This window comes from Somniosus microcephalus, chromosome 22, assembly GCF_052327205.1.
Source record: "Somniosus microcephalus isolate GS21.2 chromosome 22, FLI_Smic_1.0, whole genome shotgun sequence".
In the NCBI taxonomy this organism is placed as follows: domain Eukaryota; kingdom Metazoa; phylum Chordata; class Chondrichthyes; order Squaliformes; family Somniosidae; genus Somniosus; species Somniosus microcephalus.
Genome location: NC_141008.1, coordinates 29,886,127 through 30,174,484, shown reverse-complemented (window position 1 = coordinate 30,174,484; position 288,358 = coordinate 29,886,127). Strand labels below are relative to the sequence as shown.

Sequence of the window (288,358 nt, the reverse complement as noted above, 5' to 3'; positions counted from 1 at the left end):
TAGAGAATTTGAGAGCAATTTGTATGTTCCAAAGGTTTGGCGTCTTTGAGTTGTTTCCGTGCTCTTCTGGAAATTCAGTACTCACTCGGAGGGCTCATTAAAATCAAATCATATTACAGTTTGCAAAACCTGAACCTTATTATGTGGCTTAAGATGATGCAGAAACTTTAAATATTTTAATAAAGTTGTTATTTCATGTGATATGATTTCTGATAGTTCTTCAGTTTAGGATAGAGTTTCAAAATTCATTTGAAGAAAAGATTTTTTCAGTGTGTAATGTATCTGTTTATGTGCTTGGATCTGAGTAATTTCATGTCCCAAGTGGCTGCTTCACTATGTGCCAATTTAGAAGATGTTTTACAATGCAGACAACTCTCTTGCTTCAATTTCACAAGCCAGACCTGAAACCCTGCACCAGGCACAGGGGTCAGCATTCAGTATCAGGATCTCAACTCTGTCTTGGCTCAAGCATGCAGACTAGGGGCTCAGCATTTCAGCACTAAGGCCTGAAAATCTCCGCTTCAATTCTACACATCCTAATATTCCCAAGTTCTAAACTAAATATTTAACTGAAAAAGTATACATCAAATAGCTGATGAGAAAACTTGGAGTGTGTTGGAAGGCATTATCTGGATACTGGATATGGGAAAATCCAGGGTTCAGTGCCTACAATGGGTGGGTGCTGACAGGCAAGCAGTTGCTTCTGAAATTTTGCACCTCCACTACTCAAGTTATAGGGGAATTTTAACTTTTGGACCCGCCGGGTGCGGGGTGGGGGGGGTGCCGGTAGCGCGTGGTAAACCCGGAAGTCCTGGTCTCCCCGCTTGATGTGGAGTTATAACTCCAGAGTGCTCGTGTGACGTCACTGACAGGTTCCCTGTCCGGAAATCAGTCTGAGGGACAGGCTTGGCTTCCAGTCAGGCAGGGAATGCTGGAGAAGAGGCCACAGTCCCAGGTAGGTCTGAGCCCCAACCCGGGGAGCAGTCCATCCGGGGGGGTCCGATCCCCAACCCCAGGGGTAGGATCCAATCCCCGGTCCGGGGGAGGTGGGGTCCGCTCCCTGGGGGGTCTGATCCCTGACCTCGGGGAGTTCGATCCCCGAGGGGTCCGATCCCTGACCCCGGGTGAGTCCAATCCCTGTCCCCTGGGGGGGGGGGGCGGGGAAAAGTCCAACCCCCGACCCAGGGGAGTCTGATCTGGGTGGGGGGTCATTTGAATGGGGGGTGGGTGCTGATGGTGGGAGAGCTTGGGGAGTCCGGGAGGAAGCACTCTTGCTCTTCCCGGCCAACAAGATGTACTCCCCGAGGCTGTCCTCACCTCGCTGCAACTGTCGGGATTCCTGAGGCCCGGGAACCCCAGCGGCCACAGTTAAACCTGTACAACAGTTTAAATTTGAGGCTTCTAGCCTCATCATCATATTTAAAGTGCCAACCCGCCTCCTCGCAGCGGGTTGGTTACTCGCGCCTCCGTTAAAACCGGAGGGGTCGGGATTCAGATTTTAACACTTTAACCTCCCACCCAAACTAAACCCACCCATTTTGGGGGGTTAAAATTCCCCCCATGAGGGTGTGTGTCCATGCTGAGGGCAGGAGGATGGGGCAGACACACATTTATGGCAACCTATACTGCTCACCATGCTGCTCAGGAGGAGTTCCTGGCACCTGCTGTCCAACTAGCAAAGACTCAAACTCACACTTGTCGAGGGGTACTACTAGATTATAAAGCTATGCAACGTGCCAGCACAGAGCACTGGTAAGCTCCATGTGGATCTCTTTATAGTTTGCTTTGCAGACTCTTAAGTGTGGCGTTATTTTCTACATGTGTAAGGCACCTACTTGACCAAAATAATGCAGAATAAGGTTGGAGGCCCAATTTACCACATCCTTGATCAAAAACTTGAACATGCTCATAACAAGATGGAGCAGCACTGAAGTGGAGATGACAGTCTCCCTATACTGACCTCACTGAGAGAAGGATAAGTTGGTGAACTGATAACATGTCCACAGAAAGCCTATACAGATATACCCCTTGCCATGTTTTGAGATTTTTGCTTATTTGGCTTAGGAGGAATTTCTGATTAATTTATATTAATATGCCGCAATTAAGTTAAATTCAGCACACAAACAGATTAATTTATATACCCTCAAACTATCTATCAAAGCATATTCACCTCTATAGCTGGAACTAGATGAAGTGGCTGGCAGAATTGTGTTTCTCGCATGCCATGTCAGTTTGAGATGATGGTGTTCGTTAATAATTTCTAGTGACATTCACACATATAGACCTTGGTATTAATCCACTCAAGATGGGAGAGGGTCGGGGGGAGGGTGAATTAAAAATGTTAAAACGGGAAACGCGTCCCCAACCCGCCGCATATGTGCCCATGACCGTTTTTACATTGGCGGGTAGCTTGCCGCCCGAGTGTCCCCTCTTGAAGAGGTGGGACACGTCATTAACATATTAAAATCAGTCTCCCACAGTGCAATGGGGAGCCTGATATAAATTTAACAGTTGCTAGCTGGATTTTCCAGGGCTCGGGAAATGGAGCGGGGACTGCTCCTTCTTGCTGGGGACCATACCCAAGGGTCCCCAGGTGTGGCCTCCTGCTGCTGGATTTACTGCCCGTCAGCCTGTTAATCTGGCCATCTGCTAGCGGAAAACAAGAAAAAAATTATAATGAGGTCCTGCTGTTAAATTCGTCAGGACCTCCATGTTCCCGGCCTTACTGGGTATTCCACACTCTACCACGCACACTCACACCCTCCCCACCTCCCTATAAATATTAGCCCATAATGTTGGAATGGCCTAGTCGTTTGAATCCAGTGAGACTTAAGTGTCTGGAGCAGGTTTGTTTGGCAGCTTAACTAGCTAATGCCTGAGGAGAGCTCAGAGGCAGATTATTTGGCTTCTGGTCTAGCCAAAGATGAAACATAGTTAGCAGAAGTTTGGAATGGAAAACAATCACAGAGGATGACTATTCTGCTCCAAAGGTTAGCGCCAACTAGTTTCAGGGATTTGCTAGTCTGTAAAATTAATGTAGCCCATAAAGAGTGGTAGAGTGACATTTTCATTATTTTCCACAAGGAATGTTATGAAATTAACTGAAGTTAATTAAAAACTTTATTATGTTCAGTCCTGTGTTTTTGTGTAACATAAAAAAGAGGCCAGGATTGAATAGAGTACATTACTGTGCAGACTCGGTAAGTGTACCAAGATAGAATATAGTGCTGTACACCACTCAGAGGTACAGGTGGTAATGTGAGTGTAATACAGTGATAGCAAATTGAATACTGAGTAGAATTATGCATGTAGTACAGTACAGTATATGACAGGAAAGGCTTGATACAGGATGGAAGCATTTACTGTATAGTATTGGCCAGGCTGTCTAGGGGTAACTCGGTGATTTCTAGTGCAATATTCACCAATTGGATAGGATGACAGTGTAGTGCAGTACTAAGCAAACTGGATATCCGGTGGCGAAGTTTAGTACCGTACTGTATCAGCCTGTTGCATCAGTTCTTGCAAGGTGTTGATCAGTGAGCCCTGCAGAAAGTATATAAGCCTCAAAGGTACTGTGTCAGCCAAGACAAGAAAAAGCTGGTGAAAAGATTGGAAATAGAATAATATTTAGAGGCACTCAGTGCTAGAATCATATACAGTAATCACATTTTGTGGAAAATGGAGAACATGCATCTCCTTAGAAACATATTCTGAGAAGTGAACATGGGGTACAATTATGATGGGTACCATTCTCATACAAATGCTTACCTGACATTTCAACAGAGGGTTACCACCTGCAGTTCGGAACTCTATATAAGCGCCTTAAATATTTGTACAAAGACAATGCTGATCATAATCTCTACCCTAGTTTCCAAACACACAGGTGCTGGGAGTGTGGAGCTCACCATGCTATAATCTCCAAATAGACAGATTCTGGGACGTGGGAAAGATGCACTGTTCTGGCACTGTATGAAGGTTCTTTCGTCCCTTTTTCCTAGTCCTTAGCGCAGAGCAGATAAATGAAGTGCTGGGCACTACTGAATCTCTGTCTGGCATTTTGGTCTATTTCAGCCCTGGAGTATGTATTACAAAGAAATTCTCCTAGGCTCAGCATCACTAGTCACTCATTAAGCAGAATTAATGTTCTCAATGACCAGTAACGTACCTTTACTGCCTGATGTCCATTGAACTCCATGTGACCCAGGGATTGTAATGTAGCCCCCTTGTAATGTATACTCGATACTGTGATCTCATAATTGCCACCATCTGCATTCTCCTGTCCTTATGGAAGGCATAAAAGCCTAGAAATTGGTCCAATGAGTGCCAGTTTCAGAGACCAACATCCTGCACCCCAAAGGCACCTGAAAGAGGTCAACAACAATAACATTACATCGGGCCATTTTTAAGCTGTCCAGGGCGGCCGTCTAAAACAGGCGGTAGGCCCTTTGCATATACTAATCAAAGAAAGAAAGAAAGCCTTGCATTTATAAATCACCTTTCATGATCTCAGGTAGTCCCAAAATACTTTATAGCCAATGAAATACTTTTGAAGTTTTGTCGCTGTTGTAATGTAGGAAACACGGTATGGGCCTAACACTCTGAGAAATTGGGCTGCCCTGAACGGAGGAGGAGTACTCCTCCCGGCTCCACAGTATTTGTGAGGGCCGCTGGCTGCCACGATAGGGATGGGCAGTAAATGCAGCCTTGCCAGCGCCGTCCACATCCCGAGCACAATATTTTTTTAAATGCCCAAGTAGTTGTGCCTGGGTCATATGATGTAATACCTGGGCTGCCTGCGGATAAGCACCAGGCACTTGCTGTTCCACTGCGCCTTCTTCTCCTTACTCCTCTAAATCCAACATAGAGATTGGCATGCCCAATGGAATACCCATGGGCAATAATGTTTGCAGCTGCAATGCTGAACTGGTGGCAGCAGGAATGATGGTATGAGAGGTGCGCACCAATGGAGTGCTGATTTGAAAGAAAGCAACAGCAAGTAGGAGGCCAAGGATGAATTCACTAACTCTAATGTACAAAGTTCAGTTACTCGTCAAAAAGAAGTCAGAATCTCACTAATATTACAACCTAGCTTTAAGTGGTAGAGTTCTTCAATGAATATCTTGCAAGGCTCTCAGCAGCTGTTTTATACAGGCACTGCAAATCAAGAGCTGCACTCCAAAATAGTCATAGAGTCATAGGGGAGGATTTTCATTGGGCCTTGGAGGCGTGTGGGGGGTTAAAATCTCAAAATCGGGGGGCACGAACCCATCCCGCCCCCAATCCGCCTCCATGCCAGTTTCAAAGGAGGCGGATACCTGACCTGTGCTGGGAGCCGCCTCCCTAAGGCGGGAAGGGGATTAGTGCCAATTAACTGCCTGTTAACAGGTAGTTAACAGGCAGTTTTTAGCCTAATCCCTATTTTTATTCCTGAAGTGTGTGATTCCCGACGGCTCCAAACCACGCCAAGTTAGTGAGGCGGACCGTCGGGCTGAAGGGCTTGGAGGGTTCGAGATGTCCGGTGTTCAGGTGAGTGATGGGTGCATGAGTGCAGAGGTAAGTGTGTTTGGTCTGTGTAAAGTGTTTAAAGAAGTTTTACTTACCTTTACTTACCTTTACAGCCTTCCTTCCTTCAGGTCTCGGGAGTCTCTCATCTCACCGGCACAGAAAGCATAATGGCCGCAAGCTGTTAAAGGTTGCAGCATTCAGCTTTCTGTTTTGGAGAGATCTCTAAATCAGCCTGAGAGGAAGGAATTAACTTGGAGTACAGATTGTCAGTGTTTGACAGCTTCAAAGAGCTGTCAAACGCTGATATTTCATCTGTCAAAAGCTCTTGACAGATGAAATGTCAATCTGTGATGTCACCTGTTGCCGGGTGGCCCTTAAATGGCCTGCTGAGCCCACTGAGCGGGCTCAAAAAGGTCAATCAAGTGAAAATCAAGTGGGTTGGCCACAACTCGATGGAGGCGGGACTACAACCGCGAAAGTTGTAGTCCCGCCTCCTACACGCCTCCAGTATCAAAATCCAGCCCATAGAGTTATACAGCACAGAAAGAGGCCCTTCGGCCCATCATGTCCACGCCAGCCATCAAGCCCTATCCTAATCCCATTTTCCAGCACTTGGATGCTATGGCGTTTCAAGTGCTCATCTAAATACTTCTTGAATGTTGTGAGGGTTCCTGCCTCTACCACCCTTTCAGGCAGTGAGTTCCAGATTCCAACCACCCTCTGGGTGAAAAAGTTTTTTCTCAAATCCCCTCTAAACCTCCTGCCCCATACATTGAAACTATTCCCCCTGGTTATTGACCCCTCTACTAAGGGGAAAAGTTCCTTTCTAGCTACCCTATCTATGCCCCTCATAATTTTATACACCTCAATCAGGTCCCCCCTCAGCCTTCTCTGCTCTAAGGAAAACAACCCCAGCCTGTCCAATCTCTCTTCATAGCTGAAGCGCTCCAGCCCAGGTAACATCCTGGTGAATCTCCTCTGCACCCTCTCCAATGCAATCACATCCCTCCTATAGTGTGGCAGCCAGAACTGCACACAGTATTCCAGCTGTGGCCTAACTAGCGTTTTGTACAGCTCCATCATAACCTCCCTGCTCTTATATTTATGCCTCGGCTAATGAAGGCAAATATCCCACATGCCTTTTTAACCAACTTATCTACCTGTCCTGCTGCCTTCAGGGATCTATGTACTTGCACACCAAGGTCCCTCTGATCCTCTGTCCATCCTAGGGTCTTACCATTCATTGTGTATTCCCTTGCCTTGTTAGCCCTCCCAAAATGCATCACCTCACACTTTTCAGGGTTAAATTCCATTTGCCACTGTTCTGCCCATCTGACCAACCCGTCTATATCGTCCTGTAGCCTGAGGCTTCCCTCCTCGATATCTACCACTCCACCAATTTTGTGTCATTTGCGAACTTACTGATCATACCTCCTACATTCATATCTAAATCATTAATGTGCACTACAAACAGCAAAGGACCCAGAACCGATCCCTGCGGTACACCACTGGACACAGGCTTCCAGTCACAAAAACAATCTTCGACCATCACCCTCTGCCTCCTGCCACTAAGCCAATTTTGGATCCAATGTGCCAAATTGCCCTGGATCCTATGGGCTCTTACCTTTTTGATCAGTCTCCCATGTGGGACTTTGTCAAAAGCCTTACTGATGTCCATGTAGACTACATCAACTGCACTACCCTCATCCACACACCTAGTCACCCCCTCGAAAAATTCAATCAAATTGGTTAGACATGATCTCCCCCTGACAAAGCTATGCTGACTATCCTTGATTAATCCTTGCCTCTCCAAGTGGAGACTAATTCTGTCCCTCAGAATTTTTTCCAATAATTTCCCTACCACTGATGTTAGGCTCACTGGCCTGTAATTCCCCAGTTTATCCCTACTACCCTTCTTGAATAATGGTTCTATGTTAGCAGTCCTCCAGTCCTCTGGCACCTCCCCTGTGGCCAGAGAGGATCTGAAAATTTGTGTCAGAGCCCCTGCAATCTCCTCCCTTGCCTCACACAGCAACCTGGGATTCATCTCGTCTGAGCCTGGGGATTTATCCACCTTTAAGCTAATATGGGGAATCCTGGGTGGCTCTAACTTATATGCATTTATATCAGTTTGTAGTGTGTAATGAAGCAGCACACGCCTAATACACTGTCACTAAATCTAAAAACTTTTTGCTCCCATAGAATTGGGAGTTCATTGCTGAGTGCATCGAGGCCTACGCTCCTGATTTTGAACAATGCTTGCGCTGCCGGCGAGGAACCACTCCCCAAACACCACTGTGGAATTGACCCTATTGTCAACTATATCAGTTATTCTGTTGTCTTCTTAGAAATTATAATATTTAGGGAAAATGACAAATTTTAAGATTTGAAGCAACAGGCGATTTCCCCAAATGCAAAATAGTTTAACTGATTTGAAAATATAATTGCAGCTTAAGTTGTTGTTACATGTTGTTAGATATTGGGGCAGAGGAAACTTCAGGATAGAGGACACATTGGGACAAAGGAACATTAGGATGTAAGATATCTCCTTGCAGTCCTCCAATCTGCTGTAAAGCATCTTGAGGTGTTTGTTACATGATATTGTAATTGGAAATCAGGAAATTACACTTACTAAATAGCTGCTTTGTGTTGGTCTTCACAGTAGAGGATGTGGATAAAGTACCAGAGATAAAAGGAAAAATTAAAATAAATCAAGGGAAGGAACTAACTAGATTCAATATAAGTAAAAGAAAATGGTGATGGAGAAAATAATGAGATTAAAGATGGACAAATCTCCAAGACACGATGGTTTCCGCCCCAGAGTATTAAAAGAAGTAGGTGAGGAAATTGATGATGTATTAGTCATGATCTTCCAATGCGTTGGCTTGGATAGGAAATTGGTTCAAAGGTAGGAGACAGAGGTTAATGAGTATGTACTCAGATGGGCAGGATGTGACTTGTGGTGTCCCCCAGAGATCTGTACTGGGACCTCAGCTTTTCACTACATTTATAAATGACTTGGATAAAGGAATAGACAGCCGTATATCTAAGTTTGTTGATGACACTAAGTTAGGTGGCACAGTAAAGAGTGTAGATGGGAGCAGAAAGTTGCAAAGGAATATTGATAGATTAGATGAGTGGGCAAAACTGTGGCAGATGGAGTTTAATGTGGGAAAGTGTAAGGTCATCCACTTTGGACCTTAGATCAGAGTTTTTTTTAATGGTGAGAAGCTTGGAACTATGGATGAGCAGAGTAATTTAGGGATCTAAGTACAGAAATCACTAAAAGCTAGTGGACAACAATGTTCCCTCTAAACTGTGCACGTGCACAGCCGTGCAGTAATTTGCAAGGCTGCTCATAAGCTTTTACATTGGAAATACTGCGCATGCGCAGAAATTTAAAGGGTCCGCGCATTGAAAGAAACAGGCCGCACAGAACAAAGCACAGGGAACGTTGGTGGCCAGGTACAAAAAATAATTTAAAAGGCTAATGGAATGTTGGCATTTATCTTGCGGGCTGCAATACAAAGAGGTCGAAGTGATGTTACAGCAGCACAGAGCGCTGGTTAATTCAGTTCTGGACACTGCACCTCAGGAACGATATATTTGCCTTGGCGGGGGTGCAGCGTAGTAGATTCACCAGAATGATACCAGGGCTAAAAGGGTTAAATTATGAGGACAGATTGCACAGACGAGGCATCTATTCCCTTGCGTATAGAAGATTAGGGGACGATCTAATTGAGGTGTTTAAGATCATTAAGAATTAGATAGGGTAGATGGAGAGAAAGTATTTAGTCTGGTGGGACAGTCCAGAACAAGGGGGCATAACCTTAAAATTAGAGCTAGGCTGTTCAGGGGTGATATCAGAAATCACTTCTTCACACAAAGGGTAGTTGTTGAGGCTAGGTCAGTTGAAAATTTCAAAACTGAGATTGATAGATTTTTGTTAGGTGAGGGTACTAAGGGTTATGGAACTAAGGCGGGTAGATGTGTTAAGATACAGATCAGCTATGCTCTTACTGAATGGCGGAACAGGCTCGAGGGGCTGAATGGCCTACTCCTGTTCCTATGTCCCCATGTGTTCGTATGTTCCTATGAAAGTTGCTATATATAAGATATCATATGTAGGCACTTGTTAGGTGGCACTGGGATAGCAAATATGCAGAGACAGAAAAAATCTGGGCTTCAAATGCTTATGGAATTAGTTTTGTTGCCTAGTTACTTCCGTTCTTCACTAACAGTAGAAATTCCCTGGCAACCCCAAGTTTTTAATTGGTTGCGCTGTCAGTGCTTTTGCAGTGAAGCCACATTCCTGTCTCAAAGGAGTAAGAATTGAATTCTATGGAATGTCGGTTTAGGTGTGCAAATACCATAGGTCAAAATTTGCTGAATTTTTTAACTTGCATTTGACGCAGGCCATTATTAATGTGCCAATTGCGCAACCACTTGTGGAGAGGAAGAGACACCCGTGAATTGCGAATCGCCACATGTTGCTGGACGATTTGTGCCTCTCCATTATTAGCTTTGCAAAAATATCTTGCACTTAACCTCCCCGTGAGTTTCATGAAGTTGCTGCATTTGCACATTAATTGCCCATTAAGCTGGCCAGAGAATGTTAAGCCTAGTAATTAATAGTGTATGTACCATTTTAACAACATGATAATTGTTAATGACTGCCAATTAACCTCTCTGGCCCTGAAAGTGAACAATTAAAAGTGTAGAATCTCATTCCTTCAGGTAGTGAATTGTTGTTGGAGATTTTAAAATAATCTTACTTTTTCTTTGTGTCTCTTTTTTCTCTCTCTTAATCAAATCTTTCTTTCCCTCTCATTATTTCTCTTTCTTTACCTGATTTGACATTGCATTCACCCACTCTAATTCACCCTCCTTCTCAGTCCGTTCATTTCTCAATTCTTAAATCTCATTGCTTAAGGAGATACACTGTTGGTCCCGTCGTTCACCAAGGTCCCAGATGCCTTGTTGCCCTCACTGCACTATTATAGGTCGCACTTCCAGGGGAGAAATTTTTGAGCTGGAGGGTGCAGGAAAAAGCCTAACTAACCAGACGCTGTGAGATGTCCTGCCTAAGCAAATTCCGGCGCAAAATTTTTGAAGCAGGAGTAGCATATTTTTGTGAATTGTTTGTAAAGTTTATTAACTTGAGGATAGGTATGTACTCCATCTGTGACACAATGGGGCAGTATCGGTGATCCTGACAGTGGGAATAATTCTCAGTTACTGTTAATTAGAGAGTGAAACATAAAACATGTACTTAATCTGCAAGAGGAGGATTATTAGCAGGCAGTTGATTTACTGCCAACCTACAAACATGGTCAAGGAGTAAATCACTGAGCAATTGTACATCAAGTCAGCATTTCACTGCGGAACAAGAATTTTTCCTGTAGATTAAATAGGTTAATTTACGGAAAGTTTAGGGTTGGTTAAAATTCAACATTGAACAGACTTGAAATACTTTCAACCAGCTACAAATCAGAGAGTGGACTATAAAAGGTGAGTCAGGTAATATCTTCTATTTAAATGGTGATATTCATTTAAAGTAATGAACCGGTAATATCGGCTATTCAAAGTGAAGACATAGGAAAAGTAGTAATTAAGTTTTGTATAGTCCAGTGTGGGGTTAATAGTTCGTGCTGAGTTATGCACCATCTATCACTGCAATTAATGGTTGATATATTTTTCACACTGTGTATCACAATAGTTAATGATTGGTGCTGGATTAAACACTATCACAGTGGTTAATGCTTGATGATGTCTTCTCTTCTTCTTAGGCAGTCCCTCGGAACCGAGGATGACTTGCTTCCACATTAAAAATGAGTTCTCAGGTGACTGATGAGTCCAATGCAAGACCTACAGTCTCTGTCACAGGTAGGGCAGACGGTGGTTGAAGGGGCGGGTGGGTGGGGTGCTTGGGTTGACATGCGCTCCTTGCGCTGCTTGCGCTTGGCTTCCGCTTGCTCGCGGCAAAGAGACTCAAGGTGTTCGGTGCCTTCCCAGATGCTTCTCCTCCACTTTGTGCGGTCTTGGGCCAGGGATTCCCAGGTGTCGGTGGGGATGTTGCACTTTTTCAAGGAGGCTTTGAGGGTGTCCTTGAAGCGTTTCCTCTGCCCACCTGGGACTCTCTTGCCGTGTCAGAGCTCCAAGTAGAGCGCTTGTTTTGGGAGTCTCGTATCGGGCATGCGGACGATGTGACCCATCCATCAGAGCTGATCGAGTGTGGTCAAAACTTCGATGATGGGGATGTTGGCCTGAGCGAGAACACTGACGTTGGTGCGCCTATCCTGCCAATGAATTTGCAGGATCTTGCAGAGGCAGCGTTGGTGGTACCTCTCCAGTGCTTTGAGGTGCCTGCTGTACATGGTTCATGTCTCTGAGGCATACAGCAGGGTGGGTATCACTGCTGCTCTATAGACCATGAGCTTAGTGCCGGGTTTGAGGTCCTGGTCTTCAAACACTCTCTTCCTCGGGCGATCGAAGGCTGCACTGGCACATTGAAGGCGGTGTTGGACTTCGTCATCGACGTCTGCCCTTGTTGACAGTAGGCTCCCGAGGTATGGAAAGTGGTCCACGTTGTCCAAGGCCTTGTCATGGATTTTGATAATCGGGGGGGCAGTACTGTGTGTCGGGGGCAGGTTGGTAGAGGACCTTTGTCTTACGGATGTTTAGTGTAAGGCCTATGCTCTCGTACGCTTTGGTGAAGGTGTATTTTACACATGTCTATCACAGTGGTTAATAGTTTTGTTGTATTTTCACTGTCGATTGCAAGTCTTGTTCACTAATGTGGCTGAATTGGTATCACTCTCTCATCTGGATAGATGGTTGTGGGTTTGGCTATACCAGGACTTGAACATATGGGCCTGCATTTTCCGAGGTAAAACAACCCATTTTCAGCTGGTGTAGTGGCAATAAATGAAGAAAAATGAGGCAGGGAGCCATACTTTCAAAATGTGCCGTTCAAAATTTTCCTCCAGTGAATTTGAATGTTAATAAGGCTGACACCCTGCTATATGTGAATTGCAGCAGATGAGTGTGGTTTGCTTGACCCTCTCATTTTGCTGGGTTTATGCTCTTATACCATTTTGAGGAAATAACACCACTACAAAGGTAGCATTGTGAAGACAAGTAGTGTTCCAGAAGCATGAGAGCACAGTGGAGGTAACAGCTTCAGTAAATGCTTTAAACCTACAGGACTTTTACAGACTGAGATAGACAATAATGTTTTTGTGCCTGCTGATACCTTAGGTACTAAAGTGTACTTATAGCATTATAGTAAGCACTTAATCAATTCTAACATTTTGTGGAAATTAATGGAGTTTCCTCTAGGAATTGCCTTGTTCCTGTGTTTTGAGGAGGAGAAGGAGAAGGAGGTTGATGAGGATATAAAGAAGAGGGTGGAAGCAAGGAGAGTGAGGAATCAGAGAAGGCATTAACATCTTACCTGTCAATACCTATGCCAGGCCTAGAAGGTCATACCTGAATTTCTCACACAGGCATTAGGGGAGATATGCCGGCTGCAGACTTGGAAATACCTACAGCCTTGTCAGTGGCTGTTAAAGTGACCAATTTTCATACCACTGATTCCTTTGTGTCTGCCTCAGGTGACCTCAGTAACATTAGTCAATCCACTGTGCATCACTGCATCAAGGAGGTTACTATTCAGGTAAGCATCTCAATTCATATCCTTTTCAATGGACTCTGCCAAGCAGAGAGAGTGAGCACTCAATTTTTAATGAATGGCAGGATTTATCCAGGTCCAGGGTAGCATTGAAGACACTATGTGAAAAAAACCTTAATTTCATCAATAGGAAGAGATATCATTCTATCAATGTGCAACTTGTGTGTGATGCAAATCACCTAATTTTGCATTTAATTGCTTGCTACTCTAGAATCTGCTATGACTCTTTTGTGCTACAGCAATCCACAATGCCTACATAGTTCAGCCAGGAGACCAGGAATGTCCCCTGCAGCCCTGGCTAATGATTCCACCCAGAACATTCAAGCTTAGCAGCAAATAAATCTAACAAGGTCCTTGGGAACCATTTGAACTATCATTAAGCAGACCATCAGGATTCTGAAGTGCTGCAGTAGGTCTAGGGGAGCCCTGCAGTACAACCCAGCAAGGGTTTCAAGAATTATAGTGGCCTCTTGCATGTTGCACAATGATGCAATTCAGAAAGGAATGCTCCCCCCATCTGTAGATGATGTAGAGGAAAAAGAAACAGGCCATTTGTCCCTGGGGGATTCAGAGGTTGCCTATGAGTGAGATGAGGTGGCGCATGGAAATCCATTGCCAGCAGCTGGAGAGAGATGACAGCAAATAATCAACAACTACTTTCTTGGAATGGTACACAAAATTCTGCATAAACCATTATCCCAGATGATCCCTTGTATTTGATTGGTGCTTTATTGCATTCAAAGTCAATAAACCCCAGAACATTTCAGGGAAAAATCAATTTTAAACATTATCATCATAAGGGAAAATAATCCAGTGACTCCAACAGAAAAAGCACACACACATCCATTAATGCAAAATTGTCAGATTTACTGATTCACGCATTAGAACTTCCTACTTTAGAACTGAGGTGAGGAGGAATTCTCTGCTCCAGAGAGCTGTGGAGGCTGGGTCATTAAATACATTTAAGGTGGAGATAGGCAAATGTTTGCAAGATAAGGGAGTGAAGGATTATGGGGAGCGGGCGGGGAAGTGGCTTTGAGCCCAAGATCAGCCATGATCTTATTGAATGGTGGAGCAGGCTCGAGGGGCCAAGTGGCCTATTCCTGCTCCTATTTCTTATGTTCTTACTTCTATTTCTTACCACTGTGCCAACCCTTGTGCCTAAAATCTTGCCTACTCATGAACCTAATCTTACTCCTACATGGTGCTCCCTAGGTGTCAGCAGGTTGTGATTTGTATCCTTGGGTCTTTTCTGCTGCAGCCTTCGACAACTGAGGTGGCACTTGTCTCACTGAAGTTGATGGCCAGCTGCATCTTACTTGCGCTTGCAGGGGTGGCCTAGCCCTGGCACAGAGTTCCCTCATGTACTGAAAGGACTGCAAGAACGGAACCATCAAGTAACTGTCTTGAACGAAAGTATCATCTTCATTTACCATACTTGGTGACCTGCTAGTGCTGAGCATTGGCGTGATGGCCAATAGAAGCAACTGCCATTGCAGAATCCATGACTGATCTTGAATCCTCCTTCTGGAGCTTTGTAGCCATAGTGGTCTGCATGGCCTTGTAAACTTCCTTTTAATGTGTTAAATTTGTGGGTTGTGGACTTCTCCAACTAATCCACCAACTGCACATTCTTGGATACAGCCTTTACTGCCAGCACATGAGCTCTTGTAACATTTTCCATTTGAATATTGGGCCACTAAAATCTGGGTCCCTAGGCTCCTTAGCCAAGGGCAATCATTTCCCCACCCTCTGGTCAGGTATGGCTGCCCCATGATCTTCCATTCCCAGGTCCTCTGGCTCACTGGTGCTCTGTGGTTCACCCTGTGATATTCCTTCTAACTCTACTGTGGCTACAAGAGCAGGTCAGAAGTTGGGTATTCTGCGGCGAGTGTCTCACCCCCTAACTCTCCAAAGCCTTTCCACCATCTACAAGGCACAAGTCAGGAGTGTGATGGAATACTCTCCACTTACCTGGATGAATGCAGCTCCAACAACACTGAAGCAGCTCGACACCATCCAGGACAAAGCAGCCTGCTTGACTGGCACCCCATCCACCACCTTAACCATTCACTCCCTCCACCACTGGCACACCGTGGCTGCAGTGTGTACCATCTACAAGATGCACTGCAACAACTCGCCAAGGCTTCTTCGACAGCACCTCTCAAACTTGTGACCTCTACCACCTAGAAGGACAAGGGCAGAGGGCTCATGGGAATACCATCACCTTCAAGTTCCCCACCAATGAACGAATAATAAAAAAACTCATTAAGAACATCCCCCAAGTGGGTATATTTTGACTAGTGCTTGAGGAAGTAAGGTACCATGGTATTGTGGGTAAGGTGAGGGTCACCGTTGTACAAACGGAAGTGCCAGGATGCTCTTCAGAGCATTGTTCAGATTCTTGCTGAGCACTACCTAGGATAAATCAAAAGAGCAAATATTTATGAAGGGGAACTCTCAGAATGGCAATTGACAATGTTCATTAGCACCGAACGGAGACCTTACAATTTAGTTGTACACCATAACTACTCACTGTCCTATAGGCCATCCCTGCTATTACCAACCTGTGCCTTATGACGTGCCTCCTAATTCCCTATCTCCTACTGCTTTGCCTGTCACCCAAATAACTAGAGAGCTTCCTCCTTGTGAATAGTCATATGATAGCCATTCCTTTCCCCTTGGCTGTTCAATGCCACTGACCATGTAACCTTTTCCTTTGCAAGGAGAATACAGAGTGAGAAAGAAACTTGCTTTGCAGAAAACTGAGTTGCACCCAGTTGTCTCCATCCATTCCTTGATAATGCTTTCAGATGCAGAGTAGCAGCAACCGCATCTCATTTGGGCATTACACTACCACTGCCATCCTTGTTCTCAGATACTAAATGGCATATCGATATGGTGGGAAGGAAGGGTGTGTGCAGGGCACAATTGGCATTGTGATATTTCAATGTAAAATTGATTATGGTTTACACAGTGAGGGCACAGAGGTAAATGATGTACCTAACGTTGTTTTAAGATGCGGAAGGGTACTCGTACCTTCATTAACCTTGTTCAATGTGTGAACTTGTTAAACCTTTTCCTGCACTGTTATGACTGAGTGCTAGTGGTGGAGGTGGTGCTCACTGCCTAAGCCACCTTCCTCCATAATGTCTGCACTACCCTCTTAAGTGACTTCCTGTCCTGCATCCTTAAAGAATGGTGTCTCCTTGCCCTCATCTCTACCAGTAGGAAATCCACTGAGGCATCTGAAAATATGCAGGCCCTTTCCCAATGGAAACCCTTGAGACTGCTACTCCTTCCGCCATTGTTTGGATTTGCTGGTTCTTAAAATATGCACTGGGTTTCCACTGCATAGGAGGGAAGAAGTGAGCCTTCGGCCCACAGAAAATGTGATATCTTCGCAGTGGGTGGAGGAAAACCCTATAATCTAATAATATAGACTGACACTTTATAGAATCATTGAATCTTTTAACACAAAAAGAGGCCATTCGACCTATCGTGTCTATGCTGGCTCTTTGAAGGAGCTATTCAATTAGTTCCATTCCCCTGTTCTTACCCTGTAGCCCTGCAAAGTTGTCCTTTTCAAGTACTGTATATATCCAATTCCCTTTTGAAAGTTACTATTGAATCTGCAGTACAGTATTTAGTACAGTATTGTCAAAGTCCTGCATGGGAGACTGGTCAAGAAGGTAAGAGCCCATGGGATCCAGGGCAATTTGGCACATTGGATCCAAAATTGGCTTAGTGGCAGGAGGCAGGGGGTGATGGTCGAAGGTTGTTTTTGTGACTGGAAGCCTGTGTCCAGTGGTGTATTACAGGGATCGGTGCTGGGTCCTTTTGCTGTTTGTAGTGTACATTAATGATTTAGATATGAATGTAGGAGGTATGATCAGTAAGTTCGCAAATGACACGAAAATTGGCGGAGTGGTAAATAGCGAGGAGGGAAGCCTCAGGACGATATAGACGGGTTGGTCAGATGGGCAGAACAGTGGCAAATGGAATTTAACCCTGAAAAGTGAGGTGATGCATTTTGGGAGGACTAACAAGGCAAGAGAATACACAATGAATGGTAGGACCCGAGGAAGGACAGAGGATCAGGGGGACCTTGGTGTACATGTATATAGATCCCTGAAGGCAGCAGGACAGGTAGATAAGGTGGTTAAGAAGGCATATGGGATACTTGCCTTCATTAGCCGAGGCATAGAATATAAGAGCAGGGAGGTTATGATGGAGCTGTACAAAACGCTAGTTAGGCCACAGCTGGAATACTGTGTGCAGTTCTGGTCGCCACACTATAGGAAGGATGTGATTGCATTGGAGAGGGTGCAGAGGAGATTCACCAGGATGTTACCTGGGCTGGAGCGTTTCAGCTATGAAGAGAGGCTGGACAGGCTGGGGTTGTTTTCCTTAGAGCAGAGAAGGCTGAGGAGGGACCTGATTGAGGTGTACAAAATTATGAGTGCATTAGATAGGGTAGATAGAAAGGAACTTTTCCCCTTAGTAGAGGGGTCAATAACCAGGGGGCATAGTTTCAAGGTAAGGGGCAGGAGGTTTAGAGGGGATTTGCGGAAAAACTTTTTCACCCAGAGGGTGGTTGGAATCTGGAACTCACTGCCTGAAAGGGTGGTAGAGGCAGGAACCCTCACAACATCCAAGAAGCATTTAGGTGAGCACTTGAAACGCCATAGCATACAAGGCTACGGACCAAGTGCTGGAAAATGGGATTGGAATAGATAGGGCTTGATGGCAGGCGCGGACACGATGAGCCGAAGAGCCTCTTTCTGTGCTGTATAACTCTATGACTCAATGACTTTAGGTATCGTCCTTTGAACATATCATTAAACTGAGCTCCCTTCTCCTTGTTCGGGTGGATGTTAAAGATTCTAAGGTACTATTCAAAGATGAGCAAAGAATCCTTGCCTTCTGGGCAACATTCCTTCCTCATTATGTACCACAAAAAAAATCAACTGGTTCTTCATGTCATTGCTATTTGTGTGTTGTTGCCGATGAAGAATGGCTTCTTTGTTTACCAACAAAACAAAAGCCACTGCACTCTAAGAAGTTATTCGTTGTGTGATGTATTTTGAGGCATTTCAACTTGATAAGGGCCTGTATTAATGCAAATAATTACTTACTGCATATTATTTAACTCTTTCCAATCTGCAACATAACTGAAGGTACATAACAGTGCTGTGCTGCATCTGTGCTCCATCTTTGTATTACTTCCCACTAATGTTCCCTTTAATTTTTTTGGGTGCACAGTCCCTTTAAGTGGCTGGGCAGCCCATTCAAAATACTGTGCATGCGTGGTTTTTCCTATTTAAAAGCCGGTGAGCTGGCTGTGCAGGCGCTGCCGAGTGTTGCGTGGCCATGCAGCTTAAAGGGAGCATTGTTTCCAACCCCAGGAATAGAGTCCAGAATGAGACTGCCAGGAATACAGCATATACATCACCACTAAACCACCAGGGGTCTGACACAGAGCATAGTTCAAACCAAGATTCTGGTGCACACTCCATTATGAAGCTACTGTGGATTAGACATACAAATCAGCATTAGAACTATCTGAAGCACATGCCACTGCTCGACTAAACATATATTGTACAATTTGCCACTAAACATTACCATCTAATGAATACCTAACCTTATTCCTTAAACCTTATTCGAGAATCTGGACAAATTGCCCCAAATATTAATGCAGAGAAGAGGACGGAACGGGGGAGGGTCCCTATAGCGGGCGATAAATGCGCAGTATCGTGGAACACGTGGGAATATCGGATTTCAACAGGGATGCCTTATTATCATTTTACTTCTGGGTATTGCGTCTCCATTGCGCGTGAGCGGGCATGGTGCGGACCCGTAAGACGCGATTTCACTGCAGTTATTTAAAGGCCCAGTTCACGGATGCAATGGTAGAGAAGGTTTGGAGTTTACTACATTTGGTTGGATGGAGTACGTGCAAAGTGATGGAAGGAAGGAGGGCAAAGGCTGAGCTCAGGTTCAATGTGGCGTCCCTGGATGTATTGCTGGGTGCAGTAAGGGCGAGAAAGTAAAATAAACCTGCAGCCACTACAAAGATGGCATGGCTGGAGGTAGTGCAAGAAGTAAGCAGCAGCTGTGTCGTAATGAGGACATGGATCCAGTGCAGGAAGCTTTTAAGGACCTAACCAGGTCAGGAAAGGTGAGCAAAGTTACAGTTTCACCTACATCCTATCCCCTTTCACTCTTCCTTGTCAAGCATACTCCATTCACATCACTCCTCACACCCGCTTAACTTTCACCAGCACCCATCATTCTTTTTCAATGCACGTCCTCAACTTCCATTCCTCCATTCACCACTGCCACTCACTCAAATCCTCATGTAATCCGACACCACCTCAATCAGCTCCCCTGATACTCAGCACACAATCTCAAATGGCACTGTCAACACGTTCCTCAAATGCATGCCAATGCCTCTCGTGATGCACCTACCTGATTGCTACCCTCACCGAATGTTGGAGAGGGGAAAAAAACTTGATAGTTCACCAACGGTACACGAGTGTTTTTGAATATTTGTTGATATATTTATGTTTTTAAGTCCCATTAAATTTATTACTTTGCACCACTTCCCCGTTTTCCTCATTCTTGAATGGCGATTGGTAACTCAGATTTTCATTTGTTTGTTGCTGAATATAAAGACCTGAATTGACTGACGCCAATTGGTGCATGTGCAACAAGTGGATGGGTGGTTACAGGACTGCTTGTGCAAGTGGAGGTGCAGGTACAGGGGTGGGGGATGTAATAGTTACTTCGGTTCAGTGTGAGTGACTAACTGAACCTTCAAGCTATTAGGGAATCCCTGGCATCTCGAACAGCAATGCAATTGACTGGTCTGGTGTTGGGCTCCCCATCTTCCTCCTCCTCCTCGCCATTGGAATCCTCATCGGGTGAACGGGTACAGAAAATAATCAAAAAGGCTAATGGAATTGTAAGGCTCGCAAAATTCTACAGATTCCCCCAAACCAAAAAGAGAAGAGATTTTGGACTGTTTTAAAGAATATTGGGCCAAAAAGGGGCTTAAAAATTAAAACCCCAGGATTTTTGGCTATTTTAAAAGGCATGTCCAGGCCTGTGGAAGGCTGCAACAAAGGAGTTGGGATGGGGCACTGTAAAACAAGCAGTTTGAGTATTGGCATAAGCCAGATTGTCTGGGAATGTTCTGGATGGTCTCAGTCATTCATACATAATGACAATAGGCCTACAGAAGGACAACTACAGGGCCATCGAGAACATGAATAATACAGTACATGTCACTGATCAACAAAAGGGACCCTGACCCCAGCAGTCGCGGACAATCGAACAACAGTTTAAACTACTCACAGAGACATCCAAAACCACTTCACAACCTTAAACCAATTTCGAAGCAATCCCGAAACCAGTTAAATAAATGGGACCAATCAAAATTAATGAGCCTGCCCAAAATCTAACAAGATTAGCAGGCTTCGTTTAGTATAAACTAAAGACCTGTCTCCACAAGAAATCAGTTCGATGAGTTTGATGGGTTCGATCAGTTCGATCAGTACAGTTCAGTCAGAGAGTCATACGGTCAGTCAGTGAAGGTTATTCGGACGGTGTATGAACTTGAAGGTACAGTTCATACAGACAGAGGCACAGCTCATTTGAAAGACACATCAGCCTCGGGACAATCAATCGACGAAAGGGCAACAGGAGGAGAATGGAAGGAATCGTGGCAACCAAGGGCCCCAAGAAACAAACAACTAACAATATTACCAACAACTAGGTAATATTGGGCCAACAAAAAACCAACTCGGAAGAAACCGAAGATCTGCAAGTTTTTCCCACTCTACAAACTATTCCTGCGTTTGGTGAGCATTTCCCTGGTCCTCTGGAATTTAACCTAGTTAGTGTAGTGGGATTGGGAGGGGTGAAGTATTTTGTCTATTGTCATTCTCCCTCGTATATTCCGAAGTGTTCCCCCTTTTAGAGTGATAAGATTATTGTGTTGTGTATATTTTCCTGTCTCAAATAAAAATCCAAGTTCTTTTCACCAACTCAGTTGTCTGTTGCAATTTCATCACAGCCCCCAAATAAGTCCAGGTCTAGAACCAAGGGAGTGGGAGCGATTCGAACCGCTCAGGGAGTCAGAGACAAAGCTGACCACACACACCACCCCTTACAGAATGCTGGCCTTTATACCTAGAGGACTAGAATACAAGGGGGTAAAAGTTATGCTACAGCTATACAAAGCCCTGGTTAGACCACACCTGGAGTACTGTGAGCAGTTCTGGGCATCTTAGAAAGGATATATTGGTGTTGGAGGGAGTGCAGCATATGTTTACCAGAATAGTACCCAGACTCCATGGGTTAAATTACAAGGAGAGATTACACTAATTAGGGTTGTATTCCCTAGAATTTAAAAGGTTCGGGGGTGATTTGATCGAAGTTTTCAAGATATTAAGGGGAATAGATAGGGTAGATAGAGAGAAACTATTTCTGCTGGTTGGGGATTCTAGGACTAGGGGGCATAGTCTAAAAATTAGAGCCAGACCTTTCAGGAGTGAAATTAGGAAATACTTCTACATACAAAGGGTGGTAGAAGTTTGGAATTCTCTTTTGCAAAAGGCAATTGATGCTAGATCAATTGTTAATTTTAAATCTGAGATTGATAGATTTTTGGTAATCAAAGGTATTAAGGGATCTGGGGCAAAGGCGGGTATATGGAGTTAGGTCGCAGATCAGCCATAAGCTCATTGAATGGCCAAACAGGCTTGAGAGGCTAAATGACCTACTCCTGTTCCTAAGTTCCTATGAGTGCTGAGCTGCTTGTTCCTCCTGTACCTCTAGTCCTCTTTGCTGCACTATGTTGTGCAGAACACAGCACACCACGTTTATTCTGGAGACCCTAGCTGGTGAGTACTGAAGGGCGCCGTTGGTGAGGTTCCTCAGAGGTGTCATCAGCCAGTGTTTGAAGGGGTTATCCTTTGTCACCTAGTAGTCATCCTTTAAGGCTGGTTCCAGGTCTGAAGCTATTGCCGATGTTACACTGCCGCAGCATGAAAGCACCATGACAGCTCCCAGGGAATCTGGTGCAGACCTTTTTTTGTGGTTGCACACCAGCTGAGCATTGATGGAATGAAATCATTTGCCATTGATGAATGTTCCTGGTTGATCCGGGGGCACTCAGATTGCCATGTGTGGGCAGTTGATGGCACCCTGCACCTGTGGAAAGCCAGCCAGAGACGTGAATCTGAGTGCCCGCATATTCTGGCTACTGACATCACAGGGAAAGCTTATATACCTCATACCCTGACAAACAATCTATCTGACTCCTGCCTTATGCATTTAGGTGCTGCCGACTGTGAGGCCTTCGTTATGTCTCTGGTAGCACCCTGGAAGAAACCGGAGACAAAGAAATTGAGGGCGATGGTAATTTTCACAGCCGCTGGTAATGCATGGCTGCCAGGTCCAGCAGGTAGCAGGTCTAGGAGGCTGCAGGTGTCTGCAACCATCTGACATGACAATCTCAGCCTTCAGAAGCACTGCTCTTCCGAGAGGTCAAGGAAGCTGAGCCTCTGTCTGTAGACCTTGTTGGGTGGGTAGTGTCTCCTGCCACCTCAACCCCTTTGTTGCTCCCCTCTCTGCTGGCCATCTGCAGCTCCTTCCACAACACACCCTTGCTGGTGATGATACTCAATTCTCTTCCTCATCTGAAGTCGAACCAAAAGCAGCCATGGTGCCACCCATCCCGATGTTCTCTGTGTGAACATCTCAAAACTCTACAAATAAGTCTCTTACACCAAATACTCTCCCCAAACCGTGTTCCCGATGGAACTGAGAAACCAGCTGTGAGCACTAAACCTTTATTCATATCTGGATTCCTGACCTTTAATCACTCCGATAAAGTGTCGCTCAATCTCGCCTTGGTTTCACCGCCGGAAACCTGTGCAGCAGTTGTTAATTCCAAACTGGGCTCTCAATTTAATTTAAATATGTCAATGACCGCCCCGCCTCTCCATGGCGGGATTTTCGGATGTCCCGATATCTGCCTCTGTAAGAGGAGACGGGCACGTGCACGGCGGGTTAGGGTCATGTTTTGCCTATTTGACGGTTTAACCATCGCCTTCCTCCCCCCTCAACCCTCTCCCACTCGTCGTTGGGGGGGTGGGGGAGGTTAATATCAGGCTCATTTTTTACCAAAAGTTCTTGGATGACCTTAGCCCCGGCATAAGCATCTGTGGGTTAGCAGGAATCACAAATACCACCTCCATCATAGCATCACCGGGGATCAAATGCACACACTCCACCATTTAAATGCACAATCTTATACTAGGACCCAACACGCTACACTACTAGATCTGAGATTTCACTTACTCTGCCTCACATCAGGAACTCTACATGTTCTACTACTGAAGAACTGGGAATTTGTGTGATTATGTAACATCTTCCAGAGTGTTCTATACATGAAAAAGGCCCCTTATTCATTGTTTGGATTTATTAGTTTCAGCCACTGACTATGGAGGTCTTGTTTTGCTCATGTCAGATGCCTCTGTTTGTACAGCTGGATGAGTTCTACAAATAAACTTTGAACACAGAAACCTTCAAAAATCATTGCCAAGTTTCTGGGTTGTTCCCATTACAGTATAATGAAATTAATTTCATCCAAATAGGAGAAACCCCCTCCCCTTCCCCCACATCCCTCCCTTGTGTTGGCTCCATCTGTACACTGCAGAGAGTGCAAAACATTACTATTTAACAACAAAGACTTGGTGCCTGTTTGTTTCCAATATTTGTTTACCATCAACTTTTACAAACAACTTTGTTTCTACAACCTCCCTATAGGAACATCTCTTTTACCATGTGAGGATACAGTTCAGTAATTTTGGCAGAGTCTTCATAAAGGAGATGAACCAGGGGCTATCTGTCCCTGCCTGATACACCACTCTGCCTGGCATTCTCACAGCCTTTAATAAAGCATTTCCTGATATACCTAGGCTGGAATTTTCACAGGCAAGAACAGGTGGGTTGGAGGCGTGGGGGGAAGTGAAAGTTGTAAAAATGTAAAACCCGACCTCAACCTGCCCACTTTCACCTTTCACTCAGGTGGGACAGGGGGGCGGGCTGCCAACCCGCTGCCAGGAGGCAGGATGACAATTTAAATATAAAAATGAGGCCTGAAGCCTCTACTTTACTGCAGGCGCTAAGGGATCCTGGGGCTCAGGGTTCCCGATGTCTGCCATGAGGTGGCCTCAGCCTCAGGAAGCAATCCTTGTGAGCCAGGAGCAGCAGGAGTGCTTCCTCCTGGCCCCCCAAGCACCCCCACTGTCGGACCCCCCCCACCACTACCCCGGGATAGGACAACCACCCTCCTGGGCCTGGAATACACCCCCCCGGGATCGCGACTCCGCTCTGGGGTCAGGGATCGGAGTCCTTACTCCCGGATGATTAGGCACCCCACCCCAACCGTCCTGGTCCCAGTACTTACCTGGTCCTGTGGCCTCCTGGTCCGCGTTCCCCGTACTACTGGAAACCAGCCTGTCAATCAGGCTGACTTCCGGGCGGGGAACCCGCCCTTCACGTTGCACACACGCTGTGGAGTTAAAACTCGGGAATCCCGATGGGTAACACTCCACAGCATGTAGGGACCCTGGAAAATCCAGCCCCAGATATCCATCACTGTTACACTTTCAAACATATAACTCAATCCTCACTCTTACCTTCTTTGACAGATCCCACACCCCTTTATAAAGATACTCTGACAGATCCACTGATATGTTCTAAGCAATTTTGGATATATCTCATTATAGCATTCTGATATAACACAGCCCACTCCCTGTAACGATTTAATATATCACTCACCTCTCTCTATACCTCTCACTGATAAAAGGAACTAAGGGAGAAGTTCATAGAATCATAGAAACTTACAGGACAGAAGGAGGTAAATCGGTCCAACATGCCTGTGCTAGCTCTTTGAAAGAACAGTCGTGCTTAATCCACATCCCTGATTTTTGTCCGTAACCCTGTAAATTCCTCACCCTCAAAGACCTGTCCAACTCCCTTTTAAAATTATTTATGGAATCAGCTTCCACCACTTTTTCAGGTAGAGCGTTCCAGATCCTGAGTGTAAAAAGTTCTCCTCATCATGTTAAGAGAATTTTTTTTTACACAGTGAGCTGTTAGGAGATGGTTGGAATTTTCTGGGGTCTGTGCGGGCGCAATTGAAGGCGAGTCGGGAGGGAAATTTGAAAAACCTTGGAGCAGGTCGGGAACCCACCGTCATCACACCCCCCATGCGCCTTTCCCTTGGGTGTGTTTGTCAGCGCAGCAGCGACCTGAACGGCGAAGGCAGCCGAGGTAATTGAAATCATTATGATGTATTTGTCAGACCCTTAAGCATCTTTTGAAAGCTATCTTTCAAATTTCCTTAGATGAACATGGGAATCACGCAGCTTGCGAAGCACATCTGTGAACCTGAGGCAGAAGTTGAGTGGCCATTGATCCACCTCATTAGTGTAGAGCATGAAAAGTACAATAAAAACTCCCACCTGATAGCTGGTCACTTTCCTAATGCAAATGCTGTTGCTGAGTTCATTGTCAGCACAGATTTAGCTTTCTAAAGGTTGCCAGAGTTTCCAGCAAAGTCGGGATCCACTGTCACCTCATTGGTAGAACCTATCACACCATTGACAGATTGCTTGTGTCATCTCTACTTGACCTGCCAACTATAACATCAGAATGGGTGCCGTTTATACTGTCTCACCTTGGTCCTCAGAATCGGACCACGATGAGCCCCAACACCAGCAGCACCAGGCACACCAGCAACACCACCAACCTTCTCCTCAACCATCTGATACTGCACAGGACAGAGGGCATCAGCGCAGGGTTGTACCGCAGCGGAGGCAATACCCCCAACACAGGGTATACAGGCAGAGGACGAGCTTCCTCATCATGACTGAGTAGCAGTGCCAAAGGAGGCGCAGGCTGTCACGCCAGGTTGTCACAGACATTTGCTGATTGCTGGGGCAAAATCTGCAGCCCAGAGGAGCAGGTGGACACGCCTTACCAGTGGCTGTCAAAGTCACCAGCTTCCTCAACTTCTTTGCCTCAGGCTCCTTCCAGGGAACTGCAGCAGACATTTGCGGCATCTCGCAGTCGTCCGCCCACAGATGCATCACACAGGTCACCGATGCTCTTTGACAAGTCAGCGAATTACATCAACTTTGCCACTGATGAAGACAGCGTTACTGAGCGGGCGCTGGCCTTTGTCGCTCTGACTGGCTTCACGTGGGTGAAGGGTGTCATTGACTGCACCCATGTGGCCATCAGGGCACCCATCATCACCCAGAAGTCTTTGGCAACTGCAAGGGCTCCCACTCCCTCAATGTGCAGCTCGTCTGCAACCATAGTAAGATCATCGTGCATGTGTGCGCCAAATTCCCTGGCAGCTGCCATGGCTCGTCCTGCGCCAGTCCACCCTCCCTCAGCTCTTCACTCCTCCAAACAGGCTTTCCAGCTGGCTGCTTGGAGACAAGAGCTATCCACTGAAGATGTGGCTCATAACACCCTTGAGGAGGCCAAGTACTGAGGCCGAGGAGAGATATAATGAAGGCCACATTTCCACCAGATGTGTCATAGAGCAGACAATAGGTTTGCAGAAAATGTGCTTCAGATGCCTTGACAGATCTGGAGGAGCCCTTCAGTACGCACCAGCCAGGGTCTCCAGAATCGTCGTGGTCTGCTGCACGCTGCATAACATAATGCAGCAGTGAGGATTAGCACTGCATGAGGAGCAAGGCTCTGAGCGCACAATCTCTTCAGAGGAGGAGGAGGAACAGGAGGAGCATCAGCTGGGAAGATGAGGAGGAGGATGAGCAGGAGGAACCTGCGGTCCAAATCCCACCAGCATCCAAGCACATTGCTGCCCGGGAGGCCAGGGATGGTCTCATCATGGCCAGATTTACTTAACTTCACGTATTACACCCATGTGGCTGCCACATGTTGCACCAGGTTCGCACCACCACACAGCAACACCATAACGCATCCCTACAATGACCAAGCCATTCCTTTCACACTGACCACCACTGCTGGAGGTAATGTTATGTCTCACCATTCACTCCAACTCACTAAGCCACTTCCAAAGTTGCACACAAATTTGTCCAAATTCTGGAAAGTGATGAAAATAAATATTTTTATGCGTGACATCACAGTAACAGAAACTTTACAGAAACATTTATTAAAACACCCAAGTGACTACCTTTGTGTTTCATCTTTCTCTTAAGCATGCTTCTATGAGGTGCTACCCCTGTAGCTTCAGCAGAGGTAGAGGCAGCCTGCTCACTTCCCTGCTGCGACTGCATAGATAATCTTGGCGGACATCCTCTAAGTTTTGGAGCCTGTGATGGCCCCGCCCAAGTCTGTTCCTCCTGCGACTGTGCAGGGACAGACTCGGCCATCGAGATCCAAGGAGACATCTGGGGCTCTGACTGAGGGGGGAGGCAACGAGGGAGAAGTGTGAGCGCTTTGAGAGGAACCCCCACATCCATGTCCTCTCTCACCATCATACCGCTCATGGGCCACCCGCACTTCCCTGCTAGCAAGGAGCTGGAGAGCACCTTGCTGCACAGCAGTGGGGCCATGAGGACCCACACCTAAGTTGACATCCCTCCTAGAGAGGAGGTCTATGAGCGTCTGCTATCTATTCTTCATAGATAGCCATCTAGTCTCCATAGACAGCCATCATGAGGGGTGATTTTAACCCTACATGCTCAGCAGAAACCTGGCAGGTGGGCAGTTAAAATCTCCCTGGCCCATCTGAAAGCCACCATGATTGCAATATCTGCAATTTTAACCTGCTCTCTTGAGCATGCAGCAAGGGCATATGCCCAGAGCCAACAGGATCCTTCTTTATACATGCAATGTTGCGGCCCGAAGACATCTTTGTGACCTGACTGTAATTTTAACTCAGGCCTGAGTGGGGAATCCGCCTGGAGTTAAAATTGGGCCTCTATTCTCCATAGATAGCATGTGCTCCTGTGAATGGCGCATTAGCTGCTCCATGCACGTGGCCATCCTTTCCATGGAAGAGCCTACAGTCGCCATCGCCTGTGACACGGTAGTGTTCATGTTGGAGATGGACTCCTCCATTCTCTGCACATTTGCAGACATCGCGGTCACAAAACCTGTGAAATCTTCCTGCACTTCTTGCTGCACCTCCAGGATCGTCCTCTTTCTGGATGGCCCCCGAGGCTCAGCATCTGCATACGGCTGAGCAGAGCTTGGAATGTTCTGCGCCCTCCGGCGAGGAGTCTCCACTGCTGACCCTGTCTTCATATCTGCTCTTGCTCACTTGTGAGTTCTGAGACACCAGGTGACAGCACTAGTCTATCTCGCATTGCACCCACCAAGGTATACGTGTCTGCGCTGGTGCTGGGTGTGCTTATGTCTGGTGATGGTGCACCCTCAGAGGCTGGAGGCTCCTCTGAGGAGTCATCTTGTTCTTCATTCTGGACAGTGAGGGATAGGGGGGTGCGGGCTCTTGATGAACCTGTGGGAGAGTAAAGAGATGAGTTAGATATGTCATATCAAGAATGGGTACAGATACCACAATGCACTGGCTGCTGACATCAGTCCCCATATGAGTGACTGCTATGTGGCTGTATGAGATGTAATTCTGTCACCAGGTTGCTGAGATGTCCCCCTCTCTCCGTCTCCTACCTCCAGCAGCTCTGCGACTCCAGACACTTCCAAGGCAACCTCCTCTGCTGCTGTAAAAATGTCCAATGTTGAAGGGTCACCTCTGGTTCTCTCCCTCTCCTCCCTCTTATTGTGGGCTCTCTTTTCCTGCAAGAAGGGAAAGAGAAGGTTGAGTGAGAGTGATGGAATGAGTGTAAGGAATGGATGGGTTACATCTGTAGAGGGTGACTATTATGGAGTGGGGTGCCAAAGCCAAATGGCCTCCTTGTGTGTTGTTAGTTGGTATGATTGCATTTGGATGAGGGTGAGTGTGAGGGGTGGTTAGTCAGATGGGGATGTGATAATGTAGACAGATGGGTGGACATGCAAGGTAAGTTGGTCTAAGGATGTGCAGGAGTAGGGTTGGGAAGGCAGAGTGATGGGGATGTGATGAGAGGCACAGCAGGATGAAGTTGAGTGTGGCTTTGCACTCAACTTTCCTGATCTAATGAGATCATTGAAACGTTTGCAACACTGCACCCAGGTCCTCCTCACAACATCCCTGCTGTTGACCTCCTCTGCTATTTGGAGCCAGGTTCTTTTGGTCTGTTGGGGAGGTTTCTTCCGCCCATCAAAAGGGACGAGGACCTCCCTGCATGCTCTCACTCCCTCCACAAGCATATGGAGGGAGTCATCTGAGCACATGGGTGCAGCCCTCTATCTATGTTCAGTCATGTTTGAAACTCTTTGTAACACTCCAATGGTGCGGTGCAGTGCAGTGCCTGCACTATCCTAGATGAACCTTCAAATGAAATGTGGCCATGGCTCCTTTAAATATCCCACCTGAAGACGTGTCATTGATGATGTCATCAGACCCGTACCATTTAATAAGGCCGGGTAACGCGCAGGGCTGCCATAATAGATGCCATTAACGGAAAGTCGATCTCAGGAGCGGGATGGAATGAAGAACGGGGGCGTGACCCACTACAGCGACTGTCCGCACCCAACCCGCCCAGGTGCAGAAAATTCCAGCCAGTGTGTTCTAGAAACAGGGATGGGTGCAAAATGCATAATGGCCCATAATTTCCGATAGGAGGCTTCCTGCGTGCGGATGCCTCCTATCGGGAAAAAATCTACGCCCTTGCCTGAGGGCTCCCGAGGTGCGGCCATTGCCGATCCTGGGCCTCTCCACAGTCGAAATGCGCACGGCCCACGTATCCCAGGGGTGCATGAGGTTCGCAAGCATCCTTGGGATCACGTGGGCCAGGCGAGCCAATAGGAGAAGGGAATACCCCTTCGTACTTTTGACAGATAGACCTGTCAAAAGTAGGAATGGGGATCACTGAAAAAACACAAAAACATTAAATACATTTTTAAAAAACCATCACATTTTTAAAATGAGTTAAAATTAGATTAAATTAAATATTTTAAACAAAAATTTAATTTTTTGAAAAAAATAATTAACGTTTTCTACGGGGCTAAAAATAAACAACTTTTTAAAAAGTATTTTTAAATTATAAATGAGTGAAAAACTTTTTTTTTTACTTTTTTAAACTCTTAAAAGCTTTTACCAGGCGTAAGATTTCTAAGTGATTTCAGCAGGCAGAGGTTTTGCAGAAATCGGAACTTTCTGCCCGCAGAGGCCCTTCTCGAGGGCAGGCATCCGATCTGTCAAGAGGATTCTTGACAGATCGGAAAGGCCGGTTTTCAGCGCATGCGCTTCGGGCCAATAGCTTTTAATAGATAAATAGATTAAAAATGTAAATGAAAAATTTTAAAGGGTATGGAGAAAATGGAGTAGAATGGGAAATAGTTCTTGCAGAAAGCTGGCACAGGCTTGACGGGCCAAATGACCTACATTGTAAAGTTTTATGATTCTCCTTGATATCGTAAATTGCCTTCACCAGACAGTGTAACTATAGACAGATATAATTGTGGCAACTGCTAACAAAATTGCATCCAGTGGTTCCATGCAGCACAGAAAGTTGGTGAAAAGTTGTACTGAAATACCATTGGGTAAAGACATACATTTAGTCTGATGCAACCCTAGTTCAAATGACTGTCTTAAAGAGGGTTCTTTAGGAAGGTTAATGAATTGTGTAATATTTTGCCACTGTACTTTGTTTTCTCTTTGATTAATCCATAATCCTTATGTGTAGCTACAGCTGGCCTTATTTTCTTAACATAAATATAGAGGTTTGGCTTGTGTGCTAGTCATGAATAGACAGAGACCAGTTGGACCGTATGGTCTGATTCTGTGCAAGTTTATGTAATCTTGAAAGGACTGACAGCTCAATCATAGCCCTTCATTGTTGTTAAAGGTGGAGTCTTTCATGGAGCTTGGCCAACTTCATTAAATCCTCTGGTTTCATGACTTTGATCTGTGCTGGGTCCAAATGTAAGTATCCATGTGTGCAGGAAGTGTATCCAGCTGCAGCTACTGGCAGACCGCATTGCTGCGCTGGAGCTGCGATTGGATACATACTGGACCATTCGCGATGCTGAGGACGTCGTGGATATCACGTTTAAGCAGTTAGTCACGCCGCAGGCAAAGGTTGCACAGGCAGAAAGGGAATGGGTGATGAACAGGCAGAGTAGTAGGCGCAGGCAGGTAGTGCAGGAGTCCCCTGTGGACATCCCCCTCTCAAACAGATATACCACTTTGAATACTGTTGAGGGGGATGGCTTACCAGGGGAAGGCAGCAGCAGCCAACTTCCTGGCACCAGGGGTGGTTCTGCTGCACAGGACAGGAGGAAAAAGAGGGGTAGAGCTATAGTAATAGGGGATTCTATTGTAAGGGGAATAGATAGGCGTTTCTGCGGCCGCAAACGAGACTCCAGGATGGTGTGTTGCCTCCCTGGTGCAAGGGTCAAGGATGTCTCAGAGTGGCTGCAGAACATCTTGGAAGGGGAGGGTGAACAGCCAGTAGGCGTGGTGCATATAGGTACCAACGATATAGGTAAAAAACGGGATGGAGGTCCTAAAAGCTGAATATAGGGAGTTAGGAGGTAAATTAAAAAAATAGGACCTCAAAGGTAGTCATCTCAGGATTGCTACCAGTGCCACGTGCTAGTCAGAGTAGAAATAGAAGAATATTTCAGCTGAATACGTGGCTAGAGGAATGGTGCCAGGGGGAAGGATTCAAATTCCTGGGACATTGGAACCGGTTCTGGGGGAGGTGGGACCAGTACAAACTGGACGGTTTGCACCTGGGCAGGGCCGGGACCGATGTCCTAGGGGGCGTGTTTGCTAGTGCTCTGGGGGAGGGTTTAAACTAAAATGGCAGGGGGTTTGCAACCTGAACATGGAGACAGAGGAAAGGGAAACAAGGATAAAAGCAAAAGATAGGAAGGAGAAAAATAAAAGTGGCAGTCAGAGAAATCAATGCTTTAAATCAAACATGGCCACAGTAAATAATAATTCTAATAGGTCTAAGAGCATTAAAAAAACAAGCCTGAAGGCTTTGTGTCTTAATGCGAGGAGCATTTGTAATAAGGTGGATGAATTAGCTGTGCAAATAGAGGTAAACGAATATGATTTGATTGGGATTATGTTAATATGGCTCCAGGGTGGCCAAGGCTGGGAACTCAACATCCAGGGGTATTCAATATTCAGGAAAGATAGGCAAGAAGGAAAGGGAGGTGGGGTAGCATTGCTGGTTAAAGAGGGGATTAACACAATTGTAAGGAAGGATATTAGCTCTGATGATGTGGAATCTGTATGGGTAGAACTGAGAATTGTGTGCAGTTTTGGTCGCCTTATCTGAGGAAGGATGTTCTTGCCATGGAGGGAGTTCAGCGAAGATTCACCAGGCTGATACCTGGGATGGCAGGAATGACATATGAGGAGAGATTGGGTCGATTGGGCTTATACTCGCTGGAGTTTAGAAGAATGAGAGGGGATCTCATTGAAACTTATAAAATTCTGGCAGGACTGGACAGACTAGATGCAGGAAGGATGTTCCCGATGGTCGGGGAGTCCAGAACCAGGGGTCACAGTCTATGGATAAGGGGTAAGCCATTTAGGACAGAAATTAGGAGGAATTTCTTCACCCAGAGAGTGGTGAACCTGTGGAATTCTCTACCACAGAAGGCAGTAGAGGCCAATTCATTAAATATATTCAAGAAGGAGTTGGATATATTTCTTAAGGCTAAAGGGATCAAGGGATATGGGGAGAAAGCAGGGACAGGGTACTGAATTTGGATGATCAGCCATGATCGCATTGAATGGCGGAGCAGGCTCGAGGGGCCGAATGGCCTACTCCTGCTCCTATCTTCTATGTTTCTATCACTTGGCAGATAAAAACTTTGCAGAACACTGAAGTTACAAATAATGGCAACTACAGCCAAGCTTTGTTGAAGACTCCTATACCTTTGCTAGCTTATCCAGTCACCTTTGCTACTTATTTGCCATAGGGAAATGCTAGAATCTATTATTAGGGACATGGTAACAGGGCACTTAGAAAACGTCATCATATGATTAGCATCATAGAGTCATAGAAGGAGGCCATTCGGCCCATCGGGTCCGTTCCGACTCTCTGTAGAGCAATCCAGTCAGTCCCATTGCCCTGCTCTATCCCCATAGCCCTGCAAGTTTATTTCCCTCAAGTGCCTATCCAGTCTCCCCTTGAAAACATTGAGCGTCTCCATTTCCACCACTGCCGTCGGCAGCAAGTTCCAGGTCCTCACTGCTCGCTGAGTAAAAACGTTTTTCCTCACATCCCCCCTGTATCTCTTGTGGGAACAGCCTTTCCCCGTCCAGCCTATCCAAACCCGTCATAATCTTGTTGCTCTAATGAAAATAAATCCAATTTCTCCAACCTGTCTTTGTAGCTAAGATCCCCCATCCCCAGAATCATTCTGGTAAATCTCCTCTGCACCCTCTCAAGGGCAGATGAGGCAGAGTTGATGTTGGACACAGATTTAATAACCTTCCATTCATCCTTGGAAACTTTCTCAGAATGATGTAGTTTGGTGGTTATCTTAGCATTGCTTAAGGGGGCAAAATTGGGCTCGGTTGCAGCTTTTTTGTGCTACAAGGCCCCTTAAGGTTCAAAAATGGTGTCCGCGATGCACGTGCACACCTCTGATGTGAAATGCACCAGATATCATATTGGTAAGGGGTCCGCCGGAAGTACGCAGAACAGGCAGATCATGACGTCAATCGGTGTGCAAAGCTAATTTGACACCAGTGCTGCCATTTTGGAGGTCTATGCTCCAGCCGACGCCCTCTCTAACTCCCACAGCTGAACACGCGTTCAAAAGCATGAAGGACACCCCACCAGCCCTATCTAAAGGGATCATCAACTATTTACAGGTTAGTTACAGGATTTATTTCTTCTAGCTGAAATTCTATGTGTTTTGGGTGCTTTTCCATACTACTAAAAAGGTCAATAATCTACAGGGAGTGGTCTAGCTGGTGCTGAAGTACTTTTTTAGTGACTTAAAGGCTTGTGTACAAACCAGTTGCTTGCAGACATGGGTGGCCTAGTAGGTCTTTCTCTTAGCATTGAGCATGACTGGGAGAATGAGTAGAGTCCATGGACAGCAGGACAAGCTGTTAGAAGAGGGAGGAGGAGGGGGAAAATGGCTTTCAGCAGGAGGACATATCCGCAGTGGGTTTTTAGGGAACCGATCTATTGGAGAACAAATTGCAGGAGTGCTGTGATGCCCTGGAAGCCCTTTGGCACACTGGTATCCAGAGCCATGATGGCATAGTCTAAGCTTCCATGGCAGCAAGCTGAGATTGCATGACAGCAGTCTGAGCTTCCACTGCAGTACTCAGACGTTGTGTGGATGCTTTTTGTGCTGCAATGGAAGCGGAGACATCGGCCCTCAGACGCTCCATAGGTGTGTTGATGATGGTGATCACCCATTCCATGTTGGAAAGGACGGGCTCTGCGCAATGCCCTGCCCCAAGTTGGTGCCAGACTCCTCCATGCTCCTTCACATTGAATGCAGGCTTACTGGCAGGCTTTCCAGTGCATCAAGCACTCACCCATCAGCCTTCTTCTGTAGCCTGGCCCATCAAAGTCAGCAACTGAGTTCTTTACAGCAAAACTAGTGTGCGACCTCACCCTCTGGAGAGCTGGCACCTGTGTTATCCTTTCCTCCTGCCTTGGCTGCAGCGCACTTGTGAACGGTGTCTCACATTTCCCGGCTCTATGCTAACCTCTAAATTACGCACAGTGTCAGTATCTGAGCTGGTGGCTGCGACTGTGAAATCGAGTGATGGTGTCTGTTCATCTTCACTGTCTTCTTGCTCTTTCTCCACAGCCTGGGCAGGTTGCAATTCTTGGGTATATGAAAGGAAAAAGGGACAAGGGTAGCGTGTGATGAGGGGAAAGGAGAAATTAAGAAGTGCATGCTTACACCATTAGCAGCTTCTCAGTCGGAAGAGATTGTAGGATGAGGGAGAAGTATGTGGCAAATGGTATGTTGGCCTTCGTAGCGAGAGGGTTTGAGTACAGGAACAAGGATGTCTTGCTGCAGTTGTACAGGGTCTTGTGTGCAGTTTTGGTCGCCTTATCTGAGGAAGGATGTTCTTGCCATGGAAGGAGTTCAGCGAAGATTCACCAGGCTGATACCTGGGATGGCAGGAATGACGTATGAGGAGAGATTGGGTCGATTGGGCTTGTACTCACTGGAGTTTAGAAGAATGAGAGGGGATCTCATTGAAACTTATAAAATTCTGACAGGACTGGACAAACTAGATGCAGGAAGGATGTTCCCGATGGTCGGGGAGTCCAGAACCAGGGGTCACAGTCTAAGGATAAGGGGTAGGCCATTTAGGACAGAAATGAGGAGGAATTTCTTCACCCAGAGAGTGGTGAACCTGTGGAATTCTCTACCACAGAAGGCAGTAGAGGCCAATACATTAAATATATTCAAGAAGGAGTTAGATATATTTCTTAAGGCTAAAGGGATCAAGGGGTATGGGGAGAAAGCAGGGACCAGGTACTGAATTTGGATGATCAGCCATGATCGCATTGAATGGCGGAGCAGGCTCGAGAGGCCGAATGGCCTACTCCTGCTCCTATCTTCTATGTTTCTAAGTGGGATGAGAGAAGGAGGATTAGGTATGCGGATACCCTCATCTTCAATCGCTTCAGCCCCGCTTGTGGCCACGGCCTCCGCAATGGCCCTTCCCATAATGGCCAGCACTGGGGGTTAGAACATGCAGGTGAGTCTCTCTCCTGCTGCCTCCAGTTGTGCGCCACCTTCTCCTGCAATAGAGAGGGAAGAGTGTCAGTGAGTGTCGTGCAATCTGTTTGGGTGATGTGGCTGACATGGTTGAATAGCTGCCAATGTATGCAAGCTGTGAGATGTAGGTTTGGGGCTAAGTGTGTGAGGGTGAGGTGAAGCATATGAATGTTAGGTATGAGTCCTGATTGATAGAGATTGTTGGTAGGCGAGTGATAGAGATTGTTGGTAGGTGAGTGATGGGGGTATGGTGAATTGACCAGTGGCTGAGGCTAGTGGTGCTGTTAGTAGGATATGGCAATTGAAGATGCATTCACTGACCTTGATCATTCGTGTGAGATCATTAAACTTCTTCTGGCACTGCATCCAGGTCCTTGGGGCTATACTCCTGGCATTGACCTTTGCGGCCATCTGTTCCCACTGCCTTCTCATTGTGTATCTGGAGGGCCTCCTGCTCCCCCTGAGAATACAGGACATCGCTCCTCCTTTCCACCTCCATCACTAAGACCACCAGTTCAGCATCCAAAAACCTGTGGGACCGGTCTCTCTCATGGTCAGCCATTGAGCTCTCTTTCCCAGGTCAGATTCAGCAGTAGAACGACTCCCAGCACCTGCTGCAGTCACAATGCACTTCCCTTTTAAGTAGTGCAGGCTAGCTTTAGTTACTAACAATATTGGGCCCCCTGCTGATATGCGCAGCCAATGAACAGCACAGGAAGTGCTGGCTGCATGCAGAAATCATTATAATTAGCAGGCAGCATGAAGTTGGCATGCTGCTTGCATTCCACTTAACGGGCGTGGATTAATTGCGTATCGCGATCCCCGAGCCCGTTTTCAGGGGGCTAACCAATTTATAGCCCAGGGTCTTTTAATACTACAGCTTGACTTGGAGATAAGTTTCCTATTCTATCTGTTACACAATTTTCTGAATTACCTAAAGTGTTTTTTTGGCGAATGTCTCATCAAGCTGGGGAGTTGTGAGCCAGTGCCAATGTTTAGCTGCTTGGATGGGATCTCATACTCTGCAACACTTTTTTGGTCTGAGTCAAAACAAAGCCTATATTATATAACTTATCGCTAGTCAGAGGTAACAGCTTTCTGCTTGAGACCATTCCCATTAGGCTGATCATTTAGCCAAGTTTTGTGCTTTATGTTTCTTTCAAGAAACTAAAATCCACTTAGACGCAACCCAAGTTGTGGTCAAATGTACCAATTAATATTTTGTTCAGTATTATAAAGGTGATCAGTGGAGCTAGTCAAAGCAGGTTTAGCATTGATTGAATTACAGAGCGAACCAACTGGGTGAGGCCATTAGTAACTGATGGAATGTGCAAATGGCCATTTGTTTCTTAGCCCATTCTGATGGAAGCAATTCAAGTCACTGATCAGACTCCTGCTCCTCCTAGCTCCACATTCTGGTAAGCATTTCTTTATAACTTACCTTGTTGGTTACAGCCTGCAGTGGCCCCTTTAACGAATGCCTGTTAGGCCGCATGCAGACCTGGTTTTCCTCAGGGCAAACAAATCTTGCAGATGGGGCCTCAAACATTAGGTCCCTTATTTTCATATGCAAAGATCCTAATGCTTGTTTTAGGCATGGGCACTACACGCCAACTTTTTGGCCTTTACCAATATGGCGGACGCCGTAATGATCATGCGTTTCTTTCCCTCCATATTGGAGGCTTGGGAGACAGTTTACCACCCAAAAAAACGGGCGGTGTACAGCTGAAACTCTAGACCTGTGAATTTTGGTCTTTTAGCTATTTGCACTGACTTTAAGCTGCAGAAATAAACCTGTGTTGACTGGATTAGTATCATAACCTTACTGATGCGCCATTTAGTGTATTGCTGCTGGAAACAGATGCAAGTGAATGTAACAGATCATTGTTGGAGGTCACTGCACGAAAAGCATTCTCAGTTCATGTGGTAGTGACATCATGCTGTCTCTGAGGTCATTAGTGTTGATGAATGACCTGTCCTTGTCTGGGAAATGTTGCTCAGGCCTTAGCTGCTCTAGTAGTTAATCAATGATGCATATTATGAAGAGAAGTTTCCCTGTGTTTATCTAGTTATGGCTGATGGTACTGGCATATATAAATCCTCACTGACACACAGCACAATTTTCTCTTACAGATGTCTGCATCCCAGCGTTCTCCCCTAGGAACACGTTTAGATCATTTTGGGTAAATCACTTTTCTTAAGAAACCTAATTCAAACCCATATTATTTTTTTACTTGGATTAAAATGTGGAAATATTTCCAGTTCAGTTGCCCTGGCATCATGAGCAGCCTGTCCCCTTTGAACCTGCCAAGTACAGTGAAAAGAACTGCAATATATCATGACAAACGTTACACTGTCATTGGCCTAGCTCCAGACCAAAAACCAATGTTCCATGCCAAAGGCTCAAGCTCAGAGTTACTCTGTCACTGTCCCAGTCACGCATCTAATAGCCATCACTGCAGCACTAGCCCAGACATGCATTGTCATTGCACCTAGTTCAGACAAACACACCCTTACAGCCACTGCTCCAAACACAGTATGCAACAGCGATCACTTGAGGACCAGGCCCAGAGACACACTGCCATTGTCTGGACTTAAACCAGGCTAAGCCGTCATTCCAGCGCTCAAAACTGAAATTAACATGGACAATGCCCACTTGCCCATGCCGGTATTTCAGAATCAGACTGTTACAAATTGCAGGCCTGCTCTAGATATTTTCTCATGTTCAGCATCACTAGTCACTCCCATAAAAGGAGCCCACATTACCTACAATCTGGAGAGTACCTTACCACCCAATATCTAGTTACAATATAGAGTCTCTCATATCCTTCCTCTAGTTGGAGACCCTCCTGCCTCTCTCACTGTTTCAGACTCAAAACTTGATAAACTGCCTTTTATTCAGAGAGACAGAGGGGGCAATCTTGACATACCCATATGCTGGGAGCGGCGGGGTGGTGTCCGGTAGCATGCAGGAAACCCGAAAGTCTGGGTTTATCCGCATGCTGTGGAGATTTAACTTCATAGCAGGCGTCTTACATCATTGACAGGTTACACGCCCAAACGTCAACCTGATTGATAGGTTTGGCTTTCAGTGGCTCTGGGGGAGGCCACAGGGTAGATCCGATCCCTAATCACGGTGGGTAGGGGGGGTGTCCAATCCCAAGGAGGGTCTGATCCCTGGCCCCGAGGGAGGGGGGGGGTCCGATCCTGGGGGGCTGGTTTGTATAGAGTTCGGTCTGATGGGGGAGATTGGGGGAGGGGAGGAAGTACTCCTGCTCCTCCTGGATCACAAGGAGTGCTCCCTGAGGCTCTCCTCACCTCGCTACAGCTAACGAGTTTCCCGAAGCCCGGGAAACCCGGCCGGCCACAGTAAAACCTGAACAGCAGGTTAATTCCTCGGTTTCCAGCCTACTTAACATATTTAAAATACCAACTCGCCTCCTGGAAGCAGGTTGGCTGCCAGCCCCTTATCCCACCTCTGGTAAAACATGGATCGGTGGGTTGGAGCCGGCTTCCCGACATGCCTCAAATTTTTGGCCGTTTAACCACCCCACCCGCACCTGCTCACCCAGTGAGAGGAGGCCAAAAGCTTAACATCTGCCCTTCCCCCAGCTGTCTGTGCAAGGAATGGCTCATCGAGCTGCCATCATAATCAGACTGTTACAATAGCTACTTCCTGCCATAGAGGGAGTGCAACAAAGGTTCACCAGACTGATTCCTGGGATGGAGGGATTGTCCTATGAGGAGAGATTGACTAGACTAGGCCTATATTCTCTAGAGTTTAGAAGAATGAGAGGTGATCTCATTGAAACATACAGAATTCTTACAGGGTTTGACAGGGTAGATGCAGGGAGGATGTTTCCCCTGGTTGGGGAGTCTAGAACCAGGGGTCACAGTCTCAGAATAAGGGGTCGGCCATTTAGGACTGAGATGAGGAGAAATTTCTTCGCTCTGACGGTGGTGAATCTTTGGAATTCGCTACCCCAGAGGGCTATGGAGGCTCAGTTGTTGAATATATTCAAGACAGACCAATAGATTTTTGGACATTAAGGGAATCAAGGGATATGGGGATAGTGCAGGAAAGTGGTGTTGAGGTAGAAGATCAGCCATGATCTTTTGAATAGCGGAGCAGGCTCGATGGGCTGAATGGCCTACTCCTGCTCCTATTTCTTATGTTCTAATTGATGAACTGGCCCATGCCCTCTTGGTATGGACACCATTGCAACCACATAGTCTGCCGAGCAGGGCTTTCTGATACGTTCATGAATTAAGCCAATTCAGTATTATAGGTGTGATCATCCCTGGAATGTGCTAACGACACCCCCATTGTCTCAAACTGATGATATTATGAGTATACACATTTCTGTTGAATACCTTCAACAAAAGCAAAATACTACGAATGCTGGAAATCTGTAATTACCTGCTGAATATTTCCAGCATTTTATGTTTTTATTTCTGTTGAATACCTGGTACCTCAGTTAGGGGTCTGAATCAACATCCTGAATAACTTGTGTGTTAAGAATGGTGAGAGAGGGAAACCAGGGAATTATAGACCAGTTAGCCTAGCATCTGTTGTCGGGAAATTACTAGAGTCTATAATTAAGGATAGGGTAACTGAACACCTTGAAATTTTTCAGCTGATCAGAGAGAGCCAGCATGGATTTGTAAAAGGTAGTTATTGCCTGACGAACCTGATTGAATTTTTGACGAGGTTACTAAAGTAGTGGACAGGGGAATGTCTATGGATGTTATTTATATGGACTTCCATAAGGCATTTGATAAAGTCCCTCATAAGAGACTGTTAACTAAAGTTGAAGCCCATGGAATTGAAGGCAAATTATTGACCTGGTTAGGAAATTGGCTAAGCGACAGGAACAGAGAGTAGGGATAATGGGCAGGTACTCTAATTGGGAGGATGTAACTAGTGGTATCCCATAAGGATCTGTGTTGGAGCCTCAACTATTCACCGTATTTATTAACGACTTAGATGATGGAGCAGAAAGTCACAGATCCAAATTTGCCAATGACACAAAGATAGGCCGCATTGTAGGCAGTGTAGATGAAAGCATAAAATTACAAAGGGATATTGATAGATTAAGTGAATGAGCAATACTGTGGCAAATTGACTTCAATGTAAGCAAATGTGAGGACATCCAATTTGGACCTAAAAAGGATAGAACAGGATACTTTCTAAATGGTGAATAGCTAAAAACAGTGGAGGTCCAAAGAGACTTGGAGGTCCAGGTACATAGATGGTTAAAATGTCATGAACAGGTACAGAAAATAATCACAAAGGCTAATAGAATACAAGGGGATAGAAGTTATGCTACATCTATACAAGGCCCTGGTTAGACTACACCTGGAGTACTGAGCAGTTCTGGGCACCATACCTTAGGAAGGATATATTGGCCTTGGAGGGAGTGCAGCGTAGGTTTACCAAAATGATACCTGGACTCTAAGGGTTAAATTACAAGGAGAGATTACACAAATTAGGGTTGTATTCCCTAGAATCTAGAAGGCTAAGGGGTGATTTAATTGAAGTTTTCAAGATATTAAGGGGAACAGATAGAGTAGATAGAGAGAAAACTATTTCCGCTGGTTGGGGAGTCTAGGATTAGGGGGCATTGTCTAAAAATTAGAGCCAGACCTATCAGGATTGAAATTAGGAAACACTTCTACACACAATGGGTGCTAGATGTTTGGAACTCTCTTCCACAAACAGCAACTGATGCTAGGTCAATTGTTCATTTTAAATCTGAGATTGATAGATTTTTTTTTAACCAAAGGTATTAAAGGATATGGGGCAAAAACGGTTATATGGAGTTAGGTTGCAGATCAGCCTTGATCTCACTGAATGGCGGAATAGGCTTGAGGGGCTAAGTGGCCTACTCCTGTTCCTATGGCCTATGTTTCTCCTATAGGAATTAAATCATCAAATTTAATTTCACAGAAACATCATATAAGTTAACCAAAAAATCCCTAATCGATAAAAATCTTGAAACATGACACTAATCCATGTCAAACTACCTCAGAACAAGAGAAATACTCACAGACAAAGGCCAAAACTACACTAACATGGCACATGCCCATTCTCCTACTGTCCAGACACATTTTGTCAGTGGCCCAGGCTGAGTGTTAGGGGGTGATTTTGCCATTGGGGACGTGATAGAGGCGGGATTGCTGCTTGTCGGGCTTTAGTCCTGCCTCCATTGACGTCCGGCCAACCCATGCTATTTTCCCTTGATTGACCTTGTTAAGCCCGCCCAACGGGCTTAGCAGGCCAATTAAGGGAAAGCCGGTTACTGGTGATGTCTGCGAGTGACGTTTCATCTGTCAAGAGCTTTTGACAGATGAATTGTCATCGTTTGAGAGCTCTGTGAAGCTGTCAAACACTGACAACCTGTCTTCTAAGCTGAGACCTGGGACACAGACTCAGTTAGAGATCTCTCCTGAGCAGAAAGCAGAAGGCTGATGCATTTGAGAATGCAGCGGCCATTCTGCTTTCTCTGTCAGTGAGATGAGGGACTCCCGAGACCTGAAGAGTTGAAGCCTGGAGGAAGAAGCAAAAGTAAGTATGTGAAGGAATAGCCATGATTCAGAGAAATACACAATACCATGAACAGATTTCTAATAAAATTAATAAAAGACATACTGGGTTTAAAAGACATAAGTCTCAGCACACAGGCTGTAAACAGAATACAAGCTTCTGAGAAAAGATCAGTTGATAACAAAGCTGTAAACAAGCTCTGAAATGGGAATTAGTTAAATATTCTAAAACAATGAAAGATTGAAGCAAACCATTGGTGGTTCCGAAAGGTCTACGGTTTGCAACGAACACAATGAGAAGGCCCAGTTTAAGGTGTTACAAACTAACATGTTGAAACAGAAATACAAACATTAAAAGAGGCATGTGCCTTTGAAACATGACATCAAGAAAAGAAACATCTGCTGGTCAAATAGTTTTATGTTAAACTTGGAAAACAGGAACCATAAGATTAAATATGCAACCAATTGAGATAGCTAGAAATGCATGAAACATTCAGTTGAAGTGTCTTTAAATTAGATATAGTAAAAACCATACCAACAAGAAGGCTTTGAAGATATAACTTCAATAGAGACACCAAGCAATTGCATTGTGTTTGTATTGAACATGGAGAATAAGGAAAGACACAATTGTCTGCTAAAAAGCAGTTAAGCCAATATTTAGAATTGATTGGAAAGCATAGCTGTCATTATTTTTATGATGGTTTTTGGAACACCTAAAGGTAGAGAAATAATTATGCATGCAATAGTTGAATTGATAGTAACATAGAAAGCATTCGAAAGAGGTATCAATAAAGACAATTAGCTGACATCAGCAGAGAACATCAAAGAAGAAACCAAAGCCAAAAGGGTATAAAAATAAGACCTTTTTTAACAGAACGTCAGAACACGCTGAACGGGCAGGGCGTTTCTCAACTTTCCAGAGGCATCTCTAAGTTTTTAACTATGAGTCTCGGGTAAATCAAAGTGATTGATTTTTGGAGGATGTTCTGGATTTAGAAATAAGAAATAAGAAATGTTCTGGATTTAAAAATAAGAAATATAATGAAGTAAAGATTTGAGAATCTCTGAGAAATAAGAAATGTAAGCTAATTGTACTTTGAATTGTTAATGTTGCGACTGATTCAACAGATGTTAACTGAATGCCGGCTCTTAAATAAAACTATATACAGTATTTCTAGAATTGTCTCAGAGTGAATCTGTATAGACTCGCGAACCCACAAATTCTATACACTCTTTTGTAAGGAGCTGCAGAATTCTGAGGGGTATTCCGGACCCTTATAATATCCGGAATGTTATAGTCTAGTTCAACTTATTAAAAGTAATATCCGGAGGACGGTAACATCTTTAGTCGTTCCTTTCCTTTAGGGAGAGATAGCCTGAACCTTTAGACCCATTTAAGCATCTTATAGAATTTGGCTATCTCTAACTTAAGTTGAAGGTGAACGTCTGGAGAATACGCCTGACCTGGGATGGCCCAAAAGGGCTAGGACTGTAATTAACCCTTCAAGTAAAGCTTTTAAAACACTTAAGACTCACCTCACACACTTACTTCTGCACACATGCACCCATCACTCACCTGCACAACGGACATCTCGGCCCCTCCAACCCCCGCAGATCCATGGCTCACCTTGCTGACCCTGGCGAGATTTGGAGCCGTCGGGAAGCCCACACTTTAGGGCTCAAAATGGGGATTATCAAAAAAACTGCCTGTTAACAGGCAGTTAATTGGTACTAATCCCCTTCCCGCCTCAAGGAGGCGGCTCCCAGCACCAGTCAGGTACCTGCATCCTGGGAAGATGGCACGGGGGCAGGTTGGGGGTGAGATGGGTACCCGCCCCAGAATCTGCCATTTTCCCAGCAGTCCCACCTCCATATCTGCCTCCCTAGGGCTGGCAAAATCGCCCCCTTAGATTCTGAATCACAATATAGCTGCCCAATCCTGACCCATGACTCAACCCCAGACCCACACTTTCACTGCTTCAAAATCATACCCAGAACCAGACCCGATTTTCCACTACTCCAGCCCGAGCCACGACCAATGCTATCAATAATGCAATCCAACTTGCCAGTGTTCTAGACCCAGAGCAATACTGACAATGCTCCTGATCCAGTTGTGAGTCTTGTGAAATGAAGGACCAGTAAAGTGCAAAATATCAGGAGAATTTAGCTTCAGCAGGAGTGACTGAGGCATAGGTATTGAAATACTCACTTATTTATTTTATTGCATTTTGATTTTATTTTTCTTCATTTTAGTTGTTCTATACTTTAAATGTGTTTATTATATGCCTTATCTGCAGGTTGCATTGAGCTTGTAATAGGTTAATTAATTGGTTAAATAAGTGGTGTGATTGGTTAGGGTATAAATTTGAGCTTACGAGAAAGAGATTCCTTCTGAGCAGTGAGAGACCAGTAGACTGCAAAGGTCAGGAGGGTGTGGTGTTTACCCTTAGAGGAAGCTTAGCTTTGAGGTGCAGTTGGCCTAAAATTATATTTGTGGGGATAAATCACTTGTTATGTTTTATTTTATTCAACTTTTAAGAGAAATCAGTAGTGTTTAGCAAAGGGATACAGCTGAAGCGTGTGATGTGAGGTACCTGCATAATGTGAGAGGTCCTGGATGCAGCATGTGTCAGGGGTGACCACACGTGTAGGAAGTATCTCCGACTGCTTGCATTCAAGCTTGAGGAGCAGCTGCCAATTATCCATCATATTCAGGAGGCTGATGTGTTCTTAGAATGCACATTCCATGGGGTGGTCGACCTGTAGGCAGGTTAAGTTAGTAAAGAAGGGAAGCGGGTGTCCACCTGGCAGGGTAGGAAGAAGAACGAGAAGGTAGTGTAGAGACAGTGGATGAGTGAGTTGAACTTACAGACAGGTATTCGGTACTGGCACCAATAGCACTCTGCACTTGTGGGAATTCAGCTACCTGGAAGAGTGCTGTTGTCACCTTCACAGCCACAGACATGACAATGCCATTGGTGGGAAGAGGCTGCATCAAGTTCCAACAGCCTTCTCAGGCACTGCTGATAGGAAAAATCCAGATGGGTTCTCCGTGCTCTGTAGACATGGTGATGCCAATACCTGTCGGTCAGGTGTTACCTGTGTGCAGAATATTGCACTCTCCTGGCTTCTTTCCTTTCCTCCTCCATGTCCTCATTATCCTCTTCCTCAAAAGACAGAAAAAAATAAGAACCAGAGCGATATCTATACAGAACTACCTTTACATTCTCAGCAGGTTAAAGTACCTTTCAATGCTCAGAAACTGCAGCTTCAAAGTACTGGAGGTGACTTCCAGCCAAAACATCATTAAAAAACATCACTCCTGTGTGATCTCTAACCTTCCCAACCTTTTCCCCCTGTGGGCTGCCATACATGTTCAGCACGGTCACCTTTACAGTGGTGGTGATTACTGGGGCAGTAAGTGAGTGAAAACACGGGGTGGAGGTTACCTGGCCACACCCTGTGCTTCATTTAAATGTGATGGGATGTGCGAATCGGGGTTACATTGGGGTCATAGGTGGGAAATTGTGGCAGCCGTTTTTATGAGCAGAGTTTTGTCGGAGAGGCTCATCATTCTAATTTACTTGCCAGGCCGCCTCTACACCACCTAAAAACGGGTGGTTTTCTAAAGGAAAATGCAGGCCAAGAAGTGAATGTTTACTGAGAATATATTATAGACCACCCAACAATGGAAAGAAGATAGAGGAAGAGCTATGTAGACAAATTAGAGAAAAATGCAGGATCAACTTTCCAAGATAATGGGTGGCTTTAATTATCCAAAGGTAGATGGGGTCAATGTAGTGTATATAGAAGAGAAGGGGTGGGGCTTCTATAATGTGTCCAGGACTGCTTTCTAAATCAGTGAGGGGAATTTTAACTCCCCTTGCCCAGCGGAAACTGGGTGGGCAGGCAGTTAAAATGGAGTGAGTCCGTCCTGCTCCCTTCTGATTTTTCAGGTGTATTTGTGTAAGTCGGAGTCTTATTGCACCAATAGGACTCTGACAGCACCTTAACCCTGAAGAGAGCGGGGTACCCATAGTGGCCGCTCCGGTAGCAACAAACAGCTCTGAAGACCAAAGAGGAGTGCTCCTCTGGGCCCCACAAGGGAAGTGTAGGCCTTCCGTGCACAGACTCTTCCCCACCTTCATGAACCACTGACTGCCCTGGAGCTCCAGTCTCCCTCCTCCCCTTCCCAGGTTTGGAGGCCTCCGTGCGCCTGACCTTCTACCACTTCCCAACGATTTTCCGTCAACTTCCCGTCTGTTTTGGGTGGCATGTTAATGAGGCCTGGCTGTTAAATTTGGCCATGCCTCCTGCTGCCCCTCCTGATGGGCCGGTTGCTTTCCTCCCCAGAAGTTAACATTCCACCAGGATGCTTTTAATCAAACAAGAAAAGAGGCAGTGCTGGTTCTAGTTCTAGGAAATGATGTAGGGTAAGTAGGTGATGCAAGGGTATGGGGGCACAAAGGAAACAGCAACCATAACATAATTAAAATTGATATAAAAATTGAAAAGTAGAAGACACAATCAATGGTAGATGTACTGACTGGAAAATCCCAATTTTTATTTCATTAAAAGGAAACTAGGCCAAATATATTGCAAAGAAAAATGGCAAAAGATAGTATAGAAAGAATGAAAATGTTCCATCAGGAGATGACATCATTCCACATGAAGAAATGGTGGTGCAGCAAAGCATAGTCCTAAAAATTGGATCATGCTGCGCCCGTTAACAGGTGTAAAACAGGTGCCCAAGGCTACAATATGGCAGGTGGAGCATGCACGCTCAGTCTGCGCTGGAAGAGCACCACACACCATATTTTAGGGCTCCTCCATCGGTGTCCAGCGCACATGCCTGAAACTGGCGTTGGGCCCATTGCACATGCAAATCAGTGGCCTAATGCCTGTTTAAGGCCCCTTTGTGAATTTGGATTACAAATAACTGCAGCGTGCACCTTCAGGTGCTCAATAGTCAAACCTGAAGACTGCCACACAAAGCTAAGTCTTAAGATCTTACCTTTATTGGTGTCAGTAGGTACAAGATTGTTCCTCCTGGCTCCATAGTAAAGCACGGGCCACGGCCGGCTTCTGCTCACCCTGCTTCCTACTGCCCCTCCCCACCCCTCCCCTTGATTCTCCCCACCCCTCCCCTTGATTCTCCCCACCCCTCCCCTTGAGTCTCCCCACCCCTCCCCTTGAGTCTCCCCACCCCTCCCCTTGATTCTCCCCACCCCTCCCCTTGATTCTCCCATCCTGAGATCCTTGCCCCCGCTGCCGACAAACTGCCTCCTCTGGGTTCGTGAATGGCGTCTGCAGCTTGCCGGTACTGTACTAATGAAGTCGGCGAACCAATTTGCCGTGGTTCTGCCGCCAGCCTCATTAAGTGCGAGCTGCAGGCGTTGCACCGGGATCGCGACCCGATTCAGGCATGATCCAATTTCTGGGTTCCTTGGATAAGTGGTGAAATTAAAATTAGACTTATAATTAAGTCATGTGAGATCTAGGGCTAATAATATAAAAGAAAGTTAACTGCAATATAGAAAGTACAGAGGGGAAGCAAGAATAGATTAGAAAAGCTAACAGAGGTATGAAGAAAGGATTTTCTGAATAGTAAAGGATTTTCTGAATACATAAATAGTAAAAGAATAGTTAAAGATAAGGTAGTGCTGATTATAGATGAAAAAGGAAATCTTATGGAGGATAAAAGAATGGCAGTGATACTAAATGAGCACTTTGTCTCAGTTTTCACAAAAGAGTGTGTTCGTGGAAATAAAATGAATGAGCCAGCACAGGTGCGATAGGCCAAGTGGCCTCCTGCTCTGTAATGTTTTATGTGTAGGATTCGAGAATGCAAGGGATGGTGTTTTCTGAGGGAACTAATGGTACTTACATTCCAATACAGGAAACTTTGAGTTATCCGGAGGCGAACCGTCCGGCAAGCTGGAGCCACCGGCAAAAATCAGGAGCCGTTTTTTATTCTTTTCATTTCTTTTCTTTGCTTTTTTTGAACAGTCAAGCTGTGCAAGGTCTGTAGCTAAGCAACAGCTTCAGCTACAGACGCTACAGAGACGCTTGCCGACTGTTTAGAGGCTGCAACAGGGTTTGTTGATTCATACGGAGATGTAAATCTCCGTATGTTTCAACATTAGCTCTGGAGTGTACAGCAGTTTGGAGTGTACGGCAGCAGCTCGGTCCCATCGGTGCCGGATAGCACAAAGTTTCCTGTATATTGTTATATCATTGGAAATGACATCTACTTGTAAAATGTGATGGGAATATTCTAAAAAAACTGCACAGTAAATTTAGAAAACATATGTTATTTTTGAGATCTAATTTTATCTTAGTTTGCTTGAGAAAGCAAAGGAATGTTTGAGATTTAGCACATCAGGCATAGGGGATAATGTTAACATCTGAAAGTGTCACATGAATCTATTGTAGACACCTTGGGGGGGAAAAAAAGTGTAGGTTTGGTGAATTTTGTGTTAGTCAAATTAAGGGAAGTCAATGCTAGAGCATAGAATGTTTCTACTTTTTGTCACCTACTGCCCGCATCAAGAACTCCAAAGTAAGCAAAGTGCAGATTAGATGCAGAATAAAGCTCCTTCTACACTGATTTACACTGTGTCAGCATGGCTTGGATTAAGCCCTTGGCAATCTGTAAACCTGGTACACAGCATTGGACTCGAACATCTGGCACACCAAGGCACATTGCAAGCTGCTCTGCATAGAACATTCTATCATGCTGAAGGGTAATATGCTTTGAACAGTTGATGAGAAAACTCTGAGGCTTGACACAGCAGTTATTGGTAGGTGTTAACTGGCGACCAGTATGAGACCATGCATTCATATTCCAGTATTTGATGCCTACCATGATTGGGTTGCAGAGAGGCAGGATGTTGCTGCTGAAGTTCTGCACCTCTAACTAGTGGAACCACTGATCCATAGGATATGATGTGTGCCCATGCTGTGTCAGAAGGGTAGTGGCAATTCATTCAACATTTCAAGGTCAATTGTGCTACTCACAGTGCTGTTCACGAGGAGTTCCTGGTATCTGCTGTCCACCTAGCAAAGACTCAAACCTGTGCTTGTCAGTTGCTGAATGACAAACTAGTGATTTTCCTCAAGGGGGTACAGCGGGGGCAACTTTTACTTGCAGGAGCGCATGGGTTTGGGAGCAGGTGGGGGGTTAAAAGCGCTGAAATTGACAGCATGTCAGGAAGCCGACTCCAACCCGCCGACTTCCGCATTTAACTGCAGCACGTTAGGCTGTGTGTGATCAACCCCCTCGGGAGAGGCGAGTTGTCAATTTCAATATGTTAATATATCATTAAGAGTGATAGTAGCATGGGTTTTGGAATGTAACTGTGGGTACATGGGTTTCTGGTGCTTCCTGGAACTCGCCAGTGAAAGCAAATGGAATTCAATCCGGAGAAGTGTGAGGTAAAGAAAGAAAGTCTTGCATTTATATTGCGCCTTTCACGACCACCGGGCGTCCCAAAGCATTTTACAGCCAATGAAGTGCTTTTTGAAGTGCAGTAACTTTTAATGTCGGAAACATGACAGCCAATTTGCGCACAGCAAGCTCCCACAAACAGTAATGTGATAATGACCAGATAATCTGCTTTAGTGATGTTGGTTGAGGGATAAATATTGGCCAGGGCATCGGGGAGATCTCCCCTGCTCTTCCTCAAAATAGTGCCATGGGATCTTTTACGTCCACCTGAGAGAGCAGACAGGGCCTCGGTTTAATGTCTCATCCGAAAGACGGCACAGACACAATGGGCAGGATTTCCATTGGGCCGTGGAGGCGGGATTGGAGGGGTGTGGGGGGTTAAAATCCCGAAATCGGGGGTCCCGAACCCAACCTGCCTCCATGCCAGTTTCAAAGGAGGCGGGTACCCGCCCCGCACTGGGACCCACCTCCCCAAGGCGGGAAGGGGATTAGTGCCAATTAACTGCCTGTTAACAGGTAGTTAACAGGCAGTTTTTAGCCTAATCCCTATTTTTAATGTTGAAGTGTGGGATTCCTGACGGCTCCAAACCACGCCAAGTTAGAGGAGGCGGGCTGTCGGGATGAAGGGCTTGGAGGGGTCGAGATGTCTGGTGTTCAGGTGAGTGATGGGTGCATGCGTGCAAAGGTAAGTGTGTTTGGTGTGTGTAAGGTGTTTAAATAAGTTTTACATACCTTTACTTACCTTTACAGCCTTCCTTCCTTCAGGTCTCAGGAGTCCCTCATCTCACCGGCACAAAAAGCAAAATGGCTGCGAGCTGTCGAAAATTGCAGCATTCAGCTTTCTGTTCCGGTGAGATCTCTAAATCATCCTGAGAGGAAGGAATGAACTTAGAATACAGATTGTCAGTGTTTGACAGCTTCAAACAGCTTTGAAACGCTGATATTTCATCTGTCAAAAGGTCTTGACAGATGGAATATCAATCTGTGACATCACCTGTTGCCGGGTGGCCCCTAATTGGCCTGCTGAGCCCGCTGGGTGGGCTCAACAAGGTCAATCAAGTCAAAATCACATGGGTTGGCTAGAACTCGATGGAGGCGGGACTACAACCCTGAAAGTTGTAGCCCCGCCTCCTACCCGACGACTCAATGAAAATCCAGTCCAATGTGTCGAATGGCCTCCTTCTGTGCCATAAATTTCTATGATTCTATAACACAGCGGCAATTGAGGGAGCTGAAGAAATGACAGGCAAATATTCTAATAAGTACTGAAACCTCACCGCTGCTTTCTTGCCTAACTGTGTGAAAGGCTTTTGTTCACAGTAGTTCTGAGAGATTACTTTCAATACTTTGGAGGTTACTTTCACTACTTTGTAAGTTTGTACGTCTGATCTCCATTTTGCAGCATGGATGCTGCTTATGCTGCTTCACTTTGGACCTCAGCTGAGGACAAAGGTGACTAGCAGCATCAACAGCACCAGTAGGTGCAGCAACAGCCTGCTCCTCACAGACCTGCCGCTCCACAGGAGAGAGGGGATGAGCAGAGAGGTGCAACTCGCAGGAGGCGATACCTGCAACACAGGGTGTCGGAGCACCAGTGTCTCAGGAGGTTCAGGGTCTCGCATTAGGTGGTGACAGACATTTGCAGCCTGCTACAAGAAGACCTGCTTCAAGTGGACCTGGTGGCCACACTTTACTAGTGGCTATCAAAGTTACCACCACCCTCAACCTCTTCTCTTGGGGGGCATTGGGGGGGAGGAGGAAGAGGAACAGGAGGAGGCACGTGATGTGGTCAAAGTACCAACAGCGGTGCACACTGCTGCCCGGGATGCCATCATTGTTGCAAAGTTCAGTTAGGTTCCTCAAGCAGGAACATCAAGCAGCCACATGCAAAAGCCACTCCCCCCACCCCCCGCTCATCTTCCCCCAACACAAAGCAGCCCTGCAAACAATAAAGCCTCCCTTTAACAGCCCCCCCTTGCTCAGCATTAATTCTTGTCTTACCATTCATCACAAGTGGAAAGGCCACTTTTCCAGGCAGCAACCAAAAATAGGCAACACGAGAAAGTGGTGTAAAAAATTACATTTATGTGGTTCAAAAATGAAACAGAAGTTTAACAATCTAACATTATGTAACACACCCTGGTGCAACTACAAATCTTTACTCTTGCTCTTCCTAGCACTTCTATGTGGTGCAACCCCTGTGGCTTCAGCAGAGGTAGAGGCAGGCTCCTCACATCCCTGCTCTGACTGCTGAGATGCTTTTGGCCGACATCCTCTGGGTTTTGGAGCCAGTGAGGGTCCTGCCAAAGACTGCTCCACCTACACCTGTGCAAGGCAGACTCGAACTTGGGACACGAGGCAGCATGTCGGGTACTGACAGGGTGAGGGGGGGGCACAACAGGTGAGAAGTGGAAGCGCTTTGAGCCGAGTCCCCACTTCCATGTCCCCTTTCACCATCATTCCTCTCATGGCCCACCTGCACTTCCCTGGTAGCAATGAGCTGGAGAGTATTTTGCTGCAGATCAGTGGGGTAATGAATGGCCAAGGCTAGGGTTTCATCAATCTTATTTAAGGTGACATTCATAGTGTGCAAGCTATTGGTGAGGGCCAGCATGCACTCGTTTGATTGCCATGTTTGATGCTCCATGCAGATGGCCACTCATTCCATGGACAAAGACATCATCGCAAATGCCTGCGACATCATGCCTGCGACATCATGCCATTCATGCTTGAGATGGACTCCTCCAATCTCTCTGCAAGTATGCACAGTGCGGCTGGAAAACCTACCAGTATATCGCACATTCTTTGCTGCTGCTCCAGAAGTATCCTCTTCATCGATGGTCCCAAAAGGCTCAGCACCTGCGTCCAGCTGAGCAGAGCGGGCTCTCCTCTGCTGTCCCTGTCTCCACCATCTGCTCTTGCTCACTTGTGATGTGTGAGTCACCAGGTGACAACCCACCTAACTTCCTTACCGGTCCTACCGAATGTGAGTATCAGAGCTGATGCATGGTCTCCATGAGTGCTGTGATGGTGCACCCTCAGAGTGAGTGACCTCCTCTGAGGAGTCGTTGTTGTCCACCTGCACCACCTCCTACAGACGCTTGAAGGCCCTGTGTGCGATTAAAGAGATGAATTAGAACTGTCAAGATAAGAAGGTGTTAAGTGATCATTATGCACATGATCATATTTCATTTGCTGCTGACATCAAGTCAACATGAATGAGTGTTGTATGCCATGTGGCTGTGTGATATTTAATTTTGTCACCAGGTAGCTGGGAGGCCCCCATCTCCGACGGCCAAGCACGCTGAAACTCCGCTGATGTGCAGCGCCTCCTCCTCTGCAGCTGTCAGTTGTGAGAGTGTTGGAGGACCACCTCAGGTTCCCCCCCGGTGTTCTGTGCTCTCTTCTCCTGCAAGGAGGGAAAGGAAAGACCTCTGAGTGAGAGTAATGGCAGGTGTTGAACAGATGGATGGACAGCATTTGTTGAGGGTGACTATGAGGGAGAGGCGTGACATTGCATAAAGATTAGGGTGAGTGTCAGTGGTGGATGGACAGATGGGGATGTGAGGAAGTGCATAGACAGAGAGGGATGAGTGCACCTGCAAGGTAAGTTAGAGTGAGGAGTGAGGAGTGATGTGCTGGAGTAGGCTTGGGAAGGCAGAGTGAGGGGGTTGGCCTGATCCACACATCAGGATGTAGTTGAATGTGCCACTGTACTCATCTTTCCTGCCCTGCTTAGGTCATTAAACTGCTTTCGGCAGGAACGCGGCACCACACTGCTGTTACTCACCTCATGAGCAACCTCCAGCCACACCTTCTTGGTTTCACTTGCAGGCTTCTTCCTCCCATCAGTAAGGAGCAGTATCTCCCTACAGGCCCTTACAGCCCCCAGCATCACCTCCAGGGAGGCATCAATAAAGCGAGACACAGATGTGGAATGTTAGGACTCCATTCTGACAGTTCCTTCTTTTGTTCTCCCACCTCCAGAATGCATCAAATGTCATCTTTGCAGTGTCCCTTTAAATGCTAGTGTTGAAATCAACATGTGGGTAGTCATCATGCCTGCTCAATCTAATTGGTCAGGAAACTCGGAATTCAGATGCAAATGCAGTGGCTGGGTTAAAAAGCCAGTGACATACGCACTGCACTTCTGGGTTTCTTGCACGCTACCGGCCCCACCACTCCCAGCACGTCAGTAAGTAAAATGTCCCCCCAGTGAGTGGCAACTAGAGTTGAGTTGACTTGAAGATGGTATGACTGGCGAAGGAAGATTAGACCTGAGTCAAGCCTCTGTGGCAAGGTCACTAATCTACTTGAGCCAAGCAGGTCCTCAGTATACTAGGGCAATATTGATGATTGTGCAGCCAGCCACACTCATCAATGAGACCCAGAGGGTTTGTGCTGTCATTTGGAGCTGAAATTCTTCCAAGTTGGCTCCAGATAAACTGAAAGTGCCCTAATGGGTAGGATGAGAAGCTTAGCAATTTTCTGTGCTGGTTGAGCTGTGCAGTTTCAGCTCATTAAATTTCAGCAATAGGCTGCCAACCAGCACTTAAGTTCTGCATCCCTATGGGGAAAGTGTGTGAATTCCTTATCAGGCAAACAGAAACTCTACCTGTATGGATTTCTCAGTAGTTTTGTTTAGAAACGCTTAAGTATGGTGATTGGTTTCCTTGCTCATCAAAAAATACATTGGAGTAGATTTTAACTATTGGGCGGCTGACCGGCTAAGTGCACCTGCCAGCAGGGGGCCCAGTCGATTTTGAGGGCTTGGCCTCATTAACATATATACAGTGAGCTGGTTGCCCTGAACGGGCGTGCCAATGCAGCTCACCAGCTCCAGGCTTCTTCTGCTGTTTTACTGAGCAGATACCAAGTCCATGGCAGACACTCGCCCACTAAGCAATTAAAATGACATCGGGCCTGATGTACATCACAGGACACCGATTTACATAGATTAATGAGGATCCTGCCTGATTCAGGTGAGCACTTGGTGGAAGGCCCTGGAAAAAACGGCAATGGAGTGAGAATAAGGTAGTAAATCTATCGTCTCCATTTTAACTCTGTTACCGTTCTGTTTATGCCGGGTGGTGGGAGTTAAAGTATCATCAAGTCTCTGAGGCTAGGTATAGCATAAGTTAGATAAAGAGTAAAGATCCTTCAGCACTGCCCACAAGCAAGCCCAGCTGATGTTTAATATGAGTCAATGCAGAATAAATTTGCATCTACTTTGCCACAACAACATGCTTTATCCCATTCTCAGACCAGCATCTCCACTGCACCAGTTTGGCCTTTCCATTTCCCACACCAAGCATTATCGTGCCCTGTCTGTGCCAAGTCTTGCTATATTATGGATAGCTTTATGGTGTGGTATTTTAAAAAGAAAAAAAAATTGCATTTATATAGTGCCTTTTATGACCTCAGGGTGCCCCAAAGTGCTTTACAGCCAATTAAGTACTTATGAAGTGTAGTCACTTTTGTAATGTAGAGAACATGGCAGCCAATCTGCACACAGCATGGTCACACAAACAGCAATGAGATAAAATTCAGATAATCTGTTTTAGTAATGATCGTTGAGGGATAAATATTGACCAGGGCACCAGGCAGAACTCCTCTGCTCTTCTTCGAAATAGTGCCATGGGATCTTTTACGTCCACCTGAGCAGCAGATGGGGCCTCTGTTTAATGTCCCATCTGAAAGATGGCACCTCCAGCAGTGCAGCACTTCCTCAGTAAAGCACTGAAGTGTCAGCCTAGATTATGTGCTCAAGTCTCTGGAGTGGGACTTGAGCCCACAACCTTCTGACTCAGAGGTGAGAGTGCTGCTAACTGAGCCACAGCTGACACCATTTGACACTTTACTGTGAGGCTACCAAACTTAATTCACATAAGCCTCTTACAACGAGCAGAAAGAAGACTTTCATCCCACCTGCCTAGATTCAAACCCAGAACCAAGAGTTGAAAGGATGGTGTCAACGCACGGCATCACCCAACCTCCAAATATGGGCACATTGCAAACCTAAGGAGGTTCCACCCTATTGCCTGTTTTCACCATTAATATTGCTTTCAACACAAGGGATGTTTCACCTGGTCAAGCATTCTTGATTTGTGTGTAATGCGGCAGTGATAGATTAAACAGGTTTCAACTGAAAACAAATGTTGAAACGTGGCAGGATTCCACTGCAATCATTGAGTCTGCAGTGTATGAAGTCTGGCAGAGTGAAATACAGTTACAGCTAATCAGTTAATCTAACAAATCAGTCAGCGCTTTTTTATTCTTGGCATGTGGGCGTCGCTAGCAAGGCCAGCATTTATTGCCTATCCCTAGTTGCCCTCAAATGGCAGATGAAATTCAACGCAGGAAAGTGTGAGGTGATACATTTTGGTAGGAAGAATGAGGAGAGACAATACAAGCTAAATGGTACAAATTTAAAGGTGGGCACAAGAACAGAGAGACCTGGGGGTGTTTGCGCACAAATCTTTGAAGGTGGCAGGACAGGTTAACAAAGCAGTTAATAAAGCATGTGGAATCCTGGGCTTTATAAATACGGGCATAGAGTGCAATAGCTAGGAAGTTATGCTAAACCTACATAAAACACCAGTCCAGCCCTAGCTGGAGTATTGTGTCCAATTCTGGGCACCACACTTTAGGAAGGACGTGAAGGCTTTGGAAGGAAGTGAAGGCTTTGGAGAGGGTACAGAAGAGATTTACTTAGGATGAGGGATTACAATTACATGGATAGACTGGAGAAGCTAGGGTTGCTCTCTTTAAAGCAGAGAAGGCTAAGAGGAGATTTGATAGAGGTGTTTCAAATCATGAAAGGTTTATATGGAGTAAATAAAGAGAAACTATTTCCAATGACTGAAGGGTCGATAACCAGAGGACACAGATATAAGGTGATTGGCAAAAGAACCAGAGGTGACATGAGGAAAAACATTTTTATGCAACGAGTGGTTAGGATCTGGAATGCACTGCCTGATAGGGTGGAGAAACAGTTTCAATAGTAGCTTTCAAAAGTGAATTGGATAAATACTTGAAGGAGAAAAACATTGCAGGGGTATGGGGAAAGAACAGGTGAGTGGGACTAACTGGATTGCTCTTCGAAAGAGCTGGCGCAGATTTGATGGGCCGAATGGCCTCCTTCTGTGCTGTACTATTGTAATTATATGGTGGTGGTGGCCCTTCTACACAACTGTAGCTTGCTAGGCCACTTTAGAGGGCAGTTGAGTGTGGGACAGGAGTCACATATAGGCCATACTTAGTAAGGACAGCAGGTTTCCTTTCCTAAAGGACAGTAGTGAACCATTTGTGTTTTTGCAACATTCTGACAGCTTCATTGCCACTTTTACTACCCATTACCTTCATCTTTTATGTACCTAGCCTCTCCAAAATGCCCTCATCCTCTGTCTAATATGTCCCCAGCCCCTCTTCAGTATGACCCTAGCATATCTCCAATATGCAAACATGAGGGAGATTTTTCACAAGATAAATTCAGATGAAGAAGGCCCTTTTGGTCTCTTCCCTCCAGAGTACCAACCCTATCGTATTCCCATTACAGCATTTAACTGTTTCTTAAATAAATCCACTGACTTGCCCTCAATCGTCCTTCCTGACAACTTTTTCCAGATGTTAGTGAAGCTCTAAAGAAAGTAATACTTCCTGTTCTAAATTTGTCCTTCATAACCCTGAACCTGTGTCCTCTTTTGCTGCTGCCCTGGCATCTCTGAAAGTAATGTTACAAGTTTACTTTCCCTGTCCCATTATGTATTTTTATATCTCTATGAGGTGCCTTCTGAAATGGCTCTTTTCGAGGCTCCTAGTTGTCCATATGTTTCTTATAGCTCATCATCAGTCTTTTCTCTGCTGCACTGCTCCAAGGGGCTGGATGGCCCCATTATGTACTGTACAAAGTATTTCAGGGGACCCTGCAGCTTCAGAATGAAATCTATGCATCTGAACTCAATTGATTTGTTCATATAACCCAGCATCCTATTTGCTGTGCTTATTGGAACTTCACACTGTTTGGACACGGTGAGCGATGAGTCAAGTAACACCCCAGTTTTCCGTCAACAATCAATGCAGCACATCACTATCATAAAGCACAACCATTTTTAAAACCTGATTTCAATGAAAAAGAAAATCGGGTGGGGTGTAAAGCGGGTTTCCAATTTGCTATTGCCCGTTTTGCATTATTGCCCATGGCCAATTTTACATTCCTAGGGGGGAAAATTCAGTTGCTTTGCGCCTCCCATTAGCGCCTTAAGAGGGCGCTAATGGGGGGCGCAAAGCAACTAGTGCCAGTGCGTGGCGATATTTGCGCCGCTCGCGAAATTAACTGGACATTTTGTGGTAGCGCTAAACACTACCACCACGATCTCCTGCGCCGGCAGATCGTGATGTCAGTCGAGTGTGCAATGCCCGGGTAGCGCCCCAGACCGGATATTGAGTGGCGCCCCCTGCCCACCTGCCGCTAGCAACGACAGGTTGAGGGGAGCGTTTTGCAGTCAGGAAGGGACTGGGGGAGCGCTATTTAAAGGCGACCGCTTCCTGCCTTTTTTTGTTGGTGACATTTTTGCACCACGCATTCTAAGAGAGAGAGAGACTTCTGGAGAGATTCAACGCTGTGTGAAGGAGTTTTGGGTACTGAGCAGCACTTTGTAGGTTCATTTTGATTTGCCCTTCCTTGTATCGATTTAGAAGAGACTGTGGGGGCTGCACTCTGAGCCCTTTCCCTGGGTCTCTCCATTGTTCTTTCCAGTAGATTTGATGTACAGGTCTCTCCAGGCCGAGATTCAAGGCTGTAATGAGCAGGATGTGGATGAAGAGCAAGATCGACCCTCCCCTTTAAGAACTGGCCGGCGCCAGTGTGTCTGTGTTCCATTGCTGACTGACATCACATGAGCTTCGCCAGTGCTCTGAGGTAGCGCCTCGCTCCTTGGCCTTTGCGCCTTAATACAGTTGTGAAGTGCCTGATTTAGCGCTCCAATCACCTCCAGGGGCGATAAAAACCAAGTTTGCAGTCGGAGGCGATAATTAGCGCCAGGCGCTAATCTTTGCGCCCGGCCGATAATTGAGCCCCAAATGGGGCGATACTGAATTTCTCCCCCTAGTCTCTCTAATATGTATATTGCCCAATTATATTCAACATATTAGACAGTTCCTCTTTACAGTCTCCCTATTATGACCCCAGTCTCTCTTCAGCAAAGGTGTGGAGATGCCGGAGTTGGACTGGGGTGGACAAATGTAAGAAGTCACACAACACCAGGTTATAGTCCAACAGCTTTATTTGAAATCACAAGCTTTCGGAGCGCTGCTCCTTCTTCAGGTGACAACGGATGAACGGACACCGCGCAACAATCACCAGGCAGGAGTGTTCCCTCCCAGTCGGGGAACACTTCAGCAGTCAAGGGCATTCAGCCTCCGATCTTCGGGTAAGCATTCTCCAAGGTGGCCTTCGAGACACACGACAACGCAAAATCGTCGAGCAGAAACTGATAGCCAAGTTCCGCACTCATGAGGACGGCCTCAACCGAGATCTTGGGTTCATGTCACGCTACATGTAACCCCACCTGATGCAGGGTCATCCAGACTCGAGTCGACATTGGCTTGTTCTCTCTACACAGATGCGGCCGGACCTGCTGTGATTTCCAGCCAAAAAAAATGTTTTTTGTCTTTTTTTGTTTTTCATACAGACCCCAGCATCTGCAATATTTGACCCCTTGTGACCCCACCTCATTGTTCTTTGATGTAATGTTTCCCTGACTGACCTGTTTGGACACCATTCACACCTTTGACTGCTGTGATTATCTCTCTGCCGAGGTGCGATAAATGGCAGTTGGAAAGGTTACCTGTAAATATCTGACATGATTCTCTGACTATATAAGCTGTGTCTTTATGCATTTCTCCACTTCACCTGAAGAAGGAGCAGTGCTCCGAAAGCTTGTGATTTCAAATAAAGCTGTTGGACTATAACCTGGTGTTGTGTGACTTCTTACATCTCTTCAGCAAAAGCGATGTTTTTCCAAAATGCTCTAGCCTCGCTCAGATATCCCACCAGAATCTCTCTAAACTATAATTTCTCTCCTATATGCCACTGGCCTCTCGGCAATGTGTCACTGTTGATTTTTTCATATGCTACCAGCTCTCAGATGAAACACCAGCCTTTTCAGTTCACCACAAGCCTTATGTGCAACTATTTAATCTCAGTACTTCTCCCCATCACCATTTTATAGAATATTTGGCAAATTAATCAAGAAATTTGGAGCAATATTTAAGTTAATTTAGACAAAATAATAACCCACCAACTGTTACAATAATATGACTAAGAAGAAAAGCATTAGAATTGAGATATTCTGCCAAAGAATACTTAACATTTTTAATTTTTAACTCCGCTTTACCCAAGAAGTATCTATGGAAAGGGGTACTGTTCACACAGAACCTGTGGAAGGGCCAACCTTGCAGGTATTATGGAATGGGGATCAATGTGTTGCTAACACAGTATCTAAGCAAAGTGCATTTTTATGGTTTTTGTAATGCTGTCAGTGCAAGGGGCAGCCTTCTGGTAATTGCACCATATCTGTAGAAGTGGTAGACAGTGAATATTCACACAGTAACAAGGAAAAAGCCATCTGTTAGTTAATGCAAGGTACCTGATATGCACTTTAGAATCCAAGAAAAATGGTCCTTAATAGAACTCCAGCCTCTGGATCCCTCCCATTCATTTATTTTATGATCTATACTGGTAATAAACAGTTTTAATTATGGCGACTTACCATCGCAGACAATATTCTGGCTGAGTGCTAATGGTCAGCATTTGTATAGTACTGCATGGCAAGAAGAATATTCGCAATGTTGTCTTTACCAGTAGAATGTATATTATGGCTTTTAGTGTGAAATTACAGTTTGGGCACAAGTGATTTATACAGCAGCACACTTTCACAGTCATGGCTCCAGCAGGTCAGAGGGATGGGCTACCAGCAGGTTTTTTCCCTGAAGTGGTAAGGAGTACCAGGTCCATGTCTGAAGTTCCCCATGTGCAGGAATTGGAGGGGGCCTTAAGGAAGCAGGCTCACTGCCACTCTCTGGAGAAACAGAAATATGTGACCATTTCTTCCAGCCCAGTGAATGGGTTCAGAGGTGCTACTGGTCAATGTCATTACAGACTGAATAGACTCAACCAGGTTTGGAAGCCCTGTGCCAGTGTGGCATTCAGGCTGAACTTCAAGACATTTACATATGCAATGGTAGCTGCCACCCCGGAAGCCATCAATGTCATTGGTACCTCCTCCTGGTGTCCTATTGTTGCAGAAATCTGCTAAACTGTCACTCCCTCTAGGGTGATCTGCAGGACATGAGAAATTTCCTGCAATGTGTTGCAGATGTGGGTGGTGGACTTCCCCCACTTGTCCATCATCTCAGCTATATGCATGAAAACTGTCTCCACAGCCTGAACATGAGATTGATGTTCCTAATCATTGTTCTTTTGAAGTCTGAGCCCCTGACATCTGGGCCTTTAAGCTTCTCCGCCATGGGTGGTCATTTCCCCCCCAGCTGTGAAGAAATGGGATTCTCCCTCTTCTACCACCAGGTCTTCATTCTCACCGGTGCTCAGTAATTCACTCAGTAACAATCCTTCTGACTCACTGACTATTTCCTCCCAAGTGGGTGTCTCTGGGCTGGTGCTGGACTAAGTAAGATGCCATGACTGAGTTGGTGAAGTGTCCGAGTTAGGGATGGATTCTTTTGGACGGCCGGTATTCCTGCTCTGCTGCTAACCTGCCAACAGGAGGAGAGTTCAGCTCCCTGACTATGCTTAATATCTTCAACTGTGTCAACACAAAAATACATGGCTAGTTAATATACTTGAAAACACCATGGGCAGAAAAGCAGCAAACACCATTAGAAATGAACATAAGAAAGCAGGAAGCAGAAACTTCTATTTAATCCTTTCTATGTGTCTACCTGATGCCCTGATTCAGGATCTGCACAGCTTCCCTCCTGTGTATTCCTCTGTCCGCTGTGATTTTTACTAGAATCTTCATATCTTTTTTTCTCTTTACAGCTGAGTTCTCAGATTCCTAACTTCTTGGAGTGCCCTACTCCTATTGTCCAATCCACTTCAGTCTCCAGGCTTCCTCTCTTCATGAGTATTATACTCTCATTGCTCCATCCTTAGCAGCTTGCTATTAGAGTATTCAACTCTTATTCACTGGCCTCTAATGTTTGCTGGCTCCCTCTCTTAGTATTCTTCATTCTCTCTTGTTTCTGCTCACTTTGTCATTAATGAAATTAGATAGCTAAGACTAAGTTTGGAGACCGCATATCATCTTGGGATGTGCAGTAACTCTTAAAACATCAATGTCATGATCTTGGCAGAAGAAATCAAAGCAAACTGCCTTTACGACCTGTTCAATTAAGAGTGATTCACAGATTGCTAGTATATGAGGACCATCAGAAGCTGCAATACCTCTGAAGGCCAAGGGTGTTCTTTAAATGCACATGTAAATTAATGACCCATGTGTATAAACACTACCAGCTTGCCAATAAATGCAGCCATATATGCCTGCGCCTAGATCCCAAATCAAACTGTACAAAGGGTTTGTGACAGTGCAACTTGTTAGTGAAGTCTGGAAACACATGATAGTTTTAGAGGCATTGGAATGTGCTTGCCCCAATATCTCCAACACTGCAATTCCCAAAATAAATTTCTCCTTTGTTGACCAAGCTAGCAGAAAAGCAGTTGACTAGTTTGGCATCTCCTTTGCGAGATGGCAATAGTGGCTTCAGTGAGATGAATAATGGGTTTCACACAGGCTTCATTCTCCAGTTGCTGTCACACTCTAAACCTGATACTCATTGTACCATTCAACTTCACACCCGATCAAATTAATATGGTTTCAGCATGAACCACAGTAAGGGACTAGTGGTACTACGTAGAAATAGGCGACTGAGGTATCGTATGGTAAATTGTTAAAGTAATGTGGCTCAGTTACCATATGGTGAAGTGTTGAAAAACATGGCTCAAGTATGGCATTGTGAAGTGTTGGAGTTATAGTACAGGCACAGTATTGTATTGATGGCGATATATTGCTCAGATATCACACTGTGAAACGTTGGAATTCCATGGCTCAGGTACTGCACTGTGAAGTGTTGGATATGCGATGCTGTGGTGTTACAATGTTAACTGCTGAAAATACATGGTTCATGAATTGCATTGTGCAGTGTTGAACATACATGGCTGAAGTACTGCATTATGTACTGTTAACCTAGGTACTGCATTGCGAAGTCTTGGAATTGTATGCCTCACATATTGCTTGAGATATGGCTCAGGTACTGCATTATGTAGTGTTGGAGACACTGGACTGAGATATTTGATTGTGAAATGTTGAAGATACATGGCTTAGGTAGGATATTCTTGTCTCAGACAAGGAGAGGTGTGGGAACAGTTTATTTTGTTCTATTTGCCATTCAGAAACCCATTTCACCTTTTATGCTACTGTCACTAGACTCAGTTGTTTCGATAGCAGTCTCATTACTGCCTCAGTCTGCAAATTTCTATATGGACCATGGCAATTGCAGTTCAATGGGCATAATCTGCCATATTAAAATAGGCAACCATTTAAAGTTTACGATCAAATGATATTGAACATATACGTTGTAATATGTCTCAGTGATAAAACAATGTTAAATTTGGCTGTAATAATGGAAATGTTTGCAATGCTTTCCAGATCTTTCATTTGATTTGTACATTAAATAAAGAAAGAGAACAGCCAGTGCAGCTTGGAAGTGTTATTTAACACATGATATCAAATTCATGTTTCAGATGAGACATTAAATAACTTGGTCAAGCTGAGTCTGTCATTCACTTTCTTGATTTAATGTACAAATCACGTGGAAGAATTGGAAAGCAATTTGAACATTCCCAGCCAATTACCTCATCACTTTCACCATGACCAACATCAGGTGCAACACAATTCTGCAGAACGACTGGCTTTCCGATAGTCCAACGTTGCCGTTCGAGTTCCTGAGTACAATCAGCACAGAATTATGCAGGCCAATATCTGGTACCACAAAGGTTCTGATGATGCCTTCATTTTCATCTGTGCCACCCTTATTTGAAAAGTATTGGTGGCTGGCTGCCAGGCTTCACTGACAGTAGAATTCCAATAGCGTTGCAAGAGCCCTGAAAAATTAATCAGCTACATTTGGAACTTACCAGTTTTAAGCTACCTATCTTTTAAGTCTAAGGACTAACTTTCAGTCCCTTGAGTGTGTGCCTCCTCTCTCTTAGTCATTGCAGAAATGATTGTAGATCCTGGCAACTCCCTTTTCTCAGTCAGTCATAACCAAATCTATTGCCTGTTGGTAAGTGATCAGGTAGCTTTGCTTTTCCATGGTTATTTGAAGTGCTCCAAATTATAGGCACAAAGGGATTTCAGGGTACAGTTTCACAAATTATTTAAAGGAGCAACACAGGTTAACAAAGCCATAAAAAGTACAAACAAAGCACTGGGGTTCATTTCTAGAGGAATAGAAATCAAAGGCAAACAAATTATGTTAAACGTATATAGAACATTGGTTCGATAACACTTAGGGGTAAAAATTGGGTAGCGAAAAAGTTAGCACCCCCACGGCCAATTTTCCCAGGTAGCGCCCCGTGAGTGAGGGGGCGCTACGGCACGTTGCGCCATGGTACTGCAGGCCTTCCTCCCTTTATTAAAGAGAAGGGGCCTGACGTGGCGCAAAATTAAGGCACATGGGATTGGGGGCAAGGTATTGACTTGGATAGAGAACTGGTTGGCGGACAGAAAGCAAAGAGTTGGAAGAAACGGGTCGTTTTCCGAGTGGCAGGCAGTGACTAGTGGGGTACCGCAAGGATTGGTCCTAGGACCCCAGCTGTTGACAATATATATTAATGATCTGGACGAGGGAATTGGATGTAATATCTCCAAATTTGCAGACGACACAAAGCTGGGTGGGAGGGTAAGCTGTGAGGAGGATGTCGTGAAACTCCAGTACGATTTGGACAGGTTGGGTGATTGGGCAGAAACATGGCAAATGCACTATAATGTGGATAAATGTGAGGTTATCCACTTTGGTGGCAAAAACAGGAAGGCAGATTATTATTTGAATGGCAATAGATTGGGAGAAGGGGAAGTGCAAAGAGACCTGGGTGTTCTTGTGCACCAGTCGCTGAAGGTAAGCATGCAGGTGCAGCAGGCGGTTAAGAAGGCAAATGGTATGTTGGCCTTCGTAGCAAGAGGGTTCGAGTACAGGAACAAGGATGTCTTGCTACAGTTGTACAGGGCCTTGGTGAGACCGCACCTTGAGTATTGTGTGCAGTTTTGGTCGCCTTACCTGAGGAAGGACGTTCTTGCCATGGAAGGAGTGCAGCGAAGATTCACCAGGCTGATACCTGGGATGGCAGGAATGATGTATGAGGAGAGATTGTGTCGATTAGGCTTATACTCACTGGAGTTTAGAAGATTGAGAGGGGATCTCATCGAAACCTATAAAATTCTGTCAGGCCTGGACAGATTAGATGCAGGAAGGATGTTTATGATGGCCGGGGAGTCCAGAACCAGGGGTCATAGTCTAAGGATAAGGGGTAAGCCATTTAGGACTGAAATGAGGAGGAATTTCTTCACCCAGAGAGTGGTGAACCTGTGGAATTCTCTGCCACAGAGGGCAGTGGAGGCCAGTTCATTAAATATATTCAAAAAAGAGTTGGATATATTTCTTGAGGCTAAAGGGATCAAGGGATATGGGGAGAAGGCAGGGACAGGGTACTGAATTTGGATGATCAGCCATGATCTCATTGAATGGCGGAGCAGGCTTGAAGGGCCGAATGGCCTACTCCTGCTCCTATCTTCTATGTTTCTATCCCGGCGCCCAGCTGGGCCACCAAGGATTGTGAGCGCCGGCAAACGAGCCCGGCACTCGAGGAGTGCCGGGCTCATGGAGAGCAGCCGGCACCCTGTGGGGGGGCTTCACGGAGGCCGTGAACAGCAATGGGGGCAGGTGCTGGCAGAGGGGCAGCAACAAAAATGGCCACCTCCCCCTGACCCCAGCGGACATAGCGTCCGGCGGTAAGTCGGGGGGGGGCGCCACCCAATATTACAGCCGGAGCACAAGTGGGGCGCTGCGCACGGCAATGATGTCATCGCCGGTGGCGCTAACGTTTAGCGCTGCCGCTAACCTCCCGCTGAATTTCGCGGGAGGCGTTAGCGGCGCTGCACCCAGGTGTTAGTTAATCAACTGAATTTAGCCCCCAGAGTGTACTATGCACAGTCTCCATATCACAAAATGGATATAGAACCACTGGAGAAAGTGCAAAAATGTTTTACAAGGATGATACCAGACTGAGAGGGTACAACTATCAGGAAAGACTGAACAAGCTGGGGCTCTTTTCTCTAGAAAGAGAAGATTGAGAGGTAACCTTTAAAATTATGAAGGGGTTCAACAGGGTAGATGTAGAGAAGATGTTTCCACTTGTGGGAGAGTCCAAAACTAGTGGCCATGAATAGTCAATAATAAATCCAATAGGGAATTCAGCAGAAATTCCTTTACTCAGAGGGGGCTAAATTGGATAGCCCCCGAAAAAGGGAGCGCGGGGCTCGTGACACGCGATTACCTCATGCCCATTCAAAGTGATGCAGACAGCACACCAACTCCGTGCTGCTTGCTCATTACCATGATTGTAGTGTACAGACAGCCCTAACCATGCTGTTGAGTGGCTGCACGCCTCAGCAAGGGGCCCAAAATCTTGAGAGGTTAGCACGAGTTAAAGCTAGCCTGCACTACTTAAAGCTAGCCTGCACCTCTTAAAGGAGAGGTGCATTGTAGCTGGAGCAGGTGATGGAAGTCCTTGTACAAGTCACTCTGACGTGGAAAAAGACTGAATAATGGCACAACATGAGAGCGAGCGTGCTCCAAGGTTCTTGGATGCTGCACTGGAGGCCTAGGTGGAGGAGGTGGAAAGGAGGAGAGAAGAGCTGTATCCACAGGGGGCCAGAAAACCCTCCAGACAAACACTCAGAAGGCAGTGGTACCAGATAGTCGTGGTGGTCAATGCCAGGAGTCAAGCCCCGAGGAATCTGGTTGCAGTGCTGCAAAAAGTTCAATGACCTCACATGTTACGGTCAAGGTCAGTGAATTCATCGTCAGATGCCATATCCCACCAAATGCACCACCAGCCTCAGACACTGCTCAATGCACCACACGCTCATCACTCACCTTCCAAAATTCTCTATCAATCAGGCCTCATACCTGTTATGTCTGACATTGGGGATAGGTTCTCGACTGCCTTGGCCTGAGCACATGGAGTTTGATAGTGCTGTTATCATTGTATTGTGTATAGGTATTCGATTGCTTGTGCCTGGAAGTGGGTGTGTCTGGCAGCCATTATAAAAACAGCATGAACTGAACTCTGTTTGCGGTCTCTGGATTATCTTTGCAAACGCAACAATACCTAATGTTCATAGCTGCACCTCACCCTCACACTCCCTCTCCTGTGGGAGTACCTTCACCACACGGACTGCAGCGGTTCAAGAAGGCGGCTCACCACTACCTTCTCCGGGGCAATTAAGGATGGGGAATAAATGCTGGCCTTGCCAGCGACGCCCACATCCCATAAAAACGAATAAAAATAAACACACTTAGCACTGATGAAAGCCTCACACCCACATCTCACAGCTTGCACACACTGTCAGGTACACAACCATGTCAGCCACATCACCCAAACAGATTACACAACACACACTGACACACTTCCCTCTCTCTTGCAGGAAAAGGTAGGAAGAATGAGGAGAGGCAATATAAACTAAAGGGTACAATTCTAAAGGGGGTGCCTGAACAGAGCGACCTGGGGGTATATGTGCCCAAATCGTTGAAGGTGGCAGGACAGGTTGAGAAAGCAATTAGAAAAGCATAAGGGATCCTGGGCTTCATAAATAGAGGCATAAGAGTACAAAAGCAAGGAAGTTATGATGAATCTTTATAAAACACCGGTTCGGCCTCAACTGGAGTATTGTGTCCAATTCTGGGCACTGCACTATAGGAAAGACGTGAGCAGAGAAGGTTGAGTGGAGATTTGATAGAGGTGTTCAAAATCATGATGGGTCTAGACAGAGTAGATAGAGAAAAACTGTTCTCATTGGCAGAAGGATCGAGAACCAGAGGACACAGATTTAAGGTGATTGGCAAAAGAACCAAAGGCGACATGAAAATTAAAACTTTTTTATGCAGTGAGTGGTTAGGATCTGGAATGCACTCAATCGTGACTTTCAAAAGGGATTTGGTTAAGTACCTGAAGGGAAAGAATTTGCAGGGCTACGAGTTAAATGGCGGGGGAGTGGGACAAGCTGAAGTGCTCTCGCAGAGAGCCGGCATGGACTTGACCAGCCGAATGGTCTCCTTCTGTGCTGTAACCATTCTATGGTTCTATGATTGTAGGTGGTGCACAACCGGAGGCAGCAGAAGCTAACCAGTGGGGGACAGGCTTGCCTACATGTCCTTACCCCGTGGGAGATACAGTGCTCGCCATCATTGGAGTGGCTATTGCTGAGGCCGTGGCCAGTGTTGGGGCTGAATTCATAGAAGATGACGGTACCCACATACCTAATCCCGTTCTCACATCCCACTTCCCCCTCATCCCACAATCTCTTCTGATTTACAAGCTGCAGATGGTGCAAGCATGCATCTCTTTCTTTCCCACCGTCCCCCTCCCCTCGCCGCAACCTTATCCTTATGCCTTTCTCCTTTCAGATACCCAAGAACTGCAACCTGGACAGGCAATGGTGAAAGAGCAACAAAAAACTGATGAAGAAACAACGTCACTCGATTTCATGCTTGCAGCCACCAGCTCAGATAATGACTGCGCATAATTTAGAGGATAGCATAGAGGCAGAGGTACTGCACGTAGTGAAATACTGGGCACGAGTGGCCTGTGTTAAGTCTGTGTGTTCTAGTTGTAATTACTAACACAGACTACAAGATTAAAGTTCAACAGGTCTTTACTGGTTGGAGGTCAGGACTATACTAAATACAATATTACTACACAGTGCTTATATACCGGTGGTCACCACCGGTATTACGTATACAGCAGCCAGAGAAAGTAGTACATCTCTTAAGGTGGAACAGGCTTAAGTTCTCTTAAGGTGGAACAGGTTACATACACCACAGCCTGCAGCTGGGCAGTGGGCAAGGTTTGCACATCTTGCTGTAGGGCAAAGTCGCACACAAGTTCTGCTGCAGTGGACTCGGATGAGCACTTTGATGGGGTGGGCTACAGAAGAAGGCTGATGGGTATGCACAATGAAATACTTGGTGCATTGGCAAGCCTGCATGCAATGTTAAGGAGCATGGAAAAGTCTGGCACCAACTTGACACAGGGCTTTGCGCAGAGTTTTGAGCCCATACTTTCCAGCATGGAAGTGGTGGCTGTTGAAGTGCATTTTGTATTAGCTCTGGGTAATGACTCAGTACACTCTTGGATTCGTCAGACGGACAAGCCTTTTATTTCTCTTGCAGCAAGGGGAATCAGTACCTCCACTCAAGGGGTGAGGCTACTATTCCAAAGACTCACTTTTCAGGCCGTATATTTATACAGTGTAACAAACAACAATGATTGACACATCATTATCATACATTAACCGTTTCATGCACAAGAACAATGAATAGAACATCTTATCACATTTCTGTACGTACACATAGTTAATCATTGCTACATACACAAAGACATCTTGTCACTACAGACTTACTCCTGTTCTTCTCACAATTGTTCAGTTCCTCTTATCTTACAGGTTGTACATTGGGAGCGGTTTCGGTACCTAGCACATTCTGTTCTGACCGTGTTCCAACAGTCTTGCATCAGCTATTTCAATACTTAAACTTTTAACCCATGTCAACCAGTCCATCATGCTTTACGAAATTGACACAAAACTATACAGGATATTTTATATTTCCACATTCCCCCCTTTTGTCCTTACCAACGACAATCTTACGGAATTTCTATCTGTCCTAACTTAGCAAATTCTGTTTCAAAAGTGTCTCCATCAATATTCTCATATTCGTGAACTGTCATCATGGGGGCTGGGGTATTTGAGGTCATCACTGTGAGGGCCTTAGTACACAACAATTTTAAACATCCAATTAGTAACTATTGCAATCAGGACTTCTAGTATTTGTTTTCCTAGTGCTCCTCCCCATCCTGAAATCCAATCCCAAATGGACCATTGTTCAGGTTGGTTAGTTTCTTTACAGCCTCCTTTATGTGGTTTACCAAATTGGTGATATTTTCGGAGCTATCTGGAATATAGGTGCAACATTCAGTTCCTATGATTGCACATGTGCCTCCTTTCCTTGACCAGGCAGACCCCTCCTTTTGTATTGTTTAACGTCCCCATTGAGGTGACTAATAAACTTTCTGGATTCCTTTGATTATCATATTGGGGATGAAACCATCCTTCGAATTTCGTTAGGTTATATCCTGCTCCCTTCCACTCATCTTCCAGTTGTTCTGGATTCAAACTATTTTGGGACACTGTACCAGGGGCATCCTCATTGTTCCAGGTAGTATTAGATTGTAATAACCACCCTACCATCTCCTCCATTCCAAAGGGAATGGGCCGTAGGGGTATTCCACCCTCTGCATGTATAGGGATGTGACTGCATATCCAGCATTTAGTAAGGTTCTGTCTTTTGGCATACAAATAACTCATGTATAGCCATGCTTGTTTAACAGCCTTCTTCCTCTTCTTCCCTGTTTCTTATCTGTCCTATTAAGTTTTCTTTTCTGAGTGGCTAATGTTGAAATAAAGGGCTGTGTAACTGGATTGTTACAAAACATTGGCCTGGCCGTCAGGGCCAGTCCTCCCTTTGGATTACCACTACAGATAACTCCTTCATTCGTAATTCTTTCACTTGGTGACACGATATCGGGGCATGTAACCCATAGCTTATCAAGCTTCTGTCCACTATCTTCTTCTACTATCTTATTCTGCCTAATCCTAAGACTCAGGGGTTGATACGGGGGTACCTGCATAGTGTGATCCTGAAGCTGAACCTTCATAGTCTCGTTATAGCATATAATATAAAAGAAATCACTGTTTAAAAGTACACATTCTTCTATGCATGGTTTGCCCTTCAGGGGATCTGGGTAAATCAATATGGCAGTTTCAATTATCGTTAACAAAAGGAACAGTCTTATTAGAGTCCAAATCCAGTTCATCTTGGCAGTGTATCGTCTTCAACTGATGCCTTCTTACAATGGGACGCGTGTATCCATGTTGGTCGCTCCTTTACTTTTACAGCGGTGTTTGTGGTCAGGAGTACCTGGAAGGGTCTCTCAAATCTGGGTTGAAGGCTATTCTTTCGCTTAAAGATTTTTATGTAGACGTTACCTCCTGGCTCAAAAGTATGGCACTTTCCTTCAGCGGGGTCGACCTGGGCTTCCTTTACCTGTTGATGGAAACTAGAAATGCATTTGGTTAGTGCAATGCAATAACTCAACATATCTTCCTCCATTTTATGAATGTCCATTTGTTTAGCTGTTAAAGGTGCCGAAATCTGTGGTCTTCCCATGACGATCTCGTAAGGCGACAATCCTGTAGTTCTGTTGGTAGCAGACCGCATTGTCATTAAAGCTATGGGCAACAATTCAACCCATTTAAGTCCAGTTTCTTTACACAGTTTTGCAAGCTTATTTTTCAACATCCCGTTGTATCTTTCCACTAGTCCAGCCGACTGTGGATGATAACTGCAATGGAGGTGTTGATTAATTTGTAAGGCTTTGCATAGTTCCTTAATCACTGTTCCTGTAAAATGGGACCCTCTGTCACTTGACAGCTTTGCTGGTATCCCAAAACGAGGCACAATGTCCTTCAATAAACATTTAGCAACAGTGGTAACATCATTCTTTCTACAAGGAAAAGCTTCAATCCATCTTGAAAACATATCAACAATAACTAATACATATTTAAAGCTCATACATACATGATCTGACAGATAATACAATTCTCACAAATTTGTTTTGCCAACTTTGAGATTCCTGGTGCATACCAGGTCTTAAGGATATAGTCCACCATCCCCCCTTTGCCCGCATGGGTGAATTTATGAACACATCGGGCAATTGGTGATAGTAATGATTTGGGTGCCACCATGCGGCCGTCATGATGGACCCATAAGCCGTCAGTGTTTTTAAAACAATGATTAACAACCCATTCCTTTACTTCATCAGAACTGGCCCTATCTTGATGGGTCAGCACATCATCTAAGGAAGAGGGCTGCGATATCTCTGGCTTTTCCCTAACAGGGAAGGCTGAAACTTGTCGTTCAGTACTTGATATAGCTACTGACTTAGCAGCGCTATCTGCAGCAGCGTTTCCAAGCACAACCTCGTCCAAATGCCCCGTGTGCGCTTGGCACTTAATAATTGCAATCTGTTTAGGTCTCTGAATAGCTAGTAAAAGATTTTGCACTTCTTGTGCATTTTTAATCTGGGTTCCCGAGGAAGTCAGGTAACCGCGAATTTTCCAAATTTGTCATGCTCATGTCCAATAGTGGTCTGGTTATTTCTGAATAGTTCAATATCCATTGTCTACAACAGCCAGTCATTCCTAGAAAATGCTTCATTTCTCTTTTAGTTTTTGGCAACGATGTGTTGCAAATGACCTTTATTCTATCCGGCATTAACTCCCTGTTTTAACAATGATTCCATCACTGGCTCAATTCCTTTTTCTGCTTTTCCTGCTCTCTCCCCCTTTTGCTGGCAATAACACTCATCTCCCTTCTTTTTTCAGCTTCTCTTTCCCAATCACAAAATGCAGACCAATCCACACCCTTTTTCCTTTTTCTTCCGGGGTCTCTTTCTAGCAGGCATTCCTCGAGGCAAGTAATTCTGTCTATATTAAATGTTCCATCTGGTGGAAAGGGGTGATTACTACCTGAGGTCCATTTGGACCAATTTGGTAAGTGGTCAATAGCTGACTGACCACAATGTTTTAACATAAAAGCGGCTGGCGTGCCTTTTTCAGGCAGTTTACTGTCACTAGAACCCATTGTAGCAGCTTAAATATTTTAGTGTTAAAACATACAACAATTCCGTAACACTCTATGATCTGCGTGGGACGCCTCTACAGATCAGACATGATTAAACATTAATACATATGACAATAAACAATACACTTGTTAAACAACAACCAAAGTGTTACTAAATCCCCAACCTATGCAGCCTTACTGGACGAAGTTGATTGATAATAACAAGTAGTTAAATACTCACTCTCATAAACATTAAACATTGACACTGTGTTTCAGACAATCACCCACTCTCTCTCCCTCTACCCTATTCCCTTTAGCCAAATCTTTAGCAAAAAAGGCCTTCAATTTGTCCCAACTAACTTCAAGCTGGAACCTTGCTAGTTCAATTTCCAGTAAATCGCTAGCTCCTTAGTTAATCAAATTCGTGACTTAACCTTCTCTCTCTGGTACCTTTTATTTCAGCGCTTCCTACCGTCCTTTTCTGCACGATCCAGTTCGCAGGGCGTCAGCGCCTCGTGGCTGATCCTCTGTTCCGTTTCTGAAAGGGAAGCAGTCACAACGGCAGTTTAACCTCCGAACCTTGTGAGTCAATTACCCGATGGCAGTACTGTCCAATGGAATAAACAGACTATGCGCAGCTATGCTTCTGGCAGGGAAAGTCCCAAAAATGTGGCAGAACACCACCTTCGGCCGATGGGATTTTTCCTAACCGAGCAACGTACTCGGCGTCTGTTAACTCACCAATTGGTACAGCAAGCCATCTCGGTGGAAGCTCCAAATTGTTGAAGTGCATTTTGTATTAGCTCTGGGTAATGACTCAATACACTCTTGGATTCGTCAGATGGACAAGCCTTTTATTTCTCTTGCAGCGAGGGGAATCAGTACCTCCACTCAAGGGGTGAGGCTACTATTCCAAAGACTCACTTTTCAGGCCGTATATTTATACAGTGTAACAAACAACAATGATTGACACATCATTATCATACATCAAACCATTTCATGCACAAGAACAATGAATAGAACATCTTATCACATTTCTGTACGTACACATAGTTAATCATTGCTACATACACAAAGACATCTGTCACTACAGACTTACTCCTGTTCTTCTCACAATTGTTCAGTTCCTCTTATCTTACAGGTTGTACATTGGGAGCGGTTTCGGTACCTAGCACATTCTGTTCTGACCGTGTTCCAACAGTCTTGCATCAGCTATTTCAATACTTAAACTTTTAACCCATGTCAACCAGTCCATCATGCTTTACGAAATTGACACAAAACTATACAGGATATTTTATATTTCCACATTGCCAACACCATTAGCACACTTTGGGGACCGAACCATGATGCGACATCTGATGGCCGATGTCTCAGCTTCCACTGCAGCACAAGCAGCGGCCACCAAACGTCTAGGTGCTGCAGTGGAAGCAAAGACTGCTGTCATGCAAGGTCAGCTTACTGCCATGCAAGCTCAGACTGCTCTCATGCAAGCTCAGACTGCTGCCATCACGGCTGTGGATACCATTGTTCAAAGGGGCTGCAGGGTGTCACAGCACTCTAGCAATCCATCCTCCAACAGATTACTATGATTGCTGAGCCGCAGTCCTGGGGGAGTGGCAGTGGCTCTGTGGAGCATGAACCTGATGTCCTTTCTCAGCATGACAGCATTTGTCCTCCCACCACTGCCACTCCACCAATGCCCTTACTGTTGCCTGTCAGTCAGGCAGTCTAGACTGCTGCCGCCAGGCTGAGATGGTGCATTCTGCAGCCAGGCCTTCTAGGCCCAGAGCTGCTCAAGGTTGTCCTCCAAGACCATCTGCAGTCTCCCCCATTGAAAGTCAGCAGCCTTCCACCAGCCATGCTGCACCACTGGGGTAGCACTGCATAGGAGCACTAGGACAGGTAAAGGCACATGGAAGACAGGCACTAAGGAAATGCACAAGGCTGATTAGTTTACGTTTGTAAGCAATATGGCATGCTTTGATTTATAAATTTGGTATGGAATGTTTATTTTGTGTTGGCTTTTATTTTTGCATTGTGGCCAAGCAGACGCTGTGATGGTCAGTGACAGAGGGAAGGTAAGGTGTGGAACTGTTGGTGAATGGGGAATTGGGGTTGCGTTTACTTGTATTGCAGCCGGATGAGATTTAATGGACAGCCCGGCCTGAAAGGAGCTGTCTACATTGCCTCCTACCTTCCTCTTCCTCCTTCCCCTCCTCCTTTTCCTGCTTCTGCTCCTCAGCTGCTTGCCGTGTTGCTGGTTGCAAGGCCTGTGCCCTCATGATGGTGAGGTTGTGCAGAATGCAGCAGACCACCACGAATCTTGACTGCCGAGTACTGCAGGGCTTATCCAGAGCACTCCAGGAAGCGGAAGCATTGTTTCAGCACGCCAATGGTCAGCTCCATCACATTTTGGCCGGAATTTTTACCTTTGGGTTGGGTGTGTGCGAGCCACGTAGCGAGTCAGGAACACGATGCTCTGAGCAGCGCGTTGCTCAGAGCGACTTTAACTTAATGGCCCCAATTGAAAGACTGATGCACGTTTCCCAGCCGTATTAAATGGTGCAGGTCTGATGACATCATCGATGACTCATTTCCATCGTTAATATTTAAACCAGCCTTGCACTCAACTCATTTGAAGGTTGCTAGAGGAGGGTGGAACCTGACAAACAAAGGCCACAGTACTCTTATAAAGTTGCAAGATAAGATAGCCAAAGAGGCAGAGAGTTGCACCACGCTTTTCAGACTCATCACTACATACTCTGGTAGAGGGTTAGAGAGCACACAGAGAGGTTCTCTTCCCTGCTGATAGGCAAAGGAGATCTCCAGAAGAAACAATAAGAGCCTGGCTGGATATAGCTGAGGAGGTCAGCAGCAGGGATGTGGTGAGGAGGACCTGGATACAGTGCAGGAAACACTTCAATGATCTCATAAGGTCAGGAAAGGTGAGTGCAATGCCACACTCACCTTCATCTTGATGTGCCTGTCAACACATCCCCATCACTCTGCCTCCCAAGCTGACTCTTGCACATCATTCCTCACATCAACATACCTCCCAGGTCCACCCATCCCTCTCTCTCTATGTAGATACTCAAAGCCCCATCTGACTAACCCCTCACACTCTCCCTCATCCAAATGCAATCATAGCAAGTAACACCGCAGAAGGAGGCCATTTGGCATTGGCACCCCACTTCCTCATAGTCACTCCCTACAGATGTAACACATCCATTCCTTACATCCATTCCATCACTCTCACTCAAACTTCTCTCCTTGCAGGAGAAAAGAGCCCAGAACAACAGGGAGAGGCAGAGAACCGGAGGTGGCCCTCCAGTCTTTGCACAACTAACAGCAGCAGAGGAGGGTGCTCTGGAGATCTCGGGAGTTTGAGACATGCTGGCGGTGGGAGATGGAGAGAGGGGGACATCCCAGCAACCTGGGGACAGAATCACATCTCATAAAGCAATATGGCATACAACAGTCACTCATACGGTGACTGATGTCAGCAGCCAGTGAAATGTCATCATGTGCATAATGGTAACATTACCCATTCTTCTAATTCATCTCTTAACTCACACACAGGTCCATCAACTGCAACCACCCACCCCACTGTCCAGCTGGAGGAGCAAGATGATTCTTCAGAGAAACCTCCAGGTCTGAGGGTGCAGCGTCAGCAGACCCAAGCGCAGCCAGCACTAGTGCAGATACACACACCTCAGTGGGACCTTTGCGTTATAGAGTAGAGTTCTCACCTGGTATCTCTCAATTCACAAGTGAGCAAGAGCAGGTGGTGTTGACAGGGACAGCAGTGGAGACTTCTCGCCGCAGACACTGAGCCTCGGGGGCCATCGAGTAAGAGGGTGATCCTGGAGGGGCAGCAACAATTGCAGGAGGCTCTGACGTCTTTTTCAGCGTGATGTCTGCAAATGTTCAGAGAATGGAGGAGTCCATCTCCAACACAATCACCACCATTTCGCAGGCGATGGCGATAATGTGCTCTTCCATGGAAAGGATGGCCACCTGCATGGAGCAGCAAATGCGCCACTCACATGAGCATATGCACTAGCTGTGGACAACAGATGGCAGGCGCTCGTAGACCTCCTCTCAAGGAGAGATGAAAACGTAGACTTCGGCGTTCTTCTCCCCACTGCTGTGCAGCAAGGTGCTCGCCAGCTCCTAGCTAGGAGGGAAGTGCCCATGAGAGGGATGATGGTGAGAGGGACCATAAGAACATAAGAAATAGGAGCAGGAGTAGGCCATTCAGCCCCTCAAGCCTGCTCTGCCATTCAATGAGATCATGGCTGCCTCAACTCCATTCACCGGCCCTATCGCCATATCCCTGATGCTCTTACTAGTCAGAAATCTATCGACTTCTGTTTTGAATATACCCAATGACTGAGCCTCCACAGCCCTCTGGGGTAGAGAATTCCAAAGATTCACCACCCTCTGTGTGAAGAAATTTCTTCTCATCTCAGTCCTGAATGGCCTACCCTTTATTCCGAGGCTGTAGCCCCTGGTTCTAGACTCCCCAGCCAAGGAAAACATTCTCCCAGCATCCACCCTATCAAGCCCTGTAATAATTTTGTATGCTTCCATGAGATCCCCTCTCTTCTGAATTCAAGAGAATACAGGCCTAGTTTACTCAATCTCTTCTCATACGACAGTCCCGCCATCCCGGGAATCAATCTCGTGAACCTTCGTTGCACTCCCTCTATGGCAAGTATATCCTTCCTTAGGTAAGGAGACCAAAATTGTACACAGTACTCCAGGTGTGGTCTCACCAAGGCCCTATATAATTGGAGTAAGACTTCTTTACTCCTGTACTCAAATCCTCTTGTAATGAAGGCCAGCGTACCAGTTGCCTTCCTAATGGCTGCTGCACCTGCACATTTACTTTCAGTGACTCATGTACAAGGACACCCAGGTCCCTTTGAGCATCTGCATTCCCCAATCTTTCACCATTTAGGAAATACTCTGCCTTTCTGTTTTTTCCACCAAAGTGGATAACTTCACATTTATCCACATTATATTCCATCTGCCATGTTCTTGCCCACTCACTGAGCCTGTCAAGATCCCCTTGAAGCCTCTTCACATTCTCTTCGCAACTGACACTGCCACCTAGCTTTGTGTCATCAGCAAATTTGGAAATTTTACATTTAGTCCCCTCATCCAAATCATTGATATAGATTGTGAATAGCTGGGGCTCTAGCACCGTTCCTTGCGGTATCCCATTAGTCATAGCCTGCCATTCTGAAAATGATCCGTTTATCCCTACTCTTTGTTTTCTGTCTGTTAACCAATTCTCAATCCATCCACCATGGAAGTGGAAGCTCTTCTCAAAGCACTTCCACTTCTCCCCCGTTGCCTCCCCCTCAGTCAGAGTCCCACATGCTTGCTCAGATCCTGATGGCCAAGCCTGCCTCTGCACAGTCACAGGAGGAGCAGACTTTGGCGGGCTCTTACAGGCTCCAAAAACCCAGAGAACGTCCGCCAAAAATATCTAATGAGTCGCAGCAGGGAATTGAGCAGGCTGCCTCAACCTCTGCTGAAGCCACAGGGATTGAAGCTCTCGGAAAAGAAAAATGACAAAAAAGTAGGTGCACATGGGTGTATCAAAAAATGTTAGTGGTAAGTTTCATTTATGTTGATGATGCACACAAATGTTTTTTTTTGCACCATTTTCAGGTCTTATCCATTTTTGCTTCAAACTGTAGGGGGTGGTGTGGGGCGGCGCGTACGCCCAGTCAGTTATGCTTTTGACTGTTTATGAGCGGTTCGAATCGCTCCCACGCCCCTGGGTTCTAGACACCGGACTTAGGTACAAGACGGCAATACAGAAAAGACTCGAGTAGACAGGTGGTTGGATGTAAGCCAAAAAAACCAAGATTTTTATTGAAGAGGAAATTAATACAATCTTATGAAAAAGTTACTACTATACACTTCTACAGGCAAAATACAAAAGAATAACTATATACTTATACAGGGAATGGGGAACACACGGCACATCGAGGGAAAACAACTATCTTAACAATCCCCTTATCCTTATCCCACCCCCTATACCTAACTAGATTAAGCTATGAGGAGTCAGAGCTTCATGCTCACCAATCAAAAGGGGTCTGCTGAACTCAAAACAGCGGTGGGGTTCGGGGTTCGCTCTTGGTGCTCTCTGGAGCCTGCCGTCGTCACATGGTCTCCGGATGCTGCAAGGGTGTTGTCCAGGTACAAGTACCCCAAAGTTAAAGTCTCTGCTTGGGTACTTTACCTTGCAGGGATGGCGGTTTCTCTTCCTCAGCCGACAGTTTGAGTTTGCATGAAGATAGTCGCAGGTCAGCTCAGACTGAAGGCCCGATGATTCGAAGCCTGTCTCCAATCGTCTTCCTCAGTTCGTCTTCTCCGTCATCTTCTTCACTTCATCTCCCCCTCGCCTTGTCGCGTCCCGTCTCGCCTGGCCTGAATTGTCCGTGTCCGCCCGATGCAGTGCCTGGGCGATTCCGGATGGAGTGGGGAAAGGCACGGGCAAAGGCCAGGGGGTAAGCGCGGGATGGAGAAAGAGCAGCAGCCATGAGGGCGAGGGGCCGGAGCCGGAGCAAGGCTGAGAGCAGAGCACGAGAAGGTTGCCGGTGGGCCTACAATTATACTTCTTTGGATGGCCCTTATCTGCGCGCCAAATCAGGTTAGTTCTTTGTCTTAATTTTGGCGGGCTATTTTAAATAACGGTGGCAATCTACTCTAACTGTTTTTAGATGGCCGGTAATCGCATCTACCGGCCCGATAATTGACTTGTTTTGTCATGAATGCACCTTGATGGGCCTGTCCAGCCTCGATGGCTTCCTTAATCTGTTGCCGATTATATATGCAAACTGCTTGATGACCTTAACTATAGGCCTAACTGGGTTTAGATTTGTCTCCAATTTGATCTAATACATAATTCAAAGTCCTGTTTGGTTTTACAAATGCAAAGTCTCTCTTCACAGAAACTGCAGCTTTGGTTTCGATTTCTCCACGCGCTGCCTGTGTCGCAGAGTCCAAGTTTTAAAAATCTCACAGGCTTTCTGCCAAGAGGCGCGGACGCCATTTTGGGTACCCTTTTTCATTAAACTGTCCATGCAGGGTCCCTTTTCTTATTAATAACCTTTGGGGAAATGTAGAAATTTTGCGAATCCTACAAAACCTTGGAAGTGGCTTTGTCACTTGGAGTGAAAGGTGAGAAATTATTTAACCTCGAGCAATGGGGTTTCGGATGAGAGGAATGGATTGGTCATTGTAGGGATGCTTTATGGTGTGGTTAGTGGTGCAGGGGGGAACTTAGTATAGCATGTGGCTGCATTGCAATAACTTAAGTAAATCTGGCCATGATGAGGCCATCCCGGGCAGCAATGTTTGCCGCTGCTGGTGCCATCTGCACCTCGTGTTCCTCCTCTTCCTCTGAAGAGGCTGTGTGCTGTGTTCCATGCTCCTCCTGCAGCTCCAATCCTCGCTGCTGTGCTATGTTGTGCAGCGTGCAGCATACGACAATGATTCTGGAGAACCTGGCTGGTTCGTACTGAAGGGCTCCTCCAGATCTGTCAAGGCATCTGAAGCTCATCTTCAGCATGCCTATTGCTTGCTCTATGACACATCTGGTGGAGATGTGGCTCTCATTATAACGCTCCTTGGCCTCAGTACTTGGCCTCCTCATGAGCCACGTCTTCAGTGGATAGCCCTTGTCTCCAAGCAGCCAGCCAGTAAGTCTGTTTTGAGGTGCGAAGAGCTGAGGGAGGGTGGACTGGCACAGCACAAAAGAACCATGACAGCTGCCAGAGAATCTGGCGCACACACACATAATCATTTTTTATGGTTGCAGATGAGCTGCACATTGAGGGAGTGGAAGCCCTCGCGATTCACAAACACTCCTGGGTGATGATGGGGTGCCTTCATGGCCACATATATGCAGTTGATGACGCCCTGCACCTGTGGGAATTCAGCCAGAGCCGCAAAGCCAAGTGCCCGTTCAATAACACTGGCTTCATCAATGGCAAAGTTGATATCATTGGCTGACTTGTGAAACATGGCATTGGTCACCTGGGTGATGCATCTGTGGACGGCTGACTGCGAGATCCCACAAATGTCTGCTGCACATCCCTGGAAGGAGCCTGAGGTGAAGAAGCTGAGGGCGCTGGTGACTTTGACAGCCACCGTAAGGAGTGTCCATCAGGACCTCTGGGCAGCAGGTCTTGTTCCAGCAAGCTACAAATGTCTGTGATGACCTGGTGTGATAGCTTGAACCTCCTGAAGCACTGCTGCACAGTCATGTTAAGGAAGCTCATCCTCTGCCTGTATACCCTGTGTTGGGAGTATCGCCTCTGACGCGCTGTAGCCCTGTGGTGCCCCCATCTCTCTTGTGGAGCATCAGGTCGTTGGGGAGAAGGTTGCTGTTGTGGTTGCTGCTGCTGGTGTGGCTGGTATTGTTGATGGTGGGTCTCATCTTGGTCCAATTCTGAGGACCAAGGTGAGAAAGTATAAGTGGCACCCATGCTGATGTAGTAAATGGCAGGTAAAGTGGGCCAATTCCTCAATATTGTCATAATGAGTAGCAATGTGGTGAGAGTGGCTTACAAGGTTTCAAAAATGACCTGCAAGCTGCAGACACCCAAATCTGTGGACAAAATGGAGTGAGCAAGAGCCTTTCCATGAGGCAAGTAATGAGGTGTAATGTTGCAGCATTTATGTGCTTTTCCCAGCTGTCAATGAATGAACTCGCCAATGGCCACTGAGCTTCTGCCTCCCCTTCACAGGCAAGGTACCCGACCTTCGTGAATCCCGTGCTTCTGAAGTTAAACTCAAAAGCTGGCGTTAAAATCACTCTTAAGATTCCCTCAACAAGCACTTAATGATTTCCATGAGGTCGCCTGGAATAATTACAATTCAAGCTGATTTAGCACTGCTACCTTCTCATTGGCTGGTCCACAATGTGGAACAGAATTCTGAGTTTGTACACAGATTAAGTAATATATTGGGTAAACCAATGGGAACTTCTAATAATGTTCAGTTTACTAATGAATGGTGCACCAGTAATTTCTGTACTTGTATTCAAGAGTGTCTGAAACAATAGGCACAATTTTCACCTAGAGGCTACTTTTCTCACTTCCAATCCATCAAAATCATTGTCTAACCTCAACTTTAAGGTAACCAATGTTTCCTACCGCCAAAAATGGGATAAAATAAATGAGGAATCAGACAACTTTTGAGAACCACAATGTAATAGGTGCAGGAAATGAGTGTCACTTTTGGAGTTTGATGACTTGATGCCATGGATTATTAACCCATGGAGCTTCCTCATATTTTGTAACTAATGACAGAATGTTTCTCCCAGGGAGAAATTATTCTTTAAATATATAGTTTAATTAATTTCCCAACCAGTGACTTTCTCTGATTAGTATCAGAAAATGCACACAAAGAATTTCAGCCTTCACCTTATTGGCTTTTTGGTTGAGGTATGTGGATATTCCTAAACTGTGTCGCTGCTACGGATACTGATTTTGCAGTTGTCAATGAATAGATCATAGTGACTCCTTTTGTAAGTACATAAACTGTGAGAGTTGCCCAATCTTAATTATCCCCACTATGTGATCCATTGATTCCCATGTGCTTCTATGCTGAATTGTCCCCTTCCATTATCATCTAATGCTGAATAACCCTCTTGCAATGTGTTTCACATCTAGATATGGTCATCATCTGTTCTCACCTCATGTTCCTTCACCCTTGATAAAGGGCAGACCATTCCCCTCTGACTCACTGTTGTTTCTTCCCAGCTTTTAGAAGATCACTTCCCATTGTATCTGACCCCAGCTGAATGAGATCACTCAAGTATTTTGGGTGGAAGACAAATGAGTGCTAACATAGCTGGATGTGCACTGTTTGTACATAAAAGGAAAAAGATGCTGTTCCTAGGTTTATGCTATTGCTTTCTAGCCCTGTTGTTTCTCTTCAGTTTGATACTTTTCTGCTGTGTGCTGTCTCTACCCACATATATTTTTAGAACAAATTTCTACATTATTGCTGCTAATTCATCCAACTAAAACAGTCATGACTACATCTCAGAAAAATTGCTTTACTTCTGCCAGGAACAAGTTGTTTTCTATTTTTAATGTAAATATATAAAAGCCTGGGTTTTTACTGCATATTTACAAAATCAAGAAACATTATTAGACTGCTTAACTCTTGGGAGACCTCCATGTTCCACACACCCCTCTTATAACCAGATATCTTAGTAATTACACTCAGGAAACAAAGTACGGTCATCTTCTTGGTATAGCCAAACCGCTATTGGGGGTCTATCCAGTTTCAGTTCAGTCCATAACTCCCTTTTTGTAGCACACATCTCCTTCATTGTTGGATGTCACTCATGCTCAAACACACTCCCGAGTCCTATTGACCTCAGAACTTCTTTAATCGCTGCAGACATCGCCTCATTCCACACCATTAGGACTAGACTCACATTGGCAGTGCCAAACTAAGTAGATGTTTTTCAAAATTTCCTTCATGAATAGGTCAGCCATTAGCATTTGGAACATGTGCTTGGCATGACTCTCGGCTTCTGGACAATTGCTAGTAGAAATAAAATATGGAAAAAGAAGTTAAATAAAGAAGGGCAGTGAAATCTATTAATCTCTAAATCTGCAACCAGGAAAAAATTGCTTAATACAAAATATTATAATTACATTTGTTGTGTTTGTACCGCTATACACAACTACATAAAATAATAAAGCAGCAGAGACTGAGAGTAACTTCAAGTGATCTTTACTGGGTAACTGGAACTTCGGCACTGACTATACAAATCGATACGCGTCTGTTATATATGCTCGCAACTAGGGATGTACATCCGCAAAACAAAGTAGTCCCTTCAATGTTGTATACATTACACTTCCTCCCCCTTTAGTTTAATAGTATATTAAAATTTCTATAATTAACATACAGAGCCTGTCTTTACAGTAACCTTTTTGTTTTCTTAAAAGTAACAAAATTCAAATTCCAACATAACATTTTATTTTGTCAACAGCCCTTTTACAAGTCAAGTCTCTGGGGAGGCCTCCTCTGCCTCTCTGGGTAACGTCTCTCCAGACTCTTTTGCTTTGGGGAATGAGACTGTACAGGTACAGGTGCATCAGGTGAGCTATCAGCACAGGTAGAGCTCTCAGCTGTGGATGAGGCTGGTGCTGATGCTGAAGAATCAGGAGTGTTTGTTTCCATGTCAGGTGAGTCTGGGCGAGGTATAGGGGTGTTTTTCACCTGAACATCCAGAATTTGGTCCACATGACGTCTCAAAACGTTCTCTCCCACATTCACAGTATAAATCAGTGGTCCCTCTCTTGTGGATATTGTCCCTGGTTGCCACTTTTCCGTCCGTAAATCACGAGCAAGAACTGACTGTCCCACACTGAAGCTTCTTGTTGGCTTAGCATTCAAATGTTTGAACTGTTTGTTCTCTACATCATGACATACATTCGGTTTAAGAAGGTCCATGCGAGACCTCAGGTTCCTGTTCAGAAACATCATCGCTGGAGTCTGATTAGTGGCTGCGTGTATTGCGTTCCGATAAGCAAAGAGGAAATTGTCTATCTTGTGTTGCAGTGGTAGATTCTCGCTGTACATTGCTTTGATGGCCTTCTTGAAAGTCTGTACGAATCTTTCTGCCAAGCCATTTGTAGCTGGATGGTACGGGGCAGATGTGTAGTGCTTGATTCCATTTTTCCTCATGAATCCTTGGAATTCGTCAGAGGCAAATTGTCGTCCATTGTCTGTGCAGATTTGTCCTGGTAGGCCATTTCTAGCGAACATGGTCCTCAGAACTGAAATGGTCTTTTCAGATGTGGTTAATTTCATTTTAATGACCTCAGGCCATTTGGAATGTGCATTGACTGCAATCAAGAACATGGAGTCCATGAACGGTCCAGCAAAGTCGATGTGCACACGTTGCCATGGTGATGAGGGCCATTCCCATGGATGGAGAGGGGCTTGTGGTGGTGCGTTCTGGACCTTTTGACATCCTGAGCAGCTCTTTGTCAGGTCCTCGATCTGTTTGTCAATTCCCGGCCACCACACGTATCCATGGGCAAGGCTTTTCATCTTTACTGTACCTAAGTGGCCTTCATGCAGTTCATCTAGCACTCGGTTACGAAGCTTGGGAGGAATCACAACTCGTGAGCCGCACATCAGTGTTCCCCGACACACTGATAACTGCTCCCTCTTAGCTGAGAATGCTGGAAACAATGAGTCACCATGCGCTGGCCATCCCTTCACAGTGATGTCATAAACTTTTGACAATGTAGGGTCATTGCGTGTTTCTCTTTTTCAATGAGGGAGTTTGTCACTGGTAGCTGCTCAACTATTGTTGTGTGAAATACCTCTGCTGCAATAGTGCCAATCATCGCCATTTTTTTTTCCAAACCCGTTTTTCTTTCTTTACTAGTTAGCTAGCGTCATGCAAGTCACTGTGCACTTTTCACTTGACTTACGTATCCCCTGCCTAGCTTAGCAAGCGTACTCCATTTTCTCTGCCTTCTCGCTCCTTTCTTCCAAGTTTCGGTGTCCTCTGGATGCGATGCCAGAATAGGAAGACGTAGGTTCATAATTCTCGTCGCCAATTTGTTGTGTTTGTACCGCTATACACAACTACATAAAATAATAAAGCAGCAGAGACTGAGAGTAACTTCAAGTGATCTTTACTGGGTAACTGGAACTTCGGCACTGACTATACAAATCAATACGCGTCTGTTATATACGCTCGCAACTAAGAATGTACATCTGAAAACAAAGTAGTCCCTTCAATGTTGTATACATTACAACATTTAATGACAAAAAAATCAAGGACAAGAAAAGACCTATCAATACTCATCCCTCTAAACCCAACTCTCTCATATTACCTGCATTTTGAACAAATGTTTTCATCACTACTACCCACTCTGGCAGATTTGTCAAACATTTCTTACTCAAAGGTACAGTAGTGTATTGGTCTAGTAATCCAGAGTTCAGGAATTCAAATCCCACCATGGGATGTTGTGAAGTTAAATTTAATACATCCAGTCATTTGTGAGCTAGTATCAGGGAAATAATCATGAATGCTGCTGGATTGTTGTACCTGATTCATTAATGTTCCACAAAGAAGGGAGCATGCTACCACTACCTGGGCTGGCATACAAGTGATTAATCCCACACATGTTAGACTCTTAGGGGATGAGATTGGTCTTCGGTGGTAACACAAAACGGACGATATGAATTAGCAGCCCATTTACACCCAGTTCAATTTTAAATCTTAAAGTTTCTAATTGATGCGCTATCAATTACTCATAAAAGACTGAGAGTTAAGAGAGTAACTAAAGGCTTTTATTAACAAAAGAATGAAGGTCTGCCTCGAGTGGTCGACCGGTCCAGAATACAAAGGGGGCTGGGGAGCAGTCACCTTTATACTAGGACTTGTGGGAGGAGTCAGCCGAGGCATGTCCAGGCATGTACACAGTGGAATACAAACAGTGGTTTACCACATTCACCCCTTGTTTAAAATTGAGTCCGGCGGGGTGAAGTGTATTAAAAGTTAGTGTATTGGAGTCTCTCCGGAGGTCTTGTCTGCCGCTGTGATCGGCGTGGCGACGGCAGGGGTAGTGGAGCTTCCGGCGTCGAGTCCCGCGTAGGCTGTGGCACAGGCGTGTCGTCCTCGTAGGTGTCGAGCGGGTCGCTGGGCCCAGGCCTGCCGTCTGCTGGGGCTGGATATCGGATCGTGGGGGGGGTGGTAGTGAGTAGTGGGTTACTGCGGCCCCCGAGGGTGCAAGGTCTCTTATGGAGACTGTGTTCTCCCGCCCGTCCGGGTATGCAATGTAAGCATACTGGGGGTTGGCGTGGAGGAGGTCGACCCTCTCGACCAGGGGGTCCGTTTTATGGGTCCTCACGTGCCTTCTCAGTAGGACCGGCCCTGGGGACGTCAGCCATGGCGGTAGCGATGTCCCCGATGTGGACTTCCTTGGGAAGACAAACATTTTCTCATGAGGGGTGGCGTTAGTGGCAGTGCAGAGCAGTGACCGAATAGAGTGGAGCGCATCGGGGAGCACATCCTGCCAGCGGGAGGTTGGAAGGCCCCTGGACTTTAAGGCTAGCAGGGCGGCCTTCCAAACTGTCGCATTTTCTCTTTCCACCTGTCCGTTCCCCCGGGGGTTGTAACTGGTGGTCCTGCTTGTGGCAATACCCCTAGTTAGCAGGTACTGACGGAGTTCGTCGCTCATAAACGATGAGCCCCGGTCGCTATGGATATAGCTGGGGAAACCGAACAGGGTGAAGAGGTCGTTCAGACATTTAATGACCGTGGCACTGGTCATGTCCGGGCAGGGGATGGCGAACGGGAAACGGGTGTACTCATCAATAATATTGAGGAAGTACACATTGCGGTCGGAGGAGGGGAGAGGCCCTTTAAAATCAACGCTCAGGCGCTCGAAGGGGCGAGTGGCTTTTATCAGGTGGGCCCTGTCTGGTCTATAAAAGTGCGGTTTGCACTCAGCGCAGACTTGGCAGTTCCTGGTCATGGTCCTGACCTCCTCAATAGAGTAAGGCAGGTTGCGGGCCTTGATGAAGTGGAAGAACCTGGTGACCCCCGGGTGGCAGAGGTCATTGTGGAGGGCCCGCAGTCTATCGATCTGCGCGCTGGCGCAGGTGCCACGCGATAGCGCATCCGGGGGTTCATTGAGCTTCCCGGGCCGGTACAAGATCTCGTAATTGTAGGTGGAAAGTTCGATTCTCCACCTCAAGATCTTGTCATTTTTGATTTTGCCCCTCTGCTTGTTGTTAAACATGAAAGCAACTGAACGTTGGTCAGTGAGCGGGGTAAATCGTTTTCCGGCCAGGTAGTGCCTCCAATGACGCACAGCCTCCACAATCGCCTGGGCCTCCTTCTCAACAGCGGAGTGTCTGGTCTCCGGGCCTTGGAGGGTTCGTGAAAAGAAGGCCACGGGTCTCCCCGCCTGATTGAGGGTAGCGGCCAGGGCAAAGTCGGACGCGTCGCTTTCCACCTGGAAGGGGATGGATTCGTCCACTGCATGCATGGTGGCTTTGGCAATGTCTTCCTTGATACGGTGGAAGGCTAAGCGGGCCTCTGCCGTCAAGGGAAAAGAGGTGGACTTGATCAGCGGATGGGCCCTGTCCGCATAGTAGGGGACCCACTGGGCATAATAGGAGAAAAACCCTAGGCACCTCTTCAGGGCCTTGAGGCAGTGGGGCAGTGGGAGTTCCATAAGGGGACGCATCCGGTCGGGGTCGGGGCCGATGACTCCGTGTTCCACAACACAGCCAAGGATGGCGAGGCGGTTTGTGCGGAATATGCACTTCTCCTTGTTATATGTCAGGTTCAGGAGTTGGGCGGTGCGGAGGAATTTTTCGAGGTTTGCGTCATGGTCCTGCAAGTCACGGCCGCAGATGGTCACATTGTCCAGATATGGGAAAGTGGCCTGCAACGCATTTTGATCTACCATCCGGTCCATCTCCCTTTGAAAGACGGAGACCCCGTTGGTGACGCCAAAGGGAACCCTAAGGAAGTGATAGAGGCGGCCGTTTGCCTCAAAGGCAGTATACTGGCGGTCCTCAGGGCGGATAGGGAGCTGGTGGTACGCTGATTTCAGGTCAATGGTCGAGAAGACGCGGTACTGCGCGATCTGGTTGACCATATCAGCTATGCGGGGGAGTGGGTAGGCGTCCAGCAGGGTGTAGCGATTTATTGTCTGGCTGTAGTCGATGACCACGTGCTGCTTCTCGCCGGTCTTAACGACCACAACCTGGGCTCGCCAGGGGCTGGTGCTGCCCTCAATAATCCCTTCCCTCAGGAGCCGCTCCACTTCGGTTTTAATGAAAACCCTGTCCCCGGCACTGTATCGCCTGCTCTTTGTGGCGATGGGCTTACAGTCGGGGGTGAGGTTAGCAAACAGTGGGGGGGGGGTGACTCTGAGTGTGGAGAGGTTGCACCTGGTGCGCGGCGGGCAATTTGGGAGTTGCTGGCTGCGGACTGTGAGTGGGGGTAGGGGTCCACCGTACGCCATCGTAACACTTTTAAGGTGGCACTGAAAATCTAACCCCAGCAGGACGGCAGCGCAGAGGTCGGGCAGGACCAGAAGTTTAAAATGATCGTACACGGTCCCGTCTACTACGAGTGTCACTACGCAGTAGCCGCCGATGTCCGCCGACTGGGACTCGGAGGCCATAGAAATCCGCTGGTGCACAGGCAGGACTGGGAGAGAGCAACGCCGCACCGTGTCGGGGTGGATGAAGCTCTCCGTGCTCCCAGAGTCAAAAAGGCAGATTGTATCGTGGCCATTTACCTTAATGTCCATTGTGGAGCTGGCCAGCTGGTGCGGTCTCGCTTGGTCCAGTGTAACGGATGCCAGCGTAGGGGTCGGTGTGTCGCTGCGCGTATCAGATGAGGCGGTGTTGGGGGCCTGCTGCGTTCCGGCTGTCGTCCAAGATGGCGGCGTCCATGATCCCCATGTGGCTGGAGGCGTCCAAAATGGCTGCTGTACCGGTGGTTCGCACATGGCCGGGGAGGCCCAAGATGGCAGCCCGCATGGCCCACACGCGGCGCTGCTGGGGTTCGGGGTGGCTTTGGCCCTGCAGACGTTAGCGTAGTGTCCCTTCTTCCCGCAGCCCGAGCAGATTGCATTTTTCGCCGGGCAGCGCGCTCTGGGGTGTTTTGCCTGGCCACAGAAGTAGCATTTCTGGCCTTGGGGCACTGCTGTCTGGCCTTGGGACACTGCTGCGGTAGTTGGGCCGTTGCTGGGGTGTGGCTGGGGTGGCACGGCGCTATGAGGCGGTCCTACCGTGTCCCAGGCTGTCATTCCCCGCGGCGTCCACGGTGCAGAGGAGTAGGCATCCATGCCCCGGTAGGCTGCATCCAGTGATAGTGCGAGTTCAGAGGCCTTGTTGAGGTCGAGGTCACTCTGCTCCAACAGTCGCTGTCGGGTGTAATTGGATCTGTGGCCCGCTACAAAAGCGTCCCGGATAAGTTCCTCTGTGTACACGGCGGCCTTTACATCCTTACAACCACTGGCCCGGCCAAGCACAGACAGTGCCTGAAGGTATTCCACGGTCGATTCCCCAGGTTGTTGTTTACGACTCCCCAGAAGGTGCCTGGCGTACACTTCGTTCACTGGGTGCGTGTACTGGTCCTTGAGGAGCTTGATAGCGTCCACGTACGAGGTCGCGTCTTGGATGACCGAGTGCACTCGGTGGTTCACTTTGGAGGTCAGGACATCCAGTTTGTCCTCGTCCGATTTGATTGCTGCGGAGGCGGTCAGGAATTTTTCGAAACACTTAAGCCAGTGAGTAAACTTGGTGGATGCGTCCGCCTCCCGATGATCTAAGTCCAGGCATGCTGGTGTGAGGATCTTCTCCATTATAAAAATTTGTTAATAAAATTGATGCGCTATCAATTACTCATAAAAGACTGAGAGTTAAGAGAGTAACTAAAGGCTTTTATTAACAAAAGAATGAAGGTCTGCCTCGAGTGGTCGACCGGTCCAGAATACAAAGGGGGCTGGGGAGCAGTCACCTTTATACTAGGACTTGTGGGAGGAGTCAGCCGAGGCATGCCCAGGCATGTACACAGTGGAATACAAACAGTGGTTTACCACACACATGTTAGACTCTTAGGGGATGAGATTGGTCTTCGGTGGTAACACAAAACGGACGATATGAATTAGCAGCCCATTTACACCCAGTTCAATTTTAAATCTTAAAGTTTCTGAAAGAGCCTAACAAAGCACTCAGTTGTAAATAATCGCTACAAAGGAAAGAATTAGATGGACATATGGGAAAAGACCCAGGCGTGTATCAAGACAAGATTTAGGTAATCTCAGCCCAGTCAACCCTGCAAAGTCCTTCTCACTTACATTCTGAGACTGATACCCAGTTTGGGAAACAGTCCCACCGACGAGTCGGCAAACAGCCTGACAAAAGGCAGTAATTTCCTCAGAGCTGTTCTCGTCTGCCACCAAAATTTTGCCTGAAACCCCATTCATGTGCATAAACAGGGTTTCCGCTTCATTCCAGCAAAATTACAGTAGTGGAGTGGCAGCAGTTCTGAGGAAATTCATTGCCCCAGTCCTCCTCATAGGGTCATTCTATCAGCTAACATCCCAGAGTCCTCCATTATCATCCCGGGATACGTCCTGTCCCACCAGCAGGATAGACCCACCAGAGGTGGGGAGACAGTGGTATACAGTCTGGTAGGAGTGGCCCAGGCATCCTCAACATTAACTCCAGACTCCATGAAGTCTCATGGCTTCAGATCAAACAAAGTCTAGAAAAGTTCTTGCTAAACACCACATACTGACCCCCTCAACTGATAAATCAGTACTCCTCCATGTTGAATATTACTTGAAGGAAGCTGTGAGGGAACAAGGGCACAGAATGTACCCTGGGTGAGGGAACTTCAAAGTCCACCACCAAGAATGCTCAGTAGTACTACCACTGACCAAGTTGGCCAAGTCCTGAACTGCATAGCTGCAATACTGAGCTTGCATATTGTTGTGAGGGAACCATCACAAGCTCACATTCAATGTAAGGCCCTACTTTTTTTCCACAGTGGGGGGCCTAGAATTGATTTCTTATGTCGTGTCCTGGTGCTTCTTCTCGGTGCATCCTGAGGGCCAGTGTCCTGTATGAAGTTGACTGTGTGTGGAGTCAGAGCCTCTTGGGCTGCAATATTTGTGCAACTGCCTGGGCAGCCTTTCATTAGGTGTCTGAGGAGCTAGTTGAGAGGCCTAGCATGTCCTGCTATCATGGAAGAGAGAGAGCACCAGCATGACTGACAACTTCTGCCCTGCCATTGGTACTGGGCCCAGGTTCAGGGTGGCCACTGATCAGCAGGAGAAAAGATCTAATGATTCCCATCAGATCCTGTAAGCACCAAGAATGTTTCTCCTGTAACCTTGCTCTAAGTATCTGAAGGATGTAATGCAGTGCCCTCTCAAGTTTATCCCCATGTTATATTCATAAATAAATAGACGTTTTCATTATGAAGAGCTAGCTTGAGCTAGTCATTTATTCAGCCATGTGGACTAGTGTACAGGCATCCATCTTGACTACTGCCTTGTGGGTAGCCCTCTATTAAACATACAGCTCCACCTAGTGTACCATTCTAGAATGACATGTTACTGATCATTACATCCCCCTTCCTTAGAGGTTAAACAAAATCAATATCAATCAATCATAACGACATAAACATCTTCACAACAGTCAACACATTTTCAAAGCTTTACTTTATGAACTCTAAGCTTTTCATTCTTTTATTATAGTTTTCTTTGTACTCAAAGATTAAGTCTCAGGCTTTTTTACTTCACGTGTGGATCTTCTCAGCACAGGTAGGTCTGATGTGTTTTCATGAGAGCCTGTATGTGTGTTTGTGTTAGATTGTTCTGGTGGTGAGTGACAAGATTCAGTTGCGGCATTGTCATCGATTTGCTCTTGGATAGTTTCTTGTGTTTTCAGGAGGGAACAGCGGTTCCTCCTAAGAATCTGTCCTTCCTCAGTTCTAACAGTGTATGACCTTGGTCCTACTTCCTCAAGAACTGTAGCTTTCCTGTTCCGTGCATCTGGATCCTCAATCCTGACAACATCATCCCTTGTCAATGGTTTCAGAGTTTTGGATGACTTGTCATAGTGTGATTTCTGTTTCAGCTTTAATAGTTGAAGTCTCTGTCTTAGTTCCTTACTCTGCTTTTCTTTTGCACAGCAGGGTAGCGTGGTGCGCAACTTGCGACCCATTAGGAGTTCAGCAGGTGAAGAACCACAGTCTAAAGGGGAGGCTCGGTAGCTCAGCAGGGTGAGATAAGGATCAGACTTGCTTTCTGTTGCTTTCTTCAGTAGCTGTTTGAGAACTTGAACACCTTTCTCTGCCTTACCATTTGACTGAGCATACAGAGGACTGGATGTGATGTGTTGAAAGTCATAATGTGCTGCAAACTGTTGCCACTCCTTACAGTTGAAGCACGGACCATTGTCGCTAATGGCAATCCTGGGAATTCCATGTCTGGCGAAGATGGATTTAACATGCATTATGACACTGCTTGCTCATGTGCTTGAGAGCAGCACCATCTCAGGATAGTTAGAATAGTAGTCACTCACTATTAGATAGTCTTTACCATTCAAATGAAAGAGGTCCATACCAACCTTTTGCCATGGTGCTGTTGGTAAGTCAGCTACTATCATTGGTTCCTTTGCTTGTTCGTTTTGGTGTTTCTGACATGTCTCACGTATGCCTATCATGTTCTCAATGTCCTTATTTATGCCAGGCCAATGAACAGTGTCTCTTGCTCTCCTTTTGCATTTTTCAATTCCGAGGTGTCCCTCATGAATCCTTTTGAGCATGTCTTGACGTAGAGCTTGTGGAATGACTATTCTGTTCTGTTTTATTAATAGTCCACTTGCGACACTTAACTCTGACCTGATGTGATAGTATTTTGGACAGGAACCTTTTGGCCAACCATGATGAATGTTCTCTATTACTGTTTGTAACACTGTATCTTTTACTGTTTCTTCTGCTATTTGCTTTGATTTTGTATCTGACACGGGCAGCGCAGCAGTGACCATACTCACATGAACATCCACGTCTTCCTCAGTAGAGCTCACATGACTCATTGTGGGTGCTCGGGATAGTGCATCTGCTAACACTTCGGGCTGGATTTTGCTAGGGCCGGGGAGGCGGGATTGGAGGTGTGTGGGGGATAAAAATCGCAAAACTGGCGTGCGGGCGCAAACCCGCCTCCATCCCACCTCCACACAATTTTCCTAAATTCGTGTCTGCTGGTCCCGACTCCGTCCCGCCTCCAGGAGGCGGGATAGGCCCTTAAGGCCCTTAACAAGCCCTCAATTGGCTGTATAATCCCATTTTCCTAACCACTTGCAAGTTTACTCGTTTTCCCACGTGAAACACGCCTGGTGGGAAACACACATCTGAAACCTGGCGGGAGCACAACTGGCTTGCGGAGCAGCAGCTGCAGCTCAACCATTAAATGGCAGATTTGAACAGGCTTTAATTGCAGGTGGCATAACTTTGCTCTCTCAGGTCTGGGGGATCTTTCAGAAGGCATACCCACAGCTCTGGGAGTTTGCAGCCTGACAACCATCTCCAGTGTGACCTCCTGGGAAACCCCTCTCGCCACCTTCACTGAGCGCTTCCTCAACTGAGGCATCTACCAGAAGCATGGGAGCCATTTTTGTCCTGCCCTTCTGGATATTACATGAGGCTGCCCAACAGCAGCAGCAACAACAGTTGCGCCAAGCTGCTGCTGCCCCACCTGAGGATGCACAGGCCAGAAGGGGCCAGCGCATGGCAGGCCGTCGGCGCAGGAGATACCCCCCAAACAGGGTCTACAGACGCAGGGTCAGCTACCTCAACATGTCTGAGCAGCAGTGCCAAAGGCGGCTCCGACTTTCGCGAGAGATAGTGGCTGACATCTGCGCAATGCTGCAGCAAGACCTGGAGCCCAGAGGAGCAGCTGGACACCCCTTATCAGTGGCCGTCAAAGTCACCATCGCACTCAACTTTTTTGCCTCAGGCTCATTCCAGGGATCAGCAGCAGACATCAGCGGCATCTCCCAGGCGGCCGCACACACCTGCATCAAGCGGGTAACCGATGCCCTCTTTGCCATCGCGCACAATCACATCCATTTCACCAAGGATCGAGCAAGTGTCATGGCGAGACCGGTTGGATTTGCTAATCTTGCAGGCTTTCCAAGGGTGCAGGGCATCGTTGATTGCACACATGTGGCCCTTAAGGCTCCCCATCGCAATCCTGGTATTATTGTCAACCGCAAGGGCTTCCACTCCCTCAACGTTCAGCTGGTGTGTAACCACAAGAAGGAAATTTTGCATGTTTGTGCCAAGTACCCTGGCAGTTGCCATGACTCCTTCATACTGCGCCAGTCTACTGGGCCTCCGCTATTCAGTCCGCCACACCAACTTAACGGATGGCTACTTGGAGACAAGGGCTATCCCTTGAGGACGTGGCTATTGACGCCGCTGAGGAGCCCATCCAACGCAGCTGAGGAGAACTACAACTCCAGCCACCTTTCCACCAGAGCCATGATCGAGCAGACCATTGGTCTGCTGAAGATGCGCTTCAGATGCCTGGATAGATCAGGTGGAGCCCTGCAATACTCAGCAGCCAGGGTCTCCAGAATCGTTGTGGTTTGCTGTGTGCTTCACAACATGGCACAGCGTCGTGGCTTGCAGATGGCCGAGGACCAAGTGGCTCCTGACATATCCTCCTCAGATGAGGAGGAGGAGGAGGGGGAGGAGGAGAGCGAAGACAAACATCTTGCAGAGGCTCATCAACCAGCGGCAGCAGTGCGCGAGAACATTGGTGGCCGGCATGCAAGGAACGCGCTCATATTGGGCAGATTTGCTGAGCCTCGCCCATGAGGGACTATTGCCTCGCATCCTTTTACCTGAGCACTGACAATAGCCAGGAACCAGCTGACTTCTAGCGATGTGACCACCATACTGACCTCAAAGTGAAAGTCCCATTCGCGAAATGACACACGCCACAACTACAGCAGTAGCCAACAGATGATTTATTAACATTATTCTGATGGCTTTCAACCATAACACATTAAATTCCACCCAAGTGACTACCCTTGTGACTATTTGTGCAGTTTCTTTCTCTTACGCGTGCTCCTACGTAGTGGTTCCCCAGTGGCATCAGCAGATGTGGAGGCCCCTTGCTCACTTCCTTGCTGCTCCTGTCTGGACACCTTTGGCGGGCGTCCTCTGGGGTTGCGAGCCTGTAAGGGCTGCGCAACAGCCTGCTGCTCCTGCGGCTGTGCAGGGGTTGAGACGCCGATCTCACTTGGGTGCTGACTCAGGTGGGGCTCTGACCGAGGACTTGTCAGTGGCATAGAAGTTTGAGCGCTTGGAGAGGAGCCCCCACCTCCTTGTTCTCTGCCACCATCATCCCTCTCATGGGTCAGGTCCCCCTCAGCGCTTGCAAGTGGCGAGAGAGCACCTTGCTGCACATCAGGGGAGCCATGGGGACCCGTGTCGGGACTGGCAGTCCTTCTCAGAGGGACTGCCATGAAGGTCTGGTTTCTCTGTTCAATAGCTGCCCATCGCTCCTCCAGAGATGTCAGTCTAGTCTGAACACTCACCATGTTTTCAACACTCGCGCGACTTATCTCCTCCATGGCCGTAGCCAGCCTTTCCACGGAGGTTGCCATCCTTTCCGTGATAATGCGTTGATGCGCCAATGACTCCACAAAGGCTCTGCTCATGTTAGCGACGGACTCCTCCATTCGCTCCACACTCGCAGCAACCCTGGAGACAAAACCTGCCAGAGACTCCTGCATATTTTCCTGGAGTGCCATCACCGCTGATACTGTGGATGGACCCAGAGGCAGAGGGTCGACATGCAGCTGAGCCGAGCTGGGAGAGTGCTGCGCCCTCCGACTAGGACTCTCCACTGCTGTCCCTGTCTCCACCATCTGCTGAGGCTCACTTGTGAGCTGTGATACACCAGGTGACAACACTACTCTATGTCCTGAAGGTCCCACCGAGGTGTGAGTGTCTCCGCTGGTGCTGGGTGCGTTGCCTTCTGCTGACGCTGCGCCCTCAGAGGTTGCAGCTTCCTCTGAGGAGTCTGGATGCTGAGGCTGAACCTCCTCCTGCGTCCTGGAGACGGGAGCTTGCGATGGTCCTGTGGGGGAGTAAAGGAAAGTGTCAGAGATGAGAGGCCAGGGTTACCTGCACAGTGCTTATTGCAGATGATCAGAGGTCCATCTGCTAGAGCTTCCAAGTCATTATCAGCGAGTCATGCAATGCAATTGAGAGAGTTGGAAAACTCTTCTGTCACCAGCTTGCTCTGCTGCACCGGTCTCTCCGTCCCCCACTTGTGTGTCGTCCTGGATGCCGACGATCTCCAGGATCGCCGCCTCCCATGGGGTCAGCTGGGCTAAGGAGGCTGCCCCTCCACCTGTCCTGGCTCGCTCTCTTCGGTTGTGAGCTCTCTTTTCCGGCAATGGGGGAGACAAGTGGAGTTTGAGCGAGAATGAAGGAGTGAGTGTAGAGAATCGATGGCATAGATGCTTAGAAAGAGAGAAAGATGGAGTGAGATGGCAAGACCAAGGGCCCTCCCTATGTGATGTAAGTTTTCATAGCATGACAGTGATAGGGAGTGTGAGGGCTGCATAGTCCATTAGTTAGGTGAATGTGACCATAGAGAGAGAGGGAGTGGGAAAGGGTGCATGGATGTCAGTGTCAAGTGGGATGCGGAGGAAGAGATTGGTAAAGCTGAGAGCTGGTGAGGAAAGGCAATGGGGATCAGATTAAGAGTGATGGGAACATCATACTCACTTTTCCAGTGCGCAGAAGGTCATGGAAGCGTTTCCGACACTGGATCCATGTTTTGCTGGTATTCGAGCTGGCGTTCACCTGCTCTGCCACCCTCAGCCACACAGCCTTGGTTTGCTGGGGTGGCTTCTTCCTCCCTGAGGAGGGGAAGAGCACCTCCCTGCTCTCTGTCGCTCCCTCCACCAATGCCTGGAGGGCTGCCTCGTCAAATCTGGGGGATGCCTTACTCCGATGTGTCGCCATGATTGATGATGGTAGCAGCAGCTGCCAGGGCCAGAAGCTTGGCAGTCTGCTGAAGTGAGCAAGGCTTGTGGAAGCCCTTAAATGAAGCAGCAGTGATGATGTCATCGGAGGCGAGCTTCCCACCTGAAAAGCTCACTGGCTAGGGGTTCCCACACGTGGGGAATCAATTGGGCTATAAAATCAAAATTGCATCAATTTCCCACATCGTTCAGGATTCGTGTGGGAAACACGAAATGTGGGGAACACGACCCCAACCCGCCCCCGTAGCAAAATCCAGCCCATGTGTTTGCCTGGTGTGTAGATCAGTTCAAAGTCATATCTTTGCAGCTTCATCATGAGTCGTTGAATCCTTGGAGACATCTCATTCAGGTTTTTTTCTATGATGGCAACCAGTGGACAGTGGTCTGTCTCAACTGTGAAGGTGGGAAGTCCATATGTGTAGCCATGGAACTTTTCTAGTCCAACTACCAAGCCTAGACATTCCTTTTCAATCTGGGCGTATCGACACTCAGAGTCAGTCATAGACCTGGAGGCATAGGCAACAGGCTTCCAATCTTCACCCTCTGCTTGTAGCAAGACCGCGCCTAGGCCATCTTTGGATGCATCCGTTGACACTTTGATTCTCTTTGTTGGGTCAAAGAAGGTGAGTACAGGTGTGGTTGTCAGCACTGTTTTGAGGTTCATCCACTCTTGTTCATGTCTTTCTGTCCATGCGAACTCATTTGTTTTATGTAGCAGGTCTCGCAGACAGGCTGTCTTGGCTGACAAGTTAGGAATGAACTTTCCAATGAAGTTTATCATCCCCATGATGCGTAGCACTCCTTTTTTGTCAGTGGGTCGGGGCATTTTGAGTATGGCGTTTACTTTTTCCATACCTGGCTCTATTCCTTTACCAGATAGATTATCTCCTAGGAAAGTGACTTCCTGGACGCCAAACTGACACTTGGCTTTGTTGAGCTTCAGTCCATTCCGGCGTATGCTCTGTAGCACTTTAGTCAGTCTCTCATTGTGTTCTTTCAGTGTGGAGCCCCAGATGATGATGTCATCAACATAGACCCGAACTCCTTCCAGACCTTCAATTATGTGTTCCATCGCTCTATGAAAGATTTCAGATGCAGATATTATCCTGAAAGGCATTCTGAGGAAAGAATACCTGCCAAATGGTGTGTTGAAGGTACAGTATTTGGTGCTCTCTTCATCCAGTTTTAGTTGCCAAAATCCTTGTGAGGCATCGAGCTTTGTGAAGTATCTGGCACCTGACATTTCACTGGTGATTTCTTCTTGCTTGGGAATCTGGTAGTGTTCACATTTTATGTTTGCATTTAAGTCCTTTGGATCCATGCATACTCTTAGATCATTGTTCTTTTTCTTTACACATACTATGGAGTTAACCCAGTCTGTTGGCTCTTCGACTTTCCTGATGACTCCTAGTGTGGTCATTCTGTCCAGTTCTTTCTTGAGCCGGTCACGCCGGGGTGCTGGAACTCTCCGTGGAACATGTACCACTGGCTGAGCATCCTCCTTTAGCTGGATCTTGAAAGTGAGTGGTAGAACTCCAAATCCTTTGAACACATCCTGGAAATTACTCACTACAGAATCCACTGAGTCATCTGGTCTGCTTATGGCACAGTTTATACGGTAGACTCTCTTGACCAGTTCTAAGTCCTCACAAGCTTTGTCACCTAAAAGTGAATCAAGTCCTTCAGCCACAACAGAAAACATGAGATGATGCACTTTGTCTTTGACTGTCACTTTAAGTCTGCATACACCGAAGCTATCTATTTTCTGTCCATTATAGTTCTTCAGTAGTACTGACTTTTTCTGTACTTTGGGCTTTTCTTTCATATTGTTAATGTTACTCATACTGATTAAGTTTGCTTTTGCCCCAGTGTCTAGTTTCAATGTAACTAATGCTCCATTTACCTGCAGTGGCATTACCCATTTGTCCTCTTTTACTGCATTAACTTTATGTTCAGCATTGCCCATTCCTGAGGGCTGCACATTTTCTGTATCGTTTTCTATATTGTCACATGACACCATTCCTACAAAAAATGTCTCACTTAAATCAGTGTCCTCAATCACATTGACTTGTTGCCCTTTCTTTGTTTTTACTTTTGAAAAGCATTGCTTGGCAAAGTGATTCTTTCCATTACATTTTGTGCACATTTTCCCAAACGCTGGGCATTGTCTTGACTGGTGCTGGTAACCACAGCGTTTACAATTAAGAACATAAGAACATAAGAAATAGGAGCAGGAGTAGGCCAATCGGCCCCTCGAGCCTGCTCCGCCATTCAATAAGATCATGGCTGATCTGATCCTAACCGCCAATCCACTATCACAGAACCATCTCCTGAATCTAACAGAATTAGACACACGAAATAGGAGCAGGATCAGGCTACATGGCCCCTGGGCCCGCTCCGCTACCCACAGGGCCGTGACTGATCCGAACCTAGACTCATGTCCAAATTCCTGCCCGCTCCCCGTAACCTTTAATTCCCTTTACTTCTAGGAAACTGTCTATTTCTGTTGTAAATTTATGTAATGATGTAGCTTCTACAGCTTTTTGGGGCAGCATATTCCATGGACCTACCACCCACTGAGTGAAGTAGTTCCTCCTCATCTCAGTTTTGAAAGAGCAGCCCCTTATTCTAAGACTATGCCCCCTAGTTCTAGTTTCACCCATCATCGGGAACATCTTCCCCGCATCCACCCGATCCAACCCCTTCACAATCTTATATGTTTCAATAAGATCGCCTCTCATTCTTCTGAACTCCAATGAGTAGAATCCCAATCTACTCAACCTCTCCTCATATGTCCATCCCCTCATCCCCGGGATTAACCGAGTGAACCTTCTTTGTACTGACTCAAGAGCAAGTATGTCCTTTCTTAAGTATGGACACCAAAACTGTACGCAGTATTCCAGGTGCGGTCTCACCAATACCTTGTACAACTGAAGCAATACCTCCCTATTTTTATATTCTATCCCCTAGCAATGAAAGCCAACATTCCATTGGCCTTCTTAATCACTTGCTGCACCTGCATACTAACCTTTTGAGTTTCGTGCACCAGGACCCCCAGATCCCTTTGTACTTCAGTACTTTCCAGTTTCTTGCCATTAAGATAATAACTTGCTCTACGATTTTTCCTGCCAAAGTGCATAACCTCACACTTTCCAGTATTGTATTCCATCTGCCAAATCTCTGCCCACTTACTTAGCCTGTCTATGTCCCCTTGCAGGTTTTTTATGTCCTCCTCACTTACTACTTTCCCTCCCATCTTAGTATCATCTGCAAACTTTGATATGTTACACTCGGTCCCCTCCTCCAAATCGTTAATATAGATTGTAAAGAGTTGGGGACCCAGCACTGACCCCTGCGGAACACCACTAGTTACTGATTGCCAGTCTGAGAATGAACCATTTATCCCAACTCTCTGCCTTCTGTTAGATAGCCAATCCTCTATCCATGCCAGAATATTACCCCCAATCCCGTGATTTTTTACCTTAAGCAATAATCTTTTGTGTGGCACCTTGTCAAATGCCTTTTGGAAGTCTAAATACACTACGTCCACTGGTTCCCCTTTATCCACCCTATACGTTACTTCCTCAAAGAACTCCAGCAAATTTGTCAAACATGACTTCCCCTTCATAAAACCATGCTGACTTTGTCCTATTAAATTATGATTATCCAAATGTCCTGTTACTGTCTCCTTAATAATGGACTCCAAAATTTTACCTACCACAGATGTTAGGCTAACCGGTCTATAGTTTCCAGCCTTCTGTCTACTGCCCTTTTTAAATAAGGGTGTTACATTAGCAGTTTTCCAGTCTGCCGGGACCTTTGCCGAGTCCAGGGAGTTTTGGAAAATTATTACCAATGCATCCACAATCCCTACCGCCACTTCCCTCAAGACCCTAGGATGTAAGCCATCAGGTCCAGGTGATTTATCCGCCTTGAGTCCCATTATTTTACCGAGTACCACTTCCTTAGTGATTTTGATCGTGTTTAGCTCCTCCCCCCCTTTAGCCCCCTGTTTGTCCAGTGTTGGGATATTCTTAGTGTCTTCTACTGTAAAGACTGATGTAAAATATTCATTCAGTGTTTTTGCCATCTCCATATTTCCCACCATTAATTTCCCGGTCTCATCCTCTAAGGGACCAACATTTACTTTAGCCACCCTTTTTCTTTTTATATAACTATAAAAACTCTTACTATCTGTTTTTATATTTTTTGCTAATTTACTTTCATAATCTATCTTCCCTTTCTTAATCAATCTTTTTGTTATTTTTTGCTGTCTTTTAAAGTTTTCCCAATCCTCTATCCTCCCACTAGATTTGGGTACCTTATATGCCCTTGTTTTTAGTCGAATACTATCCTTAATTTCTTTACTTAGCCACGGATGGCTGTCTTTTCTTTTACACCCTTTTCTTCTCAGTGGAATATATATTTTTTGGAAGTTGTAAAATAACTCCTTAAATGTACACCACTGATCATGTATCGTCTTACCCTTTAATCTATTTTCCCAATCCACTCTACTCAATTCCGCTCTCATACCTTCATAGTCTCCTTTATTCAAGCTTAGCACGCTTGTTTGAGATCCAACCTTCTCACCCTCTAATTGAATATGGAATTCAACCATGTTATGGTCACTCATTCCAAGGGGATCCTTTACTAGGACATTTTTAATTAATCCCATCTCATTACACAGGACCAGATCTAAGGTTGCTTGCCCCCTGGTCGGTTCAGTTACATACTGCTCAAGAAACCCATCCCTAATACACTCAATGAACTCATCCTCAAGGCAGCCCTGCCCAATTTGATTTGTCCAATTAATATGATAGTTAAAATCCCCCATAATTATAGATGCTCCCTTATTACAAGCCTCAACTATTTCCTGATTGATACTCCGTCCAACAGAGTTGCCACTGTTCGGAGGCCTATAGACTACGCCCACTAGTGTTTTTTTCCCCTTATTATTCCTTACCTCCACCCAAACTGTTTCATTATCCTGATCTTTTGACCCAATATCATTTCTCTGTATTACAGTGATTCCTTCCTTTATTAACATAGCCACCCCACCTCCCCTTCCTTCCTGCCTGTCCTTCCTGATCGTTAAATAACCTGGTATGTTTAATTCCCAGGCATTGTCACCCTGCAGCCATGTTTCTGTAATGGCCACAAGATCATACCCATATGTAGTTATTTGTGCCATTAACTCGTCTATTTTGTTACGAATGCTACGTGCATTCAGATAGAGAACTTTCAAAGATGTTTTGTGACACTTAGTTCCTGCTTTTGCCCTTTTTATTACTTTACCTTTTACTCCATACCTTCTGCCCCTTCCTGACACGCTCTGGTTTTTAATTTCCCCACTGCTACCTAAGTCTATGACCTTCTCTGTTGTCATTTTTATTATTTGCTCTCTAGGAACCTCCCCCCCACTAGTTAGTTTAAAGCCCTCTCTACAGCCCTAGTTATATGATCCGCCAGGACTCTAGTCCCAGCACTGGCCAAGTGAAGCCCGTCCCAACGGAACAGCTCCCTCCTGCCCCAGTACTGGTGCCAGTGTCCCAGGAAGCAAAACCCATTTCTCCCACACCAGTCTTTGAGCCACGCATTTAACTCTCCCTAGCCAAATTCGCTCGTGGCTCAGGTAATAATCCAGAGATTATTACCCTTGTGGTTCTGCTTTTTAATTTGGCCCCTAGCTGCTCAAACTCCCTCAGCAGAACCTCCTTCCTTGTCCTATCTATGTTGTTGGTACCAACATGGACCACGACAACTGGATCCTCCCCCTCCCACTCCAAGTTTCTCTCCAGTCCAGAGGAGATGTCCTTAACCCTGGCACCGGGCAGGCAACACAGCCTTCGGGACTCTCGCTCTCGGCTGCAAAGAACTCTATCTATCCCCCTAACGATACTATCCCCTACCACTACAACATTTCTTTTAACTCCCCCCACTTGAATGGCCCCCTGCTCCACGGTGCTGTGGCCAGGTTGCTCATCCTCCCTGCAGTCCCTGCTCCTGTCCCCACAGGGAGTAAGAGCCTCGAACCTGTTGGACAAGTGCAAGGGCTGCGGCTCCTCCAACACTACCTCCTGGATCCCCGTACCTGCCTCACTTCTAGTCACACCATCCTAACCCTGGCCACGGACTACATCTGAATTAATTAATCTAATTGGTGTGACTACCTCGTGATACACAGAGTCCAGGTAACTCTCCCCCTCCCTGATGTGTCTCAGTGTCTGAAGCTCGGACTCCAGCTCTTCAGCACGGAGCCGGAGTTCCTCGAGCAGCCAACACTTACTGCAAATGTGATCACTGTGAGCATCAATGGTGTTCACCAGCTCCCACATATTGCAGCAGCAACACATCGCCTGATCTCCCATTCTATGTAATTAATTAAATTTATTAATATTATTCTTAAATATCCTCTGCCCCGATTCTAGATGGTGAATATCACACCTTAGAAACTATAAACCAAAGAGATTTAAGCTTAAAAAGGGAGAAATACTTACCAACCAATCACTTACCCGCTTTCTGGTGACGTCACACTTGGATTACTTTTTACCTCTCTCCTTCCAGACTGGAGACTGGTACGCCATACCTGGTCTCTGGGACTTTTACAGCCCCGCTCTGCCGCTCGAGATTCCCGCCGACGCTGTGAGGCCTTACCTGGTCTCTGGGACTTTTATAGCCCCGCTCTGCCGCTCGAGATTCCCGCCGACGCTGTGAGGCCTTACCTGGTCTCTGGGACTTTTACAGCCCCGCTCTGCCGCTCGAGATTCCCGCCGACGCTGTGAGGCCTTACCTGGTCTCTGGGACTTTTATAGCCCCGCTCTGCCGCTCGAGATTCCCGCCGACGCTGTGAGGCCTTACCTGGTCTCTGGGACTTTTACAGCCCCGCTCTGCCGCTCGAGATTCCCGCCAACACTGTGAGGCCTTACCTGGTCTCTGGGGCCTTTTACAGCGCCGCTCTGCCGCTCGAGATTCCCGCCAATGCAGTGAGGCCTTACCTGGTCTCTGGGACTTTTACAGCGCCGCTCTGCCGCTCGAGATTCCCGCCGACACTGTGAGGCCTTACCTGGTCTCTGGGACTTTTATAGCCCCGCTCTGCCACTCAGGATTCCCGCCGACGCTGTGAGGCCTTACCTGGTCTCTGGGACTTTTATAGCCCCGCTCTGCCGCTCAGGATTCCCGCCGACGCTGTGAGACCTTACCTGGTCTCTGGGGACTTTTATAGCCCCGCTCTGCCGCTCAGGATTCCCGCCGACGCTGTGAGGCCTTACCTGGTCTCTGGGACTTTTACAGCCCCGCTCTGCCGCTCAAGATTCCCGCCGACGCTGTGAGGCCTTACCTGGTCTCTGGGACTTTTACAGCCCCGCTCTGCCGCTCGAGATTCCCGCCGACACTGTGAGGCCTTACCTGGTCTCTGGGGCCTTTTATAGCCCCGCTCTGCCGCTCAGGATTCCCGCCGACGCTGTGAGGCCTTACCTGATCTCTGGGACTTTTATAGCCCCGCTCTGCCGCTCAGGATTCCCGCCGACGCTGTGAGGCCTTACCTGGTCTCTGGGGCCTTTTATAGCCCCGCTCTGCCGCTCGAGATTCCCGCCGACGCTGTGAGGCCTTACCTGGTCTCTGGGGACTTTTATAGTTCCATCCTCCAATTGCTTTGCATTTCTGTTCTGCCCATGTTTCTTCCCTTTGTAGGACACAGCATCGACAGCAGCACAGTCACTCATTACAGTCGCATCATTATTAATTTCACTGAAAGTTTTCGCATGCTTCTGAGCTAGCTCACTGGCATGGCATATTTTCACAGCATCCTCCAATGTTAGTTCGGTTTCTCTCAACAAATGTTCCCTGACTTTTTTAACATGAATACCAAACACAATCTGGTCACGAATCATGGATGATTTCAGTACAGAGAAATTACATGTCTGTGCTTTCAGTTTCAGATCGGTTACAAAGCTAGCAAAAGTCTCATTTTGCTGCTGTGTCCGTCAACGGAACACGTACCTCTCATAGGTCTCGTTCTTTTTGGGAGAACAATGTGTATCAAACTTCTTTAGCACATCATCCATTTTTTCTCTGTCCTCCTCTTGATCAAAGACAAACGTATTAAATACCTCTATCGCCTGCGGGCCTGCAACCGTGAGCAGTAATGCTATTTTCCTTGCGTCTGGCATCGTACCGAACCCGATGGTGGCAATGTAGAGTTCGAATTGTTGTTTGAAAGTCCACCAATTGCAGTCGACATTCCCCGTGAGTTTCAAACCCTCCGGTGGCTTCAAATTCTCCATGTCGCGTTTCACAATATTCAGCAGATATTACCAATCCTGGGACCATGTTATGTTCATAAATAAATAGACGTTTTCATTATGAACAGCTAGCTTGAGCTAGTCATTTATTCAGCCATGTGGACAAGTGTACAGGCATCCATCTTGACTACTGCCTTGTGGGTAGCCCTCTACTAAACATACAGCTCCACCTAGTGTACCATTCTAGAATGACATGTTACTGATCATTACACCCCAGGGCATCAAAAGCTTCAGTATATGCATCCAAGGAGGAGATGATGACTCATCCTGGGCCACTTCTGAGGGGGACGATTTAGAATGTCACAGATGCCACATGCTCCATTGCTGCCTTCAATGATAATGGTTCTTTTATGTTATCATACGAGAGCAGTAGACTCTGTCATGACCCCTGCTGTAAGCCGCACATCCAGGGAGATGGACCTCAGTGGCTATTTATAGGTGTGATACTGTTGATTTCATTCTTTTCAGATCAGGATTCATGATATCTGAGCCTGCTGGCTCCTCAACCAAAGGCAGCCATCTCCACAGCCTCTGCCCATCTAACCAACCCGTCTATATCATCCTGTAGCCTGAGGCTTCCCTCCTCGCTATTTACCACTCCACCAATTTTCATGCCCTCTTCTGCTCCCTGCTCCTCTGGGTCCCTTGTGCTCTGTGAAACTCCTGTGCTAACTCTTCATCCCCACTATCTTTCTTCACATGATCTGATGAGTGGAAAAGAGAGCAAGTGACGCAAGGGGTGAAGAGAGCAGTTGTGGTCAGAAGCAAAGGGATCAGTTTTATCATCATCTTCCTCCTCCTCTTTAGAGTCATAGGCCTAGAAATTCGGTGGCGCCCAAGCTCACCTAGGCGCCGGAATTACCGCTGCGATCGGAGCCATTGCGCCCGCCGGAAATTCAGTTTGAGCGCCTCAAGAGGGACGCGGGGCGCTGCTTGAGGCGCCCCGCGTCCCTCTTGGGGCGCTGAAACTGAATATCGCAGCGCAACGTGCCGCAGCGTCACACGCGTGCTGCGGTACTGCAGGCCTTCCTCCCGTTCTTAAGGGGGAGGGGCCTGCACCAACGCGATGACCGATCGCGAGTGCTGGCAAAAGAGCCCGGCACCGGGGAGAAGTGCCGGGCTCTCGGGACACAGCCGCCACTGCCCGGCGGGGGGATCAGGAGACCGGGGACGGAGGTGCTGGCAGGCGGCCACTGAAAAAAATGGCCGCCCCGCACCTCCACCTTAACTTGCGCCACTACCGCCACAGGTAGGCCCCGTGAACCGGGCGCGATTTGCAACCAGCGTTACAGAGGCGGGCGCGACCAAATATCGTGATCGGGGCGGTAGCAGGGCGCTGCGCACACCGATGATGTCATCGGTGGTGGCGCAGCGCTACAGGCTAACGCTGCCATTAGCGCCCCGCTAAATATCGCGGGAGGCATGGCCAATGGCGCTAAAGCCACTGAGTGCCCTCTTTAGGCGCTAACTGGTGGCGCAGCCCACCGAATTTCTAGGCCTTCGAGTCATCGTTATACAGCACAGAAAGAGGCCCTTCGGTCCATCGTGTCCACGCCGGTCATCAAGCCCTGTCTATTCTAATCCCATTTTCCAGCACTTGGTCCGTAGACTTGTATGCTATCGCGTTTCAAGTGCTCATCTAAATGCTTCTTGAATGTTGTGAGGGTTCCTGCCTCTACCACCCTTTCAGGCAGTGAGTTCCAGATTCCAACCACCCTCTGGGTGAAAAAGTTTTTCCTCAAATCCCCTCTAAACCTCCTGCCCCTTACCTTGAAACTATGCCCGCTGGTTATTGACCCCTCTACTAAGGGGAAATGTTCCTTTCTATCTACCCTATCTATGTCCCTCATAATTTTGTACACCTCAATCAGGTCCCCCCCTCAGCCTTCTCTGCTCTAAGGAAAACAACCCTAGCCTGTCCAGTCTCTCTTCATAGCTGAAGCGCTCCAGCCCAGGTAACATCCTGGTGAATCTCCTCTGCACCCTCTCCAATGCAATCACATCCTTCCTATAGTGTGGTGACCAGAACTGCACACAGTATTCCAGCTGTGGCCTAACTAGCATTTTGTACAGCTCCGTCATAACCTCCCTGTTATGTCTCGGCTAATGAAGGCAAGTATCCGATATGCCTTTTTAACCACCTTATCTACCTGTCCTGCTGCCTTCAGGGATCTATGTACATGCAAACCAAGGTCCCTCTGATTCTCTGTCCTTCCTAGGGTCCTACCATTCATTGTGTATTCCCTTACCTTGTTACGTGGTCCAACGTGGACCACTTTCCATACCTTGGGAGCCTACTGTCAACAAGGGCAGACGTCGATGACGAAGTCCAACACCGCCTTCAGTGTGCCAGTGGAGCCTTCGGTCGCCTAAGGAAGAGAGTGTTTGAAGACCAGGACCTCAAACCCGGCACTAAGCTCATGGTCTACAGAGCAGCAGTGATACCCGCCCTGCTGTATGCCTCAGAGACATGTACCATGTACAGCAGGCACCTCAAAGCCCTGGAGAGGTACCACCAACGCTGCCTCCGCAAGATCCTGCACATCCATTGGCAGGATAGGCGCACTGACATCAGTGTTCTCGATCAGGCCAACATCCCCAGCATCGAAGCTTTGACCACGCTCGATCAGCTCCGATGGTAATGTCACATCGTCCGCATGCCCGATACGAGACTCCCAAAACAAGCGCTCTACTCGGAGCTCCGGCATGGCAAGAGAGCCCCAGGTGGGCAGAGAAAACACTTCAAGGACACCCTCAAAGCCTCCTTGAAAAAGTGTAACATCCCCACCGACAGCTGGGAATCCCTGGCCCAAGACCGCACAAAGTGGAGGAGAAGCATCTGGGAAGGCGCCGAGCACCTCAAGTCTCTTCGCCGGGAGCAACTGGAAGCCAAGCGCAGGCAGCACAAGGAGCGCACATCAACCCAAGCACCCTACCCACCCGCCCCTTCAACCACCGTCTGCCCCACCTGTGACAGAGACTGTAGGTCCTGCATTGGACTCATCAGTCACCTGAGAACTCATTTTTAATGTGGAAGCAAGTCATCCTCGGTTCCGAGAGACTGCCTAAGAGAAGAAGAATCCTCCCAAAATGCATCACCTCACACTTTTCAGGGTTAAATTCCATTTGCCACTGTTCTGCCCATCTAACCAACCTGTCTATACCATCCTGTAGCCTGAGGCTTCCTGCCTCGCTATTTACCACTCCACCAATTTTCGTGTCATCTGCAAACTTACTGATCATACCTCCTACATTCATATCTAAATCATTAATGTACACTACAAACAGCAAAGGACCCAGAACCGATCCCTGCGGTACACCACTGGATGCAGGCTTCCAGTCACAAAATCAACCTTCGACCATGACCGTCTGCCTCCTGCCAGTAAGCCAATTTTGGATCCAATGTGCCTTCAATTTCTTCTTATCTGTCTCCCTTGGCCATGACAGATTTGCAAAAGAAAAGCAAGGGAGCAAAGAATGGGTTCGCAATACCCAGAGGGTGTGACGTGATAGGTTCACCAATCCTCTGGACTTTTCTAACTGCTGGGCTCAGTAAATTTCTGTGGCGGGTGCTTGCACTGCTTAACATACACTCACCAACAACTGACTCAGCCCACCAACCTCTGAATTGCTGACAGCCAACGTGCACGCCCGGCAGTTCCATTTCTTCCTCCTCATAAGGAGTGAGCTGCCTGAGGTCAGAGATTCCCCTTCTTCCCTTTGTAGGACAGAAGAGCCCTGTAACATGATGTCATCGGAGCCTGATCTGTATATTTAAAGAAGGACTCTGCTGGCTTCCAGCAAGTGTCCCTCTCACCTGCACAGAAGAGCATGTTAAGATCTGAACTCATGGGAAGATAGCAGGATCGGTGTGAGTAAGTCCCACTTTCAGCCGGCTAGGCAGGGTTAAAATCAGCCCTTCTATTTCTAGAATTCCCTTTATAGCGTCATCAGCAAATGTGACAATCCAAGTACTGATCCCTCTGCAGATAAAGCTAAAGGAAATGTATTTACTGTCCATTCATTATTAACCAGGAACAGTTTATTTGGCAACTTCTCTTTAACTGTACACTCAGGAAAATATGTGCCCAAGTTGCAATGGGCTTCACTACCTGAGGAAGAGTGGTTGCATGTGGAGCGATTCTGACCAGTCCAACACTTGTGTGGCCATGCCCGCCACATTCAAACACCACCTAGCACAATGGAGCTGCAGCTCAGTAAGAAATACATGAGATTATAATGGGCTTCATTTGTTGGACAAACCTACAATCTCAATATAGTAAGGAGTATACAGGAAACTTTCGATTAACTGGCCCCTAAATAACCGGAACGCTCTATCCACCGGCAAAATTCAGGAGTCGGTTCCGTTAACTTTTATTACTTTTATTACCTTTTTAAACTCCATTTGTTGCTGTGCAAGGGTGTGGCTGCAGCTGTTGCTAAGCTACAGAGACGCTTGCAACTTGTGCCGATTGTTTTGAAGCACAGGGTTTGTTGCTTTATACGGAGCTCTGAGCTCCGTATCTTTTACTATAGCGTTCGGTTATCCGGAATTGTTGATGAACCGGCACCACGTCGGTCCCGTCCGTGCTGGATACCAGAAAGTTTCCTGTATATGGCTCCTGGGAGCATACATACTGTAAATAAAACTATTATTGCCTCATTTTATAATATATTGGACAAAGGCACTGACTTGTAAAGTTGTGAACTTTAACAAGTAAAATCAAATAATGCTATTATTCATCTTGTCTCGGCTGTACATTTGTCACACCATCAGGCATTTCTCTTAAACTTGACTAGTCAAAAGTGCACCAAGCTGCTCTATGTGCCAAACACAATTTTGCTGCCTAAATGAAGAGAAGGGCACTTGAATTATGAAATCTGCATTTCGACCAGACACTACTCATGACCGAAGAGGCCAGCCTGAGGGCCACCTGAAATTGGTCTCATCTTAATAACTTGGGCGAGCTGCTGGCACCTGTCGCACCTCCAAAAGCAGCTCCCCATTTTGGTGCCCTCTAATTTGAGCCAGCTACCTCGCCGGTAGAGACCCTCAGGTAAGTCCTGCCTGGGGGGTGAGGGGAAGAGGAGAACGGGAGGGGGGCTGAGCTCGAGCCCTGCTGTTCCTTCCAGCTCCACATTAAGTGTATAAAAGAAAAATGTACTTTTTTGATGGCACCCTCCAGCGATCCCTTTAAGGACCGCTGGTTAGGCTGCATGTCGACCAAATAATCCGGAGTGGAGCAGGCCCGCATCATCAGATGTTAAGAGATTAGGATGTACATTTGAACAAATGCATCAGCACAATTTGCCAGTTCACCATTGACTTTGAAAGAGGCAGATCCTATTGTTAAAGCTGCTGCTCTCACTGTTCTTTTGTCTACAATCTTTCTCTGTGAAAGTGACATGGGTGGACATTTATTTTCAAGGCTCATTCAATAAGATGTATGCAATCCTACATTAGCTTCTGTAACATTTTGAGACTTTTACCTGTTTGGCCTCGTAGGGATTGGGTTAAGGTATGTTACGATTTTGTTATGAAATTAGATTAAATTTATAAAAGGTTAACTCCCAGAGACTGAGAGCTATCTACAGTAGAATGTTGATTAGGACAATTCGATAGAAAACCAGATGAAACAAACATCAAAATCTTGTACTCTTACAAATCACATCGTTTTGACACAATGGGGAGTCATTTAGCACATCCTATAGCAGTTTGCAGCCTTAATGCAGGAATGGTATTCATTCAATTCACCCAACAGGAGGCTCAGTTAAATAGACAATGTAGTTATTGTGAGTTCTCACACCAAGGAGAAACATTTCTCATTGAAGGTGGTAACTTTGACTGACCGCTCCATTGAAAAAGATGTCAGAGTTCAGTCCTTATGTCTCTATGGGGGTGAATTTGGTGCTGCCTGCTAATTAACATGATGGGAGCACACATTCTAGCACGGAAGGCGCTGCTGACTGGCTGTGCACTCAGCGGGAGGCTGAAGTTTGCATCGCTGGAGCAAGGCTAGCTTTACTTAAATGCACTGGAAGAGAAGGATGTGGGACCAGAATGCCAAAGTGCCAGCAGTATCACCCCCAGGACCTGGCTCCAGTGCCCAAAGAAGTTTCATGACCTCAGGTGAGTGGTCAGGTTCAGTGAATGCATCTACAAAATCCATCTCCTGCCAATTGCACCACTAGCCTCACACACTGCTCAATGCACGACACCCCCCCCTCCCCCCCTGCCACATCACTCACCTACCAACAATCTCTACCAACCACGAGGCACGCCTCACATTCATAGCTTCACCTCAACCTCTTGAAGGCGGCAGTGCTGGCCATTCTTGGCAGGGGCATGGCTGAGCCTTTGGCCAGCAGCAGGGGTGAAAGAATACAAGATGCTGGTATCCTCATGTGTTTTCCTCTTTCTCACATCCCACTTCCCTCTCATCCCACAATATCTTCTGATGTACAAGCTGCACATGGTGTAAGCATGCATCTCTTGCTTTACCACCATCCCACCGTCACCACAACCCTACCCTTGAGCCTTCCTTATTTCAGACACCCATGAAATCCAGCCTGCCCAGCCAGTGGTTGACCAAGAACAGGGAGCGGAGAGTGAAGAAGAAACACGGTCACTCGATTTGACACTCCCAGTCACCAGCTCCTCAAGGTTGTCCTGCAAGGCCATCTGCAGTGATCCCCCCTGAAAGTCAGCAGCCTTCCACCAGCCATACTGCAGCCACTGGGGTAGCACTGCATGACACCACTAGGATAGGCAAAGGCAGACGCAAGGTAGTCACTAAGGGAACACACAAGGGTGATTAGTTGATTTTTGGTGCAATATTGGATGCATATACTGATAAAGTTGGATTGGAAAGTTTGCTTTGTAGTGGCTTTTGTTAGATCCGTGGTTCAGTGGATAAATAATCACACGGATACTGTACATTAACAAATAACAGGTCTTTCCTGGAGGAGGGTAATCTCTAGACTGGGGTACAGAGGCATGCGCAAAGCTTATATACCGGTGTGGTCACTGCCGGTACTACAGTATACAGGAGCTGTAAAAAGTAGTTCTGACTTAAAGGCACATACACTACAATTCCTCCCCTTTTAGATTAATAATACCTCCTTAATATTCAAATAACAATTACATTTTTACATGTACATTAAATAACAAAAGTCCATTTATAGATTCAGTCTTTGGGGCGGCTTCCTGACCCTTTCGGGATAGCGCCTTTCCAGAGGTTCTTGTTCTTGGTGCAGAGGCGATTCTGACCCCTTTTCATCGGGTAGTTCATCGGGTTCCACTGCTACTGGGTCTGAAATAGATGCTACCGGTATGTCGGGTTCATCCCCAGGTACTCGAGACATGGGGTTGACGCGTTCCTGTGACGCTAAGATCTGATCGACGTGGCGTCTCGCAATGTTCTCCCCGACATCCACTGTGTACATTAATGGCCCCTGCATTGTGCATATCGTTCCGGGTTGCCATTTCTCTGTTCGATAGTCACGGGCCAAGACTGGTTGTCCTACATTGAAGCTCCTTGTCAGCTTCTCATTGATGTGATGGAATTGTTTGGCCTCAACATTTCTTCGCACATTTGGTCTGAGCAAGTCCAGACGAGATCTCAACCTTCGGTTAAAGAACATCGTGGCCGGGGTCTGGTTGGTAACTGCATGTGTCGCATTTCGGTAGGCTAATAAGAAATTGTCCATCTTATGCTGTAGTGGAATTTCCTCATCGCACATGGCCTTTATCGCCTTCTTAAAGGTTTGCACGAACCTCTCAGCCAATCCATTGGCTGGATGATACGGGGCGGATGTGTAATGCCTTACCCCATTCCTTTTCATGAATTTTTGGAACTCGTCGGACACAAACTGTGGTCCATTATCAGAGCAGATCTGCTCTGGCAAACCGTTTCTGGCAAATATGGTCCGTAGGACTGCAATCATTTTCTCTGTAGTGGTTGAAGACATCTTTATCACCTCAGGCCACTTTGAATGAGCATCCACTGCTATTAAGAACATTGAGTCCATGAATGGACCAGCGAAGTCAATGTGCACCCGTTGCCATGGAGAGGAGGGCCACTCCCATGGGTGTAGAGGGGCATGTGGTGGTGCATTTTGGACCTTCTGGCATCCTAAGCAGCTCTTAGTTAGGTCTTCGATTTGTTGACCGATTCCCGGCCACCACACATAAGCCCTAGCAAGGCTTTTCATTTTCACTCCCCCCAGATGACCTTCATGTAGCTCATTTAGCACTCTCTCCCTTAACTTGGGTGGAATCACCACTCTGGATCCACACATCACTGTCCCCTGGCATACTGACAGCTGTTCTCTTCTGGATGAGAATGCTGGCAACAGTGAGTTGCCATGTGTTGGCCATCCCCTCACCGTCAATTCATATACCCGTGACAGCGTCGGATCATTGCGGGTCTCCCTCTCTATATCCGCGTTTGTTACTGGCAATCGTTCAATTATCGATGAATAAAATATCTCGATAGGGTCCACTGCTGGTGCTTCCTCCACAGTAGGCAGTGGCAGGCGCGATAGCCCATCAGCGTTCCCATGCTGTTTCGTGCCTTTATATTCTATTTCATATTGATTCGCCCCTAGAAACAGGGACCATCTTTGTAACCGCTGTGCAGTCATTACTGGCACGCCCTTCTTAGGATTAAAGATGGAGACAAGTGGCTGGTGGTCAGTCAGCAAGGTGAACTTCTGCCCATGCAGATAGTGGTTGAATTTTTTTACTCCCCATACTAGGCTGAGGGCCTCCCTGTCAATCTGGGCGTAGTTGCACTCGGCTGAGGTTAGTGACCGAGACGCAAAGGCTACTGGCCTCTCCAACCCGTCTGGGAATTTGTGCGACAGCACCACTCCAATGCCGTAGGGTGATGCATCACATGCCAAACGAATTGGTAGTGCTGGGTTGAAATCGGCCAACACCTCTTTTGATGTGATCAATTCTTTACACTTCTGGAAAGCTCATCTACGTTCGTCAACCCACTTCCATGGTACCCCTGTTTGCAGTAGGGTGTTCAGCGGGTGTAATACTGTAGACAAATTTGGTAAGAACTTGTGGTAATAGTTTACCAGCCCGAGGAACGACCTCAGTTGTGACACATTTTCCGGTGCTGTAGCCTTGACTACTGCCTCAATCTTGTCAGGGGACTTATGTAACCCCTCTTCATTGATAACGTGGCCGCAATACAAGATCCGTTTCTGGAAAAACTCGCACTTGTGGCGATTAGCTCGTAGCCCATACTCCTTTAATCTGGCGAGCACCTTCTCCAAGTTAGCGAGATGATCACCGTCATTTTCGCCCGTGACCAAGATGTCGTCCAAATAACACTGGGTCCCTGGAATCCCTTGCAGGACCTGATCCATCGCCCTTTGCCAGATAGCCGGAGCCGAGGCTACTCCAAACACCAGCCGGTTGTATTGATAGAGACCTTTATGAGTGTTGATCGTAAGGTAATGTTTCGAAGCTTCTTCTACCTCTATTTGCAAGTACGCCTGGGCTAGATCAATTTTGGTGAAGTGTTTACCACCAGATAGCGAGGCGAAAATATCCTCAACTCGTGGAAGCGGATATTGCACCGTGTGAAGGACTGGGTTCACTGTCACCTTAAAATCCCCACAGATGCGGGCCTTCTTTGGTTCCCCAGGTGTATTACTCAACGACCTCTTCATTACAGGAACGATGGGTGTAGCCCACTCGCTCCAGTCCACTTTGGACAGTACTCCTGAACGTTCCAACCCTTCCAGCTCTGCTTCAACCGCTGGTCTGATCGCATAAGGCACTGGTCTGGCCTTCAGAAACTTTGGGCTTGCATTTTCGTCTATTTTAATTGTTGCTGTTATTCCTTTTAGTGTTCCTAGTCCCTCCTGGAACACTTCTTTTGCGTCAGTTAGCATTTTTGACAGTCGTCCAGGTGTGACGTCGTCATCCTTTTAGGCCTCAACCTTCAGTGCCTGTATGGAATGCCAATCTAATTGTATCTTCCGGATCCATTCACGTCCTAGCAGTGGTGGTCCTCCATTTGGCAATACATATATATCCATTTTAGGTATTTCCTGGCCTTTATATGTCACTTTCACCCTTATTTTTCCTTTGGGGTAGACTTTTTGCCCCGTATACGTCTTCAAGACAATCTCTGTAGCTTTCAAGGGTATGTGTGAAAATAGCCGCTTATAGTCTCTTTGATTTATGACTGTTAGAGCTGACCCTGTGTCCAATTCCATTTCCACTTGGACTCCGTCTATCTTGAGTGTAACCCAGATAGTCTGGTGATCCTCCATTTCGGTTACCTTATGTAGTTTCAGACAACCCAGCTCCTTGCTTTCGGAGTCTGTGTCACTTTTCTGTTCGTCTGAACCACTTTCCATCACCTGGCGTACCTTTTTGTACTTCTACTGTGGAGATTTCTTACTGTTGGTTTTCTTCCCAGACCTGCAGACTCTTGCTATGTGTCCTGCTTTCCCACACTGTCTGCACACTTGGTCCTTGAACCAACAATCTTTCTGGTCATGTGTTGTTCTGCCGCAGCGATAGCACTTCCCTGTTCCATAGGTCATTTCGTTGGTGCCATATTCTTGCGGTCTCCGTTGTATCTCTGCAGCGCCCCTTGCGGCTGCTTCGTGTGATACTGCCATACTGAAAGCTTTGTCCAGCGTAAGGTCCTTTTCTGATAGAAGCCGTTTCTGGGTTCCTTCACTTTGTAGCCCACACACAAACTTGTCCCTTAACGTGTCTGCTAGTCCCGCTCCAAACTGGCAGTATTTCGATAGCTTGCGCAGTTCCGTTAGGTACTCAGCATTGCTTTCGTCTTTGTGTTGGTTCCTTTTATGGAACTTAAATCGTTCTGCTATCAGCAGTGGTGTGGGGTTTAAGTGGTCCTGTAGGATTTCTACTATGCTTTCAAAATTCTTGTTTACTGGCTTCTCTGGGGTTATTAGATTTCGCAGTAACCCATAAGTTTTTGCACCCATGGAATTTAACAGAACCAGTGCTTTATTAGCATCTGGCACTTCATTCGCCCTGCAGTACACCTCAATACGTTCCACATATGTCGCCCAATCTTCGACTTCATTGTCGAACGTAGAGATACTGCCACTCTTCGGCATCCTTGGTTGTGCATTAACTATCACCAATGGCGCCTCCCGCGCTTCCTCTTCTTCTCCGCTGGCACAAAATGGCGTCTTCCGCGCTTTCCTTCCTTCCCGCGCTCGCCCTTCTTCTCCGCTGCGGCTTCGCAAAATGGCATCTCCCGCGCTCTTCCTTCTCCGCTGCTCAATGGCGCCTCCCGCGCTCTCCCTGCTTCTCCACGGCTCAATGGCGTCTCCCGCGCTCTCCCTGCTTCTCCGCGGCTCAATGGCGTCTCCCCTTGCTTCGCCCCGCAGACCCTGATCAGCCCGTGATCCCTGGCTGTGCTCTGCGCGTTCTTCTCTTGATATTTGTCGACGCCGCTCAGTCTAGAACCCGGCTGTTTCTTACCCTCTCTCTCTCCGGTTTGCAGTATTTTTCCTCGACACTGCTCGGTGTTAAACCCCCGGCTGCACCCTGTGCTCTTCACCCTCTTTCTTACCCCGTCGACCCTGCTCGGCTCTCTCTCTGCCGTCGGTCGGCTCCAGCCGTTGCTGCTCGGGAAGGGTCTGCTCTGGACCTGTCGTCGGTCTCTTACTGCTCGTTGTGGCTGGGGAACCCAGCCCGGCTCTCCACAGCCTCCCCAGCGAAGTTGAATCGCTGCCTGACTGCTGGGCGGTTGCTCATGGTCGACGCCCGTGTTCCTGGCCTCGAGAATTTCTTTTTTTTTATGTTGCAGGTAGATTCGAATCGACACTCGTCACCACTGTTAGATCCGTGGTTCAGTGGATAAATAATCACACGGATACTGTACATTAACAAATAACAGGTCTTTACTGGAGGAGGGTAATCTCTAGACTGGGGTACAGAGACATGCGCAAAGCTTATATACTGGTGTGGTCACTGCCGGTACTACAGTATACAGGAGCTGTAAAAAGTAGTTCTGACTTAAAGGCACATACACTACAGCTTTTATTTCAGCATTGTGGCCAAGAGGACGCTGTGATGGTCAGTAACAGTGGGAAGGTAAGGTGTGGGACAAATGTTGAAAGGGGAATTAGGGTTGTGTTCACTGGTACTGCAGGTGAATGATTTGACCCCAGATATCCCAACCATAAAGGGGCTGGCTGGGTTGCCTCCTTCCTTCTGCTTTTTCCTCTTCTGCTTTTTCCTATTCTACTGCTTCCTCTTCTGCTTCCTCCTGCTTCTGTAAGCAGCTTGTCCCCTTTTCTACCTTTGCTCCATCTCCATGTGATTCTGCAGCCCAAAGGGGACTGCAACTTGAGCCCCCAGGACTGAGTGCAAGTTCTTCTCAGAGGCCTTCCTTTAACAGCCAAAACATTGCAAACGTCCATCAGCACTCCCTGCCGTCCCTGCACACTTTAACAACTTTTTTAATGTATTGCACCAAGCCACTACTCAAATAAAATGTTAAAAAAAAGTCCAAAAGCAAAAATCTAAACTTACCTGAAAGTTGTGTGTCCCTTTAAGAAACGCTGTCAATACTCTGGTGTACTACTGCACGCGCGTTCTTCTGTGAGTAGTTTGGAGAGGGCGATATTAAGAGCGGCGACTTCGAAAATCACAGATTGTGCGTCAATTCGGGCGTAGCACGCCAATTGACTTAACGATCTGCATCATTTAAATATGTGCGACAAGCACAGGCAATGGCAACGCTGCTGACCTGCTCAAAATGGTGGCCGCTGTGTTCCGTGCCGTAAGTGAGGCGGCCACCATTTTTTCTGCCAAACCGGCCTTAATGGCCGCGTTAAAAGTCCCAATTTTGCAGCCTATCTCTCTTTGGAGAAGTCAGTCTAGGGCAGTTTGAGCCAGGTGCAATTATAAAGAGACAAGCTCAGGTTTACAGGAAGTGTAGCAATGGAATATGGAGAGTGTTACAGTGAGGGGCATGAGGTATATTGGAGATTGATACAAGGAGAAGTGCAGATTATATCAGTGTTAAATTAAGAGATGTGGTAACAGAGAGAGTGGATGAGGGCAGTGCAGTTAATGTTGTGTATATAGACTTTCAAAAGGCATTTGATAAAGTACGGTACAACATATTAGGCTTGTTAGCAAAATTGAAGCCCATGGGATAAAAGGGGCAGTAGCAGCATGGATACAAAATTGGCTATGGAATAGAAAACAGAGAGTTGAGGTGAATGGCTATTTTTTGGACTGGAGGGAGGTATACAGTGGTGTTCCCCAGGGTTCAGTTCTAGGACCACTGCTGTTTCTGATAGACATTAATGACCTGGACTTGGGGGTATTGGGCTCAATTTCTAAATTTGCAGATGACACAAAATTTGGAAGTGCTGTAAAGAGTGAGGAAGATAGTAATAGACTTCAAGAGGGCATAGAGAGGCTGGTGGAGTGGGTGGGGGGGGCACATGACAGATGAAATTCAATGCAAAAAACTGTGAGGTGATATATTTTGGTAGGAAGAATGAGGAGGGACAATACAAGCTAAATGGTACAATTTTAAAAAGGGTGCAAGAACAGAGAGACCTGGGGTGTTTTTTCACAAATCTTTGAAGGTGGCAGGATAGGTTAACAAAGCAGTTAATAAAGCACATGGGATCCTGGGCTTTATAAATAGAGGCATAGGGCTGGATTTTGCCGTTGGGGTTGGGCTGGGGCGTGTCAGGTGGTTTTCGTGTCAGGACCCCGACTCCGATGTGAAGTGGGAAAAAAGTGCGATTTTCCCCTAATTGGGCACTTGATTTCCAGTATGTGGGGACCCTGGCCCAATTAGTCTTTCCATCCTGAAAGTCATCTCCGATGACATCATCAGTGCTGCTGGATTTAAGGCCTGCAAGCAGCCTTCTTCTGGAGACTGGAAACGCTTTGGACATTGTATGAAGGACTTCATTTACTGACCATGTCCACCAGCAAGCAAAAGTGTGCACCTCGCTTTGATGAGCCCTCCCTCCAAGCTCTGGTGCAGGGAGCAAGATCTAATAAGGAGGTGCTCTTCCCTTCCTCAGGGAGAAAAAAGCCACCACAACAGACTAAAGCTGTGTGGCTGCAAGTGGCCCAGGAGATCAATGCCATCTCTATGTGCCACAGCACCTGGCTGCAGTGCAGGAAGAGGTTTCATGACCTTCTCCGCACATGAAAAGTGAGTATGATTTTCTCATCACCCTCAATCTCATCCCCATCGCCTCTCCTCACCAGCACTCTGCTTTGCCAACCTCTTCCTCCACATCCCACTTGACACTGACATCCCTGCACCCTTACCCATTCCCTCTCTCTCTCTGGTCACATTCACTTAACTATTTGACCATGCAGCCCTCACACTCTCTATCACCGTGACGCAATGACAACAACTTACAACACACAGGGAGGGCCCTTTGTCCCCTTCTAAGCATCTATGCTATGGATTCTCTACACTCACTCCTTCATTCTCACTCAAACTCCACTTATGTCCCTCATTGCAGGAAAAGAGAGCCCACAATAAGAGGGAAAGAGCGAGGACAGGAGGAGGGCCACCCTCAGTAGCCCAGCTCACCACCTCGGAGGAGGCAGCCCTGGAAATTGCCGGGATCGAGGAGGATTCCCAAGTGGGGGACGGACACGCGGGCACATCACAGCAAATTGGTGACAGAATAGTTTGGCATCTCTCTCATTGACATTGCATGAGTGACTGATAATGATTCTGATGCTCTAACAGATTGACTTGTGATCATCTGCACTATTGAAGGTGCATGCAACCTTTACCTCACATCTCTAACTCTTTCCTTTACTCCCCCACAGGACCATTGAGAGCCCGCATCCCCACTGTCTAGGAGGAAGAGCCTGAGCTTCCAGACTCCTCAGAGGAAGCTGCAACCTCTGAGGGCGCTCCGTCAGCAGAATTAAGCGCACCCTGCACCAGCGCAGACACTCACACCTCGGTGGGACCTTCGGGACATAGAGTAGAGTTGTCACTTGGTGTATCACAGCTCACAAGTGAGCATCAGCAGATGGTGGAGACAGGGACAACAGTGGAGAGTCCTCGTAGCAGTGGAGAGGACGCTCCCAGCTCAGCTCCGCTGCATGCTGACCCTGTGCCTCCGGGTCCATCCAGAAGGAGAGCAGTGCTGGGACTCCAGGAACAGGTGTAGGAGTCTCTGGCAAGTTTTGTCGCCAGGGTCGCTGCGAGTGTGGAGTGAATGCAGGAGTCCATTGCTAACATGAGCCTTTGTGGAGGTGTTGGCGCATCAACGCATTACAATGGAAAGGATGGCAACCTCCTTGGAAAGGATGGCTACCTCCATGGTAAGGTTGGCTACCATAGAGGAGAGGATGGCTACGGTAGAGGAGAGGATGGCTACGTCCATGGAGGAGCTTAGTCGCCAGGGTATGGAAAACATGGTAATTGTTCAGAATAGACTGACATCTCTTGAGGCGCGATGGTCAGCTATTGAGCAAACAAACCAGACCTTCATGCAAGTCCTCTGGAGCAGGACTTCCAGTGCAGAAACGGGTCCTTATGGTCCCCTGCAGTGCAGCAAGGTGCTGTCCAGCCACTTGCTAGCTCTGAATTGGGGCTGACCCATGAGAGGGATGTTGGTGGCATACAACAAGGAAGTGGGGGCTCCTCTCCAAGTGCTCACACGACCATGCCACTGCAGAGCCCTCAGTCAAAGCCCCACCAGAGTCCCCACCCAACTGAGATCAGCGTCTCAACCCCTGCACAGCCACAGGAGCAGCAGACTGTTGCCAAGCCCTCAAAGGTTCGCAACCCCAGAGGATGCCCGGCAAAGGTGTCTAGACAGGAGCAGCAAGGAAGTGAGCAAGGGGCCTCCACATCTGCTGAAGCCACAGGGGAAGCACCACGTAGGAGCACGCGTAAGAGGAAGATAATGCACATGTAGTCACAAGGGTAGTCGGGTGTAATGTTGTGTTTAATTTTGAAAAGCCATTAGTTGCTTAGTGTCATAAAAAATTCTGATGGCAAACTGTTGCAGGTGTGGCATGTGTCATTTTGCTAAAGGGACTTCCACATTGAGGGCTTATGGCGACTTGCAATTGTCAGTATGGTGGTCAGAGTGATAGGAATCCGCAGGTTCTTGGCCATTGTCGATGGTCTGATAAGAAGGTGCGAGGCAAAAGTGTTTGATTGTGCAGGCTAAGCAAATCTGGCCAAGATGAGTGCGTCCATTGCATCCCGGGCAGCAATGTGGTCGCGCGCTGGCGCCTTCTGGCCTGTGCAGCTTCAGGTGGGTGAGCAGCAGCTTGCCACTCCTGCTGTTGCTGCTGCTGTTGGTGGTGCTGTTGTTCATGGTTCTGCTGCTGCCATGGCTGATCTTCATCTGAATCTGATGTCCAGGAGGAAAGGAAATAAATGGTTCCCATGCTTCTGGTAGATGCCTCAGCTGAGGAAGCGCTCAGTCAAGGTGGCGAGAGAGGTTTCCCAGGAGGTCACACTGGAGATGGGTGTCAGGCTCCAAACTTCCACAACAATGGGTATGCCTGCTAAAAGTTCCCCCAGACCTGAGACAAGAAAGTTCTGCCACCTGCAAATGATGATTGCTGAAAACTCCTTTTTAATGGTGGAGCTGCAGCTGTTAGTAAGAAGTCCACTTGTGAGGCCACCAGGATTCACTGGCATGTTCCAGAGGAGACCTGCAGGACGTGGGAAAAGTGGTAAAATCAGAAAGGCCTCTCAAAATGGGATTATAGAGGCAATTAAGCAGTTGTTAAGGGCCTGGAAACGGGGTCAGAAAACACGCATTTGGGAAAATTGCTCGGAGGCAGGATGGAGGCGGGATCGATCTCGCCCGCCATTTTTTGCAATTTTACCACCTCACACACCTCCAATCTCGCCTCCTCGGGCCTGGCAAAATCGAGCCCATAGAGTACAGAAGTCAGGAAGTTATGCTAAACCTACAGGAAACTTTCAATTTACCGGCACCTAAATAACCGGAAATCTCGGTTAACCGACAAAATTCAGGAGTAGGTTCATACTTCATATTACTTGCCTTCCTCCATCTGTTGCTGTGCAAGGGTGTGGCTGCAGCTGTTGCTAAGCTACAGCGACACTTGTAACTTGTGGCCATTGTTCTGAACCTGTTGCTAAGCAACAGGGTTTGTTGCTTTATACGGAGCTCTCAACTCTCGTATCTTTTACTATAGCGCTCGGTGATCCGGAATTTTTGATGAACCGGCACCACGTCGGTCCCATCGATGCCGGATAAAAAAAAGTTTCCTGTATATAAAACACTAGTTCAGCTGCAGTATTGTGTCCAATTCTGGGTACCACACTTTAGGAAGGACATGAAGGCTTTGGAGAGGGTACAGAAGAGATTTACTAGAATGGTACCCGGAATGATGGATTACAGTTACATGGATAGACTGGAGAAGCTGTGGTTGTTCTCCTTAGAGCAGAGAAGGCTAAGAGGAGATTTGATAGAGGTGTTTAAAATCTTTATTTAGATAGAGTAAATAAAGAGAAACTGTTTCCAATGGCTGAAGGGTCGAGGGCACAGATTTAAGGTGATTGGCAAAAGAACCAGAGGCGACATGAGGAAAAAAAAATTTACGCAACGTGTGTTTAGGATTTGATATGCACTGCCTGATAGGGTGGTGGAAACAGATTCAATAGTAGCTTTCAAAAGGGATTTGGATAAATACTTAAAGGATAAAAAATTGCAGAGATGTGGCAAAAGAGCATGGAGTGGGACTAACTGGATTGCTCTTCGAAAGAGCCGCCAAATGGCCTCCTTCTGTGTTGTACTATTCTGTGATTCTATGATTCTATACCGGTGTTACAGTGAACGTTGAGTATATCAGCATATTACAATGAAGGGTATGGGTATATTAGAGTATAATAGTAAGAATGTGGAGTACTTCAGAGAATGTTACAGTGAGGGTATGTCAGAGAGTGTTACAGTGAAGGTATAGGATACCTCAGAGTGATACACTGATGAGTGTGGGTATACCAGAGAATATTAGAATGAGGGGTGTGGAATATATCAGAGAGTATTATAGCGAAGGGTGTGGAATATACCAAAGAGTGTTACACTGAGAGATGTGGATATATCACAGTGTAGAATCCATACCAAAACACACATGCAAAATTATGAGAAGCTGTAAGATCCTGTCCTCAGGGCTTTGAACAAACAATGGTCAGCTTCCAAGAGAACATAATTGGAACAATATGTCTAAGAACCCAAATCCTCAGTAATGTTCACATGTGAAACGGAGACATTTTTCAAGGACAAAGTATTATGTTGTCCTATTCTTTCATTTTTTTCAGATTTACTCCAAAAGGGAAAAAAATTTTGGCCAACCAACTCCTTGGTATAGCCAAGAAAGCCTGAAACATTCTGTACACTAGATATTTGCAATCTCTGTGGCCCAGTTCAGTAATTACACAACTTCATTTAATTTTTCAGCTTTAAGAAGTCTGTCTCCCATGGCAGTCTGGCTTTATATAGTTGAGTCATGTTGCTGCCCGTGGCCGACCTTGATGCTATGTCACTTGGCTATGTTGCTATTTTCTAGGGCAGCAACATTTAGTGGGGAACCAGGTAACTCCTGGCTGGATCTAAAAGCACTCTGAATTCACCAAGTTGAGCTTGATGGCTGGATAATCAAACTTATCAATTTGATATACAATGGCCTGGATTTTGCAGTCAACGGTGAAGGAACGGTGCTTACCGTTCAACAACAACAACAAATTATATTTATATAGCACCTTTAATGTAGTCAAATGTTCCAAGGTGCTTCATAGGAGTATTATATGACATAAATTTGACACCGAGCAACATGAGAAATTAGGGCAGATGACAAAAAGCTTGGTCAAAGAGGTAGGTTTTAAGGAGCTTCTTAAAGGAGGAAAGAGAGGTAGAGAGGTTTAGGGAGGGAATTCCAGAGCTTAGGGCCTAGGCAACAGAAGGCACGGCCACCAACGGTTGAGCGATTATAATCAGGGCTGCTCAAGATGGCAGAATTAGAGGAGCGCAGATATTTCGGGGGGTTGTAAGGCTAGAGGAGATTACTAAGATAGGGAAGGGTGAGGCCATGAAGGGATTTGAAAACAAGGATGAGAATTTTGAAATCGATGCATTGCTTAACTAGGAGCCAATGTAGGTCAGTGAGCACAGGGGTTATGGGTGAACGGGACTTGATGCGAGTTAGGACACAGGCAGCCGAGTTTTGGATGACCTCAAGTTTACGTAGGGTAAAACATGAGAAGCCAGCCAGGAATGCGTTGGAATAGTCAAGTCTAGAGGTAACAAAGGCATGGATGAGGGTTTCAGCAGCGGATGAGCTGAGGCAGGGGCAGAGATGGGCGATGTTATGGAGATGGAAATAGGCGGTCTTAGTTATGCCGCGGATATGTTCATTACGCTTACAGCTGTCCACAGACTAGTCGCGGGCTTTTGAGCAGCAACTTGCAGTATTTAGAGATCCTTTTCAGTGTGACGCCCTCTACAGTGAATCTGTGGCGTGAGCAGGACAAGCAACAGCGTGTTATCTTCAACCAATTAGATTGAAGAATTCTCACCAGGAAGTACAGATTAGAATATTAAAGTCAATGTAAAATCATGTACAGAAAGCGAAAGAAAGAGAGGAAAAGAAAGATGGGATTAAGAGAGAGATAAATGAGACAGAAAAAGTTTTTTTTAATTATTTTAATTTTTAATTTTTTAAAGAATCTCCAGCAATAATTAAATTCCGAAAGAATGAGACTCCACGCTTGTAAAAATTACATTTTCATGGCCAGAGAGTTTGTTTGGCAATAATTAAGACTTATCACTGTGTTAAAAATTCACTTACACTTGAATGGACAAACTCTAACCTTTTCTGGCGAGTTTAGAGGGTATCTAATGGGTAAGTACCGCAACCTCACACCCTTCATCTACTTTAATGTCAGATCTATCGGCGAGGTACCGGTGTAGCGAAGCTTGTGGGACAGCAGGGGAAATCGGACAGCAACTTCTGGATTTATTTGTTTAACTGCGCATGTGCGGACGCCAGAAGCTGCTATCTGATGTATTCCACAATAATGGTGAGCGCTGATAGTCTTACCATTATTTCTATTGCAAATTCTGGGCCAATGGATTCTCTTTCATTTGTTTATTCCTTCACATACTTTAGGAAAATTCAGTACCTTAATGAGAATGGCCATCTTTCCTTTTCTGGTTCGTTTTACGATAGCCTGGAAAAACACAATAAATTAGTTCCTGCCCCAATACTATATGAGAGCAATCATCTCAGACTAATCCTCAGGGCACTTTTTTTGTAATGACAATACTATTTCCACTGTCTCACTGTTCTTGTTTAATTGATTGCTGATTCTGTATGCCAACTTTTGTTGATTGGCACCCACCTTGGGTTTCCAGTTCTACATACACTGCTGTGGGGCTATTCCAACATCTGATGGTCTTCACCGGTGGCTTTGCTACCTTCTATCTTGGCATAAGTTTGAACACATCACATTCAAGCACCAAGCCTTTAGAATTATATCTTCAATTTAAATCTACACTCTAGGTTACAGAATGATTTGCCTGACATAGAGTGGCATTGAACTGACACAAAAGCATCAGTTTAGGTTGGTTTCATGTTGTCTTGCATGGCTGAAAAGAAAGAACTTGCCTTATATAGTGCCTTTTACATCCTCAGGATGTCCCAAAGTGCTTTTCATGTGTAGTCATTGAGGTGAATATCCGTGGGGCATCTCCTGCTTTCTGGCATAACACTCGCTGAGGAACTGTGGAAACGCTAGTAAAACACTCAGGCATTTTGGAGCCTACTTTAATTCTGCTTTTCAAGCCAAAAATAATTTATCCTGGATAGGTTACAGATATTTTAATATGAAAATAAACATAATTCCTTTAATTGGGAATCGAATTCCAAGTACATCAGGGTATAAATTTGTCCTTGTTGCACCCTTTTTATAGGTGTAAAATGGGTGCAAAAGGGACCAATTTCGGAGTGCAATGTCCTGCACTCCAAAAACGCCTGAAAACTGTCAGACCCAAAGTTCGGTCAGGCCATTTTTCTGGCATCCGGGGCAGCCGCCTAAAACAGGTATTAAGCCCTCACTAGCATAAGGACCTTTACAATAAATTGGGCTGCCCTGAGCAAAGAAGGCCTTGGATTTTTGGAGCACGGATACAGTAGTCAGCTACAAGGTGTAATGCAGCAATTCACCAAAGTTTCTTCAACAGAACCTCCCAAACCCGTGACCTCTACCACCTAGAAGGACATGGGCAGCAGGAGCATGGGAACACCATCACCTCCAAGTTCCCCTCCAAATCACACACCATCCTGACTTGAAAATATATCACCGTTCCTTCATTGTCGCTGGGTCAAAATCCTGGATCTCCCTCCCTAACAGCACTGTGGGAGTACCTTCACCACACGGACTGCAGCGGTTCAAGAAGGCAGCTCACCTCCACCTTCTCAAGGGCAATTAGGGATGGGCAATAAATGCTGGCCTTGCCAGCGACGCCCACATCCCGTGAATGAATAAATAAAATTACAGGCATGGACCAATGACCCAATTCCACAATTTGAGACAGGCTCTACGTCTTTGGCAATCGGTGGCCAGGAATCCTTTTCCACTGCACTTCCGGCAACAGAGTAGGGGCCCCAGAATTTCATAGAATCATAAAATAGCACAGCACAGAATGAGGCCTTTTAGCCCATCGAGTCTGCACCGGCTCTTTCGAAGAGCAATCCTGTTAGTCCTACTCCCCTGTTCTTTCTCCATATCCCGATTTTTTCTCCTTCAAGTATTTATCCATTTCCCTTTTGAAAGCGACTATTGAATCTGTTTCCACCATCCTATCAGGCAGTGCATTCCAAATTCTAACCACTCATTGTGTAAAAAAGTTTTTCCTCATGTCGCCTCTGGTTCTTTTTGCCAATCACCTTAAATCTGTGCCCTCTGATTATCGACTTTCAGCCTTTGGAAACAGTTTCTCTTCTTTCACTCTATCTCTTTCTCCTTATGTGGCTTGGTGTCAAATTTTTTGTCTTTTAATACTCCTGTGAAGCGCCTTGGGACGTTTTACTATGTTAAAGGCACTATATAAATACAAGTTGTTGTTATCTAAATCCTTCATGATTTTAAAAACTTCAATCAAATCTCCTCTTAGCTTCTCTGCTCCAAGGAGAACAACCCCAGCTTCTCAACGCTGTCTGCATAACTGTAATTCCTCATCTCTGAAACCATTCTAGTAAATCTCTTCTGTACCCTCTCCAAAGCCTTCACGTCCTTCCTAAAGTATGGTGTCCTGAATTGGACACAATACTCCAGCTGGAGCTGGACTAGTGTTTGGGCTCAATTTTGCCATTGGGGTCGAGCTGGGGCGTGTCAGGTGGTTTTCATGTCAGGACCCCGACTCCGATGTGAAGTGGGAAAAAAGTGCGATTTTCCCCTAATTGGGCACTTGATTTCCAGCGTGTGGGAACCCCTGGCCCAATTAGGCTTTCCATCCTGAAAGTCGCCGCCGATGATGTCACCAGTGCTGCTGGATTTAAGGCCTGCAAGCAGCCTTGCTTCTTCTGGAGACTGGAAACGCTTTGGACATTGTATGAAGGACTTCATTTACCGACCATGTCCACCAGCAAGCAAAAGTGTGCACCTCGCTTTGATGAGCCCTCCCTCCAAGCTCTGGTGCAGGGAGCAAGGTCTAATAAGGAGGTGCTCCTCCCTTCCTCAGGGAGAAAAAAGCCACCACAACAGACTAAAGCTGTGTGGCTGCAAGTGGCCCAGGAGGTCAATGCCATCTCTATGTGCTGCAGAACCTGGCTGCAGTGCAGGAAGAGGTTTCATGACCTTCTCCGCACATGAAAAGTGAGTATGACTTTCTCATCACCCTCAATCTCATCCCCATCACCTCTCCTCACCAGCACTCTGCTTTGCCAACCTCTTCCTCCACATCCCACTTGACACTGACATCCCTGCACCCTTACCCATTCCCTCTCTCTCTATGGCCACATTCACTTAACTATTCGACCATGCAGCCCTCACACTCCCTATCACTGTGACGCAATGACAACAACTTACAACACACAGGGAGGGCCCTTTGTCTCCTTCTAAGCATCTATGCTATGGATTCTCTACACTCACTCCTTCATTCTCACTCAAACTCCACTTGTGTCCCTCATTGCGGGAAAAGAGAGCCCACAATAAGAGGGAAAGAGCGAGGATAGGAGGAGGGCCACCCTCAGTAGCCCAGCTCACCACCTCGGAGGAGGCAGCCCTGGAAATTGCCGGGGTCAAGGAGGATTCCCAAGTGGGGGACAGACACGCGGGCGCATCACAGCAAGCTGGTGACAGAATAGTTTGGTATCTCTGTCATTGGCATTGCATGAGTGACTGATAATGATTCTGATGCTCTAACATATTGCCTTATGATCATCTGCACAATTCAATGTGCATGCAACCTTTACCTCACATCTCTAACTCTTTCCTTTACTCCCCCACAGGACCATCGAGAGCCCCCGTCCCCACTGTCCAGGAGGAACAGCCTGAGCTTCCAGACTGCCCTCTGCCTCTATTTATAAAGCCCAGGATCCCATGTGCTTCATTAACTGCTTTGTTAACTAATCCTGCCACCTTCAAAGATTTGTGCACAAACACCCCCAGGTCTCTCTGTTCATGCACCCCCTTTAAAATTGTACCCTTTAGTATGTATGTATTTAATAGACAGATATAATTTTGTTTTCCTTTACTGAAAAGAACCTATTGAATAATTGCACATCCAAATTAAACAAATCATCAGTAAGTGTCTATAACATAGAAAGATGTGGTTGGATTGCTGTCTATTAATATAGAAAGGTGTGGGTTGGATTAGTAAATGTTTGTTGACACACACAGATATTGGATGGATTAGTGAGTCTGTATTGACATCTAGATGTGTGATTTGGATTAGTGATTTTATATTTTTGATGGGTCTTGAAATTTTGTTTAGAATGGAAGCATATGATGTGAATACTCATAACTGAATCTCAGGTCAGGTGTTAACTAATACCTGTGATCAATTAATTTACAGACAGTTTAAAGCCAGCTTTGTGGGCTATTTTGCTCCTGAGCTCCCCAACCATTGTCATGGCAACTAGACTGCTGAATAATAGGTTGGTCTTTCAGGAGATGTTTGAAGAAAAACTGTTGGCTTGGCAGTGATCTGTGTTCACATGCATTGGGTTACAGAGCAAAGGCCTAGGTTTGATGGAGGATTCAATTCCAAACTCTCAAACATTATTTCTGCTGCAGCCAGGAGACAGTCAAGAGTTTTCCTACTCCAGGTTTCTGTTGCCAGCAGAAAGTCTGGCTGCTTGGCTATAAGGAAATGAGTTGACTATAATCATGGGTAGTTGCATAGCTTCTGAACCACAATAATTACTTGTTTTGAACTACCTTTGCTAATTGTTTATGGAATGAAGCCAAGTGAAACAGCTCAATTTCTGGACAACTGAGATTGGTCCTAGATGGCTTTGTTGTATGATGACCTCCCTTTCTTGTATCTCAATAAACCTGCTTTTATTTTATCCAAGTTTGTCAAGTACTGCACCGAAATCTGGCAGTGTATTAAGGGGTCAGGTCCTATCCTGAGAGTGTTGGGCTAGGAGGCTGTGAGATACTGGTTGGACTTGTGAGTCTGTGTTGTTGCAAAGAGAGCGAGCTGATTGGATTAGTGATTGTGTATTGATGTCACAGGGAAGTGCTAACCAGATTAGTGACAGGCAGCATCTGTGAAGAGAGAAACAGAGTTAACGTTTCAGGTCGATGACCTTTCGTCAGAACTGGAAAAAAGCAGGAAATGGAACAGATTTTTAAGCAAATGTAGGAGCTGGGAAAGGGACATTAAGAGACATTAAGAGATATTCAAGGCAAAAGGAGATGGTAATGGGACAGATGGCCATCTTTTGTTTCATAACCTGTCCCATTACCATCTCCTTTTGCCTTGAATATCTCTTAATGTCTCTTACCCTCTTCCGCCTTCTATCCTATCACAGACCGTCCCTTTTGTTCTTTCATCCCCATCCCACTTCCCCAGCTCCTACACTTGCTTTAAAATCTGTTCCATTTCCTGCTTTTTTCCAGTTCTGACAAAAGGTCATCGACCTGAAACATTGGCCCAGAACTTGGTGTCGGGGGCTTGCCGCGCGTGCAAGCCCCCGATGTGCACTTACCCGGCGCGCCGACATCTGAAACCTGGCCCGCAGTGGATTTCCTGTAAGTGGCCCGGTTCTGATCTCGGCGCGCTGTGCTAACCTGACCCAGTGGCGTAGTTAGTGCGATGTGCCGGCTGGGATCAGGTGAGCACTGTTCAGCCAATCAGGGGAGGGGAAACTTCATTCATAAGTTTGATAGTAAAGACTGTCAAACTCATGAAAAGTACGGCACCCCAAAACACTACTTAAACTTTAAATAAAATTTTAAAAAGCATCCCAATAATTAAATTAACTATGAATAACTTTAAAAAACTATTTTAAACAATTAATCAAATTTTTGAAAAAAATAAATTTTTAAAAAATAGGGTCTAAAACTAAACTTACCTTACTGTAGATTCTTTAAAAATAATAAACCTGTGGAAAACAAAATTCTAAATTGTACTAAAAGACCACTTACCTGTAAAACTAAGTACTTACGTGTGGTTTTTCAATGCGTAAAAACCGGAGCCCTTTACACACGCGCAAATCTGTAAAAATACAGGAAATCCAAGTCGCACGCGCTGCCCGATACCGCGCATGCGTTCAGCCTCTTAACCCCTTGGCTCAGAGGACAGGAAATGCCAGTTTTCAGCGCATGCGCTGTGCATGCTGAAAACCGGCAATTCCTCCTGGCACACGCGTGAGTACCCTGTCCGTACTCACGCGTTGTGACAGGAATTTACTGGGCCATTAACTCTGTTTCTCTCTTCACAGATGCTGCCTGACCTGCTGAGTATCTCCAGCATTTTCTGTTTTTATTTCAGATTTCCAGCATCTGCAGTATTTTCTTTTTGTTTCAGATTAGTGACAGTGTGTTTTTCAAAGAGCATAACGTTTGCTGTTGAGAAGTTGGCTTCAATCATGTTATTACACAGTTACAAAGCAAACAGTATTTACTAGGTGTTTCTCATACAGCTCTGCTCAGCCTCCTCAGGCTAGTCTTCCACCTGGACTTAACTTTTATCTGAGTTGGAAAAAAATAACATAATAACTGGAAAATACCATTAGGTATACCAAGTAATTTTTATAGATCAAACACCACCTTCACACTGTATTCTTTCATCTCATCTCTCTGCAGAAACATATCTAACTGTCTCTTAAACTCATTTATGTTACCTGCTTCCATGTTGTTTCCTGGTATCTTATTGCACAACTCTACTAAACTCTGGGTGAAAAAGTGCTGATTGACCTTCCTTCTTACTCCCAATTTGTAAATTGTGACCCCTGGAATTTGATCCAGTCAACATAGTGAATGACATACCTACATTAATTTTGTCCATTCCCACTTTCCATTGATCTTTACAAAAAGTGCCATCATGTGCACTACTTCCCCTGCACCGCCCCCCAACCCCCAAACGAGTTAAACATTAAATTGAGAAGCTATGGTAATTAACAATAGCACCAAATTTCAACAGATAGAATTAGCACAAAATGCATAGTACACATAATCAAAGTCACTGATTTGTCATTTTTATAGAAAAATGGATAGAAATGCTTTAACACATTAAACAGAACTGGACTCCCAACTTTGGATCCAGCATTTTACATCTACAATTATAACTAGCCAATGAATTGTCTGCATTAGTTCCATAATGGCCACATCATGGACTATCATGCGTTCCATCAAATTCTCATCTCATTCCTGCTGCAGCACCAATCGCAAATTCCCAGATTCTCCATTAAGAAATATACAGTAGCATAAACCATTATCCCTTAAGATGAACTGTGACCAAAAATGCTAATATCTCATTGCTTTCCCATTTGTTCTCCATTCCCCAGCTAACGTTGGGTGTTCTGTATGAGTTCATTATGGTTCTTCTAGGTGACCAACCCATAAAAACTGATTTCTTGAATTTGAGGAAAACCCCTGAAATTTTCCATTGTTTATTTTTTTTTACCAAAAATCAGGTCCATAAAGTTAAGACATACATTGAAGAGCCTCAATAAAGACTACAGCTATGTCATTAACAAAATGGTACACTGCTACAATGACCACAATATGCTATTCATAACATGTATTTCAAAATTAAACTTTAGCATCAATGATTTCATATTTCAGTCAGACTTTAAAAATACTTGTCCTTCATGATACTATAATGCTGATGTGTTATTTTAAGCATTCATTTCAGTACTCAACATTTTGCAGCACACAGTCCATTCACAAATAATATAAATGTATTTTACTTCTAAAATAGCTTAACAGTATTTTATGATAACGGAAACATTACATAATTATTTTTGGAACTTCCATTGAGGCCCATAAAAATGGTGTCTATGAATGGGTTTTCCTCAAATTCAAAAGATCTATTTTTACTGTTTGTTTTAATTTAGCTTCACAGTTCCCTGTTAGTTTCTTACTTGTTTTCTTGAAGTTTAGTAACGCTCAAAATAAAACCGATTTGCTCTAAATTTACCCGAAGTTTCTGAGCTCCTGATTTTTGATGCTTAAAAATAAAAACTGAAGAACTTGGGGTTTAAATCCGCAGTAACATCTGACTTTAAAGGTCACGAATTGTGGCTCTTGCTGTCAGAGTACACATTCTGGAAATTGATATCTCTGAGATTCCGATCATCAGAGCAATGGATTTTCTTGATAAGGCATCCATATTTCAATTCTCACAGCCAGTCTGGTTCTTCAGAGTCATGTCATGCTTCTGTAGTTCTGGATAGACAGCTTTAACTTTAAGATAAAGCACTCAACCAGGTTAGGTTGATTAGTTCCTTCCTAATTAGCATGCTTATCCCGTTTATCCCTTGCTATTTATACAATCGATAGACAATCCTTTTAATGGTGAAATAACTTAGCTCAGGATTACACTGTGTATGACTTGTATATGCAGTAACCTTCTCTACCCTACCTTATTCTTAAGATCAGGGAGCACCTAATCCAATAATGTCCACTAACAAGGACACTTCACTGTTCACTCAAAACTTTGTGTTGCTTCCTCCTCAACTCTGCTTTTTTCAACTAAAACTAAGATCGTGTGATTCTTTGAAATAAAATCTGCTTCTACAATATAGCACTAAGGTACTAGCACACCAAGAGGTGTAGGTTTATGACTGAATTGTGTCACATAGCAATACAGTACTTGTATAAACATTTTCTTTTTCAGAATATTGACTACAGTATCTATATATCTTGTAGCAATGTGCTGGTTTACTTTGGCAGATGATGAGGGTGCTCCTCCTTCGTCTGGTTCCTGGATGCAATAATAGAGCCAGGAGTAAAGCAGCTGTGAGCCCTTCCTGTCTGCGCCGTGTACGCTGGCCTTCCTGACTAAAGTGCAGCTCTCTTTTATATGGCTTCCCCCCAGCTCACCCAAACATATTTATTTTATGTTCCAGCTCGTTTAATGATTGTGTGTGTGTAACTGATAAGTTTTATGGAGCAAATAGCACAGCAGCCCCATTGTAGCCTTTGTTTTGTAAAAGTACCAGGAGAATGAAGAAAAAAACAAACAGAGAGACAAAGCACACAACCCCTGTTTAGAATGGCAGCAAATGTAGAAGGGCTACCCTCAACTAATGGGATATCTGTTACAGGAATTCTGAACGACAGATGGCAGAACATCAGTGGAGTTACACCTCGCAGGATGACCCAGGTTTCTGAGAAAACCACAGGGTTTTTGAAATAAAGCTCTAAGATGTTCAAAAGAATGAAAAATTAAAATATTTCTGAAGGTATTTTATGACAGTGATGAAAGAGAGTAATGAGGACCATGTTATTCTCACCTCTCCCCTGAGCTCAGTCTCTACCATGCAAGGCTGTCATAAAGCGAAACAAATGTAGAAACATACATAATCAGGGCAAATAGAAGTTTTACAAAGGAGTTTATTTATTTAAACTCATTGGGTGACAAATCCAGCTCCATAGCTTTGTGACAAAAATGGCATCCCCGCCTCGTGCGCACACTTCTGGTGCATGCCACGCCAGACGGCATCTTAGTGAGGACGTTAGCATAGGGGCTGGGAGCGTGTGCCAGAAGTATGTAGAGTAGGCAGATCATGACGTCAATAAGCGTGCAATGTTAATGTGACCTGAATAAGCGTACAACACTGATTTGATGCCAGCGCTGCCATTTTTGTCCTCAACGCTGGAGCTAATGCCCTGCGTTCAGCAGCATCAAGGACCCTCTACCTGCGATATTTAAAGGATTCATCACCTACTTACAGGTTAGTTGTGATTAATTTCTACTGGCTCTGTGTAAGTTTGAGGAACTGTTTGCAGATTTCTAGAGTTGTTTAAAGTTTGTGAGGTGACAGGGAGTGGTACTGCAAGTGGAGGAGGCCTTGGTTCTGACTTCAGGGGTTCTGGTCAGACCACTTGATCCTAGTCATGGGAGCTCTAGCTGTCATCCCCCTTGGCCTGCAGCATGACAGGGAGATAGAGCAGCGGCAACGAAGAAGAGGTCAAGTGGCTCGCAGAGGGAGGAGAAGGAGGGGGGGAAGGGCTCTCAGCAGGCGGCCTTACCCACCTAGGGTCTTCCAAGAACAATTGTCTATTGTCTTACTTCAGCCTGAGCCAGGAGCAGTGTGTGAGGTGTCTGCATTTTACGAAGGAGATGCTCACAGAACTCTGCCGCCACTTGCAACCAGAGCTGCAGCCTCACACCAGGGCAAGAACAGCACTGCCAGTGGCCGTGAAGGTGACCGTGGCCCTGAATTTCCTCACGTCGGGATCAACGTTCCCTATAAGGTGCACACCTCTCTGCTGGTCCCACGCAGCCCAGGATCAACTTTTTCAATGTAAAGTTCTGCGCACAACTGTAAATGGGCTGCGCAGCCCCTAGGGGCCGTGCACCCAAAAAAGAATAAGAGGGATCATTGGTCAGGATCCTTCCAGGCTGGAGCAGGTGACATCTATAACATCTCCCAGTTCACTGTCCACTGCTGTATAAGAGAGGTGACAGAGGCGCTTTATGCCAGGAGAGGAGACTTCATTGTCTTTTCTCTGACCAGAGAGAATCAGGCAGAGCGTACACGTGGCTTTGCCAGGATAGCGGGCTTCCCCATGGCGCAGGGCATCATCAACTGCACACATGTGACTTTACAGGGCTACATCTAAATGCTGAGATATACCGCAACTGCAAAGATTATCACTCACTGAATGTGCAATTGGCGTGTGACCATGCTCATCACATCATGATGGTGACTGCCTGGTATCCTGACAGCAGTCATGATGCTTTTATTCTGCACCAGTCCACTGTTCTCTCAGTCTTTGAGCCACCACAACAAACCAAAGGGTGACTACTGGGTGACAAGGGCTATCCGCTGACCACCTGGCTCATGACTCTGCTCCGCAACCTAACCACATGTGGGCAGCATGCTACCACATGGAATCTGATAGAGAGTCCTTAAACAAGGCTTCTCCTGCCTGGACCGCTCTGGAGGAGCCCTGCAGTACTCACCAGATTCGTTGTGATCTGCTGCATGCTCCACAAACTTGCCATCATGAGGGCGCAGCCCTTGCCACCAGCTGAGGTGGAGGAGGAGGAGGAGGAAGAGGAGGAGGAGGAAGGGGAAGAGGAGGAGGAGGAAGCGGGGAAGAGGAGGAAGTGGAAGAGGAGGAAGTGGAAGGAAGGAGGCAACCCAGACAGCCCGTTTCTGCCCGAGCTATCTGTGCTCGACTCATCCAGTTGTGGTACCAGTGAATGCAACCCAAATTCCCCATTCAACAGTACTTCCACACCCTACCTTGCCTCTGTTACTGACAATCGCAGCGTCCACTTGGCCACAATACTGAAATGAGATCCACCACAAAACAAATATTCCAAACATAATTTATAAATGATTTGATCCAATACCACATAGCAAAATCAACTAATCACCCTTGTGCATTCCCTTACTGCCTTTCTTGCATGTGCCTTTGCCTGTCCTAATGCTCCGACGAAGTGCTACCCCAGTGGCTGCAGCATGGCTGGTGAAAGGCTGCTGACTTTCAGTGGGGGAGAATGCAGATGGCCTTGCAGGACAACCTCGAGCACCTCTTGGCCTAGAAGGCCTGGCTGCAGACTGCACCACCTCGGTATGGGCGGCAGCAGTCTGGGCTGGCTGGCTGACAGGCAACCGCAAGGGCACTGGCAGAGTGGCAATGATGGGAGGGTGAATACTGTCATCCTGAGAGAGCACAGGAGCCACTGCCACTCCACCAGGGCAGCACCTCAGCATTCCTAGCCATCTGTTGGAGGACAGATTGCTGGACTGCTGTGACACCCTACAAGCCCCTTTCCACACTGGTAAACGCAGCCATGGTGGCAGCACTCTGAGCTTGCATGGCAGCAAGCTGAGCCTGCAAGAGAGCAGTCTGAGCTTGCATTGCAGCACTCAGATGTTGGGTGGATTCTGCTTGTGCTCCAATAGAAGCTGAGACATCGGCCATCAGACGCTGCATCATGGTTGGGTCCACAAGTGCGCTGATAGATCTGCCCACCGCTTCCATGCAGGAAATCATGGGCTCCAAGCTCTGCACAAAGCCCTGTGCAAGGTTGGTTCTGAACTCCTCCATGCTCCTTGACATTGCACTCAGGCTTTCTGGAAGGCCTGCCAATGCACCAAGCATTTTGGTGTGCATTGTAAGGGGTTCTCTTTGGATCACAGAGGTTTCTCTCTCTAGAGGCCTCTCTCTCCCTCTTGCACAGTAAAACCTTGAGTGGTTCGACCCACTCACCCCGTAGGTTCTAGACACTGGAATTAGATGCAGGAACTACAATGCAGAGAATACTCTTATGGACCAAGTTTAATGAAACGAAATGAAATGTTATTGCATAAGGAAAAACAAATCAAATGCAAGCAAATAAGAGGGTACATGGGAGGGAAAAACAACTCAAAATACAGTACTAACTAAAATAGATACAGGCATATTATACTTTACAAACGTCATCATGAAATGGGGAAACGCACAGAACATCGAGGGACAACAACTCATGTTAATTATACCCAAAATGCCCACCCCCTTAACCTATCTAGATCCGATTATGAAGGGCCAGAAACATGCTCACCATTCCAGTTGGAAAATTAGAGAGTTTTGAAACACGTCTGCGTTTTGATCCCCTCAGGCGTCCTGTTCCCGCGTGGTCAGTGGAGCCACAGCGAGCTGCGCCACACTTCTCTCTCTCTCTCTCTCTCTCTCTCTCTCGAGGTGAAGGTCACGGGCAGGCTGGACACTGGCAGGCCTGGACGTCGGCGGGGACGGAGACCATCTGTTTGACCACGGTTGGAGAGGTCTCTAGCTGGTTTCCATTTTCACATGGGTTTCTTCTGTAGGGCTGTTGCCCTTTTGTCTCATCAGCGGCCCGGGGTTTGTCGACGATCTCCCGATGGTTACCCCGGGGCGGGACGCAGACTCAAATCACCTTCTTGATGGCTGCCTCATTCTTCTTCTTCTTCAATCCTTCCGAGCTGGTGATCTGTGAAGGAGGATGATGAGCCTCCTGATCGCTTCCGATGGCTACCCCAGGACTCCAGTTATACTTCTCAAAGAAGCCTTTATCTCCCGCCAAATCAAGGTTAGTCTTTGTTTAACTTTTGGCGGGCTTGTATCACAACGGGGTAGTTATTATATTTAAACTGCTTTCGGGATGGCCAGTGATGGCCATCTCTGGTCTGGAATGACCCTGCATTGTTTTGAATGTCTTCTTGATGTCTTTAATGGGTCTTTGATGCTCCCCTTATGAATATTAAACTGTTTCCCTTTGTCTGGGTAAACATTTAGATGGCCTTTATCTACAGGCCGATCTGACTGGATCTGCATCCAATCCATATGCATGGGGTTCATGTCTGGTTTCGTTTACTCAGAAACGGCTTCCAGAACTTACTGTGAGTTGAATCCACAAAGGCTGTCTGGGGACTGCAGGAACCATTTTAAAGTGTCCAGAAAGCTAGTCACGGGGTCTGGTGGCCATTTTATGTGCCCCTTTTCTGGGCTTCTTTTAAAACAGTCTTTTAAAAGCAAAGGCCTCTTCTGCCACAGGACCCTTTTCTGACAATATTAATTTTGTGAATCTTACAGCATACATATCAGCCTTCTTCTGTAGGCCGCCCTATCGAAGTCCTCATCCAAGTCCTCTGCAGCAGAACTCATGTGCAACCTCGTCCTCCGGGGAGCTGACATCTGCGCTACCCTTTCCCCTTGCCCTAGCTGCAGCCCACTTGTGCCCGGTGACTCACCACTTGCAGATCCTGCCTCTAACCTACCCTCTTAACTATGCGCAGTGCCAGTATCTGAGCTGGTGGCTGCAAGTGTCAAATCGAGTGATGGTTTTTCATCTTCATCATCACTCTCCTTTCCCTCTTGTTATGCACCACTGGCTGAGCAGGTTGGATTTCTTGGGTGTCTGAGATGAAAAAGGCACAAGGGTTGGGTTATGGTGAGGGGAGGGGGGAAAGGAAGAGGTGCATGCTTACACCGTGTGCAGCTTGTAAATCAGAAGAGATTGTGGGTGAGGGGGAAGTGGGATGTGAAAAGGAGGATTACGTATGAGGATACCGGCATCTTGTATTCTTTCAACCCTGCCGCTGGCCCCGGGCTCAGTGATGCTCCTCCCAAGAATGGTTAGCACAGCCTGCCTCCATGGGGATGAGCTTATGCAGGCATGCCTGTCCCCCACTGGTCAGGTGCTGCTGGCGCCTGTTATAAGCCACCTTTCCCTGCAAGAGAAAGGGAAGTATGTTGGTGAGTGTGGTGCGATATGTTTGGGTGATGTGCCTGTCATGGCATGTGTGCAAGCTGTGAGATGTGGGTGTGAGGCTTGCAGCAGTGGTTAGTGTGTGAAGGTGAGGTGAAGCTATGAATGTGAGGTATGAGTCGTATTTGGCAGAGATTGTTGGTAGGTGTGTGATGGGGGTGTGGTGCATTGAGCAATATGTGAGGCTAGGGGTGCAGATGGTGGGATATGGCATTTGAAGGTGAATTCACTGACCTTGACAACTCCTATGAGGTCATTAAACTTCTTCCTGCATTGGGTCCACATCCTTGAGGCTACACTGCTCGCATTCACCACAGTGGCTATCTGCTTCCACTGCACTTTGTACTGTTGCCTGGAGGGCCTTCTGGCACCCTGTGGAAAGAGGACTTCTCTCCTCTTATCCATTTCCTGCGCCAAGGCCTCCAATGCTGCACCCGAGAAACTTGGTAGATGCTCCCTCCCCTGTTGTGCCATCATTAGTTGTTTTTCACTGTCTTCCCCAGCCAGTTCAATGAGCAGCTGCAGGCAGAATGCACCTCCCCTTTAAGAGCTGCAGACTGCCTTTAAGTCATGCAGGCTAGCTTTAAGTGGTGCTAGCCTCGCACAAACTTGGGCCCCCTACTGAGTGTTCAGACACTTAGTGTTAGATCCGTGATTCTGAGAGTATGATGTTTTTCAATAACCACACGGATGCTGTAACTTAACAATAACAGGTATTTACTGGAGGGGGGTAGTCTCAAGACTGGGAGTACAGAGGAATGCACACGGCTTATATACAGGTGTGGTCACTGCCGGTACTACAGTATACAGGAGCTGTAAAAGTAGTCCTGTCTTAAAGGTACATACACTACAATTCCTCCCCTTTTAGATTAGTAGTACCCCTAATATTCAAATAACAATTAACACTTTAACATGTACATTAAACAACAATAGTCCACTTATAGATTCAGTCTTTGGGGCGGCTTCCTGACCCTTTCGGGATAGCGCCTTTCCTGAGGTTCTCGTTCTTGGTGCAGAGGCGATTCTGGCCCCTTTTCATTGGGTAGTTCATCGGTTTCCACTGCTACTGGTTCTGAGGTAGATGCTACCGGTATGTCGGGTTCATCCCCAGATACTCGAGACATCGGGTTGACTCGTTCCTGTGACGCTAAGATCTGATCGACGTGGCGTCTCACAATGTTCTCCCCGACATCCACTGTGTACATTAATGGCCCCTGCCTTGTGCATATCGTTCCGGGTTGCCATTTCTCTGTTCGATAGTCACGGGCCAAGACTGGTTGTCCTACATTGAAGCTCGTTGTCGGCTTCTCATTGATGTGCTGGAATTGTTTGTCCTCAACATTTCTTCGCACATTTGGTCTGAGCAAGTCCAGACGAGATCTCAACCTTCGGTTAAAGAACATCATGGCCGGGGTCTGGTTGGTAACTGCATGTGTCGCGTTTCGGTAGGCTAATAAGAAATTGTCCACCTTATGCTGTAGTGGAATTTCATCGTCGCACATGGCCTTTATCACCTTCTTAAAGGTTTGTACGAACCTCTCAGCCAATCCATTTGTGGCTGGATGATATGGGGCGGATGTATAATGCCTTACCTCATTCCTTCTCATAAATTTTCGAAACTCTTCGGACACAAACTGTGGTCCATTATCAGAGCAAATCTGCTCTGGCAAACCGTTTCTGGCAAATATGGCCTGTAGGACTGCAATCGTTTTCACTGTAGTGGTTGAGGACATTTTTATCACCTCAGGCCACTTCGAATGAGCATCCACTGCTATTAAGAACATTGAGTCCATGAATTGACCAGCGAAATCAATATGCACCCGTTGCCATGGAGAGGAGGGCTACTCCCATGGGTGTAGAGGGGCATGTGGTGGTGCATTTTGGACCTTCTGGCATCCTGAGCAGCTCTTAGTTAGGTCTTCGATTTGTTGATCGATTCCCGGCCACCACACATAAGCCCTAGCAAGGCTTTTCATTTTCACTCCCCCCAGATGACCTTCATGTAGCTCATTTAGCACTCTCTCCCTTAACTTAGGTGGAATCACCACTCTGGATCCACACATCACTGTCCCCTGGCATACTGACAGCTGTTCTCTTCTGGCTGAGAATGCTGGCAACAGTGAGTCGCCATGTGTTGGCCATCCCCTCACCGTCAAATCATATACCCGGGACAGCGTCGGATCATTGCGGGTCTCCTTCTCAATATCCATGTTCGTTACTGGCAATCGTTCAATTATTGACGAATAAAATATCTCGATAGGATCCACTGCTGGTGCTTCCTCCACAATAGGCAGTGGCAGGCGCGATAGTCCATCAGCGTTCCCATGCTGTTTCGTGCCTTTATATTCTATTTCATATTGATTCGCCCCTAGAAACAGGGACCATCTTTGTAACCGTTGTGCAGTCATCACTGGAACGCCCTTCTTAGGATTAAAGATGGAGACAAGTGGTTGGTGGTCAGTCAGCAAGGTGAACTTCTGCCCATGCAGATAGTGGTTGAATTTTTTTACTCCCCATACTAGGCTGAGGGCCTCCCTGTCAATCTGGGCGTAGTTGCGCTCGGCTGAGGTTAGTGACCGAGACGCAAAGGCTACTGGCCTCTCCAACCCGTCTGGGAATTTGTGCGACAGCACCGCTCCAATACCATAGGGTGATGCATCACATGCCAAACGAATTGGTAGTGCTGGGTTGAAATGGGCCAACACCTCTTTTGATGTGATCAATTCTTTACACTTCTGGAAAGCTCATCCACGTTCGTCATTCCACTTCCATGGTACCCCTGTTTGCAGTAGGGTGTTCAGTGGGTGTAATACCGTGGACAAATTTGGTAAGAACTTGTGGTAGTAGTTTACCAGCCCGAGGAACGACCTCAGTTGTGACACATTTTCCAGTGCTGGAGCCTTGACTACTGCCTCAATCTTGTCAGGGGACTTATGTAACCCCTCTTCATCGATGACGTAGCCACAATACGAGATCTGTTTCTGGAAAAACTTGCACTTGTGGCGATTAGCTCATAGCCCATACTCCTTTAATCTGGTGAGCACCTTCTCCAAGTTGGCGAGGTGATCACAGTCATTTTCGCCCATGACCAGGATGTCGTCCAAATAACACTGGGTCCCTGGAATCCCTTGCAGGACTTGATCCATTGCCCTTTGTCAGATAGCCGGAGCCGAGGCTACCCCGAACACCAGCCGGTTGTATTGATAGAGACCTTTATGAGTGTTAATCGTAAGGTATTGTTTCGAAGCTTCTTCTACCTCCATTTGCAAGTACGCCTGGGCTAGATCAATTTTGGTGAAGCGTTTACCTCCAGATAGCAAGGCGAAAATATCCTCAATTCGTGGAAGTGGATATTGTACCGTGTGAAGGACTGGGTTCACTGTCACCTTAAAATCCCCACAGATGCGGACCTTCTTTGGTTCCCCAGGCATATTACTCAATGACCTCTTCATTACAGGAACGATGGGTGTAGCCCACTTGCTCCAGTCCACTTTGGACAGTACTCCTGAACGTTCCAACCCTTCCAGCTCTGCTTCGACAGCTGGTCTGATCGCAAAAGGCACTGGTCTGGCCTTAAGAAACTTTGGGCTTGCATTTTCCTCTATTTTAATCATTGCTGTTAAGAACATAAGAAATAGGAGCAGGAGTAGGCCAATCGGCCCCTCGAGCCTGCTCCGCCATTCAATAAGATCATGGCTGATCTGATCCTAACCGCCAATCTACTATCACAGAACCATCTCCTGAATCTAACAGAATTAGACACACGAAATAGGAGCAGGATGAGGCTACACGGCCCCTGGGCCTGCTCCGCTACCCACAGGACCATGTCCGATCCGATCCCAGACTCATGTCCAAATTCCTGCCCGCTCCCCGTAACCCTTAATTCCCTTTACTTCTAGGAAACTGTCTATTTCTGTTTTAAATTTATGTAATGATGTAGCTTCTACAGCTTTTTGGGGCAGCATATTCCATGGACCTACCACCCTCTGAGTGAAGTAGTTCCTTCTCATCTCAGTTTTGAAAGAGCAGCCCCTTATTCTAAGACTATGCCCCCTAGTTCTAGTTTCACCCATCATCGGGAACATCCTCCCCGCATCCACCCAATCCAACCCCTTCACAATCTTATATGTTTCAATAAGATCGCCTCTCATTCTTCTGAACTCCAATGAGTAGAGTCCCAATCTACTCAACCTCTCTTCATATGTCCATCCCCTCATCCCCGGGATTAACCGAGTGAACCTTCTTTGTACTGACTCGAGAGCAAGTATGTCTTTTCTTAAGTATGGACACCAAAACTATATGCAGTATTCCAGGTGTGGTCTCACCAATACCTTGCACAACTGATGCAATACCTCCCTATTTTTATATTCTATCCCCCTAGCAATGAAAGCCAACATTCCATTGGCCTTTTTAATCACTTGCTGCACCTGCATACTAACCTTTTGAGTTTCGTGCACCAGGACCCCCAGATCCCTTTGTACTTCAGTACTTTCCAGTTTCTTGCCATTAAGATAATAACTTGCTCTACGATTTTTCCTGCCAAAGTGCATAACCTCACACTTTCCAGTATTGTATTCCATCTGCAAATCTCTGCCCACTTACTTAGCCTGTCTATGTCCCCTTGCAGGTTTTTTATGTCCTCCTCACTCACTACTTTCCCTCCCATCTTAGTATCATCTGCAAACTTTGATATGTTATGCCTTTTAGTGTTCCGAGTCCCTCCTGGAACACTTCTTTTGCGTCAGTTAGCATTTTTGACAGTCGTCCAGGTGTGACGTCGTCATCCTTTTTGGCCTCAACCTTCAGTGCCTGTATGGAATGCCAATCTAATTGTATCTTCCGGATCCATTCATGTCCTAGCAGTGGTGGTCCTCCATCTGGCAATACATATAGGTCCATTTTAGGTATTTCCTGGCCTTTATATATCACTTTCACCCTTATTTTTCCTTTGGGGTAGACTTTTTGCCCCGTGTACGTCTTCAAGACAATCTCTGTAGCTTTCAAGGGTATATGTGAAAATAGCCGCTTGTAGTCCCTTTGGTTTATGACTGTTAGGGCTGATCCTGTGTCCAATTCCATTTTCACTTGGACTCCGTCTATCTTGAGTGTAACCCAGATAGTCTGGTGATCCTCCATTTTGGTTACCTTATGTAGTTTCAGACAACCCAGCTCCTTGCTTCCGGAGTCTGTGTCACTTTTCTGTTCGTCTGAACTACTGTCCATCACCTGGTGTACCTTTTTGTACTTCCCCTGTGGAGATTTCTTACTGTTGGTTTTCTTCCCAGACCTGCAGGCTCTTGCTATGTGTCCTGCTTTTCCACACTGTCTGCACACTTGGTCCTTGAACCAACAATCCTTCTGGTCATGTGTTGTTCTGCCGCAGCGATAGCACTTCCCTGTTCCATAGGACATTTCATTGGTGCAATATTCTTGCGGTCTCCGTTGTACTTCTGCAGCGCCCCTTGCGGCTGCTTCGTGTGATACTGCCATACTGAAAGCCTTGTCCAGCGTAAGATCCTTTTCTGATAGAAGCCGTTTCTGGGTTCCTTCACTTTGTAGCCCACACACAAACTTGTCCCTTAACGTATCTGCTAGTCCCGCTCCAAACTGGCAGTGTTTCGATAGCTTGCGCAGTTCCGTTAGGTACTCAGCATTGTTATCATCTTTGTGTTGGTTCCTTTTATGGAACTTAAATCGTTCTGCTATCAGCAGCGGTGTGGGGTTTAAGTGGTCCTGTAGGATTTCCAGTATGCTTTCGAAATTCTTGTTCACCGGCTTCCCTGGGGTTATTAGATATCGCAGTAACCCATAAGTTTTTGCACCCATGGAATTTAACAAAACCAGTGCTTTCCTAGCATCTGGCACTTCATTCGCCCTGCAGTACACCTCAATACGTTCCACATATGTTGCCCAATCTTCGACTTCATTGTCAAACGTAGAGATACTGCCACTCTTCGGCATCCCTGGGTGTGATTTAACTGTCAAAAATGGCGTCTCCCGTGCTTCCCCTTCTTCTCCGCTGGCACAAAAATGGCATCTCCCGCGCTTTCCTTCCTTCCCGCGCTCGCCCTTCTTCTCCACTGCGGCTTCTAAAAATGGTGTCTCCCACGCTCTTCTTCTCCGCTGCTCAATGGCGTCTCCCGCGCTCTCCCTTCTTCTCCCTGCGGACACTGTTCAGCCCTTGAGCCCTGTCTGTGCTCTGCGCGTTCTTTTTTTTTTTCTCGACGCCGCTCGGTCCTGAACCCGGCTGTTGCTTTACCCTCTCTCTCTCCGGTTTGTTTTTTTTTCTCTCGACGCCGCTCTGTTTTCAACCCCCGGCTGCGCCCTGTGTGCTTCACCCTCTGTCTTACCCCGTCGATGCTGCTCGGCTTTCTCTCCGCCGTCGGTCGGCTCCAGCCGCCGCTGTCCGGGAAGGGTCTGCGCTGGACCTGTCGTCAGTCTCTTGCTGATCGTCGTGGCTGGGGAACCAAGCCCGGCTCTCCACAGCCTCCCCTGTGATGTTCACTCTCTGCCGGACGACTGGGCGGTTGCTCGTGGTCGACGCCCGTGTTCTTGGCCTCGACTTTCTTACACCGCCCTCCCGGAGCGAATCCTCGAAGGGAAATGCAGAGTTGCAGGTAGATTCGAATCGACACTCGTCGCCACTGTTAGATCCGTGATTCTGAGAGTATGATGTTTTTCAATAACCACACGGATGCTGTAACTTAACAATAACAGGTATTTACTGGAGGAGGGTAGTCTCAAGACTGGGGGTACAGAGGCATGCGCACGTCTTATATACAGGTGTTGTCACTGCTGGTACTACAGTATACAGGAGCTGTAAAAGTAGTTCTGTCTTAAAGGTACATACACTACACTTAGTAGCACGTTTAGCACTGGGCTGAACTCCACAATCAAGTTTGCATGCTGCCTGCATTACTCTGAATGGGCGTGGGTTGATCGCATATTGCAAACCAATTCCTAGGCCATAGTGATTCCAAATTGATCTGGAGACAGAAAAATGAATGAAGTATAAAGAATTCCAAGGTTTGTGAGATTGTGGCATTTCATAGTACATTTTCTAAAATTTTGAAAGATTCCTAATCTTCTTGGCAATTTGTGTTGCTGAGTAGCACGTTGCTGACATGTGGTTGGTAATTAGCTGTAATGTTGCAGTGTAACCATGTCATACTGAAGGAATAGTAATTGGGCCTTTCTGACAGGATCACCTGAAAAATTACAAAGTTTCAGTCTCAGAGTTGCTCAATAATATTTTTCAGGAGCTGTAAGCCGTGCATGTGGCAGAACCAGGTCCTATTAACTAAGGGTTGTTGCCACTTTGTATCTTTTGGCAGCAAGATGCACTTTTCTGCATCCAAAAAAATAGTGATTTCGTATTTAAAGTATTTATTTCTTTACAAGAGACTAAATTTGAAGAATTAAACCAGCAACCTCTGGTGATACATCAATAAAACATAACCTGATACCAGGGATGGAGTCAAAAAAACAAGCAATGACTGGCAATATAGCAATAAAATAAACAGCACTGTTCAAATAACTGCGTCTGGAAGACGAATGAGTAGCAACTAACTGCAGACAAATACAGCGAGAATTGGACAGTGGTGGACAAATGGCTGTGTGAGAAAACCAATTTAGTGACTCTATTGAAGAAGATAGACTATGATGTTGCTCAGCCACCCTCTCTTGACATGGTTGCAAACTCTCTCCAGTTGCAAGCATTTAGTTTCACTTGGCAGTTACATCTGAACTAATGCACATCTCTCAGTTGCTTAAAGATCCAATATTGAACATAATGTATTTGATGATGTATGACATGTGAATTCATCTGACACTGGACGGCTGCTGTAGACAGCAGCTGTAAATAATACAGAACCCAGAGTATATATGTAGTTAATTCAGCCAATGCAGATGTCTGATGATTCTCTGAAGAAAATTGAGCTGGAAGGCAGTTGTCTGTAGTTACTGTGCTGCCCTAATCCCAGCAAATATTCATTGCAGCTTCATCAGATTAAAAAAGAATCAAAGTTTAACTTGATGTAACCAGGTTTTTCAAGCTTCCTCTGCTCCCAACTTACATTGTTCCACATGGATAGCCTGGTAGTTCATTTTCATACATGTTTTTAAGAAGTAACAATCTCTGATTAAGTACAAGATACTGAACAACACCGCAATCTGTTGGGGTGAACTGGCTGATAGATATGTCATTTAATATTCAAGCACAATGCATATTAGGGGCAACAAATTAAATTCCCTTCAAGTATGTGGAGTCCATGGTGGATAGAATCCATACTAGAGTAAAGAGATGCTGAAGATAACTGGAAAAGACAGAGACAGAGTAGGAATATTTGAGAAAGCTCATAACAACGTGCCACCATTTGAAATGTTACTGGCATTAATTGTGTTTTGGACTATGGACCCTAATATTCCTCAGAAATGCTTGGTATCTGCTTAATGAGCAGAGAACTCTTGCTTCATGATAGTTCAGAACTGGATGATAAAACTCCAGTAAGACCAGTTTGGAATCTCTCATGCATTGAGGCAAGTGCTTAGTTCATCAACAAGCCATTTGTGTCAATATCATTATTCCTGTTAATCTAGGGGCCTGTAAAGCAGGTGTGTCATCAACCAATTTCTAGGCCACAATGTAGTCTTTCAGAACCTGATTTTAGTGTATTCATCCAGACACTATAGAGTTTTCTGTTGTCACAAAGATTATGGGCTGATTGTGCATACATACCAACCTAAAAAAAATCAGGGAAACTGACAAACAGCTTCAAAAAAGCAGGCAACTCAACAAAAAACATACAACCAAAAAATAGCCTGGAGTAAAGACTTGTAACTAAAGACAATGCTTAAGGTGACTGAATAAGGTAAATCCTTTTTATTACATTGGAATTCAGGATTTTTATTAGGGTTTTGGGATGACATTCTGCAGCTCAGTTTGTTTTTCTGTGAAAACTCTAACCCAATGACTTCACTTATGACATATGATAAGAAGTAGTTACAATAGTCTTCAAGTGCAGGAAAATGTTCCAAAGCACTTTAAATTAAGAAGGAAAAAACATAACAATTAGTCATTAAGTTCTGGCATGGAGTTACCAAGTAAACTTAAATATTTGCAACAGGCAAACTCCCATAGCCAACTCCTCACCATTCCAGTTCGCGCAGGTGGCGTCGGCTAGGGGCCCAAGCTATTTTCGTAGTCAGGCCTCATTTAAATGAATCTGTGAGCTGCCAGCATGAAACAATTGTGGGGTGGGGGTGGAGGTTGGTAAATACGGCAGAGCAGTCGATTTTGACGGGCCTGCAGCAATGCCTCAAAGGGGATGGGCGGAAGCATCGGAAGTTAAAAGGAACAGCAGTTGATAAGTCACAAAGAAAATTCTGTACCTTTCCCTCTCCCCTTCATTACCATCGATTTTTCTCTTTCCTCTATTGCCATCCATTACCTCCCCCTTTATTACCATTGATTCTCCCTTCCCTTTCCCCTTCATTTTTTCTCTCTCCTTCAGTGATATCCATTCCCATCTCCCCCCAGTTACATTTTCCTTTTCCACTCCTCAACCTCATGCCATCCATTTCCCCATGCTCACTCTCATCTAAATCCAGTGGCTAATAGCCCTCCTCTTTGCATGCTACAAGTGCTGATTGCCCAGATTGCCTCTTGTATATAGGAGCCAGGAACTCCTGTTCTTGCTAGAGTTCCAACCTATATTATAGATAGGCAGCAGTCGAGGCCATTAGTTCTGGATATGTACAAAGAGAAGAATAGCCACCAGACTCGAGAGAAGGGAGACACGGCCAAGGAGCTTGAATTCTGCTGACTTTAGACCACAAGTGCAGACAATGTGAACATGGGCCCCAAACATTGTCTACCCACATAAAGAGTGGGCGGTGGGCAGTTAGAATATTTAGAATCAGTGCCAGGTGGTGTACCCCAAAGCATGAGATCTCTCGCCCACTATGAGGGGAAAGCACTGCAGATCCTGTGGAGGTAGGCAACAGAGGGACTTGGAGACAGAGGGGTAAGACTGGTGATGGCATTCTGCTTCTCTTCCTTATCACTCTACAGTTTCCTACATTAACTGTCAGCAAATATATCACAAAACCCTCATGTTACTCATTTTAGAGGAAGTCACATATGAACTCTGCTCCTCATAAACCCATTCTAACTTAGAATCCTAGAATGATATAGCACAGAAGAAAGCCATTTGGCCCATCGTGCCTGTGTCAGCTCTTTGGTAGACCTATCCAATTAACTCCCCTGCTCTTTCCCTGTAGCCCTGTAAAATGTTTCCCTTCAAGCATGTATCCAATTGCCTTTTGAAAGCCACGATTGAATCTGCTTCCATCACCCTTTCAGGCAGTACATTCCAGATCACAATAACTCGTTTCCTCATGTCACCCCTGGTTCCTTTGCCAATCATCTTAAATCTATGTCCTCAGGTTACTGACCTTTCTGCGACTGGAAATAGTTCTCCTTATTTACTCTATCAAAACTGTTCATTTTGAACACTTCTATCAAATCTCCTCTTAGTCTTCTCTTCTTTAAGGAGAACAATCCCAGCTTCTCCAGTCTATCCGCATAATTGAAATCTTTCATCCCTGGTGCCATTCTAGTAAATCTCTTATGCACCATCTCCAAGGTCTTGACATTCTTCCTAATGTGTGGTGCCCAGAATTGAACACAATGAGGCCTTTTTTTTATGGGATGTGGGCATCGCTGGCAAGGCCAGCATTTATTGCCCATCCCTAATTGCCATTGAGAAGGTGGTGGTGAACCACCTTCTTGAACCACTGCAGTCCATGTGGTGAAGGTACTCCCACAGTGCTGTTAGGTAGGGAGTTTCAGGATTTTGACCCAGCGATGATGAAGGATCGGCGATATACTTCTAAGTCAGGATGATGTGTGACATGGAGGGGAACTTGGAGGTGGTGGTGTTCCCATGTGTCTGCTGCCCTTGTCCTTCTAGGTGGAAGAAGTCGCGGGTTTGGGAGGTGCTGCCGAGGAAGCCTTGGCGAGTTGCTGCAGTGCATCTTGTAGATGGTATACACTGCAGCCACGGTACGCCGGTGGTGGAGGGAGTGAATGTTTAAGGTGATGGATGGGGTGCCAATCAAGCGGGCTGCTTTGTCCTGGATGGTGTCAAGCTTCTTGAGTGTTGTTGGAGCTGCACTCATCCATGCAAGTGGAGAGTATTCCATCACACTCCATACTTGTGCCTTGTAGATGGTAGAAAGGCTTTGGGGAGTCAGGAGGTGAGATATTCGCTGCAGAATACCCAGCCTCTGACCTGCTCTTGTTGTCACAGTATTTATGTGGCTGGTCCAGTTAAGTTTCTGGTCAATGGTGTCCCCCAGGATGTTGATGATGGGGTATTCGGTGATGGTAATGCCATTGAATGGCAAGGGGCGGTGTTTAGATTCTCGCTTGTTGGAGATAGCCATTGCCTGGCACTTCTGTGGCGCGAATGTTACCTGCCACTTATCAGCCCAAGCCTGAACGTCATCCAGGTCTTGTTGCATGCGGGCATGGACTGCTTCATTATCTGAGGAATTGTGAATGGCACTGAACACTGTGCAGTCATCAGCGAACATCCCCATTTCTGACCTTATGTTGGAGGGAAGGTCATTGATGAAGCAGCTGAAGATGGTTGGGCCTAGGACACTGCCCTGAGGAACTCCGGCAGCGATGTCCTGGGGCTGTGATGATTGACCTTCAATCACCACAACCATCTTCCTTTGCTCCAGGTATGACTCCAGCCAGTGGAGAGTTTTCCTCCCGATTCCCATTGACTTCAGTTTTACTAGGGCTACTTCATGCCACACTCGGTCAAATGCTGCCTTGATGTCAAGGGCAGTCACTCTCACCTCACATCTGGAATTCAGCTCCTTTGTCCATGTTTGGACCAAGGCTATAATGAGGTCGGCAGCTGAGAGGTCTTGGCGGAACCCAAACTGAGCATCGGTGAGCAGGTTATTGGTAAGTGCCGCTTGATAGCACTGTCGATGACACCTTCCATCACTTTGCTGATGATTGAGAGCAGACTGATGGGGCGGTAATTGGCCAGATTGTTTTATAAAGGTTTAGCATAACTTCCTTGGTTTTGTACTCTGTCTCGATTAATAAAGGATCACATATGCTTTTTCAATAGGTTCCTCAACTTGTCCTGCCACCTTCAAAGACTTGTGTACAGACATGCCCGGGTCTCTCTGTTCTTGCACCCACTTTAAAATTGTACCATTTAGTTTATATTGCCTCTCCTCATGCTTCCTACCAAAGTGTATCACTTCACACTTCTCTGCATTAAAGTTCACCTGCCATGTGTGTGCCCGTTTCACCAGTCTCTCTATGTCCTCCTGAAGTCTGTTACTATCCTCATTGTCATTAATATGTATCAAAAAGAGCAGTGGTCCTAATAACGACCTCTGAAGAACACCACTGTATATTTCCCTCCAGACTGAAAAACAACCCTTCACCACTACTATCTGCTTTCTGTCCCTGAGCCAATTTTGTATCCACACTGCCACTCTCCCTTTAATCCCATGACCTTTCATTTTGCTAACAAGTCTATTATATGGTACTTTGTCAAACGCCTTTTGAAAGTCCATATGCATAACATCAACCAACCTACCCTCAACAACTTCTTTTCTTTCTTTACATGTGCCCGAAGATGAAGAACCAGGTCCCATTGCATCTGGCCCTTCCAGCACTTCACATCATGTACTGTGACTCGCTCTTACCCTCCCAAATACCAGTTCCTAGACATCCATCCTGGGGTAATTGAAGCGTGAGCCAGAGAGGGGTGCACTAGATAACACACAGCCTGAATAAGCTGGAGCAGCTGTGGGTGAAGTATGAGAAGGAAGATATGGCGGACCAGACTTGGCTCCTCAGCTAAAGAGTCTCAACTTCTCCCTGTGGCAAAGCATTTTATGTTCCAACAGCTCCTTCCTTGAAGCCATTGCTGCAGGAGTTCCTCAGGGCAGTGTCCTAGGCTCAACCATCTTCAGCTGCTTCATCAATGACCTTCCCTCCAACATAAGGTCAGAAATGGAGATGTTCGCTGATGACTGCACAGTGTTCAGTGCCATTCACAACTCCTCAGATAATGAAGCAGTCCATGCCCACATGCAACAAGACCTGGACGACGTTCAGGCTTGGGCTGATATGTGGCAGGTAACATTCGCGCCACAGAAGTGCCAGGCAACGACTATCTCCAACAAGTGAGAGTCTAACCACCGCCCCTTGACATTCAATGGCATTACCATCACCGAATCCCCCACCATCAACATTCTGGGGGTCACCATTGACCAGAAACTTAACTGGACCAGCCACATAAAAACTGTGGCAACAAGAGCAGGTCAGAGGCTAGGTATTCTATGATGAGTGTCTCACCTCTTGACTCCCCAAAGCCTTTCTACCATCTGCTAACCAAAGCTGGGAACTGAATGTTCCAGGGTACCCAATATTTAGGAAGGACAGACAAAAAAGAAAAGGAGGTGGAGTAACGCTGTTAATAAGGGATGAGATCGGTACGGTAGTGATAAAAGGTCTTGGCTCAGCAGATCGTGATGTAGAACTGGAATCAGTTTGGGTGGAGCTAAGAAACTGCAAAGGGTGGAAAACATTGGTGGGAGTTGTGTATAGGCCACCAAACAGTAGTGGTAATGTAGGGCACAGTATCAATCAAGAAATTGTACGTGCATGTAACAAGGATAATGCGGTAATCATGGGGGACTTTAATCTACATATTCACTGGTCAAATCAAATTATCACTAATGGTGTGGAGGACGAATTCTTGGAATGCATGCGAGATGGTTTCCTGGATCACTATGTGGAGGAACCAACCAGGGAACAGGTTATTCTGGATCTGGTACTGTGTAATGAGAAAGGGTTAATCAATAATCTTCTGGTAAAGGGGCCTTTAGGAACAAGTGACCATACATAATATGATTGAATTTTACATTAATTTTGAGAGTGATGTAGTCCAATCTAAACAGAGGAATCTACAAGGGTATGAGGGACAAGTTGGCCATGGTAGATTTGGAGACTACACTAAAAGGTATGAAGGTGGACATACATTGGCTAACATTCAAGGAAATAATGCATAATTTGCAACAAACATATATTCCTCTAGGGCATAAAAACCCAAAAGGAAAAGAGATCCAACCATGGCTAACAAAAGAAATTAAAGCTAGTATTAAGTCAAAGAAGGAAGCTTATAAAGTTGCCACAAAAAGCGGTCAGCCTGAGGATTGGGATCTTTTTAGAAATCAGCTAAGGGGGACCAAAAAATTGATAAAGAAAGGGACAATGGAATATGAGCACAAACTAGCAAAAAATATAAAAACAGATTGTAAAAGCTTCTATAGGTATGTGAAAAGGAAAAGACTGGCGAAGGTAAATGTAGGTCCTTTACAGTCAGAGACGGGAGAATTTATAATGGGGAATGAGGAAATGGCAGAGAAATGAAATAAATACTTTGTTTCTGTCTTCACGGAGGAAGACACAAAAAACCTCCCAGAAATACAAGAAAACCAAGGGTGTGGTGAGAATGAGGAACGTAAAGAAATTATTATTAGTAAAAAAACAGTACTAGCAAAATTAATGGGATTAAAAGTCGATAAATCCCAAGGACCGGATGACCTACATGCTAGGGTTTTAAAAGAGGTGGCCATTGGGATAGTGGATGCATTGGTTGTCATCTTCCAAAATTCTATAGATTCTGGAACGATTCCTACAGATTGGAGGATAGCGAATGTAACCCCACTATTTAAGAAAGGAGGGAGAGAGAAAACGGGGAACTACAGACCTGTTAGCCTCACATCAGTAGTTGGGAAAATGCTGGAATCTATTATAAAGGATGCAATAACTGGGCACTTAGAAACTAATAGTAAGATTGGGCAGAGTCAACATGGATTTATGAAAGGGAAATCCTGTTTGACAAACCTATTAGAGTTCTTTGAGGATGTAACTACTGGAGTAGACAAAGGGGAACCGGTAGAAGTGGTGTATTTGGATTTTAAGATGGCCTTCGATAAGGTCCCACACAAGAGGTTGGTAAACAAAATTAGGGCACATAGAATTCAGGGTAATATACTAGCGTGGATTGAGAATTGGTTAACAGACAGAAAACAAAGAGTAGGGATAAACGTGTTTTTCAGGATGGCAGGCTGTGATTAGTGGCATACCGCAAGGATCGGTGCTTGGGCCCCAGCTATTCACAATCTATATCAATGCTTTGGATGAAGGGACTAAATGTAACATTTACAAATTTGCTGATGATACAAAGCTAGGTGGCAGTGTCAGTTGTGAAGAGGATGTGAAGAGGCTTCAAGGGGATCTCGACAGGCTCAGTGAATGGGTGAGAACATGGCAGATGGAATATGATGTGGATAAATGTGAAGTTATCCACTTTGGTAGGAAAAACAGAAAGGCAGAGTATTTCCGAAATGATGAAAGATTGGGGAATGCAGATGCTCAAAGGGACCTGGGTGTCCTTGTACATGGGTCACTGAAAGAGAATGTGCAGGTGCAGCAAGCCATTAGGAAGGCAAATGGTATGTTGGCCTTCATTACAAGAGTAAAGAAGTCTTACTCCAATTATATAGGGCCTTGTTGAGACCTGGAGTACAGTGTACAATTTTGGTTTCCTTACCTAAGGAAGGATATACTTGCCATAGAGGGAGTGCAATGAAGGTTCACGAGATTGATTCCTGAGATGGCGGGACTGTCGTATGAGAAGAGATTGAGTAAACTAGGCCTGTATTCTCTTGAATTCAGAAAAATGAGAGGGGATCTCAATGAGGCATACAAAATTATTACAGGTCTTGATAGGGTGGATGCTGGGAGAATGTTTCCCTTAGCTGGGGAGTCTAGAACCAGGGGCCACAGCCTCAGGATAAAGGGTAGGCCATTTAGGACTGAGATGAGAAGAAATTTCTTCACACAGAGGGTGGTGAATCTTTGGAATTCTCTACCCCAGAGGGCTGTGGAGGCTCAGTCATTGGGTATATTCAAGACAGATGTCGATAGATTTCTGACTAGTAAGGGCATCAAGGGATATGGCAATAAGGCTGGTGAATGGAGTTGAGGCAGAAGATCAGCCATGATCTCATTGAATGGCGGAGCAGGCTTGAGGGGCTGAATGGCCTACTCCTGCACCTATTTCTTATGTTCTTATGTTCTTATCTACAAGGCACAAGTAAGGAGTGTGATGGAATACTTTCCACTTGCCTGGATGAGTGCAGCTCCAACAACACTCAAGAAGCTCAACACCATCCAGGACAAAGCAGCCCGCTTGATTGGCACCCCATCCACCACTTTATACATTCACTCCCTCCACCACCGGCGTACTGTGGCTGAAGTGTGTACCATCTACAAGATGCACTGCAGCAACTCGCCAAGGCTTCTTCGGCAGCACCTCCCAAACAAGTGACCTCTTCCACCTAGAAGGGCAAGGGCAGCAGGCACGTGGGAACACCACCACTTCCAAGTTCCCCTCCAAGTCACACACCATCCTGACTTAGAAGTATATCGCTGATCCTTCATCGTCGCTGGGTCAAAATTCTGGAACTCCCTAACTAACAGTACTGTGGGAATACCTTCACCACTATGACTGCAGCGGTTCAAGAAGGCGGTTCACCACCACCTTCTCAAGGGCAATTAGGGATGGGCAATAAATGCTGGCCTTGCCAGTGACGCCCACATCCCATAAACAAATTTTTAAAAAATTCTCCTAACCACTCCGCACTTAGTAATAATTCTAAATTGATGACCCCTCATCGCTGACTCCCCAACAAGAGGAAATAGTCTTTCATTATTTACCCTATCAAAAGCATTCATAATTTTAAAAACCTCTATAAATTTGCTCTTAGTATTCTCTGTTTCAACAGAAACAGTCCTAGTATCTCAAGGTAACCACCACAGGTAAATCTCCAAAAAGATAAAGCTGTGTGAAATTTCTACTCAATCTGCAGTAGCAATCAATCTTTATATTATTAATACAAAAACAAAACACTGTGGATTTACTGTGGAAATCTGAAATGAAATCTGCCTCAGAAAGTTGTGCTTCCCCCTAGAGGCTATTAGAGAGTTGTGTCACCTGCTGGCTAAAGACCTGCACCCTATTTCCAGCACTGTCTATACTCGTTAAGTTACCACTACGTGAAATTTCTTCACCACTGGATCTTCCCAGGCAGCATCTGGTCAACTTTGCCACAGTAGTCAGGCAGCAGGTTAGCATTACATAAAGAGAGTGACTGATGCTCTCTTCAGATAGGCTACATATACTAGGGGGGCGATTTTGCTGGCGCTCAGAGGGCAGGTTTGGAGGCGGGTCAGGTGGTAAAATTGCAAATAATGATGGCGGGTTCGGATCCTGCTGGCAACCCGCCTCCGTGCAACTTTGCCAAAGGCAGGCTCCCAGACTCCCGAACGGTACCGCCACCAAGTGGCAGGATAGGCCCGTAAGGCAGTTAACTTCTTGTTAACTGCCTCGATAATGCCATTTTGACAGCCCTTTTAGATTTTGCCCGGTTTTCTGCATGTTCCACACCTTTCCCAAAGCACACCAGCTAATTGTGCTAGGTTCACCAGTGGCTGCCTTCTTGACAGCTGCAACTCCAGCATAAAAACGGAGCTCTCAACAAGGCTCAGTTGAAGGTGGCAGAACTTTGTTTTTTCAGTTCTTGGAAAACTTTTTGCAGGTCTACTGATCTTAGAAGTGGTGAAGCTGAGATCCATCTCCACTGTGAACTCCTGGAAAAACCCTCTCCCCATATTGACTGAGCGCTTCTTCAACTGAGATATCTGCCAGCAGCATGGGAACCATTTATTTCCTTTCATCCTGGTCCTCAGATTCAGAGGAAGAGAACCGCGGCAGCAGCAAAACCAGGAACAACAGCAGCAGCAACAGCAGGAGCGCCAACCTCCTGCTCACCCACCTGATGCTGCACAGGGCAGAGGGCGTCAGCGCAGGGCTGCACGTCGCCGCAGGAGATACCCCCAACACAGGGTTTACAGGCCGAGGATGACTTTCCTCAACATGACTGAGCAACAGTGCCAAAGGAGGCTGAGACTTTTGCGAGAGGTAGTTGCTGACATCTGCGCAATGCTGCACCAACACCTGGAGCCCAGTGGAACGGGTGGACACCCCTTACCAGTGGCTGTCAAAGTCACCACCGCCCTCAATTTTTTTGCTTCAAGGTCCTTCCAGGGCTCATCAGCAGACATCAGCGGCATTTCCCAGTCGTCTGCACACACTTGCATCACGCAGGTAACCAATGCCCTCTTTGCAAAGGCGCACAATTACATACACTTCTCCACTGATCAAGCAAGTGTAACCACACGTGCGATTGTATTTGCAAATATGGCAGGCTTGCCGAGGGTGCACGGCGTCATAGACTGCACACATGTGGCACCCCATCACAACCCAGCTGTTTTTGTCAACCGCAAGGCCTTCCACTCCCTTAACGTGCAGCTGGTGTGTAACCACAGGAAGGACATTTTTCATATTTGCGCTAAGTACCGTGGCAGTTGTCATGACTCGTTCATCCTGTGGCAGTCTATTGTGCCTCCGCTCTTCAATCCGCCAACAAAAATTTCCGGATGTCTACTTGGAGACAAGGGCTATCTCCTGAAGACGTGGCTAATGACGCCGTTGAGGAGGCCATCGAACGAAGCTGAGGAGTGCTACAATGCCAGCCACATTTCGACCAGATCCATCATCGAGCAAACCATCGGCTTGCTGAAGATGCGATTCAGATGCCTTGACAGATCAGGTGGAGCCCTACAGTACTCAGCAGTCAGGGTCTCCAGGATCATCGTGGTCTGCTGTGCACTGCACAACATCTCACAGCATCGTGGCTTGCAGCTGCCTGAGGAACAAGTGGCTCAGCGCATAGCTTCCTCAGATGAGGAGGAGGAGGAGGAGGAAGAAGAGCTTATGGAGGCAGATGAGCCAGGTGCAGCAGCACGCGAGCACATTGCTGTCCGGGATGCAAGGGATGCACTAATCTTTGCCAGATTCGCTTAGGTAGAGGAAGCAAACACATGTGGCTGGCACCTTCTTATCACACCATAGACAATGGACAAGAACCTGTGGGTTCCTATCACTCTGACCACCATCATTACAAATGTAAGTCACCCTGAGCCATCAATGTGCAACTTTCATTTCCCAGATCACATAGGTAAGAACTTCAACCGTTTGCCATCACTTCTGTTTAATCAATGCACAAAAGGATGACAATGACAAAAATTAAAGACAACACAACAGAACACCCAAGTGACTACACTTGTGACTAATTGTGCTTTATCTTCCTCTTACGTGTGCTTCTATGTGGTGCTTCCCCTGTGGCTTCAACAGATGCGGAGGCACCTTGCTCACTTTCATGCTGCTCCTGGCTGTAGCCATCCTCTCCTCCACCGTAGCCAAGCTTTCCAGAGAGGTAGTCATCCTTACCACGGAGGTAGCCATCCTTTCCACGGAGGTTGCCATCCTTTCCGTGGTGGTGCGTTCATGCGCCATTGCCTCCACAAAGGCATTGCTCATGTTAGATTTGGACTCCTCCATCCTCTCCACACTCGCAGTAACCTTGGAGACAAAACCTGCCAGAGACTCCTGCACTTGTTCCTGGAGTTCTAGCACCGCTCTTTTTCTGGATGGTCCCGGAGGCACAGGGTCCATGCAGCTGAGCAGAGCTGGGAGTGCCCTGCAGCCTCCGACGAGGACTCTCCACTGCTGTCCCTGTCTCCACCATCTGCTGATGCTCACTTGTGAGCTGTGATACACCAGGCGACAACACTACTCTATGTCGCGAAGGTCCCACGAGGTGTGCGCATCTGCGCTGGTGCTGGGTGCGCTTAATTCTGCTGACGCTGCGCCCTCAGAGGTTGCAGGTTCCTCTGAGGTGTCTTCCAGCTCAGGCTCTTCCTCCTGGACAGTGGGGAGGGGGGCTGTCGATGGTCCTGTGGGGGAGTAAAGGCATGAGTTAGACATGTGATATTAACGTAGCATGCAAATGGAATTGTGCAGATGATCATAAGTCAATCTGTATGAGCATCAGATGCCATATCAGTCACTTATGCAATGTAAATGAGAGAGTTGCAAATCTATTCTGTCTCCAGCTTGCTCTGCTGCGCCCGTCTGACCGTCCCCCACTTCCAGATCCTCATCGCCTCCAGTGATCTCCAGGGCCGCCTCCTCAGCATTGGTGAGATGGGCTATGGAAGGTGGCCCTCCTCCTCTTAGCCCTCTCCCTCTTATTGTGGGCTCTCTTTTCCTGCAATGAGGGACACAAGTGGAGTTTGAGTGAGAATGATGGAGTGAGTGTAGAGAATCCATAGCGTAGATGCTTAGAAGGAGACAAAGATGGAGTGACGTGCCAATACCAAAGACCCTCCCTGTGCGTTGTTAGTTGTTGTCATAGCATCACAGTGATAGCGAGTGTGAGGCAGCATAGTCGAATAGTGAAGTGATTGTGTACATAGAGAGAGCGGGATGGTTAAGGGTGCAAGGGATGTAAGGGTAAAGTGGGATGTGCAGGAGTAGGTTGACAATGCAGAGTGCTGGTGATGAGAGGAGATGGGGGGCAGATTGAGACCAAGTGTGATGTTATACTCACTTTTCCTAAGCGGACTAGGTCATTGAACCTTTTTCCGCACTGCACCCAGGTTCGAGTTCACATGGATCTGGAGCTCAGCTCCTGAGCAATTTGCAGCCAGACTGCTTTTGTTTGCTGTGGTGGCTTCTTCCGCCCAGCGGATGGGAAGAGTACCTCCCTGCGCCCTCTGACACCCTCCACAAGAGCATGGAGGAAGTCATCGTCAAATCTGGGAGAGGCCTTGGCCCTTGAGGTAGTCAAGGCAGCAGTTGTAACAAGGAAATCCAGCAGCATATAATGCGCCCAACCCACCACCAATGGGAAAATCGCTGCCTATCTCTTTCCCAATGTAACAGAGAAACAAAAAAAGATAGCATCTATTTCTGCAGATGCCTCCCATTTCACCATCATCTCAATCATCTGCATGGAAACCATTTCCGCTGATTACATGAGATCGATGCTCCCTAATCATTGTTCTTTTGAAGTCTGGGGCTCAAACATCCAGGTCTCCAGTTTCCTCAGCTGGGGGAAGTCGTTTCCCAATCCTTCATGGAGGAACGGCACTCTCCCTCTCTTCCACTCATTAGTGCTCAGAACCTTATCCCGTGAAAACCCTTCTACCTCACAAACTACTTCCTCCCAGATAGGTGTCCCTGGGCTGGTGCTGGTACAAGTAAGATGCTCTGATGGAGTTGGTGATGAAGTGGTAGGAATTGCAGATCTGGAATTGCCAGTGACGGTGACTTTGAAAGTGCCCAGATGGTCATCTGAATGGCTGGCCTTTTCCTCCAAGGCAGCCCTTATGCTGTGAAACACAGGCACCTGTTTATATGCGAATCATATGACCTTTAAGAAATAGCAGCTGAGTGTAAGGGCTAAGCATCGCTTATGAAAAAATTGACACTACTTATGATGAGTCTTGCTGTACCTTGTTCAGACTTCTGCTGCCATCTCCTCCAACCTGTGCCTCTCACAGATTCTCCTCTCTGTCTGCCTACTGTTTGCAAAGTTTCCTATTCGTGTGGACTCAGGTGGGGCTAAATTCGATAGCCCCCCGAAAACAACAACAACTTGTATTTATACAGTGCGTTTAACGTAGTTAAACATTCCAAGGCGCTTCACAGGAGGATTCAAAAAACAAATTTTGACACTAAGTCACATAAAGAGATATTAGGGCAGATGACCAAAAGTCTGGTCAAAGAGGTAGGTTTTAAAGAGCATCTTAAAGGAGGAAAGAGAGATAGAGAGGCGGAGAGGTTTAGGGGGGGGAATCCAGAGCTTAGGGCCTTGGTAGCTGAAAGCAAGGCCAGCAATGGTGGAGCGATTGAAATCAGGGATGCTCAAGAGGTCAGAATTAGAGGAGTACAGCTATTTCAGAGGGTTGTCAGGCTGGAGGAGATTACAGAGATAGGGAAGGGCAAAGAAATGGAGGGATTTGAAAACAAGGATGAGAATTTTAAAATCGAGGCGTTGCTTAACCAAGAGTCAATGTAGGTCAGCGAGCACAAGGGTGATGGATGAAGGGGACTTGGTGATCACGATGCGTGATTAGGCCGCACCTGTTGAGTCTGATGCAGGCAGCCCATAAACTTCATTCTGCCTGGTAATTTACATGATAGTGGTGTGCAGTCCAGCACTGAATGCACTGTTGAGTGGCTGCATGCATCAGCAGGGGGCCCAAATTTGTGCGAGGCTAGCATCACTTAAAGTTAGCGTGCACTACTTAAAGCTAGCCTGCACCTCTTAAAGGGGAGGTGCATTCTGGCTGGAGCAGGTGCTGGAAGTGGCTGGGGAAAACATTCTGAGCAGGAAAAAGACATACTAACGGCATAACAGGGGAGAGCGCGGGCTCTAAGAGTTTTCAACGCAGCGTTGGAGGCCTTGTGCAGGAGGTGGATAGGAGGAGAGAGATCCTCTATCCACAGGGGGCAAGAAGGCCCTCCTAACAATTATGAGAAGGCAATTGGAGAAAATAGCCGTTGAGCTCAGTGCCAGCAGTGCAGCCCCAAGGATCTGGATGCAGTGCCGCAAGAAGTTAATGACATCACACAAAGGTTCAAGGTCAGTGAATTCATCTTCAAATGCCATATCCTTACAACTGAAGCACAAGGGTCAGACACTGCTCAATTCACCTCCCCTCCCCCACCCTTCATTCACCTACCTACAATCTCTATCAATCACAAATCATACCTCATATTCATAGCTTCATCTCACCCTCACACACTAACCACTACTGCAAGCCTCACACCCACATCTTACACCTGGCACACACTGCCAGTTCTTCAACCATGACAGGCACATCACCCAAACATATTGCACCACACTCACTGACACACTTCCCTCTCTCTTGCAGGACAAGGTGGTTCATAACAGAAGCAGCAGGGGCAACTCGCAGGGAGACAGGTACGCCTCCATGACCTAAACCCCATAGAGGAGACGGCGCTGGAGATTATAGGAGCGGCCATCGCTGAGCCCGTGGCCAGTGGTGGGGCTGAATCAGTCAAAGATGATGGTATCCTCATACCTAATCCTCCTTCACACATCCCACTTCCCCCTTATCCCACAATTTCTTCTGATTTACAAGTTGCAGATGGTGTAAGCATGCACCTCTTCCTTTCCCCCGCTCCCCTCACTCCAACCCTACCCGGTGCCTCTGTCCTTTCAGATAGCCAAGAACTGCAATCTGACCAGGCAGTAGTGGAGGAGCAAGAACTGGAAGAGGAAGAAGGCAGTGATGCTAAAGACACAGCACTGTCACTCGATCTCACACTCGCAGCCACCAGCTCAGATACACACTTAACAAGATAGGTTAGATGCAAAAGATTATTGCTTAAGATAAAAAATCACGGGATTGGGGGTAATATTCTGGCATGGATAGAGGATTGGCTATCTAACAGAAGGCAGAGAGTTGGGATAAATGGTTCATTCTCAGACTGGCAATCAGTAACTAGTGGTGTTCCACAGGGGTCAGTGCTGGGTCCCCAACTCTTTACAATCTATATTAACGATTTGGAGGAGGGGACCGAGTGTAACATATCAAAGTTTGCAGATGATACTAAGATGGGAGGGAAAGTAGTGAGTGAGGAGGACATAAAAAACCTGCAAGGGGACATAGATAGGCTAAGTAAGTGGGCAGAGATTTGGCAGATGGAATACAATACTGGAAAGTGTGAGGTTATGTACTTTGGCAGGAAAAATCGTAGAGCAAGTTATTATCTTAATGGCAAGAAACTGGAAAGTGCTGAAGTACAAAGGGATCTGGGGGTCCTGGTGCACGAAACTCAAAAGGTTAGTACGCAGGTGCAGCAAGTGATTAAGAAGGCCAATGGAATGTTGGCTTTCATTGCTAGGGGGATAGAATATAAAAATAGGGAGGTATTGCTTCAGCTGTACAAGGTATTGGTGAGACCGCACCTGGAATACTGCGTACAGTTTTGGTGTCCATACTTAAGAAAGGACATACTTGCTCTCGAGTCAGCACAAAGAAGGTTCACTCGGTTAATCCCGGGGATGAGGGGATGGACATATGAGGAGAGGTTGAGTAGATTGGGACTCTACTCATTGGAGTTCAGAAGAATGAGAGGCGATCTTTTTGAAACATATAAGATTGTGAAGGGGTTGGATCGGGTGGATGCGGGGAGGATGTTCCCGATGATGGGTGAAACTAGAACTAGGGGGCATAGTCTTAGAATAAGGGGCTGCTCTTTCAAAACTGAGATGAGGAGGAATTACTTCACTCAGAGGGTGGTAGGTCCATGGAATATGCTGCCCCAAAAAGCTGTAGAAGCTACATCATTGCTTCCTAGAAGTAAAGGGAATTAAGGGTTACGGGGAGCGGGCAGGAATTTGGACATGAGTCTAGGTTCGGATCGGTCATGGCCCTGTGGGTAGCGGAGCGGGCCCAGGGGCCGTGTAGCCTGATCCTGCTCCTATTTCGTGTGTCTAATTCTGTTAGATTCAGGAGATGGTTCTGTGATAGTGGATTGGCGGTTAGGATCAGATCAGCCATGGTCTTATTGAATGGCGGAGCAGGCTCGAGGGGCCGATTGGCCTACTCCTGCTCCTATTTCTTATGTTCTTATGTTCTGATGCGGCATCTGCACGTGGTGAGACATCAGGCACGAGTGGCCTGCAGCCAGGGCAGGGGGGCAAGTGTAGTGAAGGTGCCAGCTCCCCAGAGGTCGAGGTCGTCACGGGTTCTGCTGCAGAGGATTCAGATGAGGACTTTAATGGGGCGGCCTACAGAAGAAGGCTGGTGGGTATGCACAATGAAATGCTTGATGTATTGGCAGGCCTGCCAGAAAGCCTGTGTGCAATGTTAAGGAGAATGGAGGAGTCCGGAACCAACCTTGCACAGGGCTTTGTGCAGAGCTTGGAGCCAATCCTTCCTAACATGGAAGTGATAGTCAACTCCATTAGAGCACTTGTGGACCCAACCATGATGCAGTGTCTGATGGCCAATGTCTCAGCTTCCATTGCAGCACAAGCAGAATCCACCCAACAGTGCTGCAGTGGAAGCTCAGACTACTGTCATGCAAGCTCAGCTTGCTGCCATGCAAGCTCAGATTGCTGCCATCGTGACTACGGTTACCAGTGTTGAAAGGGGCTTGCTGGGTGTCACAGCAGTCCAGCAATCTGTCATCCAACAGATTACTAGGAACGCTGAGGCGGCACTCTCCTCTCTCAGGATGACAGCATTCATCCTCCCACCACTGTCACTCCGCCAGTGCCCTTGCTTTTGTCTGTCAACCAGCCAGCTGGACTGCTGCCGCTCATGCTGAGGTGGTGCAGTCTGAAGCCAGGCCTTCTAGGCCCAGAACTGTTCGAGGTCATCCTCCAAGGCCATCTCCCCCACTGAAAGTCAGCAGCCTTCCACCAGCCATGCTGCAGCCACTAGGGTAGCATTGCATAGGAGCACTAGGACATGCAAAGGCACAGAAGACAGGACTGGCACTAAGGGAATGCACATGGGTGATTAGTTGACTTTGATATATAATATTGGATGGTTTGATTTCTAAATTTGGTTTGGAATGTTTGTTTTGTGCAGCTTTTATTGTAGCATTGTGGCTAAGAGGACACAGTGATGGTCAGTAACAGAGGGAAAGTAAGGTGTGGGACTGTTGGTGAATGGGAAATTGGGGTTACATTCACTGGTATTGCAGTCAGATGAGTTGACCATGGATAGTCTGGCCAGAAAGGGGCTGTGTTGGTTACCTCCTCCCTTCCTTCTCCTCTTCCTCCTCCTCCCTCTTCAAGCAGCTTGTGTCGCTTCTGCTCATTCTCCCTGTCATGCTGCAGGCCAAGGGAGATACAAACTACTGCACCCATGTTTGGGAGCAACTGTTCTGAGCAGAAGCCCTGAAGTAATCTGCCACACCACTCCCTGGAGACTTCAGCTACTTCAAATAAGATGACAAACCTCCAAACACTTCTACAAACTCACCAAGAGCCAATAGAAATCAATCAGCAACTAATCTGAAAGCAGTTCATGATCCCTTTAAATAGCGCTGTTGGGGGGTCCTTCCTGCTGCTGAACGCATGTTCAGCTGTGCGTCTTTAAGATAGGGCGTCAGCTGGAGTGTTGAGGTCGAAAATGGCAGCGCTGGCTTCAAATCTGCGTTACACACTGAATAACGTCACGATCTGCCTACTCTGCATACTTCCAGCACAGGCTCCCAGCGCCAACGGCCTCATCAAGATAGCATCTGGCGCGGCCTGCACCAGAAATGTGTGTGTGCGCGCGCACAGTGCTGACACCATTTTGGATAAAAAAACGGCACCATAACGCCAAAATACCATGCACTACGGAGCCAAATTTCATGGCCAGGGTTTTCAGACTTGGTGCACATCCCCCAGTTATGGTTCTCTTTTGGTAGTTGTGTACCATCTGTTCCTTTGTGGGGAGAAAAGGCAATGTTAAAGGAATGTGAGTGGCAGACAGACTTGTTTTCCCCCATTTTTAAAAATTTGTTCCTGGGATGTGGGTGTCACTGGCAAGGCCAGCATTTTTTGCTGATCCCAATTGCTCTTGAGAAGGTGGTGGTGAGCCACTTTCTTCAACTACTGCAGTCCACATGGTTAAGGGACTCCCATAGTGCTGTTAGGAAGGGAGTTCTCTGATTTTGACCCAGTGAAGATGAAAGAACGGCGATATACTTCCAAGTCAGGATGGTGTGTGACTTGGAGGGAAACTTGGAGGTGATGGTGTTCCGATGCACCTGCTGCCCTTGTCCTTCTAGGTGGTAGAGGTCGTGGGTTTGGAAGGTGCTGTCAAAGTATGAGTGATGTAAGAAAAAGGAGTCTTACCATCAAGTAACTTTAAAGTAAGCTTTAAGTAACTTATAAACACACTATATACAAGAGAGGTCTTTACCATGCCTCTGGTAGAAGCCTCTTACAATACTGAACAGACCAGTATTTACACCAGTCCAACAGGAAGTGACATATGACAGGAAGTGAGGTATGTACACAGTTCATAGTTCACAGTTCACAGGAAGTGATGACATAACTTCCCAGAAGTTATTATTATTATCACATTCTTCCCTCCTGCAGGATTAGGAGGCTGTGGTCTACCTTTTGGTCCGCAGCCGCCAAACAAGGAAGAGTCGCACCCGTTTGGATTCCCGTCGTAGAGGGTCGCTGGTCCGCTTACATGCGGTTGGCCATTGGTCAGAGTCCGTGTGGCCTGGATTGCCCTGTGAAGGGTCGGGGAAATCATGGCTTCGAGTACGAGCCCCAATAGGTTCAAAGTCGGACTGCCTCTGTTCAGAGGGAGGTGCAGAGCTGGTCTGTGGCAGATCAGCACTTTCATGCGCAGTACTGGGAGGGTCGCAACCTTGAGTACGGGGTTCTACCGGCACCAAGCTAGTTGGTGTCCGATCAGGATCCTGGAGAGGGGTACCCGATAGGTCCCAAGAGTTTCCTGGTGAAATGCCATCACCCGATGTCCCACTAGGTCCTGGTGGGCAGGGAGCCAGATCCCATAATGATACGGTAGATTCTCGGCTGTCGGAATATCGTATGTTTGCATAGGTGGGGTTGGCATCGGTTAGTTCGACCTCGTCTACGAGAGGGTCATTTTTAGACGTCCGAACGTATCTTCGGAGTAATACAGGTCCAGGAGTAGTTAGCCATGACGGGAGTGATGTCCCATGAGATGAGCGACGCTGGAATCCAAAGAACCGCTCATGAGGTGTAGTATTTGTGGCTGTAGAAAGCAGGGACCGTATAGAGTGCAATGCATCCGGAAGCACTGTTTCCCATTGCTGGTCTGGTAGGCCCCGAGATCTTAAAGCGAGACGTACGGAATTCCAGATGATACCGTTATACCTCTCTACCTACCCATTTCCGATGGGATGGTATGGTGTTGTTTTGCTTGTAGCAATTCCCCGTTCTGAGAGGTAGTCCTTGAGTTCCCTTGACATAAAGGATGGACCCCGATCTGAGTGAATATAAGCCGGCATGCCACAGAGAGAAAATACCTGCTCAAGGCAGCAGATTACTGTGGACGCCAGCATATTGGAGCAGGGGAAGGCAAACGGAAAACGTGAATATTCGTCGATCATGGTGAGCAAATATGTGTTCCGAGTTGAAGAGGGCTCTGGGCCCTTAAAATCGATGCTAAGTCGTTGCATCGGTTGGGTTGCATGTATGAGTATACCATCTGAGGGGCGGAAGAACTGAGGTTTTAATTCCGCACAAAGCCGGCATTCTGAGCATATTTTCTTTACATCTCCAGTGGAAAAAGGGAGATTCTGTGATCGTACGAAATGTAGCATGCGCGTAACGCCAGGATGACACAATCCATTGTGGACATCCATGAGAGTAGAGGATGACATAGTGGAGCAGAATGCCCGTGTGAGGGTGTCCGGGGCCACATTCTCCTTGCCAGGCCGATAGAGAATGGTATAACCAAAAGAGGCCAGTTCCATCCTCCAAAGTTGTATTTTATTATTCTTAATTTTGGTTCGTTTTCGATTATCGAGCATGAAGGCGACTGATCGTTGGTCCGTGATCAATGTAAAGTGCTGGCGAGCTAGAAAATGGTTCCACTTCCGTACTGCCTCTATGATGGCTGTGGCTTCTTTCTCAACCGGAGGATAATGTAGCTCGGCACCTTGTAAGGTCCTGGACATAAATGCTACAGGACGACCTTCCTGATTCAGAGTAGCCGAGATCGCCACCTCCGAGGCATCACATTCAACCACGAAAGGGAGATTCTCATCAATGGAGTGAAGAGCCGCTTTCTCCAACTGTTTTTTGAGAAGGTTAAAGGCTGCAACAGCCGCTGTTCCCAGTGGAAATGATCTAGCATGCAGCAAGGGTTGGATTTTGTCCGAAAAATGAGGAATCCATTTAGCATAGTATGCAAACAGACCGAGAGCCCGACGTAAAGAAGCCGGATTCTTAGGTGACGGGAGCTCTTGGAGCGGGCGAAGTCTTTCTGGGTCTGGCTTAATGATACCATTGCCTACGCAGTAGCCAAGGATGTTGATGGTCGGTTGCGATTCAACAGATTTGGATTCATTCAGGGTCAAATTACGGCGATGGAGGGCATCCCAAAATTTTTGGAGGTTGGCGTCGTGTTCCTGTTGATTGTGACCTGCAATGGTAATGTTATCAAGATAGGGAAAAGTGTCCCTTAGGTTTTCCTGCTTAACCAGGCCATCCATTGCCCGTTGGAAGACAGCCAGTCCATTAGTAACCCCGAATGGGAGGCGACGAAATTGGTACAGCCGTCCATTAGCCTCAAAGGCCGTGTACTGCTTATCTGAGACCTTCAAGGGTACCTGATGATAGGCACTTTTTAAATCGTAAGTTGAGAACACTTTGTATTCGGCCAGTTTATTAACCATATCATCAATGCGTGGCAATGGGTAGGCGTCCAAGTCGGTATATTGATTGATGGTTTGCGAATAATCGATGCATAGTCGCTGTTTGTGAGGTTTTAGAGGGTTCTTGACAATGACGACTTGAGCCCGCCAGGGCGACGAACATGGTTCGATGATATCCTCTGCTAGAAGTCGAGAGATTTCAGCCGCAATAAAAGATTGGTCTTCCTGATTAAAGCGCCGCGATTTCGTTATTATTGGTTTGCATCGAGGCGGAATACTGGCAAATAATGAGGGTTCATCAAGTGAAGCTGCTGACAATGCACAAAACGGTAATTTAGACGGTATATTAGAAATAGTAAGTCCGGGTTTGGATCCACCAAACTCAATGGTGAGTTTCTTATGCTGTTTTTGGAAGTCCAGCCCTAAGAGGAGATCACTACATAAGTCCTTGAGCACCGAAAGTCGGGTGGAGGGATACATACGACCATGAAGTGTCATATCAACAACACAAAAGCCGGAGATTCTGGTATTAAGTGATGACTGAGCCATCGCAATTGCCTGGTCCGATGGGAAGACATGTAGTTTCAATTTCGCAACAATCTGTTCCTTAATGAAACTATCAGTACTTCCTGAGTCAATTAAGGCATCTAAGGTATGCCCTTTAATTGAAATTTTTGTGGCTGCATGAGACAGGTTCTGTGGGCAAGCAGCTGTAATTGGTGTCGTTGCACAGAGAGTGGCTAAAACTCTCGGTGTGCTTCTTCGGGAGAGAGCTCGAGAGGAAGCTTGATAGGTCCTAGCTGGAGCATCTTGATAGGCCCTAATTGGGGCAGTTCGGTAGGCCTTAGCTGGATTGGCCCTCGTAGAGGCCCTTGATAGGCAAACTTTAGCAAAGTGTCCTTTTTTTTTGCAATAACTGCAGATTGCATTGCGAGCAGGGCAGGTTTTCCTAGGGTGAAAAGCATCTCCACAAAAGAAGCATTCCTTCCTAGATTGCCAAGAGGCTGCTAAAGTGGGGTCATCCTCCTCTTCTTCATCAGAATTATCAGAATTAGATTCCCCCATGATAGGGTTCACCTGAGACCGCTTGAATTGTCTGGTTGCAGCTACAGCAGCAGATCGAGATCTGGGCAGCTGATAGAGGTCTGCATTTCTCTTTGCCAAATCCAGAGAACAAGCTAGGTCAAAAGCTTTTTGTAGCTCAAGTGTTTTACTTTCTAGTAGACGCTGGCGTATAAATGGAGAGGCAATCCCGCAGATGAAAGCATCACGAATCATTTCTTCGCGGTACAGCTCAGCTGAGGCTGCCTGAAAGTTACAATCTATGCTGAGCCTGCGAAGTTCTTGCAGGAATTCGTTAATTGATTCCCCTGGCCCTTGTTGGGCTGTGGCCAGTAGATGTCTAGCATAAACCTCATTTGGGGTCTTGGCATACAGTTTCTTAAGTGCCCGAATCACCTCATCGTAATTATCCCATTCATCAACATATTCGAACACTTTTGGGGTCACATAATTGATAAGTATCCTCAATCTAGCAGGAGCATCCGCTTTACATTCATCCAGAAAATTCTCAAAAGTACGGTACCAATGCTTCCATACCCTGCCAGCTGCTGGTGTATTCGGGTCCAAGTCCAGACGAATAGGTCTAAGGATTCTCTCCATGATGGGTGGTTCCCTGGATCCTTAACTCCGAGTTTGTCCGAAGGTCTAGTATTTGTGAGTGTAAATATTAAGTTACTTAAATTGATGTAAGAAAAAGGAGTCTTACCATCAAGTAACTTTAAAGTAAGCTTTAAGTAACTTATAAACACACTATATACAAGAGAGGTCTTTACCAGGCCTCTGGTAGAAGCCTCTTACAATACTGAACAGACCAGTATTTACACCAGTCCAACAGGAAGTGACATATGACAGGAAGTGAGGTATGTACACAGTTCATAGTTCACAGTTCACAGGAAGTGATGACATAACTTCCCGGAAGTTATTATTATTATCACAATGAGTACATGCATACATTGAAACATACAAAATTCTTACTTACAGGGTAAATGCAGGGAGGATGTTTCCCCTGGCTGGGGAGTCTAGAACCAGGGGTCACAGTCTCAGAATAAGGGATCAGCCATTTAGGACTGAGATGAGGAGAAATCTCTTCACTCAGAGGGTGGTGAATCTTTGGAATTCTCTACCCCAGAGGGCTGTGTAGGCTCAGTCATTGAGTATATTTAAGACAGAGATCGATAGATTTTTGAATATTAAGGGAATCAAGGGATATGGGGATAGTTCAGGAAAGTGGAGATAAGGTAGACACTCAGCCATGATCTTATTGAATGGCGGAGCAGGCTCGAAGGGCCAAATGGCCTACTCCTGCTCCTATTTCTTATGTTCTTATGTTTTTAGTTCATGATGATAAGTGGTGCATATGCATTGCACCATTAAATGAACCAGCCTTGAAGACTAGCAGAACACCTTGTTACAAGCTACATGAGTTAACCGAGTGATTGTGAATTCCGATGGTGCTTGAATGTTTACAGAGCTTGCCCTTCACATAAGTAGCTTTGCCTGACACCCAGGTGATGAGATAGAAAGATTATGAGATATGGAAGTGAGTGAAACCTCTGTCAGTGGTATAGAATGTGGATTGGCAATAGTGCATTGACTTACCTTGTGAGGTCATTGAACTTTTTCCTGCATTGTGTGGCTGTTTTTTTAAAATTCATTATCGGGATATGGTGTCAGAGGCAAGGTGGGCATTTATTGCAGTTCCTAGGGTGGTGGTGGTTGCACTGACTGCTTCTGAAACCCTCCCTCCAAAGCTCTCCCGTATAGGACTTCCTGCCCTCAGTGTCCAAGAGTCGATCCCTTCTCATCTTGGCCTCAGCCAGCAACACCTTCATAGATGCATCTGGGAATCTTGGAGCCCTTCCTGTTACTGACACTCCTCTCTCCCAAGGCTGCTGCTTCTTCAAACATTCTTGCAGTTGTGCTTCCTGCAGCTCAAAAAGTGATATCCCCTTTAACCATCTGCAACAGCGGCGTAGTCATATGGGTAATCATAAGCTCCACATGTTATTAATCCACCAATGAGAAGAGAATCCAGCCCTGGGTCCTAGATCAACAGAGGCTGTTTGCAAATTCATGACTGGGAGCATCTGGAATAAATATTGAGGTCTGAGTGGGATGTTTATTTGAAGATTGATAGGACATGTCTTCCTGAATGGCCTGGTGTATTCCTGGAATGTTGGATTTTTATGGTTATATAAATGCTCAGACACCTGAATCCAAGTGGAAACCATTTGAAGGGGAATATATTCTTCATGGCTGGGGACACTGTGCGCCTACTGCTGTGACTTCTGTTTTTCTGTTTTTGTTTTACATCCCAAAGGGCTCTGAATCTTTTCATGCAGGTTAACAGCTTCATTTAAAAAAATGTTTGCAGCTGTTTTAATTTGGACTTTTTATACCAGTATCTTTATGCATTTCAGAATATTCTATAAATTCAAATTATTGTACATAATACCAGATTGATGCAGTTTATTGCAGCGCAACCCAGTAAATAATGCTTGATGTTGAATTCTCAAATATTTTCAGCTTAATGTAAGTTTTTCATTGAAGAATTACAGGAATACTTGTTTTGTGATTTTATGATGATTTTTCACCAGAAAGATTTTGGAAAAAGAGTTACACTTAAATTTTGGTTTTTGAATCAAAGTATACTGACACAAGTTTAGGAAAAAAACACTCAGAGAGAAAGTGGTTATCACTCTTGTAGGAGATGGTAATGTGTATTTTGGTGTTGAACTTCCCCTCATTACCCAAATCACCTTCCTGTGTTATATGCAAGGAGGAAAGTGACTGCTCAGTATGGGCCTGGCCACCATCAAGATGATTAAAACCAATCTTTGACCCAAGTTCTTGTCAAATGTGTCAGACGCAGCTGTCAGTCAAACCCACTATCCCAGACGTGATTTTCAATCTGTTTTAAGGTGGCATGGAAATATTATTGCAGACATGTTTACCCAAAGAAATATAATCCAACCCCATTTGAAATTATATTGAAAACAAAAGATAGTTTCTCTCAGAAGAATTCACATCTAGAGTATACAGCAGCTAGGATCCCATCCATTAGAGTAGGAGAAGAGGTGAACTGATCAAGCAGGACCTTACAATTTTCCAAACCTAAGGTCTCCAAAATTACAGCAGCATGTTGCATGATGCACAATAATGCTCTGGGCATAGGATTTACCATAGACTTGTGTAAAGAGCATATCAAGCCACAGAATAGCAAAAAAACAATGGTGTACAGCAACAGACTAACTTCTGCAGGCAAGAAGTAAAATGTGTGAGAGTTTAATTGCCCAGTTTTTCCTGTGAGCTTTACAACTTGGCATCACTTGCTATTGAATAGATTTACAATCACAGAACTACTATTTGCTTTTCATATATATTTTTGCAGAGAGTTGCATACTGATGCTTTATTTTCTGCATAATGAAAGAATGATGGGTTGCAAGATAAACTAGAAGTGAATTAATGTTACTAAGTGTTTCAGTGCACATGGTGCATGTACAACTGATAAATAGCTAAGTAATTAATCACGGTAACTAATTACTAATTTATTTAACATCAAACTAAATTCACCGATTTAATGAATCGGTGGATAAATTACTGGATAATTTACTCCAGAGTACAGTCGCACACCAGAGGAAAGCACAGGTGCAGGAAGGGAAGAGTGTGATTGTCAGTCAGCTGGGTAAGGGGAATGTAGGAGAGGTAGTGAAGAAGGTCAGCGGACACTGCCCCTGTCCAACAGGCACAAATACTAATAAAAGTACTCGATACCTGTGAGGATAAGGAGAAAGACTATGGGAAGGACAGCCAGAATGCCGACCAAGGCACAATGAAGCAGGAGGCTGTCCAAGGGGAGGCGGTGCAGAGTAGAAATATTGTAGTTGTAGGGGATTCTGTAATTAGGGGAATAAATAGTATTCTTTGCAGTCAGGATCGAGAGTCCTGAAGGGTGTATTGCCTGTTGTGCCAGGGTAAGGGAGATCTCAAAACAGCTGGAAAATAATCTGCAAAGGGACAGGGAGAACCCAGTTGTTGTGCTCCATGTTGGAACCAATGATATAGGAAAGATTAGGGAACAGGTCCTGCTAAGGAAGTATCAGGATTTAGGAGCTAAATCGAAAAGCAGGACCTTATGAGTAATAATCTCGATTACCCAAGCCATGTGCAAATTGGCCTAGGGACAAACAGATTAGAAAAGTCAACACGTGGATAAAGGAGTAGTGTGGGAAGGAGGGGTTGCACTTCATGGGACACTGGCACCAGTACTAGGATAGGAAGGAGTTATACCGTTGGATGGGTTGCACTTGAACCGGGCTGGGAATAAGGTCCTAGCGGAAATGATAGCTCAGGCTGTAAATAAGACTTTAACATATAAGATGGGGGGAGGGAACTGCTAGAAATTACAGAAACATAACTGTTAGATCCGTGTGTTAATGGAGACACGGAATGCAGGAGTTGATTTAACAAGTGTTTGCTGAACAAAGTCTGGAGGTGAACTAACAACACAAGACGCTACACAGGCTTATATACCCGAGTGGTCACTACTGGTACTACAGTATACAGGGGCTTCAAAAACATAGTTCCTCTTAAAGGTACATACACTACAATAACAATAAAAGAATCAGGTAAAAGAGTAAAGGACAAATTAAAGGAAGGAATAAGGATAACACAAATGGCCAGAATGCAACTAAAGAAGGTAAACTGGGAGAAAATCTTGAAAAACACAGAGACAGAAAACAGTGGGAAATATTTAAAAGGGTAATCAATTGAGTTCACGAGAAATGTATTTCACTAAAAGCCAAAAACAAGCAAGCTAGTTATGGGGCACCGTGGAAGAATAAAAAACTAAAGGGAAAATTGAAGCTAAAGAAAAAGACATATAAGAAGTACTTAGATACTAAAGGAGAATAGGTCAAAGGGGAATATAAGGAAGTTAGGAGAGAAGTTAAAAAAAACTACCAGGAAGGTACAGAGAAATTACAAAATCAAATTATTAAGGAATATAAAAAGAAATAATAAAGTGTTCTATAGATACATAAATAACAAAAGGAAAATTAAAGTAAGAATAGGGCCACTAAAGGATGAGCAAGATAAACTCACAGGTAATGACAGAGGTATTGGGCTGGATTTTCATTGAGGAGTCGGGTAGGAGGCGGGACTACAACTTTCAGGGTTGTAGTCCCGCCTCCATCGAGTTCTAGCCAACCCACCCGATTTTGACTTGATTGACCTTGTTGAGCCCGCCCAGTGGGCTCAGCAGGCCAATTAAAGGCCACCCGGCAACAGGTGACGTTACAGATTGATATTTAATCCGTCAAGACCTTTTGACAGATGAAATATCAGCGTTTCACAGCTGTTTGAAGCTGTTAAACACTGACAATCTGTATTCTAAGTTAATTCCTTCCTCTCAGGATGATTTAGAGATTTCCCCAGAACAAAAAGCTGAATGCTGCAATTTTTGACTGCTCGCAGCCATTCTGCTTTCTGTGCCGGTGAGATGAGGGACACCCGTGTCCTGAAGGAAGGAAGGCTGTAAAGGTAAGTAAAGGTATGTAAAACTTATTTAAACACTTTACACACACCAAACACACTTACCTTTGCACTCATGCACCCATCACTCACCTGAACACCGGACATCTCGACCCCTCCAAGCCCTTCATCCCGACGGTCATCCTCCTCTAACTTGGCGTAGTTTGGAGCCATCGGGAATCCCACACTTCAACATTAAAAATAGGGATTAGGCTAAAAACTGCCTGTTAACGACCTGTTAACAGGCAGTTAATTGGCACTAATCCCCTTCCCGCCTCGGGGAGGCGGGTCCCAGTGCGGGGCGGGTACCCGCCTCCTTTGAAACTGGCATGGAGGCGGGTTGGGGGCGGGATGGGGTCGGGACCCCCGATTTCAGGATTTTAACCCCCCACACGCCTCCAATCCCGCCTCCACAGCCCAATGAAAATCCTGCCCCTTAAATAACTACTTTACCTCAGTTTTTACTAAAGAAGATAACGAAATAGACACTTCACCAGTAGATGAGCTTAAAAAGAATATTAATATAGTTGAGATAGAAAGGGAGAACATAATTGACAAACTAGCAAAACTAAAAGAGGATAAAACCCCAGGTCCGGATGGTATGCACACACGCATACTCACTAGGGAGAAAATAACAGAAGCACTAGTTTATATATATTTATAAAAGTTCCATAGAAGCAGGGATATTGCCAGAGGAATGGCGGACAGCTAATGTTGTTCCTCTTTACAAAAGGGAGAAAGAACAAATCCTGGGAACTATAGACCTGTTACCTTAATGTCAGTGATTGGAAATATATTGGAATCTATACTAAATGAAATGATAAAAGAGCACCTAGAGACAGAACATATAATAAAATATAATCAGCATGGATTCTGAAAGACTAAGTCAGGCTTAACTAACCTGATAGAATTCTTTGAAGTGGTAACAAAAAGAGTAGACAAGGGTAATGCAGTAGATGTCATACATTTGGATTTTCAAAAGGTCTTCGATAAGGTACCGCTTGGTAGGCTCAAGACAAAGATTAGAGCATGTGGAGTTGGGACAGATAGCTGAATGGATAGCAAATTAGCTAAAAAAAATATAAAGCAGAGAGTAGGGTTAAAGGGTAGTTATTCAGATTGGAGGAATGTAGAAAGTAATATTCCACAAGGATCAGTGCTGGGACCACTGTCATTCATAATTTACATTAATGATTTGGACTTAGGAACAAGTATCTCAATATCAAAATTTGCAGATGATGCCAAACTGGGGAGTATAGCTAACACTCAGGAAGATTGCAACATAATACAAGAATACATTAGAAAACTTGCAGACTCAACAGTTAAGTGGTAAATTAACTTTAACATAGAAAATTGTGAGGTGATGCTCTTTGGTAGGGAAAATAGATACATCACCTACACCTTAGAAATTTTTAAAAAAATGAATGGGGTAGAAAGAGCAAAGGGATCTAGGGATACAGGTGAACAAATCATTAAAAGCAGCATTGCAAGTCAGCAAAGCAATTAAAATGCTAACAAAGCACTGGGATTTATTTCTGGTGGTATAGAATTCGAAAGTAGTGAAGTTATGTTAAACTTGTATAGCACCCTGGTCAGGCCGCACTTAAGTGTAATGTGGACAGTTCTGGTCTCTATACTATAAAAATGAGATAGTAGCACTGGAGAATGTGAAAAGAAAGATTTACAAGGATGGTACCAGAACTGAGAGATTACAGCTATTGGGATACATTTAAAAGGTTGGGTTTCTTTTCTTTAGGAAATAGATCAATTAATAGCACAGATAGTCATGTGGTTGTAGAGTGACCAATGTTAGGAACTAAATATTCCAGGATACTTGACTTTTAGAAGAGATAGGCAAAATGGAAAAGGAGAGGGGTGGGTAGCCCTGATAAAGGACGGGATAAAGACAGTGGAGATAAAGGATCTTAGCTCGGAAAATCAAGGTGTAGAATCAGTTTGGGTGGGGCTAAGAAACAACAAGGGGCAGGAAGCACTGGTGAGAGTAGTTTATGGGCCCCCTAAAAGTAGTTGTAGTGTCAGGCAGAGAATAAATCAGGAAATTATGGTGAATGTAACAAGGGTAATACAGTAACCATGGGAGACTTTAATCGTCATATAAACCAGGCAAACCAAATTTGCAGTAATAGTATGGGGGATGAGTTCATGGAATGCATTCAAGACAGATTTCCAGATCAGTATGTCAAGGAACCAATTAGGGAACAGGCTATTTTAAATCTAGTATTGTGTAATGAGACAGGGTTAATTAATAACCTTGTAGAAAAAAGAGCCTTGGGAAGAGTGATCATAACATGGTGGAATTTTATACTGAGATTGAGAGTGATTTATTTGAGTATGAAACTTGGGTATTAACTCTGAACAAAGCAAATTACGTAGTTATGAGGGGTGAGTTGGCTACGGTAGATTGGAAAACTAGTTTAAAAGATATGATGGTAGATAAGCAATGGCAAACATTTAAAGAATTAATTCATAATTTGCAACAAATATACATTCCCCTAAGGAATGAAAACCCCACAGGATTAGTAGTCCAACCATGGCTAACAAGAGAAGTTAAAGATAGTATTAAATTAAAGCAAGAGGTTTATAATGTTGGCAGAAAGAGTAAGCTTGAGCTTAGAAGAATGAGAGGTGATCTCACTGAAACATACAAAATTCTTGAAGAGCTTCATAGGATGGATGCTGGGAGGATATTTCCCCTGGCTGGGGAGTCTAGAACTAGGGGTCACAGTATAAGAATAAGTGGTCGGTCATTTAGGACTGAGATGAGGAGAAATTTCTTCACTCAAAGGGTTGTGAATCTTCGGAATTCTCTACCCCAGAGAGCTGTAGATGCTCAGTCATTGAGTATATGTGAGACGGAAATCGATAGATTTTTGGATACTAAGGGAATCAAAGGGATATGGGGATAGTGCGGGAAGGTGGAGTTGAGGTAGAAGATCAGCCATGATGTTATTATATGGCAGAACTGGCTCAAAGGGCCAAATGTCCTACTGTTGCTCCTATTTCTTATGTTCTTAGATGACCTAATAAAGGTCTTTAAAATTATGAATGGGTTGGGCAGGGTAGATGTGAAAAAGGGCTCTAAGTGCTTGTAAACTACCTGATAATTATCTCAATTGGGTTGCCTGCCGCTGCCAATCGGGTCGGCTCCGCGATGACTGACGCACCTTGGGGAAAGGCACATGGGAGCGAGATGACAGCGGGTTCCTGACCCACTGTCAAAAATAACAACTTTCTTACCCGACCCGCCACCAATCTTGCCCACTACCACCCCGGAAAATTCAGCCCAATGTTTCCACTTGAGGGAGACTCCAAAACTAGGGGCCAGAAATACAAGTTAGTTTCAAATTAATCCAGTAGGGAAATAAGGAGAAATTTCTTTACCCAGCGAGTAGTTAAAATGTGAAACTCGCTACCAAGGGAAGAGGTCGAGACAAATAGCTTAGATGCTTTCAAAAGGAAACTAGACAAGTACATGAGAAAAAAGGGAAAATATGCTGAAAGGCTGAGATGAGGCAGATGGAATGGGAGGAGACTCGTGTGGAGTATAAACACTAGCACAGACTAGTTCTGTGCTGTATATTCTATGTAATTCTATGTATTTAATAAGTTTTGGTGGTGTACTTCTGATGTTATGAACTCCTGTGTGTTGCTTGTTGATGTATGATTGTTGATGTTCCCTACTATTAAATGTTACTTTAAATGATGGAGTAGTACTGGTGAGTGGGTGCAAGGTTCAAACTTGTGCTTGTCAGACAACTGACAAGCACAACTAGTGACTATCTTCCTGGGGATGGATTTAAGTGGACTCTCTTTGGGGTTGAGGTTGCTTCAAAATGACACAGTTATTGATGCAAGCTCGGAATAAAGTCAATCATCAGTGGTAGATTTAATAATCTGATATCTGAACCAGACAATATCTGAAGGTTAGGTCTGTCACTTTGGGGCAAGGATTCCTCCCACTAGGCTTCAGATAACCCTGCAAGCCAGTGCAACAATGAGTAGGGTGATCCCAGCTGGACAATTAGTGGAAGGCTTACTTTATGCTCTGTACTAAGCTGTGTGGTCTTGGCTATTAAACTCAGCAACAACAACAACAACAGCATGTATTTATATAGCGCCTTTAATGTAGTAAAACGTCCCAAGGCGCTTCACAGGAGTATTATAAGACAAAAAATTTGACACCGAGACACATAAGGAGAAATTAGGGCAGGTGACCAAAAGCTTGGTCAAAAACATAGGCTTTAAGGAGCGTCTTAAAGGAGGAACGAGAGACAGAGAGGCGGAGAGGTTTAGGCAGGAAATTCCAGAGCTTAGGGCCTAGGCAACAGAAGGCACGGCCACCAACGGTTGAGCGATTATAATCAGGGATGCTCAATAGGGCAGAATTAGAGGAGCGCAGATATCTCAGGGGTTGTGGGGCTGAAGGAGATTTTGGAGATAGGGAAGGGCGAGGCCATGGAGGGATTTGAAAACAAGGATGAGAATTTTGAAATCGAGGCGTTGCTTAACCGGGAGCCAATGTAGGTCAGTGAGCACAGGGGTGATGGGTGAACAGGACTTGGTGCAAGTTAGGACATGGGCAGCCGAGTTTTGGATCACCTCAAGTTTACATAGGGTACAATGTGGGAGGCCAGCCAGGAGTGTGTTGGAATAGTCAAGTCTAGAGGTAACAAAGGCATGGATGAGAGTTTCAGCAACGGATGACTGAGGGAAGGGCAGAGACGGAAACTCCAGCAGTACTCTTGTACAGATTTCAAAGGGGGAAAAATTGGGTTGGGGGCGCTAACGGGGCGCAAATCCCCACGCGCCCGAGCACGGCACCGCTAACGCATCCGGCGAAATTCAGCGGGAGGTTAGCGGCGGCAGTAGCGCCCCGCAGCGCTGCGCTACCAGCGATGACATCATCGCTGTGCACAAAACCCCAGCCACAAACTTCCCTTGCATCCTTGACTTATCGCCGGACGATATGTCCGAGAGGATCAGGGGGTGTTTTTGCAGCGGTGGCGGCAGTAGTTAAAGGGGCAGGTGTCGGGCGGCCATTTTGTTTGGCCGACTGCCAGCACCTGTCCCCTTCCCCTTTTTTCCCGCTCCCTGGTGGTCTAGCAGGGCCCCGTTGCACGCAGCGCTAGGCCACTCCCCTTTAATCAGGGGAGGAGGTCTGCAATGACATGGCGCTACGTGCTGCTGCGCGTGACGCTGTTGCACGTAGCATCGTGATCTTCAGTATTAGCGCCCCAAAAAGGAGGTGGAGCGCTTCCAATAGCGCGTGGTGCTGCTACTGAATTTCTGGTGGAGGGGCGCTGAAACTAGCGCCCCAGTGACGTTGGCACCCCAAAAAGTGTGCCCCCCAATTTTTCCACTAAAGTCTCTGAGCCTTGGTTCTGCCAATCTCCACCTAAGCTCTCTGGACTTGGATAAGTGGGATGTGTCCCTGTAGGGAGAGAATGTACACTCCATAGCAAGCAAGCTTGTGGGTGTAGATTTCTTAGCAGCTTGACTCGGAGACTTTTAAGACATGGCTTTCCACATGTCAGACACCTAGCTGACAAAAAAAGTTATCTCTGTTCCTTCCTCTCTGCAATAATAAAGCCCAGTAATACGTAAGTGAGACATAAATAATGTAAATGGACTGTTTCTGTCCTCTTACTTCAGCGCTCAATACCAATGAATTTGAGACAATCAAAGGAAACAGCCTATACATGTTAGAAAGATTCAGAGCCTGAGATTGAAATCAATAATATGCAAGAATATGGTGGCCACTAAATCCCTGAAAACATCCAGATATCACATGGATATTTTTATACTGTTATTAGGATCTTAGACATTCTTTAAGGTACAATTGTGCTAGACACTCCAATAAGTAGTCTGAATGCCTTTCATTTTAGTGGCAGGCCCATAATGCTTAATATCTAAGTATATATTGCATAACCCAGGGTGTATTGATAGCATTCTCCTGCATCTGAATTGGATATTCATGTGTTTCGCACATGTGCTTCTTTAATCTCTTCCAAGGTGGGCAGAGAAAACACATATGACGAGGCCCGATATGAATTGTGAAGCTGCTTTATTTCACAGCACATGAACATACAAAGCAACAGTTATAATCCGATGATTTAGTTCGATCAGTATAGTTTGTCTTTCCGTAATAATAGAAAATAATAGAAAAATGTTTCACTTCCTCAAATCAGTGGGTGATCTGACTTAAGTTAAACAAAATAACTCCTTACTACTCTCCTGAATGCTACTTCTAAGCCGAGCCAAAGCATGCCCTTTCAGTTTTCTGCATTAAGACCTGACTGACTGCTTCTGTCTGGTTTTTTTTAATCTCTCTCTGTTCACAGCCAGAAGGAAGTGATACTTCCTAACAAAATGGGCATGAGGTGTTTACTGATTGCTGAGAAAAAGTTTTTGGAGAAAGCAACATCCCTTAACATATCCCTTGACTCGGGTCACTGATTGGCTTTCACCTTTTTTGATAAATAGCTCGGCCCATACTGAGCAGTTACTTGCCTCCTTGCATAAAGTACTGGAAGGTGATTTGAATAATGTGGGAAGTTCAATACCAAAATATATATTACCATCTCCCACAATAATTATGTAATGGAGCACTGGTTGTCTGCACTGCGGTCTGCCATTAAGCGCCTGGCAACATCAAGGTACATTAGGAACATCTCTAATGAATGCTCACAGTGCTGTTATAGAGACAAAGGAAGTATTCCTGCTCCCATTGTGTTGTTATTTTGTTAATGTGCTTACCAGCACTTGCAGGTTCCCATCAGTAAAATGGTCTTTTCTCTGTTGGCATTCAGGCATTTTCCTCCAATTGCACATTTCACAGCTAAGTTTCCACATTCATAGTACTTAAGTGACTTCTTACATTCGAGGCTGGCAGGAGACATAGTATACCTTGATTGAATATGAAAATGGATAGGGTGGGCTGTGACCAGAAATCTCAGCAGCTTCAAGTGTAGGTACACCAGTGAGAAGGAGGAATTTTTAAAAATATACATTCAGATGTGGCAGACAGATATACATTACACAGGCGAAGAACCCCATCTCTCTAGTAGACGTTGCGTAGAATTTCAGGAGTAGATGTTTTGTGATGCAGTTGTTGCGCAAACACCAGATTCCAAGGAATTCGATCATGGAACAAGAGAGGTGTGAAAGATTTTTTAAATACTACATTTCTTCCAATAACAATACCAAGAGTATTATCCAACTCCCAAACCACTTGTAAAATGAAACAGCTGCACATCTTGTAATTTTTTTGGACAAATGCATGGACTACGGGCATGCATGTCTGCGTTTTTTGTTTTAACAGTTTACAGTAACCTTGCTGGCTACAAGCCAATGGGGTCAACTGATACCACTGAATTTTGGGCTATTTTCCAATTTGTCTCAGACCTGAAACATTCTATGTGGTGACATATCTATTATACCCGGTTCAACCAGACATAAAACTTTCTTATTAATTGAATGGTTTTTCACTGAATCAACAAATGTAATCTCAAAAGGGGAGATTTTCTTGGATCTGGGCCAGGTGCACCAAATATCAGAATATTGGGCGGGTCAAAGCACATGCCCATAAAGGAACCCATCCAATTTTTCTTCTATTTAAATTGATGGAAGGAAAATCAAGCAGATTCCTTTACAAGGGTTTACTCCAACCCGACCAATTTTCTGATGCTCGCTGCACCCAGGCAATCCAGTACACCTGAGCAGAGACCCAGGCAAGTCTACCCTTAGGAATGAACTAACACTAAAGACATTGGGGCCCCAAAATTCCATAGAACCAATTATGTCCCTGTGGCAGGACTTGTGCCTGCTGATCCTCTGCAGTTTTGGACCCACCATAATTTGCAAAGTAAGCTCATTTGCATATCCAATGATGCAAATTCCATGTAAAGCAGACGTGCTGTGCTGAGGGCTGCTTGGAAATTAGAATGCAGCCTTTGAAAAGTCAAATCTGGCTGAAGAGTGCAGCAGCAAGTAAGTAGGAAAGTGCTTGGTTCAGTGAGTTGTATTGGATGGCTCATGTGTGATTTTGTGCCACTCTTAAAAATTGTCTTCCACTGGAGGATCTGGCAGAGGCTGCCAAAGAAGGGAGAAGCATATTGCAAAAAGGCAGGAAAGAAGAGTACATAATTTTAATAGATGAGAGGCAGCAGAGGAGGAAAATATTGCTAGGTCTCCACAGGAGAATGCTGCAACAAAGTGTGTCACATGTCAAGTGGAGGGAAATGGCAGTGGCACTGAGTTCTCACCTCGTCAATGAGGAAGAAGAGGTAGAAAGTGATGATAATGAGAGTGAGCAGAAGAGAAAGAAATTCTTACTCATCGACTATGATGATTATGAGGATGATGATGATGATGGAGAAGACATGGAGCTCAAGTGCACCCATGAGACTTTGGACCAAGACACCGCCCAGTGTTCGTCTGCCACGATCCCTTTGATCTCGCCCCGTGCCACTTGCTTTTTCACTCCCATGCATCAGCTCAAATTCTTTCATCCAGGGGAATTAGATAATGAGTGAAGATATGGTACTGGGTGGTTCACATAACGCATGGGAGCTGGAGGAGCGAGTTAAGATGTGTCTCCTTCCCAACGTGGCAAAAAACATGAGCTCTCATGGCTTCAGGAACCTAAATCTCTTGGGTACTTGCTTGAAAAGAAGGATATTTAAGCACCATCACATCTATGTAGAGGCTTTGAGGTCAGTCTTCGAGCACATGTGGCAATTGACAGCTGTGACTCTGGAGTCTACAGCCATTATTTGCGCTAACATCAGATAAGTTTTTCTTCGTTGCAGAAATCGGTAGAATGTGTGGCAACTACATTGGTATCTGCAGAAGACCCCAACCTAAGAGGCAGTCAGGGACTAGTTGATGCATCCTCCTCCACAGAAGCACAGACTGCAGCTCTGGTGGCAGTGGGGGACAGATTAGACAGTATGCTATATACCAGCATCCAGATCCTGGCGGCCATGATGCAGACTGCTGGCTCTCAGAGAGCTGATAGCTGCCATTAAACCAGCCGTCTCACCAATGAGTGGGAACAGAGAACCAGAACCTAGTGGAATGGCAGCGGCAGAAAGCGACCTGCATGAAGCTGCCATATCTCATAGCTGTAACACATGCCAAGCTTCTAACCTTTCCCTTACAAATGGTATGCAAGACTGCCTAGGCACCAGAGTGCCCAGGCAGGCACTAGCTCCAAGGATGCAACCAAAATTAGCCCCCTCCCTGGAACAAACCATGTGAGGAATGCTTACTCAGCCCTATGAGCATTTTGTAGCACAGCAGCAGCCAACCGCTTCTTGCAATGCTGGCCTCAGATACATCTAGGAGAAGTACTAGAATAGGAGACTATGTTTAAACACCCAGGAGAAGCACGGTGCAAGGAACAAATGAGTTGGTTTGTGTTCACTTTGGTGTTTGCGGTATTAAAGGAAAATGTGCACTCATGTCATGCTTTGTTATTCATCAAGATTACAAACATACAGGAAAGGGTGGACTTATTTTGTCTTGACTTATTCAAGTCAGATGATTTAAGACTTACACAGTCACGTAGGACCAAAGAGGTCTGTTGTATTGTGATATTCTAGTATAAGTACTGGATTGGAGGATTTATTTGAAGGTGGAGAAAAAGGTGTCATGTAATTGTGATAAAGATACTGGGAGTGAAATTAGGTGCCTTTGCACCTCCCGTTAGCGACCCCGACGGGCGCAGCGCTGACATCTACTCCTGCCATATTCAGCAGAGGTTTTGTGGTGGCCTGGACCCGAAACTCACTTCCGCCCCCTGCAGCAGCGCCAGGCGAAAACACCGAAAGCTGCAGGAGGCGTGCATCGGTCGGCCAGCCATTTCGGGGGCGATGATTAAAGGTGAGTGGCTGAGGTAAGTAAAAAAAAACTTACCTTTCTGTCTGCTTTTTTCCGCAGGTTCCTGCTGCAATCGATCAGCCAGGTACTCTACATGAGTGCCAGGCTGATCGTGTTGGATCGCGGCTGCCTTGCTGATCCAGGTAGGTAATTTTTCTATTTTTTTTTAATTCATTCATGGGATGTGGGGGTCGCTGGCAAGGCCAGCATTTATTGCCCATCCCTAGTTTCCCTTGAGAAGGTGGTGGTGAGCCACCGCCTTGAACCTCTGCAGTCCGTGTGGTGAAGGTACTCCCACAGTGCTGTTAGGGAGGGAGTTTCAGGATTTTGACCCAGCGACGATGAAGGAACGGCGATATACTTCCAAGGCAGGATGGTGTGTGACTTGGAGGGGAACTTGGAGGTGGTAGTGTTCCCATGCACCTGCTACCCTTGTCCTTCTAGGTAGTAGAGGTCGCGGGTTTTGGAGGTGCTGCCAAAGAAGCCTTGGCGAGTTGCTGCAGTGCATCTTGTAGATGGTACACACTGCAGCCACGGTACGCCAGTGGTGGAGGGAGTGAATGTTTAAGGTGGTGGATGGGGTGCCAATCAAGCGGGCTGCATTGTCTTGGATGATGTCGAGCTTCTTGAGTGTTGTTGGAGTTGCAGTCACCCAGGCAAGTGGAGAGTATTCCATCACACTCCTGACTTGTGCCTTGCAGATGGTGGAAAGGCTTTGGGGTGTCAGGAGGTGAGACACTCGTCACAGAATACCCAGCCTCTGAACTGCTCTTGTTGCCACAGTATTTATGTGGCTGGTCCAGTTAAGTTTCTGGTGACCCCCAGGATATTGATGGTGGGGGATTCAGCGATGGTAATGTAGTTGAATGTCAAGGGGCGGTGGTTAGACTCTTGCTCGTTGGAGATAGTCATTGCCTGGTACTTGTCTGCCGTGAATGTTACCTGCCATTTATCAGTCCAAGCCTAAATGTCGTCCGTGTCTTGCTGCATATGGGCATGGACTACTTCATTATCTGAGGAATTGCGAATGGAACTGAACACTGTGCAGTCATCAGCGAACATCCCCACTTCTGACCTTATGATGGAGGGAAGGTCATTGATGAAGATGGTTGGGCCTAGGACACTGCCCTGAGGAACTCCTGCAGCAATGTCCTGGGGCTGTGATGATTGACCTCCAACCACAACCATCTTTCTTTGTGCTAGGTATCACTCCAGCCAGTGGAGAGTTTTCCCTCCAATTCCCATTGACTTCAGTTTTACGAGGGCTCCTTGATGCCACACTCGGTTAAATGCTGTCTCGATGTCAAGGGCAGTCATTCTCACCTCACCTCTGGAATTCAGCTCTTTTGTCCATGTTTGTACCAAGGCTGTAATGAGGTCTGGAGCCGAGTGGTCCTGGTGGAACCCAAGCTGGGTACCAGTGAGCAGCTTATTGGTGAGTAAGTGCCGCTTGATAGCACTGTCAACGACACCTTCCATCACTTTGCTGATGATTGAGTGTAGACTGAATGGTAATTGGCCGGATTGGATTTGTCCTGCTCTTTGTGGACAGGACATACCTGGGCAGTTTTCCACATTGTCGGATAGATACCATTGTTATCACTGTACTGGAACAGCTTGGCTAGAGGCACGGCTAGTTCTGGAGCACAAGTCTTCAACACGACAGCCGGGATGTTGTCGCAGCCCACGGCCTTTGCTGTATCCAGTGCGCTCAGCCGTTTCTTGATATCACGTGGAGTGAATCGAATTGGCTGAAGACTGGCTTCTGTGGTGGTGGGGACCTCAGGAGGAGGCCGATATGGATCATCCACTCGGCACTTCTGGCTGAAGATGATTGCAATCGCTTCAGCCTTGTCTTTTGCACTCACGTGCTGGGCTCCAGCATCATTGATGATGGAGATATTCATGGTACCTCCTCCTCCTGTTAGTTGTTTAATTGTCCACCACCATTCACGACTGGATGTGGCAGGACTGCAGAGCTTTGATCTGATCCGTTGATTGTGGGATCGCTTAGCTCTGTCTATAGCATGCTGCTTCCGCTGTTTAGCATGCATGTAGTCCTGTGTTGCAGCTTCCCCAGGTTGGCACTGCATTTTTAGGTACGCCTGGTGCTGCTCCTGGCATGCTCTTCTACACTCTTTATTGAACCAGGGTTGGTCCCCTGGCTTGATGGTAATGGTAGAGCGAGGGATATGCCGGGCCATGAGGTTACAGAGGACGAGGTCAAGTAGGTTTTTCCCTCGTGTTGGTTCTCTCACCATCAGTCACAGGGCTCAGCCAGCTCGGTCAGTAGTGGTGCTACCAAGCCACTCTTGGTGATGGATATTGAAGTCCCCCACCCAGGGAACATTCTGTGCCTTTGCTACCCTCAGTGCTTCTTCCAAGTGGTGTTTAGCATGGAGGAGTACTGATTCATCAGCTGAGGGAGGGCGGTAGGTGGTAATCTGCAGGAGGTTTCTTTGCCAATGCTTGACCTGAAGCCATGAGACTTCATGGGGTCCGGAGTCAATGTTGAGGACTCCCAGGGCCACTCCTTCCCAACTGTATACCACTGTGCCACCACCCCTGGTGGGTCTGTCTTGCCGGTGGGACAGGACATACTCAGGGATGGTGATGGAGGCGTTTGGGACATTGGCTGAAAGGTATGATTGTGTGAGTATGACTTTGTCAGGCTATTGCTTGATTGGTCTGTGGGACAGCTCTCCCAATTTTGGCACAAGTCCTCAGATGTTGGTGAGGAGGACTTTGCAGGGTCGACTGGGCTGGATGTGCCATTGTCGTGTCCGTAGTTGGTGCCGAGGCCGATGCTGGGTGATGCATCTGGTTTTATTCTTATTGTTTTTCGTAGCGGTTTGTTACAACAGCTTGCTAGGCCATTTCAGAGGGCAGTAGGTCTGGAGTTACATATAGGCCAGACCAGGTAAGGATGGGAGATTTCCTTCGCTAAAGGATATTGGTGAACCAGATGGGCTTCTACGACAATCCGATAGTTTCATAGTCACCATTACTGGTACTAACTTTTTATTCCAGACTTATTTAATTAACTGAATTTAAATTCCCCAGCTGGCGTGGTGGGATTTGAACTCACGTCGCTGGATCATTAGTCCAGGCCGCTGGATTACTCGCTTGATTTAGCGTTCCACTTCCTTCTTGGCGCACAAAACTGAATTTTTTTTAAGTTTAGAAACATTAGCGCCTGGTGCTAATTTTCCAAATGTTTGAAATTTAGCACCCCAAACGGGTTTATAATGAATTTCTCCCCCACTGTGTTAAACAGATAAAAACACTTCAGATATCAGTTGTCTTCTGACGGCTGCTGCATTGAAGAGTGCTTGGAATGATGGTCACCCTGCTGCTCTCCTCCATGTAGTTCTGCCTCCAAAACAGGAAATATCCATATTCAGGCCTTTTTGGATTGCAAAATCATGCAAGCCATAGCAAGCTACAACTATGTGGTGCACACAAGCTCGAGCTTATTGTAGAGCCCTTCCTCATCTATCAAGGCAGCCATTTTAACACCCCGATAGTCTTCTCAATGACTACTTTGGTAGAAGCATATGCCTCATTGTAATGCTTCTCTCCTTACAACTCTTAGGTCATTATCCATGGCAGAGGGAGTATGCCTGGTCACATACAAACTTTCCATTCATATGAGCATCTTCATTGAAGAGCTCAGGAAGGGCCAAATTCCTAAGGACAAATAAACATAGCAACATAGAAAAATTGGAGCAGGAGTAGGCCATTCGGCCCTTCGAGCCTGCTCCGGCATTCAATATGATCATGGCTGATCCTCTATCTCAATACCATATTCCCTCTCTCTCCCCATACCCCTTGATGCCTTTTGCGTCTAGAAATATATCTATCTCCTTCTTAAATGTATTCAATGACTTGGCCTCCACAGCCTTCTGTGGTAGAGAATTCCACAGGTTCACCACCCTCTGAGTGAAGAAATTTCTCCTCATTTCAGTCCTAAATGTCCTATCCTGAGACTGTGACCCCTCGTTCTAGACCCCCCAGCAAGAGGAAACATCCTCCCTGCATCCAGTCTGTCTAGCCCTGTCAGAATTTTATACGTTTCAATGAGATCCCCTCTCATTCTTCTAAACTCTAGTGAATACAGGCCTAGTTGACCCAATCTCTCCTCATACGACAGTCCTGCCATCCCAGGAATCAGTCTGGTGAACCTTCGCTGCACTCCCTCTATGGCAAGTATATCCTTTCTTAGGTAAGGAGACCAAAACTGCACATAGTACTCCAGGTGCGGTCTCACCAAGGCCCTGTATAACTAATAAGACATCCTTGCTCCTGTACTCAAATCCTCTTGCAAGGAAGGCCAACATACCGTATGCCTTCCTAACTGCTTGCTGCACCTGCATGTTTGCTTTCAGTGACTGGTGTACAAGGACACCCAGGTCCCTCTGTACATCAACATTTCCCAATCTATCACCATTTAAATAATACTCTGCCTTTCTGTTTTTCCTACCGAAGTGGATAACTTCACATTTATCTATGTTATACTGCATCTGCCATGTATTTGCCCACCCACTCAACTTGTCTAAATCGCCTTGAAGCCTCTTTGCATTCACCTCACAACTCACAATTCAACCTAGTTTCGTGTCATCAGCAAACTTGGAAATATTACATTTGGTTCCCTCATCCAAATCATTGATATATATTGTGAGTAGCTGGGGCCCAAGCACCGATCCCTGCGGTGCCCCACTAGTCACCACCTGCCACCCCGAAAAAGACTCATTTATTCCGACTCTCTGTTTCCTGTCTGTTAACCAATTTTCAATCCATGCCAGTATATTACCCCCAATCCCATGTGCTTTAATTTTGCACACTAACCTCTTATGTGGGAATTTATCAAAGGCCTTCTGAAAATCCAAATACACCACATCCACTGGTTCTCCCTTATCTATTCTACCAGTTACATCCTCAAAAAACTCCAGTAGGTTTGTCAAATACGATTTCCCTTTCATAAATCCATGCTGACTTTGTCTAATTTTCTAAGTGTCCTGTTATCACATCCTTTATAATAGACTCTAGCATTTTCCCTACTACTGATGTTAAGCTAACCGGTCTGTAGTTCCCCGTTTTCTCTCTCCCTCCTTTTTTAAATAGTGAGTTTACATTTGCCACCCTCCAATCTGCAGGAACTGTTCCATAATCTATAGAATTTTGGAAGATGACAACCAATGCATCCACTATTTCCATGGCTACCTCTTTCAGTACTCTGGGATGCAGATTATCAGGCCCTGGGGATTTGTCAGCTTTCAGTCCCATTAATTTCTCCAGCACTATTATTTACTAATACAAATTTCCTTTAATTCCTCCCTCTCACTAGACCCTTGGTTCCCTAGCATTTCTGGGAAGTTATTTGTGTCCTCTTCCGTGAAGAACCAAAGTATTTGTTTAATTGCTCTGCCATTTCCTTGTTCCCCATTATACATTCTCCCGTTTCTGACTGTAAGGGACCGACATTTGTCTTCACTAATCTTTTCCTTTTTACATACTTGTAGAAGCTTTTACAGTCCGCTTTTATATTCCTTGCAAGTTTACTCTCATACTCTATTTTTCCTCTCTTAATCAATCTCTTGGTCCTTTATTTGCTGAACTCTAAACTGCTCCCAATCCTCAGGCTTGCTACTTTTTCTGGCAACTTTATATGACTCCTCTTTGGATCTAATACTATCCTTAATTTCTTTTGTTAGCCATGGTTGGGCCACTTTTCCTTTTGTGTTTTTGCACCAGAAAGGAATGTATAACTTGCAAGTCATGCATTCGTTCCTTAAATGTTAGCCATTGCCTATCCACCGTCATGTCTTTTAATGAAGTGCCCCAATCTATCATAGCCAACTCACTCCTCATATCTTCATAGTTTCCTTTGTTTAGATTTAGGACCCTAGTTTTGGATTGGACTACTTCACTTTCCATCTTAATGAAGAATTCTATCATGTTATGGTCACTCTTCCCTAAAGGGCCCCGCACAACAAGATTATTAATTAACCCCTTCTCATTGCACAATACCCAATTTAGGATAGCCTGTTCCCTAGCTGGCTCCTCAACGTACTGGTCTAAAAAACCATCTCGTACACACTCCAGGAATTCATCCTCCACTGTATTATTGCTAATTTGGTTTGGCCAGTCTATATGTAGATTAAAGACGCCCATGATTACTGTAGTACCCTTGTTACATGCATCTCTGATTTCCTGTTTGATGCCATACCCTACATTACCACTACTGTTTGGAGGCCTATAGACAACACCCACCAATGCTTTCTACCCCTTGGTGCTTCTTAGCTCCACCCACACTGATTCTACATCTTGATTTTCTGAGCCAATATCCTTTTTCACTATTGCCCTGATTTCATCCTTTACCAACAACGCCACCCCACCTCCTTTTCCTTTTTGCCTGTCCTTCCTAAATATCGAATATCCTTGGATATTCAGCTCCCAGCCTTGGTCATCCTGCAGCCATATCTCCGTAATCGCAATTAGATCATATCCGTTTACATCTATTTGCACTGTTAATTCATCTACCTTATTATGAATGCTTCGTGCATTCAGATACAGTGCCTTTAGATTTGTCTTTTTAACATTTTTAGACATCTTAACATTTTTTGGTACTATGGCCCTATTTGTCTTATTACCATTTTTTCTTACCCGGACCCTGTTTGTTAGTGCACTCCTTTGTTTGTACGCTCTGTCCCTTCCTGACACAATCTGGTTATACTTATCCCAATCACTTTCCTGCACTGCTTCCTTGTCTTTTCTGTTTAGCATTCTAGATTTCTCTTCACCAGGACTCTCCCCCCACCCCCATCTTCCAGCAAATCTTTCGTTCATCAGTCTTTGTGCATTGTCACAATCTGCGCAGTGAGCGAGTGCTAGCTACTTCTGTTCAGGAACTTCAGGAGTTAACTGTGGGAGCTTGCAAAGCAACATGGCTACAATCTATTCCATCTTTCACCTGGGGAGAGCCAGCAACACCATACAAATGCTTGGCCCTATCTTGCTGTTGCCTTACTGTGATGCCAAACAGAATACATTTCCCAGCTCCCCTGAAAAGTGCATCAGTTACCCGACAAATATATGCCCAGATGATACCCTGGCTAATATTATGGAGATCCCCTGTGGCTGCATGAAATGACCCAAAGGTTGAGTGCAGTCTTGATCTTCACAACTACAGACGCAGTTGATCATAGCCACATGTCTTCATGTAGTAGCTGCAACAGTTCCCCATTTGCGACTTTCATGAAGCACACTCCTTTAACACAGAGCTCCTCACTACAGTCTTCATATGACCTGTGTTGCCTGTATATTCTTTGGGGGGGGTGGGCGGGAGAGCCTCAATACCTTATAGGCGCATCCTCCTCATGTGATGCCTCATTCTCCTTTCCTCTCTCCCCTCCTGCTGTTCCTCCTCCATTCAAATGAATACCCACTGGGAATCCCATACTTGGTGCTGAGAAATTCTCACTGTGGGGACAAAAATATCCTGGGGGTCTCACAGGCAGTCAGAAACAGGTCCAGCACTGGCCATGGGAAAATCAAAAAATAAATGCTCCAAAAACTCTTTTTCAGATCCAGTATTCTTTAATTAAAGTTTCTGCACACTTCAGGCTCAAACCTTCCTCATTTCCGCCAGCTAATCCTGGAAACAGATACACCTTATAAATCCTATTCAGTTACCCTAGGGTATTACGATCGTAACGTCTAGAATTTCCACGTGCCGTGCCACTGGTCCTCATTTTATTTTATGTAAATCTGTGGGGAATCGGCAAGCAGATCGTGATTAAACCCCAAACTGACTGACATAGGAAAGTCAGGCACATTGATTTTTAAGGCAAAAAATTGGCAGGGATGGTTTACACCCTCATTTCCAGGCCAGGAAAAACAATTGGATTGAGTGTAAGTCCCAGAAATGCTGAAAATGGCAAGGAATCTCTCTGGAACTTTCCAATGTTACTGGATAAAAATTGATTCTTTGGAAAATACTAGTTTATTGTCTGAGTGATCCACTCACAAGTTCTGCATCACAAGGCTCTTTATTTGATATCCGCAAAATACTACATCCCATTATCACAATTCTTCATGACAATTCACAGGACATGAAAAACAAATAAAGCACATTAAGTCACGTTAAAACATTCTCAGATACACTCACGATTTGTTCAGTGGTGCTCAAGCAGTCCAAGGGAATCCAGTGTTTATTCATCAATCTGTGAAGATCCTTTATGTGAGGGAGGCTTTTGGCAGATACAAAGGACTAAAAACAGTGGAAGCCCTAGAGGAGTATAGAAAGTGCAGGGGGGTACTTAAAAAAGAAATTAGGAGAGTGAAGAGGTGGCATGAAAAAACACTGGCGGGCAAAATAAAGGAAAATCCCAAGGTGTTTTATAAGTATATTAAGGGCAAGAGGATAACCAGGGAAAGAGTAGGGCCCATTAGGGACCAAAGTGGCAAACTGTGTGTAGAGCCGGAAGATGTAGGTGAGGTTTTAAATGAATATTTTGCATCTGTGTTCACTATGGAGAAGGTCAATGTAGGCATAGAAATCAGGCAGGGGGATTGTGATATACTTGAACAAATTAGTATTGAGAGGGAGGAGGTACTAGCGGTTTTAGTGGGCTTAAAAGTGGATAAATCCCCAGGCCCTGACGAGATGTATCCCAGGCTGCTGTATGAGGCAAGGGAGGAGATTGCAGGGGCTCTGACACAAATTTTCAGAACCTCTCTGGCCACAGGGGAGGTGCCAGAGGACTGGAGGACAGCTAATGTAATACCATTATTCAAGAAGGGTAGTAGAGATAAACCAGGGAATTACAGGCCAGTGAGCCTAACATCAGTGGTAGGGAAAGTAGTGGAAACAATTCTGAGGGACAGAATTAGTCTCCACTTGGAGAGGCAAGGATTAATCAAGGATAGTCAGCATGGCTTTGTCAGGGGGAGATCACGTCTAACCAATTTGATTGAATTTTTCGACGGGGTGACTAGGTGTGTGGATGGGGGTAGTGCTGTTGATGTAGTCTACATGGACTTCAGTAAGGCTTTTGACAAAGTCCCACATGGGAGACTGGTCAAGAAGGTAAGAGCCATGGGATCCAGGGCAATTTGGCACATTGGATCCAAAATTGGCTTAGTGGCAGGAGGCAGAGGGTGATGGTTGAAGGTTGTTTTTGTGACTGGAAGCCTGTGTCCAGTGGTGTACCGCAGGGATCGGTGCTGGGTCCTTTGCTGTCTGTAGTGTACATTAATGATTTAAATATGAATGTAGGAGGTATGATCAGTAAGTTCGCAGATGACACGAAAATTGGTGGAGTGGTAAATAGCGAGGCAGGAAACCTCAGGCTACAGGGCAATATAAACAGGTTGGCCAGATGGGCAGAACAGTGGCAAATGGAATTTAATCCTGAGATGTGTGAGATGATGCATTTTGGGAGGACTAACAAGGCAAGGGAATACACACTGAATGGTAGGATCCTAGGAAGGACAGAGGATCAGAGGGACCTTGGTGTGCATGTACATAGATCCCTGAAGGCAGCAGGACAGGTAGATAAGGTGGTTAAAAAGGCATATCGGATACTTGCCTTCATTAGCCAAGGCATAGAATATAAGAGCAGGGAGGTTATGATGGAGCTGTACAAAACGCTAGTTAGGCCACAGCTGGAATACTGTGTGCAGTTCTGGTCGCCACACTATAGGAAGGATGTGATTGCTTTGGAGAGGGTGCAGAGGAGATTCACCAGGATGTTACCTGGGCTGGAGCGTTTCAGCTATGAAGAGAGACTGGACAGGCTGGGGTTGTTTTCCTTAGAGCAGAGGAGGCTGAGGGGTGGACCTGATTGAGGTGTACAAAATTATGAGGGGCATAGATAGGGTAGATAGAAAGGAATTTTTTCTTAGTAGAGGGGTCAATAACCAGGGGGCATAGTTTCAAGGTAAGGGGCAGGAGGTTTAGAGGGGATTTGAGGAAAAACTTTTTCACCCAGAGGGTGGTTGGAATCTGGAACTCACTGCCTGAAAGGGTGGTAGAGGCAGGAACCCTCACAACATTCAAGAAGCATTTAGATGAGCACTTGAAACACCATAGCATACAAGGCTACGGACCAAGTGCTGGAAAATGGGATTAGAATAGATAGGGCTTGATGGCCGGCGTGGACACGATGGGCCGAAGGGCCTCTTCCTGTGCTGTATAACTGTATGACTCTATACTGGTGCAGGCCCTGTGGGGATCTAGTAAGTGGTGTGTTGGTGATCACTCTGCAGGGATGCATTGTGTGGTTCCCTGTGGAGCTGTGTGTAATATATTTGTGATGAAATATATGCCTGCATCAGCCCATGTGTTTTACCTGCTTTTGTTCCTATTGTGTGTATTGGCTACGCCCCTGTCTTTTGCCATATAAAGGTCTCAAAAGCTGTATGAGTCATCCCTACCAGACGAACCCGATGTGGGAAGACCTGTAATGCTGCAATGTTCTTAGTGATTAAAAGCCTTCAGTTGAATCCTTAAACTCCTTGGCCTAGAAATTCACTATGGCCCCGCCAGCTGGCTAGCGCCCAAAAGTTAGCGCTGGGCGCGGAGCCAGTTGCGACCGTCAGATATTCAGTTTTTGCGCCCCAAGTTGGAACCGGGCGCTATTCCAGGGTGTGCCCGCCCCCGCTTGGGGCGCTGAAACTGAATTTCAGCGCTCTAGGCGCCGCTGCGCCACCCGCTGCGGAGCGGCAGGCTGCGGTACTGCAGGCCTCCTCCTTCTCTTAAGGGGGAGGTGCCTGCCACGGGGAGATCACCGCTGGATAGTGCCGGCAAATGAGCCCGGCACCACGGTGAAGTGCCGGGTTCGCGGAAAGCAGCTGGCAATGCCGCGGGGGGGGGGGTGGAGGAGGCCGGGGAAGGAGGTGCGGGCAGGCGGCCGCCGAAAAAGCGGCCGGCCGCACCTCCACCTTAAAGCGCCCCACTAAGGCTACAGTACGGCCCCGTTTTCTGGTCGCTGTTTGCGGCCGCTGCGGAAGAGGCGGCCGCAACTAAATATGGGGATCGGGCCGGTATCGGGGCGGAACCGGGGCACTGCGCACACCGATGACGTCATCGGTGCCGGCGCAGCGCTAACGGCTACCGCCGCCATTACCGCTGCGCTGAATATCAGCGCAAACTCCTGTATTGGCGCAGAAGCCCTCTTTAGGCGGTAACTGGCCGCAAAGCTGCCGGCGCCTTAATGAATTTCTAGGCCCTTGTCTTTGAGTTATTGAAGGCACATCAATTTTAATCACTAAAACACCAGGATGGATCGACTCCTGAAACCAGAGCGCTTGGATCTGGACCCCCATGCCTCAGACGCAGCCACACAGTTCGGACACTGGTTCCAATGCTTCGAATTTTTCATTGCAAACTCATCCACCACCATAGCAGCCGCAACTGCTACCGGAGACATGAGACTGGGAATCCTGCGAAACTGGGTGAGCCATCGGGTCTCCCCTTCCATCCAAGATGCCACCAGCTACGGGGATGCCTGCACCATTCTGAAGGCCCACTACGTGCGGCCAATAAACGAGGTGTACGCCAGGCATCTTCTGACTACTCGCACGCAGCGGCATGGTGAGTCACTAGAGGACTTTATACTAAGTCTAAAAGTACTGGGCAGAGACTGTAACTGTAAGGCCGTGTCTGCCATCGTGTACACGGAGGAGCTGATTTGAGACTCTCTTATTGCGGGCCTCAGCTCAAATTACATTCGGCAGAAACTGTTTGAAAAGGAGGGACTGGACTTAAAACAGGCTATAGATATAGCGCGATCGCTGGATATGGCCCAGAAGAACTCTGAATCTTGTTCCCCAGGCCACGCGGCCCACTCCGCCTCGTGCGCGCCGTGGGGGCCGCCATCTTGGAAGCCATCTTCACCTCCCAGGTTTCAGGCCAGCCCAGCACCATCGGAGCCCCAGCCTCCACCCAGGAGCCCCACTACTGCCGCGATGCATCGGGGCCCGAAATGCTACTTCTGCGGCCAGGACAAACACTCCAGGCATCTGTGCCCAGCGAAGGGCACCACCTGTTTTAAATGCGGGAAGAAAGGACACTTCAGCAAAGTCTGCAGAGGGAACCCCGCCTCCAACTCCACCACCGCCGCGTGCGCGCCGTGGGAGCGGCCATCTTGGAAGCCATCTTGTCCACCCTCATGGAGTCCACCATCTTGCCCCGACTACACGGACATCCAGGACCCACTGGTGGCCTCGATCACAGTGGATCAATCCAGGCCGCATCCGTTGTCTAAATCGATGATGGACATAGAGGTAAACGGGAACGAGGTTAAATGCTTGATTGACTGCGGGAGCACCGAAAGCTTTATTCATCCTAGCCTGGTAAAACGACTTTCACTAACGATAGTCCCCACACAGGGCAAAATCGCCATGGCCGATAAGACTCATACCTCAAAAATTACAGGTTTCTGCGCGGTTATGTTGTCGGTAAAAGGCAATGATTACAGAGATTTTAAACTATTGATAATGCCAGATCTCTGTGTGAGCGTGATCTTGGGTCTGGACTTCCAGTGCCACCACCAAAGTATCACGCTTACCTACGGTGGGTCCCAGCCGCCCCTCACAGTGTGCGGTCTGGCTACTCTGAAGGTCAAGCCGCCCTCTCTGTTCGCCAACCTCGCACCCAACAGTCAACCCATAGCGACCAAGAGTAGGCGGTACAGCTGGGAGGACAGATGGTTCATTGCGTCGGAAGTAGAAAGACTCAAGCGGGAGGGTATCATCGAATGCAGTACCAGCCCGTGGCGTGCCCAGGTAGTAGTAGTTAAGGGTAGCGAAAAGAAGCGGATGGTGATAGATTATAGCCAGACGGTTAATCTATACACCCAGCTAGACGCCTACCCTCTGCCCCGCATAGCGGATATGGTTAACCAAATCGCGCAATACCGGGTGTTTTCCACCATCGACCTAAAATCGGCATACCACCAGCTCCCCATTAGGCCGGAGGACCGTCCATACACCGCCTTCGAGGCGAACGGACGTCTCTACCACTTCCTCAGAGTCCCCTTTGGGGTAACGAACGGGGTCTCGGTCTTCCAGCGGGAGATGGACCACATGGTCGATGAGAACCAGTTAACAGCCACCTACCCATACCTAGACAACGTCACCATCTGCGGCCACGACCAGCAAGACCACGACTCGAACCTCGCGAGATTTCTGAAAACCGCCCTCAGACTCAATCTCACCTACAACGAGGATAAGTGTGTCTTTAGCACCACGCGCCTCTGTATCCTGGGCTGCGTGGTGGAAAACGGGGAAATCGGTCCGGACCCCGACCGATTGCGCCCCCTACGGGAGCTACCCCTACCAAACACTCCCAAGGCCCTGAAAAGGTGCCTGGGGTTCTTCTCCTATTACGCCCAATGGGTCCCCAATTATTCCGACAAGGCCCGTCCCCTCCTGAAATCAACGTCCTTCCCGCTCACGGCCGAGGCCCACGCCGCCTTCAACAGCATTAAACACGACATTGAGAAGGCCGCGCTGTGGGCAGTGGACGAAAACATCCCTTTCCAGGTCGAAAGCGATGCGTCCGACTTCGCTTTAGCAGCCACCCTCAACCAGGATGGGCGGCCCGTAGCCTTTTTCTCAAGAACCCTCCAAGGGCCCGAGATCAGGCACTCCTCGGTAGAGAAGGAGGCCCAGGCCATAGTGGAGGCAGTGCGGCACTGGAGGCACTACCTAGCCGGCAAACGCTTCACCCTGCTTACCGACCAGCGGTCGGTAGCCTTCATGTTTAACAACAAACAGAGGGGGAAGATCAAGAACGACAAAATTCTCAGGTGGCGGATCGAACTCTCCACGTTTGAGTACAACATAATATATAGGCCGGGGGCCCTCAACGAATCCCCCGACGCCCTATCACGAGGGATGTGTGCCAGCATCCAGGGGGACAGGCTACAGGGCCTCCACAATGGCCTCTGCCACCCGGGGGTCACCCGGCTATTCCACTTTATAAAATCCCGTAACCTGCCCTATTCCATCGAGGAGGTTCGGTCTATGACCAGGGACTGCCGCACTTGTGCGGAATGCAAGCCCCGTTTGTTCAGGCCCGACCGAGCCCACCTGATCAAAGCTACACGGCCATTCGAGCGCCTGAGCTTAGATTTCAAGGGACCACTCCCCTAAACCGACCACAATGTGTACTTTCTCAACATTGTGGACGAGTACTCCCGCTTCCCATTCGCCTACCCCTGCCCAGATATGACCGGTGCCACGGTCATCAAGTGCCTCGGCAACCTGTTTTGCACGTTCGGCATGCCTAACTACATCCACACTGACAGGGGGGCGTCGTTCATGAGCGATGAACTGCACCAATACCTGCTGTCAAAGGGGATAGCCACGAGTCGGACCACTAGTTATAACCCCCGGGGTAATGGGCAAGTGGAGAGGGAGAACGCGACAGTGTGGAAGGCGGTCACCTTAGCACTAAGGTCTAAAGGCCTCCCCACCTCCCGCTGGCAGGAGGTCCTCCCAGACATACTCCACTCGATAAGGTCGCTACTGTGTACTGCTACTAACGCCACTCCCCACGAGAAGATGTTTGTTTTTCCCCGCAAATCAACCTCAGGAGTATCCCTACCCTTGTGGCTCTCCACCCCAGGGACGTCCTGTTACGGAAGCATGTGAGGGGCCACAAAACGGATCCCCTCGTGGAGGCAGTACACCTACTCCACGCAAACCCACAGTACGCGTACGTCAAGCACGCCGACGGGCGTGAAGACACCGTGTCCATAAAGGACCTCGCCTCGGCAGGAAGCGACGACGACGACCCATCACCACCACCCCCAGAAGAACCTCCACCATCCCCAGAGGTATCCTCACCGCCCCCAGAAGTACCTGCAACACCCCCAGCACATGGGTATGCCCAGGAGGGCACCACGGACTCCCGGTCGGGACCCGAGGTACTGTTGCGACGTTCAGGAAGGACTATCACACCCCCGGACAGACTAAATCTGTAGAAGGGGTGAATGTGATGAAATATATGCCTTCATCAGCCCATGTGTTTTACCTGCTTGTATTGTGTGAACCGTCCCCTTTTGTTCCTATTGTGTGTATTGGCTACACCCCTATCTTTTGCCATATAAAGGTCTCAAAAGCTGTATGAGTCATTCCTACCAGACGAACCCGATGTGGGAAGACCTGTAATGCTGCAATGTTCTTAGTGATTAAAAGCCTTTAGTTGAATCCTTAAACTCCTTGTCTTTGAGTTATTGAAGGCACATCAATATTGGTGCTGGCCCTGTGCGAATCTGGTGCATGGGACACTGGTGCTGGTCCTGTGGGGATCAGGTTTGCAGTACAGCTGATAAGTTTTGTAGGGAGTTGCTGACTGGAATATTTTGCTAAATTTTTGAATGACAACATGTAGAGTAATACTGTGCTGCTTTTAAAGTTGCCACATTGCAACTGAATCTGCCACAGGAAGAAAGCCTCTTTGCTTGAGTATATTAACAACAAAGGCCTAAATTACATCTTTTAATATATCTAATGCTAGGCTGACCACAGTCCTCATTGCAATCCTTCTGTACTTCTGTTTCCTGAATGCTGAGCCCAGTTGCTGGTTTATTCTTCCTGTCTGCTTTTCACAAGCAGTCCCACTGTAGTTTTACAACTAACATCCATGACATTTTACTGGAGGTTCCCTAAATCTGGTGAATGTACAATGAAATTTAACATAAAAGTAGGCAGTATTTCCCCATAGTTCCCCAAAATTCTGTACACCAGATTAACTCAATGCCATGCCCATAGTGCTGGTACCAGTACACTGTGAGGTCCCCACAGTGCCTACCACCAGAATACCACACACTGCATCACCACACTACTAGCACCAGAGATCCACAAACCACATCAAACTTATTGGGCTAAAAACTGGATAGCCCTCAAAAGCGGGCACGGGGATTGCAATGTGCAATTAGCTCGCTCCCGTTCAAAGTAATGCAGGCAGCATGGAAACTTCACTAATTATAATGATAGTGGCATGCAGCCCAGCGCTAAATGCGCTGCTGAGTGGCGGCATGCTGAGCAGGGGGCCCAAGTTCGTGCAAGGCTAGCACCAATTAAAGCTAGTCTGCAGTTCTTAAAGCCAGCCTGCACCTCTTAAAGGGGAGGTGCATTCTGGCTGCAGCTGGTACTGGAAGTCATTGTAGAGGAGTGTGTAACCTACAGGAAGAGTGAAGATGGCGCAACATGGCAGAGAGAGGGATCCCAGATTTTATGACTCGAGGCCATGGTGCAGGAGGTGAACAGGAGGAGAGATGTCCTGTATCCACAGGGGACCAGGAGGCCCTCCAGGCAGACACTGTGAAGGAAATGGGAGCCAAAAGCCGTTGCTGTCAATGGAAGCAGTGTAGCCCCGAGACGTGCACACAAGTGGGGAAGGTCAGTGAATTCATCTTCAAAGCCATATCCCACAAACTGCACCACTAGCCTCTCACACTGCTGAATTCACCACACTCCCATTACTCACCTGCCAACAATCTCTATCAATCACGACTCATACCTCACATTCATATGCACCATCGCACCCTCACCACTGCTACAAGCCTCACACCCACATCTCACAGCTTGCACACACTGCCAACTATTCAACCGTGACAACTACATCAGCCAAACACAGTGAACCACACTCATTGGAACACTTCCCTCTCTCATGCAGGACAAAGTGGTGCACAATTGTAGGCAGCGACAGTAGCAGCTGACCGAAGGCGCGCCTCCATATCCTGACCCACTCCAGGAGACAGTGCTCGCCATAATTGGATTGGCTGTGACTAAGGCCGTGGCCAGTGGTGGCTCTGAAACCATTGAACATGATGGTGTGCTCATACCTAATCCTCTTTCTCACATCCCACTTCCTCCTCATCCCACAATCTCTTCTTACATACAAGCTGCAGATGCTGTAAGCATGCACCGCTTGCTTTCCTCTCTCCCCTCACCACAAGCCTACCTTTGTGCCTTTCTCATTTCAGAGACCCAAGAAATCCAACTTAGCCAGGCAGTGGTCTAAGAGGAAGAGGAAGAAGAGAGTGATGATGAAGAAGAAACACCGTCACTCGATCTGGCACTCGCAGCCACCAACTCAGATACTGGCACTGCGCGGACTTTAGAGGGTAGCTTAGAGGGGGGATCTCGTGCCTGGGATCACGTGATGAGTCACCGGACACAAGTGGGCTGCACCCAGGGAAGAGGGAAGGGGTAGCGCAGGTGCCAGCTCCCCGGAGGGTGAGGTCGCACACAGTTTCTGCTGGACATGACTCAGATGAAGACTTCGATGGGGCAGCCTACAGAACAAAGCTGATGGGTATGCACAACAAAATGCTTGGCGCATTGGCAGGTCTGCCAGAAAGCCTGAATGCAATGTCAAGGAGCATGGCGGAGTCCAGTTCCAAACTTGCACAGAGATTTGCTCAGAGCATGGAGCCCATCCTTTCCAGTGTGGAAGGGGTGGGCCGATCCATTAGCGCACTTGTGGACGCAACCGTTAAGCAGCGTCTGATGGCCGATGCTTCACCTTCCATTGGTCCAACCGTAGCTAACAAGAGAAGTTAAAGATAGTATTAGATCAAAGGAAGAGGCTTATAATGTTGCCAAAAAGAGTAGTATGCCTGAGGATTGGGAGATTTTAGAATTCAGCAAAGGAGGACCAAGAAATTGATAAAGAAAGGCAAAATAGAATATGAGAGTAAACTAGCGAGAGACATAAAAACAGTCTGTAAAAGCTTCTATAGGTATGTAAAAAGGAAAAGATTAGCAAAAGTAAATGTGGGTCCCTGGCTGAGACAGGAGAAATGATAATGGGGAATAAGGAAATGGCTGAGAAATTAAACAAATTCTTTGGGCTGGACTTTGATACTGGGGCGCTTGGGTCATGTAATCCGCATTTCATGTTAGCCACCCGATTCTAAATCGATGTGGGAAAATTATGCCATTTTAACTTAATTGGCCAATTGAGTTCCAACGTGTGGGAACCCATGGCCAATCAGTTTTTCCAGTCTGAAAGTCGCCTCCGATGACATCATCATTGCTGCTGCATTTAAGGTCTGCAACAAGCCTTGCTTCTTCTGCAGACTGCCAAGCTTTTGCCCTTGCATGTTAGAGGCACCTGCAGGAAGAATGGCCAGCCAGAGACCCCGCTTTGATGACGTTGCCCTACAGGCTTTAGCAGAGGGAGCAATAGCAAATAAAGAGGTGCTTTTCCCTTCTTCAGGGAGGAAGAAGCCTCCCCAGCAAACCAAGGCTATGTGGATCCAGGTGGCAGTGGAGGTCAACTCTTTGTCAATAACCCGCAGAACCTGGCTTCAGTGCAGGAAGAGGTTTCATGACCTTCTGCGCACTGGAAAAGTGAGTATGAATTTCCCATCACCCTCAATCTGATCCCCATTGCATCTCCTCACCAGCACTCAGCTTTAGCAATCTCTTCCTCCACATCCCACTTGACACTGACATCCATGCACCCTTACCCATTCCCTCTTTCTCTATGGTCACATTCACCTAACTATTCGACTATGCAGCCCTCACACTCCCTATCACTGTGATGCAATTACAACTAACAACACACACGGAGGGCCCTTGGTCTTGGCACCTCACTCCATCTTTGTCTCCTTCTAAGCATCTATGCTATGGATTCTCTACACTCACTCCTTCATTCTCACTCAAACTCCATTTGTCTCCCTCATTGCAGGAAAAGAGAGCTCACAATAAGAGGGAAAGAGCGAGGACAAGAGGAGGGCCACCATCAGTAACCCACCTCACCCCCTGGGAGAAGGCGGGCCTGGAGATCGTGGGAGTGGAGGACGATGCGCAAGTGGGGGACGGACAGACGGGTGCATCACAGCAAGCTGGTGACAGAATAGTTTTCTATCTCTCTCATTGACATTGCATGAGTCGCTGATAATGATTCTGAAGCTCTAACAGATGGACTTATGATCATCTGCAATATGCAATGTGCATGTAACCTTGGCCTCACATCTCTGACTCTTTCCTTTACTCCCCACAGGACCATCGCAAGCACCCGTCCCCACTAGCCAGGAGGAAGAGCCTGAGCATCCAGACTCCGCAGAGGAAGCTGCAACCCCTGAGGGCGCAGCGTCAGCAGAATTCAGCGCACCCAGCACCAGCGCAGACACTCACACCTCGGTGGGACCTTCGCGAGATAGAGTAGTGTTGTCACCTGGTGTATCACAGCTCACAAGTGAGCATCAGCAGATTGTGGAGACAGGGACAGCAGTGGAGAGTCCTCGTCAGAGGGCGCAGGCCTCTGCCAGCTCGGCTTAGCTGCATGTCGACCCTCTGCCTCTGGGTCCATCCACAAGATCAGCGGTGCTGGAACTCCAGGAACAGATGCAGGAGTCTCTGGCACGTTATGTCTCCAGGGTCGCTGCGAGTGTGGAGCGAATGGAGGAGTCCATTGCGAACATGAGCAGAGCCTTTGTGAAGTCATTGGCGCATTAACGCATCACCATGGAAAAGATGGCAACCTCCATGGAGGTGATAAGTCGCCAGAGTGCAGAAAACATGGTGAGTGTTCTGAATAGAATGACATCTCTGGAGGAGCGATGGTCATCTATTGAACAGAGAAACCAGACCTTCATGGAAGTCCTTCTGAGTAGGACTGCCAGTGCAGATATGGGTCCCCATGGCCCCCCTGATGTGCAGTAAGGTGCTCTCAAGCTACTTGCAAGCGCTGAGGGGGACTTGACCCATGAGAGGGAAGTTGGTGGCAGACATCAAGGAAGTGGGGGCTCCTCTCCAAGCGCTCACACTTCCATGCCACTGCAGAGCCCTCGGTCAGAGCCCCACCAGAGTCCACACCCAACTGAGATCGGCGTCTCACCCCCTGCACAGCCGCAGGAGCAGCAGACTGTTAGCGAGCCCTCACAGGTTCGCAACCCCAGAGGACACCTGCCAAAGGTGTCGAGACAGGAACAGCAAGAAAGTGAGCAAGGAGCCTCCAAACATCTGCTGAAGCCACAGGGGAAGCACCACGTAGGAGCACGCGTAAGAGAAAGATACTGCACAAATAGTCACAAGGGTAGTCACTTGGGTGAAAGTTGATGTTTAATGTTAAAAAGCCATCAGATGGTTACTGTAAATAAAAAATCTGATGGCTACTGCTGCAGTTGTGGCGTGTGTCATTTCGCTAATGGGACTTCCACATTGAGGGCTTAAGATTACTTGGTATATGCCTCAGTTGAGGAAGCGCTCAGTGAAGGTGGCGAGAGGGGTTTCCCAGGAGGTCACACTGGAGATGGGTGTCAGGCTCCAAACTTCCACAGCTGTGGTTATGCCTTCTAAAAGTTCCCCCAGACCTGAGACAACAAAGTCCTGCCACCTGCAAATGATGGCTGATCAAATATCCTATTTAATGGTGGAGCTGCAGCTAATAGTCAGCAATCCAATTGTGCTCCCGTCAGGTTTCACCGTCATGTTTCAGAGCACGTGTGCTTCATGTCGGAAAAGGGTTAAAATCACCAAGGCCTTTCAAAATGGGATAATAGAGGCAATTTAGTGCTTGTTAAGGGCCTTAACGGCCTATCCCGCCTCTTGGAGGCGGGATGGAGACGGGATCAGTAGACACAATTTAATGAAAATTGCTTGGAGGTGGGATGGAGGCGGGGTTGGGCCCACCCACCAGTTTTTGCAATTTTAACCCCCCACACACCTCCAATCCCGCCTCAATGGCCCGATGAAATTCGAGCCCTTTGTGTCTGTCTTCATGGAAGAAGACGCAAAAAAATTCCCGGAAATAGTGGAGAACCAGGGCTCTAGCGAGAATGAGGAACTGAAAGAAATTAGTATTAGTAAAAAAAATAGTACTGGAGAAATTAATGGGACTGAAAGCCGATAAATCCCCTGGACCTGATGGTTTTGAACGAGGTGGCTATAGAGATAGTGAATGCATTGGTTGTCATTTTCCAAAATTCCATAGATTCTGGAACGGTTCCCACGGATTGGAAGGTAGCAAATGTAACCCCAATATTTAAGAAAGGAGAGAGAGAGAAAACGGGGAACTACAGACCAGTTAGCCTGACATCAGTAGTAGGGAAAATGCTAGGATCTATTATTAAGGACGTGGTAACAGGGCACTTAGAAAATAATAATAGGATTGGGCAGAGTCAACACGGATTTATGAAAGGGAAATTGTGTTTGACAAATCTGTTAGAGTTTTTTGAATCACTGAACGTTAACATGCAGGTACAGCAAGCAATTAGGAAAGCATGTTGGCCTTTATTGCAAGAGGTTTTGAGCATAAGAGTAAAGATGTCTTTCTGCAATTATATAGGGCCTACTCCTGCTCCTAGTTCTTATGTTCTTATTGCAGCATAAGTCGAAGCCACTCTGAGTGCAGCAATGGAAGCTCCAACCGAAGTCAGGCAAGCTCAGCTTACTGCCACGCAAGCACAGCCTGCAGCCATCATGGCTGCATTTACTAGTGTTGAAAGAAGCTTGCAGGGTGTTACAGCAGTCCAGCAATCTGTCCTCCAGCAGATTACTAGGATTGCTGAGGTGCCACCCCGGGGAGTGGCAGTAGTTTTGTGGAGCACAAACCTGCTGTCCTCTCTCAGGATGACAGCATTTGTCCTCCCACCACCGTCACTCTGCCAGTGCCCTTGCTGTTGCCAGCCAGCCCAGACTGCTACTGCCCATGCCGAGGTGGTGCAGTCTGAAGCTGGTGCTACTAGGCCCAGAGCAGCTCGAGGTCGTCCTGCAAGGCCATCTGCCATCTCCCCCACTGAAAGTCAGCAGCCTTCCATCAGCCATGCTGCAACCACTGGGGTAGTATGGCGTAGGAGCACGAGGACAAGCAAAGGCACAGGCAAGACAGGCACTAAGAAAATGCACAAGGGTATTAGTTGACTTTTGAATGAAATATTGTAATGTTTTGATTCATAAAATTGGTGTGGAATGTTTTTTTGTGGTGGCTTTTAATGTAGCATTTTGGCTAAGAGGATGCTGTGATGGTCAGTAAAAGAGGGAAGGTAAGGTGTGGGACTATTGGTGAATGTGGAATTGTGGTTGCGTTCACTGTTGCGTTCAGTCAGATGAGTCGATTACGGACAGCCCAGGCAGAAAGGGGCTGTCTCCTCCCTTCCGCTTCCTCCTCTTTTGTTTCCTCCTCCTCCTCTTCCGCTTCCTCCTCCTCCCCTTCCTCCTCTTCCTCCCATCTGGTCGCCGTATGCCTCATGGCAAGGGCTGTGCCATCATGATGGCAAGGTTGTGGAGCATGCAACAGACCACGACGAATCATGAGCCGCGCTCTGGTGACTACTGCAGGGCTCCTCCAGAGTGGTCCAGACAGCAGAAAGGACGCCAATCAATTGCTCTATCAGATTCCGTGTCGCAGCATGGTTTTCGTTATATACATGCTGCCCACGTGTGTGTGGGTTGTGCAATGGAGTCCTGAGCCAGGTGGTCAGCGGATAGCCCTTGTTGCCCAGTAGCCACCCTCTGGTTTGTCATGGTGACTCAAATGCTGATGGTACAGCGGACTGCCTCAGAATGAAGGCACATGGCTGCTGCCAGGATACTGAGCATTGACTTGCACTGAGTATGATCGCACTCCAGCTGTACATTGAGGGAGTGGAATCTCTTCCGGTTGCGGTACATCTCCGAATTGAGATGGGGCGCCCGCAAAACAACGTGTGCAGTCAATGGCACCCTGCATCATGGGGAAGCCTGTTATCCTGGCGAAGCCGCATGCTCACTTCACCTGCTTCTTACTGGCAAGAGAGAATGAAATGTATTCAGCTTTCTTTGCATACAGAGCCTCGCTCGCCTCCCTTATACAGGAGTAAACAGCGAACTAGGAGATGTTACAGATGTCGCCTGCTCCAGGCTGAAAGGAGCCCGACGCAAAGAAGTCCAAGGCCACAGTCACCTTTACAGCCACTGGCCATGCTGTCCTCGCCCTGGACTGAGGCTGCAGGTCTGCCTGCAGCAGGTGGCAGATTTCAGTGAGTACCTCCTTAGTGAAATCGGAGACGTCACATGCACTGTTCATCGCTGAGGTTGTGGTAGGTGAATTGCTCCCTGAAGACCCTGGGTGGATATGGCCTTCTTCCCCTCCACCTCCTCCCTCTTCTAGCAGCTTGTCTTGCTCTTTGTCATGCTGCAGGCCATGGGTGATACAAACTACTGCACCCATGTCTGAGAACTGGTCTGAGCAGACCCCATGCAAGTCAGTACCAAGTCCTTGAGCACATGCCACACCATTCCTTGTAGACTTTAGGCAACTTTAAAGAAGTCTAGAAAGCACCAAACACTTCTACAAACTCAGCAATAGCTAGTAGAAATCAATCAGCAGCTAACCTGTAAGTAGGTGATGATCTCTTTAAATAGCGCTGGTGGGGTGTTCTTCCTGCTGCTGAACACATGTTCAGCTGTGTGAATTTAAGAGAGAGTTTTAGCTCCAGCGTTGAGGTCGAAAATGGCAGCGCTGGCATCAAATCAGCTTTACACGCTGATTGATGGCACAATCTGCGTACTCTGCATACTTACGGCGCACGCTTCCAGTACTGTCGCTAATGCCCTTACCAAAATGGAGTCCGGCGCAGCCCGCACCAGAAATGTGCGCGCGCCAAACAATGGGCACTACGCAACCAAATTTTTAGCCCATTGTCTTTGCTCAACTTGGCATTTGATGCAAAGTTAGCTCCATGTTAAATTCAATTAACACTTCTGCTTAGGTCTGTATTTAGCTTATGGTTATTTTGTCCAACCAGCTCTGTATTTGGTCTATGGTTAGGTTTATGCTCGGCTCTGTGTTCAGTCTGTTGTTATTATTAATGCTTGGTCTGTGGTTTTGGTCTCCACTTGCCCCAGTATTCCCATTGTGGCTTTGGTCTCCGCCTGACATATGTTTGGTCTGTGCTAATTAGATCTAGTTACATGAAGTAATAAGTATGATTTTCTGGAGATTTTATCCCTTTGGCCAATCAAATCCTACACACCTTATGACATCATCACTTTGAACATGGTCTGCACATTCTTATTCCTCACAGCAAATTCAGAGCAATAGAATTGCTTTTTATTACAGAGGTTTACATCTTGTATGTTAGTAATACATGCTGGTCTTCCCACCCACATGCAGTAATGAACTCACCAGTCTGTGGGTTTGCCCTTTATTTAGACCATGGGAGCCACTAACTTCCTCATAAACTCAGAGATTCCAAGATTCATTGCTTCAATAAATGGTTTGCACATGTTATAACTTTGGCATCTAATCAGTAGATGCAGGAGATGTTTACTAGTGAGGCCATTCTGACCCATGAGGTAGTTATTATTGAGTTTGCTCAGATCCACATGTTTTTTTTTGCTGATTTTCTCTCTTTCTCCCCTCCTCTCCTTCAGGCACTGATTATTGATAGGAGTATAAGCACAGGTCACCTTCTGATTCCTCACACAATTGGTCAAGCTTGATCCGTTTCTCTCCCAGTAACCACACATGCACACTTTCTAGTAGGGATCACTAGATAGTGGGAAGGAGCAGAAATTAAGACTGGTTTTCCAATCCCTAGTCCAGACGTGTTGCAGAATATAAGTCCACTTTATCCCACAAGGTTATCATTGAATCTGCTCAGACCCATGTGAACGAAAAACCTGAAATGGAGTTTCAGAGACTGCCTGAACATCTGTTGAACATTTACACAAACAGGAAGGTCAAGAACAAAGATGATAAATGCACCAATAGAGACAATGGATGTGTTGAAAGCACTGAGACAGGCTCTGTGCCAACACTGCTGAGAAGTGTGATGGAAACAATTTGGCAGATACACACTTGTTTATGTTACTGCCTATGCCAGGATTTCCCACAGAGTGAGAAGAGGACAGAATCTTTCAGCATTTCTAAACCATCTACTCTTGTTTTATTTAACTTGGAATCCAAAGGGATCGCAATTATCATACTCATCTAATTCCAGTCAACTTCCCCCACTGCACAATGGTAATCAAGTTTACTTCATGAAGGGAGTTGTTGATTTTTTTTTAGTTTCAGAAACCAAGGTCAAAGCCAAGATCCATAGTGTAGGACATTATCAGCTGAAAAAAGTAGAAGTGAAGATGAGATGAATCAGAAAGTTACGGTTAAATGATGATAGTTTGGGCTTCAAAAACTTGTACATTGGGAGAAGAAAGACTAATGGAGGTAAGCAGTGCAATAGTTTTGAAATCTTGTAAGAATGAGTTTGAGTAGCAGACAATGGGATGAGTCTTCTACCAAAACTGTGAGGATGTAGGGAGGAGGAAGAGCATGATAGATGGTGTATTTGGAGCTTAGAAAAAGGAATGATCAGAGGTGCACTGACCACAATAATACTGACAAAAGAGAAAGATAAAAAAGGTTGCAACGAAGAAATATTAGAGGTTAGAAGTGAGAGAGTGATCATCTATCAGACAAGAAGTTTTTTCTTGTATCCATTCCAGGAGTGCGAGAATGAGTTAGAAGAGCTTCCCAGATATGGGAGCGGTATTCAAATATTGGACAGACTTGGCTTTATAAAGAATTAAGAGTCGTTAAGAGAAAAACAAATATTTGGCATGAAAGGCAAAACCAAACTTTTGGAAGCTGCATTAACAATGGAGGCGGAATGCAAATTCTATTTAAGATCAAAGGAAATAGTGAGACGATGAATGCTAGTAGATGAAGAACTAATGGTGCAAATATAAAAGATAGATCTGTTGAGTAGACATGCGAGAGACATGATGAAACTGTGAAAATGAACTCCTTTCTCCCTGTGAATTGATGCGCCCACTAGCTTCTTGGCTACTCATGCTCTTGGAGTAATTGAATTTGTACGTTACATTCTTGTCCATGTCTTCGAATGAATGTTAGCTGTGACACATTGTGCTGTTCCACAGCAGTGCAATCTACCAGAACAAACCCATAATTCAATCACTGAGATCAGCCAGATGGACTGCAGTGGTCTTTTCCGACCCTGTGCATTCCTATGTTCCCATGTAATCAGCATCTATCCTACCACAATTGTTCTGCCCACCCCCCGCAAACAAAATGGCAAGTACAGCCTAGATTTGTTTTTAAACAGAAAATGCTGCAAATAAGTAGCAGATCGCTCTGTGTCTGTAAAGAGAAAAGGTAAGTCTTTGCTTCAGGTGTTCAGCTTTCATCATCATAAGTATAAAATAAGAGAGCCCTTTTATAGAGCTGCACAACAGATAAAAGTCAAGAGTCAGGTATGCTAATTGCTATCACAATGAAGCTCAGGTTTCGTAGCTTGTGAACTGGAACTAAAGTAAAGTAAAGCAGCTTCAAAATGAAATCAAAGGTAAATCGGAGAAAATAGCAGCGAAATTGAGAAAGACATCTAGGGGATTAAATTGGATAACCCCCGAAAACGGGCATAGGGATCACAGTACGCGATTAACCTGCGCTCGATCATTGCTTTGTACGCAGGATGAAAAATTTGTGCTGCCTGCTGTTTTACTAATTGCTGCGTGCAGCCAGCGCTATCCGCACTGTTTACTGGCTGCACGCATCAGCAGGGGGCCCAATATTGTGGGTTGCTAGTGGTACTTAAAGGCAGCCTGCACCTCTTAAAGGGGAGGTGCACTGTGGCTGCAAAAAGTTGTGCGAGTACTTGTGCTGTAATATATTGAAGAATGGCTGAACATACGAGAGAGCGTGCACCAACGTTTTCTGATAATGCACTGGAGGCGTGGAGAGGAGAGACATCCTGTATCCACAGGGGGACAAGAGGCCATCAAGACATATGCTCAGGAGACAGTGGGAAGAAGGAGCGGCGGAGGTCAATGCCAGGAGTATAGCTCCAACATGATTGCAGTGCAGGAAGAAGTTTAATGATCTGACACAAGTTGTCAAGGTGAATAAGTTCAATCTTCAAATGGCATATCCTACCAACTGCACCACTAGCCTCATCCACTGCTCATTCACTACACCCCCATCACTCACCTATCAACAATCTCTATCAATCAGTGTTCAACCCTTCAATTCATATGCTTTACCACACTCTCACACACTTAGTACTGTTGCAAGCCTCATACCCACAACTCACAGCTCGCACACACTAGCAGCTATTCATCACCCAACTATAATGCTGGACACTCGCTGGCTCACTTCTCTCTTTCTTGTAGGAGAAGGTGCCGCATAACAGTAGGCAGCAGGAAAGAACTGGGGAAGGACAAGCACGCCTGCATGTTTTAACCCACAGTGCTGGCCATCATGGGTAGGGGCATCGCGGAGGCCTTGGCCACTAGCGACGCTGGAGATATCGATGATGAGGATCTCTGCATTCCTAATCCTCCTTCTCACTTCAAGCTTCTCCCTCATCCCACAATTTCTTCTGACTCACAAGCTGTGGATGGTGTAAGCGCGCACTTCTTACTTTCTCCTCTCAACTCACCATAACCCAATCCTCATCCCATTTTCATTTCAGATACCCAAGAACTGGAACCTTCCCAGTCAGAGGAGGAAGAAGAGAGTGAAGGTGAAGAGACATTGTCACTCCATCTTACACTTGCAGCTACCAGCTCAGAGACTGACACGGTGCATATTTTAAAGTTAGGATAGAGGAGGGATCTGTACATAGTGAGACACCGGGCACAAGCGTGCAGGAGCCAGGTCAGGGGAAAAGTATATCACAGGTGCCAGCTTGCCAGTGGGTGAGGTCGCACATTAGTCTGCTGCAAAGGAGTCAGATGAGGGCTTTGATGGCCCAGACTACAAAAGAAGGCTGATGGGTGTACACAACCAAATGCTTGATGCACTGGAAAGCCTGTGCTCAATGTCAAGGGGCATGGAGGTACCCAGCTTCAACTTGGCACAGGGTTTTGCACAGAGCTTGGAGCCCATCAGCACACCTGTGGAACTTACCCTGATGCTGATAACCGATGTCACAGCTTACATTGCAACACAAACAGCTTCCATCAAAGCTCAGACTGCTGCATTGGAATCTCAGACCGCTGCCCTCGTGGCTCTGGATACCACTGTTTAAAGGGGCTTCCAGGGTGTCATAGCAGTTCAGCAATCTGTTCTCCAGGATTGCTGAGGCGCCGCCCCGGGAGAGTGGCAGTGGCACCATGGAACAGGAACCTGCTGTCCTTTATAAGAATGAAAGCATTCCTGCTTCTACCCCTGCCATTCCACCAATGACCATGCTGTTGCCCATCAGCCAGCCTGCCCAGACTGCAGCAGGTAGATATGTGAAGAGAAAAAGATTGATGAAGTCAAGCATAGGTCCCTTGCAGTCAGAATCAGGGGAATTTATAATGGTGAACAAAGAAATGGCAGACCAATTAAATACATACTTTGGTTCTGTCTTCACAAAGGAGGACGCAAATAACCTCCCAGAGATGTCGGGGAACATAGGGTCTAATGAGAAGGAGGAATTGAATGAAATCAGTATTTGTAGGGAAATGGTGTTAGGGAAATTGACGGAATTGAACGCTGATAAATCCCCAGGGCCTGATAATCTACTTCCTAGAGTACTTAAGGAAGTGGCCCTAGCATTGCTGGTCATCTTCCAAAATTCTATAGACACTGGAACAATTCCCATGGATTGGAGGGTATTTAAAAAAGGTGGTAGAGAGAAAACAGGGAATTATAGACCAGTAAGCCTGACATCGGTAGTGGGGAAAATGCTAGAGTCCATTATAAAAGATGTAATAGCAGAGCACTTGGAAAACAGTGACAGGATCGGACAAAGTCAACATGGATTTACAAAAGGTAAATCATGCTTGACTAATCTACTGGAATTTTTTGAGGATGTAACTGGTAGAATAGATAAGGGAGAACCAGTGGATGTGGAGTATTTGGACTTTCAGAAGGCTTTCGATAAGGTCCCGCATAAGAGATTAGCGTGTAAAGTTAAAGCACATGGGATTAGGGGTAAGGTACTGACTTGGATAGAGAACTGGTTGGCAGACAGGAAGCAAAGAGTTGGAATAAACGGGTCTTTTTCTGAGTGGCAGGCAGTGACTAGTGGGGTACAGCAGGGATCGGTGCTAGGACCCCAGCTATTCACAATATATATTAATGATCTAGACGAGGGAACTAGGTGTAATATCTCCAAGTTTGCAGATGACATAAAGCTGGGTGGGCGTGTGTGCTGTGAGGAGGATGCAGAGAAACTCCAGTATGATTTGGACAGGTTGGGTGATTGGGCAGATGCATGGCAGATGCAGTATAATGTGGATAAATGCTAGGTTATCCACTTTGGTGGCAAAAACAGGAAGACAGATTATTATCTGAACGACAACAGATTGGGAGAAGGGGAAGTGCAACGAGACCTGGGCGTCCTTGTGCACCAGTCGCTGAAGGTAAGCATGCAGGTGCAGCAGGCGGTTAAGAAGGCAAATGGTATGTTGGCCTTCATAGCGAGAGGATTCGAGTACAGGAGCAAGGATGTCTTGCTGCAGTTGTACAGGGCCTTGGTGAGACCACACCTTGAGTATTGTGTGCAGTTTTGGTCGCCTTATCTGAGGAAGGATGTTCTTGCCATGGAGGAAGTGCAGCGAAGATTCACAAGACTGATACCTGGGATGGCAGGAATGATGTATGAAGAGAGATTGGGTAGATTAGGCTTATATTCGCTAGAGTTTAGAAGAATGAGAGGGGATCTCATTGAAACTTATAAAATTCTAACAGGACTAGACAGACTAGGTGCAGGAAGGATGTTCCCGATGGCGGGGAGTCCAGAACCAGGGGTCACAGTCTAAGGATAAGGGGTAAGCCATTTAGGACTGAGATGAGGAGGAATTTCTTCACCCAGAGAGTGGTGAACCTGTGGAATTCTCTACCACACAAGGCAGTTGAGGCCAATTCAATAAATATATTCAAGAAGGAGTTAGATATATTTCTTAAGGCTAAAGGAATCAAGGGATATGGGGAGAAAGCAGGGACAGGGTACTGAATTTGGATGATCAGCCATGATCTCATTAAATGGCGGAACAGGCTCGAGGGGCCGAATGGCCTACTCCTGCTCCTATCTTCTATGTTTCTATGGTCATTGGTGGAATGGCAGCCCAGGCTGAGGTGGTGCAGTCTAAAGCCGGGGCCTCTAGGCCCAGAGCTTGTCCTTCAAGGTCATCTGCAGTCTCCTCAATTGAAGATCAGCAGCCATCCACCACCCATGCTGCAGCCACTGGGGAAGTATGGAAGTACCTCGTAGGTGCACTAGGATAGGCAAAGGCAGGTGGAAGACAGGCACTAAGGAATTGCACAAGGGTGATTCGTTTCATTTTGTACTCTTTATTTAATGAGTGAATTTATAAAATTGGATTTGAATTTGCATTTACTGGTGGTTTTTATTTTTGTGTTGTCAGAAAGAGGACATTGTGATAGTCAGTGATAGAGGAAAGGTCGGGACTGTTGGTGAATGTGGAGGTGTATTTGAGGTTACTGGTGTCTCTCATGAATAATTTGGTTACGTGGAGCCCGGGCAGAAAGTGGCTGTCTACGTTGTAGCCTCTCTTCCTCTTCCTCCACAGCTGCTGCACTTCTTCCTCCTTTATTTCCTCCTGCTCCTCCTCTTCCTTGTGATCCTGCTCCTCAGCGTCTCACCTGATAGGAGCTGGCAAGGGCTATTCCCTCATAATGGCCAGGTTGTTCAGCATGCAACATACTACAATAAATCTTGATACCCACTCAGTTGAGTACTGCAGGACTCCTCCAGAGCGGTATCGGAAGCGGAAGCATTGTTTGAGGGCGCCGATGGTGTGCTCTATAATGTTCCTTGTCGCAGCATGGCTCTCATTGTAGGCCTGCTGTGCACGTGTCTGTGTTTTCCTGACCGGAGTCATGAGCCATGTCAAGATGGGAAAACCCTTGTCGCCCAGTAGCCAGCCTTTGACTTGCCATGCTGGTTCAAATACAGGGAGAACAGGGAACTGCCGTAGAATGGAAGAAGCATAATAATAATTCAACTTTATTGTCATTGTACAATGCACAATGAAATGTGATCTTGCAAGCTCCCATGAGTCCAGTACAAATAACATTAACATTAACGTAAATAGCACCGTCCTGGGAGAAGCAAAGCCGCTGCGTCTGTGCGCGCCGCCATTCCATTTCCACCATTCCTCCTGTCCAACAATCTTCAGCCCAACGCCCGGGCCTGCTCACCAGCCGCCCCTCCCGGGGCTCCTTCCGTGACCTTCTCACCAGCCGCCCCTCCCGGGGCTCCTTCCGTGACCTTCTGCACCTGGTCTTCCCTGATGGTCATCCCTCCAGGTACTAACCAGGCCTGGCTCTGCTTAGCTTCCAAGCCTTGCCAGTGACCCTGTCCCTAGTCCCAGGAACAGGGCTTGCATTAACTGCGGCCAGGATCATGGGCATTCATTCGCTGCCTGTTGTCACACACCAGCTGCACATTTGGGACTGGAATCCCTTTCAGTTCATGTAAATGGCAGGGTTCAGATGAGGAGCACGCAAGGCAATGTGCGTGCGTCAATGGCACCCTGCACCACGGGGAAGCCTACATCCATGCAAAATCTCATGCTTACTTCTCCTGCTTGTCTCTAGTAAAAGGGAATGAGAAGAATGTGTTTCTATTTGACCTCAATGACCTCCATTATACAGCAGTTGGCTGCAGACAGCGAGATGTTGCTTATATCTCCAGCAACAGTCTGAAAGGAGCCAGACGCATAAAAATTACGAGCCACAGTCACCTTGATAGCCATAGGCAATGTTGTCCTTGCCTTGCTTTGAGGCTGCAGTTGTGGCTGCAACAGTTGACAGATTTCACTCACACCCTCTTTAGTGAACCGAAGGCATCTCACGCATTGATCCTCGCTGGTGGTCACAAGGACTTTAAAATAGTAAATGGGGGTGGAGGGATGGTGGGGGTGGAGGGGGGATGGTGGGGGTGAGGGGTGCGGGGGCTCAGGTGGAAATTGTAGGACAAATAATAGTTCAAAAACAAATGAAAGGGAAGAAAGTAACAGTCAGAAATTGTGCTTTAGGCACCACAGGAAACTCTTTGGTATCCGGCACCGACGGGACCGGGGTGGTGCCGGTTGATTAAAAATTCCGGATAAGGAAGAAGGGACATGGAGTGACAATGGCCCAAGGTACGAGAGCCCTGTTACACAACCAGAAGTGCTGGAGCCCCGTAACACAGCCAGAAGTGCTGGAGCTCCGTAACACAACCAGAAGTGCTGGAGCCCCGTAACACAGCCAGAAGTGCTGGAGCCCCGTAACACAGCCAGAAGTGCTGGAGCCCCGTAACACAGCCAGAAGTGCTGGAGCCCCGTAACACAGCCAGAAGTGCTGGAGCCCCGTAACACAGCCAGAAGTGCTGGAGCCCCATAACACAGCCAGAAGTGCTGGAGCTCCGTAACACAACCAGAAGTGCTGGAGCCCCGTAACACAACCAGAAGTGCTGGAGCCCCGTAACACAGGTACAGGGGACCCAGTTACACAACCAGAGGTGCAGGAGCCATGGTTACACGGCAAAAGGTACAAGATCCCCGGTTACACAGCCGCAGTTATACAGTATACGGAAGTCTCAAAACCTACTCCTGAATTTTGCCGGTTATTAGAGAATTCTGGATAATTAGGTGCCGTTTAAATGAGAGTTTCCTGTACATGTAAAGGGAAAACTAAAAGATGTAAAGTGATTAAACCAGAAGAGGGAAATAAGAAACATGTAAGTAAAACATTAGAGCTGGCCCAAATAAGCATTCTTTATACAAACGCACGGAGTAAAAGGTATAAATTGAATGAACTGCGGGCGCAAATTCAAATTGGAGGGTATGACATGGTACTGAGACATGGCTGCAAGACAGTCAGGACTGGGAACTAAATATACCAAGTTATAAGGTCTACAGGAAAGATAAGGAAAATGGTAGAGAGGAAGGTGTAACCTTAGTGATTAAGGATGAAATCACTTCAATCAATGATAAGAGAGGACATAACGAGAGGTAAACAGGCAGTGGAGACTTTATGGGTAGAATTAAGAAACAGGAAAGGATTTAAGACTAGTGGGAGTTGTGTATAGGCCCCCTGGCAGCAGCTGTGACGTGCTAGATTGTATAAATGCAGAGATTAGACAAACATGTAGCAAAGACAAAGTTGTTTTAATGGGGGATTTTAACTTTCATATAGATTGGGATAAGCAGACTAGCACCTGTCAAAAAGGTAGTGAATTTCTTGAGTGTGTCTGGGATATTTTCTACAACAATATGTCCTAGAAGCAAGAAGGGGGCATACCATATTAGATTTAGTAATGAGTAATGAGCCAGATTTAGTTAACAGCCTAACTGTGCATGAACATATATCCAATAGCGATCATAAGATGATCAAGTTCAACGTAGCATTTGAAAGGGAGAAATGCGAAACAGCTACTAAGATTCTAGATTTAGGTAAGGCTGACTTCAACGGGATGAAGCAAAGACTGTCCACAGTAAACTGGGGAAATCTGTTAATGGATAAAACGACAGAAGATCAGTGGGAGATGTTCAAAAAATAACTTAATATGATACAGAACCAGTTTATACCCCTGAGGGGCAAGAGCTCTACCTGCCAAAAAAACCAGCCATGGACGACTAAAAAGGTAAGGGACAGCATAAAACTAAAAGAAAAAAACATACAAAAATGCAAAAAATAGCACAGATTCTGACAAATGGGAAAGATACAAAGAACAACAAAGGGTCATAAAACAGATAGTAAGAGCTACATAAAGGGAGTATGAAAAGAAACTTGAAAGGGATATCAAAATCAACACAAAGAATTTTTACAATTATATTTGGAAAAAGAGGGTAGTCAGGAGCAATGTTGGCCCCTTAAAAACTGGTATCGGTGATATTGTCAATGATAATAACAAAATGGCGGACATGTTGAATAATTACTTTGTGTCAGTATTTACAGTAGAGGAAGAGGGTAGCATTCCGGAAATCCCAAGGAAACTAATATTGAATCAGGGACAGGGACTTAGTAAAGTTAACGTAAGTAAAATAACAGTAATGAAGAAAATAATTGCACTGAAGAGTGACAAATCCCCAGGACCAGATCGTTTCCATCCCAGGGTTTTAAAGGAAGTAGGTGAGCACATTGAAGATGCCCTAACTATAATCTTCCAAATTTCTCTCAATTCCAGAATTGTTCCCTTAGATTGGAAAATTGTGCATGTCACTCCACTATTTAAGAATGGCGAGACAGGGAAACCAGGGAATTATATACCAGTTAGCCTAACATCTGTATTTGGGAAATTACTAGAGTCTATAATTAAGGTTAGGGTGACTGAACACCGTGAAAATTTTCAACTGATCAGAGAGAGCCAGCATGGATTTGTGAAAGGTGGGTCATGCCTGACAAATCTGACTGAACTTTTTGAGGAGGTGACTAAAGTAGTGGACAGGAGAATGTCTATGAATGTTATTGATATGGATTTCCAGAAGGCATTTAATAAAGTCCCTCATAAAAAACTGTTAACTAAGGTTGAAGTCCATAGAATTGAAGGCAATTTATTGACCTGGTTAGGAAATTGGCTGAGTGGCAGGAGACAGAGAGTAGGGATAATGGGCAGGTACTCTAATTGGCGGGATGTGACTAGTGGTGTCCCGCAGGGATCTGTGTTAGGGCCTCAACTATTCACAGTATTTATTAACGACTTAGATGATGACATAGAAAGCCATATTTCCAAATTTGCCGATGACAAAAAGATAGACAGCATTGTAGATGAAAGCATAAAAGGGATATCGATAGATTAAGTGAATGGGCAAAACTGTGGCAAATGGATTTCAGTATAGGCAAATGTGACGTCATCTACTTTGGACCTAAAAAGGATGGAACAGGGTACTTTCTAAATGGTGAAAAGCTAAAAACAGTGGAGGTCCAAAGAGACTTGGGGGTCCAGGTACACAGATCATTAAAATGTCATAAACAGGTATAGAAAATAATCAAAAAGGCTAATGGGATGCTGGCCTTTATAATCAAGAAGACTAGAATACAAGGGGGTAGAAGTTATGCTGCAGCTGTACAAAGCCCTGGTTAGACCACACCTGGAGCACTGTGGGCAGTTCTGGGCACCACACCTTAGGAAAGATATATTGGCCTTGGAGGGAGTCCAGCGTAGGTTTACCAGAATGATACCCGGACTCCAAGGGTTAAATTACGAGGAGAGATTACACAAATTAGGGTTGTATTCCCTAGAATTTAGAAGGTTAAGGGGTGATCTGATCGAAGTTCAAGATATTAAGGGGAACAGATAGTGTAGAGAGAAACTATTTCCGCTGGTTGGGGAGTCAACAACAACAACTTGTATTTATATAGTGCCTTTAATGTAGTAAAACATCCCAAGACACTTCACAGGAGTGTTATAAGACAAAATATTTGACTCCAAGCCACATATGGAGAAATTAGGGCAGATGACCAAAAGCTTGGTCAAAGAGGTAGGTTTAAAGGAGTCTAGGACTAGGGGGCATAGTCTAAAAATTAGAGCCAGACCTTTCAGGAGTGAAATTAGGAAACACTTCTACACACAAAGGCCACCAATTTAATAGCACTGAGGGGGTGGGTTTGGAGGCGGGTCCGCTGTCAAAATAGCAAAGGTTGACAGCGGGTAGGAAACCCGGTCAACCTGCCTCCATGCGAGTCTCAGAGGTGTCGGGCCTGTTAGTGGAGAACTGACCTGACACCAAGCAGCGGAGATACAATTCAGCTGGTTAAATGGCCTGTTAAGAGCCAATTTAAGACTATTTTGAGGCTTACTTCTAATTTTACGTTCTCCCCCATGGGTTACCCATTGTTTGGGAACACGCCAGCTCAAGCTGGTGTGTTTTGAGTCTGCTCTGATGTTTGTGAAAAGCTGACAGCTGCAGAAGTGGTGTAAAGGATGCCATGTTGCAGATGGTGAGTTTCAGAGCGCAGAATCTCTCTCACCATTGACAAATCGCTTCTATCATCTCACCTGCAGCTGCCATCTATTACAGCAACATTGGAGCAATTGAAACAATCAGGCCTTTGTCCTCCGAATCCTTCCATGATCAGCCCCAACACTAACATCACCAGGCACACCAACATCATCACCAACCTTCTCCGCCATCAGCTGATGCTGCACTGGACACAGGGCATCAGCCCTGACAAAATTGCTGCCCGGAAGGCCAGCGATGGCATCACCATGGCCAGATTTTCTTCACTTGACGCTGTAAATCCTGGTTGCCACATGACACGCCAGGTTGACACCATCCCACACCAGCACCGTGAACCATCCCTTTAATGTCCAAGCCATTCCATGCACACTCATCACTTTAGCGGGGGGGGGGGGGTGGGCGGGGGGCGGGGGGAGGAAGTTATGACTGAACAATCAATGGAACTCAGTAAGACACTTCTCAATATGCACTCAGATCTGTCCAATAAGGGGCACTTTTGGAAAAAGAGATTTCACTGTATGACAAAACATTACCAGAAACTTCATATGAACATTGGCTAAACCTCTCAAGTGCCTACCCTTGTGTGTTGTTAGTTGGTATGCTTGCAGTAGGATGAGGGTGAGTGTGAGGGGTGGCTAGTGAGATGGGGAAGTGATAAAGTAGATAGAGAGTGTTGGATGGAGGTGCAAGTAAGTTGGTGTCCTGGGGAGGTCTCTTCTACCCTTTGAAGGGAAGAGAACCTCCCTGCATGCTGTGACTCCCTCCATAAGCATATGGAGGGAGTCATTGGAGAGCCTGGGTGCAAGTGTTCACCTTTGTGCAGTGATTGTCAGTGTTTACAGCACCTCAATGCTGTCAAACACTGACAGAACAACTGCCAATCTCCATGTGGACGTGGTCCCTTTAAGGAAACCGGCTGATGAAACATCATCAAATGACGTCATCAGACCCGCTTCCTGTTAATTGGCCGGGAAGCCCGCAGGGCGGGCTTAACAAGGCCAATCAAGGGAAAATCACGTCTACAGAGCAGATGCAGCTGGGAGCAGGACTGAAACCCAGAAACCAGCTCTCCTGTCTCCATCCCGCCTCCTCCATTAAATTCGCGGCCATAGGGTGTTAGAAGTTTGGAACTCTCTTCCGCAAATGGCAATTGATGCTAGATCAATTGTTAATTTTAAATCTGAGATTGATAGATTTTTGTTAACCAAAGGTATTAAGGGATATGGGCCAAAGGTGGGTATATGGAGTTAGGTTGCAGATCAGCCATGATCTCGTTGAATGGCAGAACGGACTCAAGGGGCTAAATGGCCTACTCCTGTTCCCGATGGGAGTGTGCGCGTGCATCTTGGACCCCATTTTCGAGTCTTTGTTGGCCATGTAGCACCTAAAAAACATGCGCCACACAACCTAATTTAGCCCCCTTCTCTTTAGTAAAGACCGATGCTAAGTACTTCTAAATGCCTCCGCCATTTTATGATCATCGTTTACAAATTGCCAATCTACTCTTCCAAGGGGTCCCATCTGGCTTTTTAACAGTTCTCTTTTTACTGATATACTTGTAAAATACTTTACTGTTTCTTTTTATGTATTTTTTAAAATATTATTTCCTCCTATACCCTCTTGGCTTTCCTTAACCACTTTTCTTATTTTCTCAAATTCTCCTTCAGTTTTTCCATTTTAATTATTATTGTTGTCTACAAGTTCAGTTGGTTTATAACATCTTTAGTTATCCATGGCATCCTTTGTTCAAGTCCACTCCGTTTAATCCCGCTCTGCAGAAATGTTTACTCTCATACACTAGGAGCCTCACCCAATTTACAAGTGTTGACTCAGCTCCTACTCCCTGTGATTAGCGCCTATTCAAGACAAACACTTACACCTGACCGACAGTTAACTGCCACTGGCAGGCAACTTCTGTTAACTACAGTTTTTAAAGTTCTAGGTTAAAATCAAAATCTTAGACTAAATTTCACTTTTTGCAGCTTCTACTTACCTAATATTACCAGAAATTCCCACTCTTTCCAAGTTCCCAAGCTACCTGGACTACACTTCCTCCCACCCTGCTTCCTGTAAGGACTCTATTCCATTCTCCCAGTTTCTCTGTCTCCGCCGCATCTGCTCCGACGATGCCACCTTCCACACCAGTGCTTCCGACATGTCTTCCTTTTTCCTCAACCGAGGATTCCCCTCTACCATGGTTGACACGGCCCTCGACCGTGTCCGTTCTATCTCCCGCACTTCTGCCCTCACCCCTGCCCCTCCCTCACGGAACCACGATAGGGTCCCCCTTCTCCTCACCTTTCACCACACCAGCCTCCACATTCAACGGATCATCCTCCGCCATTTCCGCCACCTCCAAAGTGATCCCACCACCAAACGCATCTTCCCCTCCCCTTTCAGCATTCCGTAGGGACCGCTCCCTCCGAGACACCCTAGTCCACTCCTCTATCACCCCCAGCACCCCTTCCCCTTGCACATTGCAAGCGCAAGAGATGTAACACCTGCCCTTATACCTCCCCCCTTCCCACTGTCCAGGGCCCCAAACACCCCTTCCAGGTGAAACAGCAATTTACTTGTACTTCTTGTAATCTAGTACAGGTCCACAACCCCTTATCTGAAACCCTTGGGGCCAGATGTGTTTCGGAATTCGGAATTTTTCGGATTTCAGAACGGTACAAAATGAATTGAGCTTTTAAAAAAAAAAGCCCTGATGATTGAGGAAGGCCATACTGTAAGTAGATCACTGTAAATTGTTCCTCTTTTATTCAGACATTGTGTTTGAAGTTCACCTATATACTTCTGTTTCCCAATAGAATTTTGTTCTTATTACCATTCTCAGTATTGGATCTTGTGTCAATTTGGTCCCGCTGCTGCCGCACATTCACAAACTGAAATGTGATACTTGAACGTTTTTTTGTGGAGGTCGAGGCGCGAGCGCAAGGGGGAGGTCGGGGTGCGAGTGCGAGGGGGGAGGTTGGGGCGCGAGGGGGGAGGTCGGGCTGCGGGCGCAAGGGGGGAGGTCGGGGTGCGAGCACAAGGGGGGAGGTCGGGGCATGAGGGGGGAGGTCGGGGTGCGAGTGTGAGGGGGAGGTCGGGGTGCGAGGGGGGAGGTCGGGGTGCGAGGGTGAGGTCGGGGAGCGAGGGGGGAGGTCGGGGTGCGAGCGCGAGGTCGGGGCGCGAGCGCGAGGGGGAGGTCAGGGTGCAAGGGGGAGGTCAGGGCATGAGGGGGAGGTTGGGGCACGAGGGGGGAGGTCGGGGTGCGAGGGGGAGGTCGGGGTGCGAGCGTGAGGGGGGAAAACTTTCGGTTTTCAGAGCTTTTCGAAATTTGGAATTGCGGATAAGGGGTTGACCTGTATACTGTATTTGCTGCTCACGATGCGGTCTCCTCTACATTGGGGAGACCAAACGCAGATTGGGTGACCGCTTTGCGGAACACCTCCGTTCAGTCCGTACGGGTGACCCTGAGCTTCCAGTCGCCTGTCATTTTAATTCACCACTCCATTCCCACTCGGACCTCACCGTCCTTGGCCTCTTGCATTGTTCCACGGAAGCTCCACGTAAACTCGAGGAACAGCACCTCATCTTCCGATTAGGCACTCTACAGCCTTCCGGGCTCAATATTGAGTTCAACAATTTCAGATCATAACCTCGGCCCCTATTACATTTTTACTTATATTTTTCATCCACACCTTTGTTTTGGTTTTCCCTCCCCCCCCCCACTTCCTTTTTTTTTCTCTCTCCCACATGGCAGCTGTCTCCCACTCTGCCAGCACATTTCACACCTAATCTAGGGCTGTCTTTTGCCTCCACTAGTCCTATCACCATCTCGCCTCATTTTGAATACCTCTTAATGTCTCTTCTCTTTTGTTCTCTCCCAGCCCGGCCTCTTAATCTATTTCATTCCCTGTGCCTCTTTAGTCTTGATAAAGGGTTTTGACCCGAAACGTTGACTCTAATTTCTCTCCACGGATGTTGCCTGGCCTGCTGAGTTTTTCCAGCATTTTCTGTTGTTATCCCAAATAAAACACCCTGTTCAAGTCCACTCCATTTAATCCTGCTCTGCGCAGACCGCCGCAGATCTTGCAGGACTTCAGACCTTTCTTAACCTACATCATTGGCTTCCACATATTTGTTCTCTCTACCCTTGCACAATCTTTTCCAGTCTATATGATATATCCCTTACCATAGCAACAAAGCACCTGGCCTGCCGTCTAGAATGCAAAAGATCGTGCCAGCCCCTCTAAGTATTGAATCCTCTATTATACCCCCCGAACCACCAGCCTGATCAATGCTACACATGAAAATCAACTACAATTAGGTAGAGTTTCCGCTTTGGGCATAATCGGTGATTCCGGCGCAAATTGCGCCCGTTTTGCAAAGTGTTTTGTTCCCCGGGTTTCCGCTCAAACTCATTTGCATATCAGCAAATGCAGAATTTGCCATGAACCAGCGCAATCGGGCAGCGTTTTCAAATGTAATTTTTTTTGTAATTTGCTTTTTAAAATATTCCTTGATATAGTTAAGAGTGGTAACTTGTTAAAGTTTGATTAATATAGTAGAAAATGGGTTTAATCACAAAAAATAAGCTTTTTAAATCAGTGTCAATCCACCACCTGTGAGTAACCCAATTTTAAATTAATGAAAATGACTTTTAAACACTATTACCAACCCAACCGCCTCATAAAGCAGGAGACAAACTCTTAAAAATCATGAGATTTGGTATTGAAATCATGAGTTGCTATTTTTTTCCCGACCCAACCCCTCGCTGACCTTTGCTCCCGGACAGGAAGCGCATTCAGCCATCACTAACCAATTACTGACATAAGAACATAAGAAATAGGAGCAGGAGTAGGTGGATCGGTGGCCCCACTGTCACATCGCTCGCAGGCCAGCCTCGCTCTGCTTTTGACTTACGTTTTCCAGAACATAACCTCCTCCAGCTCTACAACCCTCTGAGATCTCTGCGCTTCTCCAATTCGGACCTCTTGCGCATTCCCAATTTTAATCACTCCACCATTGATGTCTGTGCTTTCAGCTGGCCACACTCACTCTACCATCCAAGAGGTAACCTTTGTTACCCCCAGGCAGTTTCAATTCTTCAGCAGACAGATGTGCTAATTGGGTTGGTGTGTAGAAAGTGAGGTGCCTCAACATTTTGAAAAATGTAAACCTGACACCAGAATTCTGATTTTCAAAAGTAAGTTCCGATTTTCCCCACTTTTTATGTTATTAAGGTTTTCATTAACTTTTAGCAGCAACAAGACTAAAACCATAAATCCACTCCTAGTGCAATATTGGACTTAGTAAAAAGTAGCTAATAAAAGTAAGTTAAACTTGTGTCAATCACTCTGCTTCCTTCTGCTAAAATGCTTCCTTTACCTCACTCACCTGAAATAGGTTTAATAAGATGACGTACACTTGATATCAACCGATCTCTCCCACTGATTTGAAAGCTTCGTCCAACCCCATAGTGGTGGCCGGCTGCACTGATCTGACCCACTCTGATTTGCTCGGCGGTGACCGCGGAGTTTCTGTAACACAGCCGCCAGAAACTGTGGCACCAAAGGAGAAGGGGGAACCCGCTGCCCTCATCACCATGGGAACCGGCTGAGCTCGGCTCCTTTACAGCTTCTGCCTGTAGCACGCAGCGCTTCTCAGAGGGCGACACAACCGACACGTCACCTGTTGAGAACCCCTGACCCAACCCACGTGTCCCCAGCAGCCAATCACAGGAGGTGGTGACGAAGATATAATACAGCCGATAAAAAATCATGACTTATCTGAGTGGAATTGCGAGATCACGAGTTGGGGTGAATTTTCATTAAAAATCCCGTGTCGGCAATACTGTTCAAAAAATATACAAAACTATTTCCTAGTTAGATTGTGGTGCAGTAGTCAGTTTCTTAGTAATCATAACATACCTATTAGCATCCTTGCACCCAAAAGATCCATCTTAATTTCTGGAGCCTCCTCGAAGGCCTGCAAACGAGCACAATTAGCGAAAACTCCCAATGGTGACTAATTCACCCTGTGGCCGTGGCCAGTTTAGTGGGCGGGGCCTGCTTCTCGAGCAATGTTTTTAAGACACAATTTACACTTAAAATTCCGCAATCCTTTGCGCTGATTACACCGATATCGAGCGAATTGCGCAATGGAGCAGAATCTCCAGGCCAATATCTTTTATGATTCTCCCACCTCAGTGATTTCCCCCCAGGTGGAAGGTAAGGGTTTACTGTAGGGTTCAGAGAATTAGCCTTAAGCGAATTCCTAATCATTCTTGCAAAGTGTTTACAAAATGCAATATTTTGCTTTTCAAAAAATGTGTGTAATTTATGGAACAAGCTGATCTCTTTGTTTTTACCTTTATTTCATCTCTCCTCTTAAACCATCTTTTGAATGGTTATGTAACAACAATTTCTTTATTTCAATACTAGCTGGAGTGCCCGGCGGTGCCGAGGGTTTTTTGAGGGCATGTTGTTATGAAAAAAGAACAAATAATTTTTATTATATATATAAATGAGTTTGTCTGTCTGTCTGTCTGTCTGTGTGGGAAGGAGAGAGAGAGAGAGAGAGTGTCTGTGTGGGAAGGAGAGAGAGAGAGAGAGAAAGAGAGAGACAGAGAGGGAAGGAGAGAGAGAGAGAGGGGGAAGGAGAGAGAGAGAGGGGGAAGGAGAGAGAGAGAGAGGGAAGGAGAGAGAGGGAGGGAGAGAGAGAGAGAAGGAGAGAGAGAGGGGGAAGGAGAGAGAGAGAGGGAAGGAGAGAGAGAGAGGGAAGGAGAGAGAGAGAGAGAGGGAAGGAGCGAGAGAGAGAGGGAAGGAGAGAGAGAGAGAGAGAGAGGGAAGGAGAGAGAGAGAGGGAAGGAGAGAGAGAGGGAAGGAGAGAGAGAGAGAGGGAAGGGGAGAGAGAGAGAGAGAGAGAGGAAAGGAGAGAGAGAGGGAAGGAGAGAGAGAGAGAGAGGGAAGGAGAGAGAGAGAGGGAAGGAGAGAGAGAGAGAGAGAGGGAAGGAGAGAGAGAGAGAGGGAAGGAGAGAGAGAGAGAGAGAGAGAGAGGGAAGGAGAGAGAGGGAAGGAGAGAGAGATAGAGAGGGAAGGAGAGAGAGAGGGAAGGAGAGAGAGAGAGGGAAGGAGAGAGAGAGAGGGAAGGAGAGAGGGAAGGAGAGAGGGAAGGAGGGAAGGAAGGAGAGAGAGAGGGAAGGAGAGAGAGAGAGGGAAGGAGAGAGAGAGAGAGGGGGGAAGGAGAGAGAGAGAGAGAGAGAGGGAAGGAGAGAGAGAGAGGGAAGGAGAGAGAGAGAGAGAGAGAGAGAGAGGGAAGGAGAGAGAGAGAGAGGGAAGGAGAGAGAGAGAGAGAGAGAAGGAGAGAGGGAGAGAGAGAGGGGGGGAAGGAGAGAGGGAAGGAGAGTGGGAAGGAGAGAGGGGAGGAAGGAGAGAGAGAGAAAGAGGGAAGGAGAGAGAGAGGGAAGGAGAGAGAGGGGGGAAGGAGAGAGAGAGAGAGGGAAGGAGAGAGAGAGTGAGAGGGGGAAGGAGAGAGGGAAGGAGAGAGGGAAAGAGAGAGGGAAGGAGAGAGGGAAGGAGAGAGGGAAGGAGAGAGGGAGAGAGGGAAGGAGAGAGAGAGAGAGGGAAGGAGAGAGAGAGAGGGGGGGGAGGAGAGAGAGAGGGAAGGAGAGAGAGGGAGAGAGAGAGAGGGAAGGAGAGAAAGAGAAAGAGGGAAGGAGAGAGAGGGAGAGAGAGGGAAGGAGAGAGAGAGAGAGGGGGAAGGAGAGAGAGAGGGAAGGAGAGAGAGAGAGGGAGGGAAGTAGAGAGAGAGAGAGGGAAGGAGAGAGAGACAGAGAGAGACAGAGAGGGAAGGAGGGAGAGAGAGAGAGGGAAGGAGCGAGAGAGAGAGGGAAGGAGAGAGAGAGAGAGGGAAGGAGAGAGAGAGAGAGAAGGAGAGAGAGAGACAGAGGGAAGGAGAGAGAAACAGAGAGAGAGAGGAAAGGAGAGAGAGAGGGAAGGAGAGAGAGGTGGGGGAAAGGGGTGGGGAGGAAAGGGGTGGGGGGGAAAGGGGTGGGGGAGGAAAGAGGTGGGGGGAAAGGGGTGGGGGGAAAGGGGTGTGGGGGGAAGAGGGGGGAAAGGGGTGGGGGGAAGGAGTGGGGGGAAAAGGGGTGGGGGGAAGGGGGGAAAGGGGTGGGGGGAAGGGGTGGGGGAGGGGGGATGGAAAGGGGGGGAAGGGGTGGGAACGGGTGTTGGGGGAAAGGGGGAGTTGGGGAGGAAAGGGGGGTGGGGGGAGGAAAGGGGGTGGGGGGAGGAAAGGGGGTGGGGGTAGGAAAGGGGTGGGGGTAGGAAAGGGGGGTGGGGGTAGGAAAGGGGGGTGGGGGTAGGAAACGGGGTGGGGGGAAGCGGAGGAAAGGGGGAAGGGCTCGGCAGTGACATCCTGCAGAGCGGAGAGGCCCGGGTGACAGGAGAGAGGGGAGAAGGAGGAGGCCAGCCTTTACCAAGATGGCGGTGATGGCGGGCCGCTGGTTTGGAATCGGGCCCAGCGGGACGGGCGGTGCCTAGCTCGGGCGTGGCTGGTGAGGAGAGGCCGAGGCTTCGAGGCCTGAGGCCTGCAGGCAGCTCATCCACCGTGGATGCAAGCAACCCGCGAGCGGAGAGGCCGGGGTGACAGGAGAGAGGGGAGAAAGCGGAGAGAAGGAGGAGGGTGAGGGTGGGACTGGGGCCCATGGTCGGACAGAGGCAGAGTTGCTCCATCACAAACAACAATGGCCGCTGCTTGCTTTTCAGTTTGAAGGATTAGGCCCCGCCCACACACGCCATGAAACGCCCCCCCATGATGCAGCACGCTCCCCCCATAGGATTGGTCAACCTTCACGTCACTCAACGCTAATGAGCGGTAGGATTGGTCAACCGCTAATGAGCGGAATGTTGCTGTTTTTTGAACGTTTTTTGTATACTGTCCGAACAATTTTTGTCTGACCAAAAAGTAAATATGCCTAGGACACCCTCCTAAGCATAACCTTTTTTTTAATATAACATATGTGTAGGTATGCTTTATAACTTTTGAGTGATGCCCGGACAGACAGACGAACAGACAGACAGACAGACAGACAGACACAGAACTATCCTTTTATTTATATATATGTAGATTAAAAACATCTCAAGATTGTGAAGGATTTTGCCCTAAAATAACCCCCTGTTGAGGAAGATCTCAGCCCCCAACTCCCCCGATGAGACATTTTTGAAATCCACCCCTCCCCCTAGCTCTCAATCTCCAACCTCTTCAAAGAAATGGAGGCCTGATGGAAGGCAAAAAAAGGGGGTAACCCACACCCTGAGCAAGATTTTGACCCCTGGCCCACCCCTGCTGGCTGTATTTCCTGTTCTAACTCAACTGCTGGCTGCCAATCCCTTCACTCCAACCCTCCAATGGCTGCAGTTCCCCGCACAGCCTACCCCTTTTCCTGCTTCATTTCCCCTCAACTGCATTTCCCAACCTCAGCAACCCCTCCTTCCACTGGCTGCATTTCTCCTCCACAAATGGCTTGCTGCTCTGAATTACCCTTCCTCAGCACTTCCTTCCTCTCCCTGTTCTGTCTACCTTCCTTTTTTGCTCGCCTCCCTGTCCCTTCCTCACCCATTGCCTTCCCCCTTGCCTCCCTGCTCCCCTTCCCCCTTGCTTTCTGTCCTGCCTCCCCTCCTTTCCTCTTTCCCCTCCTGCCACTCCTCCTTTCCCCCTCTACTCCTCTCCCCTCCCGCTCCTTTTCCTCCACCCTGTTCCCCACATTGGTTCCATTATCCCCCCACCTTCCAACCATTATTGACCTGAAAAATTCAAATGGGTCTTGACTACTTGTGTGCAAAATGACGAGATATTATTTTGTAATTTTTAATATCTCTATCTTCATCAATAATCATAACAATAATTTTTTAACCCATTACAGGACTACACTTTGAACTGATTCTATCTCTTCCATTGTCATTTTAACTCTTGCAACCAGAAATCCAACAATTTCACAAACCTATCACAAACAAGACTCAGACTATAATTGAACCATTTAGGATCAGACGACCAGCTCACTAAATATGCACATTATGACAGTGCTATTTTCTAGCGTTCTGAAACAGAAGTACTGTTGAGAAGTTGATCACTAATTGTGGAAATTGCATACTGTAGGCTTTTGGGGCTAGAAATTCAGTGCATTTGCATCCCTCGTTAGTGCCCCGGGGAGTTTAGTGGTGGCGGTAACTGGTAGCGCCCCGCTCCGCTGGCGATGAAGACATAATCACTGTGTGCAGCGCCCCATTTTTGCCCCACCTGCAAAATTGGCCTGCGCCCACTGAATCTGTGCCGGGCGATGACAGCAACCAATTCAGGGGGTGGGAATGGAGCGGCAGGAGGCTCGCAGGGCGATAACTAAAGGGGAGGTGGCGGACAGGGAAAAAAAATCAGCTGACTTACTTGTCGCGGCCCATTGTGTCTTTCAATGCAGGTTCCGTACCACGATCTGGGAGCCTGGCACTCGAGTGCCGGGCTGCTGGCACAGCACCCCGCTCCCCGGTGGTCCAGGTAGGGCCCAGCAGAGTTGTGGGCTTGGGCCCTCCCCTTTAATGAGGGGAAGAGTCCTTCCATGCAGCAGCGTTACGTGCCCAGTGTGTAGCACTTCAGAACTCACCGCACCAATATTCGGGGTTAGCGCTCTAAGAAGGAAGTGGAGTGCTTGAGTTAGCGCTCCACCTCCCTCTTGAGGCGCTAAAACTGAAGTTAGCAATTGCCGGTGCTATTTTTCGCCAGGCGATGTTGGCGACCCAAAATGGTCACGAACGAATTTCTCCCCCTTAATCTTTACATGACGGATAATTGCTCCAACATTGGCTGCTATCACAGATTGAATTATTATCCTTGCTGCAGTTTGATGTAAATTGGAACTTCTGCTGTAGTAAAAACCACGCATGAAAATTGGGAATTTAAGAAATCATCACACAACTGTGTAACTTCATCTCAGTAAAAGGTAATACTTTCAGGAGAGGAGGGGAGAAAATTGTAGAACTTTTTTTAATTCACATTTTTAAACTAGATGTAAAAGAATTCAAAATGAAGTACAGTATTTCAATTTTCTTTTTTTCAAGAAACAACTGAGTAATTTTCTAACACTTTGGCCTGCAGTGAGTGTAGTAGCGCAGGAAGTGAATACATTTAATACAGTAGCAGTACCGTCAATGGGCAATTGTTAGTCCACATACTCTACAAGTGCAGAAAACAAAAAGACATAGGTCGGAATTTTCCAGTTGCCGAGCGTGCGGGTTTGAGGGCGGGTCAGCAGTAACGGCAGAGGCAGGCGACCTCATGGAAATCATTAAGTGCTTGTTAACACCAGCTTTTGAATTTAACTTCAAGAGCACGGGATTTACGGAGGTCGTGTACCTCGCCTGTGAAGGGGAGGCGGAAGCTCAGTGGCCATTGGAGAGTTCATTCATTGATTGGGTTGTGGAGCCTGTGATGGCCCCGCCAAAGTCTGCTCCTCCTGCAATTGTGCAGGGGCAGACTCGGCCATCGGGATCCAAGGAAGCATGTGGGGCTCTGACTGAAGTGGAGGCAACAGAGGAGAAGCGGGAGCGCTTTGAGAAGAGCCTCCACTTCCATGTCCCCTCTCACCACCATCCCTCTCATGGGCCACCTGCACTTCCCTGCTAGCAAGGAGCTGGAGAGGACTTTGCGGCACAGCATTGGGGCGATGAATGCCCAAGTCTACATTTAAATCCCTGCTAGAGCGGCGGTCTATGAGCGCTTGCCATCTGTTATCCACAGCTAGCATGTGCTCATGTAACTGGCGCATTTGCTGCTCCATGCTGGTGGTCATCCTTTCCATGCAAGAGCACATCATCGCCATCGCCTGCAACATGGTGGTGCTCATGTTGGAGATGGACTCCTCCAGTCTCTGCACATTTGCAGACATTTTGGCTGCAAAAGATGTCAAAACCTCATGCAATTGTTGCTACCCCTCCAAGATCACCCACTTTCTCGATGGCCCCCGAGGCTCAGCATTTGCATGTAGCTCAGCAGAGCTTGGAGCATCCTGCACTCTCCAGGGAGGAGTCTTCACTGCTGTCCCTGTCAACACCATCTGCTCTTGCTCACTTGTGAATTGAGAGACAGAAGGTGACAACTCCACTCTATGGCGCACAGGACCCACCGAGGTGTGCGTATCTGCGCTGGTGCTGGGTGCACATGGGCCTGCTGACGCTGCACCCTCAGAAGCTAGAGGTTCCTCTGAGGAGTTGTCTTCCTCCTCCAGCTGGATAGTGGATGGGGCAGTTGATGGACCTGTGGGAGAGTAAAGAGATGAATTAGAAGTGTTATAATAAGAATGTGTAACGTTATCATTATGCACATGATGGCATTTCACTGGCTGCTGACATCAGTATGCCATGTGGCTTTATGAGATGTAATTCTGTCACCAGGTTGCTATCATGTCCCCCTCTCTCCATCTCCCACTGCCAGCACCTCTCCAAATCCCGAGATCTCCAGAGCACCCTCCTCCGCTGGTGTTAGTTGGGTGAAGACTGGAGGGCCACCTCCGGTTCTCTGTCTTTCCCGCATGTTCTGGGCTCTTTTCTCCTGCAAGGAGGGAAAGGAGAGACGTTTGAGTGAGAGTGATGGAATGAGTATAAGGAATGGATGGATTACATCTGTAGAGGGTGACTATGATGGAGTGGGGTGCCAATGCCAAATGGCTTGCATCTGTGGTGTTACTTGCTGATTGCATGAGAATGAGAGTGAGTGTCAGCGGTGGTTAGTCAGATGGGGATGTGAGTAAATAGGGGATGTGAGTAAGTACATAGAGAGAGGGATGGGTGGACCCTGAAGGTGTGTTGGTGTGAGGAATGATGCGCAGGAGTAGACTTGGGAAGGCAGAGTGTTGGCGATGTGGTGACAGGCACATCAAGGTGAAGGGGAGTGAGACTTTGCACTCACCTTTCCTGACCTCATGAGATCATTGAATCGTTTCCTTCACTGTATCCAGGTCCTTCTCACCTGTATCCCTGCTGCTTACTTCCTCATCTATATCCAGCCAGGCTCTTTTGGTCTCTTTTGGAGGTTTCCTTCGCCTATTGGCAGGGAACAAGACCTCCCTGCGTGCTCTGACTGCCTCCACCAGGGATGCATCTGAAAACTGTGGTGCAGCCCTCTGCCTTTGACTATCCATCATTGCTGGTTTAGAAGAGTACTCAGCCCTTTGGCTTTCAGGTTCCACCCTCCTCTAGCAACTTCAAATGAGTTAAGTGCAAGGCAGCTTTAAATATCGGTGCTGGAAACGAGTCATCGATGACCTCATCTGACCTGCTCCATTTAATTGGGCCGGGAAATGCACATGACTGCTTAAGTGGAGCCATAAAGTGAAAGTCGCCCTGAAGAAGGCGCTGAGCAGAATATCGTATTCCCAACCCGCTATGCGGCCTGCACGCACCCGACCTGACTCCACAGTAAAAATTACGGCCACAGATTTAAAGTCTGAGGGATGTGATCGATTCATGTAACCTACTGTTAGGCCACTAAAAGAGAAAATAGTGCAAAAGAACCCAAAACTAACAAGGATGTTGGCTTTAGCTTATTGTCTGCAGCCCAGGGTATGGTCAAGTGGGGCAAAAATGAATCGTCAGGCAGAGGAAACATGCATTTCAGGTTGGAACATCTTCTATTGCTGAGTTAAGGCACCAATGTGCTTTACTGTCAGTCCTTCAGTTGTGCTAGTCAGCCCTCACTTAATGGGGCAGCGCAAGACCATCAGTGGCGTCAGAATATGCCAGATACCCAACCCTTGTCTGCTGGGTCTCTCCACAGAGAGCTCCTCAATGAGACATAGGCTAGCAGAGATCTCAGTGCTCAGAAGAAGAATTGCTTCTCTCAACCTGAGCCTCACATGACTCAAGCCTTCAATCATCAACAGCTTGATGCCTCTGTGCCATAAGCATGACTAGAAATATTTAAATATTTATCCCTTTGCCTTGATTGAGACACAGGTGCAGTGGCTTTAGTGCCTCACCATTTCCCCCTCAAAGCACATTCTAAAGTAAAGGGGTTAAAGAAATTAACTTACACTTATATTGTGCCTTTCATACCATTAAGAGTTCCCAAAACATTTTAGAACCAATGGATTATTTTGAAGAGCAGTCACTGTTGTTATGTACAGCCAATTTGTGCAACGATAGGTACCACAAATAGCCGATGAATGAATAAGTAGATTATCTGTTTTCTGGCGGTGCTGCTTGAGGGAGGAATGCTGGCTAAGATACCTGGAGTACTCCTTGCTCTTCTTCAAACTGTGCCATGTACATCCAAGGGAGAAGGCAAATGTATTCTGGATGCATCAGAGCAGGTCCAGAAACCCAGTGGGCTAAAGAGGGCACTTAGTAAAAATACCACTTGTCATAATCTCACATCTTAACTCCCCCCACCCCCTACATACATGTTCATTGTTAAGGATGTTGATGTCTCCTTGACAGCAATGTTATTAGATTCAACTTGATGAGACAAAAATAAGGTTGCTCAAAGTTTAATGCACCTACCAGTTTTCAAGAGGGCTACATTTGTGAAGAGGACTTCAATCGGGTCAATTGAGAAGCCCTATTAGGCAGGGTCATTACCAACACAGAACAAAATGAAGTACCTTTAAAACTATCCTAATGCAAACAAAAGCTTTGTATGTCCCTAGTGTTAAAAGAAAGCCATGTGGTAAAACAAAGCCAAACTGCCAAATGGGTCATATGCAAGGACTCAAGCAAAAATACTTCTACAGAATTAAACAAAATAGTTCTCGGCAGAACAGGGATAGGTATCAGGGTCAACTAAAGGCAATGAAAGCTGCTGTCAGAGCAACCAAAAGGTCACCAGAGAAGATAGTGAATAGCTCTGGTAGCAATAGCAAGATCTTTTTAAGCTATTTTAGGAATCAGAGGAATTTAATGACATAGGGCCATTGAAGGATTCCACTGGGAGGATTCAGATGGACTCAGGATATCACAGAGATTTTAGATGGCTACATTGCATCAGTCTTCACTACAGAACATGATGCTAAGTTACTAATACATCGTGCAGTTGATTTTAAAGTTGAAAGTGTCAAAGTGGATGCGGATATAGTCCTGGCTAGAATAAGGGGTCTCAAAATGGATCGGGCTGCTGGTCCTGACAGCATTCACCCAAGGTGCTTAAAGAACTGGGCAATGTACACAGTGAGATTCTTGCTCATATATTTAGCAGCTTGCTGAGATCTGGGATTGTTCCCATGGATTTGAGGGAAGTCCATGTGATGCCAATATTCAAAAAGGGCAGTAAGTCATGACCAGGAAATTACAGGCCCATTTGCTTGACTTCAGTTATAGGTAAGTTTCTAGAAGGGATCATTGGAGATACAGTGAATGACAGAGAAGGGGTTATTACATACCCTCAACGTTGCTGCTGGAAAAGGTCACGTTTTATCAACCTGGTTCAATTTTTTGAGGAAGTTCCTAGGTTGGCAAATGTAGGTAGCCCGGCTGGCCCTGTATACCCAGATTTTCAAAAAGCTTTTTGACAAAGTGCCACATAACACTGCTGTGAAATTAGCAAGCAGATTTTGGGTTGATTAAGGAATTGGTTGCATTCTCCTGGGCAGAAGGTTGTTATTAATGTTAGTGGTTCTGTGTAGGGGCTGGTTGATAGTGGAGTCCTGCTAGCATCGCTGTTAAGACCGTTGCTCTTCAGCATCTTTATCAAGATCTGGATAAAAGCATGATTATAGAACTAGATTAAATGTCAGGAGGTATTTGTAGCCGCTTGTGCAGTGAACATAGATTCACTGCAAACATTCAAAAGGGAACTGCATGAGTTCCTAACTGTGACCAACATCACAACATAAAAAGGTAGGTCTCCCAGATACTGTGATCTCCTAGAGCTTGTTCGTCTTCTGGAGTCGGAGAGGAATTTCCCAGGTCACACCCCCTAAACCGGCCTAGCGTTTTTTCTCTCAATTCTGCCTCCTCCAGAAGATTGCATGGCTGGCTGGTATGGGAGGGGGGCGGGGGGTGTGAAGGGGGAGGGAGAGTGGATGGGAGTCATGGTGTGCTAAGTTGCATCATGACAGTATAGGACAAGGTTGATGGACCAGCTGATCTTTTCCTGTCCATCTTTTTTGTATGTTTGTATATCGTCCTCACCTTCTCCCAATGTCTCTGCAGGATTGCAGCTATCATACATCTATCAATATCTCACATCAGCCATGGCCAGAGCAGTCAAGTGAAAGTAGCTGCTGGAGAGGTAGTGATAAGCCATGAGATCCACACATCATACCTCAGACCTGTCATATTTCTGTATGAGATCCTTATTGATATGTTCTCTGAGATTGAGAAGATGCATGAATGCTTCACATAATCCCAACCAGGATTCCAGCCAACAATAATGATTTAGGGAAATTCATACTTCATAGACAGAGAAAGCAGGACATGAACGTGAAAGAGATCCAGACTTCTGACAACAACAACTTGTATTTATATAGTGCCTTTAATGTAGCAGAATGTCCCAGGGCACTTCACTGGAGTGTTACAAGACAAAAATTTGACATTGAGCCACATAAGGAGAAATTAGGGCAGATGACCTAAGCTTGGTCAAAGAGGTAGGTTTTAAGGAGTGTCTTAAAGGAGGAAAGAGGGGTAGAGAGGTTTAGGGATGGAATTCAAGAACTTAGGGCCTAGGCAACTGAAGTCACGGCCACCAATGGTTGAGCAATTGTAATCAGAATTAGAGGAGCATAGATATCTTGAGGGGTTGTGGGGCTGGAGGACATTACAGAGATAGGGAGGGGCGAGGCCATGGAGGAATTTGAAAAAAAGGATGAGAACTTTGAAATTGAGGCATTGATTAACCGGGAGCCAATGTAGGTCAGCGAGCACAGGGGTGATGGGTGAACGGGACTTCGTGCAAGTTTGGACATGGGCAGCTGAATTTTAGATGACCTCAAGTTTACGTAAGGTAGAACGTGGGAGGCCAGCCAGGAGTGCGTTGGAATAGTCAAGTCTCAGTTGAGGGTCAGACCAGATAACTTGCAAAAGGCTTTGTACAGCGAGAGAGATGATACCACTTGTAAAGATATGCCTCCTACTAGGACAGAGTTAACTGTGAGCATATTTTCCAAATAAGGGAACTTCTCCACCCTCTTAACTACTACAGGAGTGGTGTTGAGATAAGCACAAGACCCTAATGTGTTACAAAAGCAAAATAAAGATAAAAACATGACCATCGGGGCATTACAAGAGTTGCATAAATAAGCACAAGAACACCAGTGTGGTACATAAGAGTTGTGGAGGGGTTATCTTTCTCTTTTGAATATGTTTTATCCAGATGCTGTGTGATAAAGAACTATTTACAATATATGGGTCAGGAATAATTTTATTCCAAAGTCTTTAAAAGTGTCCAATTCTGATAGTGTCAAGCAAACAACTCTGGTCAGTGAGCCGTGCTTGCTGTTATAATACCCATTACCAGATTGTTTCACTCTACCAATTTAATAAACAAATATTTAGGAGGGATCTAATGGGACCCCAGGTCCTGGCATTCGCTGCCTCCCTTGGCAGGCAGTGATATCATGCTTTAGTATCTCAGCAGCAAAAGCAGATTGAGAGCAGAGGCTGGGATACAAACTGAAAAACAGTCACTTCATCAGCAGCTAAGTATGCCAACATCCACACAGTGTTGCCAGCTGGCATGTCTGTTTTAGACCCCTTAAGTATGCTTGGTAACAGAGTCCCCATGAGTGCTTCAAAACTATAAACAGCTTGAAATATAGACATGTAACACAATCATAATCACATGTATATGAAAGAAATATTTCAGTAAATTATGGTTGTCAGCTAGCAGTGATTTCAGATTGGAATTCCTGTTGTTTGGCCGTGGTGTTATGGTTTGGGCTCAGAAATGATTGTGGAATAAAACCTAGTTGAGAAAAAAAATGATTTTTACACAGCAGCGCAGAAAGAGAGCCCTCTGTTGGGTCACTGTCATCCAGCACATTAGTAACACACAGTGCTCTGGGACTTGCGTATATTAGGGTCTATTTCCACTGTAGAAGTAGCTTTGCATCAGAACATCAGACCTCAAAAATTCTGGGATAGATGAGAGACTTTGCCTTCTAATCTGCATTGCAAGAGTTCACCAGTATTTGTGGGGGGGAGTCATTATGAGGGCAGAGGGGTCATATGGGCAATTTCACAACACACATGTAAGGTTCTCATGAACAGCACTGAAACTCTGCATTTCACCTTATATAGTACTTTCAGGGACATCTGCAGTGTAGCCCCTAACAGCAGATTCCAGCATTTTCATCTCTCCTTAATGCTCAAACTGCTGCTGTACAGGCCATAAACTTGGACAGGTTACCTGATCAGGTTAGCCAAATTAATTGAAGTTTCAGCAATGTCACTGGTGCCATGAGATTGTTTCACCCAAAGATCAGTAGCACGGTGACATCAGAAGCAGGGGCAAGTCAGAAATGCCAATGGTTGACGCTATCCTTCCTGATGGCCTTTTCAATGATTTCACATGTGCCAGAAAATGGTAGGGCCAGGTTGCCCCTGCAGCTGTTCAAGTGCTGCATCTTTTAATAGGACCATTTCAGGATCATGATACCAGAGGTAGAGACCCACCTAAAACTCAGGAACCACTTACAGACACACAACTGCCAATCACTTCACAGGCTCCAGTCCCAACGATTGCACTAATAAGAATTACCACATTATATTTTCACAGCACATATACAGACTATTAGGAAGGGGACGCACCATAGTACCAGGCACTAGAATCAAAGACACATCACAATTAGAAAAATATGTTGTCACAGTGTACAGACACTTTCATTTGTATAGCTGTGGAAAAGACCTATGCAGTGCAAAGGAGCAATCTGCCTGGTAGACAAGTAGAGTTGCAGGGTCCGTGTTAATAATCTATTGCAGGACATAGAGAAGATGCAGGGTAAACTGGAAATGGGAAGGGTGAAGAAGGTAATTATGAAAAGGGTCCTGTATCAAGGTATGTCGAATTGCTCTTGCAGCTGCCAAAGATGCTTATGATGCTCCATTCTCTACTTTCCTAGTGACATCCTCCACCTACTCTTCAGTGGGCTCTTGTTCCAGACACTCCATATTGATGTTTCTTTCAATTGCCAGGTTGTGCAGAATGTAGCACACCTTGGTTACTCTCAAAGCCTTTGCTAGGTTACAGAAAAAGATGTTTCCTCATCCATCAAGGCACCAGAATCATTGTTTCAGCTTGCCTATGGTGTACTTAATTATAGATCTGATGGAGGTATGTTCCTCATTGTACCTGTGCTCTGCTGGTATCTGGGGATGAGCAGTTGCTCAATCAGTGCCCCTACCAATGGACTCAGAATCCACATCCTCCATCACTGCTACCGTAGTTACAGTACGTACAATCTACAGGAAGCATTGCAGCAACTCACCAAGGTTACTTCAACAGCAGTTCCCTGCAACCTCTACAACCAGAAGGACAACAAAAGCAATGTCATGGGAAAATCATTGCCTCCACTTAGCCTCCAAGTCACATCATTCTGACTTGGGCATATATCACCAAGTACAATGGAATACTGGAGAAGACATCCAATGTGGAAAGGAGAATGGTGATTGCTGAGAAACGTACCCTCAGACCAACTACAGAAAATAATTTAAAGATTAGCTTTAAGTAATATCCACAAAGAATGCAACAAAACTCATATTTCCTGCCTTTCCTTTTAATGAGTGACTCAGAAGATATGCAGCATTTTAATAAAAATTAAATGTCTACACTTCTTTCAGGTAGAATCTTTCCATAGCCACCCGTCCCATCCCTGTAAATGTATGTCATGTGCAGATGAGGCAGTTACCTGGCATAATGGGTCACTGCTCCTTTGTCCTCATCCTAAGACTCCAGAAACTGGTACACACAGGGGGTTGGGATGAGGAAAATCAATCCTGGTGTGTCTCACCATTCCTTTTTTAGGAGGACTCTTCACCTCAGTGTCCAGGGCACAGAGTTTCGCTTTTTCACTGTTCATCCCACAAGGAAACATAGATTTAAAGTAATTGGTAGAAGGATTAGAGGGGAGTTGAGGAGAACTTTTTTCACCCAGAGGGTGGTGGGGGTCTGGAACTCGCTACCTGAAAGGGTGGTAGAGGCAGAAACCCTCATCACATTTAAAAAGTACTTGGATATGCACTTGAAGTGCTGTAACCTACAAGGCTACAGACCAAGAGCTGGAAAGTGGGATTAGGCTGGATACTCTTTTTCGGGCGGCACAGACGCGATGGGCCGAATGGCCTCCTATGCCATAAATTACTATGTTTCTATGATTCTATTTTCCTGTTCTTGCTGTAGCATCATTTTTGATCTCACCATTCTTGTTGCAGGACATTTCATCCTTTGCTCCCCACTACTATCAGAGAACAAGTTGGAATTAGAATCTGACTATGACAGCACATCTTTCTCCAGAATAAGTGGTGAAATCATTGCCTCTATTGAAATTCTTCTCCTTTCCCAGCACATGCTGTGCTAACTAATTGTCTAGCTAGTGAGCAAAAGAGCAGAGGAACACATATGCAAATCAGCTGGAAAGATTTGATGAGAGAGGCAGACTAAGGCCAAGGCTGCTTTAAGTTGAAGCCAGTTAGATTCACATAAGGGATTACAAGTATGTGAGTATGTACTAAACTAACAGGGGCAGGGTAGGGTACTTTATTGTTTCTTTGTCATGAGGAGCTACACAGAATTAAGTCAAAAGTGCAGCAAGGTTACTACAAATATCCAATTCATATAACATAGGACACACACTGACATAGGGTCACACTATTGTCTGACTAGATATCAGGCTGTGAAGGTAAACTCTTCATCATTATGGACACTGGCCTAGAAATTGGATATGGCCCGAAAACGGGCAGTGTCATGGACCAGCGCTATTTAGCTGAGACTGTTCAAAGTGGTGCAGGCAGTGATGTGCCAAATAACTGCCTGAATCCGTGAAGTTAAAGCTTAAAACTGAAGGCTTTTATTAAGTAAGAACATGGCATCAAGTTAACACAGTTCATCACCGACCCAGCCCTTGGTAGAACATTCCAGAAGAGGGGCGGGGCTAGGGAGGAGCATTAGTGGTTACCCCGGTGGAACATTCCAGACATTACAAGTACAACAACAACAACAATACAAATGCCAGAACACAGAGTTATTTCATCACATTCACCCCCTGCTATAGATTCAGTCTGTCAGGAGGTCTGATAATCCTCTGGGAACGACATAACTCTTGCTGAGGCTCTTCCCGGAGTACTAACTCCGGTTCATTCGAATTCCCAGAATCATCAGTATTTTCCACACTGAGGGTTTGTGTCTCTGAAGGTCCAATACCACGATTGAAAACTCTACTCTCAGAGTCGAACTCTTTTCGAGCTCCAGCAGGTGCAAGATCTTTAATAGAGACCGTATCCTCTCGCCCATCCGGATATTGAATATACACATATACTGGGGATTAGCATGGTGGAGTTGTACTTCCTCCACCAGTGAATCAGTCTTGTGGCCTCTCACATGTCTGTGCAACAACACAGGGCCCGTGGTCGTCAACCATGTGGGTAACATTACTCCATTAGTAGCTTTTCTTGGAAAACTAAACATCCTTTCACGAGGGGTGACATTCGTCGCTGTACACAAAAGAGACCTTATGGAATGCAGCACGTCTGGCAGGACATCCTGCCAGCGAGAGGTCAGCAGGCCTCGCGACTTCAGAGACAGTACGATAGCCTTCCACACTGTCGCATTTTCTTTCTTGACCTGCCCATTACCACGAGGGTTATAGCTGGTAGTTCTACTCATTACAATCCCCTTCGATAGCAAAAACTGTCACAATTCTTCGCTCATAAAGGAAGAACCCCTATCACTATGTATATAGTTAGGCATGCCGAACAAGGAAAACAGTTGGCAGAGGCATTTAATTACAACAGCACTAATCACATCTGGACAGGGGATAACAAAAGGGAACCGAGAGTACTCATCTATAATATTAAGAAAATAGACATTACGGTCGCTCGATGGAAGGTGACCTTTAAAATCGAGACTCAAACGCTCAAATGGTCGAGTTGCTTTAATAAGATGAGCTGGCTCGGACGGCTTATAGAAGCGGGGTTTGCATTCAGCACAAACACGACAGGTTCTGGTCATTGTCCGGACCTCCTCAATAGAGTAGGGTAGATTGTGGGACTTAATGAAGTGGTTCATTCTGGTAACCCCAGGGTGGCAGAGTGCGTCGTGGAGACTTTGAAGCTTATCTATACCTAGACTAGCACATACTCCTCATGACAAAGCATCCGATGGCTCATTAAATACCCCAGGCCTGTACTGAATATCATAGTCATATGTTGACAGTTCTATTCGCCATCTTAAAAGCTTATCATTTTTGATCTTGCCTCGCTGCTTAGTGTTGAACATAAAGGCCACGGATCGCTGGTCAGTAATGAGCGTAAAACGTTGGCCAGCGAGATAATGTCTCCAATACCTGACTGCTTCGATAATCGCCTGTGCCTCCTTTTCCACTGAAGAATGTCGAACTTCTGGTCTTTGCAATGTACGAGAGAAGAAAGCTACTGGTCTACCAGCTTGGTTAAGAGTTGCTGCCAACGCAAAATCTAATGCATCACTTTCCACTTGAAAAGGGACCTTCTCGTCCACGGCACATACCACTGCTTTCTCAATGTCCCGTTTGATATTAAGGAAAGCCTCCTGAGCTTCCACCGATAGCGGAAAAGACGTCGACTTAATAAGAGGTTGGACTTTATCTGAGTAGTTAGCCACCCACTGGGCATAGTACGAGACGAATCCCAGACACCTTCTTAAAGCTTTTACAGTGTGAGGTAAAGGTAATTCCTTAAGTGGGCGTAATCTTTCAGGATCTGGTCCGATTACCCCATTCTCCACAACGCAACCAAGAATACACAAACGTGTAGTATTGAAGGTACACTTGTTTTCGTTGTAGGTCAGGTTTAACCTCTTTGCAGTCTCTAGGAACTTCGCGAGATTTTGATCATGCTCCCGTTGGTCGCGCCCACAGATAGTAACATTGTCCAGGTATGGGAATGTTGCTTCCAACGCGTATTCATCCACCATATGATCCATCTCCCGTTGGAAGACGGATACCCCATTCGTCACTCCAAAGGGCACCCTAAGGAATTGGTACAGGCGCCCATTAGCTTCGAAGGCCGTATAAGGTCGGTCTTCTATTTTAATGGGGAGTTGATGGTAGGCAGACTTTAAATCAATGGTGGAGAACACGCGGTACTGAGCTATCTGGTTCACCATCCCAGAAATACGAGGCAAAGGATAGGCGTCTAATTGGGTATACAAGTTTATAGTCTGGCTATAATCGACCACAAGTCTTTTCTTCTCATTAGTTTTAACCACCACCACCTGGGCACGCCACAGGCTATTACTGTGTTCGATGACTCCCTCCCGTTGAAGCCTTTCCACGTCCTCTTTTATAAACGTTTTATCTTCTGAACTATACCTTCGACTCTTAGTCGCTATAGGTCTACAATTAGGAGCAAGGTTCGCAAACAAAGAAGGCGGACTTACTTTTAAAGTAGAAAGGCCGCAGACTGTGAGTGGAGGCTGAGATCCACCACACTTAAGGGTAACGCTCTCATGCTGACACTGGAAGTCCAAGTCTAATATTAAGTTCACACACAACTGAGGTAATATGAGGAGTTTAAAGTCCTTATACTCCGTATCCTTAACGGTCAATGTGACTTTACAATATCCAGTTACCTCCAAAGTAAGGGACTTGGACGCCATCACAATTTCACTTCGAGTAGGATACATCTTCAATGAACAGGAGTTAACAAGGTTGGGGTGTATAAAACTTTCAGTACTGCCACAGTCTATCAAACACCCAGTAGGACGACCATTAATCTTGATGTCCATCATAGATTTCGACAAGGAACACGGTATGGTCTGGTCAACCGTAGCCGAGGCTAGAGTAAAATGATAGGCGGCAGCAGAGAAGACATCGGGTACAGGATTACCCTTACACACTTTACTAAAATGTCCCCGTTTCTTACATTTAAACAGGTAGCCTCTCTGGCTGGGCATCTTTGCCTGGGGTGTTTAGATTGGCCACAGAAATAACACTTAGACCCATGGGGTACAGCCGCAACGATAGGATTAAGTGGAGGCTCCATTGGTGTTATGGATGTCTTCATACTCGGAACACACGAGGCTGAGAGAGATGCATGGGCTGATGCATACACTTCTAAATTCTTCTGGGCTACATCTAACAATCGAGCAGTAGCGACGACCGTTTTTAAAACTAACGAGTCGTTCTCGAGGAGTCTCTGTCTAATATAATTAGATCGGAGGCCAGATATGAAAGAATCGCGGATGGCTTCTTCCTGATACACTATGGCAGAGACAGTCTTATAGTTGCAATCCTTTGCCAAAGCCTTAAGGTCCTGCAGGAAATCGTCCAGAGATTCCTCAGGTAATTGCCTGCGAGTAGACAAGAGATACCTGGCGTATACTTCGTTAACCGACTTAAGGTACTGGGCCTTAAGAGCTGCGAGGGCCTCTTCATATGTAGTAATATCTTCAATTATAGAGTAAGTTTGATGACTTACCAAGTTGGTTAGAAGACCCAACTTGTTAACCGTCGAATCGACCGATGCGATGAAGTGTTCAAAACATCGAAGCCAATGCGTAAATTTCTTCGACGCGTCTGCCGAATGGGGATCGATATCCAGACGCTCTGGTTTCAAAAATCGATCCATCTTCCAAAAGTTGTTACTTAATAAAATTGATGTGCCAAATAACTGCCTGAATCCGTGAAGTTAAAGCTTAAAACTGAAGACTGAAGGCTTTTATTAAGTAAGAACATGGCATCAAGTTAACACAGTTCATCACCGACCCAGCCCTTGGTAGAACATTCCAGAAGAGGGGCGGGGCTAGGGAGGAGCATTAGTGGTTACCCCGGTGGAACATTCCAGACATTACAAGTACAACAACAACAACAACAATACAAATGCCAGAACACAGAGTTATTTCATCACAGGCAGCACGCATAATTCGTGCTGCCTGCTCACCTACATGATTGGAGTGCTGATCTCGGCGCGAAACACGCTGCTGGTTGGATTACCGCTCAACAGGTGGGTCAATATTGCGTGCAGTCTAATGGCCAGTAATGTTTAGCCCAGCCTCTCTCCACTACTTAAAGGGGAGGTGCTTTGATGCAGCAGCACCTCATTGTGTTTGGAGTGGGAAGACATGGCTCAGCAGCACAGAGAACGAGCCAGAAGGTTCTCGGATGCGGCTCTCGAGGCATTGGTAGTGACAGTGGAGAGAAGGCAGGTGTCTTGTTCCCGCAGGGTGGCAGGAAGCCATCAAAGCACCTTTCAGAAGGCTCTAGCAAGATATAACTGCGTACGTCACGGCAAACAGTAGCGTACCACGGATATGGATCCAGTGTTGCAAAAAGTTTAATGACCTCTCACAGCAAGTTAAGGTGAATGAAGGCTTCGGCAAATGTCTTATCCACCATCTGCACCACAAGCCTCACACACTGGGTACCACACCCCCATCACTCACCTACCAACAATCTCTACCTATCACCACTCAGACGGGAGTGGGCCTTTGGCGTAGCGGTAGCATCCCTGCCGCTGGGCCAGAAGGCGTAGGGTTTCGAACCCCGCTCCAGACAGTCCCGGCAAGTGGAGTTGGAGCTCCGGCTCTAAATTCTGGGTTGACATCCAGTGGGATACTTGCGTCCGTGGGTGTGGGTGGCCCCCCCCCTCGTATGGGTTGTGGGAGCCCGTAAAACCCTCCCACCATAGGACTAACCACCCTAATGGCTGGTACGAAGATGGTTACGGTCACGGAAGGAGCGTTAACGCGGCCAGAAATCCTTCCACCACTTCATACAGTTCCCCAAAGGGAACAGTGTGAAGACACGTACGACGACGACCACTCAGACCTCACAATCATAGCTTCATGTCACCCTCACAACATTAGCACTGCTGCAACACACACCTTGCACACACTGACAGCTATTCAACTATGGCAGGCACATCACCCAAACACGTTGCACCACACTCACTGACACACTTCCCTTTCTCTTGCAGGCCAAGGTAGCTCACAACCACCGCGAGCAGCGGCAGACAAGAGGTGGCCAAGCCGCTTTACAGGCCGTGAGCCAACTGGATACGGTGCTTGACATTATTGGAGGGGATGTCACCCAGGCTGTGGCAACTGGCGAAGTTGAAGCCCTTGGGGACAATAACAGTATGGTCATTCTTAATTCTTCTTTTCACATCCCACTTCCCCCTCATTCCACAATCTCTTCTCAATTACAAGCTGCTGATGCTGTATGCATGGATACCTTGCTTCCCACCCCACTCCCCTCACCATAACCTGACTCTTGTGCCTTTTTGCTTTCCAAGAACTGCCACCAGCACAGCCTGTCCCCGAAGTCATGGAGCAGAGTGGAGTTGAAGAAGAAGGCATACCGTCACTGCATGTAACACGCGCAGACACCAGCTCAGAAACTGGCACTGTGCTGAATTTAGAGAGTAGTATAAATGCGGGATCTGCACATGGTGAGGCACTGGACATGAATAGCCTTCAGCAAGGCCAGGGGGAAAGGGTACCTCGGGGGCCAGCTCCCCGGAGGGCGAGTTCGCGCTCACGTTCTGCTGCACATGACTCAGATGAGGACCTCGATTGGGCAGCCTTCAGAAGAAGGATGATGGGCATGCACACGGAAATCCTAGGTGCAATGGCAAGTCTGCTAAAGAGCCTCTTGTCAGTGTCAAGGAGCATGGAGAAGTCTGGCACCAACATTGGACAGGGCTTTGCGCAGCTCTTGGAGCCCAAGAATTCCAGGCTGGAAATGATGGACAGCTCCAGGAGAGACCTTGTTGACCCAGCCATGATGCTATGTGTAATGGGCGATGTCGCCGCTTCCATTGCAGGACAGGTGGAAGCGACCCAACATAGCACTGCTGCAGTGGAAGCTCAGACTGCTGCCATCGTGGCTGGGTTTACGAGCCTCGAAAGAGGCTTGCAGGGTGTTGCAGCATGCCAGCAATCTGTCCTCCAACAGATTGCTAGGAATGCTGAGGCACCGCCCTGGGGGGAGGGGCAGTGGGTCTCTGTAGCAGGAATCTGCTGTCCTCTCTCAGGATGACAGCATTCTTATGCCCATCACTGCCACTCCGCCACTGCACTTGCCGCTGCCTGTCAGACAGCCAGCCCAGACTGCAGCCACCCATACCGAGGTGGTGTAGTCTACAGCCGGGCCTTCTAGGTCCAGAGTTGGTTGAGGTCACCCTTCAAGGCCATCTGCAGTCACCCCACGGAAACTCAGCAGACTTCCACCAGCCATGCTGCAGCCAATGGGGGAGCACTGCGTAGGAGTACCAGAGTAGAAAAGGACAACCGAGCAACAGGCACTAAGGGATTGCACAAGTGTGATTAGTTGATATTGTACTGTTAATTGAATACTTATAAATGTATTAATTTTGTTTGGAATGTTTGTTTTTTGGTGGCTCTCGTTTCAGCTTTGTGCCCAGGAAGACACTGTGATGTTCCGTGACAGATGGATGGTATGATGGGGATGTGGTTAATGGGGACGGGGTGAGCAAGAGAGATCTGGGGTTCCATTCACTCAAATCGGAGTCTGCTGAGGCGTTCACAGACAGCCCGTCTGGAAGGGGGATTTGCTGCCTGCCTCCTCCCTTCCTCCTCCCCCTGAGGTAGTCCCGCAATTCCTGCTGGCAAGGGCTGCGGGCTCATGATGGCCAAGTTGTGAAGTATGCAGCAGACCACCACAAAATGGGGCACTCACTCCAGCTAGTACTGGAGGGTTCCTCCTGAGTGGTCAAGGCAGTGGAACTGTTGCTTCAGCAGACCGATGACCTGCTCAATGATGTTCCTTGTGGCAGCATGGCTCTCATTATATGAGTGCTGGGCAGGAGTGTTGGGGTTGCAATGTGGAGTCATCAGCCAGATGCAGAGTGCATAGCCCTTGTCTCCAAGCAGCCACCCTCAGGTTTGATGTGGTGGCTGGAAGGTTTCTGGCACACTGGACTGCTGCAGGATGAAGGCATCATGACTGCTGCCAGGATAGCGGGCATTGACCATCAGGATGCGCTGGGCGGGGTCACACAACAACTGCACATTAAGTGAGTGGTAGCCTTTGCAGTTACGGAAGATCTCAGGATTGGTATACGGCGCCCGCAAAGCCATGTTTTTTTTGTGGTTTTTTTATTCGTTTATGGAATCTGGGCGTCGCTGGCAAGGCCAGCATTTATTGCCCATCCCTAGTTGCCATTGAGAAGGTGGTGGTAAGCCACCTTCTTGAACCGCTGCAGTCTGTGTGGTGATCGTACTCCCACAGTGCTGTTAGAGTGTTTCAGGATTTTGACCCAGCAACGATGAAGGATTGGCGATATACTTCTAAGTCAGGATGGTGTGTGACTTGGAGGGGAACTTGGAGGTGGTGGTGTTCCCATGCACCTGCTGCCCTTGTCCTTCTAGGTGGAAGAGGTCGCGGGTTTGGGAGGTGCTACCGAAGAAGCCTTGGGGAGTTGCTGCAGTGCATCTTCTAGATAGTACACACTGCAGTCACGGTGCAGTGGTGGAGGGAGTGAATGTTTAAGGTGGTGGATGGGGTGCCAATCAAGCAGGCTGCTTTGTCCTGGATGGTGTCGAGCTTCTTGAGTGTTGTTGGAGCTGCACTCATCCAGGCAAGTGGAGAGTATTCCATCACACTCCTTACTTGTGCCTTGTAGATGGTGGAAAGGCTTTGGGGAGTCAGGAGGTGGGACACACGCTGCAGAATAGCTAGCCTCTGACCTGCTCTTGTTGCCACAGTATTTATGTGGCTGGTCCAGTTAAGTGGGTGCAGTTGATGGTGCCCTGCACCGTTGGGGAGCCTGCTATCCTGGCAAAGCCACATGGGCGCTCCTCCTGCTTCTCTCTGTTCAGAGTGAAGACAACATAGTCCTTTCTCCTAGCGTAGAGCCTCTGTGACCTCCCTGATACAGCGATGGATGGCGAACTGGGAGACGTTAGCTATGTCTCTTGTTGCAGACTGGAAGGATCCGCTGCCAAGGAAATTGAGGACTACGGTGATCCTAGGTGGGTAAGGCCTCCTGTTGAGAGCCCTCCTGGCCCTCCCCCTCCTCTCTCTGTGCGCACCTTCTCCCCTTCTTCGCTGCATCCGCTCCCAATCCCGAAGATACTCGAGCACGAGGGGACTGCAAGTAGAGCCCCCATGATTGTGAGCACGTGTTGTGAGCAGAAGACTTTAAATAAGAATGAAGGTGTTCTCCACTTGCACCAACACTCCCTGTCACCTTAGGAACTTGAAACAAGTTTAGAAAGCTGCAAGAGTTGTAAAAAGTTACACTGAGCCAGTCAAACTGAAAAAGCATGTCAGCAGAAAGTTGCTGCTGCTGATCCCTTTAAATAACGCTGCTGGAGGCTCCTTCCTGCTTGTGAATGCTTAGTCAGCTGGTCGTAATTAACACAGGCCAGTAAATGGAACGGCAAACTCGAAAATGGCAGATCAGGATTCAGTCACGCATCACGATCTGCATAATCTACATATCCCCAGTGAGCATGGACACTGGCAGCGCTGCTGCCCAACTGAAAATGGCGGCCACCACCCAGCTGAAAATGGCGGCCACCGCTGGAACCCCCCACCCCGGCAGCAGGCCGAAATGAAGCGGCCGCCATTTTTTCCCCAAAACGGGCCTTAACGGACAGCGCTAACACCTCCAATTTCTAGGCCACTGGATTCACTTACAAGAGAAACCTGTGACATTGAACCCCAGAGAATATTTAGGGCAGACTTGAAATTATCACAGTCTGTACTCACTATGTTTGGTGAGCCTCGTACTAGTCAGAATCCGTGTTCCGTATGTTCAGCGAGCCTCACACTACAGTCAGAATCCATGTTCCATATGTTAAATGTGTCTCATGGTACTATTGGAATGTGGGCTTAATACATTCCGAAAGCAACCTTAGTATTTGTAGCTTATTGCCATATGACTACTTCCTAGTGGGTCTTATGGCCATATCCATGTTGATCCTCAGTTTGATGTCACTTCACAGAAGATCCTCTATACCAGCTGTCTGTCACCTACTATATCTTCCTTTGGTTAGATTTGTGCCACTCATTGCCAACATGTCCTAGTTTTTAATTATTCTTCAAGCTAATTCTTGCTAAGAAAACTACTAAAAAAAAACCAGGGTGATTATGCTTTTCTACATTTAGCCTTAAAAGAATTCATTAGTAAAATGTGATCTACTTCATAGAAGGATTATCAAACTGTAAGGGGTTTTCGATCGCAGAGGTTTCTCTCTCTAGAGGCCTCTCTCTCTTGCACAGTAAAACCTTGAGTGGTTCGACCCACTCGCCCCTTAGGTTCTAGACACTGGACTTGGATGCAGGAACTACAATGTAGAGAATACTCGATAGGCCAGGTTTAATGGAAACGAAATGAAATTTTTATTGCATAGAGAAAAACAAATCAAATGCAAGTCAATAGAAGGGTACATGGGAGGGAAAACTAAATTCATACTACATTACTAACTGAGATAGATACAGGCATATTATACTTTACAAAAGTCATCATGAAATGGGGAAACACACGGAACATCGAGGGACAACAACTCATTACCCCTTAAATGCCCACCCCCTAAGCCTAGCTAGATCAGATTGTGAGGGGCCAGAAACATGCTCACCAATCCAGTTGGAAAGTATAGAGTTTTGAAACAGGTCTGCGTTTTGATCCTTTCAGGCGTCCTGTCTCCACATGGTCAGCGCTGCGGGCTGCGACACTCTCTCTTCTTCCTCGAGGTGAAGGTCACGGACAGGCTGGACACCGGCAGGCCTGGACGTCGGCGGGGACGGCGACCACCTGCTTGACCATGGTTGAAGAGGTCTCTTCGCGGAGTCTAGCTGATTACCATTTTCAGCTAGATTTCTTCTGTAGGGCTGCTGTCCCTTGTCTCGTCAACGGCCCGGGGTTTGTCGATGATCACCCGATGGTTACCCCGGGGCGGGACGCAGACTTGAATCACCTTCTTGGTTTCTAGATCAACGTTCCTCCACGGCTCTCAAAAGGACAAGCTCAAAAGCGCGTCTCGCTGATCGCTACCGATGGCTACCCGGGACTCCAGTTATACTTCTCAAAGAAGCCTTTATCTCCCGCCAAATCAAGGTTAGTCTTTGTTTAACTTTTGGCGGGCTTGTAGCACAACGGGGTAGTTATATTTAAACTGCTTTCGGGATGGCCGGTGATGGCCATCTCTGGTCTGGAATGACCTTGTATTGTTTTGAATGTCTTCTTGATGTCTTTAATGGGTCTTTGATGCTCCCCTTATATGAATATAAAACTGTTCCCCTTTGTCTGGGTAAACATTTAGATGGCCTTTATCTACAGGCCAATCTGACTGGATCTGCATCCAATCCATATGTATGTGGTTGTGTCTGGTTTCGTTTTCTCCGAAACGGCCTTCCAGAACTTACTGTGGGCCGAATCCACAAAGGCTGTCTGGGGACTGCAGGAACCATTTTAAAGTGTCCAGAAAGCTAGTCACGGGGTCTGGTGGCCATTTTGTGTGTCCCTTTTTCTGGGCTTCTTTTAAAACAGTCTTTAAAAGTAAAGGCCTCTTCTGCCAAAGGACCCTTATCTGACAATATTAATTTTGCGAATCTTACAAAACCTGCCTACTCCTTTTGGCAGCTACCATCCTGAATGATTATGTTATATTAGAAATATATAAAGTTTATGATTCAGATACCAAGTACAATCCTCAGACAAGCTTCAGCTGAAGAACAGCAAATCCTAGACAGGATCATTGGTCAGCGGCCTGAAGATTAGTAACATCCAGCGAGTAGCAAGCATCATCTTCAGGAAAATCATGGATACGGACTTTGGCAATGTCTGCCCAAGCATTAGTGACAGAGACCTTAAACAGTACCGAAGATCTCAATAATAACTGAAACAATTAGGAAGTCAAAAAATATGCACTTAAATCACGCCAACAATTATGAGAGTGTATAACCTTATTAAATAGACAGACTCGTTAAACAAGGAGACATTAATAGGGCAGATTTGAGACAATGCATGAAAAAGAAAACAGAAAAACAGACAGAAAATCAGGGCCTGTGGCCAGAAAGGCTTTATGGAACATGCACCCATCTGCTAAACAGTAATTTGAGAAAACTTTATTCTCTTTTAAATAAATACAGAAATCGCCCATAGGACTAAGGGACGTAGCTTTCCTCCAAAGGAAAAACAAAAACTACTAATCTATGAGAAAAATAAACGAGGTAAGCTTATTGATGGACTGCAACTTTAACTCCTAACCAAGAGATAAAGGAATTATGGGGGAGAAATTCGTGTGGTTTGTGCCACACATTAGCGCCATGGGATGGCGCTAAAATGCCGTCAAGAGCTTTAATGCCACCTGATGCCGGTTCCAGTGTTGCACAACATATCAGTGTTGCCGGTAGCCCTGCCGCTGAAGGCGATCGCCAGGAACCTCGGCATCATAGAGATCGTGACTTAGTGGGTGCAAGATAGAAAAGTAGTTCGCAAAATCAGTAGGGAGCAGAAACAAAGGCCAACAGTAAAGAGGGTCAAAGTGCAGAAAAATATTACACAGGCAAAGTTGAAGGCACTTTATCTAAATGCACGTAGCATTCGCAACAAGGTGGATGAATTAATGGCACAAATAGAAGTAAATGGGTATGATGTAATTGCCATTACAGAGACATGGTTGCAGCGTAACCAAAGCTGGGAACTGAATGTTCCAGGGTACTCAACATTTAGGAAGGACAGACAAAAAGGAAAAGGAGGTGACGTAACGCTATTAATAAGGGGTGAGATCGATACGGGAGAGATAAAAGATCTTGGCTCGGCAGATTGTGATGTAGAACTGGAATCAGTTTGGGTGGAGCTAAGAAACAGCAAAGGGCAGAAAACATTGGTGGCAGTTGTGTATAGGCCACCAAACAGTAGTGGTAATGTAGGGCACAGTATCAACCAAGAAATTAGAAGTGCATGTAACAAGGGCAATACGGTAATTATGGGGGACTTTAATCTACATATTGACTAGGCAAATCTGTTGTGTCTCAAGGGGTTTTCTACCCTTACCTATATAACAATTAAGAAGGACTCCGGGGTGGAGAGTTTAGTTAACGGCCATTTTATTTACAATGTGCTTCTTCACTCAATGCACTACATTTCCCATAATAGTGCATTGCAAATCACCACTACGGTATCCCATGTGGGACAATTCTAATACACATTCAAAATACACAACATATTTAAATTACCACTAACAGTGTGGAGGACGAATTCCTGGAATGCATGCGAGATGGTTTCCTGGGTCAGTATGTGGAGGAACCAACCAGAGAACAGGCTATTCTGGATCTGGTACTGTGTAATGAGAAAGGGCTAATCAATAGTCTTGTGGTAAAGGGTCCTTTAGGGACAAGTGACCATAATATGATTGAATGTTACATTAAGTTTGAGAGTGATGTAGTCAAATCTGAAACTAAGGTCTTCAATCCAAACAGAGGAAACTACAAGGGTATGAGGGACAAGTTGGCCATGGTAGATTGGGAGACTACACTAAAAGGTATGAAGGTGGACATACAATGGCTAACATTCAAGGAAATAATGCATAATTTGCAACAATCATACATTCCTCTAGGGCATAAAAACCCAAAAGGAAAAGTGATCCAACCATGGCTAACAAAAGGAATTAAAGCTAGTATTAAGTCAAAGGAGGAAGCTTATAAAGTTACCAGAAAAAGCAGTCAGCCTGAGGATTGGGATCTTTTTAGAAATCAGCAAAGGGGAACCAAGAAATTGATAAAGAAAGGGATAATGGACTATGAGCAGAAACTAGCAAAAAATATAAAAACGATTGTAATAGCTTCTATAGGTATGTGAAAAGGAAAAGACTGGTGAAGGTAAATCTAGGTCCTTTACAGTCAGAGATGGGAGAATTTATAATGGGGAATGAGGAAATGGCAGAGAAATTAAATAAATACTTTGTTTCTGTCTTCACGGAGGAAGACACAAAAAACCTCCCAGAAATACGAGAAAACCAAGGGTGTGGTGAGAATGAGGAACTTAAAGAAATTATTATTAGTAAAAAAGCAGTAGCAGCAAAATTAATGGGACTAAAAGTCGATAAATCCCAAGGACTAGATGACCTACATCCTAGGGTTTTGAAAGAGCTGGCCATTGGGATAGTGGATGCATTGCTTGTCATCTTCCAAAATTCTATAGATTCTGGAATGGTTCCTGTAGATTGGAGGATAGCAAATGTAACCCTGCTATTTAAGAAAGGAGGGAGAGAGAAAACTGTGGTGTATGTGCCTTTAAGAGCAATTATGGTGTATGTGCCTTTAAGAGCCCCAGGTGTGCGTAATGCCGGTAATTGCCACTTGGGCTATATAAGCCTGTGTATTGTGTATATCCTTTAGAAAACCCCCCCCAGACTTGCTTAGTAAATACCTATGAACCAACTCCTGTCTTCAGTGTCTTTATCTACACACGGACACTACAGTGGCGACGAAGTGGAAACGGACTTACCTGCAATTCGGCAGCACCTCAAGGACATCGATTCCTCCAGCGTCCAGAAGACTCAAGGAAGTAAGAGAAACTGTGGTTTCACCAGCTGGCCAAGCTGGTGACAGGTACTGCGCTAATCCTTCCTGGGCGTCAGGCTGGAGCTCCAGCGGCGGGCTCTACAGCTGAGACAGGCAGCGAAATCGGAGGCAAGCAATAACGGACTGGGAGGGTGCACTCGAGAGACGGCCGGCGCGGCAAGCAGGTCAGCGTTTAGACCTCCGTCGGGAACGAGTCTCCAACAGTGAATAAACGGAAACCACAGTAAAACAGCGTTGTTATCGGTAGCAGCGGCGGGAAAGCGCGGGAAGCGCCATATCGCTGCTACAGAGAAAAAAAAAGCGCAGGAAGCGCCATATCTTTTCTGAAATGCCTAAATCTGGTAATATTGAGGCTTTTGATGGCGAAATAGAAGATTGGACCACATACGTGGAAAGAGTAGAGGTTTATTGCACTGCAAATGGAATAACAGATGAAAAAAAAGCTTCAGTACTTCTGAACTTAATGGGCGCGAAGACATACGGGCTGTTACGAAATTTAATCACTCCAGCCAAACCAAAGGACAAGACTTTTAAAGAAATTGTTGATACCCTGCAGGAGCATTTAAACCCAACACCGCTGCTGATAGCGGAACGATTCAAGTTCTTCAAGAGAAATCAACACAAGAATGAAAGTAACGCTGATTACCTAAACGAATTAAGAAAGCTATCAAAGTACTGCCAATTCGGAGCAGGACTATCGGATTATCTTCGAGACAAATTTGTTTGCGGTGTCTTAAGTGAAGGAACACAAAAAAGACTGCTTTCTGAAAAAGATTTAACATTGGACAAAGCTTTCAGTATGGCTGTATCATATGAAGCAGCAGCAAAAGGAGCTGCAGAGATACAACAAGAGACACAGGACTTCGGCACCCATAAAATGACACAGGAGTTCGGAAGATGTTATCGCTGCGGCAGATCCACCCATAACCAGAGGGACTGCTGGTTCAAGGGTAAAGCATGCAGGCAATGTGGTAAGATTGGACACATTGCACGGGTATGCCAATCTGGACAAAATAAATCCACTGACAGAAAACAAAAAATCAATAAAGAAAAGTACAGGAAGGTACAAATGATGATGGACAATAGCTCCGAAGACCAGAATAGCAATAGTGACTCCGGAAACAAGAGACTAAGCTGTCTCAAATTACATAATGTACTTGCCAAAGAGGATTACCAAACCATTTGGGTTACCCTCACAATAGCAGGGTCCCCAGTTAAAATGGAGCTAGATACAGGATCAGCTCTAACCGTAATAAATCGACGAGATTACGAGAGGCTATTTTTGCATATACCTCTAAAAGACACATCCATTATCTTAAAAACATATACGGGGCAGAAAGTCTACCCCAAAGGAAAAATAAGGGTGCCTGTGGTATACAACGGCAAAGAAATACAAAAGTTGTATTTATACATTCTACAAGATGGTGGTCCACCGTTGTTGGGACGTGAATGGATAAGGAAGATACGTTTAGACTGGCACTCCATTCAGGCACTGACGGTGACCAGTAAGGAAAAAAACAATGATGACATCATACCTGAACGATTAAAAGACATCTTGGCCAACGCCAAAGAAGTGTTTCAAGAGAAACTAGGAACCTTGAAAGGCATCACCGCCTCAATAAAAGTGGAAGATACAGCAATTCCAAAAAATTTTAAGGCAAGACCGGTGCCATACGCAATACGTCCGGCAGTCGAGGCAGAGCTGAAGAATTTGGAAAAGGCAGGCGTATTATCCAAAATAGATTGGAGCGAATGGGCAACACCCATCGTTCCAGTCATGAAAAAAACATTGAAAAATAACTCTGAGGAACAGAAAAAAATTTGCATCTGTGGGGACTTTAAGGTGACTGTAAACCCGGTCCTTCACACGGTACAGTATCCTCTTCCGAGGATAGAAGATATTTTCGCCTCACTATCCGGAGGGAAACGTTTCACAAAAATTGACTTGGCACAGGCATATCTACAGATGGAGGTTGAGGAGACCTCTAAAAAGTATCTCACAATAAACACACACAAAGGCCTGTACCAGTACAATCGACTGGTTTTTGGAATAGCATCAGCTCCAGCTATCTGGCAAAGAGCTATGGAGCAAGTCCTGCAAGGGATTCCGGGGACTCAATGCTACCTACACGACATCCTTATAACAGGAGAAAACGACAACGAGCACCTTGCCAATTTGGAGCAGGTGCTCACTAGGCTGAAAGAACGGGGCCTACGAGCAAATCGCCCCAAGTGTGAATTTTTCCAAAATCAGATATCATATTGTGGCCACATAATTAATAAGGAAGGGTTGCATAAGTCACCTGAAAAAATTGAAGCAGTTATAAAAGCCCCAGCACCTGAAAATGTTTCACAATTAAGGTCATTCCTGGGATTAATAAATTACTATCATAAATTTTTACCGAACTTATCAACTATTCTACACCCTCTTAATGATCTTCTACAGACAGGAGTGATTTGAAAATGGAACGAAGACTGTAAACGTGCCTTCCATAAATGTAAAGACTTAATCACATCCGAGAAAATTTTGGCTCATTACAACCCATCACTACCAATCAGACTGGCGTGCGATGCATCCCCTTACGGCATAGGAGCGGTATTGTCCCATAGATTCCCTGATGGTTCGGAACGGCCGATAGCTTTTGCGTCACGCTCATTGAACTCAGCTGAGCGTAACTGTGCCCAGATAGACAGGGAAGCACTCAGCCTGGTATGGGGAGTGAAGAAATTCAACCATTACCTACACGGACAAAAATTTACCTTGCTGACTGACCATCAACCCCTCATCTCCCTATTCAACCCTAAAAAAGGTGTCCCCATTATGACGGCACAAAGACTACAAAGGTGGTCCCTTTTTCTAGGGGCACACCAATACAACATTGAATACAAAGGGTCAAAACAGCATGGGAATGCTGACGGTTTATCGCGCCTACCGTTGCCAACGATAGAAGAGGCACCTACAGTAGACTCAGTAGAGATATTCCACTCTACCATAGTGGAATGTCTACCGGTGACAAATTCTGCCATTGAAAGGGAGACAAGAAATGACCCTACTCTCTCACGGGTCTACGATTTAACAGTGAAGGGATGGCCAGCACATGGCGAACCACTGTTGCCAGCATTCTCGCAAAGAAGAGAACAGCTGTCAGTGTGCCGAGGAACCTTGATGTGTGGATCCAGAGTGGTGATTCCACCCAAACTCCAGGATAAAGTGCTAAAGGAGCTTCACGAGGGGCATCTGGGTGGAGTGAAAATGAAGAACCTAGCTAGGGCGTTTGTATGGTGGCCAGGTATCGATGGAGACATCGAAGACATGACCAAGAGCTGCCTAGGATGCCAGAAGGTCCAAAATGCTCCGCCACAGGCCCCTCTACATCCATGGGAGTGGCCCTCATCTCCCTGGCAAAGGGTGCACATCGACTTTGCTGGTCCATTTATGGACTTAATGTTCTTAATCGCAGTTGATGCACACTCCAAGTGGCCGGAGGTAATAAAGATGTCCTCCACCACCACGGAAAAAACCATCACAGTATTAAGGACCATATTTGCCAGGAATGGGCTGCCGGAGCAGATATGTTCTGATAATGGACCGCAATTTGTGTCCGAAGAATTCAGAAAGTTCTTAAAGAACAATAGGGTAAAGCACTACACGTCCGCCCCATACCATCCTGCCACCAATGCATTGGCTGAAAGGTTTGTCCAGACCTTCAAGAAGGCCATCAAGGCCATGGGTAATGAAGCCATAAAACTTCAGCACAAGGTGGATAACTTCTTATTTGCATATAGGAATGCAACGCATATGGTTACTAACCAAACTCCCGCCATGATGTTCTACAATAGAAACCTAAGATGCCGGCTGGATTTGGTCAAGCCCAACATCCGAAGGGACGTGGAGAACCGGCAGTTTCAGGGCATGAATGAAAGGCCAACTAGGGCCTTCCAGATAGGCCAACCGGTTTTGGCCCGGGACTACCGTACCGAGAAATGGCAGCCTGGAACTATCTGCACACGATTAGGACCACTGATGTATACCGTGGACATTGGAGACAGCATAATAAGGCGCCATGCTGACCAAATCATCAAGTCATCCGAAAAGGGACAACCTACACCACCACTCTATACATCTAACGATGAAGTAGAGATACCCATATCTACCTCCGATCCGGTGATACTGGAGCCCGATGAACCCGACACTGGCCTTCAAGCCGAATCAGCCTTGCCAGAAGAACCTACTACACCACCAGAAACTACTACACCCCCGAGGCGTTATCCGGACCGAGTCAGGAAGCCTCCTGAGAGACTAACTTATAATTAATTAATACAGCAATGTATATTATTTTGCATATAATATGTAATTAATAATTACTTAAAATATGATGTACTAGTTAGCTAGAAGGGGAGGAATTGTGGTGTATGTGCCTTTAAGAGCAATTATGGTGTATGTGCCTTTAAGAGCCCCAGGTGTGCGTAATGCCGATAATTGCCACTTGGGCTATATAAGCCTGTGTATTGTGTATATCCTTTAGAAACCCCCCCCCCCAGACTTGCTTAGTAAATACCTATGAACCAACTCCTGTCTTCAGTGTCTTTATCTACACACGGACACTACAAAAACAGGGAACTACAGACCTGTTAGCCTCACATCATGGGAAAATGCTGGAATCTATTATAAAGGATGCAATAACTGGGCATGTAGAAACTAAAAATAAGATTGGGCAGAGTCAACATGGATTTATGAAAGGGAAATCCTGTTTGACAAACCTATTGGAGTTCTTTGAGGATGTAACTAGTGGAGTAGACAAAGGGGAACCGGTAGATGTGGTGTATTTAGATTTTCAGAAGGCCTTCGATAAGGTCTCACACAAGAGGTTGGTGAACAAAATTAGGGCACATGGAATTGGGGGTAATATACTAGCATGGATTGAGAATTGGTTAACAGACAGAAAACAAAGAGTAGGGATAAACGGGTCTTTTTCAGGATGGCAGGCTGTGACTAGTGGGGTACCACAAGGATTGGTGATAAAGCACCAGCTATTCACAATCTATATCAATGATTTGGATGAGGGGACTAAATGTAACATTTCCAAATTTGCTGATGATACAAAGTGTCAGTTGTGAAGAGGATGTGAAGAGGCTTCAAGGGGATCTTGACAGGCTCAGTGAGTGGGCGAAAACATGGCAGATGGAATATAAAGTGGATAAATGTGAAGTTATCCACTTTGGTAGAAAAAAACAGAAAGGCAGAGTATTTCCTAAATGGTGAAAGATTGGGGAATGCAGATGCTCAAAGGGACCTGGGTGTCCTTGTACATGAGTCACTGAAAGTGAATGTGCAGGTGCAGCAAGCCATTAGGAAGACAAATGGTATGCTGGCCTTCATTACAAGAGGATTTGAGTACAGGAGTAAAGAAGTCTTACTCCAATTATATAGGGCCTTGGTGAGACCACAACTGTGTACAATTTTGGTCTCCTTACCTAAGGAAGGATATGCTTGCCATAGAGGGAGTGCAACGAAGGTTCACGAGATTGATTCCTGGGATGGCAGGACTGTTGTATGAGAAGAGATTACATAGAAACATAGAAGATAGGAGCAGGAGTAGGCCATTCAGCCCCTCGAGCCTGTTCCGCCATTTAATGAGATTATGGCTGATCATCCAAATTCAGCAGCCTGTCACTGCTTTCTCCCCGTGTCCCTTGATCCCTTTAGTCTTAAGAAATATTTTTAACTCCTTCTTGAATATATTTAATGAATTGACCTCAACTGCCTTCTGTGGTAGAGAATTCCACAGGTTCACCACTCTCTGGGTGAAGAAATTCCTCCTCATCTCTGTCCTAAATGGCTTACCCCTTTGACGTAAGAAAACTACCACGCACTTGATCTAAGCGTTAAACAAAGCTTTAATCAACTGCTTTACAATATGGAGGTCTAGTTGTGTCCTTCACTAGTTCCTGTTAAGAATGTCCTGTACAAGCTGGGTCCGTGCCCGAGTATTTATACTCTCCCTGGACAGCACCATCCATAGGCCACTCAGTATTATTTCATAAGTCTTTCTTTCATGAATGACTGATTCATGTCACCCTTATCCTTAGACTGTGACCCCTGGTTCTGGACTCCCCCGCCATCGGGAACATCCTTCCTGCGTCTAGTCCTGTTAGAATTTTATAAATTTTAATGAGATCCCCTCTCATTCTTCTAAACTCCAGCGAATATAAGCCCAATGGACCCAATCTCTCCTCATACGTCATTTCTGCCATCCCAGGTATCAGTCTGGTGAATCTTCGCGGCACTCCCTCCATGGCAAGGACATCCTTCCTCAGATAAGGCTACCAAAACTGCACACAATACTCAAGGTGTGGTTTCACCAAGGCCCTGTACAACTGCAGCAAGACATCCTTGCTCCTGTGCTCGAATCCTCTCGCTATGAAGGCCAACATACCATTTGCCTTCTTAACCGCCTGCTGCACTTGCATGCTTACCTTCAGCGACTGGTGCACAAGGACACCCAGGTCTCATTGCACTTCCCCGTCTCCCAATCTATTGCCATTCAGGTAATAATCTGCCTTCCTGTTTTTGCCACCAAAGTGGATAACCTCACATTTATCCACATTATACTGCATCTGCCATGCATCTGCCCAATCACCCAACCTGTCCACATCATACTGGAGTTTCTCTGCATCCTCCTCACAGCACACACACCCACCCAGCTTTGTGTCATCTACAAACTTGCAGGTATTACATCTAGTTCCCTCGTCTAGATCATTAATATATATTGTGAATAGCTGGGGTCCTAGCACTGATCCCTGCGGTACCCCACTAGTCAATGCCTGCCACTCGGGAAAAAAACCATTTATTCCAACTCTTTGCTTCCTGTCTGCCAACCAGTTCTCTATCCAAGTCAATACCTCGCCCCCAATCCCATGTGCTTTAACTTCGCACGCTAATCTCTTATGCGGGACCTTATCGAAAGCCTTGAAAGTCCAAATACACCACATCCACTGGTTCTCCCTTATCTATTCTATCAGTTACATCCTCAAAAAATTCCAGTAGATTAGTCAAGCACGATTTACCTTTTGTAAATCCATGTTGACTTTGTCCGATCCTGTCACTGTTTTCCAAGTGCTCTGCTATTACATCTTTTATAATGGACTCTGGCATTTTCTCCACTACCGATGTCAGGCTTACCAGTCTATAATTCCCCATTTTCTCTCTAACACCTTTTTTAAATAGTGGGTTTACATTAGCTACCCTCCAATCCATGGGAACTGTGCCAGAGTCTATAGAATTTTGGAAGATGACCAGAAATGCATCTACTATTACTAGGGCCATTTCCTTAAGTTCCCTAGGATGTAGATTATCAGACCCTGGGGATTTATCGGCCTTCAATCCCGTCAATTTCCCTAACACCATTTCCCTACAAATATTGATTTCATTCAGTTCCTTCTTCTCATTAGACCCTATGTTCCCCGACATCTCTGGGAGGTTATCTGTGTCCTCCTTTGTGAAGACAGAACCAAAGTATGTATTTAATTGGTCTGCCATTTCTTTGTTCCCCATTATAAATTCCCCTGATTCCGACTGCAAGGGACCTACGCTTGACTTCACCAATCTTTTTCTCTTCACATATCTATAGAAGCTTTTGCAGTCAGTTTTTATGTTCCCTCCAAGTTTACTCTCATACTCTATTTTCCCCCTCTTAATTAATCCTTTTGTCCTCCTTTGCTGAATCCTAAACTGCTCCCAATCCTCAGGTTTGCTGCTTCTTCTGGCCAATTTATATGTCCTCTCCTTGGATCTTATGGTATCCCTAATTTCTCTTGTTAGCCACGGTTGCGCCATCTTTTTTGTTTTATTTTTATGCCAGGCAGGGATGAACAATTTCTGTAGTTCATCCATGCGATCTTTAAATGTTTGCCATTGCCTATCCACCGTCAACCCTTTAAGTAACGTTCCCCAATCAATCCTAGCCAACTCACGCCTCATACCATCGCAGTTTCCTTTATTTAAGTTCAGAACCCTAGTCTCTGAGTCAATTACTTCACTCTCCATCTTAATGAAGAATTCTATCATATTATGATCGCTCCTCCCCAAGGGGCCTCGCACAACAAGATTGCTAATCAATCCTTTCTCATTACATAATACCCAGTCTAAGATGGCCTGATCTCTAGTTGGTTCCTCGACATATTGGTCCAGGAAACCATCCCGTATACTCTAGGAATTCCTCCTCCACAGTATTATTACTAATTTGGTTAGCCCAATCTATATGTAGATTAAAGTCACCCATGATAACTGCTGTGCCCTTACTGCACGCGTCATTTCCCATTTAATGCCATCCCCAACCTCAACATTACTGTTTGGGGGTCTGTATACAACCCCCACTAACATTTTCTGCCCCTTGGTATTTCTCAGCTCTACCCATACAGATTCCACATCATCAGAGCTAATATCCTTCCTTACTATTGTGTTAATCTCCTCTTTAACCAGCAATGCTACCCCACCTCCTTTTCCTTTTTGCCTGTCCTTCCTGAATATTGAATACCCCTGGATGTTGAATTCCCAGCCTTGGTCACCCTGGAGCCATGTCTCTGTAATCCCAATTATATCATATCCGTTTACATCTATTTGCGCAGCTAATTCATCAACCTTATTGCGAATGCTCCTCGCATTAAGACACAAAGCCTTCAGGCTTGTTTTTTTAACACTCTTAGTCCTTTTAGAATTATTATTTACTCTGGCCCTGTTTGATTTACACCCTTGATTTCTCTGCCTTCTACTTTTGCTTTTCTCCTTCCTGTCTTTTGCTTCTATCCTTGCTTCCCTTTCCTCTGTCTCCCTGCTCAGGTTCCCAACCCCCTGCCATTTTAGTTTAAACCCTCCCCAACAGCACCAGCAAACACTCCCACTAGGACATCGGTCCCAGTCCTGCTCAGGTGCAAACCATCCAGTTTGTACTGGTCCCACCTCCCCCAGAACTGGTTCCAATGTCCCAGAATTTGAATCCCTCCCCCTTGCACCATTCCTCTAGCCATGTATTCATCTGAAATATCCTTCTATTTCTACTCTGACTAGCACGTGGCACTGGTAGCAATCCCGAGATTACTACCTTTGAGGTCCTATTTTTTAATTTACCTCCTAACTCCCTATATTCAGCTTTTAGGACCTCATACCATTTTTTAACCTATATCGTTGGTACCTATTTGCACCACGACAGCTGGCTGTTCACCCTCCCCCTCCAGAATGCCCTGCAGCCGCTCTGAGACATCTTTGACCCTTGCACCAGGGAGGCAACATACCATCCTGGAGTCTCGATTGAATAAACTAGGCCTCTATTCTCTTGAATTCAGAAGAATGAGAGGGGATCTCATTGAAGCATACAAAATTATTACAGGGCTTGATAGGGTGGATGCTGGAAGAATGTTTCCCTTGGCTGGGGAGTCTAGAACCAGGGGCCACAGCCTCAGGATAAAGGGTAGGCCATTCAGGACTGAGATGAGAAGAAATTTCTTCACACAGAGGGTGGTGAATCTTTAGAATTCTCTACCCCAGAGGGCTGTGGAGGCTCAGTCATTGGGTATATTCAAAACAGAAGTTGATAGATTTCTGACTAGTAAGGGCATCAAGGGATATGGCGATAGGGCCGGTGAATGGAGTTGAGGCAGACGATCAGCCATGATCTCGTTGAATGGCGGAGCAGGCTCAAAGGGCCGAATGGCCTACTCCTTCTCCTATTTCTGATGTTCTCAGTTTCTAATGCAACACTCACTTGACGCCCGACTCCCAAATTCATTACGGCTAATGATCTTACCGGCTGGAGATAACCACGACAGCTTCAGGTGGCGTGCAGCAGCAGGAAGCCGGCTTCAACAACGCTATTTAAAGGGGTCATCGCCAATCACTCATACCCGACAGGTTTTTGAAGTTTGAGTTGGCTGTGTGCTACTTCCTGCTACTGGAAGAGTTTTCTTTATTCATTTCAAGGTTCTTTGGTATCAGGCAGTGTTGTGGCAAGGACAAAACTCCATAATTATTTCTGAAAAGCTTCAACCTACAACACTTGCTAAAAGTCATGGGGGCAGTACTGGCTGTCGAGCTTGCCCTCAAGGATCTATGGCGGAGGGAGCAGAGGCAGCGAGACAATCGAACTTCTGGACGGGTTATCTGTGACCGGCTCATCAGACACCGACTTGAATGAATGAAACCCCAGATCCCCGTAGCTCACCACATCCCCATCATACAATCCCTGTCTCACGCCATATCACAGCTTCCCCCGGGTGCAAAGGTGAAATGAGAGAGACCACAAAATATTCCAAACACAATTAATAAATTTATCTATAAACATATCACATGAATTCTAATAACTAATGACCCTTGTGCCTGCCACAGTTAAATAGCTGTCATTGTGTGCAAGGTGAGATGTGGGTGTGAGTGTTGCTAGGTAGAGGTTGTTGGTGGGTGAGTGATGGGGGTGTGATGCATTGAGCAGTGTGTGAAGCTTGTGGTACAGATGGTGGTATGTAGCATTTGTTGAAGCCTTCACTCACCCTGACCACCCATGTGAGCTCGTTAAACTTCTTCCTGCACTGTGTGTGGGTCCAGGGGAACCACAGTGCTGCCGTGACATGGTGTGCCACCTTCCTCCACATAGTCCGGCAGACTTGTGGCAAGGGCCTCCTGTTGACAGGTACAGGACTGCCCGGCTTCTCTCCACTGCTAAAACTAATGCCTCCAAAGCTTCATCGGAAAACCTCTGGGCTCTCTCCCTGGGGCGGTGATCTAACATCAGGATTTGTAAATAAGTGCTCCTTCTTTTTGTCCTTCTTATTATGATTATTGAGGCAGCTTCACACCCAACAATGCTGAGAATGAGGTGCTGCAGCATCAATGAACCTCCCCTTTAAGTAGTGAAAAAAGCCTGTTGCAATTATTACTTGCGTTTATACTGCCCCCGATATTGGTCCATCTTTTCAGTGTAACACCAATGAGCTTGAGCTTTTAGACTAGAATCATGACTGCAATCATTTTAATGAGGAGGCCAAATTTTGCGTGCAGCCTAGACGATTTTCAACTGGTGCCAATTAACCATTTTTAGTTTAAACATTGCCCGTTTCTTGGCTATAATGAATTTCTAGCCCTGTAACAGGAATTGATGGGGACTGCAGCCACTCAAGAGAGCTATAATCCATAAACCACTCCCAGTGTATCCCAGTGAAAAGTTTTGTATGTTTGCATCAATCACCTGAAATGAAATTCAGGGCAGAAAGGAGTGGACATCCTCCTTGAAGGATAAATCTTCATCCAGATGTCATCATCGCAAAGCTTTTATGGTCAACACCGATTGAAACCACTAAGTCAACCATGTGAAATACACTGGACAAGTATCAATGTTAATATTTCTCCCATGGTTCCAACAGGATAGACAGGCATGAAATATAGCAGCTGCACGTCCAGCCTTTTAGAGTAAAGGGTCAGAATGATATGATCCAACATTTATTGGGCCTCATATGACTAAAAATCAAAACTCCCCTCTGCCAGAAGTTCAAGCCCCAAACAGAAAATCCAAGTTCCCCATGCTAAAAATTAAAGCCCCACCATGCTACAAGTCCAAAAATCCAAATCCCTGGTATGCGATGAGAATCTAAGCCCTCTCTTTATCCCACAAAAAACTCTGCACCTCACTTACATTCTTCCTGCCTGGCCTGCTTACGATGTCCTCTTCTGCAGCTTGGCCTGATTCACCATTATATACTGCCTGCTGCCCGCATTGTGCAAGGTAGAAGCTCTTTCAACCTTTTGAAACCTCTGGGCCTCGAAGCTGCTTTTTGATTGGTGCAAAAATAGCTGCCTCTTCATTGATCTAAAGGTACTAATCAGGAAGCAGCTTTTCGACTCACTAATTAAGGACAAATTTCTGTTGAATTTTTGAGGCATTCCTCTGTGAAGTACAGAGGATTAGTGTTTGGCGAGGGGTGTTGAATCATAGAAATTTACAGCACGGAAGGAGGCCATTTTGGCCCATTGTGTCCGCACCGGCCGACAAAGAGCTATCCAGCCTAATCCCTCTTTCCAGCTCTTGGTCCGTAGCCCTGTAGGTTACGGCACTTCAAGTGCACATCCAAGCACTTTTTAAATGTGGTTAGGGTTTCTGCCTCTACCACCCTTTCAGGCAGTGAGTTCCAGACCCCCACCACCCTCTGGGTGAAGAAATTTCCCCTCAAATCCCCTCTAAACCTCCTACCAATTACTTTAAATCTATGCCCCCTAGTTGTTGACCCCTCTGCTAAAGGAAATAGGTCCTTCCTATCCACTCTATCTAGGCCCCTCATAATTTTATACACCTCAATAAGGTCTCCCCTCAGCCTCCTCTGTTCCAAAGAAAACAAACCCAGCCTATCCAATCTTTCCTCGTAGCTAAATTCTCCAGTCCAGGCAACATCCTGGTAAATCTCCTCTGCACCCTCTCCAGTGCAATCACATCTTTCCTGTAATGTGGTGACCAGAACTGCACGCAGTGTTCTAGCTGTGGCCTAACTAGTGTTTTATACAGTTCAAGCATAACCTCCCTGCTCTTATATTCTATGCCTCGGCTAATAAAGGGTGGTAGAGGCAGAAACCCTCACCACATTTAAAAAGTGCTTGGATGTGCACTTGAAGTGCCGTAACCTACAGGGCTACGGACCAAGAGCTGGGAAGTGGGATTAGGCCGGATAGCTCTTTGTCGGCCGGTGTGGACACAATGGGCCGAAATGGCCTCCTTCCGTGCTGTAAATTTCTATGATTCTTAACCACCTTATCTACTTGGCCTGCTACCTTCAGGGATCCGTGGGCCTGCACTCCAAGGTCCCTTTGTTCCTCCTACCATTTAATGTGTATTACCTTGCCTTGTTAGCCCTTCCCAAATGCATTACCTCACACGTCTCCATATTGAATTCCATTTGCCACTGTTCTGCCCACCTGACCAGTTCATTGATATCTTCCTGCAGTCTACAGCTTTCTTCTTCATTATCAACCTCACAGCCGATTTTAGTGTCATCTGCAAACTTCTTAATCATTACTCCTACATTCAAGTCTAAATCATTGATATATACCACAAAAAGCAAGGGACCTAGTACTGAGCCCTGCGGAACCCCACTGGAAACAGCCTTCCAGTCAAAAAAACACCCATCAACCATTATCCTTTGCTTCCTGCCTCTGAGCCAATTTTGGATCCAACTTGCTACTTTGCCCTAGATCCCATGGGCTTTCACTTTCGTGACCAGTCTGCCATGTGGGACCTTATCAAAAGCCTTGCTAAAATCCATAAAGACTACATCAAACGCACTACCCTCATCAACCCTCCTTGTTACCTCCTCAAAAAATTCAATCAAGTTAGTCAGACACGACCTTGCCTTAACAAATCCATGTTGACTGTCCTTGATTAATCCGTGTCTTTCTAAATGAAGATTTATCCTGTCCCTCAGAACCTTTTCCAATAATTTTCCCACCACCGAGGTTAGGCTGATTGGCCTGTAATTATTCAGTCTATTCCTTTCTCACTTTTTAAACAAAGATACAACGTTAGCAGTCCTCCAGTCCTCCGACACCACACCTGTAGCCAGAGAGGATTGGAAAATGATGGTCAGGGCCTCTGCTATTTCCTCTTTTGCTTCTCTTAACAGCCTGGGACATATTTCATCTGGGCCTGGGGATTTATCCACTTTCAAAGCTGCTAAGCTCTTTCACTATGTTTAGTTCATCTAATATTTCACACTCCTCCTCCCTGATTGCAATGTCTGCATCGCTCCTCTCTTTTGTGAAAATGGACGCACAGTATTCATTAAGAAACATACCCACGTCTTCCGCCTCCACACACAGATTACCTTTACGGTCTCTAATAGGTCCTACGCTTTCTTTAGTTATCCTCTTGCTCTTAATGTATTTATAAAACATCTTTGGGTTTTCCTTGATTTTACTTGCCAAAAGTTTTTCATGCTCTCTCTTTGCTTTCCTAATTTCCTTTTTAATTGGACCCCTGCACTTTCTATACTCCTCTAGAGTTTCTGCAATATTGAGCCCTCGGTATCTGCCATAAGCCTCCCTTTTTTTCTTTATCCTACCCTATATGTCCCTTGACAGCCAGGGGGCTCTAGATTTGTTAATCCCACCCTTTTTCTTTAAGGGAACATACTTGCTCTGAACCCTCAGGATCTCATCCTTGAATGCCTCTCTCTGCTCTGGCGCTGATTTACCTTCAAGTAGCTGTTTCCAATCCACTTTGGCTAAATCCCATCTCAGCTTAGCAAAATTGGCTTTTCTCTAATTGAGAACTTTTATTTCTGGTCTATCTTTTGTCCTTTTCCATAACTACCCTAAATCTAACTGAATTATGATCACTACCGCCAAAATGCTCTCCCATGATACCCCTTCCACCTGCCCAGCTTCATTCCCTGAAACTAAGTCCAGAACCGCCCCCTTCCTTGTTGGGCTTGTTACATACTGGCTAAAAAAGTTCTCCTGAATGTATTTTAGGAATTCCGCACCCTCTATACCTTTTGATGTAATAAAACTCACTACGCGCTTGGTTTGAGCGTAAAGCAAGGCTTTAATCAACTTGTTTCAGAACATGGAGGTCTAGTTGTATCCACTAGCTCCTTGTCTTTACAAAATGTCCCTGGAAAGCTGGGGCCAACGCCCGAGTATTTATACTCCTTGGACAGCGCCACCAGCTGGCCGTCCAGTGTTATTTCATAGGTAGTTTCTCGATGATGAGATTTATGACACCTTTCACGCTAATTTTATCCCAGTTTATATTACTGCCTTATAGTTTTTGCACTTCTCAGAAATTTGCTCTCTCTGACTGTCTGGGGATCTATAACACACTCCCCTTTTTTGTTGTTCAATTCAACCCATATGGCCTCATTTGATGATCCTTCCAACATATCATCCCTCCTCACAGCTGTAATTGTTTCTTTAATCAATACTGCGACCCCCCCCTCCTTTTTTACCCCCCTCTCTATCCCGTCTGAAAACCCTGTAACCAGGAACGTTGAGCTGTAATACCTGCCCTTCTTTCAGCCATGTCTCAGTAATAGCTATAATATCATACTCCCAAGTGTCTATCTGTGCTCTCAGCTCATCTACCTTATTCCCTAATAACAACAGGAAATGCTGGAAAAACTCAGCAGGCCAGGCAGCATCCGTGGAGAGAAAAACAGAGTTAACGCTTCAGGTCGAAGACCTTTCGTCAGAACTGGAAAAAAGCAGGAAAAGGAACAGATTTTAAAGCAAGTGTAGAGGGGCTGGGAAAGGGGGGAGGGGATGAAAGAACAAAAGGGAAGGTCTGTGATAGGATGGAAGGCAGGAGAAGAGGCATTAAGAGATATTCAAGGCAAGAGGAGATGGCAATGGGACAGGTTAAGAAACAAAGGATGGCTCCAGATGGAGTGTGAAGCAGCGTTGGGGGTAATATATTAGCATGGATAGAGGATTGGCTAACTAACAGAAAACAGAGAGTCGGGATAAATGGGTCATTTTCAGGTTGGCAAACTGTAACTAGCGGGGTGCCGCAGGGATCAGTGCTGGGGCCTGAACTATTTACAGTCTATATTAATGACTAGAATGAAGGGATTGAGTGTAATGTAGCCAAATTTGCTGATGATACAAAGATAGGTGGGAAATCAAATTGTGTGGAGGACGCAAAGAATCTCCAAAGGGATATAGATAGGCTAAGTGAGTGGGCAAAAATCTGGCAGATGGAGTTTAATGTGGGAAAATGCAAGGTTATCCACTTCGGTAGGAAAAATAAAAAAGCTACAGGAAACTCTTTGGTATCCAGCATCGACGGGACCGGCGTGTTGCCAGTTGATCAAAAATTCCGGATGACGGAGAGGGTTATCTACCGAGGTTATTTTTAACAAAGAAAAATAAAAAAATTAAGAAATGTGCAGTATACAGTAATTGGGTACTCACCTACAGAATGTTGTGTTAAATGGATGGTGGAAGATGCTTGATTAAGTACAGTACTGCCAGTTGAGGGTAATGCAATGCAATGACTACCAGCAGCGTGGGAGACACACAATACCCCTGTAAAATGGCAGATCAGAAGAGACTACCGGCAGCGCGGGAGAGTCAGACTCCTGTTACAGGGGTATTGAGGTGTTCCGACTTCCGACAGCACCAAGAAGCCGAGTAGTGGCAGTTTGGAGAACTACCCCCACTGACTAACTCAGCCACCGCGGGAGACTCGGACTCGGCAACATTGCCGGTGTTGTTTTTAGAGTGAGAATTTTGCTGGTTAATAGAAAATTCCGTATATTTAGGTGCCGTTTAAACGAGTTTCCTGTAATTATTATTTAAATGGGGAGAGATTACAAAATGCTGAGGTACAGAGGGATCTGGGGGTCCTTGTACATGAATCACAAAAAGTTAGCATGCAGGTAATTAGGAAGGCAAATGGAGTGTTGGCCTTTATTACAAAGGGAATGGAGTATAAAAGTAGGGAAGTCCTGTTACAACTGTACAGGGCGTTGGTGAGACCACACCTGGAGTACTGCGTACAGTTTTGGTCTCCTTATTTAAGGAAGGATATACTTGCATTGGAGGCAGTTCAGAGAAGGTTCACGAGGTTGATTCCGGAGATGAAGGGGTTGTCTTATGAAGAAAGGTTGAGCAGGTTGGGCCTTTACTCATTGGAGTTTAGAAGAATGAGAGGGGATCTTATTGAAACATATAAGATTCTGAAGGGGCTTGACAGGGTAGATGCAGAGAGGATGTTTCCCCTCGTGGGGGACTCTAGAACTAGGGAGCATAATTTCAGAATAAGGGGGCACCCTTTTAAATCGAAAAGGAGGAGGAATTTCTTCTCTCAGAGGGTCGTGAATCTTTGAAATTCTCTTCCCCAGAGAGCTGTGGAGGCTGGGTCATTGAATATATTTAAGGTGGAGATAGACAGATTTTTGAACGATAAGGGAGTCAAGGGTTATGGGGAGCGGGCAGGGAAGTGGAGTTGATACCAAGATCAGATCAGCCATGATCTTATTGAATGGCGGAGCAGGCTCGAGGGGCCGAATGGCCTACTGCTGCTCCTACGTCTTATGTTAATCTCCAATCTAAACTATTAAGAAATATGCACGTGTAGAATTTCTGTTTGCCCAATATCAATGCATATTCTCTCCCCATAAGGCAACGCCCCCTTTCTTATGTCCAGAGAATTTAAGTGCAAGTTGGTGAAATCAAGGTTATGAGGCTCTTCAGGGTACACAGGGATATCAATGGAATTTAACTAACTATGCAGCTTACCAATATAACACTGCAAGTTACTATATTCAAGGACTTTTTCAGCAAATACAAGTTACACAAAGATCTGTTATTGTTCAATCTTTATATATTTTGAAATATATTCTAAATGCTGCTTTTCTTTTATTTGTTTATTTCAGACAGAGCTCAGAAACAACCACTAAAAAATGAATAGTAGAAACAGCAGAATTTTTGCAAGGACTGCACCAGAATTCAAGTTTGGAGAAATATTCTGAATACAAGTCCTAAATTTAAACATGTTGGGGGAGAAATTGGGTGGAGCCGCAAACGGGGCGCCAAGCTCGCCTGGGCGCCAGATTTTGCGCTGCGATCGGAGCAGCAGCGATCGCCGGAACATAAGAGATTAGCGGCAAAATTAAGGCACATGGGATTGGGGGCAAGGTATTGACTTGGATAGAGAACTGGTTGGCGGACAGAAAGCAAAGAGTTGGAATAAACGGGTCATTTTCCGAGTGGCAGGCAGTGACTAGTGGGGTACCGCAAGGATCGGTCCTAGGACCCCAGCTGTTCACAATATATATTAATGATCTGGAGGAGAGAATTGGATGTAATATCTCCAAATTTGCAGACGACACAAAGCTGGGTGGGAGGGTATGCTGTGAGGAGGATGTCGTGAAACTCCAGTACAATTTGGACAGATTGGGTGATTGGGCAGAAACATGGCAAATGCACTATAATGTGGATAAATGTGAGGTTATCCACTTTGGTGGCAAAAACAGGAAGGCAGATTATTATTTGAATAGCAATAGATTGGGAGAAGGGGAAGTGCAAAGAGACCTGGGTGTCCTTGTGCACCAGTTGCTGAAGGTAAGCATGCAGGTGCAGCAGGCGGTTAAGAAGGCAAATGGTATGTTGGCCTTCGTAGCGAGGGGGTTCGAGTACAAGAACAAGGATGTCTTGCTACAGTTGTACAGGGCCTTGGTGAGACCGCACCTTGAGTATTGTGTGCAGTTTTGGTCGCCTTACCTGAGGAAGGATGTTCTTGCCATGGGAGGAGTGCAGTGAAGATTCACCAGGCTGATACCTGGGATGGCAGGAATGACGTATGAGGAGAGATTGTGTCGATTGGGCTTATACTCACTGGAGTTTAGAAGATTGAGAGGGGATCTCATCAAAACCTATAAAATTCTGTCAGGCCTGGACAGACTAGATGCAGGAAGGATGTTTATGATGGCCGGGGAGTCCAGAATCAGGGGTCATAGTCTAAGGATAAGAGGTAAGCCATTTAGGACTGAAATGAGGAGGAATTTCTTCACCCAGAAAGTGGTGAACCTGTGGAATTCTCTGCCACAGAGGGCGGTGGAGGCCAGTTCATTAAATATATTCAAAAAAGAGTTGGATATATTTCTTAAGGCTAAAGGGATCAAGGGATATGGGGAGAAGGCAGTGACAGGGTACTGAATTTGGATGATCAGCCATGATCTTATTGAATGGTGGAGCAGGCTCGAAGGGCCGAATGGCCTACTCCTGCTCCTATCTTCTATGTTTCTATGTTTCAGCTTGAGCGCCCCAAGTGGGACACGGGGCGAGGCTCGAGGCGCTCCGCGTCCCTCTTAGGGCGCTGAAACTGAATATTGCAGTGCAACGTGCCGCAACGCCACACGCTGCGGCACGGTGCACTGCGGTACTGCAGGCCTTCCTCCCATTCTTAAGGGGGAGGGGCCTGCACCAGCGCGATGAGCGATCGCGAGTGCCGGCAAAAGAGCCCGGCACCGAGGAGAAGTGCCGGGCTCTCGGAAAACAGCCGGCAATGCCACGGGGGGAGATCAGGAGGCCGGAGGTGCTGGCAGGCGGTCGCCGAAAAAAATGGCCGCCCTGCACCTCCACCTTAATTTGCGCCACTGCCGCCACAGATAGGCCCCGTGAACCGGGCGCGATTAGCGAGCGGCGCTGCAGAGGCGGTTGCTGCCAAATATCGTGATCGGGGCGGTAGCGGGGCGCTGCGCACACCGATGACGTCATCGGTGGCGGCGCAGCGCAACAGGCTAACGCCGCCATTAGCGCCCCAGCTAAATATCGCAGGAGGCGTGGCCAGTGGCGCTAAAGCCACTGAGTGCCCTCTTTAGGCGCTAACTGGTGGCGCAGCCCACCGAATTTCTCCCCCGTTTATTTTAGCAGAACCTTTTAGTAACTCTACTGTTGCAGAGATATTTGCTAAAGCAAAGAATTAGATTAGCCTTTTCATAAGTTTTATTTATTTCTTGACCAGGGCTTTAAAAACCATCACCCTGAATGGATGGACTGTAAAGCTGATGGGATGCTCCCCTATGTTAACTGAAGAGATTTATTTATGAAACAGCAGTATGTGAGGGGAACAAATATCTACAAGCAGCAAGGAAAATACTGTTAATTTTCCAGGAACCAATCAAAAAATGCTTTTTTCACTGTCGCTGAAGAAATCTCTTACAAGTGCAGCACGGTGGCATAGTGGTTAGCACTGTTGCCTCACAGCGCCAGGGACCCGGGTTCAAATCCGGCCTCGGGTGACTGTCTGTGTGGAGTTTGCACATTCTCCCCATGTTTGCGTGGGTTTCCTCCGGGTGCTCCGATTTCCTCCCACAGTCCAAAGATGTGCGGGTTAGGTTGATTGGCCATGATAAAAAAATTGGCCCTTAGTGTTAGGGGGGATTAAATACGTGGGGTTACGGGGTTACGGGGCTAGGGCTTGGGTGGGATGGCTGTCGGTGTAGGGTGCTAGGGTTTGGATGATCAGCCATGATCTTGTTGAATGGTGGAACAGGCTCGAAGGGCCGAATGGCCTACTCCTGCTCCGATCTTCTATGTTTCTATGTCTTTACAAAGCATTTCAGTGACATTTGCATCTCTGCCTCACTTCAACACCCGAAGCACCGAGTGTGTGTTTCCAGTTCTGATGAAACGTTACACCTGAAGCATTGTCTGCTCTTTCCAGATGCTAACTTGTCTACTGAGTGGTTCCAGCATTTTCTTCTTTTTCTACCAAGAGACAAACCAGACTGTTTCAACCAAAAGTCCTGTTACTTATCAAACTCTGAGAAATACATTCTAAAATGGGTCTATTAAAATAGTGGATGAATTCTAATTTTGTTTTTTTAAGTATTGTGCTAATTCAGTATCTTACTGTATCATTTGTGATGTGTATTATTTAAGGTGTCAGTGGCTCAGTGGTAACGCTCTCACCTCTGAGTCAGACGGTCGAGGTTTCAAATCTCACTCCAGGGATCTAGGCTGACAATTCTGTGCAGCACTAAGGGAGATCCGCTGCACCATCGGAGGTGCCGACTTTCGGATGAGATGTTAAACCGAGGCCCTGCCTGCCCTCTCAGGTGGTAAAATCTCCCATGGCACTATTTAGAAGAGCTGGGGAGTTCTGGCTAGTGTCCTGGCCAATATTTACCCCTCAACCAACATCATTAAAACAAATGATCTGGTCATTTATTTAATTGCTGTTTGTGGAGCCTTGCTGTACAACAGTGTACCTTCTCCTTAGGCAGTCCCTCGGAACCGAGGATGACTTGCTTCCACACTAAAAATGAGTTCTCAGGTGACTGGCGAGTCCAATGCGGGACCTACAGTCTCTGTCACAGGTGGGGCAGACGGTGGTTGAAGGGGCGGGTGGGTGGGGTGCTTGGGTTGACGTGCGCTCCTTCCGCTGTTTGCGCTTGGCTTCCGCTTGCTCCCGGCGAAGAGACTCGAGGTGTTCGGCGCCTTCCCGGATGCTTCTCCTCTGCTTTGTGTGGTCTTGGCCAGGGATTCCCAGGTGTCGGTGGGGATGTTGCACTTTTTCAAGGAGGCTTTGAGGGTGTCCTTGAAGCATTTCCTCTGCCCACATGGGGCTCTCTTGCCGTGTTGGAGCTCCGAGTAGAGTGCTTGTTTTAGGAGTCTCGTACCGGGCATGCGGACGATGTGGCCCATCTATTGGAGCTGATCGAGCGTGGTCAAAGCTTCGATGCTGGGGATGTTGGCCTGAGTGAGAACACTGACGTTGGTGCGCCTATCCTGCCTATGGATTTGCAGGATCTTGCGGAGGCAGCGTTGGTGGTACCTCTCCAGTGCTATGAGGTGCCTGCTGTACATGGTCCATGTCTCTGAAGCATAAAGGAGGGCGGGTATCACTACTGCTCTGTAGACCATGAGCTTGGTGCTGGGTTTGAGGTCCTGGTCTTCAAACACTCTCTTCCTCAGGCGACCGAAGGCTGCACTGGCACACTGAAGGTGGTGTTGGACTTCGTCGTCAACGTCTGCCGAGGTACGGAAAATGGTCCACATTGTCCAAGGCCTCGTCATGGATTTTGATAACCGGGGAGCAGTACCATGTGGCGGGGGCAGGTTGGTAGAGGACCTTTGTCTTACAGATGTTTAGTGTAAGGCCCATGCTCTCGTACACTTTGGTAAAGGTGTTGACGATGGTTTGGAGCGCGGCCTCAGAGTGTGCGCAGACGCAAGCGCCGTCTGCATAATGTAATTCGATGACAGAGAATGGGACGACCTTGGATCTGGACTGAAGGCGACGGAGGTTGAAAAGTTTCCCGTTTGTTCTGTAGATGAGCTCCACTCCAGTGGGGAGCTTACTGAGGGTGAGATGGAGCATTGCAGCCAGGAAGATCGAGAAGAGCGTTGGTGCGATGAGACAGCCTTGCTTGACCCCGGTCCGTATGTGAATTGGGTCTGTGGTGGATCCGTTGGTCAGGATCATGGCTACGTTACAATCATGACTACACTTCATAAGTACTGCATTGGCTGTAAAGTGTTTAGAACGTCCTAAGGTCATAACAGGTGCTATATAAATGCAAGTTCCTTCCTTCCTTCCTTAACTGACCAAGCAGTTTTAGCCTACACATATTGACCTGTCAGGATGGTAATTTCTGCCTTTTGTAAGGAATACCAGAATGTGGTGGGCATTCCAGGTGATCTGCAGGGAAAACTAAGCACTTTAACCCACACATAAAGATTGCCAGATTTGGTGCAAAGGAGACTCGATCTGCTTATGAAATCCTTTTTTTTTTCCATGACCACAACTCAAATGTGATAGGAAAGAGCTCAAACTGTAAAAATAATCAAGAAGCACATCCTGGCGACAATGAATTTGAATTGTTGCTAATGACAGGATTACTGCAAAGAAACTGTTTTTTTAATTAAAAAAAACCTTGGTCTGTAGTCATTGTAGCCTCAACAAGGCCAACTTATCTTCACCCAAGTTACCCTTCTTACTGTTGGTGGAAAAAATGTTGGGTAGATGCTCACCATAGCTCTGTCCAAACAAAGTTGTAACTACAGTATAGCCTGACTTCTTCCTGAGGTATCAATGCAGTCTCATTAGAAGCAACATTCTGCAACTAAACATAGACTAACCTCAACACTCTCAGAGAGTGTCCTAGCTCCAAAGGCTTATTGCAGTTTTAGTGTCCATTGTTGTACTAACTGGACTGATAACAAGTTTTTCTTTGAACATTGTAGGCTTTTCTCTCAAACAGTCCAGTTCTACCCAGTACATTCTTTACTGACAATCAATTTTATTTCTGGCACAAATCAGGCAAAATAAAATTGTTCCCAGGTTGCAGTGCACATGGAGCCAGGTTCAGTGTCAGCCTGTGCACCAGACACAGCTGTGTGCTGGGCCTGTATTCTGCAGGCTGTTTAATAGCAGACCTCACCACATGCCAAAATCAGCTGTTTGGAATGCCAGGAGCCCAAATGGATCATTCTGACTGCTTTCCCAGTGACCATAAAAGGCTGCTATAAGCATCCTTGAAGAGGGAAATAATGAATACAAGGAGAATCACTTCATCTGATGTGCCGATATTTTATCACTGCAATGCTCAAGCTTTTTAACAGCTATAAAGTTTGAACCCATTAGGCTTAGTGAGTCTGTCCTGCCACCCAGTGGAGATATGTGATTCTGCCAGTCAATGGAGCAAAACATTTTTTGTAAAGATCATTTTACGTGGCAAGAGTACATCAGTAGAGAAAATTAGGCAACAGTTGTGGGGGTAAGTTCCATGAGCACCTCAGTTCTCAGACACCTCAACTAAGTAGCCAATATGTGAGCCCAAACAGTATTGACAGGCTATCACAGACAAGCCCATTCCTGACATTGCCTGACATCCACAAATGTACACGTTACTAAATAGTGATCATAAATTATTTTCTCTCTTTACCCCATGGATGTTGAGGCCAGTTATAGTGCAACCTTCTGGTCTGTATGGCTTAGTGCTACTACACTGGGCAGTGCCTAAGCCACTGGGCAACTCAATTGTAAATACTAATAGACTACAACACAACTTCAGGGAACTTTTATCAATAAATTATTCCCTTTGCTGAACTTACATTTATTGCATTGAATGAATATGGAAATGTGAATACTATACACTTCACCAGTTGTCTCTCAGCATCCCTTGCTAGTTTTATTCTTTTAAAATGCTCATCAGAAGCAGCTTGGGAACAGATATTCTGTGTAATGACTTCTCTCCAGCTAAATGAAAAATTAAATGAGCTATCTACCTTTATTGCTCAATTGCGAGTTAAATAACAGTGTGTTCTGGAGATCATAGCATACACAAGGAGTTTATGCTATGATCCCCGGATCATGCTGCTGTTTAATTAGATATTGAGCAATAAAGGTGTACTGCTAATCATAGAGATGCAGGGCAGGATTTTCATTGGGCCGTGGAGTCGGGATTGGAGGCATGGGGGGGTTAAAATTCCGAAATCAGGGGTCCCGACCCCATCCCGCACCCAAACCCGACTCCATGCCAGTTTCAAAGGAGGCGGGTACCCGCCCCGCACTGGGACCCACCTACCCGAGGTGGGAAGGGATTAGTGCCAATTAACTGCCTGTTAACAGGTAGTTAACAGGCAGTTTTTAGCCTAATCCCTATTTTTAAGGTTGAAGTGTGGGATTCCCGACGGCTCCAAACCATGCCAAGTTAGAGGAGGCGGGCCATCGGGTTGAAGGACTTGGAGGGGTCGAGATGTCGGTGTTCAGGTGAGTGTGCATGAGTGCAAAGGTAAGTGTGTTTGGTGTGTCTAAAGTGATTAAATAAGTTTTACATACCTTTTCTTACCTTTTCAGCCTTCCTTCCTTCCTTTAGGTCTCGGGAGTCCCTCATCTCACCGGCACAGGAAGCAGAATGGCTGCGAACTGTCAAAAGCTTTCTGTGCAGGAGAGATTTCTAACTGAGTCTATGGTGAAGGACTCATGTTAGAAGACTTCAAAGGGCTGTCAAACGCTGATATTTCATCTGTCAAAACCTCTTGACAGGTGAAATTTTAGTCTGTGACGTCACTTGTTGCCGGGTGGCCCTTAATTGGCCTGCTGAGCCCGCTGGGCGGGCTCAACAAGGTCAATCAAGTTAAAATCGTGTGGATTGGCCGCATCTCAATGGAGGCAGGACTACAACCCCGAAAGTTGTAGTCCCGCCTCCCACATGAAAATCCTGCCCACAGTGTCCGCTTACAGAAGTAGCCAGTAATACTGAGCCCAACAGAATATCTGCTGTACACCCTTGAACTTAGTAACACCAGCCTTCAGCTTTCTGTCCCATATCATGTCATAACTAAACAAAGAATTTCAGATAAAATGTACACTGTAGAACACATGGCCATGTTTATTTGTACACCTTTTCCTGTCTGGGTAAATATAGAATTATCAGGCATGTCTGACATTTTGTTCGGTACTTCCCCAATTTTGGTCTATTCCTAGGTGGCATCTTGAATCCCCACCACTTTAAGCTTTTGTGCACAACTTTGTGAGATGCATTTTTGGAAATAAAGCTATACCAATGTCACATGCCACTCACCATATCACTTCCTACAATAAAACAATCAAGTTGGGCAGACAACCTTTTTATGAATCCATGTTGATTGCTGTTTACTTGATTATCATTAAACAGGTAATCCTCGAGTTTACTCCTTGATAATCAACCAAAGGTTCTGGAGGCATACACTAGCTCTAATTTCCAGGTAATTTTTTTATTACACCTCTCACCTTAAACATTTGGCATAAGCTTGACTCTTACAGACTTTCCTTCCTGAGGGCACGCTCCTGCCTATACTTTAGCAGTCTTCAGAACAAGATGGCGCCTCTCGAGGTGAAAGGGCTGCTCGGAGACAAAGTAAATTGAAAGGTCGTAGTTTGGGGCTCTGTTTTTGATTACACTTGCAAGTGTTTAACAAACTTTTCCACGATGTATTTCTGTACTAAGAGCGATTTCATGGTAAGCCTTACCATTGAGCGCAGTTAGAAAATCCTGCTATTGACAGCGGTGGAAATTGTAACCAGCTGAGGGTTTTTTTCAGCGTTAGAATGGGGAAGGACACGGAAGACTCGAGTACCACCTTGATCCGCTGTTCGCAGTAACTGTTAACAGCGGCGGACGGAATGGTCGCCCCCGGACGGACAGCGAGTATGGGGGGGGAGGGGTAGTGAAGATCGGCCGGCCGTTGAGCTCGCGCGCACGAGCGCCATGATTTAAAAAGTACCGCGAGAACCAAGGGGATTTGCGGAAGGGGGAGGGAGAATGGAGGGGAGAATGAGGAGCGTGGGGAGGGAGAATGTTGAGGGAGAATGGTGAGAGAATGGTGAGGGAGGGGTGGGAGAATGGTGAGGGAGAATGGTGAGGGAGGGGGAGGGAGAATGGTGAGGGAGGGGGAGGGAGAATGGTGAGGGAGGGGTGGGAGAATGGTGAGGGAGGGGTGGAGAATGTTGAGGGAGAATGGTGAGGGAGGGGTGGGAGAATGGTGAGGGAGGGGTGGGAGAATGGTGAGGGAGGGGTGGGAGAATGGTGAGGGAGGGGTGGGAGAATGGTGAGGAATGGTGTGGGAGAATGGGGTGGGAGAATGGCGAGGGAGAGAATGGCGAGGGAGGGGTGGGAGAATGGCGAGGGAGAGAATGGCGAGGGAGGGGTGGGAGAATGGCGAGGGAGAGAATGGCGAGGGAGGGGTGGGAGAATGGCGAGGGAGGGGTGGGAGAATGGCGAGGGAGAGAATGGCGAGGGAGGGGTGGGAGAATGGCGAGAGGGCATGGAGAGGGAGGGGTGGGAGAATGGCGAGGGAGAATGGGGTGGGAGAATGGCGAGGGAGAGAATGGCGAGGGAGAGAATGGCGAGGGAGGGGTGGGAGAATGGCGAGGGAGGGGTGGGAGAATGGCGAGGGAGGGGTGGGAGAATGGTGAGGGGAGGGAGAATGGTGAGGGAGAATGGTGAGTGGAGGGAGAATGGTGAGGGGAGGGAGAATGGTGAGGGAGGGGTGGGAGAATGGTGAGGGAGAATGGTGGGAGGTGGAGAATGTTGAGGCAGAATGGTGAGGGGGGGTGGGAGAATGGTGAGGGAGGGGTGGGAGAATGGTGAGGACGGGTGGGAGAATGGTGAGGGGAGGAGAATGGTGAGGGAGGGGAGGGAGAATGGTGAGTGGAGGGAGAATGGTGAGTGGAGGGAGAATGGTGAGGGAGGGGTGGGAGAATGGTGAGGGAGAATGGTGAGGGTGGGGTGGGAGGTGGGAGAATGTTGAGGCAGAATGGGGAGGGAGGGAGAATGGTGAAGGAGGGGAGGGAGAATGGTGAAGGAGGGGAGGGAAGGAGGAGGTGAGGGAGGGGATGAAGAATGGTGAGGGAGGAGGGGAGGAAGAATGGTGAGGGAGGAGGGGTGGGAGAATGGTGAGGGAGGAGGGGTGGGAGAATGGTGAGGGAGGAGGGGTGGGAGAATGGTGAGGGAGGAGGGGTGGGAGAATGGTGAGGGAGGAGGGGAGGGAGAATGGTGAGGGAGGAGGGGAGGGAGAATGGTGAGGGAGGAGGGGTGGGAGAATGGTGAGGGAGGAGGGGTGGGAGAATGGTGAGGGAGGAGGGGTGGGAGAATGGTGAGGGAGGAGGGGTGGGAGAATGGGGAGGGAGGGGTGGGAGAATGGGGAGGGAGGGGTGGGAGAAGGGGGAGGGAGGGGTGGGAGAAGAGGGAGGGAGGGGTGGGAGAATGGGGAGGGAGCGGTGGGAGAATGGGGAGGGAGGGGTGGGAGGGAGGGGAGGGAAGGAGGAGGTGAGGGAGGGGTGGGAGAATGGGGAGGGAGAATGGTGAGGGAGGGGAGGGAGAATGGTGAAGGAGGGGAGGGAAGGAGGAGGGGAGGAAGAATGGTGAGGGAGGGGAGGGAGAGGAGGAAGAATGGTGAGGGAGGGGAGGGAGAGGAGGAAGAACGGTGAGGGAGGAGGGGAGGGAGAGGAGGAAGAATGGTGAGGGAGGAGGGGAGGGAGAATGGGGAGGGAGGGGTGGGAGAATGGGGAGGGAGGGTGGGAGAATGGGAGGGAGGGGTGGGAGAATGGGGAGGGAGGGGTGGGAGAATGGGGAGGGAGGGGAGGGAGAATGGTGAGGGAGGGAGGGAGAATGGTGAAGGAGGGGAGGGAAGGAGGAGGTGCGAGAGGGGAGGAAGAATGGTGAGGGAGGAGGGAGGAAGAATGGTGAGGGAGGAGGGGAGGAAGAATGGTGAGGGAGGAGGGGTGGGAGAATGGTGAGGGAGGAGGGGTGGGAGAATGGTGAGGGAGGAGGGGAGGAAGAATGGTGAGGGAGAATGGGGTGGGAGAATGGCGAGGGAGAGAATGGCGAGGGAGGGGTGGGAGAATGACGAGGGAGGGGTGGAGAATGGTGAGGGAGGGGTGGGAGAATGGCGAGGGAGACTGGTGAGGGAGGGGTGGGAGAATGGTGAGGGAGGGGTGGGAGAATGGTGAGGGAGGGGTGGGAGAATGGTGAGGGAGGGGTGGGAGAATGGTGAGGGAGTGGTGGGAGAATGGTGAGGGAGGGGTGGGAGAATGGTGAAGGTGGGGTGGGAGAATGGTGAGGGAGGGGTGGGAGGAGGGAGGGGTGGGAGAATGTTTAGGGAGAATGGGGAGGGAGGGATGGGGAGGGAGAATGGTGAGGGAGGGGTGGGAGAATGGTGAGGGAGGGGTGGGAGAATGGTGAGGAGGAGGGGTGGGAGAATGGTGAGGAGGAGGGGAGGAAGAATGGTGAGGGAGAATGGCGAGGGAGAATGGGGTGGGAGAATGGCGAGGGAGAGAATGGCGAGGGAGGGGTGGGAGAATGGCGAGGGAGGGGTGGGAGAATGGCGAGGGAGGGGTGGGAGAATGGTGAGGGAGGGGTGGGAGAATGGCGAGGGAGACTGGTGAGGGAGGGGTGGGAGAATGGTGAGGGAGGGGTGGGAGAATGGTGAGGGAGGGGTGGGAGAATGGTGAGGGAGTGGTGGGAGAATGGTGAGGGAGGGGTGGGAGAATGGTGAGGGAGGGGTGGGAGAATGGTGAGGGTGGGAGAATGGTGAGGGAGGGGTGGGAGGAGGAGGGGTGGGAGAATGTTTAGGGAGAATGGGGAGGGAGGGATGGGGAGGGAGGGGAGGGAGAATGGTGAGGGAGGGGTGGGAGAATGGTGAGGGAAGGGTGGGAGAATGGTGAGGGAAGGGTGGAGAATGGTGAGGGAGGGGTGGAGAATGGTGAGGGAGGGGTGGGAGAATGGTGAGGGAGGGGTGGGAGAATTGTGAGGGGAGGGAGAATGGTGAGGGGAGGGAGAATGGTGAGGGAGGGGTGGGAGAATGCTGAGGGTGGTGAGGGAGAATGGTGAGGGAGGGGTGGGAGAATGGTGAGGGAGGGGTGGGAGAATGGTGAGGGAGGGGTGGGAGAATGGTGAGGGAGGGGTGGGAGAATGGTGAGGAGAATGGTGGGAGAATGGTGAGGGAGAATGGCGAGGGAGGGGTGGGAGAATGGCGAGGGGGGGGTGGGAGAATGGCGAGGGGGGGGTGGGAGAATGGCGAGGGAGGGGTGGGAGAATGGCGAGGGAGGGTGGGAGAATGGTGATGGAGGGGAGGGAGAATGGTGAGGGAGGGGTGGGAGAATGGTGAGGGAGGGGTGGGAGAATGGTGAGGGAGGGGTGGGAGAATGGTGAGAGGGGTGGGAGAATGGTGAGGGAGAATGGGGTGGGAGAATGGTGAGGGAGAATGGGGTGGGAGAATGGTGAGGGAGGGGTGGGAGAATGGGGTGGGAGAATGGTGAGGGAGGGGTGGGAGAATGGGGAGGGAGGGGTGGGAGAATGGGAGGGAGGGAGAATGGGGAGGGAGGGGTGGAGAATGGGAGGAGGGGTGGGGAGGGAGGGGTGAGAGGGAGGGGTGGGAGAGTGGGGAGGGAGGGGTGGGAGAATGCGGGGGGAGGGAGCAGGGGAGGATGAATGGGGAGGGAGGAGGGGAGGAAGAATGGGAGGGAGGGGAGGAAGAATGGGGAGGGAGGGGAGGAAGAATGGGGAGGGAGGGGAGGAAGAATGGGGAGGGAGGGGTGGGAGGGTGGGGAGGGAGGGGTGGGAGAATGGGGGGGAGGGAGGAGGGGAGGAAGAATGGGAGGGAGGGAGGGTGGAAGAATGAGGAGGGAGAATAGGGAGGGAGGGGTGGGAGAATGGGGAGGGGTGGGAGGGAGGGGTGGGAGAGTGGGGAGGGAGGGGTGGGAGAATGGGGGGAGGGAGGAGGGGAGGAAGAATGAGGAGGGGAGGAAGAATGAGGAGGGGAGGAAGAATGGGGAGGGAGGGAGGAGGGGAGGAAGAATGGGGAGGGAGGGAGGAGGGGAGGAGAATGGGGAGGGAGGGAGGAGGGAGGAAGAATGGGGAGGGAGGAGGGGAGGAAGAATGGGGAGGGAGGGAGGAGGGGAGGAAGAATGGGGAGGGAGGGAGGAGGGGAGGAAGAATGGGGAGGGAGGGAGGAGGGGAGGAAGAATGGGGAGGGAGGGAGGAGGGGAGGAAGAATGGGGAGGGAGGGAGGAGGGGAGGAAGAATGGGGAGGCAGGGAGGAGGGGAGGAAGAATGGGGAGGCAGGGAGGAGGGGAGGAAGAATGGGGAGGGAGGGAGGAGGGGAGGAAGAATGGGGAGGAGGGGAGGAAGAATGGGGAGGAGGGGAGGAAGAATGGGGAGGAGGGAGGAGGGGAGGAAGAATGGGGAGGAGGGGAGGAAGAATGGGGAGGAAGAATGTGGAGGGAGGGAGGAGGGGAGGAAGAATGGGGAGGGCGGGAGGAGGGGAGGAAGAATGGGGAGGAGGGGAGGAAGAATGGGGAGGGAGGGAGGAGGGAGGAAGAATGGGGAGGAGGGGAGGAAGAATGGGGAGGGAGGGAGGAGGGGAGGAAGAGAATGGGGAGGAGGGGAGGAAGAATGGGGAGGAGGGAGGAGGGGAGGAAGAATGGGGAGGGAGGGAGGAGGTGAGGAAGAATGGGGAGGGATGGAGGAGGGGAGGAAGAATGGGGAGGGAGGGAGGAGGGGAGGAAGAATGGGGAGGGAGGGAGGAGGGCAGGAAGAATGGGGAGGGAGGGAGGAGGGGAGGAAGAATGGGGAGGGAGGAGGGGAGGAAGAATGGGAGGGAGGGAGGAGGGGAGGAAGAATGGGGAGGGAGGGAGGAGGGGAGGAAGAATGGGGAGGGAGGAGGAGGGGAGGAAGGATGGGGAGGGAGGGAGGAGGGGAGGAAGGATGGGAGGGAGGGAGGAGGGGAGGAAGGATGGGGAGGGAGGGAGGAGGGGAGGAAGGATGGGAGGGAGGGAGGAGGGGAGGAAGGATGGGAGGGAGGGAGGAGGAGGAAGGATGGGGAGGGAGGGAGGAGGGGAGGAAGGATGGGGAGGGAGGGAGGAGGGGAGGAAGGATGGGGAGGAGGGAGGAGGGGAGGAAGGATGGGGAGGGAGGGAGGAGGGGAGGAAGGATGGGGAGGGAGGGAGGAGGGGAGGAAGGATGGGGAGGGAGGGAGGAGGGGAGGAAGGATGGGGAGGGAGGGAGGAGGGGAGGAAGGATGGGGAGGGAGGGAGGAGGGGAGGAAGGATGGGGAGGGAGGGAGGAGGGGAGGAAGGATGGGGAGGGAGGGAGGAGGGGAGGAAGGATAGGAGGGAGGAGGGGAGGAAGAATGGGGAGGGAGGGAGGAGGGGAGGAAGAAGAGGGAGGGAGGAGGGGAGGAAGGATGGGGAGGGAGGGAGGAGGAGGGGAGGAAGGATGGGGAGGGAGGGAGGAGGGGAGGAAGGATGGGGAGGGAGGGAGGAGGGGAGGAAGGATGGGGAGGGAGGGAGGAGGGGAGGAGAATGGGGAGGAGGGGAGGAAGAATGGGGAGGGAGGGAGGAGGGGAGGAAGAATGGGGAGGGAGGAGGAGGGGGTAAGAATGGGGAGGGAGGGAGGAGGGGAGGAATGGGGAGGGAGGGAGGAGGGGAGGAAGAATGGGGAGGGAGGGAGGAGGGGAGGAAGAATGGGGAGGGAGGGAGGAGGGGAGGAAGAATGGGGAGGGAGGGAGGAGGGAGGAAGAATGGGGAGGGAGGGAGGAGGGGAGGAAGAATGGGGAGGGAGGGAGGAGGGAGGAAGAATGGGGGGGAGGAAGAATGGGGAGGGAGAGGGGAGGAGATGGGAGGGAGGGAGGAGGGGAGGAAGAATGGGGAGGGAGGGAGGAGGGAGGAAGAATGGGGAGGGAGGGAGGAGGGGAGGAAGAATGGGGAGGGAGGGAGAAGGGGAGGAAGAATGGGAGGGAGGAGGGGAGGAAGAATGGGAGGGAGGGAGGAGGGGAGGAAGAATGGGAGGGAGGAGGAGGGAGGAAGAATGGGGAGGAGGGGAGGAAGAATGGGGAGGGAGGGAGGAGGGGAGGA

General features: G+C 46.8%; 1 long non-coding RNA gene across 1 annotated transcript; it reads right to left on the bottom strand.

Moving 5' to 3' along the window:
- Positions 1-83,153: 83,153 nt before the first annotated feature.
- Positions 83,154-282,222, bottom strand: LOC147102132 (uncharacterized). The gene is made up of 3 exons (XR_015073212.1): positions 281,735-282,222; positions 126,205-126,252; positions 83,154-83,687 (listed from the first exon to the last, which is right to left on the bottom strand). It is a non-coding gene; the product is annotated as an uncharacterized LOC147102132 (long non-coding RNA).
- Positions 282,223-288,358: the final 6,136 nt, after the last annotated feature.